The sequence below is a fragment of the Crocodylus siamensis genome, chromosome 6 (assembly GCF_052110815.1).
Source record: "Crocodylus siamensis isolate JL-2025a chromosome 6, ASM5211081v1, whole genome shotgun sequence".
Classification (NCBI taxonomy): Eukaryota; Metazoa; Chordata; order Crocodylia; family Crocodylidae; genus Crocodylus; species Crocodylus siamensis.
Genome location: NC_143400.1, coordinates 92392105 through 92645261, shown reverse-complemented (window position 1 = coordinate 92645261; position 253157 = coordinate 92392105). Strand labels below are relative to the sequence as shown.

Sequence of the window (253157 nt, the reverse complement as noted above, 5' to 3'; positions counted from 1 at the left end):
TGCGCAGGGGAGGGGCAGGAGCCTGCCCTGCAGTGGCCCACAGGCCTCCTGCAGCAGTGTGAGGCAGCCCTGGCCTCAGTCTGGCCTGGCCTGGTTTGGTGGGGCACAGAGGGGGCTAGCACCAGCCCCTCCATCAATCCCCTCCACCCGTTTCCAGCACCCCTGCAGCAGGGGAGAGCTGGGCCAGGTCATGGAGAGGCTGGTCCTGGCGGCACCCACTGTGGGAGGGGGTGGGTGATCCCTCTGTCCCCAAGGCTGGGACCCCTCTCCTGACCTGAGCCAGACCCAGCCTGGCCCTGGGGCTTGGGCCATCCCCCTCCCCTCCGGCTGGATGACTGTGCTCCCCTGGCCTGGTGCCCCCTGGGTGCCAGTCCCTGGGTCACAGAACAGACCCAAGTGGCCCAGTCAGCACCCGCGCATGCAGGCCTGCACCTGCGCAGCTCAGCGGAGGGGCGGCTTTTCCCAACACGGGGAAGACAGGGCTGAGACCCCGTGCCTGGAGTGTGCACGGGAACATGGCACATGGCAGCCCTGCAGCCCCACTTCTCTGCCCCCAAGCCCCTGGGCAAAGCAGGACTTGCGCCCCCATCTGCTCCCTGCGTCTGCGTGCTCCTGGCTGTGGTGCCCAGGGGCCAGGACCAGGGCCACCATGCAGGAGCCTGTGCCCACGGAGCTGGGAGCACGCCGGGGCAGCGCCAGCTCCAAGACACACTGGCTGGCTCCCACCATGGCTCACATGCACACACACACACATGCAAACACACTCACACATACACGTGTGCACAGACATACATGCACGAGCGTGCGCACACCCAAACATGCATACAGTGTGCAAACGCACACCTGTGCACATGCACGCGCCCACACCTACACATGCACACACGCAGGCACAGGCGCCTTGTGAGAGCTGCCGCAGCCGCGGGTGGGAGCGGCGCCGCCGCCCACGCGTGACGAGGCTGCTCCGGGCCCTGCGCACCGGCCCGCGCCGCCCCGACCGACATCGCTGCGGCTGCGGGGCCGGGAGCCGGCGGGGCCGCACGAGGAGGCAGGGCAGGGCCGGCGGGGCCGCACCGGGAGGCTTCCCCGCCGCCTCCGAGCGCTGCAGCTCAACAGCCGTGCCTGGAGGAGCCGCTGCCCGCATCCCTGTGGGGCTGAGCCCCCCGCACCCGCGTCCCCGCCGGGCTGAGCCCCCCCCACACCCCGCGCCGCGTCCCTGCCGGGCTGAGCCCCCCAGAGCCCGCGCCCGCGTCCCTGCCGGGCTGAGCCCCCGACACTGGCGTCCCTGCTGGGCTGAGTCCCCCACACCCCGCGCCCGCGTCCCTGCCGGGCTGAGCCCCCCACACCCCGCACCCGCGTCCCTGCCGGGCTGAGCCCCCCAGAGCCCGCACCCACGTCCCTGCCGGGCTGAGCCCCCCCCACACCCCGTGCCCGCGTCCCTGCCTGGCTGAGCCCCCCAGAGCCCGTGCCCGCGTCCCTGCCGGGCTGAGCCCCCCCACACCCCGCGCCCGCGTCCCTGCTGGGCTGAGCCCCCCAGAGCCCGCGCCCGTGTCCCTGCCGGGCTGAGCCCCCCCACACCCCGCACCTGCGTCCCTGCTGGGCTGAGCCCCCCCACACCCCGTGCCCACATCCCTGCCAGGCTGAGCCCCCCACACTGGCATCCCTGCCGGGCTGAGCCCCCCACACCCTGCACCCGCATCTCTGCCGGGCTGAGCGCCCCCCACCCCGTGCCCACATCCCTGCTGGGCTGATCCCCCCACACCCTGCGCCCGTGTCCCTGCCGGGATGAGCCCCCCACACTGGCATCCCTGCCGGGCTGAGCCCCCCCACACCCCGTGCCCGCGTCCCTGCTGGACTGAGCCCCCCACACCCTGTGCCCACATCCCTGCCGGGCTGAGCCCCCCCCACCCCGCGCCTGCGTCCCTGCTGGGCTGAGTCCCCCAGAGCCCGCGCCCGCGTCCCTGCCGGGCTGAGCCCCTAACACTGGCGTCCCTGCTGGGCTGAGCCCCCCACATCCCGCGCCTGCGTCCCTGCTGGGCTGATCCCCCCACACCCCGCGCCCGCGTCCCTGCCTGGCTGAGCCCCCCAGAGCCCGTGCCCACATCCCTGCCAGGCTGAGCTCCCCACACTGGCATCCCTGCCGGGCTGAGCCCCCCACACCCCGTGCCCGTGTCCCTGCTGGGCTGAGCTTCCCACACCGGCGTCCCTGCCGGGTTGAGCCCCCCACACCCTGCGCCCGCATCTCTGCCGGGCTGAGCCCCCCACACCCCGCGCCCGCGTCCCTGCCGGGCTGAGCCCCCCACACCGGCGTCCCTGCTGGGCTGATCCCCCCACACCCTGTGCCCGCATCCCTGCCGGGCTGAGCCCCCCACACCCCGCGCCCGAGTCCCTGCCGGGCTGAGCCCTTGCTTGGTGCAGGGCTCATGGCTGGGGCTTCCCTGGCCCATGGGCTCAAAGCTTGTCTGGCTCTTACCTCTCAGAAACCATCGCTGGGCAGACACAATTCCCCTCCAGCCCCGGGCGCCCCATGGGGTGGAGACAGGGTGATGGGCACTCGGGCACCGCCGCAGCCTGAGCCTGGGGGTAGATGGTATGGGCAGGGGTCAGGGCCCTGCTGTGCTTGGGGCTGTACATGGGCACCCCAGTGACTTTCCCCAGGAGCCGACAGCCTTTGGTGCCCCTCTAGTGTGTGCAAAACGTGTGGGCATGTCACAGTGCCTCCCCCACCGCTGTCATAGGGCAGAGCTCCCCAGCAGCTGTGGGCTATGAAGCTGGAGTCCCCTGAGCAGAAGGGGCTGCTGGGCACAGGTCAGCTCTCATCCCAGTCCTGCCAGCCTGGATGGCACCACCTGCCAGCCCAGGGACCCCAGCATGGAGAGTCCCCCTCCTGCCCACCAGTAATGCCTGAAGAGCCCCTGCCTGTGTCAGACCTGATGGCTCAGGAGCTGAGGCAGGCAGCCCTCTGCTCGTGGCACTGGCAGGGAGATGAGGGTGAAGCCTGGCAGTGCCTTGGTATGGGGCTATTGTCTAGGGCCATGTGGGAGGGAAGAGCCCCTTGGGGTGGGGCATTACAGGCACCACCAACTCTCCGCTAGGCCCCGTGTAAAAGCAGCGTGAGCCCCGGAGCTGGCACCATGGGTGGGAGGAGAGAGGAGACAGGTGCTCTCAAGCTGGGAGGGACGTGGGCTGCCTGCTTGGGCCTAGCACAGGGCAGAGAGCGGGGCAGAGCCGTGGCCCGACTGCGATGGGTTCCCAGGGACCCTTGGGCAGCCAGGACCCCTGTGGGTGCGTGGGGGCTGTGCCCGCCCTGCCCACTCCTGTCACACCCCAGACAGGCAGCTCCACAGCCCAAAAGAGCCTCCCACTGGGAGCTTTTTTCCCCAGTGCTATTCTCACCAGCTTCCCAGCCCCCAGCCTGGTCTAGTGGGGCAGTGTCTGCAGAGTGCCCCTTGCCCGGCTTCCCCAGGGCCCGGCGGCCATGGGTCCTGGTGGGACAGGAGTCCCCTTCCAGCAGGGGAGCTCGGACAGCTAACCCAGCCCTTTCCATCCAGCAGGACTGAGTCACCTCAACCCTGGAGCAGCTGCGTTGGGCCAACTCCTCTCCTCCCCAGCTGCAGGGCTGGTGCTGCTTGTGGCTGCTTCCCTGCGGTGGGGGGGGGGCAGGCCTGCTGCTCCCTGCAGGCAGCTGCAGAGGCCTGTGCCAAGAGCAGCCCCAAGGCTGTTGCAGGGGCTTGTGGCTGGGGAAGACCAGGCCACACTGGGATCACCCTCAAGCCCTCCCCCAATTGCTGCCAGTCTTGGCTTTGGAACAAGCCCCTTTAAGGGCCTCAGCCCCTACCCAGGTACCCACTGTGATCTGTGGGTGTGGGCTGTCCTTCTCACTCCCCTGACTGGTTGGTGAGGAGGGACTGGAGCAGGACAGGAGACTTGCCAGGCCTGGGTGGGGGGGTGTCCCCCTCTTTTGGGGTCCTTGGGGGAAGGCCCAGCCTGCAAGGAGCCCTTCCCTTGTGTGCTGCTTCCACCCGGCTCTGCTTGGCAGCCCACCGGGCAGCCACTCCGGCCCCTGCTTGCCTGGCTCATGCTGTGAGTCTGGCAGAACCAGGCCCCTCTGTGACAAGGGAGGGGCTGAGCCCCCTCACCCTCCTTCCTCCCAGGGCATGTCTGCTCCAGCAGTCGAGCTCAGGATGCCCCAGGCTTGTCTGGCACGTTCCCAGATGCATCCATGCTGTCCTCTGTGTCCCTGAGGCCGGGGCTGTACTGCTAGTGGCTGACTCGGAGCTGTCTGGGGTGAAGCCCCCCCCGACCTGAGCCAGGCTTACGGGGCTGGAGCAGAGAGTCCTGTTACCTTGTGCTATAGCCTCAGCTCTGCATCAGCCCTGCTCGGACACTGCACTGGTGCTGGGAGCTTGCCAGGCCTTTGCACCCTGGTCGGGGGGCATTTGTGTACTGGAGCTGCCCTGTGGCTCTGGTTGTAGCCCCCCGCTCCTGGGGGTGTCGCCTCCTCGCCCCCCTGCCTGTAGGGGTGTGATAGGCCATTGCACCAGCCTGAGGCCTCTGCTCCCAGCCCTCCCCTGTGTAGCAGGAAGAAGGTGGCCCCAGCACCCGGCTCTGCTGCAGAGCTGACCTGGCTTTCCCCTGCCCACAAGGCTGGGCCGAGGAGACAGCCTTCAGCTGGCGCCTGGGGGTGAGGGGCACACAATGGGCTTTCCTGAGCTCCCGGCTCCAGCCTGCAATCCCAGGGAGATTGGGCATGGGGATGGATCTGGAGGGGGCCCAAAAGGGGTGGGTGGTGGCAGGGTCCCCATTCCCCCCCTGCTTCAGGGGCTGGGAAGGAGTCTGGGTGGTCCCTGCCCAGGGGGGCTGGGATCGCAGGGGATCCCGTCTGCCATCTTCATGCAGAGGTCTGGAAGGGGCCCAGCTCTTCTGTCATGACGGTGGCCCTGCTCCTGCCAGCTCTACCTGGTGCCGAGAGCCCAGGCTGGCTTCAGCTCTCCTGCAGCCATGCACACAGCACTGGGAAGCTGAGGGCACAGGCTGGAGAGGGGGGTGGGGGGCCGTGGGGATCCGTGCCCCTTGCTGTGCTGGAGGATCTGCCGCAGGCACAGAGATGCCAAGCTTCAGGGAGCTCGCCAGGGCACGGCCGTGGACACCCGGAGCACCTCTGGGAGCAGGGTGGGCTGGGGTGGCAGCCTGGGCAGAGATCCAGGGTGGGAGGGGGTGGGATTTGCATGTGCACAGTTGTGCACTTCCATGTAGATGCTTTTGTGGGTCTGCCCATGACCCTTGCTCTCTGCGCAGATCCACGTGTGTGCAAGGCTCTGGGGGCATCCCTGGCCAGGCGTGGGCACCGCTGCCGTGGATCCGTGTGCCTGGTCCAGGAGCGGGGCTGCTCCATGCCCATGTGTCCGTCTGTGGCAGCGGGGAAGCCTGTGGCTGGGGACTGCGGTTCCCACTCCTTCCTGGCTTGGCAAAGTCAGTTGATGGGGAGAAGCATGAATGAAGGCCAAGGCCTGGAGTGGGAGGGAGGAGCTGACCCCCAAGGGCTGCAAATGGGGAAATAACCCCCCTGCCAGTATCTTCCCAGTGCCCCCCACGCCACGTAGGGCTCAGGGCTGTGTCCAAAGGAGGGGAAGACTGCTCGTGACCCCCCAGTGTCCTTGGATGCCCCTTCCTGCCAGCCCCCTCCATCCTGCTGCAGGCACGGAGCTGCAGAGCCCCCCGATGCCAGCATGGGCCTGCAGGACTGCTGCCCCCCTCATTGCCGCCTCCTCCCAGGGGGGCAGGGGCCCCTCCGCCAAGAGGCCCCGCCAGCGTATTTACCGTGAACAACCGCCTCGGCTGCCTCAGCCCTGTCTAAAGCAAGAACTAGGTCAGCTGGTCCCTCCCCCCCTGCCAGGGGACCTGCGGGGACCCGGGGCTGGAGCCCCTGCCGGAGGCACCCGCCTGCTCCGGCTCCCGGCAATGCAGGGACAGGGCCACTGCCCGAAGCACAAAGACCCCTGTGCCCCTCCGGGGGCTCCGGGCCCTGGACAAGGTGGTAAAAGCCCAACAATTGCCCCCAAGCTGTCCTGGTGCAAGCCCCACGGGCAGCCGCCTCCTTTCCTGCACTGGGGCTGGATCTGGCCCCTTCCAACCGCTCTGGATAGGGAAGAAAGCCCAAGCTGGCTGCCTCTGCTCGGTATATGTATGTATTTATTCATCGAGTTTTGTTCACCAATACAGTGAAAAATGGCATTAAAATTTACAATGGATCATTCTCAGAATGGCATGGCATTTTTTTTTTCTGATTTTTTTTTGTTTTTTTTTGCTTCATCTTCATAAAATGACACTGTATAATATTGAAAAGAGGACAGGTTCTCATGCACGTCGGACCCGGAGAAGCTCTCGGAAAAAAAATAAAGTAAAAGGAAATGAAGGTCCAAAATGAAAAACACCGACTCTGAACCTGCTCTCCCCAAGAAGGGGCAGCAGCCCCCCCAGCCCATCAGCTCAACCCTTTCGTAGCCGGGTCCCTGCGCGGGCCGAGCCCCCGGGCACACACAGGGATCTGAAATACATTTAAGTGATGTGCAAAACCCTGGACACGTTCAAGGAGGCCCGTCGGCTCCCGCGCTGGCACTGGAGAGAAATGGGCCGCTGTCCGGCGGCCCCGGTGGGTCTCTGCGCCAGCCACCTTTGGGAGCGCATCTCTTCCCTTCCTCTCGCGGAAAAGAAAAACAGGACCCATCTTGGATGCGGTATTTGGACACGGAGCAGATCGTCGTTAACAAAGATTCGGATATAAAAATACAAATATGAGGAGTTCTGTTTAAAAAGAAGTGAGCCGTAGTGAGATGACTAGTGGCACCGAGACGTGGCACCAGACCAGGAAGCTCATGCAAAAAAGATGGAGCAAAAATGTCTCTCGACAGCAAAAAGACAATCACTGTCTTATACAGAAGAGTCCCTCTGCCTTCCTTTCCGCCCTGCTGGCTTCGCCTGCGCTTCCCATCTGCTGGTATCTTGCGAGCGGGATGGGGTCGGAGATGGCTGGAGGGCTGGGGGCAGGGGGTGACGGCACTCGCCGGAGCGTCGGGGGGGGGCAGGGGTCCCACAGCCGCCCGGAGAGACAGAGAGAGGGGTGTAAAGTGCATCATCGCTAGAGGAGACCTCTTCAGCAGCGCGCCGGGGGCCCCGGGGCTCCGAGCGCCCAGGGGCGCAGCACCGTGGCGCGGGGTCAGCCGGGGCCAGGGGCCGGGCCGGGCCGGGCGGGTGCTGAACGGGACAGCTCCCGGCCGCGGCGCCGCCGGCACGGACAGCTCCCGGCGCCCGGGCCCCGCGCTCCCGGCCGGCTGCGGAGGAGGGTGGCCCGGCGGCCCCGGCCGGGGCGGGGGGGGGAAGTGGTGTTGCCAGCAGCCTCGTCGCCTCGCCTTCGCTGCCCTCGCTCCGCAGTCCACCAGACATGCACAGCCCACAGTGCGTAACCGCGGATCAGAGTCTGCCGCCGGGAGCAGGCGCCCCCGCCGGCTTACACCCCCGCCGGCGACTTGTCCGTCATGCCCTTCAGCACCTCGTCTATCCTGTCGTCCTCGATCACCACTGCGGGGCACAAGCAGGCGGTCAGGGCTGCGGCCCGCGCGGGCCCCCTCCACCCGCTGGCCGGCCCGGGGCGGGGGCAGGGGTGTGCCGCGGCGGGGGCTTACCTCGCTTGGCCCGGCCGATCTGGCCCAGCTTGGGGGGCCGCTTGGCCTGGTTGCCGGCGAAGAAGGAGTTGGTGTCCTGCAGGCGGCAGCTGAAGGAGATGTCGCCGACCTCGGCGTCCGCGCCGTAGCGGACCTTGTCCTCGCTGTAGGGCAGGATGTCGGACATGGCTGCGGGCGGCGGGCGCGGGCGGCGGGCGTGCGGCGCGCGGCTGCCTCGGCGGAGTCTGAGCGGCGCGGGGGCAGCCCCGCATCATAAAGGAACCCCGGGCGGAAGCATGAAGTCATGCATCCGGGGCCGGGCCGGCCTCCCGCCGCCCCCCGCCCCGCCCCGCCCGACTGCAGCAGGCGCCGCCGCCGGGACCCCCGCCTGCCGCCGCCCCCCGGGCGCCCCGGGGGGCCGGCAGCCCGCTGCAGTCTGCGCAGGCGCAGGCAGGGGACCCCCCCCCCCGCCCCCGCCCCCGCCCCCGCCCCGCTCTGCCCGGCCCGCGGGCCCCCTCACCCACCGCGCCCGAGGACTCCCCACCTGGCGCCTGCTTCAAGAGGGGCGTTTACGTGCGTGTGCAGGCGTGTGTGCGTGTGCAAGCACACATGTGTACACGTGCGCATGCAGGGGCCTGGACCCTGTGATCCTTCGGGCTCCCTGTCAGCCCTGTGAGTCTACGACGCGGGGGTGTGCGGGTGTTCACCTGAGTGTGCTTGTGTGTGCACGGAGGTGTGTACATGTGTGCACAAGCACGGGCGTGCAGGAGTGTGCGCGTCTGTGTGTAAGTGCGTGCATACACCTGTACGGGTGTCTGTGTGCACGTGGGCACATGTGCATGTGTGTGCATGCGCATGGGTGTATGTGTATGCATCCGTGCGTGCGTGTGCGTTTGTGCCTGTGGAAGTGTGTGTGTTGTGCAACCATGTACACACCAGCACTCAGGATCTCCTTGCTGCCGGCTCCGCATCCGCGCCGCTCCAGCTGCGGAGCTGTGGCAGAGATGGGAGGTCTGAAGCACTGACCCCCCCCCCCCCCGCGCAGGTGGCTGCTGAGCCCCAGGGGACCGCTGTGGCCCCAGGGCAGGCCAGCTAGGGCTTCTCTCGAGGAAGGGGCCTGTGGCTTGGGGCTGCCATGTTTGTGCCACGTTTGTGTGTCGGAGGCCTCAGAGGCCAAGGCCTTGCCCGCCGTGGGGCTATTGACCCAGCTGCGAGCCCTCTGGCGCTGTGTGATACAGGCTTGGCTGAACAGAGCCTGCACCGGGTCGCCCCCATTGCTCAGAGCCGTCTAGAGCCCCCGAGGCAGCGGGGGCCCTCTCTGCCCTTGGCTGGCTCACGCGGGAAGGGGTGGGATGACCCCTGTGCCCTCTCCCTGTGGGCTGCACTGTGGCTGGGATGGGGAAGGAGTCGGCAGGCCTGGGGGGCAGTCCCACCCCACAGGGGATCCCTGTAGGAGCTGACTCCAGTGCACTTCTTGGAGGAGGAGCTGGCAGTTCAAGGTGAGGGGGCCACTTGCTGCTGGCTTCCTGCGGGATGCTGGCAACACTGTCATGTGCTCTGCCCCCCGGCTCCAAGGCTGGCCGGGCCCTGCAGGGCCTCCTGTAATCCCCATTTGGGGGGAGTAAGGATCTAGGACGAGACATGCTTGGTGAGGCTGTGGGGGCATCTGGGGATGGGCAGAGAGGCTAGCAGCTCCAGGCTTGGAGTAACTCCTGGCATGGGCTCTTTCCACAAAGTGCCCGTGGCTCACAAGGCCCTGGGGCAATGCAGGACCTTTGCTGGAGGGTGGGGTTCCCTGGCACATGGGGGGCATGGGCATGCGTTTGGGGGGATGAGCCTGTTCTTGGGGCCAGCAGCCAGGGCAGCTGCCCCATCCATGAGGGGATCCCCAGTGCCAAGGCAGGTCAGAGGGTGGAGGGAGGGTGCTGAGAGCAGGGTGTGGGGCCAGCGGCCAGTTGGTATTTTGGGTTGCATTATGGGAACCATCAGTCACATGGTGGTATTGTAGCCCCCTGACTGGATGCACAACTCTCATAAGCAGCAGCATGGGACTGTCAGATGCCAAGGTGGTGGTGTGAGTGTTGATGGCAGGGATGGGCAATCCCCATCCCTGGGACCATGGGAAGCCATGGTCAGGGCCTGTCTTCTGGACATGCCCCTGGCCCTGGGCGCTGAGGTGGGGCTCCAGGTGGTCTCTGCCCCTTGCCGGGGGTCTCCCCTGGGCCGTGGAGCACGCAGCGCTGCCTGCGGCTCTGGGCCGTTCTCTCTCGCTCCACCCAGGCTGATGCTGGGGAAGCAGGAGGAGGAAATCCCGAGCCTGAGGGAGCATTCCCTGCTCCGGGTAAAACGGGCCCCGAGGCCCCAGCCCCACTCCCTGGGCTGCACTGAAAGCTGCGCCCGTGCCCCAGAGCAGGAGTCACGCCCTGGATGATCCCATCCATAACGACAGCAGGTAACGATCCTGCGAGGCAGGCCGAGCCATGGAGAAGGAGCGTGACGAGTGAGGAGTTGCCGGGCAGAGGGCTTGTGGGGCTGCCCTCAGGGGTCTCCAGAGCCCCCCTCAGCTCTCCTCCTCTCCCTTGCTGGCTGTGGTTGGGCTCTTGTCCCATTGCAAGGCTCCTCCTGCCCTTCCTCACTCCCTGCCTGGACGGCTGCAGCGGCCACCCCCACAGCAAGACCCATAAGGCTTTTGCTTTTCCTAACCAAGGCGCTGGGAAAGTGCCAGGGCTGCATCCGGCCAGCTTGGCACCCGTCTGTCCGTGTCTCTGTAGCCGATCCCCGCACAGAGCTCAGAGGCCTTCGAGCCAGGGAAGCAGCAGATGGCTGTTAAGGCCTGTGAAGTAGGGTGGCAGTCACCCTTGCCGGGGGTCATGCTCCAGTCCCCGGCTACGGCTCTGCGGTGCTGGGAGGGATGGTGCCGCCGCGGGGAAGGGGAAGACCAGGCCCCAGCTGTGGCAGAGGGGCGGGAGGGACTGTGAGCCGGCCGTGCCATGTCACGTGGCTGGTTGGGTTCTGCGGGACCTGGGAGGGCTGGCGAGGCCCATGCTGAGATGTGTCCTGCTTTCTTGGCCACGAGGCCCAATGCGGCAGCAGCCGTGCTCTGGGCAGCAGGCAGGCAGGGCTGGCTGCAGAGCATGCAGACACTGGTTGGGAGGGGCCAGAGGAGAGGTGCCCAGAGCAAAGGGGCATCTGGGGGAGGAGTGGGGGTTCCCCATTGTAGGGGAGCAGCTGGCACCAGGTCCGTGGAGCCCAGGGTCCCTTCTCCAGCAAAACCCATGCCTGTCAGAGCCTGGAGAGGGCAAGGAGGCTGGGCCTGGCCCCAGGGTGGATTTCCTCCCTTGCCCCCATCAGTCTGCAGTGCTTTATGCCCCGGAGCTGTGTGGTGTAGACAGTACCCAGTGGTTTGCACTCCCTGCCCCATGTCTGGCTCTTACCAGCCGCTGGCCCTGGGCTACGTCCCTGGGCCAGTGGTGCCCCGAATAATGGAAGGTTTCTTCTTGCAGCTTTGACTAACTCCCATTCTGCTTAACCTTTTCTGGCCCATTCATGAGCCAGGACCCCCACTCACCTCCTCTAAGAGGAAGTCTGCACCCTGTCCCCACCGCTCCCAGGGGCACCCCCTGCCCCCCTTCCTACCCTGTGCCCTAGCCCGAGAACCAGGCAGCAAAGCCACTCGCTGATGCCCTCAAGGGAGGGAGGGTTGGGGAGTGGGGGGTGGGCAGGGCAAGCTGCACCTCCTGAGCAGCCGTATATTCAGAGCCTGCCAGGCCCCGGCTTGGTTTATCCTGTCTGTCCTCCTGCGGACAGTTTCACAGGCCTCTGAGCCTTCATGCCCTGACCCTGGAAAGAGAGGGGGCCCTGAACCAGCCTGGCAAGGATGACTCATTCCTGTAGACAAAAGCCCTCCGATCCTTTTCCTGCCTTCTTTCCCATTCTCTGTGCCCCCGGGCATGGGGCTGGCACTTGTGAACACCACAAGAGGGGCTGGCATCTTTGCCATCTACTCGGGCTTGGGATGCTAGGCTCTCTGCTCTGGATAAAGGGCCTGGCAGGAGGAGGACTTCTAAGGCACCCCTGCTTTCCAAAGCTTTGCTGTTTTGTCCCCACTTTAGTCATCCAAACTCATTAAAACCCACTTTTTCCAGGCTCTTTTGTAGCCATCCCTTTGTGAGAGAGGCTGCCTGGGAGCAGAGGGAAGCATGGGACAAGGGGCCGGCTGCTGTCAGAACAGGCAGATAGTGGGTTGTCTCAGCGAAGGCTCTTTTGTTGCATCAAACCCTTGAACCACGGACGCAGCAAATGAGGGTCATGCCCCGGGGAGGGGGTGGTGGTTTGATGATGGCAAAAAAAGTTTTGAATGCCACTTCCCTGGGATGACATCAGAACTTGTGGTGGGCGCCCTGATTTGTGCTGCTGTGTATGTGCGTGAGTGTGCACGCGCGTGTGATGATAGAGCTTGCGATTAGCTGACAGCCAGACACAAAGCTTTCAAAACATTTTCTTTCCCCAGAGCACACACACAGATGGGTGGATGGATGGATGGAGGGAAGCTTCACTAGGCATGGATTCGGGGAGACTTTTCCAGTCCAACCTGGGCTCTCTAGGCCCTGCTCTGCCCAGGCTATGAGTTGAGCAGGCCCCAGCTGTCTTTCCAGTCCCTGGCCTGCACTTTTCTGTGCCCAGAGAGGCCTCCCGGATAGAAACTGGTAGGACAGGATGGAGGTGCCCAGAAGCCAGAGGTGGCAGAGACCCACTCAGGCTCCAGAGCTCCTTACTGCAGCAGCTTCCTTGCTGGCCCCTGAAGTAATACAGTTGATGAAGAGACAAGGCCGTGGCTTGAGTTCTGGGAGTGGGGATCTTCCCTGTCTCGAATAATGTCCCAGTGACATGCAGAGGGGTGGGGGGAAGGGAAGGGGCTGCAGGGGGAATAGCCTGTAAAGTGCGTGTGCATGTGTGTACATGTGTGCATATGTGTGTTTGCATGGGGGGGTATGCATGTGGGTGCATATGTGCATGTGTGAGAGCAGTCCTCTAGTAATGAGAGCTCTGGGGTACAGGTCGTGGCTTGGTGGAGCATGGGTTAGCCAGAGACTGGCAAAGCATTGGTCGGCCTCCACGCAGCAAGGGAGGGGTGGTGTTGCCAGCACACCCAGCACTGCCAGAAGGTTCCTCTGCAAGGGCCAGGGCAGGCTCGGGGCTGGCCAGGCTTCAGGCCAGGCCAGGCAAGGGACCCTGATGGCAGGCATGGATGTCTGTGGGCCTTGCCTTGCTTCGCCTGCCGGGCACATCCTGCGCAGAGCCCGGCTGCTGTTGGGGCTGAGCCTGCCTGACAATCCAGGCCCTGGCGACTGTGAACGGGCACCGAGATGAAGCTGTCGGAGGTGTTTGCCCAGAAAGGAGGGACGTGAATGGGAGCTCTTGCCAGGCTGGAGCAGCAGGGGTGTGGAGAGCTGTGGCTCAGGGATGGCTCTGGCTTCTGCCACAGCTTCAACATGCTGCTGTATCTTGGGCTACTTGGAGCATGGGTGTGAAAGCCCCAGGTCCTGGAGCCCTGGGATCACAGAAGCAGCCAGGCTCTCGGTAGCGTGCTGTAGGGGAGCAGGGGCGGCAGGGAGCTGGCAGAGGGGAGCTCTGGGGAAATGTAAGGCCCAAACCCTTCTGACTTCCAGCAATCCCTGAACTTAATCTGCAGCTAGGATTTGGGTGCTCTGACGCCTCACACCTGGCAGTGTTGCTTGTACGTCAACACTGGGGCTGTGCTGAGCCCTCTCTGGCTCCAAGGAGACTGGGGCAGGTGGAAAGCAGGTTGGCACCGCCCGGCTAAGGCAGCTGCAGCCCCTGCCTGTCCCCGAGACCCCCGCATCCAGGGCTGTCCTCATCCCAAGGTCGCTAGTGCAGTGTGTCGGTGTCAGAGCCCCATTGCCTTGAGGAGCAGCTGGGCTTCCTGCCCCTGTCCCTTTAAATCTGGGATCTACCCCCTGGGGCAGCTGGGCTCAGGAGGGCAGGAAGTGCTGTCTCTGCTGGGGCAGCTGCTCCAAGTGCAGGTACGGGGGTCCCTATAGCAGTGGTGTTGCTGGGGCACTCCTTGCCGCAGTGTCTCTCCGGAAGAGGTCCTGCGCTGCTGGAGCGGGTAGGTTCCCAATCGCAGGGTTGCGGGGGGGTTCCCTCTGCAGGGCTGCTGCACTGTACTATGAAACTCTGTCCTTAGTCTGTGCAGGGGAAGCAGCTGCTGCTCCCTCAGGGGGTGGTGAGGAGCGGGACCTGGGGAAGGCCCAGCTCCAAACTGCGGCCTGCGCTGAGCACGGCAGGTGCTGGCTGGGTGAGCACCGTGCCACCCTCCACGCCTGGGAACTGGGGACGCCTCCACGGAGGGGCCTGGGCTGGGAGCTTGGCAAGGGCTGGAGATGGGTGTGGAGTGCAGAGGGTGGGGTTGGCTGTGCAGCCTGGGTCCCCCCCAGAGCCAGTCCCAGTGCTGAGAAAGCTGCGACCTGTTCTGGGGAGGAACGCACAGCACGTGGGGGCTGGCTCTGGTGGCAACACATGCTCCAGCGCAGCCTGGGAGTGGGCTCCTTGAGCCACGGGGCACCACTGCCGCAGCTAGGTGGGAGTGGCCTGGCTGGAGCCTGGGAGGCTGGGGGCTGCCCGCCCCCCTCCCCCGTTCTGTTTCCAGCAGAGCAGTGGTGTTGCTGCCTGTCTGATCCCCCCAGGCTGGGGTCCAGGACATATGAGTTACCTCGTCCCCAGGGCCCTGTGCCAGGGCAGCCCCTGGGCAGGTCCATGCAGTGCCCAGCCTCGGGGTCTCAACCCACCTGGGGATAGTGCCTGGCTGTATCCAGGAGGGGCTTTGGTGAGCGCCTGGCCACTTCTACATCCAGCCTGGGGGCTTCTTCAAATGATCTGCTCCAGGTAGAGCAGCAGCGAAGCTGGGGCAGGCGCTGGCTTGCACAGGAGCTCAGAGCACACAATGAGGATGGGCCCTTGTGCTCTGGGGTACAGCCGACGGCTGGATAGGCCAGAGGGGGAGGAGGTGCTCGAGGCAGTGTGGAGGAACAGAGTTGGGCACCCAGAGACACGGGGATGGTTCAGTCCTCAGCACATTCCTGGCTCTGAGGAAAGCATCCCAGATACGGAAATCCCATCACATGGGTTCTTCTTTGCCTTGGAAAACCACTGGCAGAAATCAGTGACGCTGGGGACCTCACAAGAGCCATCCCAGGAGGAATAACTGGGACTTCTGCCATAAGACAAGGGCTCCCTGCTTGGAAAGGACCATGGAGGAGGCCTCGGGATGGGAAGGAGAAGGAGATCCCATGGCCAGATCCACTGTCCTGCTGCTCTTGTGGTGAAGAAGAGCAATTCAGGCTAAAGCAGGGGTGGCAAACTCATCTGGCCCTGTGGGACCAGCACATGGGCCAGGTGAGTGGAGTAACCCTGGCTCCAGGGGCTGGATCAGCGCCCCACCACAGCACTTGGGCATCAGAGGCCAGGTATGGCTCATGGGCCGTAACCGTGACACCCCTGGGCTAAAGGACAATATGGACACAAGCACAAAGGGGCTGGGACCTGACCCATGCACTGGAGGTAGGAAGTTGAAGCTGCGGCTCGCAGATGGCTAGTGTGGGCTGTGTTTGTGGTCAGTCTGCCTCACTGGGATTGCTCTCCTGGATGCCTGGGGAGGGGCAAATTAAACATGGCACGGAAGAGCCTTTAACAGCGTGAGAGCTGGTGCCAAGGAGGTGACCCAGGCAGGGGGGACGTGGACATGCTCCATACAGAGGGGATGCAGGCAGCTGCCCCCCCGGGAGTGGAAACCTCTGTTGAGCCGACCTGGGATCTGCAGGCTCTGAATGCTGCACTCGCCAGGGGCTAGGGCACCGGTGGGCAACCTGCCTGTGGCCACATGCCAGAGAGCTGGTGAGGCACCAGGGCAGCAGGCTGGGCATGTGAACCCAGACACTGGAGAGAGGGGAAGAGGAAGCCCAGGTGGCCTGATTCATGCCCCAGCCCTCCAGGGACATGCCTTGTAGCTGGCCAGGTCCCTGCTTGGGAGCTGGGGTGTGACTTCTTGGGGCAGTGCTGCTGAGGCCGGCAGGACCCCGGAGCCACGTGCACAATGGGCACCCACAGGAGAGGAGTCAAGCTGGCCTGACTGAGAGGGGAAAAGCCTCATCACCCTGCCTGGGGGCCGAGCCAGCCCGGAGTCGGACGGAGGTGCGGGGATGCCAACAAGGGGATGCGTGGGAGGATATTCCCTTCACTAGATCCTTGGGAAACGCTGTAAGATGATTAAACCCAGGGAGCTTAAGTCCCAATCCACTTAGGCCAACCCAGCAGCAGAGGGGTGAGGTCCCTCCAGGCACTGCCAGGGGAACAGGCTCAGCCTTTCCTCTCCTGAGAGCCATGTGGTGTGGCTGGGAGGGCTGGAGGCCAGACCTGCCCCCGGGAGTAGGGCAGTGCTGCCAAAAAGCAGGGCTGAGCTCAGGGGACCACCTGAGGAGGGGGAGAGCCAGGGCGCGGGAGATCTGCCGGCACTGCCTGTGGGGCTGTCAGCTGAGCTTTGACTGGCTGCAAGGGGGTTTGACCCTCAAAACTGGCCACAGACTTTAACCTCTTCCAAGACACGAGCAAGGCGCAGGCCTATCCCTTCAGCTTGGCCTGGCGGTTGCATCTGAGCCGCTCTGCGCTACTGCCATGAGCAAGAAGCAGCACAGGTGGTCTAAGTCCAGCATGCCTGGGTCCTGTGGCTGTGACCTCAGTCACTGCCCCCATCCCCCTGCGATGGGCCCAAGGGGAGGGGGCAGACACCGCGGTAAGTGAGCACATGGATCCCTTGGGCAGCAGCAAGCGCAGAACAGGATGGCAGGTGCCTGGAGCTACAAACAGAGCATTGCTCCACGCTGGGCTCTGCGCACAGCTCGATGCCAGATGCTCGGACGAGGGATGAGAGGAGAAGGGGAAGGATCCTGGCAACAACACGCCTGTTGTTCTGACCTCCGTGATATTGCAGGCACAGAACATTTCAGAGGAAGGAGCAACGGTACAGGATGCACTGCAGCGTGGGCCTCCCCGAGGGCAGATCATGCTGGGCTAATGCGATATCTTCCTTTGATAGCTGTCTTTTTGCGCTATGGCAGTGTGGTAGAGGTGATGTCTCTGCACTCCAGGAAAGCATCTGCTATGGGACTGCAAGGGCAGTTACCAGTTAAACCAGCTGATATGGGGGTACAAGAGCTGGAATCTAGGCAAGGAACTGGCTGGCGGGGAGATGCGGTCAGGTTGTGCAGGCTGGGGCCGAGTTCCTCGAATTTACCTTGATTCCTATTTGATCCCAGGTTTGGTGGCTTTTGCTGATGATGTGAACCTGGGAGTGCTGGAGAGTTCAGGAGGAGCTGGATGACATTATGGACCAGGGCTGCAGAAATGCGACACAAATGTAAAAAGGTAGAAGGCAAAACCGTGCCCTTGAGGCTCCTCATCTCTTCCATCTGCGGGCTGAGGGGTGTCTGTTGTCAGGACAGACAGGAGAAATAGGTGGGTGTATTGCAATGCCTCTGAGCCAGTGAGCCACCCATGTGGCGTGGCAGTGGCAAAGACACGCGTGACCCCAGGTTGTAGAGGAGGAAGCACTTCCCATAGAGCTAGGGGAGCGGCAATGCATTGGTATTAAGCCCTAGTAAGGCACAGCTGGCAGGCTGCATGCTGGTCACCCACAGCCGTTGCCCACCCCTGTCCCAGCTGGATGAGGAGGCTGACCAGGAGCAGGCTGAGAGTGCTTGGCTTGCTTAGCCTGCTGCAGGGGGACTGAGACAGCTGGCTGCAAACACAGCAGGGGGGAACAGCAGGGAGGGGGAGAAGCTATTTTAGCTGGGTGTGATGGGCCCAGAGGCTCCCACCAGGCCTGGGGGTCACCTGAAGGCCAGTTTGGCACCACCTCCTTGCCTGGGCTGCCCAAGGTGAAGGTGCTAGACTAGGGCTTGGACAGTCTGGGTTTGACCTATGGTGTAACCAGTCCCCACCGATGAAGTGAGGGGAGTTAACTTGCTGCCCCCCAAGGCAGAGTGAGACTTGGTTTGGCAGTGACACTGAGCCCTGGTCCTACCAGGATGGGGCCATGTAGGCACCTGGATTGCACCCCTTTGGCACCCAGGTCATGACCTTGGAGCTGGGGCTGATGTGGGGTGGGTGCAGACCCGCCAGTGCGTTCGCAGCCAGTATGGCTTGAGTTCTGCCTTGATGGCTGGAGAAAACCCCTGGCTATTTATACCCTGCTCCTCTCATCTCCCCTCCTCTCCCAGCACAGACAAGGGGATGCGCTGCCATTCTCCCCGGGCAGGGACCGCCTTCCCCGGCACCGGCACATGGAGAATGGAGCAGATTTGTTCTTTTTTCCCCCTCCGCCTGTCCCTTCTGAATGGATCCCTTGAAAATGCCTCATTCATCTTTCCCTTCACTGCCGCCTCCAGTGGGTTTTAAGGGAAGGGTAATTAACATCTGCATCACCTTGACGCAGAGCAGGATGTGTGGTGCGCCGATAAGGGAGCCTTCTCCTTCCTCCCCCCGCCCCCCCCTCCCCGCCTCTGCCGGTGACAGCCATCACCGTGCAAGCCCCAGTAGCCCCCTGGCTAACGGTGGGATGGCCGTCGAATATGCCTGGGCTCTGCGGCTGGGCTCTGGCCTTAGGGGCTGCAGGGCTGGGGTGGAGACTGGGGGGCCAGCAGGTTCTCAGGGGACTGTGGAAGCACTGACCCCCCAAGTGATGGAGGAAGTGGGGGGAGGAGGTTAAAGGGGGCTGGGGGCTTGCTGGGAGCAGCTCTGCAGTGGGGGGGTTGACCTGACGGGGACGTCTGGCTACCAGGTGGGGGGATGGATCTCAGTGACTGGAGCCCCCTCGGCCCCCAGCACCGGCTGGCAGGAGGCTGCGTGGAGAAGGCCCCTTTGGTGCAGCCGCGGCCGCATTAATATTCAACACCACGGGCAGCACCAGCTCGGCGGCCGGGACTGCAGCACTGCGCTCTTCGCCTGGGCTCCGCGGCTCCCGGCCTCGGCTCATCTGGGACAGGGAGTTGGGCATGTGTGTGCGGGGGTGGGGGTGGGGGGGCTGCAGGGGGAATGGATGCACTGCATCTAGGCTTGTTGGGGTGGGCAGGTCGCCTGGGTGTGAGCCCCTGGGGGTGGAGGGTGTGTGTGTGTGTGTGTGTGTGTGTGTGTATGCTTGGGAGCAAAGCACATAGATGTACTATGTCTAGGCTTGTGGGGGTGTGAAGGACTCCTGGGTGTGAAGCCCCTCGGGGGTGGTGGGGAATGGGTGTGTTTGTACATGCATGTGAGTGGGGTACATGGATGCACTGCTTCTACTGCATTTAGGCTTGTGAGGGTATGGAGGTCCCCTGGGTGTGAGCCCCTGGGGGATGTTTGTGCGTACACACATGTGAGCCAGGCACATGGATGTACTTCTACTGTATTTAAGCTTGTGTGGGCATGGAGGTTTCCTGGGTATGAGCCCCTGGGGGGTGTACACACAGGTGAGTGGGGCACACAGGTGCCCTGTATCCAGCTTGTGGTGCTGTGAAGGTCTCCTGGACGTGAGCCCCTCGTTATATGTACGTGTGTACATGCGCGTGAGTGGGGCACATGGATGCACTGCATCTAGGCTCAAGGGGGGTGTTCCTGGGTGTGAGACCCTAGGAACATGTGTGTGTGCACATACGTGAGAGCAGAGCATACAGATATATTGCATCTGGCTTGTGGAGGTGTGAAGGTCTCCTGGATGTGAGCCCGGGTGTGTGTGTGTGGTGGGGGGGGGTGCACATGCACACATGTCCTTGGCAGGTGAGTGGCCCTGAGCAGGATCTGTCCTTGCCTGAACCCCTGGGAATGTGGAATAATGACTCCTGCAGATACGTAGTCCCTTTTTATTCATAAAAGCTATTGAATGAGCCGGCAGGCCAGGCCCCACCCCCAGCCCCACGCGTGGTATTCAGGAGCCCACTGGCAGCTGCGAGGGGGGATGGCGTGGAGCAGACCGAGCTGCCTGTGTCTCCCCAAGGGATCTCACCCCTGTGCAGGTTGTGGGGCCCACAGCAGCCCCAGAGAGGCCGTCAGGCTCCTCTCGTGTGGAAATGGCCTCTTGTCCACATTGCCACGCCACGGCTTGGCGCAGAGACCAGCCGGCACCTGCCGCATTGCCTGGGCCTGGCAGGGGTTAGAAAAGGGGGAGAGAGGCTGGACGGGGCATCACCCTCTCCACAAATGACAGATGGACACATGAAGGGTTAAGACGGGTCTATAGACCAGGAGGCAGTTGGACATGGCGCCCCAGGAGCTCGCTGCCTCCCTCGTGGGGGTGTTGAACCCCCAGCAGCAGGGAGCACGAGGGGTGCTTCAGTGATGGCTGGAGGCCCTGGCTGAGATGGGGCCCCTGGTACTGGGCACTATGGGCTGAACGGGAGACTGGCCATGCTCAGGGAGCTGCTGGTCCCTCTGCACCAAGAGATGGAGGGGTGAGGTCCTGTTTCCATGTGGAAAGCTCATGCCCACAGCAAACCATGGCACCGCTGGGCATTGAATCCATGGCCCCGGCATCTCAGTGCAGTGGAGGGCGGCTGTGCCAGTAGCACAGTGCATGGGTTGGGCCTTTGCTGAGCTGCAGCTTTTGCCGGTAATTGCCTTGGGGATTAAGATCAAGGCTTTACATTGGCATCGGAAGTTGCTGGGGAGCTGATCTGGGCCGAGTTAACAAGATTGCGCCTCCCCGGAGAGCAGGTGTGTGCAAGTACGATCCATGTGCTACGGAGGTTGTTGCAGCCATGCCAGCCCCTCTCACAGGTAGTTGGGGACTGTCCTGATGGAGCTCCCGCCCCCACTCTTGACCAGGGGCACTTGATCTGTCCAGATCCTCCAGGCTGCTGCCCCCATGTCCCAGAGATCTGCCCCTTCCCTGAGCACCTGGGTAACCCAGCAGATGCTCCTAGGTGCCCCCTCCAGCCCCTGTACCTCTGCAACCCTCCCCAGGCTGGGGAGCTGGAGGCAGCTTTCTGTGGTGCTGGGCATGTCACAGTCCTGCGTCCCACTGGGTGCTGAAGTAGGTGTGTGCTGCATGGGATGGTCCGGTGGGCCACAGGCTTGCATCTGCCTTTGACCTTGACCATAGGCTGGCATGGCCAAAATGGGATCTATGTGCAGCCCAGGAGGTGACCTTGGACAGACTCGTTTGCCTGTGTCAGGACAGCCCCCAGGCTCCTCCCCAGGCCACGCCACAATGGAAAAGCAGGCTCTGTGGGGCAGTGGTGCTCAACCTCTGGCCCTTGGGCCAAATCTGGCCTGAGTGGCTGTCATCTGACCTATGGGGCTGCCATGGGCTTGGAGATGTGGCAGTGGGGGACTGGTGCCACTGCTGCCCTACCACCAAGTCTTCAGACCTACGGGGAGTCCTAAAGATGGGCTCCAGTGCCCAGTCCCAGTGCCCTGGGGTCCAACCCCAATGTTGGGGGCCAGGAAGGGATAGGGCCCAGTCCCAGTGTGTGGAAGGCAGGGGAAGCAGTGCCAGGCCTCTGGGACTCAACCCTGGTGTGTGGGGGCAGGAGGAGCTGTGCCCGGTCCCAGGGCTCCAGCCGGCCTGCGGATGGGCCCGTGCTGCTCGTATGGCCTGTGGGGCCAAAAGGCTGAGAACTGTCTTTGGCAAACTGCCATAGAGCCCCCTCCTGTGGGGATAAGCCAAGCCAAGGGAAAGGGAAGTCCTCAGCCACAGCTGTCCTTCACAGGAGAGGCAAGAGCCAGCCGAGTGTTTCCAGCCGTTGCCTTGGCCTTGGCTCCTCTGGCTACAACTCCCCTCTGAGAAGCATCCTGGACAGAGCTGCTTTCTCTCTTTCACCACGTTTCCCCCCCATCCCCTTTGGGAACCCTCCTGGCTCTGCTTCGGCAGCTCAGGGACTTGTCCAGCGTTACGACTTGTGGGAAAGACTTGCCCTTGGGCACAGAACCGGGGCTGCCTTTTGTGGCTGCTCTTCCTTGCTGTCTATTCCCAGAGCCGTCTTTCCCTTCACAGGGTCTGAGCAGCTGGGATGGGGCAGGGCTTGGCTGGGAGATGGTCACAGAGATGCTGTGGCAAGACACCTCTGGGTCCTGGTGTCCTTCTGACCCTGGCCTGGTTGTGGTCCAGAGCTGGCATGGACTGCTGTCGTGGCTGATGGCCTCTTGGTGGCAGATGGTCAGGAAGTGACCACACTCATATGATAGTATTAACTCTCACTAGCTACCTCTGATAGGAAATCACCAGCTCGGCCAGGCGCCCTGTGGTCCTGGTGTGGACAGGGAACTCGGCTTGCAGGGCAGGGGGTCAGGTAATTCTTAGGCTTCCTTTTTTCAGCTGGAACATCAAGCCATCCTGCTGCCTGCCCTCTTCATCCTCAGCTGAGCTGTCTTCATCTCTTCCAGCTCCAAACATCCTTTTGCAGGCCTTGGTCTGCCTTGACCCCTGTCCTCTTGGGTCTTCCAGTCTGATACTCTCCTCCTTCTGTCCAGGGACCATGCCCTTCAGCTGTGTCCATATCTGTTGTCATGCCCGTATTTCTAGCGTTGTTGGCGTCTGTTTCATCCTGTGCCATAGGACCTCATCTCTCATTTTTTTTCCTGCCCAGGGTTGGTTTAAGGTAGGTGTTTATAAAGGCTCGGAGCTTAGCTAGCAGGATCTAGAGAAGCTTCTAAACCCCAACGCCAGGTGGTAAGACAGCCTACATGACCGAGTTAGACGGAGCTTGGTTTCTGTCTCTCCAGATTTTGGCTTTCCCCAATCTGGCTTTGCTGTCTCCGCCTGTTCCACCTATTCACTTACAATCACAACATGTGCCCATCCAAACCTCTTCTATATCAGTCCCAGAAACTGCTGTTGCGTGGTATTTTCGCAGTTGCTTTCTAGTCCTGCCAGCTGTGTGTAGGCCCAGAGGTCTTTGCTTTGGCTTGTGTGTCTGAAAGTGAGATGGGGGCAGATGTACCTCTGTGTGTGGGTCCACCATATTCCCTTTACTGGTTCCACAGTGTTTCCCAGCACTGGTAATGGTCTGGGTGGAAAGATGGTGGGTGATGTGGGACAACCCTGGCTGATGCCTGTAGCCTTCAGATGGTGTAGGCAGCTTATCATAGAAGCAATGAATCACAGAATCACTCAGTCGGGAGGGACCTGGACAGATCATCGAGTCCGACCCCCTGCCATGGGCAGAAAGGAGCACTGGGGGCGGGAGGGGTCATAAGACCCCAGCCAGGTGCCTATCCAGTCTCCTCTTGAAGACATCCAGGGAAGGTGAGAGCACCACCCGTCTGGGAAGCCTATTCCAGGCTCTGGCCACCCTTACCGTGAAGTAGTTCTTCCTAATATCCAGCCTAACCTGCCCTCCCTCAGCTTGTGGCCATTGTTCCTGGTGACCCCAGGGGGGGCCCTGGTGAACAGACTTTCCCCGAGCCCCTGCTGCTGGCCCCTGATAAGGTTGTAGGCACCCACAACATCCCCCCTCAGTCTCCTCTTGTGGAGACTGAAGAGATTCAGGTCCCTCCGCCTCTCCTCATAGGGCTGGCCACGGAGGCCCCCAACCACATGAGTGGCCTCCTCTGGACCCTCTCCAGGCAGCGCCCAGGACTGGACACAGGACTCCAGCTGCGGCCTGACCAGCGCCGCGTAGAGGAGGAGCAAGACCTCTCTGGACCTGGTAGTGATGCCCCTGTTGATGCAGGACAGGGTGCGGGTGGCTCTGCCTATTGCTTCATCACGTTGGCGACTCATATTCATCCTGGAGTCAATCCTGACTCCAAGATCCCTCTCTGCCTCTGTGCTGCCGAGAGGGTCACCCCTAACCTATAACCATAATGCTGGTTCCTTCTCCCCAGGTGCAGCACTCTGCACTTGTCCTTGTTGAACCGCATCCTGTTCAGATCCGCCCACTTCTCCAACCTATCCAGGTCCCTGCTTGCCCGTGTTTCCCCCACAGCTTGGTGTCATCAGTGAACTTGAACAGGCTGCTCTCCACCCCCTCGTCCAGGTCGCTGATGCAGATGTTGAACAGCACCAGCCCCAGGACCGAGCCCTGGGGGACTCGCTGCCCACACCCCCCAGGTCGATATCAACCCATCCACCACCACCTCTGGGTGCGCCCCTGGAGCCAGTTTGCCACCCGTGTGACTGTGCATTCGTCCATACCGCAGTCCCTCAGCTTGCCCACCAGAATTGGGTGGGACACTGTGTCGAACTTGCTGTTGTGTATCACTTAGCGTGTCAGGTTCCTCCTAATTTCTGAGGAATCCCATACTGACAGAGCAGCTTCCATAAGGCTGTTGTGCCCAGCATGCTTCAAGCTTTTTGGAAGTCCCTGAAACTCGGGTAGAGCGAGGACTGTTGTGTGTTCAGCTGTTCTCTGAGAAGACATGGAAGTGCCAGGTGGCCTCTGCATGACTTCCCCTAACAAGTGTTTGGGCGGGGCGGGGGACGATTTTTATTCTGTGCCAAGAGCTCTTTCATGTGGCTGCCACCAGATTTGTGTGTGGGCACCTACCTGCTCAGTGGGCACGGGAAGCTGTCTGCGGTAGAGCACTCTCAGGATGTCAGTGACACGGCTGGCAGTGCCCCCTCTTGTCCTTCCCAATGGTCAGGTGAGACTGGGGCATGGGTCTGGGCAAGTGGATAGTGGCTCAATATGGATCTGATCCAGGTGGGCAGTTTGCCGGTGGATGTCACTGCAAGGGGGTGGGCCCCTTGGCCTGTGGACTGGTCCCCAAATCCTGCAGCTTGGGGGTGGGGGCGGTTCTAGTTGACTGAGCAGCAGGGGAGCAGCTCTGCTTCTCCATCTGCATGTGCTCAGGGGGCTGCAATATTTTCCTTTCCCAGAGACATGCTGTGCTGTCTCCTCCAGGCTGCACAACCGTGGTGATCTTGGGCTGCTGGCTGTACCTTAAATCCAGAGGGCTCAGTGCTGGTTACATCCTACTGTGGTGGCCACACTCCAGACATTGCATTCGGCTGCCCTTCAGGGTGGAGTTAAAGGTGCTAATTCTGACATCCAAAGCTGTAGATACCCTGTGGAGGGATCCCTCTCTCTGTGCCACAGTGGCTGCAGAGATGCAAAGGGGAGCCCTTGCTCTTGGAGTTCACTCCCTTGGGTCTAGAAGAGCTGCACTCTCCTATCCACATTCTCCAAAGCCATCTGTTTGAGCAGGCATTTGGGGAAAATCACTGTTCTGGGAACCTGGCAGGTGGGTGGCTTTGTTCATAGGCTAGAGGGGACTTTGCAAGGTCACTTAGTCCAGCCACCTGCCTGCTCAAGGCAGGATCATCCCTGACTAAGCCGCCAAGTATCTTGTTCTGGGATATGTTCTGGTTGCCTGTTGATGCCAGGGGGTCCCCAAGGGTTTGGGTGGGTGAGGTTAGTGCTTGAGGCTGGGCTAGAAACTCTGATGCTTCTCCCAGGCCAGCCACCTACTTCAGTGAAGGTTAGGCATGGCACTGGTTTTTGTCTAGTGAGGACCTGCTCTCAGAAGCTGCCAGCCCATGTCCTATTGAAGCTGCCTCCTGTTATTGGAAGGAAATGTCAATCGCGACTGAGCCAGGCTGGTGTCAGACCAATGCTAGTGGTTAAAAGTCTATGTCTCGCTGCCGGTCCCTGAACTGGGGTCTGTGGGCAGGTGGTGTTTGGGGGGCTTCGTTCGTCCCCTTTCTGGCTACTGCTGAATGATAGGAGTCGAGGCACCATCAGTCCCAGGGGCTCAGAGGCCTGTTCCAGATCTTGAAGCAGAAACGTCACCTACCAGTTACAACCCAGGGCTCTCCCTTCTGGGAGAGGGTCACCACTCCACCCACAGTTCCCCATCTGCAGGTCACCAGTGTCCCTGGCGGTCCTGTCCCCTGGGTGGGGTAGTGGAAGATCTGGCCTCTCTCAGCTCTCATGAAGCACTGGCATGAAAATAGCCCAGGCCTCAGCACAAGGGGAGGAGGCAGGACAGGTACTCTGGGGCCAGAGCGAGGGGCTGCTCCCCCATCCCTGCCATCCATGCTAGTGCCACATGAGAGCCTGTGTCCTGCTGCTCTGTGCCTCCGTGCCCCAGGCGGCCTTGCCTGCTCTCGGTGACACGCGGACACAGCCCTCCATCTGCAGTGCCCCGGGCAGCCTCTGCCCTGGACAGCTGGCTGGCTGGGCCTGCTTCTGCTTGAGCTTTGGTCACTGCAGCGGGAGGCCGTGACAAGGAGAGGGGCAACGAAGCCAAAGCAAGGGGACAGGTTTAATCTAGGTCAGGGCGGCGCTCGCTGAGTGGGGGGCCGAGAAGACCCAGAGCTGACTTGCTGGGGGTGGTGCTGCTGGTGGGAGGATGGGGAGTGGGGCATGTGACTGAATGGTTGCAGGGATGGGGGTGAAGCTGTGGGGGTCTCTTTGGAGCTGACCCCCTGGGCATGTGCTGATCCTTGGCCCCAGCCCTGTTGGTTGATGATGACTCACACCTCCCCCATCCCCTGCTAATGGGAGAAGCCAGGGGTCAGTGTGCCCTTGACCGTGAACACCAAGCCAGTCTCCACAAGGCCCCCCAAGCCATCTGGGTAGATGGCTCCCCCTGCCCCCAGCTGCAGTGAGAGACCCTCCCCCCGGTCTCTGTCCCTTTTGTGGAGATGGAAGCCACCAAGAAGCCACTTCCCCTACAAGAGCTGCAGGGAAGGAGCCAGCCTGGTGGAGCTGTTCTTGGCATCATGCTTTCAGCTCATGCCAGGCTGCCCCAGAGTGTGGCACAGGCGCTCATGGCCACCACATGCCCGTGGAGTGAAGAATGGTCTGAACTTGATCTCCTGGAAAGGGTGTATTTCTCTGGAGGTCCTGTTCTGGGGAGGATGCACTGCACGAGCCTAGGGCCCAGTAGGTGCTCTCCCCTCTCCTGGGAGAGGAGCCCTTGAACACAGGCAACTAGGCGGGCACCCAGATCCTCAAGGCTGGAAGGGAAGCAAGTCATGGCCACTCTTGCCCCACCCAGACAATGCCGCTCCAGTCCCCTTCCCCTGCCCTGTCAACTGTTCTGCTTTCTCCTCCTTGCCTGGTCTGCTTTTTTGCTCTCTGCTCCTTGCCTTTGTCCTGTGTCTGATCATCTGCTCTGCTTTCTGCTCCCAGCCTTGTGCTCCCTGCCTGAACTGCTGCTCTGCTTTCTGCTCCCTGCTTGGTCCGCTGCTTTGCTTTGTGCTCATTGCCCCATGATCCCCACGTGGTCTGCTGCTCCGCTTTCTGCTCCCTGCCCTGCACCCCCTGCTTGCTTGGCTGCTTTCTGCTCCCTGCCCTGTGCTCCGTGCCTGATCTGCTTCTCTGCTCTATCTGCCACTGTGCCACCTGCCCCCTCCCCGAGGCTGGCCGTGCCTCTTGTGGTACCCGTGCTTTAGGTTGGCTGCCCCTGGCCTAGGAGCAGCCACTGAAATGGGGGTGTTTGCATGGGGACAGCTGAGTCCTGCTTGGGACGTGGGCTGGTGGTGTCCTAGGAGACGAGAAGTTGGGAGTTGGGTATGTGAGTGGTCACCCTGGGCACATCCCTGGCTGCCCTCTCGTGGCATGGGCAGTCTCTGCTGGAAAATGGGCTAGACCCATGAAGGATGAAATCCCTTGCCCAGCCCTGATCCCCCTCTCCAAAAGCTGCGGCAGCCTGGTTGGTGGCATATCCCTGGCGGGGACAGAGCATGGGGGTGGTGGGTGAGAGGCAGCCTAGAGCTACACTGCTGCTGCAGCAGGGACCCCCCCAGGTCCTGAGCGGCTCTGGGGAGCTGGGTGGTGGGCGGGGTAGAGGGTCTGATGTGTGCAGGGTCCCTCCCTGGGGCCCCGGGTGCAACCCGCCCATGCCCACAGCCCTGGTGCGGGTCTCCTGGGCCTGATCCGGGCATGCAGTAGGAGCCCAGTCCGGCAAGGAGTCAGCGGCGGTCCAGAGGCCAGAGCCTCCTTGCTCTGGCCTGTTCCCATTAATAGGTTGCAATTGTCTGTCTGTCACCATCACTGTCATCACCATGGCAACAGACTGCATGGCTAGGGCGAGGGAGCTGCCAGACTGAGCCTGGTGGTTGGTGGGGGGGGGCATCAGTCAGAGCATGGGGGATGGGTGGCCACGGGGCTGTCACCACATGGCGGGGGGGGGGGGGGCACAGAGCATGGGCATTCACCTGCCTTCCTGCCCTCCATCACCCAGGGACACTGAGCCAGGGCCCTGCTCTGAGCAGGCTGCTGGGCTGGGATGGGGCTACCCCAGGACGAGCCGCTGCCCCGCTCCACCCGAGCTGGTTGAGCAGGAGGGCTGGCAGAGGGGTTGCCCGCTGCCCGCAACATCCCTATGCTGCCGCCTGAAGGGACAGCGTGGAGATGCCCCCTGGGTACCCGTGCCAGCATCCTCAGCAGGGCATCTCTGGGGTCCAGCCTGGCCTTCCTCCCTGGCAGCTCACGGTGGGCTCTCAGGCTCCGGCTGCTGGCTGTGCTTGGGCAATGGGGGTGGGTCCTGCACCCACTTCTGCACCTTGGCTTTGACTCTTCCTTGGTCTGGACCTGTTTCAGCCTGCAGCACGGTCCTCCCTGTCCATGGGACTGCACTGGGGGCTGGGCATAATGCTCCCCCCAAGTGCCTGGCTTGGGGGGGGCCACAGGTCACCAAAACACCCCCACCCACCCCCACTCTCTGGGGTGTCACCCTTCAAGCACTGCCCTCCATTTCCACACCCTTCCACTGTCTTCTCTGAAGAGCCCAGGGGAGCTGGAGGGGCACCCCCAAGCCGGGAAGGTGCGTGGCAGCCAGGTCTTGGCATGGAGCTTCCTGTCCCCCTGGAAGCGGTGGCACAAGGTCACCTTGCCAGGGGCACAGCAGCTCTTGGCTCCTTCCAGATGCTCTGTCCACCTCCTTCCCATCCCAGTGGGCCCCGGGAGGCTGCTGGATGCTGCCACTGGGGAGAAGGGAGCCTCAAGCCCCGTTGAAAGTCTTCAGCTGGGTGGTAGGTATGCGTGGCCTGAACCACGGCTGGACGGGGCCCTGCCCTCTTCTCTGCAGCCTCAGCCAGTTCACACCAGCGGTCCCCATCAGCCTCATGGCAGCTCCCGATGCTCTGCCCAGCTTGCAAGGGGCATGGTGCTACTGCCTGGTGCTACTGGGGGCATCCTGCCCAGTCCCAGCCTCCCCCAGCTGGCTCCCCTTGTCCCTAGGGACGTGGCTGTCGCCTGTGGCCAGAGCAGAGGTCTGGCTTGAGGGGGCCGGAGGTGGGAGCAGTCTTGCTTGCAAGCACACGCTGCGGAGATGAGCAGGGAGCCCTGCCACCAGGGCCTGCTGCCGCCCGCCCCCCCAGAGCCCACTCGCTGCTCGCACCAACTGTTCTCAGCACAGCGGGAGTCGTGTTCCTGGCAACCCGCTCCCCCATCTGGTGTTTGTCTCCTTCCTGAAATACCTCGTGCTGGGCGGCTGCGCTGCGGGGGATTTTACACCCCAGGGAGCGGGCTCCCCTGCACTGACAGGCTGAGCGGCGTCTCACCTCCACGGGCAGCTCTAAGATGCCCTCTCGAGGGCTGTGGCATCGGCTTGGGCCCCGGGGCCAGCCTCAGGTGGGTTCTGAGGAGCTTGTCACGTGTGGCCTCTGCTCTCGGGCCCTGTCCCATGTTCAGGTCCCCTCCAACACCAGCGCGGCCACGGGGGAGCCACCAGCCTGAAAGGGAGTGGAGCCGCTGAGGGGTGCAGGCAGACCAGCTGGGGCAGGCGCGATGGGGTGAGCCTGGGGGCCACGATGGCTCGCACATGGCGGCCACCATGGAGGCCACGATGGATCAAATACAGAGGCCACAATGGAGCGCACGTGGCACCCATTTCTTATCACAAGGCCTGCTCAGCAGAGCTGCCGGAGCCCAGCCGGCTCCAACCCGAACCCCCCCAGCAGAAGCCATCCCTATATGGGGCTGGGTGAGGCTGCTTTGATTCTGGGCAGACTTTTTCTTCTGAGTGCCACCCCATCACGTCCAGCAGCGCCTGCTGCCCCACAGCCGACACCCCTCGCGTGCCGGCTTGCGTGTGAGAGGCAGGCGGCGGCTGCGTGAGCCTGTTGTGCAGCACATGTATTGCTCGGGTTGATGATGGGAGGCGTGGGACTGGGAAGGGCTGCATGCCTGGTGCAGGGTGTGGGAGACCAAGGGAGGTTGCTTCTCGGTCTGGCGCCAGGTGCCCGGAGGCTGCCAGTGGGGCAGTGCTAGGAACAGGTGGCCCAGAATTGGGGGCTATTGGGCCTCACCTGAACTGGTCTCTCCAGGGGCTACAGGGCCGCTGGGGCCAGGGTCGGGGCTCTCGGCACTGTGTTGCAAGGGGCTAGAGGGGTGCGGACGCAACGCTCACCATCAGCCGCCCTCCAAAGGCGGCCCAAAGCAACCAGCGGTGATACCGCGACCGAGGACATCAAATAGTCTGCAAGGGGCTAGAGCCAGCATTGCTAGCCCCGAGTGTGCCAAACTCAGGACATGGGCTGGAGGGGCACGGCCTGGGATAGTCTGGTATCATCGTTGCTGCTTGGCATCTGAGCTGCCAGGTCCCAGGTGGCATCCTTGAGATTTTGGGCTGTGCCAGGCCCCGGGGGCTCAGAGCTGAGGGTCTCTTGGCTCCTGGGGCTTATGGGATGATGGAGCCCGCTAGAGCCGGCAGCGGCAGCCCCTTGGGAGCCCGCCAAGGAGCAGCAGCTTCGTGCCCAGCCCCCACGTGGGGCACCCGGGAATCCCACTGCACCCTGGCACGGGCGGGGACCCTCCCCAGCTCTCTGCCCTGGGGTCTCGGCATCTAGGGCTGCAGGGAGGGGGGTTTGCCGCATCCCTTGGGGACCCGCCACCCCCCTCCCCAGGGGCCTCCCCAGCTGGAGAGGCAGAGCTTGCTGCTGGGTTGCCGTGGCAACAGAAGTGCCAAAACAGGGGGAGCAGCAGGGAAGGATGGTGCGGGGTTGCCATGGCGACGGGAAGAGAGAGCCTGGCTTTTCCAAGCCGGTGCTCCCGGCAGTTCCCCTTAAGTGGTGGCTGCCTCGGGGCTGGGCTCCCTGCTCCCGGGCCTGCCCCGCTCGGGGGCACCCGGCACTGGCCTGGCAGGGAGGCCAGGGCTCGGCCCAGCCCGAGGGCTGCCCCCCCACGGCCCGGGGCTGCAGGACACGGGAGGTTTCCAAAGGGTCCCCCCGTGCCCGAGGCTGCCCCTGCTGCCTGGCTGCGGGGCCACTACGGCTCTCCCACACGGGGCGGCCCCCCCGTGACACTGGCTCCCCACCCCCAGCAGAGCCATGCCCTGTGGCTCATGCTGGGCAGTCAGGGCCTGGTGGTTTGGGCCCAGACAACAGGGATCTCCCCGGGCAAAAGCTTTGAGCATGGGCCAGTGGCGCAATGGATAACGCGTCTGACTACGGATCAGAAGATTGTAGGTTCGACTCCTGCCTGGCTCGGATGGCCTGCTTTTGGTCCTGGTGAGGGGACTGCCGGTGCTTGACCACCTGGGCGATGGCAACAGCGGTCATCGCCCCCTGGAATCCACCGTCCAGTGCAGGGTGGCAAAGGCCTGCAGCAAGGCAGCAGCCCTGCCCTTCAGGAGAGCTGATTTCAATGACTTAAGGAGGTTAGTCAGGGAGGCACTGAGGTCCCAAAGGAGGGGGGTTGGGAGTCCAAGAAGAGTGGTCGTTCCTTAAGGAGATGATCCTCCGAGCTCAAAGGGCAAGAATCCCAATGCGAATCCAAGGGGCAAGAGTGTTCAAAAGCCCCCCCGGCTCACCAAAGGCATTCAGGATCGTCTGAAAGCCAAAAAGGAGGCATACATGCGATGGAAGGGAGAAGCCATCACCAAGGATGATTAAAGAGGACAAATCATTACATCAGACAATAAAGCTGACCTCTTTAACCAATTCTTTGCCTCCATTTTTCTGAGCAGCGACCAGGGACATCCCCCCTCCCCCCCTGGGATCCTGGGTGGACCCAGGGGAGGCACAGGCAGGCCCAGGGTCTGTGAGGATCTAGTCAGGGAACTTCTGGAGGGACTGGATGGGTCCAAATCAGCAGGTCCTGACGATCTCCACCCCAGGGTGACGAGGGAAATGGCAGAGGTCATTGCAGGACCCCTGGCATGGCTGTACGAGCACTCGTGGTGCTCTGGTGTGGTGCCAGAGGGCTGGAAAAGGGCTAATGTGGTCCCCATTTTCAAAAAAGGGAGGAAAAAGGACCCAGAAAATTATAGGCCCATTAGTCTTACCTCGGTCCTGGAGCAGCTTTTTTGAGAAAATTATCCAGGAGCACATCTGCAAGGGACCAGCAGGGGAGATTATGCTTTCCTGCTTGCCCACAGGGGCCATGGGCTTCCTAGCCTCCTGGGCCAGGGCTGGGGCCATGCAGCCCCAGGGCACGAGGGCAATTGCCAGTCCCTGGAGTCCTACCATCTGTGAGTTGTGGGGGATGGGGAGAGGTGATGTACCCCTGCCCCCCAGGTGGCAGGAATAGGGGACCCCAACCACTTTCCCATCCCAGAGGACAAGAGTCCAGGAAGGGGCCAAGGAAGTGAGGGACAGAGAAACCAGGTCTCTCCACCATCAGCCAGGGCCCATGCTAGAGCCTGTTGCCTACAATGCCTTGGGCACCAGCCCTTTAAATATGGCAGAACCAACCTACTGCCCCTTTCTGGGGGCTGTTTTGCAACCAGCTGCAGCTTGCCCTGCCAGCGGATAAGTCCTGGCTTCAGTCCTTGCTCACAGCTGTTCTCGGGGTGCTGGAGCCTCTTGCTCCTCCACACATCCCCATCTGTGTCCTGGGGTTGGGCCTGGCTTGGGTGTGCTGGGTGCTAGTGGGTGCCACCACTGCCCAGGCTGCCGTTCAGCAGAGGGGCATGGGAACATGTTGTGAGCAAGACTCCAGGGTGGCCATGACCCGGTGCATGGTCAGCACCCCTCTGCCTGGGGTCAAGCCAGCCCTCCAGCATGTTTGCCACCCCCACCCTTCACTGACAGACAGATGCAAGCCTGGGCTCTGATTTTCTGCTTTATCAAGGACCAACACAGTTGATTTGGCTTGTACTGCTCCTGGCAGCCATCAGGTATTGGCTGGTGTGTCCAGGAGGCAGGGCTCCAGGCTCTTGGGTGGCTCTGAATAAATGGGCAGAGTCCATGCTGTGGCTCCTTTGGCCTCTCCAGGCATGACTCTTGTGGGCATTCAGCCCCCTTGGGATCCATCTGTCAGCTGTGCCAGAGCAGGGTAGGGGGCTGTGCTATGCTTCATTCATGCACTGCCCCCATGAAGGGAGAATAAACCCATGGAGAGCAAGGGGCTGTGCCAACCCTTCCCCTCCAGGCCTGCTGGTACCTGTGTAAGGGGCCGAGTGGGCCCAGCCATGGGGCACGGGTAGCAGGAGGTCCCAGCTTCGGGAATGCAGCTGTGCCCAAGCCTCAAGTACCTGTGGAGTCCCCACAGCCCTGGGCAATGGAGACAGCCACGTGTTAAAACTCAGGGCTAGTGACAAATGTGGCCCCTCGATGGTGTAACTGCACCTGACGGGCAGGGAGCCTCCCTCAGGCTGGGCAGCCCCTTGTTCGGGAGGGAAGGCCAGTGGCTCAGTTCTGCCCAGTTGGGCCTAGGCAGTAGTTGACAGCACAAAGACCCCTGCAGCCCTCCCAGTCAGGCTCCACTCAGCAGCCCCCCCGGGGTGGGTCCGGCCTGTAGAGCTGAGGCTACTTCTAACAGCCCCCACCATGGGGCAGGGGCCCACAGATCCCAGGAAGCGCTGGCAGCACCCATGGGATCCACCTGAGTCGGACTGGCTGGGAACAAACACTGTATGTGGGGGGCACTGCTAGGATTCACCCACGGATGCTGATTTAGGCCTGTGAGCAGCAATGAACCCCCAGCCCCCCACCAAGCCACTGCCTCACCCCCAGACTGCAGTCTCCCACTCCCTGCAGTCCCACACTTTGCCCCCTTCCTGCTTGTGGCCCTCCAGCTGCTAAGGGGTTAGTGCCACACTGTGGCCACTTGATGCCAGGGTCCTTGTTGCTCCCACCCTTGCTCAGTGCAAGGCTGCGGCTGCCCCCACCGCCTCCTCAGGCCTGGTAGAGTGGCACCACCCTGTCAATGGGGCTCCTGCAGATGGGGCAGGTGGGACAGGGCAGAGCCTCGAAGCAACGGAAGCAGCAGCACACATGGCCGCAGGGCAGCAGGACACACTCGCGGACTTGCACCAGGCAGATCACGCAGGCATCCTCAGGCCCATCCGCTTCGGGCTCCGATGCCCCGGCCCAGGTGCCTAGCTCCTGCCGCTCGTCCTCCTGCTCCTGTCGGTAGCGCTGCCGATAGACCCGGCAGAGGACCAGGAGGAGGATGGTGAGGCTGGCCAGTCCACACAGCATGGCTGCCCCCTTCCAGAACCTGCTCAGCGACTCCAGCTCAGCCAGCAGCGTCTGCCAGTCCCTCAGGCAAAGGAAGTAGTCAGCGCCATCGCCCGGTGGCTGCAGGTGGAGGGTGCCGTCGGGATGCAGCACCAGCTCCCCGATGCCAGTCAGGCTGGCCCCCACCTGCAGCATCTCCTCTGTCTCCAGGAAGCCCTTGGGCTTCTCTCCGCTCAGGTAGTGGCCGATGAGGTCCTTGAAGCCGTGGGCCGGCTGCTGGAAGTGCTCGTACACCGTCTCCAGGGGCAGCTTCACAGCACAAAGCGGGCTCTCCACGCTCACCCGTGGCACTGTCCCGGGGCCGGGCGGCGCCAGGGTGAAGGGCACTGTATGCACCTGCTCCGACAGCACCCGCTCGCTCTCGCTCCTGCCACCAACCGAGAGGGCAGCCGTGAGTCCAGGCAGAGCCCACAGGCCGCTGCAGAGCCCTGCCCTCCTCCTCTGCCCTGTGGTCCCTTCAGCCACGGGAGGCCGCTCAGAGGCTGAGAGCAGGCCGTGGCCTGGGCCCCCAGGGAGCACAAGTTGGGCTCTGTCCGGGCTGCCAGCCCTGCAGAGCACGCTGGCCCCAGGAGACGACTCATTGCTCCCTGCCCCTTACCAGCTCCCGGCCAGGCTGTTCCAGACGAGCCGGTGCTCCTTCAGCAGCAGCTTCTGGATGACGCCCTGCAGCTGGCGGTGGTGCGGACTGGCGAGCGCCGCGCCCACGGGCAGCACGATCCCTGCGGACACAGACGGGGGGGGGGCCTGACTGAAGGCTGCGCCCTGGGCACCTGCTGCCCCCGACTCGGCTGGAGGGGACGGACGACGGCGGCCCTGAGGCTGCAACTCACCTTCCAGGGCCACGTAGGGCAAGCGGCCGCTGGCTGCGGACACAAGGTGGGGCAGGTCCTCGTCCAGCGCCAGCTTTGGGGCGTCCTAGGGGGACAGAGGCCGGGTGGGGTGAGGGCGATGTGGGGGGCGCAGTGCGACCCCGATCCCGCACGTGGCTGCCCGGGGGGGTCTCTGCCCCTCACCCCACCCCACCCTGGCCCGATCCCGCACATAGCTGCCTGGGGGAGGGGAGGGGAGGGGGTGTCTGGGCCGCGCACCCCTCCCCCGCCCGGCCCCGACCCGGATCCCGCACGTGCTGTCCGGGGGAGGGGGGGGGAGCACCTGGAGGCGGGCGGCGGCGCGGGCGCGGCGCCGGTGCACGTAGTAGCAGAGGCCGGACAGCGCCAGCGCCGAGCCCAGCCCCAGCAGCTCCACCGGCGACAGCGGCAGCGCGTCCATGGCGGCCCGACCCGGCCCCGCCCCGCCGCGCGGTCTGCTGGGACGTAGCCCGCGCGGGACTGCTACTCCCGGCGTGCCTTGCGGGAGGCCGCCCACACTGCCGCTCCCGGCATACCACGCGCCGCCCCGCCCCGCCCCGCCCCACGCAGGGACTACAACTCCCAGGAGCCCCCGCGCGGTAATGCCTGGGGGTGTAGCTGCCCTAGGGCACAGTGCCTAGCCTTGGCTGTCTGCTCCGCCCCCGCTGCGCCAGCCCCAGGCAGGCGTCAGCCCCTGCACCTTGGGGTGCAGCTGTCTGGGCTGTGGCGGGTGGGCCAGGATGAGGCCCCTGCCCCCCACAGTGGGAGGGCCCAGCCCTGACGGGGATGCCGGACTGGCTTTGATTCAGCAGAGGGTCCCAGCCTGGGTCGCGGGGTCCCAGAAAGGGCTTGTGCTCGTCTTTGTGGCCAGGCCTTCTGTGCCCATGCGTGGCACTAGCCCCAGGATGCGTGCGCGGGCTGCGCTCAGACTCCCCCGGCCCTTGCTCTGCTGGGCTACGGGAGCCCATCTCGTCCCGCTCCTGGCTCTGGAGCTGCCCTGTCGGGATGGATCCAGGCATCCTGTTGGCTGCTTTCCTGCCCCCTTCCCTGGTGCTGGGAGCCACCCTGCTGTGGCTGTTGTGCCCCTCTGGTGCTGTTCGGAGCACCTGGCCTGCGGGACCCGTCGCTTTCCCCTCCTGGACCCCCCGCATGGGGCCCACAGGTTAAAAACTCCACAGAGCCCCAGGTGTAAGTGGAAACTGCTTTTAATCCTTCAGTAACTCCCACCAACCAAAGCTAGTCGAAGGCACCGGTCCGCCTCCCCGCACCCCCAGATTAAAGCCAATCGGGAGTTTCTAAGACAAGCTGGTTTGGGATTATAATGAGCCTAAGGAGTTTAAGAAAATGCCCCAAAAGCAAGAGCCCGTTGTGTTCGGAGATGCCGTATTTGATTGGCCTTGTACAGGCTGGGGACAGGCTGCCCTGGCATAAGCTGTTGCAGGAGGGATGGGGCCAGGGGCAGAAGCTGGGAGGGCGCTGCATTTGGTGGGGGAGGGGACTTTGGTGCCAGCCCTGGGAGGGCTGCACCCCCCAGGCTGCTAGCAAGGACCCCATGGCCACAGAGGGAGCCTGGGTTTGCATTTGGTTTTAAATGATTTTAAAAAAAAATGCCCTGGATGTTGTCTGCATGCCAGCCTGGTGCTGCAGGCACTATGATGTGACACCCCGTTCTGGCCCGTGCCCCTCACCTCCCTCCTCCAGGATGGGCTGGCAGGCAGTGCACTGGCAGGGTCCCATATGGGTGTGGGGGGCGCTCGCTGTCCCTCCCAGCCTACCCATGCCACCCCATGCCCCTTGCAGACTGGCCTGCCCCAGGGGTCTCCAGGGTTGTGCCCTCTCACTGGCCTCCCCCATCCCTACCTGCTTGGTTGCTCCGGTGCTGCCCCCTGGTGCCCACGCCCAGTGCCTGGCAGGCACTGCTCTGCGTTAGGTCGCTGCCAGGCTCTGCAGTGCTATGGTGCTCAGCAGAGGGCTGCGAAGGACAGGCCAGGGCTGCCAAGAGCCAGCCTCGGCTCCCTCAGTCCATGGCTGTCTTAGGTGGGCAGAGCTTGGTGAGGGCCTGAGATGGGCAGGGCTGGTTTGTGTGGGAGCTGCAGCTCCTCCCAGTGAGGGGGCAGGTGCTGAGGGCAGGTGTGGATCAGCGCTGCTCGGGACTGAAGGGGAAGGGGCTGGGTCCCTGGCTCTGCCCAGCTGGAGGTGCAAGATGCTGCCCTTCAGTCACTGGGGCCCGGGCATCCTGCTCCAGCGGGGGCTGGGAGGGGGTCTTCATGGGCCTGCTGCTGCCTGCTGGTGTCCTGGGGAAATGGGTGCGCAGGTGGGCTGGCTGCCTGTGCTCCCTACCACACGTCGCAGTGCTTGCCGGGGTTCATGGGCGAGCTGGCCACGCAGCCAAAGTGCTCAACAAAGTCTCTGGAGTTGCTGAGGGTGCCAATGACGCGGAACTTGTCCGGGCTGTGCGGGTCGGTGACCAGCCCCTCGTGTGAGCTCTCCGGGGTGCGCACTGAGCACCACACCTGTGGGAGGCACGGCTGTAAGGGGCGCCGGGGCCTCCTGCTTGGCCTGGCAGCCCCTGCCTTAGCTCTGCAGAGCAGCAGGGCTTCTCTGGGCTGGACAGGGTGTGAAGACAGCCCAAGAGTGCCCCAACTACAGTGGGGGCCATAGAAAAAGAGGGGGCCTGGGGAGTTGTGAGAGAGGAGCAGGGAGTAGGCCTGAGCTTGTGAGCCAGAAAAGGGCCCCTTGAAGGGGTTGGACCATGCTCGGCCTGAGCCAGATGGGACCACGTAGCCCTGATGAGGTGCTTGTGGGGCCTTCTCTCGTGGGTTCCTTTTCTACGGATGTCAGGCTTTAAAAGCCACGGGCACCATGATGGCAAGCAGGGAATGCAGGTTGGCCCCAAGGGGGGCAGGCATGATGGCTGGGGAGGGCACGGGAACATCCAGGGGTGTAGGTCAGCCACTGGAGACAGCGCAAGATTGGGACCAAGGGGTACTGGTTGAACTCTGAGTCCGGTTCGCACCAGGGCTGGGACAGCAGGGGGTGGTGGGTCAGGCATAAACAATCTCAGCAGAGCTGTATGTGTGGATGTGGTGGGGGGGTTGGGTAGCCACTGGGTTTCAAGGATGATGGGGGCACTGGCAGAGTTGTGTGGTGGTTGGTGGGGAGGGGGGCAAGGTTGGGACAGCAGTGACACCGGCTGGCAGTGAGTGGCATGGGAAATGCCTGACTGCTGGCAGGGCCCTGAGGCCAGGGTTATGGTGCTGGTCAGGGTGCAGCACCAGGGTAGGGGCAGCTGCCCTGCTATGGCATGGTACCTGTGCAAAGCCCACAAAGAAGAGCTGGTGGTTGGTGAGCCCCACGGCTGGCAGGCGCTTCTCCTCCCCATTCCTCTGTAGCCATGCTTTGTAGGCCTGCAATGAGCCCGCAGGGTTGGCTGTGAGTCGGGAGCAAAGACCGGGGAACTTCCCCTTGGTATAGCAGGGGGCGGGAAGGGCACCCTGGGCAAGTGGTTCGGGACACTCACATTGTAGGCAGCTTTCAAGCCCCCGTTGTCGGCAATGTTCTCGCCTAGGGTCTGCTTGCCATTGACGTGCTCCCCGTTCACCGCATACTTGCTGTACTGCTCTGTCATGCACTCCGTCCGGTTCTTGAAGGCCTCCAGAGAAGAGTTCTGCCACCAGGGACGCAGGTTGCCCTCCTTGTCATATTCCCGGCCTGGAACACAGTCCCGGGTGCCATCAGTGGCCAGTGAGGGCCTTGGACCCCCTGTCCCAACGGCCTGGCACAGGACTTGGCTGCCATCCCCAAGTCATGCAGGGCTGTGTGATGGCTCAACAGAGTGTCTGGCGGTGGAAGGGCCACTGAAATGGAGCAGGACGCGGGAAGGGAGGGATCAAGTTCAGAGCAGGCAAGCTGGGGTGAAGGGGCAGTGGCTTGGAGGGGCTCAGGACGGCTTCCCAAACCATGGTGTCCCTGGGAGGGAGTTGCAGGGAGAAGCAGGGACTCCTCATAGTGTCTTTCCATAGCCTGATAAGAGTAAGGGCTTCCCTCCTAGTACACATCTTTTCTGGAGGCAGGGGACAGTGAGAAAACAGGAAGCTAGATTTTGTAGCCCACTTGGTGGTTGGGTTTTGTGGTGAGACTGATGCTGGGGCCTTTGGGGCGAGCTGGCCAGAAGCCCAGTTGATGGCTTTGGGCTTTCCCTGTTGCCATGAGCTGAACTGAAACGAGCAACCACAGGGTGAAAGTCTCCACTCCCGATGCGCTGAGCCTGTATGTCTCCTATTCTGATGGCAGCGTGCGTGGGGAAGTCCTGCTGTTCCCCAACCAGACACTCTCTGACCCTTGGCATGGGGGCCCTGATCCCCCCAGGCTGCCTTTTGGGATCCACTGGGACCTGGAGAGCATGCAGAGACAAGGGATGGACACAGATGGACCCTGCTGGCTGAGAGGGGCAGTGGTGAGGGGAGGCTGGGAGACACCCACACTAGCCATGGCCCGAGATGCAGACATGGGTCCTCACCAAGCAGATGGAGCAGAAGCAAAAGCTGCGCGGGGAAGCCTGGGGAGATGCCTGCAGGTGTCACCTAGGGAGACAGGAGGACAAACCAATGGGGAGGGAAGCCAGCAGCAGGGGGAGGGCATCCTTGAGGCAGATCTCATGGCCTGGGCCATCGGCCATGTGGCAAGGAGATGACATGGAGGGAGAAGGCAGAGGATGGAATGGATGGCAGGGCCAGCAGCAGCAGTGGAGAGTGATGTGCAGAGCTGGTGTGGGACCCGTGCGGCACAGCCCTGGGGCGCAGAGGACAAAATGAGGCTGCAATGGAGAGGAGTGTGGAGCTAGGAGTGCGCTGACAGCTGGTCTAGCATCACCTCTAAGTCTAAAGACAGTGGGTTACAGCAGCCCAGAGCCAAAGGAGCTGCCAGCCCACCATTCATGGTAGCAGGTGCGTGTGTGAGGCTGGGGGCTGAGAGGGGCCAGCACTCTTACCTTGGTCATCGAAAGCATGTGTGAGCTCGTGCCCCATCACCACGCCGATGCCACCAAAGTTGAGAGCCCTGGGGAAGCCAAGGAGAAACCCTGGTTTACCTTGCATGGCTCTTGGTGGGCTGGCATCTAGGCATCATGCAACTTGGGCAGCCACGAGGTGGACCGGGTTTGGTTCTTGGGGTGTGCCCTCTGCGCTCCGCTGTGGAGTGCAGAGCAGGCAGGCAGCATGGAGAGGGCCAGCACCTGGCAAAGGACAGAGCCCCCCTGCCTGCACAGAAGAGCCTTGGGAGATGCTCGTGTCTACAGCAGAGTTGGCAGCCTGCTGGGCAGGCTGGCATTGAATGGGCATGACATGGAGCTGTCTTCAGCTGCCCACCTCTGTTAGCCAGAAGTGCTGTCTGTGGGGAAGGCAGTCCCCCCCAGGCAGGGCCTGGCTGCCCATGTAGAGCACAGCCAGCTGGGATCTGCGGAGACCCCAGTGCTGGACTTGCTCTCGGGGCTGTAGCATCACCAGGTTCAGAAATGTTTATGGCGTACAGGCCACGGGCTCCTTGATGCGGCAGTCAGTGTGTGATCTGGTGCTGTACCTGGGATGGCCGGCTGGGGCTGGGTCATGACCTCCTGCTCACTGCTGTTGAAGGCAGGGTCCCGTGGGCTTGGTTTGACCCAGTAGGACAGCTCACATGAGCCTGGGCCCCTCCTGCGACATAGGTGCCCTTGTCCCACTGTGTTGCCCCTGCTGGCCTGGCCTTTCCCACAGCCCTGGTGCTAGCACTGCCCTTGTGCCTGCCCCCCAGGGCCAGGGGCTGAGGTGGCCTCGTGTTCCTGTGGGTGGAGGGGAATGCACAGGCCCTGGTGTCCAGGCCAGGCTATGTGGAGGGTGGTATCTCCTCCTGTGATCATGCCCCCTGCCCACAAGGGCCCACAGCCCTACCAGGCATGACTACTTCCTAAGGGCTGGGCTTCGCAGTGGGGTGTAGTGACCTCTCCTCTCTGGCTGGGCCCCAGGGCGGGGAGCTCCTGTCCGGCCAGGCCCAAGAAAGCCTGCAATGGGGGCCACGCTGGACTGGGTCTGCAACCACCCAGCAGGTCTCATGGCCCCTCCCTGCCTCACACGCTGGGAGCAGAGCCCGGACGCACTTGGGGTGGTCGCGCGCGTAGAAGGGAGCCTGCAGGATCCCGGCGGGGAAGACGATGCCATTCTTGGTAGGCAGGTAGTAGGCGTTGACGGTCTGTGGGGTCATGCTCCACCTGCGGGAGGGAGGATGGGATGCATTAGGCAGCTCTTTTCCGAGTGCAGCCGCTTGCTGAAGGAATGGGACTGGGGCTTCCCTCCCAGAGCCGTGCTGGGGTCAGCCCTTCTCTGTCTTGGGCATGAGAGGCCTGGTGCCAGCCTCAATGTGGCCACCAGCGAGGCCTCCATCCGTGAGCTGTGTCTTCCGCTGGGGACTGGTGATGGGCTGGCATGAGCTGAGGTTAGCCAGAAACACAGAGGAATGGTCCCCCACCCTGGGGCAGTGGCGGGGCCAGGCAGGCAAGGGGCACAGACGGACACAACAGGAGGTGGAGGGCCAGGGAGGGAGGAGCCTGGGGGCCGGGCTGTGTTGTGACACACGTGTGCACTTGTCTGTGTTGGTGTCCAGGGTTCCAGGTGGGGTCATAGCAACTGTGTCCCACACACCAAGCACCTGGGAGCTTCTGCTTAGACAGGAAGAGACAAGACTACAGGTCCCAGCATGCTGTGGGGCCAGCAGCTGGGTAGTGCATGCTGGGACTTGTAGTCCCCACAGTAAAAGGAGGGTGATTATGGGCTCCCCTCAGGCTGTGGGAGCCTAGCAATGTAGCCTATGTCCCAACCTCCCTCCTGGGGCATAGGCCCCTCACTTGGGGCTCTGCTTGGCCTCCACCCTGCTCCTGCCCCGGCGGGTAGGAGGGAGGCCAGGCCTCCGTGCTGGAGGACGCCTTACTGGTCCCGGTTGGGGGGCTTCCGCAGCTGGTCAGCCATGACCTTGGCAGAGAAATTGTAGAAGTTCAGCATGTTCTGGAAGAAGGAGTCCTCAGAGACCTCGTACTGAGGGAAACATGAGGCGGGGAGGGGGTGAGACGGGGCCGAGCTCCACGGGGCAGCTCTGCAGGGGAGGGTGGGGTGGCAAGATGGGCTGAGGCCACAGTTCATCCCAATCCAACAGGCAGATGAAGACCCGGTGCCCCTTCCTGCCTCCCCATGCTCCCTTGCCCAGGCTCTGTCACCCCGGTGGGGTACACCGGGGCAACTCTTGGGTGTGTTCCCAGCTCAGACCGACCTGCAGATCCCTCCCTACAGCCTCCTCCCACACCTCCCCCGGGTTGCAATACCCCTTGCCAAGGGCTACCCACCCCGTCGTAGACATCATCCAACTCCTTGTTGTCAAGAATGAAGTCTGGGAAGCCGATCATGTCGTAGATGGCGTCTGCCTGCAGAGGGAGGGTCGGGGTGGCATCTGAGGTCATTGCAGGGCTAGAGCTTGTAATTGAGATGGGAGGGTCTGGGGGCATCAGGGCTCCCCCAAGGCAGGGAGGTGGGGACACAGGAGGGGGCACTGTGGCTGGGACTCATGGCCAGAGTGGCTGGCAGGAGCCCAGGGGACTGCTGGGTGGGGATGTCCCCACTACCACCCTCCAGCCCCCCTGGGGCATGAAGCCTGGTGCAGTTCATGCTGAGGGCAATGGGGCAGCGCTGGGGAAGCCGTGGCTAGCAATCAGCAGTGCCCAGGGCGGGCGCGGCTCACCTTCTCCTTCGCCGCCTGCTTTGTCTTCTCGTCCATCCAGTCGAGTTGGTCCAGGGCCTCCTCGAAAGCTGTCCGGATCTCACTGATCATCTCCTCTGCCTGCAGAAGCAGGGAGTCAGCTGCAGCCCAGCCCTGCCAGCGCATGGCACCAGCCCTTTCCCAGCTCTACGCCAGGATCCCCCCAGCAGAACAGGCAGGACTGCGGGGGGTGGTATAGCTGGGTTGAACCAAGTTGAGCTGAACCCCTTTGGGGGGGGTCAGGCTGGGGAGAGACCCTCCTATCTACAAGCACATGCCCAGCATCATCCTGCTGGGGATTTAACCCCTGGTGTGCTGCAAAGGAATTGGTGGGGAGAGAAATCTGAGCTGTGGAGAGCCGGGGGTGGGGCTGGGTACTCACAATGGCCTTGCTGTCCCGGTCAAAGGTGGCTTTCACAAACAGGGAGCCCAGAGCAAAGCCCAGCGTGTCATCGGTGTTGGAGATGCAGGTCTGCCAGCGCGGCGTGCAGGACTGCAGGTGATATGGATGGGTGAGACAAGGGGACAGCAGAGGCCTGGGACAGCAGGACGTGACCTCTGGTACTAGGGGGGCTTCCCTCTGCCACGTATGTGCCCACCCTCCCCCTTGGAGAGGCCCTGGTGCTCAGGCATGTTCCCTCTGCCTCATGCCTATCCCTTGGGGACCCCTCCTCAGCCCCCTGCCTGACCCCTCCTGGGCTCTGCAACCCCTTTCCCCCAGGGCCTGTTTTCTGGTGGGAGACTCATTGGGGGCTCACTGTTCCCCAGCCCTCTCCCTCTCCCCAGCCCGACAGGCCTGAATGGAGCCTTTGGCCCAGAGTCCCATCCTTTCTGCCAAGCCAGGCACCCCGTTTGCTGGTTGCAGGCAGACCCTGCAGACAGGACAAAGCTTTGCAGCAGTCCCACTCATGCTGTCCCAGGTCCAGGTCCTGTCCCTCACCTCTGAGCTGCTTCGGACTTTCACCCCCGCTATCCTGCAGCTTCATTCACAGCCAGCAGGGCTCTGTGACCCCACCCTAGGCTGAGGGCACTTCCCTTAGGGACCCCCCACCCATTCATGCCAATGTCCCAACCCATCCCCATCTGCTAGGAGGTGGCTGGTGGAGCAGTCCCTGGGACTCCCCAGGGGCAGGTAGGGTTGTAATTCCCTGCAAAGAGCAGGACTCCCCTTTCCTCCTCTACCATGTGTGCAGTGCAGATGCCAGTAGCACCGCAGCCCCCACCTTCTTGGTGCCGTAGAGGGTCTCCAGCAGCTTCTCCTGGGCTGTCTCGAATCGCTGGTCCAGGCTCGAGGCTGTTTTCTGAACCAGGTTCCACATCATGTAGTTGTTCAGGACGCTGCGGAGCACAGGATGGCACCATGGTGGGTCTGGGCCCCCGCCCCTGGCACGTACTCCTTGAGACAACCACCACCCATTCCCTCTGGCACAGTACTGGGATAGTCAGGTAATTCTCTTCCTCCTCCCATCACAACGGTACAGCCCTTAGTAAACCCCCACCTCCTAGACGTGTCCCCCACCCCTCCCTCTGGTGGCCATGGTCCTGAGGCAGCTCTGAGCAGTGCCCCCCATGCTGCTCCTTCATGGCCATGGCCCTGTGATCCTTCCTTTGCCCATCCCTGGGGGACACAGCCCTACATCTCCCCCGTGCCACATGCTGCCAGGCACAGCTGTGGGGCCACATCCACCACCCCCACCATGGGTGAGGCCTGAGATTGACACGTGTGCCCTCCCTCTCTCCAAGGCCTGGCCCAGAGCCCCCTGCCCCCATGGGAGCTGTGTTGGGAGGGGCGGGGGGGGTCTCTACCTCCTGTCAGTGCTGTTGATGAGCTCGGAGACCTGCTGTAGGTACTCGTGCCCGTACACCACCACAGGCTCCGTGTCGGCCAACTCCAGCGGGGACAGCGCGTAGGAGATGAAATCCAGCCAGTCGATGGCAGGGGCCAGCACCTGTTGAGTTAAGTCATAAGTGGGTTCAAGGGGCAGGGCCCCCTGGGGGGAGGCCTCTCAGCCCCTCCTGCTGACCCCCGTCCCATCCCCCACTCTCCGTCTAATGAGTCAGTGATCCCCCGTCCCACTTCCTTCCTTCCCTGTTGCTGTGGTGACTGGTTGCTTGGTAACTGCTGCCCGGTGACTGAAGCCGGCTGTGCTGTATCGCTAGCAGCTGTATTGCTAGGACCGGTGCAGGGATGGACAGCCACTCCCCGGTGCAAGGAAGCACAGAGCCTGGGGTGGGAGGGCTTGGGCTGTGGGTTCAGACTGGGTGGGCTATAGCCATAAAAACAGCCAGTGTCCACCCACAAGAGGTATTGTGTGGCAATCGAGCTTGTTAGGGGGCTGCTGTCTAGCAAAGGAGAAGCAAGCAGCTGCAAATATTGTCAATGCAGAAACACTGTCAGAGGTGGTACAAGGAGGATGTGTGGAGAGAATGAAAGTACACTAAGGAAAGCATGAGACTACCAGGGGGGTTATGCAAAAAAGGTTTAGAAAAATACCCAGTCATGAAAAATCAAGTATGTAAATCGCCAGCGGTTGTAACAGTACGGGTAGGAATACTGAATGTGCAAGTCACGGCAGGTATAAAATGTTTGGGAGCAAAGGGTTGTCTGACTGCTGGGCTGCTGAACGTCTTGGCGAGACCTCAGACTGTCTGATGTGCAGGTTAGTAATGTCTAATTTGCGAGGTAACCAGTGCGTTTCTTAGGCCCCGGTCATACTTTACACAAATTACATAATTCGTGGGTAAATTGCGCAATAGATTTAGACCAGCCACATGTGCAAAGTAATTATCATGCCATAAAAATAGCCATCCAGCTATGAAAAGAGCCAACCAGCAACAAAGTCAGTGCTTGAAAATGTGTGGCAACTTTCTAGCTGGTTTCTATCCAGCTTTCCTTTGAACATGTGGCAGGCTCCTTAGTCTAAGGGCTTATGCTGTCTGCTAAATAAACTCGCGTGACGATGTTGTCTCTTGAGCATTCTTGTTCTCAGCAATGCACTGGTTTCCCAGTCCAAGATGCTGGGGTAACAGGGCAGTGGCAGAGATGGGGGTGGGGGGCAGGAGTGAGGGCCATCACTGCCAGGGCTGGGGGCTCCCTCCCGCCCAGTATCTGCATGTTCTCTTGCAGCTTACTCTGCCCGTCCCTGCCCCATTTGAATGGAAAGGGGGTGACACTTGGCAGGGGTGTCCATGTCTCTGTGTGTGTGGAGGGAGTTGCGGGAGGAGGAGGGCACAGGAAAAGAGCCGTGGCATTTTGGCAGCTGCTGCTGGCTACTTAGGATGCTGCTCAGCCAGGCCTCCTGCATCCCTGGCACCGGAGCCAGCGGAGTGCACTGGAATCCTAATGAAACGGGGTGGGGGAAGGGAGCAGCCTGAGAGCATGGCAGGGGAGAGTCCAGGCGAGAGGGCCCCCCAGGCAGGGGCTGGCCTTTCCCCCTGGGGCCAGGGCAAGGTGAAGCTTGTGCTTCCCTTCCCCATGTGCCTGCATGGCTTGGATCCACTCCAAGGCCCCCTGGTTCTGCCCTTTTCAGGTCACGGTGGGATCTGTCTGCCTCTGGACAGCTGCTCCTACAGACAGTGTCCCCCGAGCCTCAGGCAGGACTTGTCCCCTGCCCCACCTGCAGCTCAGCAATGCTCATCTTGTGGTAGATCTTCTCATCATCCCGCCGCTCGTCCTGGGGCACGGTCAGGTTGGCCAGCTGGGTCTCCAGCTCGAGAAGCTGCTGCATCTGCTCCCGGGTGGACTCCTGGGCCCCTCCAAGCAGCATCCCCAGCTCTACCATGTAGTCCAGGTAAGCGACCAGCACCTGCCATGCCAGCAAGGGGCACTGGGGTTACCCAGGGGCAAGGCACCGGACGTACCTCTGGGCAGTTGTGGGCTGAGGGTCCCAAGGCGGCTGGGTGCTCAGCTCCTAACTTCCCATTGCAGAGAATCATAGGAGACTGGTAGGGCATGCATGGGGATGCACGTGGCCTCCCTGATGGGGCCACTGCCCCCCCAACGGCTGATACTGACACTGTCAGCAGGGCTGGTGCCCCCCCGACAGGGCCACCACTGTCAGTGGCTTCTGCGGGTGCCCCCCCAGATTCAGGAGGCACCAGTCACTCATGCAGAGAATCCCCACCCCTGCCAAGATGCCCTGCCCAGCTGATGCCAGCATAAGCTCTGGTCCAGGGGCAAGAGGAGCCCCTATCTTCAGCACCATGGGGCAGGGAGGTGTATGCACCACCCTCCAGGCTAGATCTGCCACGGGTAACCAAGACAGTGCAGAAGCTGCCTGGAGTGTGCACTCGAGGGCAAAGGCTTTTGAGACCTCTCCTAGATCCAGGGCCTGCCCCTGAGGCTGGCCTTGTGGGCCAGAGCAGGTGGGAATGGTGCTTGCCATGGGCAGCCTGTCCCTGCCTCTGTCTCACCACACAATGTACCTTCTCGTTGGCTGTCTTGTTCAGATAGTAATCTCGGGAGGGGAGGAAGAGGCCAGACTGATCCACCTGGTGGAGAGGCAGATGGGGCACAAATGAGTCTGGAGTCCCTCTGCCCAGGCCAGTATAGCAGAGGCAGCAGGCATGGACCGAAGGGCAGGAGCGGAGGGAGGGGAGCCTAGGGCTGGGGTATTTCCATGCCAGGGTGGAGGTTGGAGGGGTTGGCCTGGCCTGAGCAGAGCTCGGTGGGGCAGGAACAGCTTCCACCACCCACTGAGCCTTTCAGTCCCCGTCTCCAGGCTGTGGAGGTGACACGACCTGGATGATGTTGCTGTTGGAGCTCTTGGAGTCAGCGCCCACATAGACGGTGAAGAAGGGTGAGGCCCGGTATGTGCCGGATACCATCTTCAGGACCTCCATGAAGTTGTTCTGGCTCCACGGCCCTGTGATGTTCCACCCACCGATCTGCCAGAGGCAAGGACAGGAGTTTGGGGGGTGGGGGACAGACGAGCTGCCCCCTTGGTCTCACTCAAACGCCCTTGCCCTCACCCCCCATCACATGCAGCTTCACAGGGAGCCTGCCCTGCCCTCCCAGTCTGGACGAGGGGGCACTGGGCTCCCCTCCGCACATGCTGCCCCCAGCCAAGACCAGATGGGGCTTCTCCTCTCATTTATGTCATGGGCACATGCCTGGAGGGGGGAAGCCACTCTTGTGGCAAGCCAGTCCCAGCCCAGGGTGAACCCCTCTCACCCGCCCCCCACCCCAAGAGATTCCCTGAGAATCCCAGCCCCCTCCTCCCTGGCGCACCTTCTCAATGAGGTCCATGAGGGGCTCTGAGCCCAGCTCCTCGATCTTCTGCTCCTTCAGGCAGGACAGGTAGTACCGCTGCGTCTTCCTCTCAGCCTCGCTGCTGGAGTTGAACGTGGTGTTCTCTGGAGTTGGGGGGGGGTGATGGGGGCGGACAAGGGGTAGACTCACTTGTGGCCCCTCTTACAGCAGCCCAGGCACATGGAAGGGCTTGGCAGATTGGCCCATGTCCCTCAGCCCCTAGCTCTGCTGGGATCCCTTTGGTCTGGGTTCCCCCTCATCCTTTTTTGTAACCAGGAGGTTAGGAGGGCTAGGAAGCTGCAGACTAGCTCTGGTGCTGGCAGGGAGGGGGGACATGGAGGTCAGGTTCCCTGCGTTACTTGGCACCAGGGGACAGCCTCACCCCCCACTGCCTGGGGCTCTGCCTGGGTGGACCCAGCCCAGCGCGGGAGCAGGCTCCGAGGCCCCAGGGAAGCTGTAGCAGGGTGTGATCTCAGCCTGCCCCTGTGCTGTATCCAAGCTGCCATAACCTAGCAACATACAGGTGAAATCCCCATCCCTGGTGCCCACAGTGAAGAGGTGGCTGGGTCAGAAGGCTTGCACGGGCCCTGCTGACTGTGGTGCTAACTTCCTACTCTATGTGCATGCATGTGCACGCTGGGGAGAGGATCTCCCCAATTCCTGAAGAAACCCAGGCTCTCCCCTTGCTGGCAGGGTCTGGGAATTCAATCACCAAGGACCTAGAGAGAGAGTCTTTGCTCAGTCTTGCCTTTCCCCCCAGAGAAAAGGAGCAGTGTCACACCTAGGAGGTGCTTCATGATGGCCTGGTTCTGGTCCCAGATGCTGTTGAACGTGCTCCACTTGGAGCGCCCGTCAGGAAGTGGATTCCGCTTGATCCACCCGCCACACGAGTACTGGTAGAAGTCCTTGCAGGGGTCGGTCTCCCGGTCCAGTGCCTCCAAGATCTTGCTGGCCACGCGGATGCAGGCCTCCGTCAGGCACGTGCTGTGGGAAGGGTCTGCAAGGGAGAGGTGCCGTCACCCAGGCCCACCCAGCAGGTGGGGAAACTGAGGGACAGATGGGCTCCTTCATGATCTTACTGCAAGGCTATGGTGGAGCAGGGGGGGAACCCAGGAGTCCTGCTGGTGACCATAAGGCCCCTCTTGTTCTGGGAGCACATGATGATTCCAGTGCTACTCAGTGGGCTGAAGCCTGAGTCGCAGTACCCACCTCCTGCTGGTCACCTGGCAGGCTGGTGCCATGGGTCCCTGTGCTCTGTTCCTCACAATACCTGATGTTTAGCTCTTGCAGGGCAGCCCTGGGGACCCCCTCCCCCCAGTGCATTGCCCTTGAAGCAGAATCCCTCCTTCCAGGCAGGGCACCTTGCAGCATGGCAGGGGTAAATGCTAGTTGCCTGTGGACAGGGACCATCCCATGTAGCCTGGCACAGGTAAATGCTAGTTGCCTGTGGATAGGGAGAGGGGCATCACGGAGCACCCCACACATCCGTCTCCTACCTTTGTTGTACTGGACACCCAGGGTGATCATAGAGCCTGCCAGCAGCATGGCCAAGAAGAGGGAGATGGCGCAGAGAACCAGCTCTAGCTGAGTCCGTGAGCCCAGGTGGCTCAGCAAGGGCATGACCCCTTTCCTGAACCCCACCTGGGAGGGAGAGAGAAGGGGGGCAGGATGGGAGGGGGTATTGGGGCACAGTGGGGATGAAACCAGCAACACAGAAATAGTCATAAGTCCCTCTGGAGCCCAAAGACCTCCCTCCACCTTAGGCCATGCCCCATGGCAGCGCCATGCTGTCCTCTTCCTTACGGCCTTACAAACGCAGACTCTTTCCTTTCCAATGCCACTCGCTCTCCCATGGGTGAGGCGCGAGGCCAGCTCAGCACCCAGCCCTAGGCATGGGATGCTTGATTGCTGCTTTGTCATTTGCATATTTCAAATATCATTTGCACACGTCCCCCACAGGACCAAAACCCACTTACTATGCATTCGATTACATTCTGCCGGGTTATTTACATACTGGCTTTTAGTGCCCTGTGCTTTATCGCAGAAGCCGATGCCAGGAAAAAAATAAAGGCAGCAGCTAAAGCACTGGCTAATGGAACAGTGCAAAGATGGAGCACTGCAGGGACAGAGATTTCTGCTTGCATGGGCTGTTTGTTAGGCTCCTGGTTGTGACACGCGGTCACAAGCTGGAGGGTGATTTTACCCAGGGCTTTGGGTAGTTTAAAATGAGTAAGCACCTGCCCGCCATGGTACCCATCTTGGATTGCTCCCTCAGCCTGATGGCTAAGAGAAAGGTGGCACTTTGTGGTGGGTGGGGGTTTCCCTTCACTATTCACATGCATGGGGCCAAGCATGAGGGCCCAACAGGAGATAAATGGTGTTAGAGCAGCAAGTGGCATCGTGTTTTAGTCATCTGCCGGGGAGGTTTGAGAGCTGATCACAGGAAACCATGGTGGCTCAGAGCCCAGTGTCACCTGACAGAAGAGAGGGGTGCAATCGCATAACCTGATTCTGGTTCAGTTTTTTTGGTTCTGGTTATTGGCAGAGTCTGTTTATCTGCCTACATTTGCTGGGGTGGGAAAGGCTATGCTGATTCCTGGTGGTGACTGCATTTCTGTGGGGATTGGGCTCCGCACAGAGCTGCGAGCAGGCCCTGCCCTCCGCTCTAGTGGGACGTGGCACCAGGGGGATGGGTGTCAGGAGCCAGCAGGAAGGCTAAACTACCCCCACTGGCTCTGGGTACCAAGAGGGCCTGGTGCTAGTGGCCTAACTATCCCCAGGTGCCCTGTCAGTGCCCAGCAGGGGAGAGGCTTTGGGTTGCTGCCACCTTGGTCTTCGTTTCCTGGGTCTTGCTGGCTTGTTCTTGGTGTCCTGCTCTCTGGGTGCTGCTTCCCTGCTCTGTCCTTGCTCCTCTTACTGGCTCCTCGTTCGTCCCTATTGATTTCCTACTCCAGATGCCAGACCCCTGTTCCCTGACAGCTGGCTCTTGGTTTATTGCTTGGCTTACTTAGCTAGAGCTCCTTGCTTTGGACCCCTCTGGCTACTGACTCCAGTCTGGGTCTGGATCCCTGCCTCCTGTCCCTGATATTCCTTGGCTCGCGGCTCTACCTAGGGTGACCCTGGATGTCCTGACCCCTTGCAGACCTCAGCTTCCTGACCCATCTGCTACTGACGCCCCAGCTCTAGCTGGGACCCTTGCCTGTTCCCAGTCCTCTGGGCTCTGACACGCTAGGCTCAAGCCTAGACAAGAAGGGGCTTTCTGATGGCCTGGCTAAACCAAAAAATAAAAAGTATCCATTTGATGCCAAATATTTGGAGTTTCTCCCCCAAAATGGGAAAGCTGATAGTATCCTGTTTTTCAGTGGAACAAAGCAGAGTTTAAGGGGTGGGGAGCTGCTTTTAAAATGGAAGCAACCTGGCTCTCAAAAACACCACTTCAAAACATAATGGCAATATGTTTCATTTGTGTATTTTCAGCTGCTTCTTCAGGGTGGGATTTTGCGGGGTGGGTCTTAGGGCCAAAACTATGCATCGGGCTTGCCCTGAATTTGCGAATGGCCATGATTGAGTAGGGTCTTTATTTTCCAGCAGATGAATGGTTTCACCCAGCCCTAGGGGAGAGGGCCCAGCACTGCCAGACTTCCCCTCCAGGCCTCCAGCCACTGGGGTTAAGTAAAAGACCCAGAACCAGGTGGGGCTGCCCTATGGGGTCCCACTTCCTTTGCCAAGAGACCCCCCAAGCTGCTATGGAAGCTGGTACAGTTCAGTGCAATAGGGAGACCAAACGCTGGGGGGCAGGGGCTGGAGGGGTGTGTGGGGAGGGAAGCTGTCAGCAGGCCTTGCAAAGAGCAAGGGCAGAAGCTGCTTCATTTGGCATCAGAAATGGCCTCTCCCTCTCCTCGCACTAAGTCTATTCAGTGACGTCTACATTTTTCTGGAGCCAGCTGGGCAAATAGATTAGCTCGTCCCAGAGCCAGCCCTTGCACTGAGCTCTGCGCTGCACGAGAGCTGCCTTGGTGCTGGGGGGACCAGCAAGCCACCTCCTGGCCACCAAGACGTCATGTGTGGGAGCCGGACCCTACCTCCACGCTGTCGGGAGAGGCGTTCCCATCCCCCGCCGCCTCCACCCCCTCCTCCTCCTGCAAAGTAGCTCGTTTGTAATCAGGCATCTGCAGAGAGAGGGGGAGAGAGAGCGAGTAAGCTGGGGATGAGCCTGCAGAGGGCTGAGCCAGGGGCCAGTAGCAGGGGCTTGCCCCCCAGGTTAGGGCCGGTGCGGAGGGAGGCCTGTGCCAGCCTTGCCTACACCAAGGGAAGGGAGGAGCACTTGCTTTCGCCTCTGGGGGTTTGAGTGGGGCGGGTGGGCAACAGGGATTTGGGGCCTCCCCTTTCCGAGGCACCGGGCCCCGAGCTCCAAGGATGGAGACGGGACACTTGCATCTGCCTGCGGCCCCGCGCGCCTCTTGGCCCGCCGTGGGTTGCCATGGCAGCGCCGCAGCTTCTGCGTGGCATCAGCATTCCTGACAGGTGTCACGCTGCCTCCTGGAGACTCATCCTCTGTTCCCAGGCAACCTGCGGCTGCATCCCCTAGCAACACCACCGCCTCCTCCCTCCATTCCCGGAGCTGGAAACTTCCACGCGGATGGGGTCACGCCGAGAAACATCTGGAACAGCTGGCTGGAGGCGAACTCTCTAACCGAGCAAGCAGCCAGCGGCAGGACCCCCTGCCCAGCCCCACCACTGTCCTGGGAGCCGAGCCCAGCTCTCCCACACCCCTCACAGCACAGCCCTGTTTCCCTGTGCTCCCTGAGCCACCCTAGATACCCCGCTGGCACAGGGAGGTGCCCAGGGCCTGGCAGGCAGTCCGGCCCCACAGTGCTGGGCTGGTGGGTGGTACTGCAGCTCCCCTGCAGCATGGCCCGCTGTGTAGCCTGGCTAGGACAGTGGGACCATGGGCTGGCCTATGCCACAGGTGGGGCACTGGTGGGGGGGGCACCGCCTGCTGTGCGTTCCAGGTGCCCAGCACTGGCATCACTAGTTTTGCCCCTGGTTTAGATGAAGAGTCTGGCACCTCCAGAGTGAAGCTTCATTCCCATTCGCAATAAGGCTTCCACCAAGTTATTGCCTGGGCTAAAATAGCCCCTCTGGGGAGAGAGTCCTCTGCTGTTTGGGTGGCCTCTTCAGGGTCTCACACCCACCCCAGATCTTCCCCTTTCCCTGCCCTGTGGAGTTTGCACTGACTGTGCTAATGGGCCTGGCAGAACGTACTAGCAGGCAGGCTGCGGCGGATGCTTTTCCTGAACTGGCCAATAGTGCAACAGCTTTCAGATCAACTGGCCGGCTGTCGGTAGGTTTCAGAGTCAACGCGCAGCAGGGGAGAGGCTTTGCAGCTCTTGTCTGAGGCTGTCTGCAGACTCAGGAAGACGCTGTGGGGCTGGTTATACTCAGGGTCATGTTTTTTGGGGTTCTTTCATGGCTGCAAGGGCTGGCATGAGGCTTTGTGGGGGGCGGGGGGGGGTAAAAGCCCCAGCGAGGGTCAGATCTGCACCCAGAGCCTGCTAGGAGGTGCTATGCTGCCAGGGGGCTCCCCAGGGCACTGCCAACTCCTGGAGTGGGTTCAAGCCCATTCAAAACCCAACATTTGGCGGGAAATCCCTCACAGGGAGGATGCCTGATGCTGCTGGCATCTGTGAGTACGTCTGAGCCTGGCAGCCACATGGCGCCTGGGATTCCACCGCCCACCCACCCACTTCAGGGAGCCCCATCTGTGGGGCTTCCTCTCCCCCCACAGCACCCCAGAATTGGCTCCCACCCCGCCAGAAGGAGCCCGCTCCCCACCAAGCTACAAGGACCCTGGTGACTGGTTAGCTTAGGCACCCTGTGGGGAGCTGTGTGGGCAGCCCTGGACTGGCATGTAGGGGTCGGTTCTCCCATGCCAAGGGTCCCCCTCCTGCCCCTGGGTGGCTAGAACTGGCTCCCTGAGGCAGCGAGGTGCTGCAGGGGTGCATTGTCAGGGCAGTGCAACCTCCTTGGACCCCGGCCCCTGGCATCCCCCGGCCTGGCCCCGGGGGGGCTTGAGAGGAGGGGATGGATGTGGGAAGAGAGGCCTGTTCCCTACCAATGCTGGGCCACCGGCGCGCCAAAGGGTGCCAGACCCACCTGCACCTCCACGGGGTTCTTGCCAGGTAAGCAGGAACCGGCTCGGGGACCCCCGTCGGCGCCCCCCTGCCAGGCGGGGCTGCTCCCCTGCTCGGGGCCTAGCTGGTCTGCAGCCTGCGTGTCCTCCTCCCCCTTCCCTCCCGCTCTGGAGCAGCTGCCTGGGGAGTCCCAGTGCTGCCGCAGCAGCCCCTGGGGCCTCTGACATCCCCAAGGAGAGAGGAACCTGCGTGCTCAGCACTGGCGCGGGTGCGCGAGGCCTGCCGGGCAGGATGAGGCCAGGAAACAGGGCCAGGGCAGCAGGGGGGCGCTGAGTCACAGGGCAGGGTGGGGGGCAGCGGTGGGAGCAGGCTGCTTGGATGCAGTGCAGCAGGGCTGGCAGCCCCCAGACTTCCCTGCCCCCCACCCCCGCTCTTCTGAGGGGCTGGTGCAGCCAAAGGACTGGGGTGGGGGGTCCCTGGGATCTTTGGGGTGCCCCCAGCTCCCCTCTCAGGGCCTGCCAGGGTGCGCGCCCTTGCTGGGGAGGGGGCAGCTGGGGCGGAGGGCAGAGACATCGCAGCCCGCCTCCCCATGCCCTGCTGGGCGCGGGCTGCAGAGGAGAGCTGGAAGCCCCTGCCCCAGCTGGAGGGCAGGGATGCTCCGGGGCCTGGGCCCCCCCGCCCCTGCTCTGCGGTGGGGCGGGGGGCTCCGGGGGGGGTACTCACGCTGGTGCCGAGGTCGTGGAGCGCTACGTTCATGGTGGAGCCGCGGGAGCCGCCGCCGCCGCCTAGCGCCGCCGCCAGCCCGGGCCGAGCGGGGCGGCGCGGGGACCTGCCATGGCCCCGCGTGGCCCGGCCGGGGCCGGGGCCGGGGCCGGGGCCGGGGCGCTAGCGGGACGCGGCGCCCATGGGCGGCCAAGGTCAGCGCGGAGCGGCCGCCGCCTCCGGCCCCGGCACCGCGCCCCGTGCGCAGGGCGGCGGACACGCGCGGCGTGGCTCAGGGCCGCCCCCCGCGGGCACACGCGCGGGCTGCACGCCCGAGGCGCCGCACCCGGGGCACGCAGGGACACGCCCGCGGGGGCACAGGCACACGCGGGCTGCCACGCCCGGAGAGGCGCACACATGCGTGCGGGCGGGCACGCCCACGGTGGCGGCGGCGCACGCAGGCTGGCACACTCACGTTACAACAAGCACGCATCGGCTAGCACACCCACTGTCACGGAGGTGGACGCAGCCTGGCACACCTGCCATCACACAGGCACGTACAGGCTGGCACACTCTTGTCACACAAGCACACGGAGGCTAGCACGTGTGCTGTCACACAGGCACAAACAGGCTGGCACACCCACCCCTCATCACACAGGCACGTGCAGGCTGCACACTTGCTATCACAGACGTACACACTAGCACCCAAGAAACCACAAGCAATCAGGTGGCTCTGGACACCCGGACATCGCACACGCACACCATCCGAGCTGCAGTCACGCTGTCAAACAGGGTTTGGAGCAAACCCAGGCTAACACACAGCACCGCACACTGTCTGTAGAAATCAGTCACACTGATGCTTGGAAGCACAGACACACAGTCGCACGCCCTGATACACAAGCAGAGACCCACATTTCTGACACACAGTTGCACCCACCCTGCGCAGAGAGTCTAGTGTACACACAGCCTAACCCGTACCTCTGCAGCCTCACACTCATCACACAGGCAGAGAGAAACATCTGTGACACAGGCAAGTGCACACATTTTGACACATAACAACATGCAGTCACACAATCATTCTGGCACATGCACACGCAATTCTGTCCCCTCCCAGGTTACTGTATCTGGGTGGGAAGAATCAGGTGAGACCCCAGCAGGCCGCACAAACAGGCCCTTGGGGCACTGCCAGAGGGAGGGCACATGCTGCCTGCTCCCAGCCGCCTCTTCCCAGCACACTGAAGGTACAACCACACCCGCATACAGGCACTGCTGCCAGGCACACACCTGCATGCATACAGCATGTACAACATGCCCCATGCCTGTACACACAGGTGTTACCCCCAAACACACAGCCTTTTTGAGGCACACAGTTTTCCACCCGCAGTGCATTTACGGCACAGGCGCACACACTTCCAGGTATTGCCCATCCAACATGCACCATCTCCCCTTGCAACATCCCCCCCACCAATGCTTCCAGGCCCTGCCCCTGAACCCAGAGCAGCCCCAGTACTTCCTCCACCCCGTGAGCCCTGCAGGGGTCCTGGGCAGGGGGGTGAGCTCGGGGCTCTGCTGGCCGTTGTCTGTTGGCTCAGGGGCAGGTGGGGCAGTGCGAAGCTCCGCTTCTCTCCTCCTGCTCAGTGGAGGGGTCCTGGGCAGGTGGCAACACAGAGGGGTGAATCTCTTCTCCCCCTGGGCTGGGTCAGCTCCGCAGCAAGGCTGTCAGGGAGAAGGTCTCTGAGTTCCCGGCCTGGGAAACTACTCTCATGCCTGGGTGGTGGAGATGGAGACGGCCTTAGGTTGGCACCCTCCTTCTTCACAGGGGCTTCACACACTTGCTGTGCAGGCACGCTCACCCCCAAATTTGCACACTGCCACTCTGACATACACATGCTGGCACACTTCCACCACGACCCAGACTGTCTCAAACAGGCATAGTTACACCCTGACACACACATGCACACTCATGCATAAGCATGCTCACACTCACTGGCACACACACATGCTCACACTCACATCCTGGCACACTTCCATCCTAACACACACACATGCTCAAACACACGTGCTCACACTCACTCACTGGTGCACTTAAGCCCTAACACACATGCATTAATTGACTAGACTCATGTGCTTGCACATGTACACCCTAATACACACACATACGTGCGCGCACTGGCACATGTATACCCTGACACACACTCTTATACTCATTGGCACGTGTACACCCTCTCTCTCTCACACACCCATGCTCACACTCACTAGCACATATATACCCTGACACACACACACTTTCTCTCTCTCTCTTTCTCTCCCTCTCCCTGGCTTATTTACTCCCACAGATGCCCAGGCACACTTGCAGTGCAGCATACCCCTTTACTTCTACCAATGACCAGGACATGTACAATAAGCCAGGTCCGTTGTTGCTGCGCAACAGGTGAGGGGTGAAACATTCTGTTGTGCGCAAGTTATTGTGTTGCTCCGGCCAGAGCAGCCGTAGCAAGTGAGCAGGGAGCATCCTGGTCTGAGTAGGTGCCCATGGGTAAGGACAGGAAGGGGCACGTGTTGGGGGGCCACGTGGCAGCAGGAGCTAGCAGGGGAGGAGTGTGCCAGGAAAGGTTGTACAAGAAGGTGGTGGCTCTGTGCATGTGTGTAAGCTCACAGCCGGGGCCTGGTGTCCCTGCCCTGGAGGATGTGCTGCCAGGTGGGGACAGGCAGGGACAGAGGCTGGCGGATGCAGTGGCGGGACGGCTCTTGTGGGAAGCGGGGTGAGCGCCACCTGGCGGAGCTCAGGGGCGGGGAGAGCCAGGCTAAGGGCACTGAGCAGAGTCCTGGGTGCAGCCTCCTGTGACAGGGCCCTCTGAGGATGCTCCCTGCTCACTTGCTACAGCTGCTCTGGCCAGAGCAACACAATAACTCGTGCACAACAAAATGTTTCACTCCTCACCTGTTGTGCAACAGGATCCAGCATGCAGGTGCCTGTTTCCATCACAAATCATTGCTGGCACCTGGGCAAGCCCCATTAGCAGCTACTGCTGCTCCCAGCGAAAGGCCCTGCCCCTGGAGTCACATCCATCCATGGGTGGTGTGGGCCTGGTCCATGGGCCCAATTGGGCCCACAGACCAGCCCTGCATGCTGGATCCATCATGCATCCTGGCAGCTGGAGGGGGTGGTCAGGTGTCCTGGACTGGCTGCACCAGGACTGTACCGTATATGGGGCCTGTTCCAGCACATCTGCTTCATGCTGGACCCAACGTGGGTCCCGGAGTGACCAGAGCATGTGCCAGATGCTGTGGAGTGGGCACAGTGCTTTGGGACCATGTAGCACCTGCTGTAGGCCAGATTCAGCATGTCACGGAGTGGCATGCATCCTGCTCTGGCTGCTCCAGGACATGCATGGGACTGGGCACTGGCTGTGAGACGATCCTGAAGCGGCTGGGTGGGCATTGTATGAAGCCCATGGGGCCATCCGGTGCACCCCATGTGCTGCCTGTAGCTCATGGGCAGCACAGGGTGGGATGTTAGAGCTCCCTGGACTGGATCCAGCCTGCAGTCCATCTCTTTGACTCCACTGCTGTAGGGAAAGCTCCAACAAAGCAAGGGGCCTGCAAGAGTCCACAGGGCACCTTGGTCACCAGGCAGGACATCCTTGTCTTGTGCCACCAGCAGAGGGGAAGGGAGGGGAGGGGCTGTCTCAGCCCCCTGCAGGGCCTAGCCAGGCCCCAGCTTGCTTTCAGGGCTCCTTCACTCCCAATGTCTTGCTCAAGAAGTGTTTGCTGCAACCCAAAGTATGGCTTCAGGCCTGCAGGGCAATCACCCCGATCCAAACTGGGGTGGGGTGGGGTGCTCCCCACTGCAGCCATGGCCCCCACACCTGACCCCCGAGGTGCAGAGCTGGACAAAGGCATGGGCGAGCCAGGTGGCTGCCTGGGGCCCGGGCAGAAAAGGGGCCTGAAAATGGTATTTTGTTTTTTTCTTGTCCAAGCATTATTACCGTTATCTCTGGTGAAGGGGGGTCTGATACCAATAGTGTGCCCGGGGCCACCGCGGAGGCGTGCGACCGGCCCCGCCCGCCTTGTGATGCCCCAACATGGGTTGGACCCAGCCGTCACACGCGGCTCCAGCGCACGCGCGCGCACACACGACGAGCCCCACACCGCCTACACACGTGCGCGCCGAGGCCCCGCCCCCTCCCGCCAATCACACAGCCAAGCCCCACCTCCCCGTGTTGCCGGGTCACGTGGGCCCCGCGTCGCCTCGCGATAGGTGTGTGGCGTCCCGCGCACGCGTAGGGGAGCTCAGCACTATGGAGGAAGGCGGTGGTACTTCAGCGCCGGCGGGTGGCGGCGACGAGAAGGCGTCGGGGCCGTGGACCAAGGACCGCAAGGACCCTCCGCCCGCGGGCGACAAGGAGCAGGAGCTGGTGAGAGCGGGGCGGGCCGGCAAGCGGGCGGGCGGGCGGGTAGGCGGGCGGGGAGCTGAGTCACTGTGGCCTGGCGCGGCGGCCTCCTCTCACCCCTGACCTCTGACCTGCGGGACGGGGCCAGCAGCTCCCCCCACCCCCTCTCAGGCTTGGGCTTCCTGGGCCCCCGGCCCCGCGCGTCGGGGAGCTCCTCTCCGGGGCTGGAGGGGTCCTTTCCTTGGGCGGGTCCTGGGCCCAGAGCTGACGGCCGTGCCTCTGTTCCGCTGCAGTCGGAGGAAGACAAACAGCTGCAGGATGAGCTGGAGATGCTGGTGGAGCGCCTGGGGGTGAGTGCACGCTTGGCTCCGTGCCAGCATCGGGCTGTCGGGTTCCCACAGCGACTGGGCAGTGCTGCATGTGCCACGCGAGGGCAGGGGTTGTTGCTGGCTGGTGCGGTGGCGAGGAGGCTGCCTGTGTCCCACTGCTGGCCTCTGGCCTGAGGGATCCTCCTTTCCTCCCACCATGTCGTCGCTGCGTGCATTTGCTGATGACCTTCTGGGGCCTGGGGGTAAGCTGAGCTCATATGGCGACCACAGCCATGGCTGTCGGCTCCCCTCAGTCAGCAGCGCTGTCCCTGTGGTAGCAGCTGGCCTGGGGCCCTTGTCCCATCCCAGCACTTGAGGAAAGCTCATATTCTCCCCATGGTGAGGGTCTTGCCTGCAGTGTTCCCTCTTTCGCTGAATCTGGCAGTGCCAGGGTCACCAGCCTTTGGGGCATGGGCGAAGTTTATGCTCTCGCCCTGGCATGTGGCTGGGATCAGTCGGGTGGATTTCAGAGCTGGGGGTGGCATGGTTTATCGTGGTCCCATAGGGCCTGGTGCCTGCTTTGTGTCCACGTAATGGCAGTCTGCCTGCCAAGCATGTGGCTGAACCCCCCCTGGCCATTCACAGCTTCATGTGAGATGCACCTGGTAGAAGCTAGCCCTGTGCATACTTCTGACGAGCGCAGGTGTGTGATAGAAGAGCCTGCTTAGTGCTGTCTGTGTGTGTGGGCTGAGGGCACAGGTGCCAGCCCCCTCCATCCCCAACCCGTGACAGGTGCGGCTTGTTCCTCTAGGAGAAGGACACGTCCCTGTACCGCCCTGCGCTGGAGGAGCTACGCAGGCAGATCCGCTCCTCCACCACCTCTATGACTTCTGTGCCCAAGCCCCTGAAGTTCCTCCGCCCACACTACGGCAAGCTGAAGGAGATCTATGAGAGCATGGCCCCTGGAGAGAACAAGGTTGGTGGGCCCAGCCCCTGTGTTGTGGGGAAAGGGCAGGGGACAGTGCTGTAGGCTGGTGGTGACTCAGTGCTGTGTTGCAGGGACAGGTGCTGAGGGGGTGGTGGGCTGGGCACTGAGTATCGTCCTGCATGCCTTTGAGGTGCCCTCATCTGCAGCACAAACCTCCTGCTGACACCTGGGAGACACCAGGTCCTGTGTCTGCCAGCTTCGACTGGCTGCTAATGGGGCTGCAGGCTTCCCTGGGGGATGGGTGTGCACAGCTCTGCTGGTGTCCTGCTAGGGTGGAGTGGGAAGGTAGTGTGTCAGGTGCATGGGGGGCTGCCTTGTGTTGGGTGGGTGGGTGTGTGTGTGGGAGGGTTCACGTCTTTGTCTGAGTTGTCGCTTCTGTCCCCTCTGTACCCTCCTGGCTGGCACCGCTGGCCGGCATCAGTATCTTGAATGTCTTTCTGCAGCGCTTCGCAGCTGACATCATCTCTGTGCTGGCCATGACCATGAGTGGAGAGCGGGAGTGCCTGAAGTACCGCCTGGTGGGGTCCCAGGAGGAGCTGGCCTCCTGGGGGCACGAATACGTCAGGTAAGGTGTGAGGCTCAGTCTGTTGTCACCGAGGGCCTGTCTAAGGCAGCCTCCAGCTCTGCTTTGTGCTTGGTTCAGCCCTGAGGAAGGATTCCTTGTGATGGCCTCTCACCCTTCCCTTGTGCTTCTCTTCCATGGCTGATCTGTCCAGCCTCCAGAGGTGATGCACAGGTGTCCTTGAGGCATAAGTAACAAGAACAACATAAGCAGTGTTCTGCTGGATCAGATCTATGGTCCATCCAGCCCCCTAACCTGTCTCTGGCAGTGGCAAGAATGAAGGCTTTAGAGGGCGGGCATGTGAACAGTATATCTTGAGCAGTGGTTCTCAACCAGGGTGCCACAGCAGCGTGAAGTACCTTGAGATCCTTTTGGGGTTGCCATGCAATGTTAGCACTTAGATATGCAAACGTGACTTGTGAGCTCAAACCCAGAGATGTTGCACAGAAATCTGCAGTGTTAAAGCCATTCTGCTCTGTTGTGGGCTTCTAGAGTTCTTTGCAATGGAAGATATTTACTCTAGCATTTTTGCATAGTCAAAAAAGGATGAAAACTAAGTACTAGCATTTTGCAAGGGGGGGCTGGAATCTTAAAAGGTTGAAAACCACTGATCTAGAGTATTTTCTCCCCTGTCATAACTCTCCCTGGCATCTACTGTCATTGGTTTAGAGATGCCAGAGGAAGCATCTGTAGCTCTGTTTTGGGTAGTTATTACTAGATATATTGTCTAAGAATTTTTTTAGTCCCTTTTTGAATCTGACTATATCATATGCCTTTATCACCTCTGCTGGCAATGAGTTCCACAAGTTAACTACATTCTACATAAAGAAAGTCCTGTCTGTTTTTAGTTTTAAATCTGTCTCCTGCTCTTTGTTGTGGGCACCCCCCCCATGCTAATATTCTGGGTTTTGGTGAATAACAGTTCCCTGTTCCCTTTGTCTTGACCCTTCGTGATTTTACAGACCCCTATTGTATCCCTCTCAGTTGTCGTTTTTCCATACTGAAAAGCCTGTCTATTATATTTTCTCTTGGTACAGCAATTGCTCTGTATCCCGATCATCTTGGTTGCCCTTCTCTGTACCTGTTCTACTTCCACTGCATCCTTCTTGCAGTGCGGAGACCAGAACTGTACACAATACAAATCCATGTGTGCCCACATCTTGAATATAGTTTCATAGTTGGTAGGGTCGGAAAGAACCTGAGCAGATCATCAAGTCCGACCCCCTGCCATGGCAGTAAAAAGCACTGGGGTCAAATGACCTCAGCAAGGTGTTCGTCTAGCCTCCTTTTAAAGACCCCCCAAGGTAGGAGCCAGCACCACTTCTCTTGGAAGTTGGTTCCAGATCCTAACTGCCCTGACCGTGAAGTAGCACCTCCTGATGTCTAGTCTGAATCTCCCCTCTGCCAGCTTGTGACTGTTATTTCTAGTCACTCCTGGCAGTGCTCGGGTGAACAGGGACTCCCCCAGTGCCTGCTGGTCCCCCCTGACTAGTTTGTAACAGGCTACTAGATCCCCTCTCAGTCTTCTCTTGTGGAGGCTGAACAGATTCAGGTCCTGTAGCCTCTCCTTGTAGGGCCTGCCCTCCTGCCCCTTGATCATGCGGCTGGCCCTCCTCTAGACCCTCTCCATGTTGTCCACATCCCTCCTGAAGAGTGGCGCCCAGAACTGGTCGCAGTACTCCAGCTGCGGCCTGACCAGTGCTGCATAGAGGGGGAGGATCACCTTGGACCTGCTCGAGATGTGGATGCATGACAAGGTGTGGTTGACCTTCCTGACTGCATCCCCACACTGCCGGCCCATGTTCATCTTGGCATCAGTGATGACTCCAAGATCCTTTTCTGCCTCTGCACTGATGAGAAGGGAGTTCCCCAGCCTGTAGGTATGCTGCTGGTTCTTCCTCCCCAGGTGCAGCACCTTGCACTTGTCTGTGTTGAAACCCATCCTGTTCTCATCCGCCCACCCCTGTAACCTGTCTAGGTTGGATTGCAGCCTTTTTCTCCCTTCTAGCGTGCCCACATCCCTCCACATCTTAGTGTCGTCTGCGAATTTGAACAGGGTGCTTTTTACCCCCTCGTCCAAGTCACTGATGAAGATGTTGAACAGTGCGGGCCTGAGGACTGAGCCCTGGGGGACCCCACTGCCCACATCCCTTCAGGTCGAACATGACCTGTCCACCACCCCTCTTTGGGTGTGGCCCTCCAGCCAGTTAGCGACCCATTTGACTGTAGGTGTCGACGCCACAGTCCCCTAGTTTTTTAACGAGAATGGGGTGAGAGACCATGTCGAAGGCCTTCCTAAAGTCCAGAAAGACTATGTCCACTGCTACCCCTGCATGTAAAGATTTGGTGACCTGGTCGTAGAAGGCCACCAGGTTGGTCTGACAGGACCTGCCTCTAATGAACCCATGTTGGTTGCCCCTAAGCATAACCTCCCCTGCTGGCCCCTCGTGGACATGCACCAGGATAATTCTCTCAAAAAGCTTATCCAGGATCAAGGTTAAACTAACTGGCCTATAGTTTCCCGGGTCCTCCTTCCTCCCTTTTTTGAAAATGGGAACCACGTTGGCCCTTTTCTAGTCCTCTGGCACCACACCAGAGCACCATGAGTGCTCGTAAAGCCGTGCCAGGGGTCCCGTAATGACCTCAGCTAATTCCCTCAGCTCTCTGGGGTGGAGATAGTCAGGACCAGCTGATTTAAATACGTCCAGTCCCTCCAGAAGTTCCCTGACTAGGTCCTCACTAATCCTAGGCCTGGGTGCGACTCCCCTGGGGCCTGAGGGGGTCCCGGTGGGGGCACTGATCCAGTACCTGCTCAGGAGAATGGAGGCAAAGAAATTGTTAAATAGGTTAGCTTTGTTGTCTGGTGGGATGACCAGATTTTCTAGTGTGTCGTGCAGAGGCCCCATGTTACCCGGTACCTTCTTTTTGCCCCCTATGTATTTAAAAAAGGACTTCCTGTTGTCCTTGATTTGGGTCACTAGTCCCAGTTCCATATCCACCTTGGCTTTCATGACCGGCCCCCTGTAGCCCCAAGCAACCGAGGTATAGTCCTCCCTGGTGATGGCCCCTCCCTTCCATTGGGTGTATGCCTCCCTTTTAGCTAGGAGACTTTCCTGGATGCTTTTGGTGAGCCATGGGGGCTTTTGCGCCCTCCTGCTCCCTTTGATCCGTGTTGGGATTACCTCCCTTTGGGCTTGGAAGATCGTCTCCTTAAGGAGCGACCACTCTTCTTGGACACCCAACTCCCCTCCCCTCCAGGACGTCAGTGCTCCCGACTATTCTCTTTACCTCATTGAAGTCTGCCTTCCTGGAGTCCAGGGCTGCTGCCTTGCTGCAGGCCTTTGCCACCTTGCGCTTGATGGTGAATTCCAGCAGGCAATGGTGGCTGTTGCCCAGATGGTCGAGCCACCCACAGTCCCTTCACCAAGTCATTGCCTGTGGCCAGCACCAGGTCCAACAAAGTATCTCCCCTGGTGAGGCTATTCACCTCCTGTGTTAGATGGAGGTCCTGTATTTTGGTTAGGAACCTATGGGAGCGGTCAGACCATGCCATATGATGGCATGATGGTATTCTCAGTTTTGTTTTCAGTTCTGTAATGATGTCCAACACTTTTGTCTCTGTTGCTGTTGCATGTTGAGCTAATTCTTTTGGAGAACTAATCTACACTGACTCTAAGGTCTTTTTGCCTTAAATCACCTCTTTAACTCCACTATTAAACTGTATCCCTCTTGATTCGTGGTATAGACTCCTCTAGAGCCTCTAATGGTATTTTTAAACAGCTTTCTGGCTACCTGCAAGTGTGTTTCTCAGCTGTGCTCCCTGAATGCTAGTCCTTTTCCCCTCTGTGGTAATACATGTCTCTCCATGCTGATCTTTGCTACCTCTGTTCCCTCATTGCTGGACAAACCCATCTCTCCTTCCCTCCGTTGTTTATTTCTCAGGGCTCCCCACAACCTGCCATGTGATTCCCAATATCCCAGTTGGGGGTCCCCCACAGCCGTGCAAAGGGGCGTTCTCCCTATGGGGCCTGGACCTGAGTGCAGGATCCTAGCAAGGGCTCCATGGAGATATGCCGCAAGGGTCTGCTGCCAGCCTGCCCCTGCGCATGCACCTCAGGCCCCTTCTGCACTGTCAGGTAAAGGCACAATTGGATTTAATGTGCGATCCGCACAGTCATGCCTCCTGCTACGCCACACCTGCATTGGCAAGAAGCAGGATCCCATGGCTGGGAGCCCCTTTGGTTGGGGATCTCCCAGCTGCAGAGACCACGCACAGCTGGGACTGAGAGATCCTGCAGCTGTTGGGGCTCTGGGTCCTGGCTGCATGCAAGGCACAGCTGGGACTAAGAGCCTGTCAGGTGTAGGACTCAGCTGGGTGTGCAGCGCATCCAGGACTGAGAGTCCTGTGTGGACCCAGGGGTTTCGTGCACTTGAGCCCTAGGAATCAGAGCAGCTGTGATTCCCCCAGGCTTAGGGGTTCCCCACTGGGCAAGATGCAGTTGTAAGCTAACAGGGCTCCCAGCCACAGATACTGTGCAACTTAAAGCTCGATAGCAACCAGGTGTAAAGTTAGCACACATCTTTGAGGTCTAACTTTATACTTGGCTGGAGCATTTTATTCTGCGATAGCTACTTTGCATATGTAGCTGGTCTCAAGATAACTGTAGTTAACCAGTTAATTGGCTGAGGCCCCTAACATGTAGGGGGGGCCTCATAATCAGAGGCTTTTGTTTCTAAGCTGAGCATCAGTATGTCTGTCCCTGTCCCTTGAGTCCCTCTGCTTCTTGCTGTTATTTGAAGCTCTTCTCAAGCCTCTCTTCAAACCAGGGGTGGGCAATTATTTAGGATGGAGGGTCACTTAGGAAGTCTTGATGAGCTGTTGCAGGCTGTGTCAGCATTCTTCAACTCCTCCCCTGCCCCTAAGCCCCTTCCAGCCTGCAACAGCTTGCCAAAGTTTCCGAAGTGGCTTTGCCTCAGGGCCTGGTCCTTTGCTGTCACTGCTTGGTGATCCCAGCCCAGGGGTCTCCATGGAGACTGACTCGGGACCCACATGGGCAAGCATGCTCAGCTGGATGGACAGGATGGGCATGTGGGCGAGTGGAGAGGTGGAGGGGCAGGGTGGGATTGGGCAGAGCCATGATCCGCTCCTGGCATGCCCCTGCCCATGAAATTGGTGTGTGTTACGAATTGTAGCTCTGTCATGGGCCCCGTGATCCTTGCCCCACCTGCCTATCCTGCTCCTGGATGCTGCTTCCTGACCCTGGCCCTGGCCCCATCCCATCTGCCTGGCCATGTATGCCCTGTTCACATGAGTCCTGGGCTTGTCTTCCTGGAGACCTTGCCTGTCCAGTCTGTCCAGCACCCCTGGCACTGGGTGAGGATGGGTTGGGGTGCCCAGGCAGTGGGGCTGCGTCCTGTGGTGGTTGTGATACTGGCAGCAGCAGCTGAAAGGATCCTCCACTGGGGTGCTAGGAAGAAGAGTCTGACCACCATGCCTTCTCAGCCCTGCTGCGTGCTTGGGGGCAGTGGGACTAGCTGCACATGCCACAGCCTGGGCTGCCCTCTGCACCTGGGTGGGGCCAAGGGAGCCACTGTAGGTCGAAGTAAAATCCTTCAGGGGCCAGATTGAGTCCACAGGCCATATTTTACCCACCCCTGGTTTAAACAGCATATTCATGAATGTGGAGTTGCCTTTCTTTGGCACAGCTGCATTTATTAACATCTGCAAAAATACTGGGCCTACTCCTCCTGTCCCAGCTCTGTTCTCTGCTGTGTATCCTTGCCCTCTTTAGCCAGTCTTAGCGACCAGCTCCCAATCCACCAAACAGCATCAGTTTCATGCGTGGGGAACTGAAAAATATAAGTGGAAAATATTCCCTATTTTATTTTGTACAGCGTACCCTGGAGTAAAGTCCGCACCTTGTTTTTGAAAGGCAGAATAAAGAAAAATAAATCTTTCCTTGAATACTGTGCCCAGTTCTGGTCCCCACACCTTGAAAAGAGAACTAGAGAAGGGCAACAAGGATGATTATTGGTATGGAGGGGCTTCCACGTGACGAGAGACTAAAGAGGCTAGGCCTATTCAATTTGTAAGAGAGGGGACACATGAGAAGGGCTTATAAAATGCTAAATGGCAAAGAGAAAGTAGGTAGGAGTTTATTATTTACTGTCTCACAATACAAGAATGATAGGTCACAGAATGAAGCCAGGAGGTAATAAGTTTAAAACGAACAAAAGGAAGCTCTTTGTCACCCAGCGTGTAATTTAAAGTGTGGAACTTGTTGCCAGCGGATATGGTGGAAGCTGACAGTTCAGCCAGATTTCATGAAGGGAATGGACTAGGGTTGTCAACTGTGTTTGAATCTATTCTGGGAGGTTTCATCACATGACATAATGACAATGAATCATTATGTCAGAAAGGCAAATGCCACATTACTGTTACATTTTAAAAACCTACTGGATTACTGTATAAATGGGATTTCACATTTAATATTTATTTTAATGAATGCCCTATCATTTGTCTCCTGGGTGACTCTCAGCAGTCTCCTGGAGATTTATATCCAATTCCTGGAGACTCCAGGATAATCTTGGAGGGTTGGCAACCCTAGACTGGACACATTCTTGGAGGAAAGGGGCATCAGTAGCTATTGAGCATGGGAGTGAGGGGCATGGCCTCTGAATCAGAATGTCCTAGATCTTAAATGCTAGAAGCTGGAAGTGAGAGAGGAACCCTGATCAGACCCATTTCCTTCTCCCTTTCGGCATCTGCTTTCTGCTCTGTGTGACATGGGAGACTGGGGAAGATGGACGTATGGTCTGACCCAGTAAATGGCAGTTCTTGTACTAAGTAAATGGGGAGCAGCAGCAAGACAGCTGAGCCTGCTACCCTGAGGATTACATGCAAAGTTTCTGTTACTTAGAAACTTAAGTGCCAGGAACTTACTTGCATTTTTCTCATGTATAATGCAAATCCCGATTTCCATCAGCTGTTTGAGGGGGGCAAAGTGCGTGTTGTATGTGAGAGAATATACGGTACAGCTTTTCTTTGCTATCCTTTGAGCAGCTGACAAGACTGACTCCTGTGCAGAAGCTGCTTCCAAACTTTATTTAAAAAACAGCTGGATGGGATAGATCCTTTATAAGCCAAGCTTGAGCTGTTCCTTGACCCCAGCTCTAGGAGGGCAGCTACCTGCAGGGGCTTTTGTGCTTCTGAATTTCCCAGGCTGACCATAAATCTTGGAACTGTGCTGATGGGTGGATGCATCAGGACCTGAGCATGGAGCCTCTGCTTACCAGGTGGTAAATAGCTCTGGCTAAATGCCTCCTGCAGTGAGTGCCTGGCTTTACATTTAGCAGTGGTGATAAGGACCTTAGGGTTGCCAGGGTGTTCAGGGAAGAAGGGTGAGAGCTTCTGTTGCAGCATCCAAGCTGATCTCTTTGCTTCAGCATTGGGTGGGGACTCAGTCGTAGAGCCTGAGATGCACCAGCTGCTCTTGGGGCTGAGGTCAGCTGTGGCAGCCTCTGTGATGGCCCTGTCTCCACCAAGGCAGTTCCCTGTAGTGGAGAGGAGTGCTTTTCTTTGAGGTCTGCAGGCTTACCAGGTGGGGTTCTGGGGAAGCAGGGATTTGGGGGCCTTCTGCATCTTCTGCAGTGACCTCCCAGGCTGGTGTGAATGCAATGTGAGCTGCAAATACCCGAGTCAGAAGTGTAGCTTGCCTGGACCGCCTCAGTCTCTTACTGGCTGACCCCAGGTACTCCTTGGGCTCTTGGGATCAAGGGTGGCATCTCTGAGCCATGTTGGCTTCTCTGGCAGGCATCTGGCAGGCGAGGTGGCAAAGGAGTGGCAGGAGATCGACGAGGCTGACAAGGCCCAGAGGGACACACTCCTGACACTGGTCAAGGAGATCGTGCCCTACAACATGGCGCATAACGCAGAGCACGAAGCCTGCGACCTGCTCATGGAAATCGAGCAGATGGACATGCTGGAGAAGTACATTGACGACAACGCCTATGCCAAGGTCTGCCTCTACCTCACCAGGTGAGGGAGCCGAGCTGCCTTCAAGCTGGGGGTCCAGGCGGGAGGAGGGGGGAGGCTGCTACCCACCAGGGGCAGGAGGCATCAAGGGTCTCAGTCAGGATGTCGCAGCTGGAGATCAGAACCTTGGTTTTGCCCATGAGGCAGCATTTCCTGCTGGCTGCAGAGGAGGGAGCATGTTGCCAGTGAGCTCTACCTCTTGACAGCTTCCAGTTGTAGGTGGCTGGGAGCACTGGACTCAGCTACCCAAGAGCACTGGCATGAGCTGCTGGGGGTGCTGATCTGGTCTGAGCTGCCAGCCTGGCCAGGTCCTGCCTTGGGTAGTAGCTGGATTCACCCCTGGCCTATCTTCTTCCCTCCACAGCTGTGTGAGCTACGTGCCCGAGCCCGAGAACTCGGCTCTGCTGCGCTGTGCCCTGGGCATTTTCCGCAAGTTTGGGCGGTTCCCGGAGGCGCTGCGCCTGGCCCTCATGCTCAACGACATGGAGCTGGTAGAGGACATCTTCACCTCCTGCAAGGATGTGTATGTAGCCTGATGGGAGCCACCTCCACTTGGCTGTCCTGGTTACAGATTCTCCTTCCTAGTCCAGTCCCATCCCCTCCAGAGGGTCTGGTCCCTAGGCTTTGAGGTTGGAGTCTCAGTTAGGTTTCTGGTGGCCCAAGCGTCTGCAGAGCTACAATCCCATTCGCTGTTTGCACTTCCTGGTTTCTTGCTGCCAGGCTCGGCTGTGGATGGAATGGGTCAGTGCCACAGGCCTCCCCTGCCTCACCTGAGCGGGCTCTGTGCTGTCAGGGCATCTCTCCATCCCTGCCTGAGCTACGCTTGTCCAAGGGATGGACCCCAGGGGCTGCTGACCTGATGAGACCAATCCTGCCCCCATGTGTTGAGAGCTTGGAGTACGCTGAGCCCTGAGCTGCTCTGGTTACCACGTTTAGAGCAGGTCCTTCCAGCTTGAGTAGCAGAGGCCCAGTCTCTGCATTGGGGCTGCTGTGCTCCAGCCTAGCCCTGTTGGGGTTGATGGATCAGCCCTTCAGGGGAACAGAGGCCACGTCCCCCTTCCTGCTGGTTTGCCCCTTGGTAGGCAGAACTGTCTGGGTCCTGGGTGGCTCTGAGAAGCTGGGTTTTAGTAGTAAAGGGCTTAGTTGGCTAACATTGTATGGTATGTAACCTAGTCGCGTTCCACTCCTCTCCCCCACCCCTCGATTGTTAGTCCCTCGCTCGGGCGCTTTGTATTTCCATCTCAACTTTGTCATCTTTTTCCTGGATTCCCCATCCAAAACATTTACTGGGAGCCAGGTCCTGGGCAAAGGCTGCTGTGGGGGTCGGAGACTGCATGGGCCTGCAGAATTCTAGCTCCTGAGGCTTCTGCAGCTCCCTGCTACTGGGCTGGGTTGCTAGGAAGAACTTCCTGGAAAGTGGGAGAGCCAGGCTGGATGGTCTCTGCTTCCAGGCTGGTGCTTGGGGCCTGATGCTGATCGTCTCTCTGAGGCAAGGGTCCCGGCCCTGACACCTGTTGGTCCCTTCCAATGCAGGGTGGTACAGAAGCAGATGGCTTTCATGCTGGGGCGCCATGGTGTCTTCCTGGAGCTCAACGAGGATGTAGAGGAGTATGAGGATCTCACTGAGATCATGTCCAATGTGCAGCTCAACAGCAACTTCCTGGCCCTGGCCCGGGAGGTGAGGCCTGGCCTTGGTGGGGAGGGGCATGGGGCTGCAGCCAAGAGGGGATGAAAGCCCCAGCCCACAATGGATGCCAAGGAACAGGCTGGCACTTGGCCCCTTTTACAAGGAGGGATGGCAGCTCTGTTCCTGTGCCCCGCCAGAGTGGGTCTGGGAGGGGGCCCCGAGGATTTTCTGTGTGCAGGGTAGGGAGCAGCTGGGGGTTTGTGGCTCACTTCGGCCTGGCAGGGCATTGCTGCTGGCTGGGAGGTAATGCCTGCTTTCCCTCTCTCTCCAGCTGGACATCATGGAACCCAAGGTGCCAGATGACATCTATAAGACCCACCTGGAGAACAACAGTGAGTGTCGCTTCCACTGCCATGTCATGTTGTCCTGTACGGCAGCAAGGGGGTGAGGTTGGCAAATATGCCTGGGTAAAGAGGCCTATGGGGGTCAGGGCTCCAATCAAGGCCCCAGCTGAGCCCAGCCCTACCATGCTAGGCTTGCCTCAGCCTGGATGTGGTGGGGCATCTGGCTTGTTCCCTCTGGCCGTGCCTGTCTGCTGTAGCAGTCCTCTGGCACCTGGAACTCTTGCTGCCTTGGGGCTGGGTCTGGACACTACCCTAGCAGCCCCTGGTGCCTTGGGGAGCAGGGAGGCTAGAAGAGCCTGGTCACGTCCCCTGCCCTGAAGAGGGCCCTGGCCAAGCAATGCCATGGTGCTGCCCAGCTTCTCTCTGATCCCATCCCAGGGTTTGGCGGCAGTGGCTCACAAGTGGACTCGGCTCGCATGAACCTGGCCTCCTCCTTTGTCAATGGCTTCGTCAACGCTGCCTTTGGGCAGGACAAGCTGCTGACCGATGATGGCAACAAGTGGCTTTACAAGAACAAGGACCACGGTGAGTGTGGGTGGGCAGGGAGCGGGGAAATATGCCTGGAGACCCTGCCTAAAGGGCTGGGGACATCGGCCGCATTATACATGGCTTGAGCCCTGGCCTTCAAGCTGGTGTACCCTCATGTCTCAGCCCATGCCTGCTGCCACAGGTGCAGCTAGCCAGTACAGGCTCAGACTTGCCCATGGGCCTGACTAGAGCAGAGGCTGAGCGGGACTGAAGTTCCATTGGGCATGTGGGGCATGTCGGGAGGGCTGCACTTCCCAGCATTCAGTGCTTCAGCAGCTGCTGATTTGCTAGGCAGCACGGCATTCTGGGGAAGCAGTTTTCTGTAGTACTCCCCTCCCCAAGTTGGGGGGTTCCAGCCCCAGCGCATCCTTGGCTGTATTCAGGCGTACCCGTGGGTCTCAGCTGCTTCTCTAATACGTGACGGCAGCTTGGCTTGCCCACACTGCCTCCAGTGCCTGTTCCTTGGCCCTGTGCTGAGGCCTCTGAATGCCCCATTTGTCTGGGGTCAGCTGCCTGGCTTGGGACCCACATGTCACCCCCTAGGAAACGTCCCAGGTGACTGGCAGGAGGTTGGCAGTTTAGCCAGCAACCATAGAGATCTGGGCACCCTGGACTTGGACAAGCCTCCCCCAGGCCGGGCTCTGGAAGGCCACCACTCCCCTGCTGGAAGTGTGGGGTGTGCCCTGGCAGTGGGAAGAAGGGAAATGGACCATGGAGGGGCCTATGTCGGGGCAGGGACTGATCTGACCTTCCTGTGCTCATGATGCAGGGATGCTCAGTGCTGCAGCCTCACTGGGCATGATCCTGCTGTGGGATGTGGATGGGGGCCTCACGCAGATTGACAAATACCTGTACTCCTCTGAGGACTACATCAAGGTGGGTGGCACTGCCTTCCTGGCCTGGCACTCCTATGTCACCATGGCTACAGGCACAGCCTTGCAAAGGCACAAAGGCCTGCTTGACCTCCCCCCATCCTGCATGGCTCTGCTGCTGTGGTTCTCCACAGGGCCCCACCTGCCCAAAGTGATGGTTAATGCCCCATGTGCTTGGAGTCCCAGCCCTTATGACAGAAGCGAGGCTCTGGGGCACTCATGGGGGGACCTAGGGGCCTCTGTACCACACAGATGTGGCTTTGAGAAACCATAGGTCCCAGCCAGCAGAGTTTCCGAGCTGGGGATGGAGGTGCATTGCACAATGGGAGTTGCAGTCCTCTAGTGCAGTGTCCCACCTGGCCACCTGCATGATACTGTCTGCTACCTGTTGGGGGAATGTTGGGGCTCTATCTGATGCGTCTTTGCTTTATAGTCGGGCGCACTGCTGGCCTGTGGCATCGTGAACTCAGGGGTGCGGAACGAGTGTGACCCTGCACTGGCGCTGCTTTCCGACTATGTGCTGCACAACAGCAACACTATGCGCATCGGTGCCATCTTTGGGTAAGGCCCACCCGGCCCTTTGCCTATCTGCCCACTCCATGGGGCAGGCCCCCCACCCTTGGCCCTACTAATGTCCCGTGGACTTCTGCTGCAGGCTCGGCTTGGCTTATGCCGGCTCCAACCGTGAGGATGTCCTGACTCTGCTGCTCCCTGTCATGGGCGACTCCAAATCCAGCATGGAGGTAAGTGGGCCAGTGGCTGGGGAGGGTGTTTAGGTGTCACCTATGGTTGCCAGGCTTGCTATCCCCCAGCACTCCCCTGCCTCTGCATGAGAACCACTAAGGACGCTGATCCCGGGAGAGGGCTGAATTGGCCGTTGCCTCGGTAGGTGGAGATGTTGCTAAGCAATGTCTCAGCAGCTCCTCAGCATGGATGGAGTTGGTAACTGATGATGGGCAGTGGGAGGTCAATAGGCCCCAAGCCCCAGTGTGTCTGAGTGCCCTGCCTCTCCTGTTTATCAGGGGCTGATGGCTCTGGGGGCAGCCCCTACCCAGGCATCTTCATGGGCTTTGGAAGGGGCCTCTGGGGTCATCTAATTTGTTTGATCACTCAGGATCCTCCCCCAAAACTAATCAGGATTCTGCTGAGTCACAAGCCACATGCAGCTCCCCAGGAGCAGTTCTGAGCCACCCAGTGTGGCTCTGGGGCCCTTTTGTTCACAAGCCCTGAGCCAAGCTGTGTCTATACTCAGTTTAATCTTGGCCTGGCGGGTACAGGTGCACCCTCCTTGAGGCTGTGACCAGACAGTGCTGGGACAGTGAGTCTCTGACTGGTGCTCTCTCCTCTGGCCAGGTGGCCGGCGTGACGGCCCTGGCCTGTGGCATGATTGCTGTCGGCTCCTGCAATGGGGACGTCACCTCCACCATTCTCCAGACCATCATGGAGAAGTCTGAGACGGAGCTGAAGGACACTTACGCTCGCTGGCTGCCGCTTGGCCTGGGCCTCAACCACCTGGGTACAGCTGGGCAGGCAGGCACTGTCTGCAGGCTGGGGCTGGGCTGGTGAGCCCAGGGGAGGGCTTGGGGTGGCACTGGATTTGGGTGGTGGGGCAGGAGCAGAACATGTTTGGGCCTATGGGGAGTGGGGCGTCCCCTTGACTGTGGGGCTGGTGTGGCTGCTCTGCAGGTCGTCCCATTATGCTGGGGTTTACAGAGCAGGAGCTTTTAAGATAGACAAGCCATACCTGTTGGTTTGTGGCCTGAACGATGGTTTTGCTCTACCATACCCCATAATCCCCTGCAGTTGCAAAGGCCTGTGGGATTGGGATTATGAGGGGGCAGCACTGGGGGAGCTGAGCAGATGTCAAGGGAATAGTACCTGGGCAAGTGACAAGGCTGAGACAAGGTTGGGGGTGTGGGGTGCTCTGGCTTGCTCTAGGCTGCCTAAGGTCAGAGAGGTCCCTCAAGGCGAGCTGGGCACCAGCTCCTGGCACCTGCAGAGTCTGTATCCTTGGGCCTGGCTGCTCTCTCAGGCCTTGCTGCTGCCTGCAGGGAAGGGGGAGGCAATTGAGGCTATCCTGGCAGCGCTGGAGGTGGTGTCGGAGCCGTTCCGCAGCTTTGCCAACACCCTGGTGGACATCTGTGCCTATGCTGGTGAGTCCCAGCCCTGCCCAGCAGTGGTAGGGGTTGAGAGGGGGGTTGGCTCCAGGACCTTGCCCCTCCTCATAACGCCAGTCCCACGGGCCTTGCTTGCCTACAGGCTCAGGGAATGTGCTGAAGGTGCAGCAGCTGCTCCACATCTGCAGTGAGCACTTTGACTCTAAGGAGAAGGAGGAGGAGAAGGACAAGAAGGACAAGAAGGACAAGGAGAAGAAAGAAGGCTCAGCTGACATGGGGGCCCACCAGGTGAGGTGGGGGGCAGGGCTTCTGGCCTTTGGCTGCCCAGGCAAAGGCTTCCAGCAGATGCTGCCTGTTGTGCCCACAGGCAAAGGGGGCATGGCTTTTGTCTATTCTGTTCCTTTGAGCTGGGTAGCTTAAGCTAGCTGTTGGCATGAAGACCTGGCTTGGCCTGGCCTGGGAGGGCTCTGGAGAGAGCCTTTTCCCTGGGATGTGGAGAAGGGTAGAGCTATTGGCCTAATGGGCCTGGTACCTGCATCCCTTGGCTGGGTCTCAGCCCTCATGTCCACCCCCTCTACAGGGTGTGGCTGTGCTGGGCATCGCACTCATTGCCATGGGGGAGGAGATTGGCGCTGAGATGGCTCTGCGCACCTTCGGCCACCTGGTGAGTGATGGCACTGATGTGGGAAGGGGAGGAGGCTTCGCTGCAGAGGGAGGAATGGACCTCACAGGGAGCTCTAGGTGTGGGCCAGGAGAAGACAGGGAGTGCCACCCCTCAACCTGGCACTGCCTGCTTGTGTTCCCTGGGTGCCCAGTGCCTGCTCACATCCCCTCCCAGTACTGCAGAAGACTCTGCCAGTCTTGTGACAGGGATTCCCTGGCATGTGTGAGGGATTCAGGCAATACTTGCCCTGGGCCCAGCTCACCCCCAGGCTCTAATGTCTCTATCCCTCCCCACATAGCTCCGGTATGGGGAGCCTACGCTGCGCCGCGCTGTGCCCCTGGCCCTGGCTCTGATCTCGGTCTCCAACCCACGCCTCAACATCCTCGATACCCTCAGCAAGTTCTCACACGATGCTGACCCTGAAGTCTCCTACAACTCCATCTTTGCCATGGGCATGGTGGGCAGTGGTAAGGCCCCTGGCAGTGTGCAGGAGGGAACTGGGGGGGTGGTTACCGTAGTCTCAGCAGCTGGGTGCTGGGCTCTCTTCCAACCCTCCTTTGCCTGGCTGTTCCTGATTAGCAGAGCCCCAGTGCCAGCTGGGTCACACTGGGCAGGTACTGCCATCATCTCATCTCACTGCCAGGGGTGGGTCCTGCCCAGGGTGGAGTGGCAGCTGAGCCTGTCAGTGTGGGCATGCAGCTGTACTGCCCTGGGGCCCCTCGCTTCTGGATACACGGCCCAGAGCCCAGATGGACCTTATTCTGGATCACTCATTAGAGAAGTGGTAGCGATGTGTCTGGCATCTGGTACCCAGGCTGGTGCTGGCAACCTGTTCCTAGCTTCCTGCTTACCCCTGGTTCCTATGCAGGCACCAACAATGCCCGGCTGGCAGCGATGCTGAGACAGCTGGCCCAGTACCACGCCAAGGACCCCAACAACCTCTTCATGGTGCGCCTAGCTCAGGTGAGTGCCTGGAGTTGGGTGTCTGGGGGCTGAGCCTTGCCCAGGGTGCTGGCCTGGGGCCCCTTATCCTAATGCACTTTCCTTTTGCTGAGCAGGGGCTGACTCACCTTGGGAAGGGGACCCTCACCCTGTGTCCATACCACAGTGACCGGCAGCTTATGAGCCAGGTGGCTGTGGCAGGGCTGTTGACCGTGCTTGTATCCTTCCTGGATGTGCGCAACAGTGAGTATGGTGGTACTTGCCCACAGGGCACTTCTGGGCCTGAGGGAGGGTACCTAGCAGAGGGTTGTGCCTGGCTCAGCCCCTCGCTCTTTACTCTTGGTGACCTGGGTTGTGCTGCTCAGGTGGGTGGGTGGCTTTGGCTGTGTGTCCTGCAGGCTGTAATGCCCCTGTCTCCCTTCAGTCATCCTGGGCAAGTCGCACTATGTCCTGTATGGGCTGGTGGCCGCCATGCAGCCGCGCATGCTGGTGACGTTCGATGAGGAGTTGCGGCCTCTGCCTGTGTCGGTCAGGGTGGGGCAGGTAAGAAGTCAGGGCGGGAGATTGGAGAGGTGATGGCTTAAGACTGGTGCCATGGGGCTGCCTGCAGCGCATGGGAGACTAGCTCGGTTGTGGGTATCTGTAGCTGCCTCCATGTCCTTGGTGCTGACCCTCACCCCCTTCCACAGGCCGTGGATGTCGTGGGGCAGGCAGGCAAGCCAAAGACCATCACAGGCTTCCAGACGCATACAACGCCAGTGCTGCTGGCGCATGGGGAACGGGCTGAGCTGGCCACAGAAGAGCACATGCCTGTGACGCCCATCCTGGAGGGCTTCGTCATCCTGCGCAAGAACCCCAACTATGATGTCTGAGCCTGGGGCTGGGGTGGGGCAGGGCAGGGGCTGAAGGGGGCGGGGAGGGGTAGGGGCACAAGCTCAGCTCTTCGCTGCTGTTTGTCATTGAGGAGCTGGTAGGGAAATAAATCTATGGGCAACATAGGCTGCTAGCTGGTTCCTCCAGGTGGGGTGGGGCAGGCCTGGGTCCTGGCAGCTGGGGCGACACAGCCTGTGCTGGCTGTGGCAGGGGCCTGGCAGGCTTTAGCTGGAACTAGAACCTGGGAGGTAGCTCTGTGCCCAGTGGCTCCCCTGCCTCCTAGCAAGATGCTCAGGCTGTAGGCTGGGGAGACACAGCATTTGATGCTGGGTGTGGGGCCTGGCTCTGGTGCCACTGGGGACCTGTGAGTTGGGAGAGGTGCTGGCTCGGGGCTCTTCCTGGTGCCCCATGCAGGATGTCCCTTCCCCCTGCACAGCAGACCCCTGCCAGGGGTGTTTACCCCGGTGGGGTGGTGACTGACCACTCGTCTAAGCCCCGTGTGAGCCATGACCTAATCTGCTCTGCCTGGCTCCTCATTTGACCACAGTAACAAGGCTGAAGTGGAGAAGAGGCTGCTGGGCTGATCCTAACCCCTTCTTGCAGGCGGCTGGGCTGCTGCCAGAGCTTGGGGCTGAGCTGGGGTGGTGGTGGGGGGGTCTCACTGGTACCTGGTTGAAGGTGTGGGCAAGGGAGTCGAGCTGACGCTGAAGCCTATGGCAAGCCTGGCTCTCTCGTTACTGCCCCCAGCCCGAGACAAGTGGCGGCTGCAGTGCTCCCTGGGGGTTGCTGCCAGGTGCCCCCTGGGTCGGGCCTTCCTGAGCGTCCCAGATCCCTTGGTGCTGCCGGCACTTCTCGGCTCTGGACGCGCCTTCGCTGCAGGGCTCGTTCCTTGCTCCCAAATGCAGCCAGCGCTGGGGAGGGAAGCGGCCTCTCGTGCCCCTCCGTCCCCCTGCCCTTTCTGTACTTCCCCCCCGCTTGCCCCTAGCTGTGCAGGGAGCAGGACCCAGCTCCTTGCTGCAGTGGGCCCACCACCGCCACCGGGTGGTGTTCCGGCCCGGCCCGCTGCCCGTGGGGGAGGCCAGCCCTAGTGCGCTGGACTCCAGCCCAGCTGCCTCCAGGGAAGAAGATGGAGGGACAGGACCGCCCCGCGCGCGCGCCGGTGGCTCGCCCGGGGGCGGGAGCCACGCACGTGCCGCTCACGTGGGCGCGAGCCGGAAGCGGGGCGCATGACGCGATGACGCCGCGTCCCGGAAGGGGCGGGACTCCGGGGAGGGTGGGATGGTCACGTGACGAGGGCCGGTTTCCCCCAGCCCGGCTTCGGCAGCACCGCCCCGTCCCCCGCCACGTGGCCCGGCTGCGCCGTCCGCCCCGCCCCGCCGCCGCCGCCCGCCGAGCGGTCCGGAAATGGTCGTGCTGCGCTGCGCTGCGGCTGCGTCGGGCCGCGCGGACTAAGCTGGACGGAAGGTACCGGGGCCACCCCCTCCCCCACCTCCGCGCCGCACCGGCCCCCCCTTCCACCCACTCCCCTGCCGGCCCAGCCGCCGCCCCCCCCGCCACGTGCGGCCCGGCCCCGCGCCCCCCCTCCCCCTCCCCCCGCGGGGCCCATTGTCCGCGCCCCGCCCCCCCTCCCCCCACGTGCGCGGCCGGCCCGGCCCGGCCCGGCCCCACGTGCGCCGCCGCCCGCCCGCGCCCCATGGCGGCGCCGGCAGTGACACGTGTCCTTGGGAGGCCGCGGCTGCCTCGGCCTCGTGTGCGCGGTTCGTACTGCCCCGCCAAGAGTTAACCCCCCCGGGCGCGCACGACCTGGTGGCCAGGCCGGCCCGGGCGGGGAAGCCCGAGGCCTGCGGCCGGGCCCGGCTCCCTCGTGGCGCCGCGGCCTAGTGAAAGCGGAGGCCTGTCCCGTCCGATCCTGTCTCCCCCTCCCCCGCCCCGGCCCCTCTTCCCCGGCTGCGCCGGGCTGCGGAGGGGGAGCCCCGGGGCGCTCGGGCTGCGGGCTTCCTGGCTGCCCCCGACCCCTCGCCGGTGCCTGCCGGAGTCGGATGCCTCGGCCCCCAGCTCCAGTTCGCGTGCCCTCCTCCCATCGCGCTGACCCGCGGGCGCGGCTTGTACACGGGCGTGAAGCCGCGGGTCCGTCGTGGGTGGGATTAACCCACGGGTGCCCCGCGCGGGGGCTTCTGGGGATCCACAGGCCTTCTTAGGGGTGGTGGGGGCAGGCGGCATGTGGGTGGGGAGGGTGGCCAGGCGGCAGGGGGTGCAGGATGGAGCTGCGGCGCTGATGAAGGCTCCTTCCCCACGCGCTGCTGGGCCGGGGGTGCTGTGCCCGCCAGCCCCGGGTGTGGGGTGAGGCGGGCGGCGGGGCTCGGGGAGCTGGCGCACTCTGCGTTTGTTCAGCGGGTGGCCCGTCTGGTTGTGTTCCTTCTGGGCCCAAGGGCAAGGGCCTGGCGGGGGCCACGAAGGCAGCACTTGCTTGCTGGACGCAGCTTGGCAGGCCCCTAGCAGCGTAGATCGGGGAGGGGCTGTAGCCCGTGGCAGGGGCTGGTGCCCAGGGGTCTATCTGTGGCTACCTGGTCTCAGCCACCTTGGCACAGGCCTGATGGGGTGTACCCAGGTGCCGGGTGGTGTGCGGGGACCCCGTAGACAGGCTTGGGAAGGCGACTGGGGTGCTGCCTTGGGGAGCAGGTGCCCTCCTGGCTCTTTCCACCCAGGTGCTGCCCCGGCGCACGCTCCCCTGTCCCGCCAGCCCAGTGCTTGGTGCAGACCAGTGCGAGCGGGGGCTCCCAGCGCTGTATTGTGGGGTGCCCCCCTTTCCACCCCGGGGGCGTTTGCTGCCTTTTCTGCAAGGGGAAATCTCTCGCCAGCCCCTCTGCCCTGCTCCAGCTCCTCCAGGGGCCGTGGCGTCTGGGGACAGCCCCTTGGGGTCTGTCTGTGCATCTAGGCCGGGTGGGGGAGGTCCGGCCTTGCTGCTCCGGAGAAGGGAGCACCAGGCCGGAGGCTTTCCTCTCCTTTCCTCTCGGGCGGGAGTGAGTGACTCATGCGTGGAGTTTCACCGACAGGTCGGGGCAGTGGCAGCGCGGGGAGGCCACATGGCTCGGGCGGGGGTGGGGTTTCGGGCGCTCCCGGCTGCTCCGTCTGCTTGTGTGTGTCTCGTCTCGGTGCCTCTGCACTGCAGCAGACTGCGATCCGATCCGACACCGCGCTCCTGCCGCCAGGGGGGCGGGGGGCTCTGCCCGGCCGTGCCCATGTTAGGTGCGCGGGGCCCTCCCCGGCGCGGCCCGGCCGGCGGCTTTGCAGCCTCATGGTGTTTCTCTCCTCTTTCTCTCCCCTCCTCGCTCTGTCTCTCGAAGCCAGTCGGATGCACGGTCTCTGCAGGCCCGCTCAGCTGGCCCGAGTCTTTCCCGTGGGGGGGTGAGTATGGCCTCGCCCCGCGGCATGGGGGGACAGCGGCGGGTCTGGGATCTGCGTGCCTGGTGGGGGAGGGGTCGCGGCTGTCTGGGTGCCAGCAGGGGGCTCGGAGCGGTGCTACAGAGGCAGGATCTCTGCCGGGCTCCAAAGTCCCTTCTTCCAGCAGCGGGCTTGTGCAACCAGCAGTGAATACACCCCCCACCCCCCGCGTCCGCCTGCCTGGGCGAGGGCTGGAGCCTGGGCACGCACGCCGGGCGCCCCGCCAGCCTGTGGGCATGCACGCCGGGCGCCCTGCCAGGGAGCCCTGCCCCAGGCACGCAGGGGAGGGGCTGGGGAGCTGGGGCAGGGGTGAGATTAATCCCACCCATGACTTGGCCCCGAGGTTTAGGCTGGGACAGGGTCATGCCTGTGTGTGTCTGCAGGGGGGCAGCATTGGGCACCTTGGGAGCAGGAGCCAGCTTCCCCGCCCCCCCCCCCCCTTGCCTTCCTGCTCCCAGCTGCTGTGACGGGGTGTGAACGCCTGGCTGGGTGGCGTGCTGTCCTTGGCTAGGGGCTCTTTTCAGTGACCCCGTGGGCTGCTCGGCTGGTGGCTGGCTCTCACAGCCTGGGCATCTTCGTGCCGTCCTCTGCCAGGTTCCTCCCGGCTGCAGGGAATTCAAGGGCTCAAGCTGAGGCTTGTGGTGTGGGGGGGGCAACATTAGCTGGGTGGGTTGGTGTGGTTGTACAGCCCCCCACTGTGCCCTTTGCCTGCCCCAGGCAGGTGGCACCAACCTGGCATTTCCCAGAGCTGCTGGACCGCAGCAGGTGCCAGGCTCTAATGTTGGGGAGGGATGGGGTTCGGGGCTGGGAGTGGGGGCAGGGAGCTTCCCTGCCCCCACCCCCTACGCTGTGGGGGTTGGGAGTTGAGCCTGTCCCCCCTGCTGATGCCGCCCACTGGGTCCCCTCCAGGCTCCCTGGGGTTTGTAGTGCTGGGCTGGGGGCACTTGGCCAGGGCCTGGCTGCCTCCGCCGGGAACGCTGAGGCCAGAGCATCAGGTTACAGGCAGCCCCTGTTTGTTTGGGTGCCTGGGCAGCCAGGCCTACTCCGGGTGTGGGGGGGGCCCGAAGGCTTTCTGGCCCCAGCCCTAGCAGCAGGGGGAGCAGAGAGCAGTGGCTCCTTTCCATCATAGCTGGATGCCGGGGAGCTCCCAGCTGCCCCAGTTCCAGTCTCCCCCAGCGGGACGTGGGGCAGGAGCTCCCCAAATCTCAGCGCTTGGCAGGGACTGGGAGGAACAGGGCAGGATTGTAGGCTGTGGGTGGAGGCTCCTGGCTCCTCTGCCCGTCCCTGCAGAGGGCACTGTGGGCAGCGGGGCAGGAGCGTGGGGGTGGGCGCTCCCAGCCACTCCTAGCACGTGTCCTATGGGAGGGCCGTGCTGACGTGCTCTGGGGCTCCAGTCCCCAGCTGCCCTGGCTCCTCTGTGGGCTCCTCGCTCCCCAGAACAGGTTTGTCTGGGCCCGGGAAGCTGTTTGTAGGACAGCTGGGGTGGGCGGGGAGCATGTGGCGAGCTGAGTCAGGGGCCCCAGCCTGACGCTGAGGCGGGGAGGGGCCGTCAGGGCCCCCGCTGAGCTGTGCTGGGGGGTTTTTGGCATGGGGCAGCTGCTTCCCTGCTGTCTGCTTGTTTGGGGGGGTTGAGTCAACTGGGCTTTGGCCTTCTGGTGACCTGTGGATGTGCTCTGGGGGCTGCCACTGCTTGTCATACCTGGGCTGCGGTAGGGCTGGGGCAGGGGCTAAGCCTGGGACGGAGGGGTGGCTTCCATGTCACCGCACCCGCGGACTGGAGCTTTGGGTTGAGGTGCGAGTGGTGGGGCTGGGAGCAGGGAAGGGGAAGTACATGTGGGGTGGCTGGGCTGTTGGTGGGTGCTTGGGGGCATGGTCAGCTTCCAGCTGTTGTGGGTGGGGGAGGTCGTGTTCCAGCTGTGGGGGCGGTGGGCAGTTCTGGGAAGGGGTGGCAGGCTCAGACCATCCTGTGCTGCTGCCTTTCCTGGGTTGGTTTTCTGTGTGGGAGGGGGCTGTACCGACACTGGGTCTTGGGCAGGAGCTGTGCTGAGACCCCCCACGTACCCCAGGCATGAATCACATGGCGCTGTGGGAGTGCAGGGACTTCTCCGGGTAACCCGGGCTAGAGGCAGACTGAGGCTCTGGCGGTAGCGGAGCGAAGAGGCTGTGGGTGGGGGGTGTTGAGGGGGCTGCGACTGGAGATGCCCCCTGCCCAGCAGGGTGGGGTACAGCTGGGATCCTTGCAGAGACTGCGGTGGCTGTCCCCGCCTGAGCGCACTGCTTGCCTGTGTCCGCAGATAGCGAGGAGAGCCTTATGCAGAACCACGTGAAATGAACAAAGCTCCACAGCCCACAGGAGGAGCCCCGACAGCCCCGCACCCTGCCCCTTCTCCCGGACTTCCGCAGGTAACCCCTGCCCCATGTCTGCCCCTGTCCCGCCCCCAGCCCCGCTGGCCCCGGGGCCAGCTTGAGGTGCAGGAAGCCAGCTGGGATCAGGCCCTGGGGCAGCCAGGGGTGACCAGAGCCGGAGCCACCTCATGGGGAGCAGAGCGGTGAGTGGAGCGGGGCAGCCGTGGGCCAACCTGCTCCCTCCTTGCCTCCCTGCAGTCGACGTTCCCCCCTGGCCAGACGGCACCCGTGGTTTTTAACCCCTCGCCCGCCTCACAAATGAATACGCCTTCCCAGCCTCGACAGGTAAGGGGACTGCTGGGGCGGGCGGGAGGCCGGTTGTTCTCCCCGCCCTGTCCCAAGGAGGCTCTGCGAAGGCCCCAGGGCTGTTCCGGGTCCTGGCAGCCACGTGGCTCACGGGGTGCCGGCTGGGCGGATAATCTGCTGCCGAACAGGTTGAGTGCTGCTGCTGGTGCCAAGCCAGGCCCCAGAGCTGTGAGGCAGGGCAGAGAGGCCCGGGCAGAACTCTTTGGGCCTGGCGCAGCCGGGAGCCGTCTTCTGCGCCTGCGTGGCTGAGCCGGGCATTGGAGGGCCTGCCTCTACCCTCTTCTTGGTGGGGCGGCCCTGGGGTACGCTCTGCCCCTTGAGTGACTGTGCTCTTCTCTCCTCGTGCTCTTTCCTGCCTTAGTTTCCAGCAGGGCCTCGGGCTTTACAGCCGCAGGTACTAACCCACTCCGCATGTGTCCGGCCCCAGGGAGGCAGCTACATGCTGCTTTGCTGCAAGGAGGCAGTGGGGAGGGCAGGGGGCCAGGTGGAGCTCTGTGCTGGGGGCCCAAGGGCAGGGCTGGCTCTGGGGCCTGAGGCCCGGGGAGTTTTGCTGCAGTGTCTTGAGTTCTTTGCTGTCTCCTGAGCAAAGCCTGGAGCATGTGGCTGCTTCTCTGCTTCCCAACCCTCGCCCAGCCGCACCACAGGGCATTGGCTTCTACCGCCGTGCTCAGCTGGAGGGTGTCCTGTGCCTGCAGCTCACCTGTCACCATGCTGAGGAGTTGCCTCTCCCCTCACTCCCATAGTTCCTTTCTCACATGGCTAGGGAGGGGCCTGCATGTATCCGGAGGGGGTCACAGGGGCCACAGTAGCCCCCCGTGGGGGGAAGCAAGTTGAATTCTTCCCTCCACTCACTCGCCTGGGACCATCCAGTAGGGTTTGCACCTGCCCTGCTGCACAGGGATGCATGTGGGGGGCACACCCAGCTGAGGGCATTGCAGCCTGCCCGGGCAGTGGGGCCACATGTCTGTCTCTGGCTGGAAGAGTTGCTGTGGGCTGGGCAGCGGTGCAGTGCCCAGTCCATTTGCGCCCCTGGGCCTTGTGTCCCAAGGGGCTGGGGTCCAGGGGCTGCTTTCTTGTGGGTCAGGCTATGTGCCTCGTCTCAGAACCCCTGTTTGGCTCAGCAGGGCAGGGGCTGGCTTTGCCCCCAGTTGTGCTGCTTCCTGGTCTGGGTCATGGGATAGGGGCCTTGTGGTATCCCTTGCTCCTGCCTGCTCAGCTCTTTTGCCCCCTTGGCTGTGGGCACTCCAGCTGTCCTGGAGAGTTGGTCTGTGGGTGTTGGGGAAGATACTCTGGGCCTGAGCAGTGTCAGTCCCATCTCAGCGCTGATGGCCTCCACCATGTCCACCTGCCTCCCTCCACCCTCTCTGCAGGGCAGAGAGCAGCTGTTTTATCCATCGCTAGGCCCCCAGGCTGCACCCTTCAGGGCCGCTGGAGGTGGGCAGCTTTCTGGAGCCCGGGTGAGGGCTGCGGCATGGAGCTCCCTGAGATGCACTTGCCTCACTGCCCATCCTGTGCTAGGCTGGCTCTGCCCAAGCCCTGGCTCAGCGCGTACTGGCTGGGCCCTTGCGGGGCTGCGGGTAACTCCTGTCTCTTTTCTCTTCCTTCCCCTCCTTGCGTGTGTGCTCGCTAACAGGGAGGATTCAGGTCTCTTCAGGTAACGCTTTTTCCTTGCCCCGTCCCCAGGAGGTGCGGTGGTGCGTGTGCGTGTGTGCAAGCGCTGTGTGACTGCCTGCCATGCTCTGGCTCCAGGGCTGGCTCTTTACTGCTTCTCTTTTGGGGCTGTACCAGGGTTCAGCCCTAGCTGCCTTCCTTTGTCCCTGCTCTCAGCCGAGGGAGCTTTGGGAAGGGCCTATTGCTGCTCCTGCTGAAAGTGGGCCCACTTGGAGCCAGATGCTGGGGCTAGACCCACCTGGTGCCCGTCTGGACTGGTGAGGCCCCGAGAGCCCTGTCTGCCCTGCACTGCCCATTGGTAGGCGGAGGGATGGCCTCGGGGGGCCGCTTGTCCCAGGGTGCCATGCACCATCTGCAGCGCATGCTGGAACCAGGGCCGACTGGCTCCTATCAGCTCTTTTGGTCAGACTGTTTTGGGCTTGTGCTGGGGGAGCAGTCGGGGTCCCTGCCAGCTGTGCAGGGGGCGAGAAGTTGAGCCCAGTTCCAGGGCACCAGAGCTGGGGAGTCCAGGTGATGCTGCAGGGCAGGGCAAGGCAGTGCCTGGGGACAGGAGGCTCCTGAAGGGAGTGGGGACTTCTTGCCCAGATCTCAGACAAGCCAGCCATGTCTCCAAAGTGACCCCATAGTGGCATGTGGCCCATTCATCTGAGTGCCCCTCTCACTACATCTGGGGGCGGTGTGGGGGTGCCATGCAACTCCCCAGTATGGGGGGACAGATCCTTGCATGGTACCAGCACCGAGGGGGCAGACACCGCTGCCCAGCCCTCCGGCCGGGGGGTGTAGAGGAGGAAGGGGGTCAGGCGCTGGAGTCAGTGCTGACTGTCCCCTCCCTGTTCCTCTCTCCCAAAGCATTTCTACCAGAGCAGGGCACAGCCTCCCACCAGTGCTTCCCGTGTGCAGAGCAGTGCGCCGGCCCGGCCCGGCCCGCCCACCCATGTCTATCCTGCTGCTTCCCAGGTGATGATGATTCCCTCCCAGATCTCTTACACTGCCTCACAAGGAGCCTACTACATCCCCGGACAGGTGAGGGCTGTGCCAGGCTCCGACTGGGGCTGGAAGGACCTGGCTGGGTGGGGAGAGACCCTCAGGCTCCTTCCTGGCTATGGACCCTCCCCTCCCTGTCTGGGGTCCCCATGTGGTCTGGCAGCCCTTCAGTGCTGCGCTTGGGCTGGGAGGCCTGGTGCAGTGACCCTTTCAGCTCCAGGCACCCTAGAGCGCTGGCTGTGGGGTCTCCTCTGCCCAGCCCCAGGACTGGTGGTGTTGCCAGCGGGCTGGAGCTCTGCTCCCTGGCAGTGCCCATGCTCCGCAGTTCACCAGGTTGTGCCAGGATCTTGCGGCTCTGCAGGCAACTCTCCCCATGCGTGGCAGGCAATAACTCCTCCCCCTTCCCCCCAGGGTCGCTCCACGTATGTTGTTCCCACTCAGCAGTACCCAGTCCAGCCAGGTGCCCCCGGCTTTTACCCCGGCGCCAGCCCCACGGAGTTCGGCACGTACGGTAAGGACCTGCCTCCCATCCATGGGGGTGGGGGGTGGGAGGATGCCACTGTCCCCGTGCTCATGTCTGCAACCTCCTCTGTTGCTCCCTGCATGTGCCTGTGCATGCTTGTGCTGGGAGCATCCCCCACAGGGGTGCAGAGGAGTGGGGGGCAAGGCCCCCCTCGTTCACCATGAATATCCCAACTTGGCAATAACCCAGTGAGGGGAAGGGGGAAAAGGTAGCTCTGGGCTGAGCTGGGCAGGGGACGGGGGCTGGCCCCTCACCCTCCCGCCCCCTACCAGGGCCAGCTTAATGTTTAACTGGGCTGACGGAGGCCGGGCAGACTTTTACCCCGGCCTGCCCTTTCGCTTGCCTGGCTCGGCAGCAGAGAAAAAAGGGGTGCGGGGGTGGGGCCCTTCATGCCCCCACCCTGCTCCAGCCATCCCGGCCCCTGCCGGGCCGTGGAGTGGGGCTACGGGGCGGGCGTGCATGCAGCCCCTCCCCCGCTCACATGGCCAGCCGGGCTGTGACTATATTTAGTCTGGGTTCGTCCCGGGCGGCTCTGCAGACACAGAAACGTGAGCTGGGGCCTCGGTCCCAGGCCCTGCCCGGCACGGCCGCCTTCCCTGTGCGGGGCAGCGCAAACCTCACAGCTATGGGCCCCGCCTGAGGCAGGTAGGTAGGTGCCCCTCTCCACCAGCCTGCCGGCATCAGAGGGGGGCTGGAGACAGCAGCTGTGCTTGGCTCCTGCACCCCTGCCCTTGGCCTGGCTGGCTCCCCATCCCAGCCTGCGGTGCTGGTAGGCCGCAGCCTTGAGGTGGGCTTGCACCTTTGGGTCTGAGCCCTATGGGTGGTCGCAGGGTCTTCGGAGGGTGGGGATGTCGTGCCAGGGAGAGGGTCAGGTGCCTGTGGACCCTCAGCATCCGTAGGCAGGCCTGGCAGGAGTGCTGGCTGGCTGGGGCTGGCCGGGCTGGCACTGCACAACAGGCCCGTGGGTTAGGCGGGCGGCCAGGCGGGCGCTGGCTGCAGCCTTCTTCTCCAGGGCCTCTCGTAACTGCTGGCAGCGTCGCGCCCAGGTGGAGTGGGGCTGTGTGTATGTGCTGGGGTCCAGCTCCCTGCCTCAGCACCAAGGCAGGGACCCTCTACCCCTTTGCGCGGCCCCTGGTCATGGGCTGCGCTGCCCGGGAAGGAGCGCGGGGCTGGGGCAGAGGCTGTGATCAGGTTGGTGGCTCTGTCCAGCTCTGGCTGGGTTTGGGGTGGGCTGGGCAGGACTCCCATCTAGATCTCCCCCCGCATGGGCTGCATTGCATGCTGGGATGTGTGGTCTCCATCTCTCTCCGCACTCGGAGGAGGGACGTGCTCCCCTGGACAGATCCCCTGGGAGGGTGCTGAGGCCTGTGGAGGGCTGGAGGGAGCTGTGAGCCTTGGCGCTGCTGCCTCTCGCCCAGCACTGGGCCCTGCTGCCAGGGAGATCCTGTCGTCGGGCAGGGAAGGGGCTGCCTGCAGCTCATCGCAGGGCCAGGCGTCAGGAGGCGCAGGCTCCGTTGCAAGCTCCTCTGCTGACTGCTGGCTGCCCCATGGCGAGGGACGCGGACCCTGTGCTTCCATGGGGCCTGTGTGACTGCTCCTGGCCCCGCATCCGGGGCCAGCTTCATCCACAGCTTCCTTTCCAGCAGCGGAGGCCACAGTGGGGTTGGGAGCTGCTGCAGCCCTGTGCCTGGGCGAGCGGGAGCCCCCACTGAGTGCTGGTGCCGGGGGACGATGGGTGGTGGAAGCCCAGGGAAGTGCTAGACTTGAGAGGATGCCACAGGTCACTCACCACTATCTTCGCCCACCAGGGTGGCCCCTCTGTGGGAGAACATGGGGCCAGCTGGCTGTCCCCCTGAGCCCAGGCCAGGCTAGATTTCACCCCACCTCTCACGGTGTATATTTGGGCCCTGCCCTTGTGCCTCTTGGGGGCCAGCCCCCACGCAAGAGCTGATCCGAAGTGGTCTCTTTAGTGGCCCCTCCCCAGGCTGGGCTTTGGCCCTAGCTCCAGTCTCCCAGGAGCCCTGTCCTGCCTGTCCCTGCTGCCCTCAGGCCCGAGGCTGCCCTGCTGTGCGTGTCCCAGCGCTTGTCATGGAGCCTTGCTGCTGTGCTGGCACTGGGGCTCCAGCTTTGTGGGGCATGGTGGCCGTGGGCAGGTGGGGGCTGAAGCTCTCAGTCCTCCCTCAGCTGCGGGGGGAGGCGTGAGGTGGGCGTAAGCGCCTTTGTGTCGTGCCTGCCCTTCGGCAGAGCTGGGGCGGGGGCTGTGCTAGGCCGGGCCCAGGGAGATAAGGCAGCGAGCAGGCAGGCAGCAGCCAGAGAAGTGCTGAGACGTGGTGCCTGCCTCTGCCTCCCTTTCCCAGGAGGGGCGTGGAGCACCCAGGAACCTGCCCTCTGTCACCCCAGAGGGTTTGCATGGACAGGTTTGGGTGCAGGGCTGCAGTTTGTGAAGAGGGTTTCCCTGCTAGGCATCTCCACTTGCCTGCCCAGTTGCAGGTATCAGGGCAGGCATGCTCTGGGTGGTTTTCCCGGGCCAGGCCACGCGGCCAGAAGCTGGGCGCATGGGCAATGAGTGGCTCAGGGACGCCGTGTCAGAGGGCAGGCATCCCTGCCACACCCGGTCAGACCTGTTGTTCGGGCTGGGGATGTTGCTGGCCAGGGCTGGAGCGTGTGCTGGGGGGGAGAGCCCGGCCCGGCCCTGCAGAGCGGCTGTGGGACTCTCCCGGTGCCCCAGAGGGGGAGTCTGACCGGGGGGCACTGAGCTGCAGCACCCACAGCTGGCTCGTGGCTGTGGCTGGGGTCCTCCTCCCTGCCCTGCTCCTGGAGGGGAGCTGCACTGCCTGGCGTGGTGGGTGCGGGATTGTCCTGACCGACGCTCTCCCTCTGCCTCCAGCTGGTGCCTACTACCCAGCCCAGGGGGTGCAGCAGTTCCCCCCGGGCGTCCCAACGGCCCAGGTCATGATGAACCAGCAGCCGCCCATCCCGCCCAAGCGAGAGCGCAAGACGGTAAGAGCTGCAGCTAGGGGGGCTGCGGGCTGGAGCCCAGGCGCTTGAGCCCCAGGGGAAGACGTGGCGGGCGAGCGGCTGGAGCCCTGGCTCTGTAGACACGGGCAGCCCGGCTTAGTCGGGCCATAGGCGCGTTGTTTGTCTGTCTGTCCCTGCCCCTCGCCCTGGCAGCGGGTGGAGGTTGTGCCCAGGTTGGGCATGAGGCCGTGTCCTGGGGCTGTTTGGGCTGGGGCGTGGGCTCGAGGCTGAGGCTGAGGCTGGGGGGTGGTGCTGCGGGCCCAGCCTGCCACGCTCCCTGGCCCGGGCCATGCTGAGTCACGGCGGCTGGGGGCGGGGGTGGGTGCCGCAGTCGCCAGCCGGTGCCTGCCTGCCGGAGCTGCAGCCCTGCCGGCTCCGGGCCCTGCACACAGACCTATTTATAGCGTGCGGAGCCGCTGCAGCTTGGCTCTGCCAGGCTCCTCCCGGGGGGCGGTTTCTTCCTCTCGCTCACGTGGGGGGGAAGGGGGGACCTTAGTGTCAGCCCCCCCTCCCTGTGTTACTTGGTTTCCTTTGGCCCCGGGGGGCAGGGTGTTAGAGTCAGAGAGAAGTGGGGCTGGAAGGGATCTCCAGAGGTCATATCTAGTCCAACCCCCGCCTGAAGCAGGGTCAGCCCCATCCAGACCATCCCGCGCTGCCATCATCTAAGCCCTGCATGAGACGGCACAGACGTAGCGCCCGCACCTGCCGCAGGCTGAAGTTTCCATGCTGATCAGGATTCACCATGAATCAGCCCTTGTGAAATGGGGGAGCGCCTGCCATGGCCCCTCTGTCACCTTTGCTGCAGTGGGGCCAGCATGCAGCTGGGTGCTCAGGGCCCTGTGGGTGCCTCCTGCAGTGGCTGGCAGACCCTGTCTGCCCGTGGTTTTTGGCTGGGGCTCTGCCTTGGCCAGCAGAGCCACACTTGGCCATTTGCAGGACGTCGCAGTGGCCTTGAAGACCTTGCAGCCTGCCGGGGGGTGTCTGTCTCTGGCCTGTCTTGAGGGGTATGGTGCAGGCAGGTCAGTGTGCCAGGGGTCAGGGCCTGCATACAGGGCTGTATGCAGCAAGCCCTGGGCAGGCTGCAGCCTTGCTTGTGTTCCCAGGTTAGCAGCAGATGAGGGCCCCTGGGGGTGCCCTTGTGGGGCCTCAGACTAGGCAGCAGTCCAGCGGCTCAGGGGTGACTGAGCCTGAGCTGGGGCGTGCTGGGGAGCACAGTCGTGCATGTGCGTACATGTGTGCACTCCCCCCACACACACAAAGGTTGGGGGGTCTTTGCCTTTGTCAGAGTGCAGTCATGGCGGCTGCCTTGTCTTGCTGCCAGGGCAGGCGGGTTCCCCTTCCCCAGGCTGGGCCCCATCTCTGGGGTGGGCAGGGGGCGTTGCTGTGTGTGCGTGCCCCCATGCGTGTAGGCAGAGCGGTGGGGAGGAGGGGTGCACGCTGGCCCTTGCTCCTGCAACAGCCTGGTCTCAGGAGGTGGGTGCTCAGGCCTGGGGGGCCCTGGGGCCTGGTGGGAGGCCCCTGGCCAATGGAACGCTCTGTTCCTGGGCATTGTGACACCCCCTGCTCTGTGCGGTCAGAGTGCCCCGGCTGTACCGCTTGCCTGGGGGGGCGGTTCCTGGGGAGGGGGTGCACAGGTGAATGGGGCTGCAGGCTGTGCCCAGAGCCCCTCCGTGCACTCCCGGCAAGGCCTCTCCCGTCCCTGCCTTCCCCTCCTGGGCTGCGCAGGGTCAGGAGAGCTGTTTCCTCCAGCAGCCGGCTCTGTGGGAGGGGAGAGCCGGGAATGTGCTGAGCGGGAGGGAAATGGCAGCCCGCAGCCCAGCCGCTGGCCCCTGGCCATGGGCAGCACGTGGAGCGGTGAGTGCTGCCTCCACATGGCTGCAGCCGCCACTTCCTCCTGCAGGTCCCAGCCAGCCCCCAGCCCTCTCCACCAGTGCAGGGGCTGTCCAGGCTGGTTGGAGCACAGGCTCCCAGCTGCCAGGGGCTGGTCGCCGTTTCCTGTCCCTTTTGGAAGGGGCCGGTGGGGAGTGCGCCCCTCCTGCTCCATGCTGACGGCTCTTTGCTTTCTTGCAGATCCGAATACGAGATCCTAACCAGGGCGGCAAGGACATCACTGAGGAGATCATGTCTGGAGCCCGGACATCTTCCACCCCCACCCCCCCACAGGTAAGGAGCTGCCCCCCCCCCCCCCAGGGCTCCCTTCCACTGGGCAGCAGCCGTATTTGAGGGGCAAGCCCCACCTTTGTTTTCAGCAGGTTGGTATTGGTGAGATGGTCTCTGAGCTGCCCCCCTGCCCTAGTTCTCCCCCTGGAAGTGGTTGGTGGGGGGTGGGGAAGTAGGAGACAGGAGAAAGCTGCTCATTAACGCTTTGTGTGCCTCTGCTCCCCAGACTGGAGGTGGTTTGGAGCCACAGGCCAATGGAGAGACGCCCCATATCGCGGTTATTGTCCGGCCAGGTGGGTGCACATGGGGGGTGGGGATTGGGGGGGGCAGCCCAGCAGTGTGCAGGGGGGGTGGGGATGCAGGGAGGGCCTTCCCTTGCTGCTGCCTGCTGTCAGTGCCTGCGTGTGAGGGGGAGCGCTGAGGGTTGGGGTGGCTTCCCATCATGGAATCCGGGGGCCCTGCAGGCCCCATCCTGCCCTGGGGGTGCAGGCCCAGCCCCTGCAGCATTACCCCTGTATTGCGTCCAGGCTAGGTTGGGGGCCTGAGCCACAGGATTGTCCCTTTTTCCTCAGGCTGTCGGCTCCAGCCCCATGCTGCACACGGCAGGGGCTCAGCCGGCACCCCTGCCCCCCTTGGTCTCTGTCCTCCTGGCCCTGGTACTTGCCCTGCTGGAGCTGCCTGCTGCCTCCCCCCACTTCCCAAGCACCCTAGCCCCTGCCCTGCGGCTTTTCCGGCCCCTGCAGTGCCCTCTGATCCTTCGTAGCCCAGGGCATCGCGAGCTGTAAGGTGTAGTGGGTGCCCTCTTCTGTCCCCTGCTCAGAGTCCTGTCTGGCTGCATCTGCCCCCTGTGCAGCTCACTGTCTCCTGCAGCCTTGGCTGCACTTCCTGAGCTGAGCCTGGCTGCTCAGGTGGGTGCCCCGTCACCTTGGTGGGTCCTCCCTGTGTCACCATGCCCCTGTGCCAGATTGCTGCCCAGGCCAGCTGATTTTCCATCTTACGCTGGGTTCTGAGTTGAGCTGGAGGATGTTGCCTCTGAAGTGGCCTAGGGAGACCCTGCTGCTGCCTCTGTCCAGCATTTGCCCATCTTGTCCTTTCTTTCTGCAGCTGGTACCAGTCAGACCAGCCCTGCCCTGCCTGGGCTGTTGGTGCCTGGTCACGTGCCCACCTGCCCCCTGGCAGTGCCTGTTCCCAACTCTCAGCACCTCCCCAGGTTCCAGTAGCACCCTGCTGCGCTTCCCACACAGACTGTCATTTCTCCCCCGGCGCGTGGCGCATCAGCATGCTGCCTTGTTACCTCAGCAGAGCGGGCAGTGGCAGAGGCCTTGTCTTGCCTCTTGCTGCTTGTCCATTGCTCTGTTTGCTCTCCTGGCTTCTTGAGACAGAGCTCTCTCGGCTCCATGCTCATGGCAGCCCATTGACCCCGTGGGGTGCTGAGGAGAGCCTCCAGGTCCCCAGGGTGACTGCCCCCTTCCTTCCTGCTGACCTTTTGTTCCTGCCCTATAGATGACCGCCCCAAGCCCGCCCTGGTGGTGAGCAAGCCCCTCCCCTTGGAGCCCACCAAGTCGGCGTCACCGTCACCTCCACCCCCCCTTATCCCCGAGGTGGAGTCCGTGCTGCTGACTGCTGTCACCCTGGTGCCCGTGGAAGCCTCCGTGGATGTAGACACTAAAGTGGAGCTGGAAGCTGCTCCGGCCGATGTACACGAACCTTTTAGCGCCATCACTACAGTGCTGGGGGCCCTGGAGCCGCCCATGGATACCACCAATGTGGACCTTGTGGCTGAAGAGGAGGAGGCCTCTGCCATTCCTGTTTTGGAGCCCCCAGTCCAGCCCATGCTGGTAGAACCGCTACCTGTGGTGGTGCCTGTGGCAGTGGCGGTGCCCGTGCCCCTGCCTATGCCAGTGCCGGTGCCTCCCCCGGTGGTGGAGCTGCCCATGCAGCCTGCCACATCCCCCAGTCCCTCCCCGCCGCCCCAGGAGGAGGTCATCTGTGAGGACCTTGCGGAGTCCAATGGAGTCCTGGAGGAGCCACGTGAGCCCACGCCAGAGCCGCCAGCCTGCCAGCCAGAGCCTGTCTTGGAGTCACCCATTGCCCAGCCCGAGGAGCTGGTAATGCCTAATGGGCTGGAAGTGTCGGGCAAGCCCGAGGCTGAGGAGCCAGAGGAGCCGCCTGAGTCAGACGTCAGCCCCATCTCAGAGCCTGAGGAGGCCAAGATGGAGGAAGAGACTGTCAGCCCACCTGTGCCACCCTCTCCACCCTCACCACCTTCACCACCCCCCGAGGAGGAAGAGGAGGAGGAGCAGGAGCCTGAGGAGGAGGAGGAGACTGAGGAGCCAGCTGAGGAGCCCGTTGAGGTGCTTGAGCTGCCACCCCCAGCACCCGCAGAGCCACTTCAGAGCACGGAGGCAGCTGCATCAGGTACGAGGGAGGCCGTTCCTAGGGCAGGGGGGCACAGGGCCTGCCTTCACTCAGCATTGGCTGCTGCCTTGGCCTGCAGGATGGTATCTGCCCTGGCACCACTACCCACAGCCTGGGGAGGGCACCATGCCATGCCTGGGGGTGCAGTGGGAGATCCTGCTGGGTTCTCACATCCCCTCTGCTTCTCCAGTGGCTGTGTCGGTACCAAAGAAGAAGCGGCGCATGAAGGAGCTGAACAAGAAAGAGGCTGTTGGCGACCTGCTGGATGCCTTCAAAGAGGTGGGTGTGTTTGCTTGGCCTGCATCTCCGTCCTGCATCCCGTGATGATCTCTTGTTAGTGCCACCGTGTCTGGGCCACTGATGCTCCATGATGGAACTGAGGATCTGAGGACGTGGGGAGTCGGGCCACGGAGGGTGCAGCTTGTAGCTGGGAGGCATCTCCCAGGGGAGGAGGGGGATGGTCTGGAGCGCGTGGGGGCTGCAGCGTTGGGAGGCTCCTGACAGGTGGGCTCATCTCCAGTCCCAGATCGTTGACAGCGCCTTGGAGGCAGAGAACAAGCCCCCTGCCTTGGCTCCTGCCACGGAGCCTGAGGAGCCTGTGCCAGCCCGGCCCCAGGAGGAGGCCGAGGAGACGTGGGAGGAGAAGGAGGACAAGGTGGATCCTGAGAAAGGCAAGTCCACGGACCAGAAGTACGGCTACAAGGAAGGTGAGGCCTCAGGAGGAGCTTTCCGGCCTCTGCTGGTGGCTGTGGGTGCTGCGGTTGGGGCAGGGCTGTGCCGGGTGTAGGTGGGTATCCTGCAGGGCATCATGGGTTTTGACTCCACTTGAGTTTTGGCATTGTGGGCTTTCTGGCTCTCTTGCCTGGTGGGCAGGAGCTTGAGCAGCTTTGTTGTCTAGGTGGTGGGTGTCAGCATGCCCTGCAACACAGGTCTTTGGGAAGTTCTCCCCTGTCAGGCTGCCTTGGGCTGCCCCCACTGATGGGCAGAGCCTGGCACGGGTCCCTTTTCTTCTGGTGCCGCACTGTGGGGCAGACACTGCCCAGTGCCTGCGGTGCCGAGGCCTCCCCTTCCTCCAGGGGGTCTCATGTCTCTCCCCTGGCAGGGCTGGCGGCTGACAGAGAAAAGGTTTCTGAGGGCCTTCTTCTCTGTTCTTCAGAGCAATGGAAGCCCCTGAACCCCGAGGAGAAGAAGCGCTATGACCGGGAGTTCCTGCTGGGCTTCCAGTTCATCTTTGCCAGCATGCAGAAACCTGAGGGGCTGCCTCAAATCAGTGATGTGGTGCTAGACAAGGTCAGTGTCACCTTCCCTCATCCCCTCCCCTAGTGGGGCATGGAGCTGGGCAATTTCTCGCTGTGAGCCATTGGGGTGGACATGGGAGTGGGCAGTGACCTCAGGTGGAGTCCCCTTTTGCTGGTAGGGGCAGGGCTGTAGGGTTAATGGGCAGTAGCTTCTCCCCTGTGGGGGAGCCTCTGCACCTTGTACCTGCCAGTCTTACTCATCCCATTCTCTGAGGTGGGCTGCCCCAGGCTGCTCCTGGCCCTGGGGCAGCCTCAGATCCCTTCAGCAGGGCTCCTTCCCTCTAGGGGGTAGATGCTAGGGGTGGTGAGGGGTGGTGTCCTCACCTCCAGGGGACTCACTAGCTTCTTTCCTTCCCACCTCGCAGGCCAACAAGACGCCACTACGTGCTCTGGACCCCATCCGCCTGAGCAACATGAACTGCGGCCCCGACTTCACCCCCTCTTTTGCCAACCTGGGCCGGCCCACCATGGGCAGCCGCGGCGGGCCAGTGAGTACCACACAGGTTGTGCAGAGGTGGGAGTCTTGGTAATCTTACATAGTTTAGATTATGGTTGTATGGAAGATCAGCGCCCATGGGCAGTTCTAGGATTTTGAAAAGGTGGGTATGGGGCATCCTCCCACTTAACACAACACATGGAGTTTTTTTCCAATTAAAGAGAAATTAGAAATTTTACTGAAAAACCAGGCGCGTAGCCCTAGAGTGTTTGAGGTCAAAGCAAAGTCAAATACAACCGCATTTGAATGCACACTGATTTGCTAGATAGCATATCAGTTAAAAAAGAAAACAAAACTAGATGAAAACAGTCTGGGTTGCTTTTGTTAGTCTTGTACCCTTTATACTTAAACATACATCTCCTATTTTGCTTCATAAAACAAAGCCTAGTCTTCTCAAGCATTTTGACAGCCTGTCCATCACTTGACTGTTGTTTCCAACGTGAGTTAACATTCACTGGAGTTCAGCTCGAACTGAAAACAGTTTGCATGGCCGTGGAATAGAAGAAAGAGATTACCAAGGCTAACAGAGCAGAATTATGGAGGAAAGATACTGATATTACATTCATTGAGCTAGCCCTTAAAAAAGGGAAAGGGTTGTTAGCACCCCGAGGGTGCAGCTCAAAGTGCCCACACCTCTGTGGAGTGTAGAGAGATTAACAGGAAGCAGGTAGATGGCAACAAGCCATGAAGTCAATGGAGCCTTCATCACTACCTGAATAGAAATGCCCCTGCCCCTCTTGGGCAGGTGGGTAGAGCAGGAATCAAAGGGGTGCAACCGCACCCTTCTGGATTTGCCCCTGCTTGTGCCTCACACCGCTCCAGTCAGCATCTTGCGTGCATGATGATCTCCTGTTAGTGCCATCGTGTCTGGGCCACTGATGCTCCGTGATGGAACTGAGGATCTGAGCAGGCAGGTGCCCAGGGGCCCTGAGGCTGAATGGTGCTAGGGCAGGTTGGGAGCACTGGGACTCTAGGCTGCGGCTGGGGTGAGGCCTCCAGTGAAGAGCATGGGGGTAGTGGCAGGTAGGTACTGACCCTTCTACCCCCTGACCCCCCATTCCCAGCCTGCAGGGTTGGGGCCTCGGCGTTCCCAGCAGAGCCAGCGGAAGGAGCCGCGCAAGATCATTGCCACTGTGTCCCTCAATGAGGATATCAAGCTCAACAAGGCTGAGAAGGCCTGGAAGCCCAGCAGCAAGCGTGCCTCTGAGGAAGAGGACCCTGAGAATATCAAGACACAGGTGGGCAGGGCAGGGTGTGGGGGGTGTGACACGGCTGTCCCAACCTGGCTGCTGGGGGCTCTGTGGAGCTGCCTCAGAGCAGTGGGTGGTGGCTGGGGCTCGGGTTGGTTCTGACCACATTCCCTTCCTTCTTCCAGGACCTGTTTCGCCGTGTGCGCAGCATCCTGAACAAGCTGACGCCGCAGATGTTCCAGCAGCTGATGAAGCAGGTGATGGAGCTATCCATCAACACGGAGGAGAGGCTCAAGGGCGTCATCGACCTCATCTTCGAGAAGGCCATCTCTGAGCCCAATTTCTCTGTCGCCTATGCCAACATGTGCCGCTGCCTCATGGGGGTAAGTGCAGCCAGGGCCACTGTACCCCTTAGCTCCCTGTGTGGGGCAGGGACCATGCCTGGGGGTGGGGGGAGCAGCCAGGGTGCATGCAAGGGAGAGGACATGATGGGCTAGAACCCATGAGTCGTGCCTTCCAGCCTGGGGGGTGGGAGCTGGGTTGCCCAGCTCCTCCCTGTGCTGGCCTTGAGGGCCTGGCCTTGAGGTTTGCCCAAGCCCTCACTGCAAGCCTGTGGCCCTCCCTGCAGCTCAAAGTGCCCACAACCGACAAACCGGCGGTGACCGTGAACTTCCGCAAGCTGCTGCTCAACCGGTGCCAGAAGGAGTTTGAGAAGGACAAGGATGATGACGAGATCTTCGAGAAGAAGCAGAAGGAGATGGATGAGACCATCTCTGTAAGTGGGGTAGGAGGGGGTGACCCACAGTGGGTACCTGGCAGGTTCAGGCTCCCCCTAAGGCCCTTCTCTGCTTCTTTCCCCACAGCCAGAGGAGAAGACCCGCCTAAAGGATGAGCTAGAAGATGCACGGGACAAGGCACGGCGGCGCTCTCTAGGCAATATCAAGTTCATTGGGGAGTTGTTCAAGCTGAAGATGTTGACAGAGGCCATCATGCATGACTGTGTGGTCAAACTGCTCAAAAACCACGATGAAGAGTCACTGGAGTGCCTCTGCCGCCTCCTCACCACTATTGGCAAGGACCTTGACTTTGAGAAGGCCAAGGTACCCACACTCACAGTATGCACTGATGCTGCTGGTTTTGGGTCTGTTAAGCTGCTCATTCCCATATTCTGCCCCATGGCTTGGAGCTGGCCTGACGCTGGACCCAGCCCCCCTGGGGCAAGGGGAGGCCTCTGGGATGGTCTGTGCTATGGGGCTGGAGTATGGCCCTGGAGTGTGTGGTGTGCAGAGGCCTGGGGGGGAACCCCTCAGGGATGAAGAGTTTGGCTCCTGGCATCCGTGGGCCATTGTTTGCCGTACCTGAGCTGTGGGCTGCGGATGGGGCGTGGCGCAGTCAGGCGTATACTTAGTTTCCCCTTCTCCCCTCTCCCTTTCAGCCCCGCATGGATCAGTACTTCAACCAGATGGACAAGATCATTAAGGAGAAGAAGACATCTTCTCGCATCCGCTTCATGCTGCAGGACGTCATTGACCTACGGCGGGTAAGGTGCCAGCCTTGCCTGGGCCTGGGCAGGGGTGCTGTGGCCTGGTGGGTGAGGTGCCCAACCCGCCTGGGCCTGGGCACCCCCTCTTGCTCTTGGTTCCTGGCCTGCACCTGTGGAGCCCTCCCTGGTACTGTGACCAGCCCCCAAGACACCGTGCTAGGCAGTGGCCTTGGCTAGCGTGGCCACGCAGAGGGCTGACAGCATCTAGGCAGTTGGTTAATGCAGGGAGAATCTTTGGCTGAGGCTTTCTGTGCCAAAGGCTGCTACAAACCCAGGGGCAGGCCCTTGCAGGGGAGGATGCTAGCCAGCCCCCTGTGCCCTGAGCTGGGGAGTCCGGGCAGACTCCCCACCCTGGTGCCTGCCCATGGTGGCTGAACTCCCTTCTTCCTGCCTTTGCAGAATAGCTGGGTGCCGCGGAGGGGAGACCTTGGCCCCAAGACCATCGACCAGATCCACAAGGAGGCTGAGCTGGAGGAGCACCGGGAGCAAATCAAAGTGCAGCAGCTCATGTCGAAGCAGGACAAACGGAGAGGGCCCCCTGGCCCGTCTTCTAGCAGTGAGTGACTGGCAGTGGCTGGGTGGGGGGCTGCTGCTCCAGGCTCTTTGCAGCTCTTGGCACATCTTGGGGGTCTCTGGGTGCTATGTGCAGGTAGGGCTGCGGCTTGCTGGAGGCAGGCAGGCTCCCAGGAGCTACAAAGGGCTGGGGCCCAAGACCTGGGACTGATGTGCCTGTCCATGCAGGTGGTCGTGGGAACTTGGTGGCAGACGACGGCTGGAACACCGTCCCCATCAGCAAGGGCAACCGGCCCATCGACACCACCCGGCTGACCAAGATCACCAAGGTGAGAGTTTCTGCCAGGCCAAAGCTGCCTGGTCACATCTGCTGCTGTCCAGAACGATGGCTGGGAGAAGTGGGAACCTGCTTGCAAGGTTTCGTTAAATTGGGAGCCTAATGGTAGTCACCAGTATCTCTAGATGGCTGGTCAGCAGCTGTTTTGGTGGCATTGTCTGGCTTCCGCATGGCCCAGGGTTGTAAGCAGGACTATGGGCTGTATTGGCTGGCTCGCCAGGGCAGGGTGTCCAAGTGTGAGGCCATGGGAGGGTGCCCAGGGGGCAGCTGCAGGATTGTGGGCCAGCAGGTCTCGGCTGCATGGACTCCTGCCCACCAGTTCTGACTGGGCACAGAGTGGAGACCTGGTGCCTTGTGGCTAGGAGTCTGGCTAGGTCATGAGTCCTGCATCGGGGAAAGTCCTAGTCTCTTCCCAGCTTCCAGGGTGGGAGCATGGAGTGGGGGGCATGTATGTGCCGCCTGGCTATGGTGTTGGTTGTCGTGCTGAAGCAAGCAGTGACTCCACCCTGCTCAGTGCATCCCCCTTCTCTCCCTCTCTCTGCAGCCTGGCTCTATCGATTCCAACAACCAGCTCTTTGCGCCCGGTGGGAGGCTGAGCTGGGGCAAGGGCAGCAGTGGGGGCTCTGGGGCCAAGCCTGCTGACTCAGGTAGGGGTGTAGGCAGTGCTCTGGGGGCATTGGGCCTGGAGGTCCAGGCCCCTCCTGCTGCTGGCTCTGGGCTGGAGTCTATGGCACCCCTCCTCCCCTCCCTGCTGCTGTAACTCCTCTCCTCTGTGCCCAGGCTCTGATGCCAGCCGGTCGGGCACAAGCACCCTGAACCGCTTCTCAGCCCTGCAGCAGTCAACCCCAGCAGACAGCCTGGACTCACGGCGTGTGGTGCAGAGGTGTGTGGTGCCGCCTATGACTCCAGGCTTGGGTTGCCCCTGCCCCCAGTCATGGAGTGAGAGTAAGGAAGGAGTGCAGGGGGAGGGGCCTTGCCAACCCCTCTGGCGCTGGGCTGGCCTTGCAGACCTTCCTCCACCCCATAGAAGGAGGAGGGCACCTGGGTAGCTGGATTTCATGGCCTCCTGCCCCTGGCATGGACAGGGCAGAGTACCTTGGGGGCCATCCTGGAGCTGGCACTGTCCCACTAGCTGTTCCCAGGCCCTGTATGCTCCCCCATCAAGTGTGATGGTTGCTCCTGAGATGGGGGCTACAAGGCCAGTGACCCTGTGGCTTCTGTATGTGGGGTCTGCAGCCTTATGCAGGATGTGCCCCGGGGCAGAGCATGGGGTCTGCTAGGGCTCTAGGTACCCCAGGAGAGAGCACTCATAGCCTGGCTTTTGCCCATGGGAGGGAAGGGAAGCAAGCTGGCGTGAGTGGGGGCACCCGTTACTGGCTGTGATATTCCCCTTCTCTCTTCCTTGCAGAAGCAGCTCAAGCCGGGACCGGTCAGAGAAGGCCAGCGAGCGCAGCGACCGCCTAGACCGGGAGCGCAGTGACCGGGGTGATCGCCTGGACCGCGCCGACCGGGGTGACCGGGCCCGGCCTGCCCTCACTAAACGCAGCTACAGCAAGGAGACAGAGGACCGGAGCCGTGAACGGGATAAGACGGGTGCCCTTGAGGCAGTGCGCAAGGTGGCTAGCATGACGGAGGAGAGGGACCGGAGCCGCGAGCCCTGTGAGTGCTCGGTAGGGGAGGCTGGGGGCAGGGCTCCGTGTAGCTGCCTCTTGGCTGGGGCTGCCCCTCTTGTGCCCCTGCTTTGCTCTGATCTCTGCTGTCCCCGCAGTGAAGCGGGAGCTAGCACCCCCTGCTGCCCCTCCCAAGCCAGCTCTGTCCGAGGATGAGCTGGAGAAGAAGTCCAAGGCCATCATCGAGGAATACCTGCACATCAATGACATGAAGGTGAGGGGCCAGGGCAGGGCTGCTGTGCCCAGGACACTTGCCAACTGGGCAGGGAGAGGGGAGGGATGCTTGGCCAGGGCAGGGGCTGCACTGATGGCTCAGACCCTCTGAGGCAGGGTTGAGGCTGGGAGCAGGGGTGGTGGGGGGATCTCTGCTCAGGTGTTGGGGTGGGGCACGGTGCCGTGCTGAGCTGTGCCAGGTCATGGGCTGGGCTGAGCGTTGCCCTCTATGCTTGCAGGAGGCGCTGCAGTGCGTGCAGGAGCTGGGCAGTCCCACGCTGCTACATGTCTTTGTGCGCAACGGCATTGAGTCCACGCTGGAGCGGAGCACCATTGCCCGGGAGCACATGGGGCTGTTGCTCTACCAGATGGTCAAGGCTGGCTCCCTCACCAAGGAGCAGTACTACAATGGGTGAGTGCAGGACTCTGGGGAGGGCAGAACAGGCTTCCTTGCTGTGCCCTGAGGTGGACAGGTACTGGACTGCCCTGCCTGGCACCCATGGCCCCTACCCCTCTTCTTGCCCCACAGGCTGCGGGAAATCCTGGAAGTCGCTGAGGACATGGAGATTGACATTCCCCACATCTGGCTGTATCTGGCCGAGCTGATCACGCCCATCCTGCGAGAGGGCGGCATCCCCATGGAGGAGCTCTTCAGGTGAGAGCCCTGCTACAACCCTTTCCTGCCTGCTTGCCTGCGCCTCCATGCCTGGAGAGCTAACCTGTCTTTGTGCCCGCAGGGAGATTGCCAAGTCCCTGGTGCCCCTTGGGAAGGCACCCACTCTCCTGGTGGAGATCCTAGGCCTGCTCTGCAAGGGCATGGTGAGTGGTGGCCCTGCTCACAGGGCTGGGCTGGGGCCTGGGCACAACGCTCATTGGTATTGTGTGTGCTGATCACTGGCTTTGCCCTGCCCGGGTGCCCCCGTGGAGATGTCCTGACCCTTTGACTTGGAGGAAGTGTCACTCAGTGGAGCAGTGTAGCTTGCTGCAGCTGCAGCTGCAGTGGGGGGGGGAACCTCCGCTCAGCCTGGAATCCATCGTGCCAGCACCCATGTAAGCCAGTGTCCTTGCCAGTGCCCAGTGCCATTCCGGCAGCCCTGTTTCTTGGCTCCCGTGGGCAGTGAGGTTATGGGGGAGTGGGCAGGCCTGCGCTGGAGGGGCCGCCCTAGTGTGGGCTGGTGTGGCTGCTGGCGGCGGGCTGTGTCCTCTGGCAGCCTTGCCCTTGCTCACACCTGTGCGTGTCTACAGAGTCACAAGAAGGCTGGGGCCCTCTGGCGAGAGGGTGGCCTGAGCTGGAAGGAGTTCCTGCCTGAGGACCAGGATGTCAACAAGTTTGTCACAGAGCAGGTGAGGTGGGCTGGGGCCACCCTAGAGGTGAATGGCGTCCTGCTTGGCTCAGGACCAGCTGTTGCCTCATTTCTGTGAGCTCCTGAAGCCAGAGGACCCAGCCCGGAGCTCCATGTCCCATCCCCCCCCGAAACGTGTGTGCACACACACAGTGTGCAGGGTCCCTTGGGGCAGAGCAGCCCTCTTCACCATCCTCTCTTGCCCCCAGAAACTGGAGTACACAATGGAGGACAGCTCGGACACACCGAGCCGCAAGGAGCTGACCAGCGAGGAGCTGGGCAAGCAGGTGGACAGGCTGCTGGAGGAGAACTCGGACAACCAAAGAATATATGACTGGATCGAGGTGGGGCCTTTCTGGGAGAGGGCAGGTTGCAGGGCTGGCTTTTCCCTGAGTGGCCCTGCTGCAGCATAGGGACAGGCAGCAAATCTGAGGGTGGTGCTTACTTGTGGCCTTTGCTGGCAGGGCAGAGGGTGGGGCCTGGGGGTAGGAGAGAGCAGACAGGACCCCAGCAAGCTGGATCCCGTGGCAGCCCTGAACCAAATGCCAGAGAGGAGCTGACGTGGGACAGGTCTCACTGGGTATGACTTGTGCGTACTGTAGCGTCTGCTGTTGGAGACAGGCCTGCTTGTTGTGCTCTGGTGGTGGTGCATAGAATCATAGAAATAGAGAAGTGGGGCTGGGAAAGACCTCCGGAGGTCATCCTGCCCGAGGCAGGGTCAGGCCAATCCAAACTAGTCCAAACATCCATAATCTAAACTCTGTAAAACTACTGTCAGCGCTGACGCAACTGAGACATCGCAGCCAAACCTGCCACAGGTAAGGCAGGGGAACCACAGCAGCCAATGTCCTGCTGCTGTAAAAGGTTGTTAATATACATTCAAGAAATCCCAGGTAGAGGCTCTGCTCCTGTTGCAGAGGGTCTGTCCCAGTGATTCTCAGCCAGGGGGATGCAGCACAATGGTAGCACCGTTAGGGGAGCAAACATCACTCATGCGATAAACCTAGAGATTTCACCCAGGAATGCAATGTTGGAACCGCCTTGTCCTGCTGCAGGCTCTGAGGTCTTTGCAGACAGAATTGCTCTAACACTTTTCTGTAGTTAAAAAAACAAGTGACAACCACAAGCTCTGGCACTTCTTGAGGAGGCCTCAAGTGTGAAGAGGTGGAGAACCGCTGGTCGGGGCTCCCCCTTGGTGGTTGGAAGGAAGGACACCCCCCCGCAATACAGCAACTAAGTTGATGGGACAGGCAGTGAGCCAGTCTGTGGAGCATGTGTTGTGGGGTAATGACCAAGAAGCTGAGGGAGGGGATCCCACAGGGAGTCCAGCTAGTGCCTGTTGCTTCTTGCATGTGTGGGGCAAGAGGTTAGGCAGCCGCTGCTTGTATGGTGCATGCAAGGGCCTCCCTGGAGCAGGGCAGGGGCAATTATGGGGTGACTCCCAGCTGTTTTGAGCCTTCACTGCTCTGGCTGGGGGGAGGGGAGGGGCTGGGGGCTCCCTTGATCTGTGGGGCCTCATCTGGCTGAATCTCTCCACCAGGCCAACCTGAATGAGCAGCAGGTCTCGTCCAATGTGTTTATCAGGGCCCTGATGACATCCGTGTGCCATTCAGCCATTGTCTGTGAGTTTGGGCAGAGGTGGGGGGTGGGCCTCAACCCTGCCCTACTAGAGCAGCAGTGGGGTGCAGGGGGGGGACTCCTAGGAGATGGCAGGACTACCCTGGGGGGTGTGGGGCAGGGCCCCCAAGTCTGTGTCTCAGGTGTTGCCCTTGTCTACCTGTAGTCGAGAACCCCTACCGGGTGGATGTGGCTGTGATCCACAGCCGGGCCAAGCTGCTGCAGAAGTACGTGACCGACGAGCAGAAGGAGCTGCAGGCCCTCTACGCCTTGCAGGCCCTGGTGGTGAAGCTGGACCAGCCTCCCAGTGAGTGGCTGTGCAGCCTGGGCGTGGGGGTGGTGGATGCGGGGCACCTTGGTTCCTGCACAAGGGGAAGAAAGGGCCTTTTCTTCCCAGGGGGTGGCCAGGCCTCAGGATTTGGGAGGGTTACTTTAGTTGGTTTGTACCCAGCCAGCACAGGCCCCTTGCACAGCCTGGGCCCCCGGTGTGTCCTGACCTGGTTGGCGTGGGCCCCTTGATGCAGTTCAGGCCACCAGTGGCTGGTGTGTGATCTGAGAGGATCCTAGAGAAGTGGGGCTGGAAGGGACCTCAGAGGTAGCCCACTGCCTGAGGAGGATTGGCCCTGTCCAAACCATCCCATGTAAACCCGTGATCTAAACGCTAGAACTACCATCACCTCTGACAACACACGACGTCGCACCCAAACCTGCTGCAGGAAGGCAGGGGGACCCCAGCAGGCAATGTCCTGGCGCTGCACAAGGTTAATGTAGGCTTAAGAGATCCCAGATAGAGGCTACACCTCCACTACAGAGGAAGGCAGAAAGCTCCCCAGTCCATATTGGTCTGCCCAGGGGGTAAAATTCCTTCCTGACTCCAAATGTGGTGTTGGTCTAACCGAGTGGAGGAGAAAGACCCTCTAACTGGGGCCCTCCAGCCTTGGTCCTAGCAAGAGCATTGGCACACCCCAGTCATCACCCCTTAAAAACACCCTGGCATGTGGCAGAGAACGGGAGGGGGGGGGAGTTCCCTCCGTGCCACATGCAGTGACCAGCAAAGAGTGGCGTGGGCCCCTTGGCAGGTCCCGGCCCAGTAGCCCCAGCCGGGCTGCCGTGGCGAAGGGCCCCTGGCAAGTGGGTGCCTGGCGAGAGCCCCTGACCCTGCTCCTTCCTTCCTCCCAACCCCGTCCCTGCAGACCTGCTGCGAATGTTCTTCGATGCCTTGTACGATGAGGACGTCATCAAGGAAGAGGCCTTCTACAAGTGGGAGTCGAGCAAGGACCCGGCCGAGCAGCAAGGCAAGGGTGTGGCGCTCAAGTCGGTGACGGCCTTCTTCACCTGGCTGCGGGAAGCCGAGGATGAGTCTGACAACAATTGAGGAGTGGGGCCGGGCTTGCCCCCCGCCAGCGCCGGCCCCGGGCGCCCGGACTCTACTGTGGCCTGGACTCTGGGGCGCGGGGGCCGCCCGCCTGCCCTGCAGACTGCTCCTCCTGCCTTCTTGGGCTAATCAATTTTTTTCTTTTTTTGTTCCCAGTTTTTTTTTTTATGTTTTTTTTTTCTTTTTTTTCTTTTTTGTTTTCTTCCTCATCTCCCTGCCCCTGAGGCCTATATTGGTTTGTGTCTGGAAATAAATGGATGCTGAAGGAGGCGGGCATTGCCGCGGGCTCTGTGGCCCCAGCCGGACCGCAGCGCGGGGTGCCAGACCCCACACACTCATGTCTCCCCGGGGGCGGGGCAGGGAAGGGGTATTATTGCCATCCCTCCCCCTCCTCCCTTCCCCTCCCTCCTGACGTCTTGCAGAAATATAGAGAGATTATATATATATAAACTTATTGGATTTGGGGGCAGGCCAGTGCTACATGACACCCCTGCCCCTCCCCCCGGATCACAGCCTGGGACAGCACCTCTGCCAGATGGGTTGGTTTGTTGGGTTTTTTTTTTTTGTTGGTGGTTTTTTTTTTTTTTTTTTTTTTTTTTAAATTTTTATTTTAAACGGGAAAATAAATCATTTCAAGCCCCTTTCTCCCTGCCGGGCTCCGCAGCCCCGCTCCAAGCCTCGTGGGGGGGGTGGGGGGGTGCCGGGGCCCTTCCTGCTGGGCCGGCCCCCCTGCCATCTACTTCAGGCTGGCTCAGCAACTACTCCCATCTGCTTCTCCCACCCCTGCCCCCTCCCTCCAAAAATGTTTAATGCCACGACGGTGCGAGCTGGCGAGCGGAGCCTATGGCTGGGTCTCCCTGTATTTATAGAGCGCGGGATGTTAACGAGCCGCACGTGTAATTATTAAACCAAGGATTCAATTACTCGTCATGTGATTTTGTAAATAGTTTTTTTGGCTTTTTTTTCCGGCTCCCCCTCCTCTGCCCCCCTCCCCCCCTTCTTTCCGGAGTACAGACTGGCAGATGGAAAAGGCAGCTTTTCACCTCAACTGGAAATAAAAACCTTGCTAAATAACCCTCCTGTGTCCTGCTCTCAGAGGCCAGCCTGTGTCTGCCAGGGGAGGGCAGACAGCCCCCCAGGACACCCATACTGGGCCTGGCTAGTCGGGCTGTGCAGCGTGGGACCCCCAGCCGGACTGTGGAGGTGTTCAGAGTTGGCTCTGGCTGTGCCCCGGGGCCACGGGCAGAAGTTTCTCATTTTGGCCCTGGCCCTGAGAAGAGCGAATGGCTGCAGGGCTGGGCCGGCTGCAAGGGGGCTCTGCAGAGATGCGCAAAGCAGCCGGCCGGAGAGTCCCCGCGGGCGCACAGGTATGCCCGTACCCAGCTCGGAGGGGTCTGTCGCAGGGGGATCTCGGGCTTGAGGCAGCGAGCGAGTCGGGGGACGAAGGTGGCTGGGCCTGGCACTGGGGCCAGGGCTGAGTGCCTGGGGTGGAGAGGGAAAGAAGGCATGGGGTGAGAGCCCTGGGAGGGCATCCCATGGTCTGGGGGCCCTTTCCTTCCCGGGGGCCAGGGAGGAGGCCGTGCTTGCGGAGGTACCACTGCCTTGCTCCCACCAGGGGGCAGCACTTCCCCGGGCAGGTTTCCATTAACCCTGCGTGAGCTGGGGGTGAGGGGCGAAGCCTGCTCTGTTGGGGGGCAGGATCCCTGGGGCTGGCAGAGGAGGGACCTGCCTTGTCCGGCCCCTCCAAAGATCCAGAGGAGGCCTGGCAGGAACCTGCACCCTCCAAGGGCAGGGACCAGAGCTGGTGGGAACCACCCCTGCCCCGGGGAGGAAGGGGGTAGCCCAGGCCCAGCAGGCTCCGGCTAGACGTGGCAGACCCTGCAAGAGGCATGTTACCCACCCTCTATGTAGGCACAGCTAGAGGCAGCCAGGTCCGTGCCCTCCAGCTACCCTGGCCTGGGGTGGTGGGCACCATGTGCCAGCGTTTACCCACTGCTGCTTGCTGGCCCCTCTCGGGCTCTGAGCTCAGCGTGGTGCTTCGCCCTGGGATTGCTGCTCTGGGCCCTGCCCCAGCCCAGGTAGGTGGCACAGAGCCCAGACCATGCTGGTGGCCTGGTAGGGCTCAGGGCTTGGGTCTGCGGTCCGAGTGCTGGTCCCAAGCCCCTGGATGGCTGGGAGGCAGTGAGGCCTGGATCCCTTCTCTCCCCAGGCCTGGGTGGCAGGGGCCAGCTCCCACTCTGTCTTTTATGCAGTGGGGCTGGGCTGCAGCCAGGGCCTGGGGCCTGCCATGGCTGAGGGCCTGGGCTGCGACCTCCCTGGCCACTGGCTGCCTGGGGTGCAGGGGGCATTGGGAGCAGCCTCTCCCCTGCACCAGCCCAGCCCCCAGCTCCCTTGTCGACATTGGTCTGCGGCAGCCCCGGTGCTCAGCTAGGGCCCTGCCAGCAGCACCCGGGGTGGGAACGTGGCAAGGGCAGCAGAGGTGCTGTGCCCCGTTTCAGGGTCCTTGTATGGGTCAAGTGCCTGGCACTGATGGGCGCTGGGCTAGAGGTGGCTGTCCAGCTGGTGGGGGCAGGGGGACTTTTTGCCTCCCCTTGCCCACCATGCCCCTGTGTCCCGGCCAGGCCAGCAGTGTGGGCTCAGTGGGGGTACACGCCTCCTCCCGTGCTCACCGGGGTTGAAGAGGGGTCCCAGGCTGGGCAGCTATAGCCCCTGACCTGTGGCACGTTTGGAGCGTATCTGCTCTGCTGAGCCCTGTCTGCAGAGCTGGGCCTGGGCATTGCCTTCCTCCTGGGGGCTGAGGGAGAAGGGGCTCCCAGTGCTCCTGTAGCAGGGGACGGCTTGGTGCCAAAGTCCAGGTTTCGTGCCCCCTCCAGGGGTGGCTGGCTGCTTCCCAGCAGCTGGCATCTCCCTGGGCTGGCAGCAGAGGTGTGCGTGTGCCCGAGGTACCCCACCCTGGGCTGGCACCGGAGGTGTGCGTGCGCCTGGTGCTAGCTCGGCCTTGGCAGCTGCCTCCAGAGCTCCCTGTGTCAGGAGCCGCGAGCGTTGCCACACCCTAGCGTGGTCCGTGGAAGTCAGTTTTGGGTGTCGCATCCTGCTCCCGTGCCATGTTTTCTTGGCTTCGCACCTGGGAGTCCCAGAAAAGGGGCCGTTGAGCCCGTGGCTTGCGGAGCAGAGGGAAGAGCCACAGCGATGCTCTTGGGGCTGGGTGCGGACCTATGAAGCTGTCTAGCTCCTGGGAGCAGCTCCCCTTGTATTTTCAGGGGTGGAGGTCTGGGTGCAGCACCTTGGGTGCTCCCCAGAGTCCTGCTAGCAGCATGTCCGTGGGGCTCTGCTTCCCAGCCCCGGTTGCTCTGGTGGCACGTGTTCCCCCAGGGCTCGTGCAGCTGGTTGCAGTGTCACGGGCTATCCTTGGGTTTGAGTCGATGCCTGCCCTGAGCTGGGCACTGGCTTCCCCACTTCCCTGCGTCTCTGTGCTGTAGTCAGAGCGTGGGGCTCTAGGCAGCCCGTGTCGCAAGGCCTGATCCAGCCCAGGGTCTCTTGCCCTGTGGCACACGTCCCAGCTGGCCCTTGGTCCCCAGCTGTCTGCGATGCAAGCCGCGCCACCCCCCAAACCTGAGCACGGGTGCCCCATCTGTGCAGCGCTGTGCCGCGCCCGCTAGGTGGCAGCAGAGGACCGTGGCACCTGGTCGGTCTCCAAGGGGCACCAGGGGAGGTGTCTAGGGCCTTGGCTGGGCTGGCCCCTCTGGCTCCTTGTGGTTGCCCCCCAGTTGTGGTGCCTCCATGGCCTGGCCCCTGCCCCCCAGCCCAGGGCTCAGTCAGCAGGGTCCCCAGCCCCTGCCTGCCGGGGCTGCCAGCCTGGTGCCTGCTCTGCCCTTTCCAAATACCCCAGGGTGGGGCTGTCCAGGGCCGGGGCCCAGAGCAGCACACGGCGTCCCTCCAGTCGGGTGCTGCCCAGTCCTTTCCCCTCTGAGGAACCCAGGCAGCCATGACCATGGGCCCCATTAGTCTCTCCACAGCTGTGGGGTGAGGCGCTCCAGCTGGAGCCTCCTATGTGCCCAGGCCTTTGCGTCCCCCCATTTCCACTCCCCTGAGAGCAGAAACTCTTTGCAGCCCCTGCAACGGCACGTTACGTGCTGGCCTGGCACGTGCCCCCGCGGCTGCGGGGCTGGCCGGGCTGGGCCCTAGGTGGTCCCTCGTCCCTGACCCCTCACTGGGTTGCCTCCCTGCAGCCGGGCAGGGTCCAGCTGGAGCCTGAGGCACTTTCTTATGCCGTGGGGGTGTCCGTGCTGGAGCAGGAGCCCAGGGGTGCGGGGCCCCGTCCCTGGGTACTTGGAGACAAGCACAGGGCTGGTTGTATTGGTCATGGCAAAGGATCCCCGAGAATCCTTCCTGCCCAGGTCTTCTCTGACCCTAGCATTTAACCTGCCTGGTACCGACGGGTCTCCCGGCTCCATCCTGAGCAGAGACCCTTCATTTGCTCCAGCCACAGCCCGACCTGGAGGGTCTCCATCAGCGCTTGCCTCCCACCCCGCGGTCCCCACTCATCCCAGTCTCCTGTGCCCTGGCTAATCCTCCCCCAGCCCCTCTGCCAAAGTCCGGCGCCAGGATCAGCTGCTCTGCCTTTTGTCTAAAAATAAGCTCTTATCTTACTGTGGAAAGGTCAGGCAACAGCAGCCACCACTCCCAGTGCAGTGGAGCGGGGCTGAGGCTGGGCTGGGCGGGGCGGGGGTGTGGCCGCCCTGGGTTGGGTGCGCGGGCTGGGGAAGGGCCTTGGCGGGGACAGGGAAACGGGGCTGGGTGGGGGTGCGGGTGCGGGTGTCAGGCAGACGGAGCAGCTACAGCGCGAATCCCTGTGTCTACTGGGTGGGTCTGTGCATCTGGCCTAGCCCTTCCCTGCCCGCTTTGCTGAGGAAGTGGGTCCTGCGGGGGGCAAAGAGGCTCTGGGTAGCAGACCCCGCTTGTGGAGGTGGGCAGGAGGATGTTGCAGGGGAGGAGGGGGTCAGAGCAGCGAAGAGCCTCCGGGTGAAGCCAGGGCATTGGGGCAGGTTCACCCAGGGCTGCTCACTCCCCAAATCCCCAACTTTCATTGGAGAGGGGCTCTGAGGCTGCCCGGGGTGGGCAGCTGTGGGGCTTGTCCTGGCTAGGAGAGCACAGCACCCCCCCAACCAGCGGGGAGGTGCAGCTGGGGCCTGGGGCTTGCTGAGCCTTCCTGGCTGCGGGACCAACCCCCCGGCTGGGAGCTTTCAGCTGCTAGGAGCCTCAGGCCTTGCCCCCACCGCAGGCACCATCCTGCAAGGGTTGGCACAGGGGCAGAGCAAGCCTGTCCTGGCCCTGCAGGTCTGCTCCCCACCCAGGAGGGGCAAGTGCCTGGTGGCTGTCCCGTGGGGGTGGTATTGGGTGCCCAGAGCAGTGGCACATGTGTCCTGTCCTTTCAGGCCCTTTGCTGGCATCTGCGAGAGCCTCTAGCAGCTGGGCATGCTTCAGGGAAGGAGCAGCTTTTCTTTGGAGGCCTTGCTGGAGAAATGTGGCTACTCAAGGCTGCCTTAGCTGCTGTGCCCACAGACACAGGCCCCTCCAGCCCTTCCCTGCTCCTCTGTGGGCCCCTGGGCTGGCTGGTAGGGGTTTCATACCTTCTAGGGTTGGAAGGGACCTGAGCAGATCATCTAGTCCGACCCCCTGCCGTGGCAGGAAAGAGTACTGGGGTCAAACAACCCCAGCAAGATGTTCATCCAACCTCCTCTTAAACCCCCCCAGGGTAGGAGCCAGCACCCCTTCTCTTGGAAGCTGGTTCCAGACCCTAGCCGCCCTGACCGTGAAGTCGCGCCTCCTGATGTCTAGCCTAAACCTCCCCTCTGCCAGCTTGTGACCGTTATTCCTGGTCACTCCTGGCGGTGCTCGGGGGAACAGGGACTCCCCCAATGCCTGCTGGTCCCCCCTGACTAGTTTGTAACAGGCCACAAGATCCTCCCTCAGCCTTCTCTTGTGGAGGCTGAACAGGTTCAGGTCCCGTCGCCTCTCCTCGTAGGGCCTGCCCTGCTGCCCCCGACCATGCGAGTCGCTTTCTCTGGACCCTCTCCGTGTTGTCCACATCCCTCCTGAAGTGTGGCGCCCAGAACTGGACGCAGTACTCCTGCTGCGGCCTGACCAGTGCCGCATAGAGGGGGAGGATCACCTCCCTGGACCTGCTCGAGATGCACCGGTGGATGCACGACAAGGTGCGGTCGGCCTTCCTGACCGCATCCCCACACCCGGCCCATGTTCATCTTGGAGTCAATGATGACCCCCAGATCCCTTTCCGCCTCTGTGCTGACAAGAGGGGAGTTCCCCAGCCTGTAGGTATGGTGCCGGTTGTTCCTCCCGAGGTGCAGCACCTTGCACTTGTCTGTGTTGAAACCCATCCTGTTCTCATCCACCCACCCTTGTAACCTGTCAAGGTCTGATTGTAGCCTGTTGCATCCTTCCAGTGTGCCCATGTCCCCCCACATCTTAGTGTCATCAGCAAATTTGAACAGGGTGCTTTTTACCCCCTCATCCAAATCGCTGATGAAGATGTTGAACAGCGCAGGCCTGAGGACCGAGCCCTGGGGGACCCCACTGCCCATGTCCTTCCAGGTCAAAAATGACCCGTCCACCACTGCTCTCTGGGTGCGGCCAACCCACCAGCCAGTTGGCGACGCAGTTGACTGTGTGGGTGTCTACACCACAGCCCCCAGTTTCTTAATGAGAACAGGGTGAGAGACAGTGTCGAAAGCCTTCCGGAAGTCCAGGAAGACGATGTCCACTGCTACCCCTGCGTCTAATGATCTGGTGATCTGATCGTAAAAGGCCCCCAGGTTGGTCTGACAGGAGCTGCCACTGATGAACCCGTGTTGGTTGCCCCTAAGCATGCAGTCCCCTGCTGGCCCCTCCTGGATGTGTGCCAGCATAATTTTCTCAAACAGCTTGCCTAGGATCGAGGTAAGACTAACCGGCCTATAGTTTCCTGGGTTCTCCTTCCTGCCTTTTTTGAAGATGGGAACCACGTTGGCCCTCTTCCAGTCCTCTGGTACCTCACCGGAGCACCACGAGTGCTCGTAAAGCCGCGCCAGGGGACCTGCAGGGTATCGGACATGCCCACACCCCTGCCGTTGGTGCAACCCTGCAGCAGGGCTGGCTGTTCCTGAAGGCATGTTGTGCAGGCCGTGACTGTTTCCAGGAGGTGCTGGGCGGTCCTTTTGGCCCTGTGCTCTGCTGCTGCCTCCCACTGACTGTGCATGAGTTCTTGGTCCACATGCCTACCCAGCCTGCCCCATAGCCTTGATGACACCCCCCTGGGCAGGCAACCTGTGAGCACCTGCTCCCATCCTAGTGTACGGCTTATCCTCTGTGGCTAACCCCCCTAGCATGGCCCTAGACAGGTGCTCAGCCCCTGGCCGTGCCTGGGGTTCATCCTCATGGATGCTGGTGCCAGTGTCTCGCATGGTCTGAGCTGATGGCAGCAGCCCAAGAGTTGAGGCCCCTACAGAGCTGAGCGGTGACCCCCAAGGCCCTGAGCTGCCTGGATATCCTCGGTGTTTCTGGCCTGGGAAGTGCGTGCCCCCGCCTGCCTCTCCCTTGGCTTGTGCATCATTTCCTCCTTGCAGGGCTGTCCCCATGAGTCGGTCTCGGGCGGCTGGGGGTGCAGAGGGACTGTCGGGCAGGTGTCTGTGCCCCGGCATGGGGGATAGTTCTGGTCCCTGCTTGAACTCAGGATGCTTCTTGAGTGAATCTTCCTGGCTGCTGCCTCAGCTGCTCCTGCCGGCTCGATTTGGGGATCGTGGGGAGATGTCCTGTCCCAGGGTCTCGGGGCAGCTGCTTCTGCTGTGCCATGCACAGGGCTTTGCTGTGCGTGTGTTGTGCGTACCCTGAAACCACGAGCTCTCCTGCACGCGCATCTCCCCAGGGCAAGAACATGAGGAGCATGGCGTGGGGCCCAGGTGGACCCGAACGGCACAGCCTGCAGAGAGGGGGAGGAGAGCTACCAACCATAGGCCTTGCTTCACTCTGGGCTGCCCATGCAGCTCTGGTCTGGTCCCCTGGTGTAGCTGCATCCCCATATCATTAATGATGCCATGCCAGGGGCCTTGCCCACCTTTGCCAAAGAGCATGAAATGCCAAGGCTGATGGTGGGTTGGATTCCAGGCACCAAGCACTGAGCAGGTGGCCTCGTGGTTGCAGGCTCTTCCCCTTCGTGTCCCCATGGCTCTAGTCCGTCCTTTGCATCCTCCCTCCCCCTGCTCCCAACTCTGTCCCCTTCCTCCCTTTTGCTGTCCCATCACCAGGCTGCCTGGCATCGGCACTGAGCACCCCAGGCACATGCTCTCCCTGTTTTCCACAGCTGGTGGGCAAATGCTGCAGTCTTGGGGCAGCCCTGGGCTGGAGCATGCTCAGGACTGCTCTGCAAAGGTCATGGGTGGCTGGAAAAGGGCTGATATAGAGGCCTTCCTTGGAAAGGGGTGCTGATATAGTGCCCAGATTTAAGAAAGGGAAAAAGGAGGATGCAGGGAACTACAGACCGGTCAGCCTCAACTCAGTCCCTGGAAAAATCATGGAGCAGGTCCTCAAGGAATCCGTTTCGTAGTTTCTGGGGTTGGAAGGGACCTGAGCAGATCATCAAGTCTGACCCCCCGCCATGGCAGGAAAGAGTAGTGGGGTCAAATGACTCTGGCTAGGTGTCTGTCTAACCTCCTTTTGGAGACCCCCAGGGTAGGAGAGAGCACCGCTTCCCTTGGAAGTTGGTTCAAGGGGAGTTTTTAGGTGCTTGGGGCAGAAGAAGGTGATCAGGAACAGTCGGCATGGATTCACCAGGGGCAAGTCATGCCTGACCAACCTGACTGCCTTCTATGATGAGGTGACTGGCTCTGGGGATGCCGGGAGACCGGTAGATGTAGTGTACCTTGACTTTAGCAAGGCTTTTGATACCGTCTCCCACAACATCCTCATGGGCAAACTCAGGAAATACAGACTGGATGAATGGGCTGTAAGGTGGATAGAAAACTGGCTGGACCATCAGGCTCCGAGAGTAGTAATCAATGGCTTGATGTCTAGTTGGCAGCCGGTATCAAGTGGAGTGCCCCAGGGGTCGATCCTGGGGCTGGTTTTGTTCAGTATCTTCATCAATAACCTGGAGGATGGCACAGAGTGCACTCTCAGCAAGTCTGCAGATGACGCCAAGCTGGGGGGGAGGGGGTGTAGTAGATATGCTGGAGGGGAGGGCTAGGATTCAGAGTGACCCAGACAAATTGGAGGATTGGGCCAAAAGAAATCTCATGTGGTTCAGTAAGAATAAGTGCAAAGTCCTGCACTTAGGATGGAACAATCGCCTGCACCAGTATCGGCGGGGGGCTGACTGTTTGGGCAGCAGCTCTATAGAAAAGGCCCTGAGGTTACAGTGGACAATAAGCTGGATATGAGCCAGCAGCGTGCCCTTGTTGCCAAGAAGGCTAATGACATCCTGGGCTGCATTGGCAGGAGTGTTGCCAGTAGGTCAAGGGAAGTGATTATTCCCCTCTATTCAGCACTGATGAGGCCACATCTGGAGTCCTGTGTCCACTTTTGGGTGCCCCACTGCAGACAGGCTGTGGACAAATTGGAGAGATTTCATTGGAGAGCAGCAAAAATGGTTTGTTTGGGGGGCTTGGGCACGTGACTTATGAGGAAAGACTGAGGGAACTGGGCTTATTTAGTCTAGAGAAGAGATGACTGAGAGGGGACTTAATAGCAGCCTTCAAATCCCTGCAAGGGGGTTGCAAAGAGGATGGAGCTGGACTGTTCTCAGTGGGGGCAGATGACAGAAGGAGCAATGGGCTCCAGTTGCAGCAAGGGAAGTGTAGGTTGGATATTAGGAAGCATTTTTCACTAAGAGGGTGGTAAAATACTGGAACAGGATCCGCAGAGAGGTGGTGGACTCCATCCTTGGAGGTTTTGAAAACCCGGCTAGGCAAAGTATTGGCTGGGCTGGTCCTGCTTTGAGCAAGGGGTTGGACTAGATGTGAGCTCCTGAGGTCCCTTCCAGCCCCAACTTTCTATGGCTCTGTGAGGAGGATCTGGGGAACTACAGAGCAGTCGGTCTTTCCATACTCAAAGATCATGGAGCAGGTCCTCAAGGAATCCATTGTGAAACAGCTAGAGGAGAACAAGGCAATTGGGAACAGCCACCGAGAGCAAGTCATGGCTGACCAACCTGATTTCCATCTCTGATAAGGTCACAATCTCTGCGGATGGGGCAGAGCAGTGGATGTGATAGCCTGTGACTTGAGCAAGGCTCTCGATCCTGTCTCTTGAGACGTTCTTGTTAACAAGCTAAGGAAATCCAGATTAGGTGAGAGTATAGTAAGGCTGATACATAGCTGGTTGGCTCATTGTACTCAGTGAGTGGTGCTCTCTGGCTCCATGTCTAGCTGGGAGGACGTATCTTGAGGCCGGTATCGTTCAACATCCTCATTAAAGCTATGGCTGGAAGGAGCTGCAATGGGCTGGGGCATACTCGGTGCAGGCAAAGGCTTTGGGGGCTTGAGCTGCTCAACCCCAAATAGTCTCTACTGAGCACATGCAATACAGGTTGCTTGGGCTTACTGCATTTCTCTCAGGAGGAGGTGCCTCACCTTGTGGCCCTGCAGCTATCCAAGGCCTCCCTTCTGCTTTGAGTCCTGCTGATGTACATGGGATAAAATATGCTATTGCTGCTTCCTGAGACATCACCCGGAGCATCTGTAAGGCTATATAGAAGAACTAGAGAAGGGCGAGAAGGGCAACAAGGACAATGGGAAGTATGGAGGGGCTTCTGCGTGAGGAGAGACTAAAGAGGCCAGGCTTGTTCAGTTTAGAAAAGAGATGCTTGAGGGAGCACATGAGAAGGGTTTACAAAATACTAAATGGTGAAGAGCAAGTCAACGGGGTTATATTATTTACCGTCTCTTGCAATACAGGAACGAGGAGTCACAAAATGAAACTAGGAGGTACTAAGTTTAAAACTAACACAAGGAAGTTCTTTTTACGTGGTGTGTAATTATAGCGTGGAACTCCGTGCCACCGGATGTGGTGGAAGTGGACCGTTTAGCCAGATTCAAAAAGGGATGGGACAGACACAGTCTTGGAAGAAAGGGGCATCAATGGTTGCTGAGCGAAGGAGTTAGGAATACGGTCTCCGAACTTCCTAGCCCAGCGGTTCCCAACCTGTGGTACGGGTACCACTAGTGGTATGCAGACAACCTGCTGGCAGTACACATCAACAGATTTATTATAATTTATATGACAAAAATTTGCTGGTGGTACTTAAGGTGGTATCATTGTAAAGTGGTGGTGCAATCTGTTAGAATTTGGGAACCGCTGTCCTAGACCTTAAATGTTGGAGGCTGCAAGTGAGAGGGGAAGAGTGGAAAAAACTGTGGTCAAAGCCAGTTCACTCTCCCTTTCAGCATCTGCTCTCTGCCCCGTGTGTGTCAGGCCTATTTGCCCCTTTGAAGGGTCATGGGCCACTGCCCAAGTAAAGCTATACGCCTCCCTTAAAAAGGGGGCTACTGGGAAAGTGGCAACTGATTTCAGGGGACAAATGATAACAAAACTGGGATGGGAGGGAAGGCCAGAAGTTGACAGTGAATGAACCGAGGTGGGACACGGAGCACTGCACACCTGACAGTGCCCACTGGCCTTCAAACAAATCCAAAAGCCAGCAGATGCTACCTAGTGAAACTCTTCCTGGAGCTCGAATGTGTGAGGGGCCGGAAAGCAGCCCTGCAGTCCCTGGGTGTCCTCCTGGCCAGAGCCTCCTTCCTGGCGAGAGAGATCTCTAGCTTGGCTAGGGCCTGGAGGAGGTTGATCAGGAGGTCCCAGGACTTGGTGGGGCTGTGGATGGGGACAGCATAAATAAACAGGAAGAAGGGACAAGTCCATGAAGTGCACCAGATACATGCCTGTGGTGATGGCTTCATGGAGGAGCTGCCAGCTGAGGTCCTCAGTGGCTCATGGGATCACGGTAGAATACACACTTGTCAGCCAGGGACCCTTGTCCTCACTGAGCGTGTACTGCCACTTGTCAGGGCAGGATGAGCGTGTAGAGCTGGTGGTGATGGGCAGTTTGGAAGTAGACCGGCTTGGTATCTCCCGACCTACTGAGAGGGAGGTGCAGGGAGTGCCATGGGGCCAGTGGGCTGGGGGATATCAGGGGGCAGGGACTGCCCTCTCACAAGGCCTGGTTGATGTTGGTAAGGGCAGTGGGTGGCAGAGTGGCTTTGACCTCCTAGAGTAAGCAGCAGGGCACATGCAGTGTGGGCAGCTCCATGCGCTGGGCCAGCACACTGGGCTCTGCCCATGCCTGCTTGGCATAATACAGGAGGTCCCTGATATGGGTGATGTTGGCCAGGACCATCCTCGGGTGCACTCAGGGCACCCCTGTCATCGGCACCGCCAGCTGTGAGTTTTTCAGCAGAGGCCTGGCAAGGAAGTTGGTGCCCTGGGTGACCGTTCCTGGGGCCACAGAGGTGGAGACCAGCTTCCATGCCTTGAGAAAGTCCTGGCAGAAATCTGGCAGGTCCTCCAGGTCCTGCTTGGGGAGACCTCACGGGTAGAAAAGCTGCTGGATGTATTGTACCACAGGCCTAGGTGATATGCCCTGATGTCACGGGCCTCACCCCAACGCAGAAAACTGTAAGTCCCCCTTAAGAAGGGAGGTCACTGGAGACATACCAGCTGATTGCTTGGGACAACAAAAAAGAAAACAGGAACGGGAGTGAGGTCATAGGTTAATAACTAAGACATTGGGAGGGGACACCAAACAGCGCACACTGGCCAGTGCCCGCTGAAGAGGTCAAGGGAGCCTGCGGATGCTGACCAGTGAAATGGTCTGGATATGTGAGCAGAGTAGTGCCAGAAAAGCAGCCCTGCACTCGCCCAGGCTTCTCCCACCCAGAGCCTCCCATACCACAGGAGACTGGGCAAGGTGCTGCACCTGGGGGGCAAGAACCAGCAGCATGCCTACAGGCTGGGGACTCCCTTCTCATCAGTGCCGAGGCAGAAAAGGATCTTGGAGTCATCACTGACGCCAAGATGAACATGGGCCGGTAGTGTGGGGATGCGATCAGAAAGGCCAACCACACCTTGTCGTGCAACCACAGGTGCATCTTGAGCAGGTCCAGGGAGGTGATCCTCCCCCTCTATGCGGCGCTGGTCAGGCCGCAGCAGGAGTACTGCATCCAGTTCTGGGCGCCGCACTTCAGGAGGGATGTGGACAACACGGAGAGGGTCCAGAGGAAGCGACTCACATGGTCAGGGGGCAGCAGGGCAGGCCCGACGAGGAGAGGCAACGGGACCTGAACCTGCTCAGCCTCCACAAGAGAAGGCTGAGGGAGATCTAATGGCCTGTTACAAACTAGTCAAGGGGGATCAGCAGGCACTGGGGGAGTCCCTGTTCCCCCAAGCACCGCCGGGAGTGACCAGGAATAACCGTCACAAGCTAGCAGAGGGGAGGTTTAGGCTAGACATCAGGAGGCGCGACTTCACGGTCAGGGCGGCTAGGGTCTGGAACCAGCTTCCAAGAGAAGTGGTGCTGGCTCCTACTCTGGGGGTGTTTAAGAGGAAGCTAGATGTACACCTTGCTGGGGTTGTTTGACCCCAGTACTCTTTCCTGCCATGGCAGAGGGTCGGATGTGAAGATCTGCTCAACCCGACCAACTATGAAACTATGGCCCTATTGTCTGACCTGGAAAATGGCCCTTCTTGCCCAGTGTTCAATATCGTGCCAGCCAGGCCTTGTGCTCTCATTGGCCACCAGCTGAGCAGGGAGCAGCAATGCATCTTGGAAGTGTGACACATGTACATGGCTGTGCCGCTCCTGGGCTGATTAAAACCAAACCCAAGCCAGTAAGGACCAGCTCAAAACACCGCATCCACTCCCAGCCCCAGGAGATGTAGTATTTGGCCAGGTTTGGGCAAGGAGTCACAAAACGGCTCCTGGCATCATGGGCCATGCTGTATTTTGGGACTCCCCTGGGGTTTTTCATCAAACCTTTGTATGAGTTTCCCTTCAGTGTAGTAGAAAGGGAATCCCTCCTCTCCAGATCCATCCCTGTCTGAGGATGGCTAAGCTGCTCCAGCGGACACTCCCCACCCCAGAGGAGCTCAAATGGGGACAGGGCACAGGCAGGTCCATTTAAGCCCAACTGGATGAAACCTGGCAACCTTCTCAGTGAGATGGCAGGTCTTTGGGTGGGAAGAGTCCAGCCCTTCCAGCTCCATCAGTGGCACCATCACTGCGTCGGAAGGGCAGGACACTGCAGTAGGGGAGTCGAGTGGCTTTCCAAACGGGTTGTGTGTGCTCTGGGACTGAGGCCTGTTTCACTGTCCCCCGGTGTCCCTATGGGGGCTGTTTGGGGCCTGGACATTGGTGTGGGGATGATGCCCACTTCCCGGCACCGAAATGTCTGACTGTTGCTCCCATAATTGCCACTCCACCTGACAAGGCCGGTGCCCAGAGAAAGCCCGTGACAGCCACTGGAGGAGGCTTGGATGGGCATCCCTACTGGTCCTTCCTCTGCCAACCTTTGCGTTATCTCTGAATCCTGCCAGTTTGCATGTGAGCGGCTTGGTCTGCCTCTGGCCAGGGTAAGCTGAAGTTAGGCATCATTAGCTAAATGAGGCTGAGGGCAGTAGTGGAAACACCAGTCACAGGGAAGAGAGTTTTCTTGGCAAATACAACCCTGTCCTAGGCAGCAGGTCTTGGTCAAGGGTTCTACCTTGGCCGATGGGAAGATGCAAGATCTTTCTGGCTGTGTTGGTGACAAGTTTCATTGTGTTGTGTTGGAGCCTCTGTTGGAGGTGCAGGGTAGCCAGGGACTCTGTGGTCTGAGAGAGCTTCCTCTGGCACCCTTGGCTGAGGTTCCCAGCTGTAGACATGATGAAGACCCAGCGCCTTGTAGGATGTAGCCTCTGACTTGGGGATCCGCAAGAGCCTGGCTGCCTGTTAGACATCCTTAGGATTTCCAAGGTGAGACCACTTTTACGTGGGTCACTCGCCCAGCTTTTTCCTTGAGGTCAGTCAGCCCCATGTCCAAGGTTTCCAGCCCACGTATTTCACCTGGGGTGGCCTTGTCCCCGCAGGAAAAGAAATTCAACAAACCAAGTAAGCATGCAGGCAGACAAGCCCAAACTTAGAGTCTGTCTTCAGCCCTTGGGAGGTATGTGATGGGCTCTGTGCAACTTCTTTCCCCCTCGTATCCTCTCCTCCTAGTGCTTTCCTAACCCTCTTTGTAGCTCCAGCCCTAATTGCTGTTTACACTTTGCAGCTGGCTGGGTATGTCTCCGGTTTCTGGGCTTTGCTGGATGCTGCCTGGGGCTGGAAGAGAGTCCTGTCTGGTTGCCTTTTCTGCTACACGGCAGGTGCATTTTGGGCTTTCTGAACCCTGGTGTCCAGGCCGAGAGCCCCCCCCGACCCACTGCAAGCCCATCTCTCCCCTGCCCAGGATGCTGAGGGAGGCCTTTACAGGGCATTGCTATGGTGCTCATGTTGGACATGCCCAGGCCTTGCTGCCAAGCCCCTGGGCTCCCTTCCCCCCTGGCTGAAGCCTCCCTTTGTCTCCCGCTCACTGCTCCGAGCACTTGGCATGCAGGCCTGGCCCCAGGGACGGAAGCCAGGCAGCAGAGTCCTTGGCACTGCCCATGCTCAATGGGGTCCGTGATGGGCCCCTGCCATGCCAGGGCCTCATGCAGGATTGAGGAGGGGGGTGCCTCCAAAGTTTGCGGGGTGCTACCTGGATCAGTGCAGGAGGCCCAGTGAGCCAGGCGCCAGCATGTGGGGGCTGAGCTGCCTGGCATCCTCCCCCCATCTAAGCTCACCAGCTAGTGCAGCACAAGGCCTCTGCTGCTCACTAACGCAGGGCTCTAGGCCAAGGGAAGCCCATTATCCAGCTAGGTCCAGGCCCGGCAGTGCTCCAGGAGCATATTACCTTGAGAGCCATGAATTAATCATGGGTCTTCCTGGGCACCCGCTGCAGCCCCCAGCCCAGGGGCTCCCAGCTCCACCTGGGTTTAAAAGGCAGAAGCTGCTTGACCATGCCCTCTCAATGGCTGGGTCCTGCCTTTGAGGCAGCTCCTCTGTCCTTAGCTGGGCGCGTGGGACACATGGGGCTATAGACGGCTAACACCAGGGTCCCACAGCTGGGAGACTGGGCTCCCACCAGGTTCTGGGGGTGGAGGGCAGTGGGTCGGGACTGGCCATCAATGTCTACAAATGGGTGCTGGTGCAAAAAAGGCTGAGAACTGCTGGACTAGATGACCTCCAGAGGTCCCGTCAAGCCCTACTTCCCTATGACTTCTGGGGCCTTTGGAGTGGGCCCTGAGGTCTGCATCGTGTGCAGGGAGGGAGATCGCTTCTGTATCCTCCGTCTGAGGAGTGAATTGCGGAGGCGTTCCTCAAGGCAGGCAGGGTGGGGTGCCTCAGCCCCGCAAGCCTCGCTGTCTTGCTTGGACTCTTATCACCCTAGCAGCAATTTCCTCTGCTGCCCATCCTGCTGCCGGTGTCTCCTCCCAGCCCTTTATTTCCCCGGCATTTCGTTCGTGCTGTCTGCATGTGTTTATCCATCCACTCCATCACGTGACACTTGGTCACCTCTGGGTCACCTCTGCCGTACATGGAGATATGTGTGTAGCTGGTGACAAAGCCAGCGTCAAAGGTCCTAGAGACAACGTGGGCCGACGTGGGCCAGGGCACAGAAGGGCCTGGCTGCCCCTAGCTTTGAAGTGGGAGAGGAGCCCAGGCTTCCCAGTTGTCATCCTCGGCCTTCGCAAAGACACCAGGGAAGGCGGGATTCACAGGGCCCCGTGTCCCTAGTGCCACCAAATAGCAATATCCCCCATCGCTAGTGGCCCTGACTGGCTTTGACCCAGCAGCTGAAAGCCAGATCCCTCTGAGGCCATCTGGGCTTTGTGATCCACAGCTGATCCCAAGGTCTCCGTCTCCCACCACGCCACGGAGCAGTGCCACCGGAGACTGCGCCCTGAGCAGCGGTGGTTACTGAGGAAGCATCAGGCTCCGGGTGGACACGTTATGGCTGTGGACATGGTCCAGCCGCTGCCAGGGTGTCCTCAGTGCAGTGTCGTCCTGGGGCAGGGCAAGGCACAGCTGCCTACTGTGGCAGAGGGATCAGCGGGGGAAGGTGCCCGGCTGTCACAGGGAGGGCTCTCGCTACACAGCCCAGGGTGAGGGGGCCTGGAGTTTGCTGAAGGGACGGTGGGAGTGAGCAGCTCAGCCCAGGGCCCTTTGGCCTCGAGGCTGTTGTGTGTATGTAATGGCAGTGCCTGGCCAGGGGGCCGGAAGAAGGAAGTCCCCCCTTTACAGCAGCCCAGAGAGGGTCTTGGCCCTGGCCCTGAGCTCTCTGCATGCCTGAGGTCTGTTGCTGGCCCCCAGGCATGCGTTGCCTGGGGCTGGCCGTCACTGCTGCGGACCAGAGAAGGGCAGTGTTTGGGGGTCGCGCTGGCGATGCCCCCTCGCTGGAGCTGCCCTCCCGGGGCTCCCCCTGGGGCGCGGCCTGGGCCGGGGCGGGCTGGCTGCTCCCTCCCTAAAGGGCCCCAGGGCGGGGTTGTCAGGGGCTGCGGAGCTTCCCGTGCCCTGGGCTGGCTCCGAGGCCGCCCCGTCGCGGCCGCGCCACGCCGCGCCACGCCACGCCACGCCACGGGGCCGGAGCCTCGCGCTGCCGCTGCACGGGAGCACTCTCCGTGCCCCGCCCGCGGCCGCCCGGGCCGGCCCCCGTGCTGCCCGGGGCCCAGGCGGGCGCGCTGTCCGCGGTGCCGGCGGCCCGCACCCCGGCGGCGCTGTCCGCGGTGCTGCGCGGTGCGGAGCGCCGCCCCCCGCCCGGCGCCGGTGACGTCGGCGGCCGCGCAGCCGGGCCCGCCCCGGAGCGGAGCGGAGCCGGAGCCGGAGCCGAGCCGGAGCCGAGCCAGCCGCCGCCGCCGCCGCCGCCGCCGCCGCCGCCGGGCAGAGCGCAGGGAGCGGCGGGGAGCGCGGCCCATGCGGCGCGGGGGCCATGCCCGCCGCCGGCAGCACGGGTTGACGCCGGCCCCCGGCGCCCCGGGCGAGCATGGGCTGCATCGGCTCCAAAACCACCATCGGTAAGGGCGGCGGGGGCGGGGCGGGGGAGGGCTGTTGCCGGGGACCCGGTCTCCTCAGGAGACCTTCAGCGTCCCCCGAGCCCGCTCCCCGGCCGCGCCGCCGGCCCCGGGCCCGTGGCGGCGCCGCCCCGCGGCTCAGGCCGGCGCGGCGCGGGGGGGCCCCGGCGGGGCGCGGGGCCTGGGCCGGTCCTGCGCTGCCGGCCTTGCTCCCCCGCGCCAGGCCCCGGGCCCGCTCTCCTCTGCCCCCGCCCCCCCGCAGCACCCCCTGCCCCCCCCGCCCCGCCGGGCCAGCCCAGCTCTGCCGCGGCTCCCCCCGCCCCCGGCACCCCGAGGCACGCGTGGGTTTCCCTGGGCTCTCCCTCCCCGGCCCGCTGGGGCTTTGGCAAGTCCTGGGGGGGCCCTGCCTCCCCGGCCGGGGGTGCCCCAAGCCTTGGCTCTGGCCTTGTCCCCGGCTGCGAGCCACGGCCACGGCCACAGCCCCCTGGAGCGTCTGCTTGGTCCCCTGGGCAGCGCTTGGGCCTGATCCTGCCTGGCCCCGAGCTCCCTGGAGGGTGCAGAGTGCTGCAGGTGGGTGGTCCCTTGCTGCGCCTGGCTGTGTCCTGCCTCGTGGGCCCGGTCCTGCCCCCGTGGGGCCGATGCCATGCTGCGTGCCCATGCCAGCCCCATGCTTTGGTTACTTAGAAATGGCAAGCATGTGGGCTTGGTCGGATCCTTTCCTTCTCCCCCCAGACCTTTATTTGCTTCCCAGGCACCTTTCAGGCTCCTGCCAACCTGGTGCCCCCCGTGGGGCTGGTCTGGGCCCTGGCGGCTCCCCCTGTGCAGCCCCAAGCGTGCTGGGGTCTCCGGCAGGGGTGCAGGGGCAGCCGCTTCTGCTCCCCTCCCTGGCGCTTCCCCTATCCCATTGATTTGCACTCCCCCGCAATGCTCCCTGCCAAGCCCAGAGCGCCGTCCATGGAGCTCTGGCCCTCGTGTCTCCTTCACATTAGCGCCAGACCACTGGCACGGCCCTCCCAGGGCTATTAGCTCCACTTAGCCGAGCCCGAGCCCGGCTTCCCCTGGCACAGTGCCACGCTCCTCACCCCGCCACCTGGGGACAGGGCCGAACAGGAGGAAGGAGCATGGCCTGTGCAGGGTTTTGGCCTCCAGGAAGGGAGCAGCTTGGGCCAGGGCTGAGTTGGGCTGTGGGGCTGGCTGGGAGGAGGCTGCTGTTGAAGGGGTCTCCTCCTCCTCTAGGCAGGCCCCTCACCCACAAATCACAGCCCAGCCCCTTCTTGCTTAGCACCTGCCCATGCCAGGCTTAGGCCTCGTTAGGACACCTGAACCCCAGCCCGGGTCCATCCCACCCTCGGGGGCCTAGGCACAGCCGGCCCTGGCAGCAGGGGCAGTGGCGTGTGCCCAACTCCACATCCAGGTAGAGCTAGGAAAGGGTCGAGCCGCACAGTGTCCCCAGCCCCAGTGCTGGGGAGGTGGCAGCCATGGCCAGCACGTACCGTGGGGCAGTGGGCACCTGGCACGGCAGAGGGATAGGGAGCTGCTGCCCGGGGGAGAGGGGGGCTGGGTGGGTGTGGTGAGGCTGTGGGGGCTGTACCTCGTGGGGGGGATCCTGAGCGGGGTTTGGTGTGTTCCACGCACGGGTGCCCGTGCAGGTCTTTGGGCTCATCTAGGTGTGTGTTTGGGGCCCGGGGGGAAGATCCTGGGGCAAAGGCCCATCTCCCCCCTCCTCCCACAGCCCATATTTGCATCGGGTGCCCAATGCACCATAGGGCCCTCTCCTCCCCCAGCACTGGGGCAGATCCCAGGGGCAGCCCTCCCCCCTGCACTGGGATGAGTCCCACGGTTGCTGATGCCCTGGGGAGGAGCATTGGACCTGGCCCTGGCACTGCGCAGGTGGCGCTGCCTGCCCCAGCATGAGCAGGCCTGGCTGGTGCGGAGGTGGTGCTGCCCGGTGGTGCCAGGCTCTGGCATGCGCGTGGCTCAGTGGGAACACGACGTCCCTGCATTGGAACGGGCTGGAGCCAGCCTTGCTTCCTTGGACGGGAGCCTGCCTGCAGGATGCCCAGGCCAGCCCCCTCCTCTTCCTCATGGCCTGCGTGCTCCGGGCTCCCTGCCACTCCCAGTTTAGGGGCAGTGGCTCCTGCCTACCCGACCTTCCCATGGCCGGCAGAGCTCAGCACCTCCCATCTGCTTGGCTTCCCCACCATCCCGGCACTGGCCCTGCTCCCTGCCCTGCCAGGAGAGCCACATGCCCCCTCCCCCACCCCCCCCAGCTCCCCAGACTGCTACACTAAGCATGTCCCCACCAGCAAAATGCAGACACTTCTGGGGTGGAACGTGGCAGCTGCCCAGCGGCTGCATGCGCCAGTGTGAGTTGGCTGGGGAAGTGGTGGGGTCCTTGCTGCCCATCATTTTCCAGACCATGGGAGAGGCTGCCCCCCCCCCCCCCCCCCCCGACGTGGCCTGCAAGTGCCAGGCGCGGCCCTGGATCGGTGCTGGTACAGAAGGACAAGCACCTGCGGTGAGTCACCAGCCCCCTCCCTGCAGGGCTGGCGGCTCTGTAGAGGCCTCCCCTCCGAGCATTGCTCAGCTCAGCCCAGCCCCAAGCCGTCTGGCTTCCTGCCCTCCCCGTTGCCTCGGGCAGCTGCTGCGAGCACTGCCAGGCTCTGCGGCACCCACACCAGCCCCCATGTCGCACCTACAGCTCAGTGCTGGGTGTGCCACGGACACAGGCAGACCCTGGAGCCTTGCTGTCATAGCCACAGCTGTCCTTGGCCTGGCTGAGGGTGCCTAGGGGTGGGGGTGGGGGTGGGGGTATGTAGGGCTGTGGTCCCAGCTCAGGTTGGCAGGGCCCCAGGGTCCTACTGCCCTGATCTGCCCAGATCCCCCTGCCCTTTCTCCTACTCCTTGGGGACTTTGCTGGCTGCGAGTGCAAGGGACTGGACTCTGGAGGCCCCTCCTGGCCCTAGTGTAGCCAAGACTCTGCTGCCAAAGGGGCAGCCTGGCCTAGTGGTGTGAGCATGGTGTGGGGGAAGCTAACTGTTGGCTCTGCCGGGGGTGCTGTGGGCTTGTTGGAGGGGGTGGTGGGGAGTTCAGTAGCTTGGAGGCGCGGGCGCTGTGGCGGGGAGGTGGCCAAGTCGGAGGCAGCAGTGCTGTGCTGTGGGTGGGGGCGTTGTGGGTAGGCCCGACGGTCCCTGCCAGCTGCTTGGCCCAAGTGAGTGCATTGCATGCTGGGAAGCGGCAGCCCTGGGGCTGGGGGGAGGGGTGCTAGGCTGGTTCTTTGGTAGGACCCCCCCCACCTCGGCGCTGGCTCTGCGCTGGCCCCTGGGCTCCTGCCAGACACATAGGCCTCAGCCCTGCTGCTGTCGTGACAGGCTCTGGGGCAGCTGGGCCCGACCCTGGGAGTGGGCAGTACTGGATGGGGGCGAGCAGCTCTGGCCTCAGTCACTGCAGTGGTGCTCATCGCTGCTGCCCTGCCGTGGCACCCCGCTGGCACCACTCGGGGACTGGGGGGAGCACTACTGCACCTCCCAGGTGGCAGCTGGCATCGAGCTCTGGATTCGGGCCCCAGTGGCCCCTGCCCACCCAGCTGTAGGTGGCAGCAGGCACTGTGGTGTGAGATGCCAGCTGTGCCCTGCTCATGCACTGGGGCTGTGCAGGCTGGCACGCCTTCCCCCTGCCCACCTGCCTTCCTGGGATCAGCCCTGTAAGCTCTGCCTGCAGCCTGCCCGGCAGGGCTGCTCCTCCCTCCCCTTCATAGAGGTGTCCGTCCCCGCCCCGGGTGCAGTGCCCCCCGGACCGCACCAGCCTGTCAGAGCCAGCCAGGGACTCACTGGGAGCCTTGCCCCTGCAGGGCATGTGTTGCTCTCAGCTCTGCCAGGGGAAACGTCGTATTTGGCTTCTGACCACCCCCAGCCCTCGGGCACATGTTTGTGAGCCTGCCAGGACCCTGCCTTCAGGGTCCAGGGGGACATCTGTCCCCTGGGCTGTGGGTAGGGGCTGGGCTGGCTGGGGCCTGGACCAGTTTGGAAGGCTGCCATCAGTGCTTACCCCTCACTGCGCCAACATGAAGCTGGGCCCGGGGCGGGGGCTGAGTATCACCCCAGCGTCATCTCACCGAGCTGGGGCTGTCTCCACACCACCAGGCCCTGTCTGCCCCGGAGGCTTCCCCCACCCGTCCTGGCAGCATCTGGTGCATAGGATGCTCTGGCTCCGTGGGAAGTAGTTGCAGCTTGAAACAAGCCCTTGGCTAGAGAAACAGTGCCTCTGAAATGCTCCTAGCATGGTGTGTGTGTGGGGGGGTGGCAGCCAGGCCAAGGCTTGTCCTTCCCAGGTAGATACACAGGTAAGCCCTGGTGTGTGCTACCCCCCCACCCCCCCACCTGACCTGCAGAGGCCAACAGCCCGTTACTACCTGAACTTGCGCTGTCACTGAGGGCAGAGGCCAGGCGCGTGCATATTACAAACATCACGGCAGTGCCTAGTGGGGTGCAGAGGTCCCAATCCCAGGCCAAGGCCAAGCTGGGCATGGCAACAGGTGGAGCCTGCTGGCCCGCGAGGGGGCTGCCCAGTCACCTGGCATTGCCCAGGGGTGCTGGAGGGGGTGCTGCCACTGGCGCCAGGTGCCCAGGACTGAGAACCTGCCTGGCTGTGTCTGCACGTGCCTGGCATGTGTGTGCTTTGTGGGTACACATGTGTGCATGGCGATGCTCTGCTCAGCAGGGGACTTGCCACCGGGGCCTGATCCCGTGGGCGTGGAGTGCCGGTGCTGACACCCTGCTGTGCTCTCCCCACAGTGGCCGTGGACACAAGGCTGCACGTGGAGTGGAACGAGGTGAAGTCCCTGCGTGCACTGTCACCCGTGGGCAGCACCCGGACCTCGCTGGTGCACCGCCTGGCTCGCCACAGCTCGTTGGACAGCCAGGACTCTCTCGAGGTGGGTGCAGGATGGGTGGGGGGAGGCCCGCAACTTCCCTGCATCTCTTGTTGCAGGGGACCCCGGGTGTGTGCTTGCTTGGGGTCCTGGGATGAGGGGGTGAGACAGAGCTAGGGCGGGGTGGAGCAGTTTGGATGGGTCCTGTGCTCCCCGTGCCCCCCCCAGCAGCCACTCTGCACATCCAGGCATGTGCCCTGAGCCAGCCGGCAGCTCCAATGTTCTTCGTTTCCAGCCCCCCCGACCCCCACTGGGATTTCCAGCCCGTGAATCACAGCAGCCCCATCTCTGACATGCCTGCAACCCCCCCAGGTGGTCCAGCCTGGCCACGGGCCTTTTGAGAGGCACTTGGTCCCTGTTAGGGCAGTGCCAGGCACTGGGCAGTGTCCCCGGGCATCACAGCCAAGTAACTGACTGGCAGCCCCCCTTAGCCTGGCTGAGAGAGGGGCTCCTGGGCATGGGGCTGGGGTAGAAGGCTAGGCTGGGTGGCGTGGATCTGGTATTAGGGTCAGACTTGGCTAGGAGGCGCAGCGCCATGGGGTAGGGCCGGGCTGGGCTGCCCCGATCCCGGTTGCTGGGAGAGCAATTAGATCAGGGCATGCTGCTGGCAAGGACACGACCGGGGCAGGCCGGCGCTGGCTGCTGGGTCCCTGGGGGGCTGGCCCACTTCATCGTGCTGCTGAACTCGCTTCCCCTTCCCCCAGGCTTTCTGCGTGGGGATCCCTCGTCCCCGCCCTGCCCGATCCAGGCTGGCCCGAGGTCTGGTTCTGAGCTGGAGGGTTCGAGCTGCCAGCTCCCCGCTCTCTGGCGGGGCCGTGCAGAGCGTACAGCTCCCCGTGCTCCTGCCCACCCTGGAGCTGCTGCCCATTACGAGCAGCCTCCTGCTCCCCTGAGTGCCCTGTGCACCCACCCTGCCGAGCTGCTGGGCATCTGGCATGATTGTGCCGGCTCTGGGGTGTTGTGCCCAGGGGTGTGGGGGCAAGAGCTGAGGCTCTGATGGGGCTGGGCTGATCCATGCTCCTTGAGTCTCCCTGTGCCCCTTCCCCATCACCCATGATAACCCCAACCTCTCCCCTGACCCGACAGCACTGCCGAGGCCTGTGTTGTCCTGTCCCAGCCACAGAGCCAGCTTGGTGCCGGTCTAGCTCTCGTCCGACCTTTAGGTGGGGCTGGTGGGGGCCTCTGCTCCAGGCAGTGGCTGTGGTTGGGGCCGTCATGTCTTCCCTTGCCAGAGTCTGCCAGGGCCCTTCATTCCCTGGGCATCCATGGCAGCAATAGCAATAGCAATAGCCCTGCAGCCCCTCCACACTACTGCCTCGCTCCCCCCAGACCCTGTGTGTCAGGGGTGAGATGGCCCCCAGCCCCGGGGCGCAGCACCAGGCAGCATGAATGAGCACAGTGCCTGGCTCCTCGGGCTGGGGGACGTTGCGTGGGCACCCAGCGCAGGGCAGCTGCTGCGGATGCTTGGCACCAACGCAACTGGCAACAGCTGGGCCAGGCCGGTGCTGGCCCGGTGCCCATCTCCACTGCAGGCAAAGCCCGAGTCCCGGCTCCTGCCTAGCTTCATGCCCCCTGCACCACTTGCAAGTGAGCCCCACGCTGGCAGCTGGGACTCCAGAGCCCCTGGGAGTCGTGGTGGCTGTGGGGCAGGAGGGGATGGGAAGGGGCAGGGGTCGCTGCCATGGCGCACTGGCGTATCCACGGATGCTGGGCGCTGTGGTGGCCTGACTGGGCATCTCTTCCCCTGGGACTGGCTGACTTCTGCCCGGCCAGGGCTGGCATGAAGTCAGCCTTGCACCGTGGCAGGGGTCACAAGGAGGGGACTGGTGGTGTCAGCGGACCACGAGCCTGCAGCTGGTGCAGTAGGGCACCGGGGGCTTTGCCCCTGCCCCTCCGCAGCCAGCAGTGCCCAGCCGACCTGCCCCCGCCTTCTGCCCCCTGTGCCCTCGCCTGGCTCCCCGCGTGCTCCCCTCCCGGGCTGCGCTGACGTCAGTGCCGAGCCGGCCTGTATCCTGGGAGAAATCAGTCCATGGTGACTGGTTGCCATGGAAATACACCTTGTTGCAAGCTACACGTCCGGAGCAGCTTCCCAGGGAAGCAGCAGCCGCCAGCGGCAGGCAGGGGCTGGGCAGTGCCCGCAAGGCTCCCTGCAGCGCTGGCGGGCGGGGGGCGCCGGGAGCCGCTCCAGAGCTGAGCTGAACTCACTGCCACCGGGTCGGAGCTGCACCCAGGGCTGTTCCTGCAGTGATGGGCCCATGGCCGCAAGTGGCAGCAGTGGCGGGGTGCCTGGTGCGGCCTGCGCTCTTCCGGTCTCCCGGTCAGGGCAGCTGGCGTTGCCCCTTGCCCTGCCACGTGCGCAGGGTGGGAGAGTCGTGCCCCGGGCTTGGGGGGGGCTTGGCTGGGGCTGCAGGGCCTGGGCGTGCTGAGCTTCCTCGCAGCCACCCCGGAGGCCCTGTGCCGTGTGCGCTTCCCCTGCCCTGTGCCCGTGGGCCGGGTGGGTGCCTGGGCTGGGCCTGGCGATAGCACTCGAGGCTTGTGTGGGAGCCTCTGGCTGGAGGGGGGCAACAGAGATGGCCCTGCCAGGTCACACAATACCATGAGACTGGGGGTCTTCCCCCCTCTGCCTGGTGTGGCCTCTGAGGCATGGGGCAGCTGGAGCAAGTAGGCGTGTGCATGCATCACTGGTGTGTCGCTCCCATGTGCGCATGTGTGGGGGCATGTCTGCACCTGCCCACCCCCAGACACTGTGGGAGACTGCAGCAGTGTGGGTGCACATATACAGTGCGAACGTAGGGCATCCACCTGCCTGCATGTGTCTCACGCATGCACAGCCTGGGAGCTGGTGTGCCCGGCACGGGTGTGTAAGTGGCTGGCTAGCGGGGGGAGCTGTACCTCTCCGGTACGCTAGTGACGACATGATGTCAGGGAGGACATCTGCACATGTGTATGCGTGTGTCTGTAGCATGTTTGCAGGAGTACATGCATGGATTGTGAGAGGGTGCATCTCAATACTGGGTTCACAACTACACACACACACATACAGTGGGAGAGATTGTGTTGCCATGTGAACGCTACCTGCATGCATGTGCACATATGTGTATGCACAGCGGATACGTGTGTATGCTGCATGAGTGTGTGTCCCTCCCAAGACCATCTTCAGTGACCCATGTGCTGCCGCTCACGCCCCAGCTCCGGCCTCCCCTGCTCGGCGTTCGCTTCTTCCTGCCGTGTCAGGCTGGGACCTGCCATCGGCATGGGGTGGCTGCAGTGTTAGCCCAACAGCCTCATATTGGCGCAGCCCCCAACGGGGCACAGATGGAGCTAGGGGCAGCCAGGCTGCGAGCAGGGAAGAGCTGGGGCACAAGACACGTGCGGAAGCTGGCGCCTGGGCAGCTTGGCCTGGCACCGCTGCTGGGCTGTGCCCCGTGGTTGTGGGCTGTCAGGCCCTGAGGGCAGAAACCCCTTCAAACACCAATTTTTTTCCTCCTCCTGCTTCAAGCTGAGTCCAGTGGGCGCCAGGGTGGATTTCAGCCCCCTGTCCCATGGCATGCTCTACAACAGAAGCAGTAATAAGTTGTTACCCCCCAGGAGGCTCTGCCCTTGGAGGCAGCAGAGGCCCGTGGTCCAGAGGTGGGCACTCAGTGGCACTCGGGACTCCTGGGTTCCCGTCAGTGGTGTCCTGTAGGATCTTACAGGCCCTCAGTCCCACCTGCTTGGCTGCCCCCTTGCCCCCTCTCCCCACAGCCCACCCCCTCTGTGTGCCAGCCTGGCCCCATGGCAGGGGTGGGGGCTGGCATGGGCTGGGTCTCACCCCTCGTTCTCCTCTGGCTCAAGGTAAATGTTGAAGACACTGTCGAAATGTTACCCAAGTCCCGGCGAGCCCTCACCATCCAGGAGATTGCTGCCCTGGCCCGCTCCTCCCTACACGGTAACACATGGGGGGCGGTGTCTGGGGGGGCACAGCGGGAGGCCAGGGGAGGGGGCTCACGGGGACAGAGGGGGCCATGGGAGGTGCTGGTGTGCGAGCGCCTGGAGGGGGCAGGTAGCTCTGGGGGGGGGCTGGAAGTGGTTCATGGGATGGGGGACCCCCCCAGGAGGGGGGACACGGCTGTGCCACGGGGTGGGTGCCCCACGCAGGCACGGCCCCTGATGCTGCTGCCTGCCCGCAGGTATCTCGCAGGTGGTGAAAGACCACGTGACGAAGCCGACGGCCATGGCGCAGGGCCGTGTGGCACACCTCATCGAGTGGAAGGGCTGGTGCAAGCCCGTGGACTCGCCTGTGGCTCTGGAGAGCGCCTTCAACTCGTACTCGGACCTGAGCGAAGGGGAGCAGGAGGCCCGCTTTGCCGCAGGTGGGGCGCCGGCTGGGGCAGGTGGGGGTGGGGCTGGGGGGCCTGCCTGCCGGGGAGGGGGCCCTGGTGTTCCTCCCTCCTGGTGAGGGGGTGGGGCTGCCCCATTGCCCCTAAAGCAGTGGCAAGAGGTGAGTGCCCTGCCCTGTGTGGGCCCAGCAGGGATGGAGGGAGGAGGGTTGGCGGCATCCCCTCATTTCCCCCAGATCCTGAGGGCTGAGTCTTGAGTGGTGCCCTCTCCCCAGCCTGGGCATGGCTCTGCTCCCCCGACCCAGGGATCAGGACAGTGGGCACTGCCCACCCCCAGCCCCCCAGTCAGGATCCCCTGCACAAGCCCACCCTGCTTTCTGCTGTCTCTGGTGCCCGTTGTCTGTGGGTCTGGGTGGCCACAGCAGAGCAGGGCCCAGCCTCCTGGGGGTGGAGGGGGGATTCATGGAGGGTCCTTCTGTCTGCTGGGAGCCCCACGGGGCTGGGAGATGCTTGGGAAGGATGGACGACATCTGCACCTCCCCTGGGGCTGCTGGCTGTGCACAGGGTGGGGTGATGCACCCTGCTCAGGCAGCTCCCAGTGTCCCCTGCCGCAGCCCTGTCACTCCAGTGCGCTGTCAGGGGATGTGGCTGTCACCACGGAGCCCAGCCTGCCTCAGGGGGCCACAGGGTGGAGTGCAGAGAGGCTACAGCATGGAGCTCGCCAGGCCTGATCGGAGCGCCCGTCTGCGCAGCCCAGCACCGGGCCAGCTGCCCCCGAGCTGCGCAGGGAGGGGGGACGTGCCCCAGCCATGAGTCAGCTGGGAGTGCAGTGCGGTGAAGGGCGTGCGCGCACAGAGTGCTGGTGGGTGCCGTCCCGTGCAGGGCTGTGCTGTGCCAGGTGTGGGGCAGGCGTGCAGTGTGGTGCATGGCGTGTGCGGTGTTGGGCATGGCTGTGTAGTTCTGTGCAGCTTTTACACAGGGGCCTGCAGGCCTGCGCCGGGCAGCACTGGGGTGCGGGGTGTCATGGGAGTGCGGTTCAGTGCAGAGTTTTCAGGGGCATGTACAGTGTGCCCACGGGGTAGGCACATGGTATTGTACTGCAGTGTGCAGACCTGTGCAGTGCCGTGCAGTGCAGTGCATGGCACGTGCTTTGCTGTACAATGGCTCCAGACCTATGTGGTGTGTTGCATGGTGTATGCAGTGCAGTAGACTGGGTGCAGACTCCTGCAGTGTGTGGTGTGGGCAGTGCTGTGTAGTGGGTGTAGACCTGTGTAGTGTAGTGTGTGTCATGTGCAGAGCTGTGCAATGGGTGCAGACCCAGGCAGTGCCATGCTGTGCGGTGGTGCAGGCCTGTGAAGTGCAGCAGGTGCCGTGTGCAGTGGGTGCCGACCTGCAGTGTGGTGCGTGCTGCACCATGCAGTGAGTTCAGACCCGTGCAGTGTAGCATATGCCATGTGCAGTGTTGTGCAATGGGTTCATACACAGGCAGTGCTATATTGTGTAGTGGGTGCAGATCTGTGCAGTGTAGTGTATGGCATGGGCAGGGCTGTGCAGTGGATGCAGATGCAGACACAGGCAGTATTGTGCAGTGCCATGCCTGGCATGTGTAGTACTGTGCAGTGGGTGCCAACCTGTGCAGTGTGGTGCATGGCATGTGCAGTGCAGTGCGTGGTGTGTGCCATACTGGGTGTGGCTGTATCAGGTCATTTATTTTTAAAAGCCCCTAGGAGCTTGGCTACTGTTTCAGTGGCCAGTCTGGGAGCTCGGGGGCAGGGCAGGAAGAGCAGTCCCAGTGCCCACCCTCCGAGGGAGGTGGCTTCCATGCCAGGGCAGGCTGGGAGCCCGGGCACTAGCTGCACAGGTCACTCCCAGCCCTCACCCTCCTGCAGCCAGTGTCGTCCCTTCTTGGCCATGCCCTTTCTTCCTGTCCTCTCCAGGGAGCCATAGTGGCAGGGTCCCAGGGCTCCTGAGCATGGCACGTCCACGTGGCCGAGCTGGCACCGTGGCCTAGGGTGGAGCTGTGGCCCAGAGCACAACTTCTCTGCTAGGGGAGATGCCAGGACTTTGTGATGGGGCAAGGAGAAGACCCCCCCCCCAGCTGAGCAAAGGCCAGAGCTGAGCAGGCCCTAGATCCTTCCCAGAAGCCTTTGCAATAGCCCCCCCACTCCCCCCGATGCCTTCGCAGGCGGGCCTGGCCAGCCAGTGGGGCCTGGTGTGCCTGGGGAGGGGAGTTGTCTAGGGACCCCTTTCCCACCCCAAGCCAGGACTGTGCCTTGGTGCTAGCTCCAGGGGTGCCACAGTAGGTCCATTCCCCCCCCCGAAACGCTGGGGCGGTGACGCACAGAGGCAGCTGCAGCCCCGAATTAGCCACTCGAGAGGCGCCTTAATGACCGGGTTGGCATAGCGCTGATGACGAAAGGGCCCATCCTGCCTGGTGTGGAGACGTCACCCTGTCCTTAGGCCCCAGGTGCCCGCCACCCACTCCTTCTCCCGCTGTGCAGCGCTGGCACCTTCACACCAGGAGCCCGGGGCCCGGCTGGGGAGCAGAGGGGAGCTGTATTTTGCTTTGGGATCCTCCAGATTGTGGGGGTGGACCCTTGCTCTGCTACGCTGCCTCATGCCCTGCTCCCATCACCAGGGCTGGAGGCACGTTCAGCAGCCATCGCCACTCCTGGGCATGACCCTGATGGCACCCTGTGTGCCAGGCTGTCCTGGTGTTCATGCCAGGCACCAGCAGCCCAGGCAAGTGCCCGGTTATGCAATGCCTCCCCCTTCCCTTAGCACCCCCTTGCTAGGTGCGGATGATTGACGGGTGTCTCCCCCCACTCCCAGGGGTAGCGGAGCAGTTCGCCATCGCGGAGGCCAAGCTGCGGGCCTGGTCGTCTGTGGACGGGGACGATTCCAACGACGAGTCCTATGACGAGGACTTCGCCATCAGCACCGACAGCGCCCAGCCAGCTGGTGAGGAGCAGGCGTGGGGGCACGGGTGTCACCAGCCACAGTGTAGCTAGCGGGGCACGGACTAGGGGGTTGCCTGGATGGTGCCCCCCACCCCCTGGAGCCAATGCTGCAGCCCCCGCCTGTGATTGCTCCCAGGGCCAGGCAGACCCCGACGGCCCGCGGGCCATACACTGGGCATGGCGGGGGAGCCCTGGTCCCTCTGTGCAGCGCAGCACCCGCTCTGGGACACAGGCCTGCAAGAGACCCAGGGCTCCCCTCTTCCCCTGCGCTGCCGCCATCCAGCCCCACAGCGCCAGGTGCTGAGCTGCGCTGTCGGGGCCAAGGCTGCCCGTGGGTGTCAGGCTCTCAGCTGCCTCTTTCCCACAGGTGCCCGGCTGCTCTGGCACCGCATGCTCAGCTCTGCCGCGGCCCTTGTGCCTTGGCACGCGCGGCAGCACCCACACGTGGCCTGGCCAGGCGTGTAATCTGTGTCCTTCCGTGCAAACAAAGGCCTTTTCTCGCAGTAATTAGACGCCGACTAATCTTGGGCCATTTGCATATCAAAGCCGTCAGCAATAATCTGCCTGACGAACGGGCTAATTACTTTTCGCTACTGTGAGGGAGGGGGAAGAGCAGGGGATGGGGACACCTGCTCCGCCTGGGTTTGTGGGCATGGTGCAGGGCACGGGAGCTGCTCAGCAGGGGCCCCGTGCCCGCGCCGTGGGCTCCAGGCCCCCCCTGGCAGGGCCGTGGCAGGGGCCCGGGGCATGAGGGAGCGGCAGTGGGGCAGGATCCCTGCCTGCTCTGCAGCCCCAGCTTGTCCAGCCATGGGCCACCCCAGCTCTCCCACCCCCGGTGCCTCGAGCCAGCCGTCCGTCCTTCCACAGAGGGCTCCCGGGGGGTGGCCTCAGCCTCCCTCCTGCCTTGGGCCACTGGTTGCCTGCCGTGCGAGTGGAAGCGCACGGGGCATCTGCACCCTCTGCGGCGGCTGCAGGGAGGCCTGAGCGCGGCCCCCGGCTCTGCGCATCCCTGGGGCATCCAGGAGCCGTGGTGCTGCCCACGCCGAGATAGAGGGAGCAGAGGGGGCGGCTGGGGCAGGGGCTGTGCCGAGTGCCCACAGCTTGCCGAGCCATGGCCCAGCCCTGCTGGAGGCCCTCAGTGGGTTGTTGCGACGGTTTCTGTGACTGGGGCGGGCAGCAGCATCGCTGCCAGGTCTCCAGAGTCCGGCCTTGGCCTTGACACGGCCCTGACCTGGCCGGCTCGGCATTCGCACGCCTCCGGGGCTGGGCTATGCCCGGCTGCACGCCCCCCACGCCAGCGATGTGGGGCCCCCCCACAGCCGTGCCCAGAGCCGGCTGCTGCTGAGCTGGGGAAGAAGGGAGTGCCGGGGAGGGGAAGCCATGTTGGTGGCAGTGGGGTGGGGGCAAGGGGCAACAGGCAACCCCTGGGTACCCAGGCCCGTGCCCCTGGCAGGGGCTGTGGTGCCAGGCCCCAGCCGGCCAAGGCGCCCGTGGTGACGTGCCCGCCCCGCCATGTGTGTGTTGCAGATGCCGCGGGCCAGCTGCCGCCTGGCTCCCTCCTGAAGGACTTGCTTCACAACCGCCTGGGCCAGCTGGGCGGGCGGCAGGGCTCCTGCGAGCCCGAGACCGACTCCTCTCAGACCATCTCGCCCGAGACGTTGTGCTCGAGCCTCTGCAGCCTGGAGGACAGCCTCATCCTCAAGGAGCTGGCCTCGCCGGCCGAGCTGGCCGCCAAGCTGCTGGGCGCCGTGGCCGGTGGCGACGAGCTGCTCTTTGCCAAGCTGCCCCCGCAGACTGGGCACAGTGCCTTCCGGAGCTTGGCGCAGCTGGACTGCCAGGACTCCATGTACTCCATGTCCTACACCGAGTCCTGCCTGTCCCCCACGGAGGACGAGGAGGTGGTGGGCAAGGACTCCCACACGCCATGCCAGCTGCACGGGGACAGCTGTGGGGGGCGCCGGAAAGTCTCCGACGTGGCGTCCTCCGGGGTGGTGTCCCTGGACGAGGAGGAGGACGACGAGGCCGAGGCGCCGTGAGCGGCCCGGGGCGCGTGGCATGCTGCATCTCTCTCTCTCCTGCTCCGTGGCCCCCTCCCCGCCCTCCCCCCGTTCCCCAAGAGGATGATGCCAGGGTCAAGCCTGGAGGTGAGGGGCAGGGGGGCAAGCCCTCTCCATCACCCCCCACCTCTGCAGGCTGGGGCGCGGGCTCGGGGCCTGGCACCGGCTGGGTTTGCTTGCTGTGTCTCTCTCTCTCTCAGTTTCTGTTGTCTGTTTTTTTGCATGAGAGTGTTTCTGGGGATTAAACCAAACCGAAGCCAACCCCGGCACAGAGCCCGCTGGCCCCACTGCTCTCTGGGCTGCTGCTCCGCAGGGTGCAAGGCCTGGCGCTGGCTGAGGAGGGTGGGGGGCACGGCTGCTGCTCTTCCAAGCCTCCTGGGTGGGCCAGACCCCGCCCCGAGCCCCCAGGCCCGGTGGGGCTAAGCCGGTTCTGATCAGCCAGGGCTGGCGCAGACGGCTGAGGATAGAGCAGGCTGGTGGAGGGGCATGGTCCTTCCCCTTGGACAGCTGGCATGTGCCTGTCGGGGGGCTAAGAGATGAGGCTTTGCTATGCTGCTGTCGGGGTGTCTCTGGTTGCCAGCATGGAGGGGAGCCGGGTGGGCACAGGGGGCTCTCACAGGTCGGTACCGCCCCTCGGACTCTCCTTCTGGGGCTGGGGGATGTCATGGCTTCTGTAACCAGCCTTGCCGCCTCCTGCCCGGTCTGGGGGCCTTGGCTCGGCCTCGGCCTTCAAATATAAATATAACCTGTTGGACACTGCGGGCGTGAGGGCTGCGGTTCCTTCGGCACGGACACGGGCGGTAGAGACGGGTGCTCTCTCCGTGCCGCAGTCGGGGAGGATGAGCTGGGGGTCGCGTGGGCTCGTGCAGGGACAGAGACGTGTGGGTGCACTCGCACGGGACCCTGCTGTGCACATGCGTGTGCGGGATGGTTCCCCTGCACCCCCGGGCTGCCCCCTGCTCCCAGCCGCAGCTGTGCGGGGCGGGATCCGGCTCCACCCCGGGCCCTGGGCGCTGGGTGGGAGCATGGCTGTGGGCGGGGGTGCAGGGTGGGCGCCGTGGGGGCGGCAGTCTCGGGGGTTCGACTCAGGCTTCTGCTGAGATGTGGTGTCAACCCAGGCCTAATGCCCAGCCCTGACTAGGTTCCCTTGGCACCAGGCCCGTGCCCCATTCCACAGGCACACTCACTTGTGTTACACCAACACACTCACCCCCCCACACATACACGTATCTGCTGCACCATGCGCACATGCCCCTCACACACACATCTGTGCGCACACCCTACCTCACACACTTATCGTTTCATAGTTTCTACTCAAACCCTGCCTCACCCCCCCCCGCTTTCACACTTCCCCCCACTTGTCACCTCTTTCTCTCACGCACACACACATACACCCTGCTCCCCTTGCATGCTCTCATGTGAGATACGGCAGTGCACACAGACTCGTGCGCTTCCATGAGGCACGTGTGGGTGTGCCAGCACATCCCCAGGGATGGCACGTGCTCATGTGCATCACAAGGATGCTGCACACACAGGTAGGCATGGCTCAGCAGAGGTCGTGATCCCACAGCACGCTCCAATCCTTGCGAGGGTACATGGCCACCTACACCTGCACCCACCCTGTCCCATCACTTCCAGCCACCCAAGCCGGGGCAAGGGGCAGTGCAGTGCAAGCCCTGGCAGCTGCTGCTGCCCTCCTGGGGGAATCCAAACTCTTGCCCTTCAGAGCCCTGCCCCAGGACTGTGAGGGCAGGACCAGGCCAGGGTCTCCTGTGCCCCAGTGGCTATTGCTGCCCCAGTATCTTTGCCCCCCCAGCTGAGCGCTCCATGGAGCCATGGGGACCCTGCACTAGGGCAGGGGGATGGCCTGGGGTCCTGGGTTGGGGGCAAGAAGGTGGGGGGAGGGAGGGCTGGGCGCTGCCTGCTGCAGCAGGGGAGGGGGAGGGCTGAGCGTGGTGCAGGAGGGCAAAGCAGGGCCAAGAGGGAAGCTCCCAAGGGCACCGGCAAGGGGCTAGGTTGGGGGTTGTCCATGCCTCATGCTGCAGGCTCAGCTGCAGGGAGTGGCCGGCTGCTTGAGGGGGGAATTGAGCTGGGTCTCCACCCTGCACCCAACCCAGGACTGTGGGGGCTGCCATGGGTGTAACTCCAGTGCCCGCACTGCTGCAGGGAGCTCCAAGGCCTGCATGGGGGCAGCCTGCCCAGCCCCAGCCTCCAGCCAAGGCCAGCCTGGGGCTCGAGGCCTGCACCCTCCACCTGTGGCCAGAGGCTCCCCAACCCCTTGGGCAAGACACACGCTGACCCCCCTCACTCACCCCTGTACACACACACACACTCTACACACACACACACACACACACTCTGACCTGAGCATGCTCTGGCCTCTTGCGCCCCCTCCCAGGCTTATTTCTAGTGCATATGCACACTAGCCTGAGTCCCCTTGCACACATGTACATGCACATGTATATGCTGACCTGAGCCCTGGTCTCTCACCCCCATGGGCTGTGTCTCTCCCTCTCTGTCTGACCCACTCTGGTGCCCTGCACATGGTTCCTGGTTTGTGGCCATGCCTGTGCCCCCCTGCCTCCCCAGCCTTGGCCCCGCATGGTGCCAGTGCTGCTTCTGAGCAGGAGCAGCACATGTCCAGCTGGGCCTGGCATGATGCTGGAGCTCTGCAGCCCCCTTCACAGCTGTGCCAGCCATGCTGTAGGCTGGCACCCACCTGTGCCCTGCCACCCTGTTGGCATCTGCTATCCAGAGTGCCCAGCCCCACCTCCCTCACTGCAGCTAAGCATCCAGGGCCCCATAGACCAGGATGAGGGCTCAGCAGCTGCCATCTCTGGGTTGGGCACAGTGGGGCTGGAGCCTGGTGCTTGTCGTGTTCCCCCGCATCCAGCTGCCTCCACGTTTCACAGCCAGCGCCTGGCGCAACCTGCTCCAGGTGGGTTTGGCCACTGGGTGGGGTGGGGGGGAAGAGGTGGGGGTCTCTTCTCCCTGCAAAGAACCAGGGGCTTGAAGGGTGGGGTACAGACCTCTGGGCCCCTGCGTGGCTTGGTGGGCTGGGTCTTGGGGTGTATGCGGGGTAGAGGGGGGGCAGAGTACATGCAGAGATGTACAGGAACAGGCGTGGGTGTATACATGCATGTGTGTTTGTATGGCTGGGGGGATGTACATGCATATGTTTACACACATTTGTAGGAGGCAAGCATACTGGGTGTTGGCGTGGGTATGTGCACACGTGTGTACATTCACGTGTGTCTCCATGATACCAGGAAGGCTGGCACGCCATGGCTCTGCAAGCATCACCTGGGCACGGTGGGCACCTCTCTTATGCTGTGCCCCTCTGCTGGCCTGGGACTGGCCCCACTGCTTGGTGCCCCGCAGTGTGGCTCGCAGGCCTGTGGACCCGATCGTAGTGGAGGTGCCCACATCCCTGTGGCCAAGGGACTGCATGCCCCACCTCCCCCCACAAACCCCAGACCCCTGCTTCTGGGCCCATGGAGAAGCTGGGCCTGCGCATGTGCACGCACACACACACACAGACACACACGGCCCAGCCCCTCCAGGCACTATCAGGCCCGGCTGCCTTATCTCACATTCCAGAGGCGCTGGTGCCCAGGCCCCCTTGCTAATTATGGGCATGGCCTTGCTGCGGCCACCGTGCACACCCTCCACCCCCCAGGACCCGCACTGGCACCATGGCGTCCGTCAGCTCGTCCTCCACCTACCGCTCAGAGCAGATCAGCACCTACAGCAAGAGCGGGGCCCCTGGGGAGCCCTGCCGCGAGCCGCGGGGTCCCTTCACTTCCCGGCCCCGCGATGCCTACAGCTATGCAGGTAGGGGGGCATCTGGGCCAGGGACAGCCAGGCTGGGGAGGGGGCAGGCAATGGTGGGGCAAGGGCGAAAGCCTACTGCTGCTACTGGCACCCTGCACGGGCCCCATGGGTGGTGGGGATGGGCCCTATAGAGCCTGGCCAGCCCCACCCCAGCACAGGACTGGCCTCAAGCCCTATACCTACCTCCAGTATCCCCGGTGGGGCAGAGCTCCCTTGTCAGGCAGCCGCACCCCACACTGGCCATGCTCCTTCAGAGAAGAGCCCGGCGGTGGCACTATTGCAGGGTGACCTGACAGCAGCCTGTGCCACAGCCCAGGGACCGGCCCCAGGCACTGGGGCAGGGATGGGGAGGCTGGCACACTAGGGCTTTCCACACTAGGACAGGATGGCGCTGCTGCACTGCACCTACTGCACCCACTGCACCAGAGACTGCACAGAAGCCTCACCGCACTCCCAGTTCTCCACTGAGCTGCATTATGCCCCATGACCCCCCCCCACTGCACCCCTGAATGCCCACTGCAGCTTCATGGCACCCACTGCACCCCTGAGCCTTCCCTGCATCCTCAGTGCACCCAAAGACCCTCACCACCACACACCTAAATGTTCACTGCATTTTCATGGCACCCAGTGGACCCGCCACTGCACCCCTGAATGTCCACTGTAGTCTCACAGCACCCCGATTCTTCACTGCCTCCTCAGTGTACCCAGTGACCCCCCCAACTGCACCTGAATGTTCACTGAATTCTCACAGCACCCAGTGACTCTCACTGCACCCCTGAATGTCCAATGCAGTCACCCCATACCCAGTGGACTCCCCCCACTCAACCGTACCCCTGAATGTTCACTACATCCTCATGGCTCCCTGTGACCACTCCACTGAATGTTCCTGAATGTCCACTGCAACCTCACTGCATACAGTAACACCCCCCGCATCCCTGCCTGTCCACTGTATCCTTATGGCACCCAGTGCCCTCCCCCCACCCCCCACTCCCACCTCGGACCACAGGTCTGCATGTCCGCTATATACTCACGGCACCCAGTGCCCCCCCCACTGTACTGCTTAATATTCACTACAGCCTCACTGTATTCAGTGACCCCTGCCCACTTCCAAATGCCCACTGCAGCCTCATGGCCCCCAGTGACCCCTCCCCCAAACCCCTGAATGTCCACTGTAGCCGTACAACACCCCGTGACCTGCCCATTGCATTGCTGAGTATTCACTGCAGCCTCACTGTACCCAGTGATCCTCCCACACCACCGAATATCTAGTGCACATACTGACCCCCTGCCACATCCCTGAATGCCCACTGCAGCCTCACTGTACCCAGTAACCTCCACTGCACCCCTGAATGTCCACTACATATTTGCAGCACCCCGTGACTCTCTCACTGCACCTCTGACTGTCCACGGTGTCCTCAGTGCACCCAGTGATGCCCTCACCACACTCCTGAATGTCCACTGTAGCCTCATGGCACCCAGTGACCCCCCCACTCCTGCACTGCACTGCAGAATGTTAACTGCATCCTCACTGTGCCCAGTGACTCCCACATGCCCCCTGAATGTCTACTGTATCCTCGCAGCACCAAGTGACCCCCTCCCCCAACACTCCTGAATGTCCACTGCATCCTCACTGCACCCAGTGACTCTCCCACTGCAGCCCTCAATGTCCACTGTAGCCTCAAAGAACCCCGTGCCCCTCCCCGGCGCCTGCACTGCTGAATATTCACTGCAGCTTCACTGCACCCAGTGACCCCCCCATGTCCCCTCTGAATGTCCACTGCATCTTCAGTGCATCTAGTCACCCTCACCACTGCATCCCTGAATGTCCACTGTAGCCTCATGGCAGTCAGTGACCCCCCCCCACTGCTGAATATCCACTGCAGCCTCACTGTACCCAGTGATCCCCCACACACCCCTGAACATCCATGATACTCTCACAGCATTGAGTGACCCTCCCACTGCTCCCCTGAATGTCCACTGCAGCTACACTTCAGTGACTCCCCAACCCCCCCCGACCTTACTGCCCACTTGGGTCTCTACTCTACTTAACTTGCAGCCAGTGACTGCACCACACCTCTGAATCTCCACTGCATCCTCACTGCACCCAGTACCCCCCACTGCACCCCTTGGAGCTTAACTTAATCTGCACAGCACCCAGTGACCCCCCACTGAACCCCCTGGATCTTCACTGCACCTAGTAACCGCCCCCCTCCATTGCACTCCTTGGATCTCCTCTCCATCTATTCACTGCACTGCATGCCACTGTATACAGTGACCGCCCTCACTGCTCCCATGATTCTCCACATTTAGGAGCCTCACTGCACCCCCTCCTCCACTACACAAGGCCTGGCAAGCCCCAGCAGCTAGGGCATATCGCGGCAGCCCTGTACTCCAGTGGGCTGCATCCCTGTCTGCCCACTACCCTCTGCCCAGGGGCCCCTGCAGGCCTGCGCCCCCTCGGCCTCGGCAGCAGTATGCACGCGGCTGGCGACTGCTACCAGGTGACTGCCGATGTGAGCCAATTCGAGCCTCAGGACATTGTGGTGACCACATCCAACTGCCAGGTCGTCATCCGGGCTGAGAAGGTGAGCGGGGCAGTGGGATGACAGGGACCCCCACTCCTTCCCCTCCATTCAGGACTCTTGCTCCCCCCCCCACAGTGCCCTCTGCTTCCTCACGGAGGTGAGGTCCTTCATGTCCCCGCAGGTGGCTGAGGATGGCACTGTCTCCAACACATTCACCCACAAGTGCCAGCTGCCGGAGGACATAGACCCGCTGTCCATCAGCTGCTCCCTCACAGATGCCGGCACCCTGGTCATCACCGCCACGCGCCGGGCTGGCTGGGACCTGCCGCCCCTGTACCGCAGCGAGCTCCAGTTCTGAGTGCCGGGTGGCAGTGTGCACTGGGCCTTGGGCACCATGGCTCAGGGAGGACTGGTGCATGCTGGTTGGGGAGTGGTCTCTGGGCCAGGGGCCCAGACTCCTGGGTCTGCGTGCTGCCTGCTGTGCCACCGTCATGAATAAAGGCCGTCCTCAGTGCCATGTGTGATGAGCAGGGCTGCTGCTAGGAGTTGTTGGATGGGGGCACTGCACGGGCAGCTGGGGCAGGGCGCGGCACCCTCTGTGGAGATAGCAGCTGGCCCACATGCTCAGCCTGGGGGACAGGCAGGGCTGACTGAACTGGGACGGAGGCCAGGGCTAGATGTCCAGGGGGCCGGGAAGGAGGGAAACCACCGCCTGGACACCTTCCCCCATCCCACAAAGCCCAGCTGCTGAGCTGCAGGGGTGCATGTGCACATACATGTGTGCAAGCGTGTTTGTGTGTGTGCACGCACCTGCCCAGGCCAGCGCAGGTGGCAGGGGCCTGTGTGCCAGTGCAGTCCTGCCTGGGGCTGAGTCGCATCCCATGGCAGGGGGGAGGACAGGCGGTGGCTGGAGCCCTGCGTCAATGCTGGGACTATTTGATGTCCTCATGTTACACGGTGGTGACTGCTAGTCACTTTGGGCTGCCTGCGGCTGGCGGTGTACGTGGGCCCCGCACCCCTGATGGGGTGTGGGGACGGATCCGATGGGGTGGGTCCAGCCGGGCATCAGTGCTGGGGTGGAGCATGCAAATGGAGGGGCACGAGCTTGGCCCCACCTTCAGCCCCACAGTGGTCGCCTGGTGCAGGTGCAGCCCCCAGCTGCAGGGTGGCATGGTGCCCATGGCCTCCCTGCTGCTTGGGTAAGCAGCCGGGGTATCTCCTCGCTCTAGTTATAAAGTCCTTTTATTAAATTAATATAAAAATCTCTGTATTTACATCCTGGCACTGGCAGGGCCCAGGCAGACCTGGACATGGACCCGGCGGGACCTCATGCTGGGCGCTGCAGGGGGAGGAGGGATGAGAGCACCCCTGGATGGGGGCTCAGAGCAGCTGGAGAGGGGGGCCCAGCTGCCCCTCCCCCATGCCACCAGGCCTGCTGCGCATTGTCCATGGGTGTGTGGGCAGGGCCATGATTGCCTGGCGATTGAGTAGGATGGAGCTGGAGGGAGAGCACTGGGGGCAGAGCTGGGGGGTGGTGTGAAGGGCACCATTGAGGCTGGGGGTGCCCAGGGCTGGGCTGGGGCAGAGGGGGGCCGGGGGCCGAGTGAGCAGGGAGGGTGGGGAGAATCCAGGTCTGGCTGTGGACCAGATGCCCCTGCACAGTGGACTGGGCTGGATGTCCAAGCAGGGCCCTTCTCCCCTGCCCCCGCAGCCAGGCCCTGGAGCTGGGTCCACGCAGCTCCTCCTCTAGCAGCGGGTGCGCAGGGGTGGCAGTGGCTTCCTGTGGCTCTGCCCTGCCCCCAGCCTGGCGAGAGGCCGCCCTGCAGCGGTGGCGAGCAGCAGCGCGGCCGTGGGGGACAAGGGCGCTCCTCTCATTGGCACTTGTCGTCGGTCTCGGAGGGGCTGGACTCGCGGGGCAGGGCGTGGTGCTGGCGCCGGTCCCACAGCTGCTGGATGCTGGTGGTCTCGGGCTCGCTGCTGCTGGTTGTGCTGTCTCGGAAGCTGGCCAGGGGCGGGCGGACCTTCACGCCTTTGACTGTGACCGAACCCTCGATGGCCTTGCGCAGCTGGGGACACACGGGCATGTCAGGGGTGGGGGTATAGGGCACCCTGCCTTCCCCCCGGCCCTTGCCAGGTGCACAGGGCAGGTAGAGCCCCTCCATCCCCTCCCGGGGGTGTTGTGCTCGCCAGCCCTGGTGGGGGAAGTGCTGATGACTCCTGGGGGTGCAAGGGGCGGTGGTTTGCCCCAGGGCACCCAGTACCCCCAGGTGAGTTGTCCCCCACCGCACAGTGGCCAGGAGAGGCCCCTGGGCCAGCTCACCTCTTTGAGGGACACCATGCCAATGAGGCGCCCGATGCTGGTGACGTACGCGTGGTCCACGCCCAGGAGCGAGAAGATGGTGTGAGTCTGCGAGAGACGAGGCCTCAGCCGGGGCACGGGGCAGCGGGGTTGGGGTGTAGTCGGGACCCAGCCAGGCCATGGGGCTGCGGGGCAGGCACCCAGCCAAGTCTCCCATGGAGCCAAATGCTCTCCAGCCCTGCGCATGGCCCGAGGCAAGGGGGGCCCCAGGGTCTGGGTGAAGCCCAGGGGAGACTGGATAGCCAGGCCCTGAGCCCAGCACTGGCTTCTGGGGCCGGGGCAAGTGGGGCTGGCTGGGGCCACGGGCTGCAGGCAGCCCTGTGGCTCTGGGTGCGTGGCCCGCGCCCGCTCCGCAGGGCCCTACCTTGTGCAGCGAGGTGCGCTCCACCAGCTGGAAGGGGGCCGGGTCAATCTTGCTGTTGTTGAAGTTCACCAGCTGCTCCAGCTGCTGCTCCTCCCACTCCCTGATCTGGGGGGCAGAGAGCACCATGGACTGGGGCTGCCCGCGGGCACGGCTGCCAGCCCTGGGAGCAGACACAGAGCCTGACTGCCAGAATAATTCACCCCAGGTTAACTGTGCCCAGGCAGCTGGCAGGACCAGGGGTAAGCTGTGCCCGAGGGGAGCTCTCAGAGGAGACCCCAGGTCAGGGCTGGGCGCGTGCCCAGTGCCAGGCCTAGCCCTGCTGCTGTTCTTGGCACCCGCTCACCTCCGACGGGCTCATCTCGTCACCTGGCTGGTACTCATCCTGCAAGAGGAGAGGGCAAGGGGATGAGGAGGGGCATGGGCACCAGGAGCCGGGGGGCTCCCAGCCACAGAAGAGGCATCTGGAGAGTGCCAGGCTGGTAGGGAGATGTGCATGTGGGAGTGTGTGCCCACGTGGGCACCAACCGAGGGATCCTGGGGCTCTCTTCCAGCCCTGTGGCTCAGAGCTGAGCACCTGATCCCCCTTTTTCTTGCCATGCCCTGGGCTGGCACTCCTGCCCTGTGCCCACAGGAGCCAGCAGCATGCCCCTGCCTGCTCTCTGCTCCCTGCACTCACTCCTGCTCCTTCCTCCAGGCGGCTGGGCTGACCGTAGAGCCACTCCCTGCCCTGTCCCAGGGGAAACGGGCTACCCCTGCCCTGTGGGCCCCTCTGGAGCTGCCCAGGCCTGGTGCCATGGGGGCGCTTGGCCCTGGGCAGGGGTCTTCAGTGCTTCAAGCCAAAGTCCCTCACCTCCCCCAGCCCATTTGCCCCGGCTCCTCCCAGATGGCCCTGGTGCGGCCCCTGCAGGGCAACCTCTCCCGTTTCATTGGGGATGAGATTAGCGGGGTGGAGGCATGTTGATCTCTGATTGGCTACTGCAAGGGGATCGTTGCAGGATTGGTTGGTCAGAAGCAGTGGTTGAAAGCTCCAATTGGAGGAGCGGGGAGGACGGCAGGGTCTGATCAGAGGCCGAGCTGTGCGGAGGGCACCGGGGCTCAGGCTGGCTCCTGCGGGGAGTGGGGTGCTCGCTGCCCCTTAGCTTCTCCCCATGGCCTGGTGGCAGGCAGCCCTGGCCTGGCATTGTGCCTCAGTTTTCCCACCTGTAAGTGGGGTGCAAAACTGCAGGGCCTGCCCACTGCAGGAGGAGCAATTCACGGGAGAGACTCTGCAAGGGCCCTCAGCACAGCACGGGGTAGGAGGGGCCTGGATCATGATTGCTGAGACAAGATGGGGGGTCTGGTTTGTGATTGGCTAAGACAAGGAATGGCTGGTCCATGATTGGCTGAGACATGGGGGGTCTGATCTGTGATTGGTTGAGATGAGAGGGGTTCGGTCCGTGATTGGCTGAGATGAGGGAGCCGAGTCTGGGACCGGCCTAGGCCTGGCACGCACTTACCACCACGGAAATGCGGACGCGCTTCGACTTGCGCTTTTCAGACCCTGCTGATCTCTCTGCCTCCTTAGCGGGGAGACAGACAGGAGAGAACACAGGTGCATTATGGGAGATGGCAATGCCAAGGCTTGGCATGGCTCCATTGGGCACCAACTGGGGACTGGCACCCCTGGCACAGCCAGGCATCCCCTGCAGTGCGGACAGCCGGGGTGGCACCGTGTGGGCTGGGGGGTGCTCGCTGCAGACTCAGCCAGGATGGGGGCAGGGGGCACGGGGGGCACCTGGAGGGGGCTCACCTCAGCAGGCTCCGTGGTGGCATTGGCACAGAAGAGGCTCTTGAGGGCGATCCCTGAGGTGTCCGTGCCGCCAGCTGCCCACACACGCGCAGAGGGAGCGTCAGGGTGAGCCGCCTGGGCACCATGCCCGTGGGGCGCCGGGGGCACGGTGGGGGTCACTCACCCGTGGGGCTCTCGGCCAAGCTGCTGGGCACTCGCTTGAGCGCTGGCTTCAGGGGCTTGCGGGTGTCTCCGTGGGACGGGGTAAAGGAGGACTCCTCTGTGCTGATCTGAGTGGCGAGGGGACAGTGTCACCGGCGGGCACGTGCCCAGGGCACCGCAGCACCAGCCAACCTGGTCAGGCAGCGGGTCCCTCCCCCCAGGCCTGTTCAAGGGGGCACGGGCCAAGGGCCCCATCACGGAGGTTCACCAGCCAGCCAAGGGCCCTGGAGGGACCAGCTTTGGGACACCCCCCTTACCAGCTCCCCCACTTTGGGGACCCACATCTAAAGGGCCAGTGGCTGGGGCGTCTCACCTGGAAGCGCACGCCTGCGTCAGTGGCGCTGCCCTCTTCCTCGCTCTGGCCCTCATCCTGCAGCTTCTCGCTGGGCCCCTTCCGCGGGGCTGAGGCCTGTGCCCGGTCCCGCGCCTGCTGCCAGCGCCGCGCTGGGCTCAGCTGGTTGCTCAGCAGTGCCACCACCTGGGCCCGCTCGATGGAGCCCAGCAGGATCATGGACTCTGCAGAGACAGGCCCAAGGCTAGCCGCATTGTGCCCTGCCTGGCTCCACCACACCAGGTAGGTAGGAAGCCCATGGCCCCCACGGGGGTCCCTAGGCATGGAGGAAGCTGTGGCTGGGTGGGTGGGAGACCTGCAGGAGCCATGGGGAAGGGGTGAGCCATGGGGGCTGCATGGGGTGCTAGGACTCCTGGGCTCTTTTTGACTCGCTGGCTGGCCTCAGGGCACCAGGGAAGCTGGGAACAGTGGGCACTGCCTTGCCAGCAGTGCTGTGGCCCTGGGGAGGTGCTTGTTTCTCCTCCCACAGCCCCAGGATGGCCCACGCTCAGCACCTAGCTGGCAAATCTCTGGCTGCGATTGTGCACCCATGCCCAGAGCTGGGTGAGGGCCTGGGGGATCCCAGCGCCTGGCTCTTGCCAGGGAGAGTGACGGGGCCACAGAGGCAGGTGGGGCTCACAGCTGAGCTGGGGGGAACAGGTGGGTAAGGGACAACCCCCAGCGAGATGGGCTGTGGCAGGTCGGGGACCCCCGGGGGTCTCACCAGCCGACTCGACCAGTGGCAGGCTCTTCAGCTTGGTGCTGTGCAGCACATCCTGCAGGTCGCGGTACTTGCAGTTGAGGGTGACGTACTGCATGTCCCGCACCATGATGTCCTCCACCCGCACATTGTACTTCCTGCGGGGAGCAGGGCCTCAGTGTGGGGCGGGCACGGGACCCCACTGGGGAGCTGCCCGGGCTGGGGGGCACCGGTGGCCCAAGCTGGGGGTGGGGGTCCAGAGCAGGGGCACTCACTCGTGGTGACCCCAGCCCAGCTCGGGCAGGTAGGGCAGCTTCTTGATGCGGATGATGCTGTCGTAGAGCGAGGGCTGCAGGCTCTGGGCCACGGCGTTGGCCAGGATGACGGCGATCATGACGGGCAGGATGTGCGAGATCTGCCCCGTCAACTCGAACACGATCACGGCTGTCGATACCGTGTGGGTGACGGCCCCCGAGAGTGCAGCCGCCCCTGCGTGGGCGGGGGACAGGGCCCGTGAGACTGGCCCTGCCTCGGCCCCCACCCGGGGCTGCCTCAGCCCCTGCTCCAACCCCGCCCAGGGATGCCAGGGGCTGCTGTACCAATGCCCAGGCCTGCTCCCAGCCCTGGCACCCTGCTGTCCCCCGAGCCCAGCGCAGGTGCACGGCGGCCCCTGCCCCGGCACAGCCCTGGCGCTTACCTACCACGGCGTAGCCCCCGGGCACGATGCGGTAGGTGTTGCTGTCGGCGTGGATGCCATCTGGGAACCAGGCTGCCATGCTCTCCCCAACCAGCCGCCCAAAGGCTGCGCCTGCCCAGGACGTGGCATCAGAGGGGTGTGGAGCATCTGGGGCCAGCTGCCCCCCTGCTTGTGGTGCCCGGGTACCCGTCATCCTGGCACTGAGGCTAAGCCTGGAGATGCCTCTGAATCCCTCTGCCCAGACGGGGTGCAGGCAGCAGGGGACCCTCCCATAGGGGATCCCCTAGGGGCAGGGCTGGGGTGGGGGGGGCTTGTATGGGGGGGTGGGATCCAAAGGCCCCTGCCCAGAGCTGCACACAAGGCTGGGCACAGCACCAGGGATCACCCCCAACTCCAAGGGCACTGACCACACCAGAAGGTCAATGAGGAGCTGTTCGGTGAGCTCAGGGGACTGTGGGTAAATCCTCTCCCCAGGGCCATGGTGGGCAGCAATGCTGCGGGGTGGGGGGGAAGCCGGGGGCAAGGCCAGGCACAGCTCACCGATGACGAAGACGGGCATAAAGGCTCCGCAGGGCACCGGGATGGTGGTGGCCAGGGCCGACATCCAGAACTGGGGGCAGAGACAGGTGTCAGGGGGTGCTAGCTGGGACCCCCAGCCCAGCTCAGCCCCAGCCTCAGCCCCAGCCCCTTACCCCAGCCTGCCCGCTGGTCTGGGTATGGTCCAGGGAAGGGAGCTGTGGCCAGGGCAGGGATGGGTTGGGGTAGGCAGTGGGCGAGATGCCTGTGCCCTGCTGTGAGCTGAGCCCTGTGTCCTGTGGGGTGCCCCCTTCCCCCTGCCATGCTGAGGCCATGTCACCCGGAGAGCCAGAAGAGCCTGGCAGTCCTGGGCAGAGCAGTGGGCAGCATGGGGCTGGGCACTCAGGCTGAGCCCTGGGACCCCTGACACCCCTGACAGGGACAGAAGCCAGTGGGGAAGGCAGGGGCACAGCTCAATGGCAGGGCAGGGACGGGGCCAGGGTAGGGGCACTGGCTAAGGCTCCCCACGCTGGCACAGGGGCTGCATAGGAGCCTAAAAGTGGAGGGTGCCAAGGCTGTGTGTGTGAGGGAGCCCGGGGGGGCTGTGGATGGTGACTGAGGACACTGGCACTGCTGGGGGGATCCGGCTGGGCAGTTCTCACCCGACCAGGTGCCTGGCTGGGGACAGGGGAAGGGGCACGGTGCCCGGGGGGACTTACTTTCATAAGGATGAAGACAACAAGAGTGACGAAGACATTAGAGCGGGGATGGCGCCATGCCTCGGAGATGCCCACGTACTCAAACTCCTCAGCCAGGCCCTGCTTGACCCACGTCCGGTTGTCGAAGAGGGTCACCAGTGTGTCCTTCTGCGTGAGCTGAGGGGCAGGAGTGTCAGCCAGGGCCGGCAGCTTGGGGCCCCCAGGGCACAAGCCTTGCTGCCTCCCCCACCAACCCCCCCATGAGATGCTGCTGGCCCACGGGGGTCAGGGCCATCGCTGGGGCACAGCAAGGCGTGCCCCCAAGGCAAGGGGCTCTGCCCTGCGGTACCTGGCCAGCCATGAACTGTCCGAAGCCAGGTGGGAAGGTCAGCGTGGAGACAAGCAGGGTGACCAGTGCAGGGAAGAGCAGGCGCCTGTGGGAGCAGCACCCGCAGCCATGACTCCTGCAAGCACCGCGGCCCACCCTACCCTGCCGGCACCCCCCATCACAACCACCACAGTCCCCCTGCTGCAAGCAACCAGCCGGCCCCGACCTGCCATCGGCCAAGGCCCTGGGATCTGAGGGGCACTCACTTCTTCATGAGGAAGCGATTGATGGTCTTCTGCTTGCGCATGAACTGCACGATCTTGCGGTTGAAGTAGACAAAGAGGGCGCCGCCAAACCCGCTGGCGATCCTGGGGCGGGAAGGGGTAGCGTGAGGGCGCCGCAGTGCCAGGAACCAGGCTGGGCAGCCCCACTCAGGCCAGGGCACCACGATCCCCCCAGCGCCACAAAGCCCCTCGTGCCCCATTCCTGCTGGGGTCTCTCCCCTGGTGCCTGGGCTGGCCTGGGTGGGCACCGAGTCGGGGGCCCCCGCTCACCCAATGACGGCGAAGGCAGGCAGCTCCTGCAGGTCGAAGGGGAAGTCCAGGCGGAAGCGGGTTTTGAACAGGGCTGTGATGGTCTCTGGGGAGCAGAGGACCCCATGATGGGGATTTGGGGGCCCAACCTCCTCCTAGCACCCCACTGCTCTTGGGGTGCAATCAGTCCAGTCCCCCACTGCTCGTGGACAACTCCTCAAGCCCATGGCAGGGGAGGCACCTCCAGCTTGATCCACCAGGCCAGGCACTGGGCGGCCCTTCCCAGCTGGGGTACCTCCATCCCGCCCCAGGGCCGGCCCTGCCCGCACCCCGCGCCCCTGGGGTACCTTCATCCTTGTTCCACACGGCCAGGACGCGGAAGATGAAGGCACTGAAGGTGGCAGCGAAGAAGCCGCGCCAGTAGTTGCGCACGGCGAAGAAGGTGGAGGTGACCTCGATGCTGAAGAGGACGCCTGCAGCAGGGAGAGGCAGGAGGAAGGCGGGAGCCGGCACTGCCCCTCCATGCCAGAGCGCACCTTGGGCCCTGCCATGGGGGGCTGCCTGGACACACTGCTGCATGGGAACCACCCTGGCTGAGTTGGGAGTGCACCCACACAGGTGTTGGGAGGCCACGGAGTGGGGGGGTGTTAGTGGGGGAAGAAGGGCCCCCTCCTGTGGCTGCCTGCGCCGCAGTGGGAGCAGCGTGGTGCATGGTGTGAGCAAAAGGGTAGCATGTGGGGCATGAGGGGGCAGCCCTGGCTGGGGCCCATGGGATGGACACGCGCACACAGACGGACGAGGACACTGCGCAGCACAGAGGGCACAAGCGAAGAGTTAGACACGTCACCAACCTAGGAGTGCAAAGCCGCGAGGGAGCCTTGGGGCCAGAGCTGGGACCTCCCTGGAGTGCAGAGTGGAGGGGAAAGGAGGAGACATTACACCTCTGGGAGGACAGCGCCCCATGCTGCTACTCAACCATGGGCACAGAGGCTAGGCCTGGCTGGGGCCCATTGGGCTGGGTGCTGCCCGGGGGGTTGCAGTGCAGTGAGTCCCGGGGTGCCCAGGCCCACACAGGGCGTGGGGGGCCCTTGAGGTTAGAGATAGGAGCAAGAAGGGAGGCAGGTCAGAGCTGGGCGATCTATATGTCAAGTGGACCCAGGGGAGAGAGGAATGGGGGGAGCAGCTGCCCCCTCTCCAGGCTACCTGGGGGTTGTGCTGAGACCCTAGTGCCTCGGGGAGCAGAGCCAGGGCCAGTTCCAGCCTGCGCAGTGTCCAGACAGGTCTGGGGGTCTGGGCTCCCCCCAGGAGTGGGGTGCCAGGGAGCTGGAGGCAGACACCTTCCCAGGGCAAGGGGGCCTGGCATTGGCCTGGATCCATGGCAGGGGCCTGATTCCTGGGTGTGTGCACGTGCGTGCATGTGTGTGTGCGTGGGGCCCAGGACCGGCACGGGGCCCTACCTCCAATGGGGGCAGCGAAGCAGCAGCCAACTCCCACGGCACAGGCAGCCGCCAGCATCTCGATGTTGCGGGACTCGTTCTGCAAAGCAGGAGCGGCCGGGGGCGGGGGTGAGTAGGCAGGACCCTGCGACTGCTCCCTGCAGGGGACGAGGCACCCGCTTACCCCTCCCAGCGGCACCCCAGCCCCGGCACATGCCCGGTCATGGCCTGAGTCCCCCCTGCCCTGGGCTCCCCCTGTGGCAGAAAGCCACCTTAGTTTCTCCCCAAAATCTCTACCCTGCGACAATGTGATCAAGATGGATTCACACCTCAGCCTGTCTCTTTAGGTAACCGGAGCTGGCTGCAGTCCTGAGGGAGGGGGGAACCTGCTCCCTCTGCCCACGGCACTGGCATCAGTTACCTGGGTGAGGGGCATCTACCTGGGGAGCTGGAATCTGCCCGGTGACAGATGATGCATTTCAAATTGGTTGGCTGACAGCCAACTGGGGCTGACCTCCACTGGACCAGGTGAATGAGGTCACGGGGGCTATATAAGTTAGGACGGGGGAGGAGGTGGCCTCTCTTGGGCCATGAGGTGAAGCAGCAGCCATGCGGGGGACACAGAGAAGCCTCACCATCTGAAACTAGCCCTCTCTCACCCCAAAACTCATGAGCAAGGAACTGCCTGCCTCCAAAGCGAAACTTCACCGGCCTTTGGAAGATGCTTGTGAGTAAGCTACTCAGTCTGATTAGATATCTAGCTGGCAGTAACCCAGATGCGTAATCAAAAGGCTACCTCAGCCACACTGTTTGCTCTTTAGGATTTCTAAGATATTGCTCAACCCTGTACCCTAGTTTACCCTACCCCTCGTAATCAATAAAGTTCTCCTTTTTGACTGGTGTGGGAGACTTATTGAGGGGTGGGTCTATATTATGCCTAAGAGACCCCTTAGGTCTGCGGACTAAGGGAGACTTTACTTTTTGCCCCTTGGGGAAGTGCCCCAAGTGCCTGTACTGGGTCGAGTACCCGTCGGACTATTAGGCCTGTGTTTCCCCGAGGACACAGGGCTGAGACAGTCCCTTCTCGGGGTGGTGGCAGCGATGTTACCCCCAGACTAGCGAGTGTGCTCCAGGAGAGGGGTCGGCTGAGCATAAGGCGCCCCGAGGGAGGCATTCGGAGCCTGGCAGGTGGTCGAGCGCAGGGAGGTGGGCAGCTCAACGCAGAAGCGCCCCCTACTGGCTCTCCCCCCCCCCCACCTCCCCATGCCCCATCCCCTAGTCTGGCCTGGGTGAGGCCAGTTGCTCAGCATTGCTCTGGCACCCAGCGCACTTGCTCCCTCCTGCCCCCACCATACCAGGCCAGGCCACCCCTCACCCCCTGCTTGGCCTTGGGTCTCACCTCATAGATGCCCCCAAAGAGGGAGAGGAACTTGCTGAGCAGGGCAGCACACATGCTGGCAATGTGGACAAAGGGGCCCTGTGGGCAGAGTGTAGTGGGCGAGGTTACGGTGGGCACCCAGAAGCGGGGACTTCCTGCCTCCCATATCACGCTGGTCCCCCCTGCCCCAGCTCCCCTCCTACCTCCTTGCCCAGGGGCATCCCGCTGCCCAGGGCACAGGTCAGGCCGATGACCTTGGCCACGAAGGTCTTGAGGGTGAGGTACTCCTTCAGCACCACGCCCCGCAGGATGGTCTTCATCTCGGGGATGCCCGAGCCTGCAGGAGGGGGGCAGTGAGTGCCTGGCGGGTGAGCGCCTGCCAGCTCTGCCCTCAGCTCCACCCAGAAAGAGGGGTCATGGCCCCCTAAAAAACTCCACCGCCCCTGGGGCCTGGCACTCCCAGGGAGCCCCCGCACAGCCGCTATGGTCCCCCCAGCCCAGCTGCAGGGCAGGGCAGGGCGGGCTCTTACCGACAGCCTGCGGGGCCAGGATCTGCGTGAAGCCAGCAGAGAAGGTGATGAGCACCATGGGGTAGGTGACCCAGGCCATGTACTGCAGGAAGATGTTGGCATCCAGGCCCCCGTACATCCACTTCTGGGCTGCGGGCAGACAGGCAGGGTCAGTGCAGGCACTCGCCTAGCCCGTCAGAGCCTGGGGCGAGGGTCATGGAGGGGAACACAACCCTTGCCCCCAGCGGAGGGAGAGCAGCCCTGCCCCTGCCCCGAGCTGCTGTGCTATACAGCTGCAGGCCCCAAAGCTGGGCCCATGGAGAGAGGCAGACTTGGTGCCTCTGCTGGATGCAGTGCCCAGGCCCCCCACAGATGGCAGGGCCCGTGGCTATGCCTGACCCAGCACCCAGGTACCCCCCACCCCGAGGCCCAGCACCCTCCCTGGGAAGCAGGTGGGCAGGCTGCCTGGCATGGGCTGTGGGCGCCCCCAAGCTGCTGGCAGTGCTCCCCCCTATACCTTGCAGGCAGGTGGCGATGGCAAAGTCCATGGCCCAGCTCACCAGCGCCATGAGTAGTCCCAGCAGGATGAGGAAGATCCAGTCCTCGCCCACCTTGGAGATGAGGAACTTCTGGCACCGCACGGTGCAGACTGGGGGCAGAGGGGGCAGCCTGAGTGCCGGTGCCGGGAGGACAGGGTGGCGCAAGGCGGCGGGGGTGTCACGGCCTCCCTGCCTATCCCCGGGCTGAGGCGCTGCGGTGCCCAGATGCTGCGGTGATGGGCGCAGCTCCAGCAGACCCATGGAGGACTGCCTCAGCACAGCCCAGGCTCCCTGCTCCCTGGCTTTGGGGGGGCTCAGGGCTGGGGTGCATAGGGGCTGTGCCAGGCACTGCTGGGGGCTAGCAGGGGCTTGCCTTTACCCACGCGTGCCCTCCCAAATACTGAGGGCTGGACTCTGCCCAGCCCAGCAGGCTCCAGCTATGGGGGCAGGGGCTGGACTCTGCCCTGCAGAGCCAGGGGGCCTGAGCACTGGGGGCAGCAGGGAGGTGAAGGGGCTGTAGGGCAGGTTGGGCACAGGGGCCTGGGCACAGCTTGCTGGTCTCCCCCAGGCAGGGCCTCACCATGTGCCCCCGCCCCGGGCGTGGGTCTGGCCCGCACTGGCTAAACACGGGGCAGAGATGGCTCCATTACCACTGGGGGCGGTGGGCACTACCCTGCTGTCCTGGAGCGCAGGCTCCGGGTGCCCCCTGCCAGGGGAACGTGCAACCATGGGCGAGGGACCGGGGGCATGGCTGCGTAGGGCAGGGCAAGGCTGAGCCAGGCTGAAGTGGGGAGCTCGGCTCCAGGTGCCCTCAGCTAGGACCAGCCCTGCCAGGGGGCTGCCAGGGGGCACAGGCACTGGGCTCCCACAGAGCAAGGTGTCATGCCTGTACCCACCTCTCAGGGTGTCCCCGGCTCTGCCCGCATCCCCCACTGCCACATGCCCCCACCATGGCAGGGCTACACCAGGGCTCCCCTCCAGCCCCCCATCAGAGCCTGCCTTCTCCCAGGCCTCTGGGAGATGAGCTGGTGCCCGGTGCTTGCCCGCTATCAGCCCCCAGCGGCCCAGGGCACTGCGGAGGCAGCTTCAACCCAGGACTCTGCTCTGGCTGGCAGCAGGAGCTGAAGGGCCAGCAGCCAGCAGGGAGGGCTCCTGGGGAAGCCGGGCACCACTGCAGCCGGCTGGGCACTGGCACAAGCCGCCGGGAGCCAGCGGCAGCGGCATTCGGCTGGAGAATGTGCCCCAGGAACAATGTGAGCTGGAGCCGTGGCCGTTGCCAAGGGAACTATTTTAAGGTCCTGGGAGTGGGTGGGCAGCAAGGCTGGGCTGTGCCCAGGGCAGGTGGGAATGGGGTGCCCCCGCTGCATGGACACCAGGTTGAAATCCCCCAGCACCCCATGCTCAGCCGCCAGGTGGGGGCACAACCCCTTTGCACGCTTACACGCACACACACATGCATGTATACACGTGGGCACTTTCTGCAGGCCCCTGCCTGGCCCCTTCTCAGGCCACATGCTTGTGGCCCCAAGTCCCAGCACCCCCATGGGGGCACACAGCCCTCCTCCACCTCCCCTCTCCTCCGGGTGCGGTGTGATATGATGCTGACATCACACCGCCGTAGGGATGTCACACACACCTGCTTCCCCAACCGCCGCAGACCTGCTTGGCCCGGTTGGCTGCGGGGGATGAGTCACAGGACCCTGTCACAGCGTGTGTGTGCATGTGTATGTGCGTATGCATATGCGGGGGGGGTGCACATGTTTTGTGTGTGTGTGTGTGTGTGTGTGTGTGTGTGTGTGTGTGTGCATGCATAATGCATGTGCACATATACCCATGTGTGCGTGTGTGTGTACACTGAACAACCCCCTTCAGCCTCACACATGCCTGTGCCAGGTGGTCCTCACAGGGGCACGGAGAGGGAGGGCAATCAGAGCCCCTGGGCACTGGAAGGGCAGGGGCAAGCGGGGCACAGAGATGGAGCGGGCAGGCACTGGCACGGGGTGGAGGGAGGAGTGGGGCCCAGCTAGGGCTGCAGGTTATTTTGGGCGGCCACGTCCCAGCGGCTCGAGCGGGCAGGTGCCATTGTCCTGGCGGGTAACTCTATCTGTGGGCTGGGGCAGCGGGCGGTGCCAAGGACGTGGTCGGCTCCCCGCGGCTCTGCTGAGGTCATGCAGGCCCGGCCTATTATTATGGGTCACTGGCTGCACTCCTGCCAGGAGGCACTGGCCGGTGAGGGGGGAAGGGGCCTGGCAAGGAGGGCTGCGGAGCCAGGGAATGAGGAAAACAAAGAAGAAAGAGGCCTGGGGAGCCCAGCGGGGCCAGGCCGGCACCACCCGCATGGCCCCTGAGTCAATACAACCGTGGCCCGGGGAAAGGAGTGGGCCTGGGGCCAAGGGGAGTGGCATGGACAGGAGCTGGGGGCACATCCATGCATGTGCAGACAGGGACTGCGTGTGCACATGTATGTGCAAGAGGGCCCAAGTGTGCACACGCACAGGAGCTGAGTTCATGTAAGTGTGTGTGTGCATGGGGGGCTGAGTGCGTGCCAGCTTGAACATGCATGTGCAGCAGAGACTAAGTGTGTGCCTGAGGGGTTGAGTGTATACCAGCTTGCAGCCTACAAGTATGCAAGGGGGAACCGAGTGTGAGCTGGCCTGCACATGCACAGGAACTGAGCCCACGTAAGCACGCGTGTGCACAAGGGGCTGTGCACTTGCAACACTGAGCATGCCATCATGTGAAGGAGCGTGCCAAAGTGCATGTGAGCCCACCTGAGCACATCCCTTGTGCACGAGGCACAGGGTGTGTCTCAGCGGGGGCATGTATGAGAGCCGGAGGGCGCCCCAGTGCACATGCCCACAGGACAAGGGCTGGCGTGCGCATATGTTACGTACCAGGGGGCCCTTATGCATATGCCCTAGGGACCAAGTATGCACACCCAGGGCCATGCATGCAAGCAGGGTGGGTCCTGCCCACCCTGCCCCTTCGCCCCCCTCCCCAGCTCCTGCTTACTGCGGCAGGGGGCACAGCGGCCCTGGCTGTACTCCAGCAGCTCTGGGGGGCGCAGGCGCTCCCTGGGGAAGGCTTTCCAGCGCTCCTGCTGCACCCGGATGCGAGCTGCCTCATCCTTGGCGAAAGTCCCCAGGTCCTGCGTGTAGCGCCCATACATCTGCCGGAGAGAGCAGCGTCAGTGCCCGGCAAGGCACAGGCACGGTGTCCCCCTGCTGCTCCCAGGACCCCGTGGTGGGGCTCAAGGGGAGGGTAGGATGCCCTGGGAGACACCAGGACCCTCTAGGCTGCCAGGCATTGCGGCAACCCAGAGCCGGACCCCGAGGGGCACTCCACCCCAGTTGCACGGGGGGCTGAGTCTGCCCCCAGCCATGCCCACCGCTCCTGGCTCCAGGCCATATCTGATTCTGCCTGGGCAGGCTCAGTGGAAGGAGGACAATGTCCTGCCCCCCTGCAGGGCACCAAGCCCCCCACGGTGCCCCGGGAGTGCCAGGCCAGCACAGCACGCAGAGGCAGTGCGAGCAGCCAGCAGGACACAGGCCAGCCCAGCAGGGCCAGCACTTCAAGCTTCCCAGTCTGCTGGGGCCCAGACAAAGTACCTCCGCCCCGCTGAAGAGCCTTTTGGCTCCAGCCCATGCCGAGAGGAGCATGGAGCCAAGGGCACAGCTGGGGGGGGGGAGAGGTGGGGGCTGGCAAGGCTGGGCATGGGGTAGGGGCTTGGGCAGAGTTTGCAGGGAAGCTGGTACTGCGGGACCCAAGAGCCCAGCCAGCCCAGCTGGGCACCAGGGCAGCATCTCTCAATGGGCTGGATCCTAGCAGTACATGGTGCCAGCACCTGCCCCCACCACCCGTACCCCTATAGGTACCCGGCCCCTGTCTCCTCGAGGGAGGATCAATAGCAACAGTGTGCCCACCCAAAAATGTCTCCAGAACTGGAGCAGAAAAGGGGCATGGCCAGCACCTCGCCAGGGCTGCCAGACATCCAGGTGCCCCCTCTGGGAGCTGGGGCTAGGGCAGGCAAGATTGGGGCTCTGGGCACCATGGATAGCCAGGAGGCCGCAGAGCCAGCACGACAGGAAGATGCCTGTGCCAGTGCTAGGCGAGTGGCTGTCCTCAGACAACCCCGTGTGCCCCTTCTCCCCCGCACTGGGCAGTGGCAGGGCTGGGCAACGGCTGGGCTGGGTGGGTGGGCAAGGGGGGTGCTGGGCTCCACGTGCCCGTTGGCAGCACCTCCCTTGCCCATGTGCTTGGATGCCTGAGGGAGTGGGGAGGTGGGGGGTTTCCATCTCCCTAACATGCTGCTATGTATTTGCCAGCTGCTCTGCTGCCAGGGGTGCCAGGGCTTGCAGGGCCTGGATGGTGCTGGCACCTGCTGGCAGGGGCAGCTGCAGTGCCCCAGCCTGTGGGAGCACCGGCACCCCCCTCCTCAATCCTGCATGAGGCCCTGGCATGGCAGGGGCCCATCACGGACCCCATTGAGCATGGGCAGTGCCAAGGACTCTGCTGCCTGGCTTCCGTCCCTGGGGCCGGGCCTGCATGCCAAGTGCTCGGAGCAGTGAGCGGGAGACAAAGGGAGGCTTCAGCCAGGGGGGAAGGGAGCCCAGGGGCTTGGCAGCAAGGCCTGGGCATGTCCAACGTGAGCACCATAGCAATGCCCTGTAAAGGCCTCCCTCAGCATCCTGGGCAGGGGAGAGATGGGCTTGCAGTGGGTCAGGGGGGGCTCTTGACCTGGACACCGGGGTTCAGAAAGCCCCTGAGGCCTGCCTGGCGAGACAGCACAGCTGGGCAGGGGACAGGGGCAGCGCTGCCTGCCCTGGGCACCACACCAGTTGCTCGGAGCAGACACCAAAGATAGGCCACGGTGCCCTCCCAAGGGGGCCGGGGCAGCGGTGGGGAGCAGGCAGGGGGTGAGGCACATGGCTGACAGGCTGACGGGTCCAGGCTGCACTCCTCCACCCACTGCTTTCCTCACCCATCACTTCCCCGAGGGAGGGGCGGTGGGATTGCTCAGCTAGCATGTGGCCCCGCGGCTGCCCAGGACCTGCCCCAGACTGAGCATCAGACCAACCTCCCGGGAGCAAAGTGGGGCTGGGGCTGGGGCTGGCTGAGCACAGCTCTGCCAAGCCGAGCCCCTGCCCGCGTCCCCGTGCCCAGGCATGGAGGAAGGGGGTGCCGGGAGCTGGGGGTGGAGAAGGGGGTAGGGGGCAGGGACCTGGGCAGTTGAGGAGGCTGGGGGGAGCCAGGGAAAAGCGGCAATAGGAGAGTGAAGTTGGGGCTCCTGGAGGGGGGCACAATTGGCCAAGGCAGCTGGGCTGAGGGGCCCCCATAGCAGGGAGGGGGACTGAGTGGTTGCTGGGGTCTGAGCGCAGGGCAGCCCCTTTTCATTAGCCCAGGGGCAAGCCTGGGGCAGTGACGGGCCATGGGAGGGGCACAGCCCAGCTGTCAGGATGCTCTGGGTTTGAGTCCTGCCCCAAGGCCCCGTTGGCACTGCGTGGCCATGGCGCTTCCTGCCCCTGCCCAGCTGGGAGCCCCCTCCACGCTCTCGCGCCCCCCAGCCCCGAAGGAGGGATCTGTTCCAGGCGGCTGAGGAAATAAGGGTGGGGACCCTGCTGAGCTGCAGGGTCCCCCCACTTCTAAGGGCCCGCTGAGAGCTGGCTGGGACATCACCAAGCCAGATGGCTGGCAGGTAGGGCCACGGCAGCGCCAGCCAGGGCCATGTCCACCCCCAGCACATGCGGGGGCCTGGAAATCCTCCTCCCCAGGATGCCGTCACAGGGCGGTTCACCAGGAGACTAGCAGGAAAGGGGAACAAAGGCTGCATGCACACGCCAGGCAGCCTGCCGCCCAAGGGAAGGAGGATGCAGGAGCTCTGGGGTTGGCTGGAAGGAGAGGGTGCCCCCGCCAGAGACCTCATGCCTGTGAAACCAGGGGGATGGTTGCACAGCACCAGGGGCTACAGCAGCGCAGTGGGGGGTCAGGACTTGAACCCAGGGCCCAGCCTGGCAGCTGGGCAGCTCACCCTGCCCTGCCCTGTCCCTCCTGTGGCCTGGCGGTGCCCTGAGCTTGTCCCTGGGAAGGGCTCCAGGCTCCCCACAGCTGGGCCCGGGGTCAGCACTCGCCTGGGGGCCCAGCTGCCTTGTCCCCAAGCAATGGGGGGGCAGAGCGTGCCCAGCTCCAAGATCTGAGGTTGGATGCTTGAGCTGTTTCAGACCTAGCACCGGGCCCGGCCCAGCCCAGCCAGAGAGGAGGAAGGCCTGAGGGCCGAGACCCAGCTTTGGCTCTGCCACAGCCTCCCAGTGTGACCCAGGCCATGTCCCTTCACCTCTGTGTGCCAGGCCATGCAGCGGGGACAGTCCTGCCTCCCTCCCAGCCATTCCCAGAGCTCAAGAGGGCTGAGCTGTGCTCCTGCCAAGACATGCAACTCCTAGCGCGCTGGGACCAGCCTCAGGGACATGGGCTAGGCAGGATGAGGGGCCAAGCAGCCCTCTGTTCCTGGTAGCCCATTTCTGTGCGGGGTGGCCGTGGGGGTGCAAATGGGAGGGCCATGCCCCTGGATGACCAGCCTGGAAGCCGTGCCCGTGGCCTGTCTGCCCGCCTGGCCCTCTCCCACCCACGCCCCACCAGCCGGGCCATGTGCTTCTGCTGCCCAGAGCCGGGGGGCCAGCCACGCTGGGGACCAACCGGCTTTGTTCTTCCCAGAGCAAAAATATTGACATAACTGAGGCCGCAGGGCCAGCGCACGCTCACCCCTACCATGGCTGCAGGGCACGGCCCCCCACCCAGGGCCCTGATGCTCCCAGGCTGGTGGGGAGGGCCTGACAGGGGGGCCATGGCCATGCCCGTGGCTGCCTCCCCCCCGCAGACCCCGCGGCCGGGCGCTGTGTTTGGGTTCCCAGGAGGGGTTGGCCGCAGCCTGCCCCCCCTCCCTGCCCGCTTATTTTTCAACAAAGGCCTTTTGAAAACAAACAGCGCTGAGGCTCCAGCCTCCGCCGAGAAGCAGCTGAGCAATGACCCAGCCTTCGGGGCTGGGCGGGGGGGCAGGGAGGGCCACATCCCCAAGGCCTTTGCTCTGCTCCATGCAGGCTCCAGACAGCCCCGGCAGTCGGAAGAGGGCACTGGGGCCGGTCGTTGGCAGGGGAGCATGGGGGAAAGGGAGAGGGGAGCTGGCATTGCTACCCTGGCATGGAGGGAGGCATAGTGTGCCCCCCACATACCAGGCGGGGCCTGGCTTTGCATTTGCCTGCATTGCACACCTGCTCCTGGAGCTGAGATTTGCATCTCAGCCCTGGGGAAGCAGTCGGGGCAAGTGGGCTGGCGCTGCCACCTCAGCTTGGCTCCAGGAGCCTCCCGGAGGGCAGTGTCAACCTCTGTTCCCCCCACACCCTGGTGCCCTGGGACAGCCAGGGCCACGCCTGATCTCTTCAATGCAAGGCGTGGCTGGCACAGGGCTCTCCCTTCCAGCCATGCCAGCTCCTTTCCTGACTCATGCTTAGACCTGGCACCTCCGTGGCACAGGTCTCAGGTGTCCGGCACGTGCCCTCTGCTTGGCCGTGGGAGCTGCTGATGCCCTGAGCCAGCCAGAACTCCCTCCCCAGCACGGCACTGCCACCGGGGTGCCAACATTGGGCCATGGGAGTCCTCACCCTGGCACCTCACTCTGGAGATGTGCCCAACTCTGGCTGGGTTGGGGCTGGAGAAAGGCAGGCCCTGGTGGGCAGGGTGCCAGGGGTACATGAGCACGAAGGGGCTGCCCCTCGCTGCCCAGGCACTCCTGGCTGGGCACAGAGGCCCTTTCTTCTGGCAGGCCAGGCAGCACCCAGGAGTGCCAGCTACAGACGGAACGGCAGCAGCAATCTGTGTCACGCCACATTTATTAGCAACTCTCCTGTAATCGCCCTGATCTGCAGCGGGAGGCACTGAGAGCTGCTTGGGAAGCTTAAGCCTGGGGCCCTCTGTCCTGGGAGGGCATCGGGGGTCCATGGAGGAGTGAGGGCCTGGGCAGTAGGGGGGCATCCTTTAGCCACCCCCGGTGCCGGGTTCTCTGCTGGCTGCGGCTCGGGCCAGCGCCTCGTGGCTGGAGGCTGCGGATCACAAGGCCGGTCTTAGCCACGCGGCCCTGACTCCTGGCACCTGCCTCTGCCTGGGAAAGGGGCTCAGCTGCTCCCTGACGGCCTGCTGCACTGCACGCACACACATGCATGCACCTGCACACACTCACATATGCATACGTGCACCCACGCAGGCTCGTGCACACGTATGCACGCACATGCACAGCAGCATATTGACCCGGCAGTGGAGCTCAGGCTGGCAGCCAGACGAGATAAGAAGCTGAAGAAGAGCCTCTGGTTAATGGCAAAGCCGAGGAAAACGGGCTCTGCCAGGAGACGACTTGGGACGGGGTGGGTGTGGGGAGGGCCAGGGTGCAGTCCCCACCTTGAGGAAGGAGATTGGGGCTGGGCTGGCCTTGGGCACTGGGCAAGGGGGCAGGTGCAGGGTGGAGGAGCAGGACTGAAGTGTGGCAGGAAAAGGAAGCTCCTCTGAGCCCTGTGAGACCAGACAGTGCAGCTGGGAGGGGGGCAGAGCCAGGATGGGACCCTGTGCTGTCAGCTAGTGCTCCCCCCGGGCCTCAGGGTGAGACACTGGTGGAGGGGAGAGCCCCACCGCACCCCTGCTCCAACCAGCCTCCTGACAGCAAGGCCAGCCACCCCCCTCTTGCTCCTAGGGGCTCTTAGCCAAGGGGAGAGGGGCTAGGGGTAGAGGGGTGGGCACCCCAGCATCCCATATGGCAGACATCCATGTTGCCACTGGCTGGCCCGAGGTGCCCAGGCCCGGCTGGCTGTTCACAGGGGTTGTCACACCAGGCTGGAGGGAACGCTGGAGTCCTGGCATGGCCCCATCCCACCCGCCGTGGTGCCTGGCCAGCCCAGATGAACCGCCAGCTGCGGCCTCCGCTGCCCAGGGGCTGCTGCCCGGAAGGTCCAGGGGCCAGGCAGGGCCTTGGTCTTGGAGGCGGCTGGCCCCATCCAACCCCTGGGGCTGCGCTCACAGACCACGTGGCCTGGCAAGGCATCAGGGTGCCCTCTAGGGCACTGCTATTGCCCTGTGCCCCTCAGCAGCGGGTGGGCTGTCATGTGCCGCCTGCCCCACCCCCCTCACCGTGGGCGGGGAAGGAGGGGGCCCAAAGCACAGTGCAGAAGAGCGGGTCCACCTGCCCCAGGCTGGCAGGGCAGCACAGGTGCCCCCAGCAGCCCATCACGAACTGCAGGGCAAGCGGGCTGCGCAGTAGCTACAGCCATGCAGGGAAGTCCGTGGGGAACTGGGGGGATGCTGAGGGGGGGTTAATGCAGCCACCTCTGGGGTGCAGCAGGGAAGCCAGGGTCCCGCCGGGCAAAGCCACGCTGGCTTCACTCCAGAAACAGCTGAGCCGTTTGGCACCCCCGGGACCCAGCCCAGCGTGTAGCCAGCGGACCCGCGGCGGGCAGGGGCTGTGCTGCGACTGGGCTGGGCCTGCGGTGGCACTGCAGGGAGTGGGGTGGATCCCCGGCCTAGCCCCTGGGGTGCTGCGTGTGGCTCAGGACACCGGGCGGGTAGAGAGGAGGACAGTGCCTTTTTCTGGGGCGCTGTGGCCAGATCCCCGGCTCAGCTCCAGCCACCTCCTCCTCGGAGCGATGCTGATAGGTGCTGGGAGCAAAGCGGCACAATAGGGCACTGTCTGCAGCCTCTTTCATGCCTGCCCGCTTCCTCCGGCCCTTTTCAACGGCTCTGTGGCGACCTTCTTGGGAGAGAGGCACCCCGGGGAGATGGGGAGGGCAGCCACCAGCCTGGCCACGGAGGGGAGCACGCCCCTCGCCTGGCCACCGCGGCAGGGAGAGGCAGGCAGGAGAGGCAGGGGAAGGCTCCTGTGCCCCAACTCGCCCCAGAGCAGGGACAGATAGCGGGGGGAGGAAGAAGCCAGCAGGGTTAAGATACACAGAGGGGCAGCCGGGGGTGCCAGGCTCCCAAACTAAGCTCCCCCGAGTCCTGGTCCTGACACAAGCTCAGCAGCAAAAGAGACCAGTGCTGACACCTGACGGGCACCACTAGGCTCCAGAGTGAACAGCGCCAGGCGGGCACTTCGCTACCAGCACCTCTCAGGCGCCGCACCCCCAGACGGGCTGCCCCGGTGGGTCACCGGCTAAAATGACAGTCACGGCCACAGGGGCCGTGGAGGCTGGACCTCTGCAAGCGCCCGGGCGGACGCTGGGAGGGAGCAGCTCCAGGCTGCAGGAGGGCACGGTGGCTGGCGCAGCCGGGAGCTGAGGGAGAAGCGGGGATCCACGCTCTGCCAGGGCCTGGCACTGAGCGGCTGGGGGGCGGCTGGGGCAAGAGAGCTCGGGGGTCTGCCCCATCCCAGGCCTGAGCGGGCGGCGCCGGGGCTAAGGTCGCCGACCCGGGGCTGGGCGCGACGGAGCCGGCTGGCAGCCCGGCCCCCGCGGGGGTGAAGCGGAGGGGCCGCGGGAGCGGGCGGGGCTCACCAGGGTCTGCTCGTACTGCAGCTCCCGCTGCTCCATCCCGTCCGCCGCCATCGCCCGCCCGGCGCTGCTCCGCGCTCCCGGCCCGGCCCCTCCCGCCGCGGCCCCGCGCAGCGCTGGTGGGCGGCGCCGGCCGCTCGCCCCGCCCCCCCGCGCGGGCGGGGGCGGGGGCGGGGCGGGGCGGGGCGCGCCGGCGGGGGGCCGAGGCTGCGCCCCCGCGCCGCGCCCAGTCCCGGGGCCGGGGGCAGCGCGGGCCGAGGCGGCTGGGGCCTGCCGGCCGCGGCGCGGGCGGGGCGCCTCCCCCGGGGGCGGGCCCGGCGCGGGGCGCGGGGCAGCCTTGCGGCCTCCTCCGCTCGCCTTGTCCCCGGGCAGGACTTTGCCCCGCAAACAGCCATAAAGCAGGGGCTGTAAAGGAAGATGACGAGCTCGTCGGAGCAGGCCCTTTCCCCTCGTAAACCCTGCCCTCGCCCAGCCCCACGCACTGCCCGCGGGGGCGACCCCCTGCCGGGCTCCGCAGCGCAGCCACGCGCCGGCGACACCGCACCCGCCGCCCTGGCACCGCGGCGACGCCGGGCCAGCGGGCCCGGGAGCGGGGCGCGCGGCGTGATCGGCACCCGGCCCGCAGTGCCCGCACCCCCGGCCCCGGCCCGCTTCCCACCTGCCCCCGCTGTGGGCCGCGGTGGGCGCCTGGAGGCGGCAGGCGGGGGCTGGCCCGGCGCCGGGCAGGCAGAGCCCTCGGCACGGCCCGAGCAGGCGGCTCCAGCCGCCCGTGACTGATGGCTGAGCGCAAACCGGTTCGTGGCCGGGGCTCCGGTAGAGTCCGGCTCGCTGTGCTGCCCCCGGCTCAGGCTCCGCTTTCCCAGGGGCTGGCGGGTGGGGAGGGGACCCCATGCAGGTACACGCTGGCGCGGTCCCCCCCCGCCCCCGCGGCCACGTTGCTCGGCCCTCCGGAGAGCTCATGCAGAGCCACAGAAATCCTATGGCCACGTCTGGGCCACCTCCCCGCCACGTGCCCCCGCTCAGGCCCCTCTGCATGGGGTGGGACAAGAGTCCTGGGGAGGGGAGAGCCCAGTGCTGGGCCTGGCCTTGGCAGGAGCAGGACGCAGACACGGCCGGGCATCCAGGGTGAGGTGTCGCCGGGGACATCTGCGGTCCCCGTCCTCCCCAGGACTAACAGCTGCAGCCTGGGAAAGGCCTGCTCCTGGCCTGGCAGGGGCAGGGGTTGGGCCTCTGCCGGGCAAGGCTATTCCAGCCCTGGTCCTGGCACAGCTCATCCAGGGGCTGTGGCCATGCCTGGGGCTGGGTCCAGGCCATTGTGCTGCCTGGGCCTGAGCCTCCATTCGGGGACCTGGACCCCGCTGTTCCCCTCCTACTTCCCTCCAGCCTGAGAGCAGGAAGCGGCCGAGGTATGGCTCGCGTCTTCGCTCTGGCACGGCAGGCCATGGGCAGGGCGGCCCATGCCGGGCGCAGCAGCCCCGTGTCTCTGGGCCGCAGCGGGTCACCCCAGGGCCTGCAGGCTGCGGCGGGGGCTGGGGGTGTAGCCGGGCTGAGCGAGGCAGGGGGCGTGTGGGTGGAGGCAGGTCTGTCAGGGCGACTGAAGCCCCCCAGCCAGGGATGGGCCCGACCATGGGGGCTGGCAGGGGCCCCGGGGGTGGGAGATGGTGATGGCCCCCCTTGCTCAGCGGGGGGAGAACAGTGTCTTCTCAGCACAGAGCATCAGCCCCCTCCTGACTTGGAGCCAAGCCCCCACCCCTGGCAGCCCTGCTCTTTGCCCCTGGGTCAGCACGGCCCCCCCAGCCCCTTTCGTACATCCGCCCGCATCCCGTTATCAGCTGTTCCTGCCGGAGAGGGCTGGACACCATGTTCCCGGCGTGGGCGCCGTGCCCCTCCGGCACCGGGGCGGGGGGTGCAATCGCCCAGCCCCTCCATGCTGATAAGCCGGGAGCAGCCCAGGTCTTGGCCCGCAGGGGAGGCTGAGGGAGGTGTGGGTGTGGGGGCGGGAATGCTTGCACACGGACGGGCACAGAACAGCGGGGGCAAGCTGCCAGGGGGGCGTGTAGTACACCACTAGCCCGCCTCCAGCCTTGCTGCAGCGCGGGGGAAAGGGCCACCCGCCCCACGCGGCCAGCAGAAGGTGCCCCAGCCTGCAGGAGGCACTCATCACCCAGTACCCCCAGAGGCCCCCAGGGCAGGGCCTGCACCCCCTAGACCCCCCCAGCCCGGCTCCTAGTCCCTGGAGGCACTGTTCAGAGACCCCTCACCCCCAGGCCTGCCTCTCCCTACCCTGCTTCCTGGGCAGGCGCCCTGGGAAAGCTCCCTGCCCTCCCCGGCCCATGTGCCCGTGGGCAGGTCCCAGCCCCTGAGCTGAGCTCGGCATATTTGTGCCACCCCCTCTGTCCTGTCAGGGCACAGGGGCCTCCCTGTTCCCTGTGCCAGCCCCGTGGGCACCCCGACCCAGGAAGTGGGTGCCTGCCTCCCACACCGGGCACGGAGAGCCCGGCATGTGCATAGCCACGAAGGGTGACTAGCTGCTGCGCTCACCTGCTGCAGTGCTTCCAGCTGCCACCTCCCCCCAAGGAGCAGCAGCCAAGGGGCAGTGACCTCTGTCCCTGTGCCCAGCCACGGGAGCGAGGGCTGTAGAGGCAACATCACTCCCCTTCATGCCCGGCTTGCAAGGCCTGATCCCCTTGCAGGCAGTCGGGGTCTAAGAGCTCATTAGCACCCTCTCGGCTGGTGGGCACAACCCAGCACGGCCCCCAGGCCTGGGTGCAGTTGAGTCTGTGGGGACCCCGGGGCTGCCCCGGCCTGGAGCTCCTGGTGGCATCGAGCAGCTCAGTGTGCCCCCTGCCCACTGTGGCAGCCTGGGCAAACCCTGGGGGGGTCCTGCCCTGCTGGCACGGGCACTGCGAGGCTCCCCCTGGCGGGCAGTTGTGGGATAAGCTCCCAGCCCTGGCCTGGAGCCGGCCCTTGGCTCGCTAGCGCGCGCCGGCCTCCGGCCTGGGGCAGAGGGGCCCGGATCACCCCATCGCTATCATCCAACCCCTGCCCGTGCCTGGCTCTGATGGTGCCACAGCAGAGAGCGCCCGGGCGACTGGCGGTTCCTGCTCTCTGCTCCCTCTGCTGCTCCAGTGCCCTACCCCATCCTCCAGCCCCTACCCCAGGGCCCGAACCCTGCTCCCTGGCCCAAGGCCCCGGATCAGATGGGCCTGACTGTGTTGGTGGGATGCAGTGTAGATAGTCTGCACTGTGTCCATGACTCTGTGTGTGTGTGTGTGTGTGTGTGTGTGTATGTGTGTGTGTGTGTGTATGTGTATGTGCAAGGGGGGGGGTGTACAGGGGCCCTGTGTGTGTTGGGGGTAGGTAGCCGGGGTATTCCAGGTGTGGGTGCCTGTGCGCATGTGTGCAGTAGGAACCATGTGTATGCAGTGTGCACACATGTGTATCGCAGGGGTGCAGGAGACCTGACTGATTTTCTGTGGGGAATCTGCTCTGGAGGGAAAGGGGCCTGCGGGAAGTGGGGCCAGTGCCCCTTGTCCCATGAGCTCTGCAGGCAGCCAGGCACCCACCTGCTTTGGGGCTTCCGTGGGCACCCTCACCCAGTTTGTGTGCCCAGCTGCCCCGATCTCTGCCCTGCTTTCCCCACCTATTCCTTGCCCACTTCTTCATGCCACCCTAGCCCCCGCACACCACTAGCAACTCTCCCATCCCTACCCCATGTGCTAGGTCGCCTTTTCCTGATGACGGATGGTACCTGTCTCTAGGTACCAGGTTCCTGCCTGCCAGAGATGGGGCTTGTTGTTGTGGGGATGTGGCCTCTCCCCATGTGGACAACTCAGTGCCTGGCTGGCACAGGGGTGTGTAAGCTGGGCTTCCAGACACGGGCTCTGGCTGGAGAAGGACAACTCAGAGCAGCCCCTCCAGGGAGCTGACGGGGCCCTGTGGCCCATGGCAAGAGTCATGGAGAAGTGGGGCTGGAAGGGCCCTCTGGAGTGCAGCTCCCTGCCTGAGGCAGGATCAGCCCTGTCCAAACCACCCCAGGCAAACCCACCATCAAACCTCTTAGCACAACTACCATCAACCCTGACACAACACAAGACATCACACCCGAACCTGCCAAAGGGGGGGCAGGGGGATCACAGCAGCCAATGTCCTACTTCTATAAAAGTTTGTTAATATATGCTCAAGAGTGCTTCCAATACAGAGGAAGGCAAACCCCCTTCCTGCCCACGTCCGTACCAAACTGACTGGGGCAAGTCTGGCTCCAAATGTGACCCTGAGCAGATGGTCAGACCTAAGTCCCAGCAGAAGCACGGGCACAGCCCAGTCATCATCCCCAGCCTGGGCTGCAGCCAGCACCCGAGAAATGTTTAAACCCCCGACACATGTAGCAGAAAGAGGGTAGGGGGCAACCAGCAAAGCCCCGAAGCCTGGAAAATACCTGAAGTCAAACACAGCATCTCGAGGGGCTGGACCCGATGATCTTCCGAGGTCCCTTCCAGCCCTGATGTCTATGAAATCTATGAAATCTCTGCGCCTAGATCCCCCGAGCAGTGGCTGCCCGGCCTCTCCCTGAACACCTCCAGCCACGGAGAGGCCGTGGCTTCCCTAGGCGCCTGTTCCACTGCCTCCCTGCTCTCACAGTGAAGACGTTTTTCCTGGGATGCAGCTTACATCTGCTTTGCTGCAATGTCGAGCGCTTGGTCCGTGCCCTACGCTGTGCAGCAAGAGGGGAAAAGGGGGGCTCTCCCTCGGCTTTCTGGCAGATCAGGATTTGAAGCCTGCTGCCATGGGCCTGCACCCCCTGTGCCTGCTACCTGCAGGGCACCAAGCAGCCACCAGGGGGTGCTCCAACCTCACCTGTACCAATGATTTGGGGGGGGGGGCAGGAGCAGCTGGGATGGAGGCAGGTAACTCCAGGCTGGGAGATGCCAGCCCCAGAGGGAGCTGGGCAGTGCCTATCTCCTGAGATGGAAAGCCATGAGCATGCCAGCTCTCACACATGCCAGCCCGTGTGTGCCCTTGTGCCAGCTGGCGTGTGTGTGTGTGTGTGGTCAGCAAGGGGACGTGGAGCCCAGCTCGGGTTTCACCTGGCGTTTAATAAATACATCGTCTCCAATAATCCGTCTGTGTGGGGGGGACCCCAGCCCCCAGAACCATAAATTACACAGCCCCCAGACCGAGGATGGGGCAGAGGGGGCAGGGCAGGCCAGGGGGAGGGGGACTGTACACTATGTACAGGTTGGGCACGGGGCGCTGTGCTACCTGCCTCTGCCAGGGACTGCACAGCCCTGGCACATGGCCCTGGGCAGTGCCCAGCCCTTGGTGACCCCGACTGGGCTGCGGCTCTGCCCTCCCTGCATTCATGTTAAGTGCAGAGCTGTCCCTGGCCTCCTGTGCCCCAGATCAGCTACCGGCTCCTCTGCCAAGCTGGAGCAGCTGAGGTGACCCATACCATGGGGCAGAGTGAGGGCACAGCTGGGCTCCTCCGGCGCCACTGCCCAGGCCTGAAGGCAGAACCCAGCACATGTTGAGCTGGGCATGTCCGAGGGTCAGTCCAGCCGCGGGCCCCTGCCCCAGCCGGCAGGAGACAGCACCGTGGCTGGGGTCCAGACCTGTTCCCAGCAGCTGCCATGCTCTGGCCACTGGCTGCCCGGCTAGTGGCTCCAGGCCTCCAGGGCGTCATCGTGGGGCTTCTCGAGGACATCGGGGAGGGTGTCTGGGGCTGCGGGACAGAGCCGGGGTTAGGGTTGGCAGGAGCAGGGGGTATCTGGGCTGGGGGCACAGGGGATGCACCAATGTCAAGGCTGCCCTGGTGAACCCAGTTGGTGCCTGCATGGCACAGAGGCCCTGGCATCCCAGCAAGGCCATGGGCATGATGCTCTCCAGCGGACTCAGCTCCCTCCAGCCGCCGGGGGCACTCCAACCCCACCCGCCACTCATTGCGGCTGGGCACAATGGGGTGGGGGGATCTCCAAAGATGGCAGAGAAAGCTGGGCACAGCGCTCACTCACCCTGGCATCTGGTACAGCAGTGGTTCTCCTTCTTGGCACTGCCAGAGCAGGCGGAGGGTGGGCACTCCTGGCGCTGGCAGTGCGTCTCCCCTGCCTGTGGGGGATGAAGGAGGCAGGTTACAGGGGGTCCTGGCCAGGCGGGGGTGGCGGGAGGCTGCAGGGAGATGCCCCAGGGCAGGGGCTGGGGCTGCACAGAGCTCCTCTGGCAGGAGCCATGCCTGTCTCCACCTGGTTGCATCACAGCACTGCACTGCGCAGCCGGACACATGACCAGTGCCTGTGCCAGCCACCCCCCCAGTAGCATATCCCATGCCAGTCCTTGCTCAGACCAGTGCCAGCCCTGCCAGGGAGCATGTCCAGTGTGGGGCCATGCCCAGCACCTGTGCTGGTTGCGCCAGGAGTCACTCACCACACACCAACAGGTAATGCACTTCATTTCACCGAAGGGGGGCACAGTGGGGTGCCAGCTCTCGTTGTTCATGTACCAATGGCGCCCGAAGCGGCAGGCCCGCGGGCCGTCTGCCTGCATCATGTCCGACAGCTCGGGGGGGCTCTTCTCCGGGGCTGCCGGGGCACAGCAGGGGTTGGTGCTGGGCTGGGGAGGGGGTGGGCACTGGGCACACACCTCCACCTCCAGCATCCCCTGCAGGCTGCCCCAAGCAGCAGCCTTCCCTCCCCCGGGGCAGTCCCAGGCTGCCGGTGCTCGAGCAGGAGCAGAAGGGTACGGGGCACACGGGCCATTAACCCCAGCCTCCTGCCCCCACCAGCCTCTAGCCCATCAAGCCCCGGCTCTGAGCAGACCAGGAAGACCCATTCACCTGGGTGGGCACGGGACTCACCTGGGCACTGTTTGCAGCAGTCGGAGGGGCTCAGGCGGACGGGGTTGGTGCAGCTCAGGCGCGGGCACTGCACCTTCTCACAGTGCACCTCGCCGGTCGCCCCCTGTGGAGAGACCACGGGGTGGAGGAGGGCAGCCTTGGAGCCCTTTGCCACAGGGGGCACCAGCCCAGGCCCCCCAGCCCCGGGCTCCCCCTCCTGGGGCAATGCCTGGACCGTGGCCTCTTCCCACGGTACCTTGCAGGTGCAGACAGCACACTTGATGAGGCCAAAGGGGGGCACCACGGGGTGCCACTGGGTGCCAGCTCCCCGCCACGTCTTGTCGCCGTCGAAGTAGCAGCCTGGGGTGGGAAGCGGGTGGGGGGAATGTCAGGGCTCCGGCCCCGAGCCGGGTGAGCAACGCCCCAGTGCCGAGATGGGCACTGCAGCCGGAGCCCTGCCCCAGCCCCTGGCGCTGCCCCAGGACTCACCCTCGCTGCTGTCTCGCGCCTTCTCTACCTTCGGCGCATCCTGGCCAGGCTTCTTCTCTGTGCGGATGGGGGCACTGTGAGGACAAGCTGGGCACCGCCAACGCCCCAGCCACTGGCCCACCCCTGTGCCCCCCGCTGCCTTTCCAAGGATCTCCTCATGCGGGGAGACCACAGCCTTGCCTGGCCGAGGAGGAGGGCAGCGGGGCGTCTCCCAGGGGCCAAGCAAGGCTGCTGCTGCCCCCTCCCTGCCCTGGTACCTTCGCAGACAGGGCAGCACCGGTCATCGGGATGCACCTGGCGCGTGCAGTTGAGGGGTTGGCACAGGATGGGATCGCAGATCACCGTGCGCTTCTGTGGGCAGCAGAGAGGGGTGCAGCTGGCGTCAGACTCGGCACCCCCCAGTCCCGGGCTCCTGCTGCAGAAACCGAGGGGGAGCTCCCTCAGGGCAGCAGCCGTAGTAGGCTCTTGCCCTCCCAGAGGCAGGGGGCATGGCATGCCAGGAGCCCCAGCCCTGGAGAGAGGCCAAGGCCAGGGCAGCGGGCCTGAGACAGGATCCTCTGATAGGGGTTGGGGTAGAGATGCTCCCTGCCCTGCCCTGCCCTGCCCAGGCCCGCATGCCCCTGCCCCTTCCCGTCCGCCCCGGGCCCCGTCACCTGGCAGCTGCAGAGCGAACACTTGGGGTCGTAGGCGGGGGCCCAGCGGGAGCCGTGGGCCCGGAGCTGCCCCTCGAAGAAGCAGGAGTTGGGATCCTTCTTCAGCTGCTCCACGTCCCGTGGCCTGGAGGCCTCCGGCAGATTGTCCTCATCCCTGGGGGCCAGGCGCACGCCCCCCACCTCGCACTGGTTGGGAATGTGCACCTGTGGGGGCACGACACGGCACGGCATGGCGGGGGGGCACGTGTCTGGCAGGGCAGGCAAGGAACTCCCCAAGCCCTTGAGGCAGCGCAGGTGCGGGGCTTGGACATGGCTGGGGGCAGGAGAGGGACTGGGCCAGAGCTGGCAGTTAGCGCCTTTGTTTGCCCACACCCCATGGCAAACCCAGCAGGGCAGCCGCCCCCATCTCCCACTCCAGCCTGGCCCCCACTGGCTGCCCCGCGGTGGGGTGGGGTGGGGAGGGCACGGGTGGCACCTACCCGGCCCCGCAGCTCCCCGCGGGGGTGCAGCTTGGTGCTGACTTGCAGGAAGGCCGTGCCCTGTGCCAGGTGCCGCAGCAGCTCTGCGTCCAGGTCCTTCACCACGCCCTGGGCCTGGCATGGGGGGCACGTGTGAGAGGGACCAGTCCTCCCCACCAGAGCCCTGGAGCCACCACAAAACAGAGGAGACCTGGGCCCCTCCTCGCTCTTCTGCCTCATCTCCCAGCCATACTGCCCCTCGTCTCCCCCAGCCCTTCCCAGAGCCCCCTGCCCAGCCATGGGGCACCCCTCCAGCTCCCCATGCCCCCTCCATGGCTCCCCCGCACAGGACCCCCCAGGCCACTCCCTGCCCCTTGCCCACCTCTGTGCCATAGAAGCCCTTGAGCAGGCGCTTGGGCTCGCGGCTGCGTCCAGCCAGCTCGGCCACACCGTGCAGGTGGGCACTGACGGTGCCGTCGTCCGCCCGGCCCAGCCCAGCCACGGCGATCTCGTAATGCAGGTGGCAGTGCTCGTCGAGCCACAGCCAGGCATGGCCCCCGGCACCTGTGCGCACGGCTGGCGCCACGAACTGCCCCGCCAGGGGGGTGGGCAGCACTGCGGGAAAGAGGGTGCGGGGTCAGGTGCTGGGGGCACGGCACCAGCCCCCCACCTGGTGCAGGGCGAGGTGCACCCCCTATCCTGTGGCACAGGGCATGGGTACCTGCGTATCGGGCCAGGAGGCCGCTGTAGAGCAGGGAGCTGATCTGGCCCCGCAGCTCCCCCTCCTCGAAGTCCTTGGTGGCCACGTTGAGGAAGAGCTCGTTCTGCAGCAGCATGTGGGCGTCCCGGGCCGTCAGGTCCTGCCATGTCCCACTGGCCTGACCGCGGTGGGAGGGTGGAGACAAGGGCACAGTGAGAAGCCCCCCATGGATCGCTGTCCCCAGCTCCAGTTCTCATACCAGATGCCAGGGTAACAGCCTACTACTGCTGCCGGCTGCGGCTGGAGCTGCTGCCGTAGCTTGAGCGCTGTGGCCCCAGGTTCGCTCCCCTGCCGCGCAGATGGCCAGCCTCCCTGTATGGGCACAGACTGGCTGGCATTGCCCCTTGAGCTTGGACGGGCTGGGGAAGGGGCATGGGGAGCAGAAGAGGGGGGAGATAGGGGCTGTCGCAACCTGGGGAGAGGCCCAGAAGACAGGGCCCAGCATCGTGGGAGGGGGCAGATCGCTGCGGAGGGGGGTGGGCGTGACTTGGACACATGGGGCCTGCCTATGTGACACTGCTGCTCAGGTGGCAAAGGCTGCGCAACCTTGTTAGTGCCTCATGGGGCCGGAGCCACAGGGGACAGGGCTGTGCCCAGGACTGGGCGGACCCACCCCAAGGTCTCTATCCTGCCTCTGGGTGCAGCCAGGAGGGCAGGAGGAGCAGGACCAGCCGAGGGGAGCCAGCAGCCTGTGTCCCAGGGCAGCGGAGGGTCTCTGGCGGGACAGCGGCTGGCTCAGCATGTGTCTTTCTAGACATCATCCACAGCTGGCTGGGGGCTCGGACCAGCTGGGGGGAGTAGGGGTGTCAAGGAGGGTCCCTGCTGTGAGCTGGCCCCAGGAAGGGCAGAGGAGCCCTTGCTGCCTGGAGGGGTCTCCCTGGGAGAGTCCCAGCTGCTCCCCAAAGCGGGTTGGATCCATCCAGATACCAAAGCCAGTGGCAGACTGAGCCTGTATGGCCCTGGCCCCGCCGGGCAGGCCACGGGTCACCCTGTGGGCTCACCAGCCCATCCTGGTAGCTGGGCGTCATGTCGAACAGGATGTTGCGCCTGCTTTTCCTCCGCGGCTTAGTCTCCAGCGTGATGCTGACGACCTCGCTGCCTGTCCCCGCCACCTGGACCTGTGGGGGGAGAGGTTGGGCCCCAGAGATGGTCTCCATGGGGCTGGTGCCTTTGGCAATACTCCACAGCTCGAGGCAACAGCCCCTTGGGGGTCTGGGGAGCCCCTGGCAGCCTCTTGCTGCAGGCGTTTGGCTTAGGGTGCAGGCTCCCCATCACAGCACTGCCTAGGGGGGCACTGGCTGCCATAAAACACAGAAGCCCACTGCTCCAACCACTAGCCCACACTCCCTTCCTGCCCTGGCCCTGTGAGACAGCCACACTGGGGACCCCAACCAGAGGATCCAGCGCTGAAGCTGAAGGGGGTCACTGGTCCGGCCCACCCAGTGGCTGGAGGTCAGCCCTGTAGAATGAGGGTGGAGAAGACATGTCCAACTGCACACGCATGGTACATGGGTGTACCCCCCCGTCCTCGCCTACCTGGTACTCCAGCGTCCCGTTCTCGTGCAGCGCCAGCTTGGCAGAGCCCACAGCTCCTGTCTTGGTTGGCACCAGGGCATCAGCCCCACACAGCACACTTTGGATGGCTGCGAGAAGAGGCACAGGGGCATGGGGCACTCAGGGCATGGCACAGATCCGCCCCCCTGGAGTACCCACCCCCCGACCCATGGCAGCTGCACACTGATGCCTGGAGGGAACCAGCCAGGGCACCCAGCCACGTGCCACCCATCCCATGCCACAGGGTGGGTGGGACTGGCAGCAGCAGATGACTCCACCCCCTCCACCTCCTCTGTGGAAGCCACGCCCCTCCATGGAAGCCCTGCCCCCTCCCCAGGAGCTCCACCCTCTCCATGGAAGCCCTGCCCTCTGACCCCAAGGGTGCAGGGGGTTCTCCCTGCCAGCCCCCGGCACTCACTGTCGCAGCTCCTCCTGGGTGCGATGGTGCCGGCGAGCTGGCGCGGGGGCCGGCCCTCGCTCTGCACTGCCATCACTAGCTGCCCCTGCCCCAGCCACTGCATCTCGCGGGCCGACAGGTCGCTCAACACCTCTGCAAAGTCGGGGGCCTGCGTGGACAGCAAGGGAGGGGGGCGGCAGTGCTCAGCCGAGGCAGGAGATGCCCTTGGGGGGCAGAGGGGGAGGGGAAGGGAGTGGGGGGTGCTTACCTCCGCCGTGATGTTGGTCCACACCTCGCGCACCACCCGGCCCTGGTGCTGGATCTGGAGCCGCAGGGGAACCCACGGGAGCTCTGGGTGGAGAGGGGCAACCCATGTGGTACCCCACCATGCCCCTGCCAACCCCCACCCCACTGACCTCCCCTCACACCCAGTCCCAGCACATGCCCCCACCCCGCTGCCGTGACCCCCCAGGCCACCACACACCTTCTCATCCAACCTCTTCCCCCATACACCCCAATCCCCCACCAAGCAGCCATGCCTCACAGCGCCCCCCACCTCCCAGGTGCTTGCACCCAGCTACTGACCCCACAACGTGGCCACTTCCCATGGGCCCTGTGCCCCACAGACACATCCATCCCCATAGACAGTCATAGAGAAGCTGGGCTGGAAAGGACCAGAGCTCATCCAGTCCAACGCCCTGCCTGAGGCAGGATCAGCTCTGTCCAAACCACCCCAGACAAATCCATCATCCAACCTCTTATTAAAACTACCATCAACCTGGACACAAGACAACACAGCCCCCTGGCCCGACCCTGCTCCTCACCTTGGGCGCCCGGCTCCAGCAGCCCCTTGGCCATGAGGAGGAAGTGGAGGTTGTTCTCTGTGTCACTCAGGGTCAGCATGGCGATGCCACCCACACCCAGGTGCGTCGGGTCCACTGAGGTCAGGACGGCGCTGAAGGTCTCTGGGACACAAAGGTCACACGGGTCACTCCAGGCAGGCAGAGGCAGGAAGGGAGGTGGGTCAGGAGGAAGGCACCTGGCGTGGCCTGGCTGGACAGGTGCACAGGGCCCCTGGCAACGGGACGCTCCCCACGGGGTGGAGACTATTTCCGGGGCCTGGCAGGGGAGGAGAGGCCTCACCGGCAAAGAGGGCCCGGTGCTTGAAGATCTGGCCCCGGATCTCGCCGGACGGCTGTGCCTTGGTGACCAGGGAGACGCGGAGCTGCTCGGCCCGCAGCAGCCGGAGGGAGGGTTTGTGCAGGTTCCACCACACGCCGCAGATCTGCGGGGAGCGGGAGGTGCTCAGGGGGTGCCCCGGCCCCAGCCCAGCCCCAGCCCCAGCAGCACCCCGGCCCTCTCACCATGGTGTCCCGCGGATCCACATTCCTCTGCACGGGGTGCTCGAACAGGACGCTGCCATCGGGCTCCGTGAAGCGGACGCGGCTTGGCCGGCCCAGCCTGTGGAGAGGACCCGGCGCCAGACCCGGCTGAGCTGTGGGGCTGCCTGGAGCTCTGGGACCTCCCAAGTGGTCCGAAACCAGCCCCCACAGGGCCAAGGGTCCTGGCCAGCCCCTGCCCTAAGCGGGGGCTCCTGATGCACTCCCTGGCTGGAGGGGGCATGGGGAGCTGGGCAGTGCCCCGCTGGCCCTGCGGGGCTCCAGGTGCAGCTGGATGGGAGCCAGGCCGCAGAGCTGCCTCCACGTGCCATCGAGACTTTGGGCGGCTGCGCCAGGCCCTCCGAAGGAGGGAGGGGGGGATGACTGCATCTCCTGGGCTGGGTCCAACGAGGCCGGGCCATGGGAGGACACCATCCCCTGGGCAGGGGGGGTAAGTTTGGGTTGGGGCGCCGGGGGGTAAGTTTGGGGTGAGGGGCGCCGGGGCTTCTCCTGGCTGGCTCGCTGGCAGCCAGAGTCTCTGCGTCATCCCCCGCGGGGCCAGGGGCAGGCTGCGAGCGCCAGACGTGCACCGGCACTCCGGCGTCTGGCAGGGTGGGAGCCGGACGGGCCTGGCGGGTGACGAGGTGTGCGCACAGGCGCCGTCATGAGTGCATGCGTGCTGGGGATGGGGGTAGCATGGCCAGTGGGGCAAAGTGGAAGTCTGTGGAGCAGATTTTTGGGCAGCTTCCCCAAGAGCTTTGCTGGGCCCCCCCCAGGGACAGGGAAGGGGCTGGGAGCTCCCTGCCCCACCTCACAAGCCCCCTGGTCCTGGCCTGGGGCCTGGCTCCCTGCTCCAAATCCCCCTTAGCACCTGGGGATGTGCACCTACCATCACTGCCAGGCTTATCTAACAGATCCTATAAGGGGCCGGGGCAGGTGCCTCATCTGCACAATGCCCCTAAGGTCAGGAGGCATCAGCCCTCCACCCCTGGCACTACCTCTGGCACTGGGGGGGGCGGGGTCTGGCCCAGAAGCAGCCCCAGGATGTCGCCCCTGGGTAGGAGGCACCTCGATGCAATGGCTGGGCCCTTGGCCGTGTGTGCAGAGCCCCAAACCCGGCCAGGGATAATAAGCATTTGAGCTCCTCTGGCTACACGGCTCGGCCTGGAATTAGTCACCACTTTACTATGCAAAGCCTGGAAAGGAGGAGGAGGGCTGCAGTGCTGGGAAACAGGGCCCAGCCTCCCCAGTGTCCAGATGTGGGGATCCCCAGGCCGCCAGGGTGATGGGAAGGGGAGGGGGGTGACAGGCTGCTGCTCCCCAAGCCTGCCTGAGCCGGGGTCCCCACTAGCAGCAGCTGGGGGCATGGGGAGGCTGGGAGGGGGCTGGGCCCGCGACCATGTGTGCTTGGATCCTGTTTATTGGCTGCCATCCCATTCCCTTGAATTTGTTTTTAATAAAAACCTTGAGGAAAGGAATGTTCCTGCTTGGGACGGAGCCGCGCGAGCCCCGGGAGGATGGTCTGGGGCAGCCCAGCTGTTCCACACGCCCGGCCAGCTGCCCCACAGCCATAGCCAGCCAGCAAAGGGTTAAAATACCCCCTCCCTGTACCCGCGTGGCCACGGCCCTTTGCAGGGTCAGGATTTGCTTGCACCTCTGCCCCAGAATCTGGGGTGCCAGGGGAGCCCCCCGTGATGCCCTGGTGGGGGGAAGGCCTCAGGGGTGGGGGCACTCACCGCTCATAGCTGATGGAGAAAAGCAGGTAGGAGCGCACGAGGGTGAAGCTGGCTTTGGCCACGGCACCGGATGCAGGCTGTGAGGCGCTGGTGAGCAGGGCCACAAACTCTGTGGCGGGGGGGACAAGGTCAGTGCATGAGGGGCACTGGCGGGCATGGGGGTCTGGGCACCTGAAGAATGCCACCCCCCTCAGGTGGCATCAGAGCAGGCTGCGTGCCAGGGCCGGGAGCTCCTAGCCTCAGCTTTGCAAGTAATAGGCCAGCCCCTGTTTCAGCACCTGCTGCTGCCCCTGCCTCAGCCCCATCCTGATCCCAGCTGCCTTCGGCCCACGGGCACCCCGGTCAGGCCAGAGCTACCTGCCCGGCTGTCGTCCCGTGCCAGGTCCTCGGTGCTGAGGTAGGAGCGGTCATTGTGCAAGCCGTCCTCCTTGTCCTGGGAGGTCTCGAAGCTGCCCGGGGGCGGCTCGCGGCTCTTCTCAGCTGGGGGGAGAGAAGACATCCTGGGTCAGGGACTGGTGCCCCTAGCGCAAAGGCGGGGAAACTGAGGCACAAGGAAAGGCAGGGCTGTGTCGGACTTGCCCTGCCAGGCCTGGGCAGGCTCAGGAGGGGAATGCATGCCTCTCCGGCCTTCCTGCCTATAAGCCACCCTATAACGTCCAGGGTGGGGGGCAGGTGGGCACGGGGGCCAGGGGCAAGCTGCTGCCCTGTGCATTCCTGCCACCCTCTCTCAGGGCAGGGACCCTGCCACCCCTGGCTGTGACCCCCTGGGTGGTTTCCAAGGGGGGGCCTTCAGGTGCCTGCAGTCACGCCCTGCCTCAACTCCCGGCCCGTGCTGGCGGGCTGGCCCGTCACGTGTCCTCGGTCACCGCTTCCCGTTGCCGTGAGACCCAAACAAACAGGGAAATTCCCTCCACCCCGAGGACTGAGGACACCTCAGCCCACGCCACAGCCACAGCCACCGCCACCGCTCCCTGCCAGGGCCTGTGCCTGGTATCCCCTGCTAGCCAGGGCCTTACCCTTGGGGCAGGACTTGCAGCAGTGGCCTGGCAGCAGGACAGCCTCGCTGCAGGGCGGGGGGGGGCAGTTGTGCTTAATGTTCTTGCAGCTGACTTTGCCCGTGGCCTTCCCCCGGCGGCTCCGCTGCTGCAGGGGGAGAGCGGAGTGTGCACGGGGGCTGTGGGGGCAGCATGCAGGGAGCCTGCCTGCTGCTGGGGAGGCAGGGTGTGTGCATGCATGGGTGCATGTATGTGTGTGCATGTGTGTGTGTGCATGGATACATGTGTGCATGCGCACACACAGCCGTGCATATGCACATGTGCCTCTGCAGGTGTGCAGGTATGTGCATGAGTGTATGTGTGGGTGCGGGTACATGTATGTGTGCACACATGTGTGCATGTGCCTGTGTAAATGGCAGGGCACCTTGCTGCTCCAGGGGAACTCAGCAGCATGGACCCAAGGGGCAGCCTCTCCCCGCCTCTCCAGGGTGAAGAGGGCCTGATAGGGGAGCTGCCTGCTGCAGCCTGGGGGGCTGGGGCAGGTGAAATGCAGTGGGGCTGCATGTCCTCCATGAGCTGGGGCTGGGATGGTTTGGGGCTGGGCTTGGCCAGGGCTGGGCTGGGTCCCCGGGCGGTGATGCAGGGGGGTGGGCTGGGGCTGGGTCTCAGTGTGGTGATGCCCTGGTGTGGTGATGCAGGGAGGTGGGCTGGGACTGTGCTGGGGCTGGGTCTCCGTGTGGTGATGCAGGGGGGCGGGCTGGGTCTCCGTGCGGTGATGCAGGGGGGCGGGCTGGGTCTCCGTGCGGTGATGCCCCGGTGCAGTGATGCAGGGGGCAGGCTGGGGCTGGGCTGGGGCTGGGTCTCCGTGCGGTGATGCAGGGGCTGGGCTGGGGCTGGGTCCCGGTGCGGTGATGCCCCGGTGCGGTGATGCAGGGGCTGGGTCCCGGTGTGGTGATGCCCTGGTGCGGTGATGCAGGGGCTGGGCTGGGGCTGGGTCCCGGTGCGGTGATGCCCCGGTGCGCTGATGCAGGGGCTGGGCTGGGGCTGGGGCTGGGTCCCAGTGCGGTGATGCCCCGGTGCGGTGATGCCCCGGTGCGGTGATGCAGGGGCTGGGCTGGGGCTGGGTCCCGGTGCGCTGATGCCCCGGTGCGGTGATGCCCCGGTGCGGTGATGCAGGGGCTGGGCTGGGGCTGGGTCCCGGTGTGCTGATGCCCCGGTGCGCTGATGCAGGGGCTGGGCTGGGGCTGGGTCCCGGTGCGGTGATGCCCCGGTGCGGTGATGCCCCGGTGCGGTGATGCAGGGGCTGGGCTGGGGCTGGGGCTGGGTCCCGGTGCGGTGATGCCCCGGTGCGGTGATGCAGGGGCTGGGCTGGGGCTGGGTCCCGGTGCGGTGATGCCCCGGTGCGGTGATGCCCCGGTGCGGTGATGCAGGGGCTGGGCTGGGGCTGGGGCTGGGTCCCGGTGCGGTGATGCCCCGGTGCGGTGATGCCCCGGTGCGGTGATGCAGGGGCTGGGCTGGGGCTGGGTCCCGGTGCGGTGATGCCCCAGTGCGCTGATGCCCCGGTGCGCTGATGCAGGGGCGGGCTGGGGCTGGGGCTGGGGCTGCTCCCTCGGCCCCCCGGGCCCGGGGCGGGAGGGGGCTGCGCCTGGCTCCGCAGGGCGCGGGGGACCGAGCCCCCCGGCGCCGGCACGTACCGGCTGGCAGGAGCAGAGCACGCAGGGCATGACGCCGAAGGGCTCGCCCAGGTCCGGGTGCCACGACTCGTCCAGCGCGTAGAAGCGGCCGCCGAAGGAGCAGCCTGCGGGAGCGCAGCCTGAGCGCGGGGCGCGGGCGCGGCACCCCCGCCTGCCCCGCTCCCGCGCCGCCCGCCCGCGCCCGGCCGGGGTGCGGCCCCTACCTGCCGCCGCGCGGGCGGGCAGCGGCTCCGCGTCGGGCTGGATGGGCAGCGCGGGCTTGGGGCGCGCGGCGCGGCCGGGGCCCGGGCCCAGGGCGAGGGGCAGGAGCGCGCCCAGCGCCAGCAGCGCCGCGGCGGGCATGGCCGGGCCGGCGGGCCGAGGCGAGGCGAGGCGAGGCGGGGCGGGCCGGGCCGAGCCGAGCCGAGGCGGGAGCTGCGCCGGCCCCGGCCCCGCCGGCTTTTATAGGCGGCGGCGGCGGCAGCGCAGAGCCCAGGATCGTCAGCAAACAAAGGCTCCGCGAATGAGGCTGCGGCCGGGCCGGGCCGGGCGCGGGGCCCAGCGGGGGAGCGGAGCGGGACCGGCCCCCGCCCGCACAGCGCCGCCGCCGCCCCGCGGCCCCGACGGCGGCGAAGCGCAGCCCGCGGCGGAGCTGTGCCCGGCGGCCCGCGTCTCGCGCCCGGCGCGGCGGCCCCGCACTAGCCCGAAGCCGGCACCCGGGCGGCTGCGGGCCCCCGCGGCCGTGCCAGGCCCCCCGCCGGCCCCCCAGGGGCTCTCCGGGGCGCGGGCGCGGGCGGCGGGGCTCGGAGCAGCCTCGCCAGCGCCCCGCGGAGCCGGCCCGCCGCAGCCGCCGGGCAGCCGACGCTGGCGCGGACGGGCGGCGGGCGCGGGGCCGGGCAGCAGGGGCCAGGCTCGGGCAGAGCCCGCCGGGCCGGGGGCAGGCCGTCTCTGCTGGGCCCGGAGAGGGGGCCCGCCGGCTCCAAGCCGAGGGCTGGGCCGGGGGCTTCACCACGGACTCTGCCTCCCCGCTCACTCACCGCCCTCCTCTGCGCTCATCCATACAGGCCTTGCACCGCCTTGACCCCCGCGCCCTGTGACCCCGTGCCCATCCTGGCCTCCCCTTGGAGGGCGCAGCTCTGGCCCGGGGCTGCTTCGGCCAGGCGGGGGGCTGTGGCATGGGAGGGCCCCTGGGTCCCATCCGCTGTCGTGAGCCAGCTCCCAGCACAGCTCCTTCACCCCCGGGGACGTGGCCACGCATAGCCCCGTCACGGCAGGAGACCCACGGCACGGCTGCTGCAGGCAGCTCACCTGGCTTCACCCCAGGGCAACGGCCCTGTGCTCAGGGGCAGCCGCACGGCCAGCAGGCCTCGGCGCCGTTGCAGCACCTGACCACGACACGACGGAGACCTGGCGTGCATGGAGCCAACAGCTCCCCCGAGGGAGAGGGGCAGTGGTCAGGATCACACAGCACTTACCCCGGGGTACCTCGGCATTTTATCCTGGGGTAACTGGCAAGCGGAAATTTCCTCCTGGCTTCCCCAGAAATCAAGTCACACTGGAGATCAGCATTTACTCCAGCGTCAGTGCCACGTACTGTCCCCCCGCTTCCCTGATGTTGCGACTAATCAGGAATAAATGTCATGCATCTGCATCCCGAGGCCCCTTGGGATACCCCCGGGCTGGGCCAGGGAGTGCCCGGGGTTAAGGACTGAGCCCCTGAACCTGACTCACTAGCCTGGGGGTGCCGGTGTGGGGCAGTGGGACAGCTGAGTGCCATGGTATGGAGCTGCAAGTACTTGAGGCCAGACCCTTGTCGCCGGCATGGCTGGGGGGTCTCTGGCCAGCCAGGGTGGGTAGAAAGCATTGCCTCCCACCTCTCCCCAAGCGCCCCTCATGGTGCAGCCAAATGTGCCTCGGGGCCTGCACTGACAGCTGCAGACCAAGGCTGGGGGGCTGCGTGGGGGCTGAGAGCCCCCCAGCTGGGGAAACGGAGGCACCAGGGGGGCGTGAGCTGCCCGCAGCCCCTCCATGAGCCAGGGGGTGAAATGGGATTGAGGGGACCTTTGTTCCGGCGGGGGGGGAAGGGGGGGCGCTCCTTGATTCAGCCAGACACCGCGCACCACGTGCCGGCTGCTCCCACCCTATCCCGGAGCAGGCAGCTGGCGCGTGTGTGCATGTGTGTGTGAGCACAGTGAGGAAGGAGGCAGGGGTGCGGAGCCGCAGGGGGCAGGAATCCAGGCAAACTGCTCCAGCTGCTGCAGAGGCTGGGAGCTGACAGAGCCGCGGGGGGCTGGGCTGGCCTGGCCTGGGCTGGGGGGGTCCCCAGGAGGCTGTATCTGCGCCTGTCACAGCCATAATGGTGCATTCATGAGAGCAGCTCTGGGCAGTGCTGCAGCTGGGAGCTGCTTCCAGCTCTTCCCCTGCAACGTTGCAGGGAGCCTGGTATGCTGGGGCCCTGTGCCCCAGGGCTGGGGTGTGAGGGGCAATGCCCACTGCAGAGCAGAAGAGGCCCTTCTGCTTTTGCCAGTCCAAGCAGGACCCAGCTTGGCCTCCTTCCCTGGCCCCAGCACCCCCCCAGAGCAGGCTGGTGTGGAGGGCACGGCTCAGCTGTGACAGCCTCGCCTGGCCTCACCAGACGGCGCCCAGCCCATCCGTGCCTGGTGGCAGCTGGCAGGTCCTGGCCGTGAGCTGTCACTGGAGGACACCAGCTGATGTGCGGGCGGCGAGGAAACAGGCCCCAGTGGTGCCTTGGCTGGGCACGGCGGGGCCTGCATGGACTTCATGGACCGGCCCCGCTTGTGCCCCCAGCCTGGGGAGGGGGCTGGCAGGGGCATGAGTCCCTGTGCCATGGGGGCTTGCGAGTGGCGAGGGGCAGATGTGAGCCCCCGTGCCCCTGCCTTACAGCTGCCCGCGGGTGCTCCTGTCGGGTACCGGCGTGCTGCCCCTCCCCGGGGCAGTAAAACCAGCCCTGCCCAAGGTGGGGGCCACCTTTTCCAGAGGCCACGCCCCCACAGCCTCCTCCACCTGGCCGAGAGCTGGGGGCTTGCTGTTAACCCCCACCTAGGAGCATGATGGCCCAGCTCTGTGCTGCTCCAGAGCCCTCCTCCCTTGAGCAGCCCCCCTGGAAGACATCTGTGTGCCCACCCCTGCTGCCCTCAGCCCTGCTCTGGGCATCCCCCGTTGCCTGCTGGCATCTGCTGCGCTTTGAACACGCCGGGCATCCGTGGGCCAGTCCTGGTAGCAGCGCCCAGCCTGGCTACCCCGGCTCCCTGCACCCTGCGGGGGGCTGGGGGCACCTCCTGCGGGTGCCCAGAGCTTCCAGCACCTCCTCTGGTGACTCACAAGGGGGGAGGGAGAGAGTGCCAGGCCCCCCCAGCCTCGGGATGAGCTTTCCCATGACTAATCCCCCGCTCCCTGCGGCCCAGCCTGGGCTGGCTGCCTGCGGTGTGCGGTCGCCCAGGCCAGGCCCTGGTCCCCAGAGCCTGGCTCACTGTGATCTGTGGAAACATCTCATAACTCACGTTGGACGTGGGGATTATGGCAAGCTCCGCAGTATTTGCACAACTGGAGCTGGGCTCTGGCGGCCAAGACAAAGACCCTGGGGGGGAAGGAGGAGCGGGGAGGGGGACAAGGGGGGGCTAACAGGTACCGGGGGTGGGGGGAGCAGCTGCCTTTTGTCTGTCACACATGGATTTTATTATTTCCTCGCACTCGCTCCCAAGCTTCCCCAGCCGCATCGCGCAGAGCGGAGCCAGGGAGGGATGTCTGGCTGTGGTGAGGGGGAAGCCCTGTTGCCACGGCCACACTGATGCCAGCTGCCCCATCCTGGCACTGGGGATGCCCCATCAGGCTGGGCGGCTGCAGGGGGCAGCATCTGGGCCCTGTTGATACCAGGACACAATCTGGGGCGTCTCAGCCCAGCAGGTCCTAGCAGGACTCCCTGCCAGCTCTTCTCTGCAAGGGGCCCAAGGCAGGCCCTGGGCAACTCCCCCCTGCCAGTGTGCATGGTGGGGGCCATGGCGAGGGCAGCAGTGCCCGTGCCCCTGGCAGGGAGTGCTCACTCCTGGGGGCCGCGGGCTCCAGGCAGCCGCTCTCAGAAGAAAGTGCTGACGGACCCACCTGGGACACGTGGCCAGAGAGCAGCAGTTTGGTCACCAGCTTGGAGGGAGACTCAGCAGTGAGGCTGGTGCCCCACCATGGGCTCACAGGGCTGGCGGGGCCTCTGAGGTCCCAGCGGATCCAAGTCCCTGCCTGAGGCAGGATCAGCCCTGCCCAAACCAACCCGGACATGTCCTCGTTGCGCCTCCTCCCCAGGCTACGTGAGCCGCCCTCAGAGGCCCGGGCTCCTGTACTACCCTAACACTGCCTGTGTCCGTACCCACTGCTCCATCGGGCCGATCAAAGGGATCGTGTGCAGGGATCCTGGCCTCTCACAGTCCACCCTGTTGCAGAGCTTCAAGGCATGAGCCCAGAGACACCCAGAGCCCTGGGTAAAGCCAGGGGATGAGGCCTGGCTGTGTCCCGCCGCCACCTGGGGTGGTAAGATGTGCTTGAGACATCCAAGGCAGAGGACTGTGTCCCCCGCTGCAAAACCCTCACATTCCTGTCTACAACACCATGCCACACCATAGCTGTACTGGCAGGCAGGGGTAGCTTCATCCCAAATGTCAACCTATCTGCCTCGACACCTCTGTGAGGGCAGCCACACCAGCCACTGCTCCCCTCCGGGGGACCAGGCCTGCGAGGATTGGGCCATGAGGATGCATCCCGGGGAAGTGGGAAGGTCATGTGCAGAAGCACCAAGCCCCGCTGTTTACTTGCGTGGTAGGCGTAGCCAGAAGCTCTGGGGGCCTGATAGCACAGTGTTAGGAGCAGCGCTGGTCCAGAAGACGCTAACGTTGGAGGAAAAGCTGTTGTCCAGGGCTGAGTTACCCTGGTGTGTCCGCTCCCATGGGCAGTTGCCCTCTGCCCCCTCATGCCAGCACAGAGAGCCTGGGGGTGACTATGGGGAAGAAGCCTACCAGGGTAAAAGCTTGGGGTCTGTTACCCCAGAGTAAACACACTGTGTGTCTACACCCCTGGGGGCCCGAGCCTCCTTGCAAGTCCCCCTCCCTGATTTCTCATAGAGGTTTCCTCTGCGGGGGCTGCACAGGGGTGGGGGGAAGGATCAAAGCTAGGGGCTGCATGTGCATGCGTGCAGGGGATCCTTTCTGCCCCAGCCTGGGCTACTGGGACAGCCGTGAGGGTGGGGGCTGCTATTTGGAGTGGGGATTAGCTGCCTGGGAACCAGCGGCCCAGGGCTGGGGGTGTTTGCTGGGGCTGGCTCCCAGCTGCGCCCCCGGGGAGCCCTGCCACACACAACGAGGAGGCAAATATTTGTGCCCAGACTTCACAGCCCAGCGAGAACAGCCGCATTCCTGCCCCCAGCCGCCTTAACCCCTTAGTACCTGGCTGGCTCCTGCCCCCCAACCCTGGGCCTGAGGCCGGGGCAGCCCCAGCCCCATGCTCTGAGGGCTGGGCTGCCTGCCGGGCCGCGGGCAGGGTGCTGGGCCTGGGGCGGTGGGATCACACATTGCTGTAGGGATACACAGATGCCACACCCCAGTGCGCGCAGGCTCGCAGATGCAGGCCTGCACACGCCTCTCTGCAACCTCCCCCTGCACATACAGGCCTCTCAGCTCACACAAGCACGGGCACATGCATCTCCCAGCCAAAAGCCATGATGGTCACGGTAATGCATGTGTGTGTACACACGCTGCTGCTCCCTGCTCGTATGCTCCTGCCACATGCACTCTACCAGCTGGCTTGAGCAGGGTCCTGCCCACAGCCCCATCTCCCTGGGCTGGGACCCTGTGACCCATCCTGTGTCCGAGCATCCTTGAAGCAGGCCTGGCTGCACTCGAGTCTTCCAGGAGGACCCCTGTGTGCAGGGCCAGGAGGGGGCACGCAATGCCAGTGCTTGCTGCACCCCACCGTCTGGGTACCAGGGGACCAGGATGGCAGCACTTCCCTCCCTGGAAACAGCACCTGCTTCAGGGCTGAGCCTAGGCAGCCCAGGGCACGGGGGTGGCCAGCAGGGAGAGGCCCCATTGCTCTTGCTGCTTGGCATTGGAGCTCATAGCTGCTCAGGGGAGCTGCGGGTCCCTCCGCCAGCTCCATACCTGCACAAAAGGGAAAGTGAGGGCAGGAAGGCAGCGGAGCCCTGCCCTGGCTGTGGATGCCACCGTGCCCGGGCTGTGCCCTCCCTGGCAGGTGGGAGGCTCTCAAGGCCTCGGAGGCTGTGAGGTGGGGGTGGGAGGACTGGTGCCCCCCGGGGAGGAGGGCGAGGGGGGCTGAGGCAGCGTGAATGAGGTGCGGGCGGACGTGTTTGCTCCGGATGCGGTGTTTATTAGCCATTTGCAAATGCAAAGTGGGACCAGGAGGGAAGCGACAGCTCATCAGGGCAGGAGCTCAGAGGTCCACCCCCACGCCCCAGAGCACCAGCGGCCCCGGGCCTGGAGCCCAAGGACCCCGGGAGTGCCCTCAAGGTGCCCATGGCCTGAGCTGCAGCAAATGTGCCTCCCACTGGCCACTTCCCACCTTGGACAGCAGCAGGGGAGTGCTGGTGGGGAAGGGGGCTGGCACCAAGGCCCGTGCCATTCACATATGCACCTGGGTGGGGGGCTCTGCTCATCCCTCCTGCCCTGAATCCCCCCTCCCCGCCCTGCCCCGCCCAGCACAGCTGGCCCTGAGTATACACAGCTGTTTGCTCAGCAGCCCCCCACCCCACCCAGGGCATTTATGAGGGGGCTTTATGGCCACAGGGCTTCAAAGGACCTGACCCCCACCAGGGTCTGTTACCATCCTGGCCTGAATGGGGGGGGCAGGATGTGGGTGGCCCCTTTCCTCCCAGCAGCCTGGAGGTGGTGGGGGCCTGCCCCGCTGCACGGAGACGGGCTCCCTCCCCCAGCCTGGCTTCGGTGCTACCATTCACACCTGGGCAAACGGGCTGCTAAGGGCCCCCCAGGAGGCCATTCTCAGCCACTTCGTCCCATGCCAAGAAGCAGGGGGGGTCACTTCAGCACCTGGGTAGCTGCCACCCCCCAGCCTCAGGGCATGACAGCCAGATGTGCCCGGGGGAGGGGGAAGGGCACTGAGTGTCCTGGGGTTCACCCTGGCTCTGCAGCCTGCCCCTGCGGCCCCACGGTGCAGGTGCCTGGGCTCTGCCCTGTGCTCTCAGCTGTGCCATGCAGGGGGAGAGGTCACAGTGGTGGCAGCACTGGCAGGGGCAGAGCCTACGGGCTCCCCTGGACCTGCTGCAGGAGCCACGCACGTCTCTCTACCCTGTCATCCCAGGTCAGGGCATGGCGAGCTACATGCCTGGCCTTGCTCTGTGCAGCTGCTGTGCCCCCTCCGGCTGGCTGCAGTGCCCAGGGCCTCTCATCCCGTTACCCTGGGGCTAAGTGGCTGCTCCCAGCCTTGCACCCCCTGCCAGGACCTGGCATGCAAGGCCCCGGGGTGTGCGCATGGTGTGTGCTCAGGCCTGTGCACATGGAGGGCAGCCCCAGGGGGGTGGGTGGTGTTGTCACCCTTTGTGCCTGCAACTGTGGGTCACCTCCTGCCACATGCTGCCCCCAGGCCCTGCACGGGGCCCTGCAGCCAGTACCCAGATTTGCACGCTGGGCTTGGCTCAATCCCAGGGGCACCCCCAGGCTGAAACATAGCCCCTCGGGGAGCTCTGGCCATGGAAAGAGCCAGCCTGAGCTGTGGGGGCTGCAGTTTCAGGGCCACATAGTGCTGGCTCCCCATGGCGCTGCCCCCAGACTCCCCTCTGCAAGATGGGTCCGGAGGGCCAGAGAGTCGCTGGGGCCCCTGGGGAATGGGAAGGCAATACCCAGTGCAGTGGCAGGGAGAGGGGCTGTAGGGGTACACCTGGCAGGGACCCCCATCTGCCCATCCAGCCCCTCAGGCAAGCAGCACCCCTCCTTGCAGCTCCAGGCAGTGCAAAATGTCAGGGGAGGGCTAGGAGCCTGCAGTCCGGTGGTGGGGCTGGGACCTGCCTCTCCCATCAGGGCAGCCCCAGGGCCCCCAGCACCAGCATCTGGGCCCCCACCCCTGGTATTCCTCGGGCTCCAGCTTGGTGGGGGCCGGGGCTGTTGCTGGGCCTGGTCCCTGGGAATGCCGACACCCCAGGCCCTGCATTGCTGCCCCCCTGCCCACGCCGGGGGCCACTCTGTGCCTGCTGCTTCTCACTGGACCCAAACCAGCTTCGCTGCCCTGATGCCGAAGGAGGCTGCAGCCACATCCCAGGGCCTCAGCGCTGTGGGCAGCTCAGTGCTGGGAGCAGGCCCTGCGTTATGCTATCTCTGCTGGCAAAGCAGCTGGGTGGGCACGGGCACAGGCCACTGGTGACCATTCCCAGTCTCTGGCGGAAGTGGGGTCAGGGTGGATGCCAGGCGCAGCACCCTCCACGGTGCCCACTTGCACAGATGGGACCGGGCTGGGCTGCGGGAGCCACGGGGCTCCCCGTGGTGTCGGTGCTGGTGCCAGGCTGGAAGGGTGCAGCCCTGCACGTCCGCAGCAGGCGGAGGCTGCATGCGTCCGCATTGGCCAAGGCCCGGAGCGTGGGCAGCCGGGGGAGGGGAGGTTTGGGGGGTTGACCTTGGTGCTCAGCCTGGTGCCGCAGCCCCTGACGTGCAGACTCAGGCGCCCGCTGGGCTCTCTCCTGGTGCCTGCTCCACTGCCCCGGGCTGCAGGGTGCCCTGGAGCCCAGTGCAGCCCAGCTGCTGCCCAGGTGGGTGCCTGCGGGGCTGGGTGCTGGGGTGGGGGCTGGGCCTGGGAGAGGAGACCTGTTTGCTTTTGCCTGCTCTGTCACCCATCCAGCCCCTGCCGGGAACGGCTGGCTGCCTGTTTGTGTACATACCTGCATGTGCCCATGTGTGAGTGTGCGCAGCTCTGCAGGGCCAGGGCCCCGTCTTCCCCCCCGCCCAGGACCCCCACAGCCCAGCCGGGTGCAGCTGCGGCTGTGCGTGGGCGCAGGGTGACAGGTGTGTTTAGACTGAGCATGCACCGGGCCATGAAGCGTGCAGCCCTCTGCGTGCCAGGGGGGCCTGTGTGTGGGGGGAAGGCAGTGGTAGCTCTGCCGAGGCCCTGGCGGCGCGGCTCTGGGGGCTTCACCAGCCACCGCATGGGCAGCGCTGGCAGGCGGCATCAGCCACCTGCTGGACCACCCCCAAGGGCTGGGGGTGCCTGCGGTTGCCTCCTCCCCCCCCGCTTGGGCCTGCTCCTCCACCCTCCTGCCCCTGCCGCCACCCAGCTGGGGAGGGATGGAGCTACTGGTCCTGTCCTGGGGGTGGGGTGAGTGTGTGTGTCTGGGAGTGGATGGGGGGTGCGTGTGCATATGACAGTGTGAGTATGCTGGAGGGTTGTGGGGGGTATGTGTGTGCATGTATGTGAGGGTGTGTGTGTGGGAGGATGCATCTCAGCATGTAGCTACATCCCTTTCCCCGGGGCTGGGACCTGCCCTGTGCAGTCCCCGGTGCCGGAGGCAGGGGCTGGGACGCTGGCTCACTGCACCATGTCCCCGCAGGCTGTTCCCAGAGCGGTCCCCAAGCCCTGACCCCATCTCCTGCTGTGCTTTGTGGTCTGAGCCACTCCAGACCTGCGTCAGGCCCGAGGTGCCAGGAGGCTCCCGGTTCACGAGGACGGTGGGAGCGCCGGGGTGCCAGGAGGCCCCAGCCTGCGCCGGGGAGCTGGTGCCTCTGGCATCCCACTGTGCGCACACCCCCCGCACGGCGAGCTAGGGAGGAAGCGTCTGGAAGCAGGAAGCCGCTCGCGGGCCAGCACTCATCCCTGCTCCTTGGAGAAGCACAACAGGAAGCGGTGCTGGGCCAGCCCGGGGCTCCGGCCGCCTGGACTCAGGGGCCCGCTGGGAGCCGCCCCCCATGGCTGCTGGCGAGGAGCAGGGGAGCAGCTGCAGGCCGCCAGGAGCAGGATGTGGCGCCCAGACGGCCCCTTAGCATGGAGCTGAACCGTGAGTGCCCCACGCCCAGGGTTGCTCCTGGAGTGGGGGTGGGAGGGCGGGCATGCTCTGGGGCAGAGGAAACCAGGATAGGGCCCTGCAGGCCACGCCACCAGGGCTCGCAGCCCTGCCCCTCCGGCACCTCCCAGCCATGTCGTCCCGTGGCTCATTGGCATGAGGCAGCCACGTGCCCCAGCTGGCCAGGCTGGCACTCCACCCCTGCAGGCACGTGGGGCCTCTGCCCGCTGGCTAGGGGCATTTCTCATCCTTGCCCTCAGCTGAGTGAGAGGCAAAGGGGGTCGGGGTCGCCTGGCCATGGGTCTGGGACAGCCTAGTGCTGGGTCAGGGAGCCTGCGGGCAGAGGGACAGGGTAATGGTGTAGGCAGGGCAAGCTGGGTCAGGGCTGCGGGGGGCAGAGTCGATAGGACCAGGCATCCGGGACCAGGAGGGGAGACGCGGGCATGCCAGGACAAGGGAACATCCCAACTAGCATGCCACATAGCACAGGAGGCCCCAGGCTTGTGGGTGCCCCCAGCTCATGCCCGGCTAGGGAGCTGGTCTGACCCCTGCCCTGGTGCCGTCCTGTGGGTCCAGGCCGTGGTGCCCCGGCCTCTCTGTCCATGATGCTTCTCCCTATGTGAAGCCTGGCAGGCCCCTGCTCCAGGGCCTGAGAGTGAAAGCGGCTGTAGTGCCGCCTGGACATGCACACGCACACGCAAGCACACGTGGGCTTCTTATCAGGAGCAGGAGCCGCAGAGGAAGCTGCTCATCCTCCCCCAGCGCCGCCCGCTTCCTGGGGAGCAGGCCGGCAGGAAGCGGCCTGGGAAACCCCACCCCAGCCGGAGCCTGGCCCCGTGGCGCCTGCCCCCCCCAATATCCGCAGCATCACTATGCCAGTCCCCAACCCCCTGCCTTCGTCTCCCGCTGGGTGCCAGGTACCTCTGATGGCAGGGCGCCCTGCCCTCTGCCCTGCCACCTTTACACAGCTCCCGGCGTTGTGAGCAGCTGGATCCAACAGTTGAGGTGTTGTAGACCCCAGGGCTGGATCCTGCCCCACCTAAGCAGGTGTGTTGGGGGTCACATTTTCTCCAGGAGCTTGGCTTTTAGGTGCCAGGGCTGAGGGAGACAGGACCTGGCCCTAGGCCTAGGGGGCTGGTAATGCTGCCATGCTGCTGCACTGCCAGCTCTGCCAGGCTGGTCTTCTTTATGGAAGACCAACCTCCACTCGGCAGGGGGCTGTTCTGGGCAGTGGGGAGGGAGCGGAGGCTAGGAAATGCTGGCAACTGAGCTGCCTTGGAGCGCTGGATGGCTCCGGCTCCCACAGGCGGCTCCAGTGAGCGCAGCAGCCCCAGGTGCCCCCAGGCGTTGCCCATCAGGGACCCTAAACGGGGAGCCCTGGAGCCGGGAGCAGGTGTGCAGAGCTCAGCGCAGGGCCCTGCAGGGGGAATGCCAAGGCCAGGCTTTGTCCCCATCTCAGTCACCACTCCCATGGCCTGGATGCTGTGCGCTCCTGCCCGGAGCAGGGCCGGCCCCTGCCCTGAGTGAACTCTGGGTTGCAGGGGGCAGAGTGGCAATTATCCGCCCCTTCACTGAAAATCAACCCCACCTTCATGCACATGGAAACAAGCCCCAGCTGTCCGCTCAAGCGCTTGCCCCCAGAGCTCCCCGGGTGCGGTGGTGGCAGACGCAGGCCAGACGGTCACATTTGCACGATAAACAGCGTGGATTCAGCCACCACTGCAGCGGGACAAGGGCAGGGCAGGGAGGGGAAGCAAGAAGGTAGATGGGAGAAGGGCTGCCTGACAGGAGGGAGAGCTGCTGAAACAGACAGTGGCCAATACTAGATACTCCACTTCCCACATTCATTTTAGATCTTTGCATCGGAAAGGAGATATTAATTAGGGGTTGGGATTTGTTCAGAGTAACATAAACGATCGGAGACCGCAGTGAACAAAGACCAAAAGAGCTCAGACCCTGGATTTGGATTCATGTATGTATACGAGTAGTTTGACACAGTGCCTCTCCAGCGTCAGGAGATATACATCAAAGCCAAGGGGCTGAGTGACAGTGCACAAACATTTGCTGGAAACCTCAAGGGCTTGTTTTTTCTATCAACCCCAAATGCCCAATTTTCCTCTGGCAGGACGTATAGCACAATAGGAATGTCTTGTATTCTGTGTGGGGCAAACCTGACCTCGTGGAGGAAGGGCAGGAATGATTTGGGATGATAGAAGGGGTCATTATTAGGAGAGATGGGACCAAATTTAAAAACAGAAAAGAAAATGTGATGGAGCAGGTGTGTTAGGCTGATGGTCTGGGAAGAAGACCATGCTCAGAGCTAGCCAGGGTCATGGGGGCAGGAGCAGACGCAATGCCCAGCCAGCAGGGGATGGGAAGTGCCAGCCCCTTTGCCACCCACAAGCAGGCCACGCCGGGCCGCAGAGAGGGTGTTTCCATGCCAGTAGCCATCCCTCCTGCAGCCCAGCGCAGTATGCACCCAGCAGCACCCGGCTGGGGGTGCGTACGTGTGGCGATGCTGCAGGAGGAGGCAAGCAACTCTCATGCACGTGATGCAGCCAGCGTGGCTGGCACGGGCTGCGCCAGCCTGGGAGCTGCCTGGCACCACCCCAGGCAGAGCAGCAGATGCGATGCACAGCAGGGAGCGACCGGGACTGGGCCAGCAGCACACAGAGATCAGTGATGGGGGGCAGGGAACCCCACTCCTTGTAGGGGCCAGGGGAGCTCTGCCCCTGCCCAGCTCTTTAGGAAATCCAGTGTGTGGCATCTTGCCTTTCCGGTCCTGCAGGCCTGCTGCTCCTCACAGCCTTCCTCCTGCACGTCCGGCTGTCCAGGATGAGCCCGACCCGCCTGGTCTGCGACAGCCGCCTTATCCACAAGTACATCACTGAGGCCAAGGACATGGAGAGGAGAGCGGTGAGACCCAGCCCAGTCTGGGCTGGAGCTATCCCCTGCCTGGGGCTTCTGTCCTGAGCCCTGCAGCACCCCTCATGGCAGGGCTCGGGTGGGGTATCTGGGGGCTCTCCCACAGCCCCAGCCCCCGCTCCCCTTGCTGGGGACCCCCGGCACTGTGGTGAGGGAACAGAGCAGGGTGACCCCCTCCCTGCACAGCCCTTCCCACTCTGGGGCCGAGCCTCCAGTGGGAGCCTTATGCTCCTGCTCTCCCCACAGGGCCTGTGCCAGGAGCTGCTCCCACTTCCCCGGCCCATCCTGCTGCCCCAGGTGGACTTCAGCCTCCGCGAGTGGAAAGCCAAGACCGTGAGTGAGGTGGCAGGGGGTCAGCAGGGGGCTGGCATCTGTGCTCCCACCACGTCAGGGACTGCAGGGCTGCCCCTACACATGCGCGGAGCATGCGCCTAGCAGGGGAGGTGGGGAATGGATACCAGTGCGTATGGGGCTTGCTGAGGGATGTGCCCCCTCCAGCAGGGGGGACTATGTGGCCTTCTAGCACAGCCAACCATGCAGATCCTGGTCCCTCACCAAGCCATCATGGAGCTCTGACCTGCCTCTATGGAGTAACCCCATGGCTGGTGCACTGGATGCTGGGAAAGTGCCAGGACCCAAAGTATTGGGGGATTGTTCCTCAGCTCCCACCCACAAAAAAATGCAGCCTTTGCTGTAGGGAGAGCTCCACCCCAACATTTCAGGCCCACCACCGAGTCCAGCCCAGCCCAGCCCAGCCCAGCTCAGCCCAGCGAGGACCTGTGTGGAGAGCTGGCCAGATGGGCAAGGCTTGGACCCTCTGCTGCCTGCAGTGCAGCCCCTCTTCCCAGCCCCACCAGCTCACCCATCCCCGTGCCTGCAGGCACCGAGGGTGGATGCAGCCCCCGCAGCCGGAGCTGCAACCTGGCCTCTCAGCACCTGCCCTGAACACACAGCGTTGCCCTCCCCAGGTGCTGGTTTGGCCACAGGCATGCCCAACCCTGGCCCCCAGACCACTGGAGAGAGCAGGGCCCTTCTGGCACATGCCCAAGCCTGGTCCCTGCAGTGCCAGGTTCACACGCTGCCCCCCTCCCCCCTGCAGAATGAGACCAAGCGGCAGGAGATCCTGTGTGACCTGGCAATGCTGGCAGACGCTGTGATGGCCATGCAGAGCTACGTGGGGCTGGAGTGTGCGGGTGCCCTGCTAGAGCAGCTCCACCGCAAAACCAGCTCCTTCCATCTGCTGCTGCAGACTTTCAGCTGGCAGGTAAGCCCCTACCCCACCCTGCCCCTGCTCAGGGGATGGCTCCACGGTCACTGGCCCCTGGGGTTTGCCCTGGGGCACCAGGAACCACCGTCTGACCCTTTGCTCTGTCTTGTGCCAGGTGGTCACTGGGGGCCCCAGCTGCGCCCCACGGACTGTGGCCCAGAGCCACCCCAGCACCGCATTCCTAGCATACCGGCAGCTGGTGCAGGGCAAGCTGAGGTTCCTGTTCCACGACCTGGCCAGGGAGTTGTGTGCTGAGGGCAGCCGTGGCTGGGGCAAAGCCCCAGAACCCCCCGGCCCCTCAGTGGGCCGGTGAGAACATTGCATGCTGATGGTTAGATACCATGGGCAGGGCAGGCGGAGGCCCTGCTGGAGATGGGGGCTGCTGCAGCCACACATCCGCACGGATGACAGGCAGGGGGCTCCTCAGCCTACTCCAGTGGTGGGTGGCCCAGTACCATGGGGCAGGGCTGGAAGGAGCCTGGCCCCAGGAGATGGAACTGGCTGGAAGACGTGGCTCTGCTTGGCTCAGGGCTTCTTCAGGATGCTGGGCAGTAGGTGCTTACAGGAGCTTGCTTTCCTGGCAGTACAGGGCCTGCAATGCAGGCAGTGCAAGGCCCTGTAGGCAAGGCCAAAGGACTTGATTTTCCCATGGGCACCAGGAGTGACAGCAAAGTGTGCCCCCCATGCCTTCATCCCAGTGCACAGCCAAAGGCCCTGCAGCCAGACTGGTCTGATGTAGCTGACCCAGCCTCTGTGCCTGCTGGTTTGCTGCTGCAGGGATCAGACAGCAGAGTGAAGAGCGGTGCCTGGGACAGAAAGGACAGAGGTCCTAGGGTTTGCTGGAGGCAGGGATGTCGGGGTCTTTCTATTGTGAAAACCTTTTCCAATTAAAGAGCTATTTTTCTACCGTGCCTCCCCAGCTGCTTGTCAAGAGGTGATGGGCAGGGCAAGTGGCTCTGCTCCTACACAGAATGGCTCCACCGGTTATGAGGACTTGTGAGAGATGGACCATCCCCAGGGCCTCAGCTCCCTTCTGCAGATCTTCCCCCCAGCCAGGAGCCGGGCTTCCTGGCTGAGAATGGGTATTGGCTGACGATAGCCACCTGGCACCCCCCTGTGGCAGCAGCTGGAGCCACAGACAGGCAGATGGACAGGTGTTTTCCCAGGACAAGCCCCTACTGCCCATCTGTGGCTCACATCCCTGCCATAGGGGGCTCCCAGGTCATGCCCAGGAGTGATTGAGGCCAGCAGGGCCTGGTTAAAGAGTAGCATAGGGCAGGGGCCCCTTGGGGTGGTGCAGCTGGGCTATTCCCTCTTCCTCTTTGGGCAGATGGTTTTCCCATCTCCCAGGATAACCCCTTCCCTGCCTGCAGCTCCTCCAGCACCCTCATTCTCCGCGCCCTGGCATTGAGGCTTTGGTGGCATTCATTCCATTCACGTTCCACCTGATGCCAAGGAACTCAAGTCTGCAGAGGGGAGGTTGTGCCTGGCCTGTGCTCAGGCCTTAGCATTTCAGCTGAGGGGCCTCATCTATGCAGCAAACCTTCCCAGAGGGCTTTGCTTCCAGCTGCTCCTTCACTGAAGTGCCCTGCCCACACTGAAATGAAAAGGCCAGGTCTACTCCAACATGGCCAGTTCTGTGGCCATGTCGTGCCCCCTGAAACAGTGGGCTGCTGCAGCTAGGGGTTGCAAATCCCATCCTTTCAGTAAGTGGGTACCTTGGATACCCTCCTGCTGTGACTGGAAAGCCCTCGTGGAGGTAACAGCACAATTCCAGTCCACTTGGACAGAACTGAGCCCCTGCCCTGTTATAGTGAAGAGAGAGCAGTGATATCTCCACCTGTGCACATAACATGGAAGCACCTGCCAGGGCCCACAGGTAGCCTAGAATCAGAGCTTGGAAAGGAGAATGCACTGGGCAAAAGAGGCATTGTCAATGATTTCACAGCTGATCATGTCAACAGGGACAGAAGCTGAACACTGCATGGCCTGAGAGTCACCAGTCCAGGGCTTGCAGGGGTTCAGTCTTTCGCCGGCCCCTATCATTTCCCAGTGCGCTCTGTCCCGTTGCTTACCTAGTTCACACCTTGTGGAATTCTGTGGGACGCAAAAGCTAGGACAAATCTGAAAAAACAGGTTTAATAGAGAACAGAGGGGATGGGCCCAGGAGCTGCTGCCCTCCTTGCCAATATAGCACATGGCCTGCCTGGGTGGGTGGCACAGGATCTACTGCAGCCTGCAGTGGAGCCAAGGGGGAAGAATACAACCTCCCAGCTGGCCGAGAGCCAGGGGAGAGCATGTGCCATAGACAAGTCCTCCAGTGACTGGTACCTGCAGGCAGGGACCTAGGAGCTCACCTGCATGTGACCAGTCCCTACAAAGGGCAGTTCTTTAGAGACTGGGTATGAGGTGAGGTTGCAGCCTGCTTGGCAGAGAGGCAGTCTCCTGGCCTGGATGCCAACCCAGCAGAGATGTGAGCAGTGCAGGTCTCTGGGCTGGCTGCACAGACTGGAATGCATGGCAGGGTTCAGGCACACGCAGATGAGAGGTGTAGGAGCTAAACTCCTGGGCCACGGATCAGAGAGGTTGCTGGCAAGTCCATGTCTGTCCAGACAGTCTGCATCAGGCAGGGTCCCTGCTGCCTCCCGCAGTCCCTCAGCTCCCACTCATTAGAAGGCCAGTTTCTTCATGAGGAGGTACACCCTGGAGTCCACTTCAAAGCCATGCAGGTTGTTGGCATCTCCCTGGAGACGCATGAGCAGCCCTCCATAGGACACGTAGGCAGAGCTAGGGTGGAGGGGAAGGATGAGAGCAGAGCAGGAACTTGGGGGAGCATGACCATAGCCCCAAGCTCTAGAAGCCTAGCTAAGAGGCAGCAGCACTGGCTCATCATGGGCTGAGGGAGCTGGCTGCCAAGGCAGACTCCAGCCAGCGCCTCAGGGAAGCAGTGCCACATGAGACCAACGTACTGGGCAGCTCAGCACAGACTGCTAGCAGAATCAGGTGTTCCTGCCTCCAAGCTGCCAGTCTGGCGCCCAGACAGGACATGGACCACCCCACTCCCTGGCATCCACGAAGGACCAAATTCCCAACGAACGACAGGGAAGCAGCACAGGGGAGACACTTACAGTCGCGTGGCAGCCTCTGTAGATGTCTCGTCTCCCTCGATCCTGTACACTTTCCCGTACATCACATACTCAAACTGGTCAGCCCTGTGAGAGCAAGACAGTAGGGCAAGAATCGGCATGATCCTGGACCCAACCCTCCTGCCCAACACAAACCCCCTCCAGGCTAAACCCCTGCCAGCTAACACTGAACAGCCCGTCATCCTTCCACCCTCATGCAGCTGATCGGTGCTGCAGGCTGAACCGTCTGCCTCTTTTTTCATTTGCTGACAGGTTCCCACCCAACACCACAGACCTAGGGGATTTTTTTTGCCAATACGGATGGCCACTTGTTAACCAGCCATATTGGCCAATGTCAATCTGATAGCCGACATACAGCCTGGCAGCTTGGAGAGCAGCATCTGGCCTGTAAGTCTTGGAGGCAGGGAGGTGTGTGTGGGGGGGTGTGTGTGTGTATGTGGGGGGGGGGGTAGGCAGATCAAGGCTCACCACAGTGAGGGAGAAAGTGGGACTGGGGAAGGGGCAAGTGCTGCCTAGCTAGGGTGGTGAATGGGCCCCTGGGGTGGGTTATGGTGCAGAGCTGGGGGGAGAGGGAGGGGTGCACCTTCCCCAAGAGTACATACAGCGGAGAGGAGCTGCCTCCTTCCTGGACACAGCTCTACCCTGTGACTCACCTTGGGGGCCCATTCACTGCCCTGGCTGTGCAGCACCTGCCCCAGCTGTTCAGCACCTGCCCCTGCCCCACTCTCTCCCTCACCATGGGGGCCTCAATCTGCCCCCACACCCCTTCCCTCCAACACACTTACCAGCCAGATGCTGCTCTCCACAGTGCTGGGCTGCACTCCTGGTGGAGCACAGGCTGCAGCTGCTTGCATGCACGTGGCATTTAGTCGGTGCTGTTATGGGCTACACTGGCCAAAAAAAGCTGACCGCCGATAACATTAACTGTTCTTTTAAAATTGGTGCTGATCTGATATGCCAACTATGTATTTGTGCCCTCGACATGGAGCCCCAGCCAAGAAGCACAGAGCCCCAGAGAGAACAGGCGGGGACCCGGTTGGACACAGCAGGGAGGAGCGCCATAAATACACAAGGCAGAGCTCTGAAAAAAAAACCAGGCTGCAGGCAGAAAGGAAGGAGCAAGCAGACAAGGCTGCACACAGGCCAGGAGGAGGAGTGGGGCTCATTTACCGACCCTCCGCGAGGAAGCTCCATCAGGAGCGCTAGGAACCAGGGGTCTCCCCCAGAGGAGAGAGCACACGCTGCCCTGCTGCCGCCCCGCTCCTTCCCCCTCCTTTGCCAGCCCCGCGCCTGCCCCGCTACCTGGAGGGCCTGTCATCCGTGGGGTTGTACTCGCCGTCGTCCAGCGTCCCGTCCTCGTACAAGGTGCTGGCGATGACCAGGCGGAACTTGTCACCTGCAACCCGCGGGGTCAGCGCCGGTGCGGGCCTGGGGAGGAGGGGGGGACACTTCCCCACCCGGCCCCCCACCTACCCAGGTCCACGGGGTAGATCTGGATGTTGACGTCCAGGATCAGGTCCATCTTGAAGGACTCGCTCTCGCAGTGCAGGCGGGACACTGTGGGCAGAGCGGGGATCAGGACCCGGAGGGGCGTGGCCCGGGGTAAAAGGGGCGCGATGCGCGTGCAGCGGGGGGGTCCCGACTCCGCTCACCCCGGTCGAACTTCTTGCCCTCGGGGTCGATGTCCTTCACGTCGAAAATGTCCTCGAACAGGATCCCAGCCATACCGGCGGCTACGGACCCCCCTCTTCGGCGCCCGCCGCCGCGCCACGCGCTGCTACTTTCGCTTCCGGCCGGTGCACCGGAAATACCTCATCCGTCCGGGGCGGAAGCGCGGGCTCGGGGCGGAAGCGTCGCTCCGGGAGGGCGTTCCATGCTGGCTGCCTATGGGCGCATGCGCGTGCCGGGGCCGGACTTCGGGCTCCCTGCTCTGGGCGGCCGGCCCCGGGATGGGGCGCTGAGCCGGGGGTGCATGGCCGACCCGCGGAGGAAGAAGCTGACCAGCGTCGCCATCGCGCTGCTCTTCCTGTCTGGGGGCATCGAGTACGGTGAGTGCCTGGCCCCGCCCCGCGGCTCCCGCTTCCCTTGGACCCGTTTCGCAGGCGGGCACACTGAGGGCGGCCGGCACCCGGCCCGCGGGACGGTCCCCAGCCCCGGCGGTGGGTGCGAGCTGGCTCTCTGCTCCCCCCGGTGTCTACAGACTGGAGCGAGGGATGTTTTTAAGGCCAAAAGGGGCCTTCTCGGCCCTGCGGTCCGACCTGTCGTGTCATGCACGGGGCTGGATCCTGAAATAATTCTTCTTCCTCCCCCTGTGTTTTCGCCCTTGCGACATGACAGTCGCTGGGTCTGCGGCGTTCTGTGCCCAGCCCACAGGCCTGTCCTCGGAGGAGTGGAGCTGACTTCGCCGTTTCCTCGGTTAATATTTTACAAGGTGCAAGCTGAGCCTGCAGCTCGGGTAGGTCCCGGAGGAGGCCGTTCCTGCTCTTTGCACCAAGGAACTCCGAGTGCCGGGGGAAGGGGTAGCCCAGCGGGGAGCAGGGCAGGAGTGTTGACTGTCTGGGAGCTCCCGACCGCTGCAGTCCTACCTCCTTCTGGGAGAAGGCTTCAAAGCCAGCGGGGATCGGGGTCTGAGTGCCAGGAGACGTGGTGGATTGCCAAGTTGTCCTTCTCTCGTGTCCTCTGGGAGCAGCCAAGGGTGCAGCGATTTTAGTGCAGCAAGGGCTGAGGGCGGATGCCGGGAGCCGAGTGTCATTCCTCTGCCCTTGCCTGTCTCGCCACCTGGGAGAACACTGCAAGTGCTGTCACTTGTGCGGCTGCACGACATCAACCGATTCCCCCCGCAGAATCGGGCGCAGTTGGCATTGGCCATTTGGCTTGCGATGGCAGCCAGGCTAGAAGGTCTCGAGCCCTGTTGTTACAGGGCCTTACCCCACCGCATTGCTCCTGGCAAAGCAGCTTTCCTTGGCAGCTGGGTGCTTCAAGCTGAGCTGACCGGTCCGGCGACGGGAGTCACTGGCTCCCTGGGGAGCGGAGCCAGGGAGCGTCTAATGAGGAGGTGGTGTTTGATTGAGGCATGTCAGTCAGTGTGCCGGCCCAACCTTGGCAGCCTCTTGCCTGCCTCCTGCCTTGTCTGAGCTTGCACTTCCTTCGGTCTCTGCAGCTGTGGGAGTGCTCCGCGGTCCCGGGTGTTTCTCACCCTTCCTTCTCCTTCCCTTTGTGCCTCTGTGCTTCCCAGCGGTGTTGCCCTCGCCCCTTCCCTCCCAGAGGAGTTGGGCTGCCTTCCCACAGCTGCTGTCTGGGGCATGGCCTCACAACTAAGATGAGCCCCTGCCTCCAAGAGCCGATGGCCCACTCTAACGAGACCGGGTTTGGGGAAATGGGGCACCTGCGACTCCTCTCCCGGCTCTGCCCGCCTCCCAGTCGCCTTCCAGTCACTGATGGCTGTGCAGTGCCAAGGCAGGGCTATCCCCCGAGCACAGAGCTGGCGCTCCCTGGGCTCAGCGAGGGAAGTATGGGTCCCTTCCTGTAGTAGCCTTCTTCTTTCCAGTCCCCTCATCTGTGGCTTTTCGTCCCTGCCCTGACATGGATGGTCTGACTTGTGCTATCACGCCAGCACCCACACTGACATATTCACGCAAAAAAGGGCCCCAGGTGCCTGGGGGTTACACAGGCCAGGTGCAGACAGGAAAAATACAGGGCCAAACCTGTGGCTCGTGTCCCACAGCTGGGAACACTGCAGGGTGTTCATAAATGTCCCAGCTTCTCCTATCACCCCTGAGCTCCTCCAGCATGAGTCAGCTCCACTCCTGCTGGCCCAGCGCCCAGCTGGGCCCTGTCCAACCTCACCTCCCTGCTCAGCCCATTCCTGCCACTCGTCTCCGGTGACCCTCCTAGGTCTTCACTCTACCTTCCTTGCCCTCTTGGGGTTTCCTCTCCCTCGTCTCCATGAACCCCACTGCTTGGTCTGTCTCCCTTCTGTATCCTCCTGGATGTCACCTCCAGCCTAGGAACAGTAGGGTCTGGGCTGAGATCCCAACCGCCTGCTTACTCCCTACACAATTTACAGCAGCTTCCCTTTTCACCGAGGCATGGGGTCATCTCCAACATCCTCCACGTCCCAACCTTGCCCTTTCTTCCTCCATAATCCAAGCATGATCTGCCCCCCCTAAAGCTACCACCTTACAGTCCCTGCTCTCCTGTTGTCTGGGAATGTGGAAAACTGAGGCCCAGGGGTTAGTCGGTCCTTGGTTTATGTTGGATAGGGCCACAGAGCCAGCCCTGGTGCGTGGGTGGGAGGGTGCTGAGCCTTCCCAAAATGAGCAGGGAGTGGGGAGCTGAGTGCACTGCCAACTCCTACAGTGGAGGCCTCCAAGGGCAGCAAAAAGACTTTGAGCCAGACAGATTTCTCTTTGAGCAGCTGGCTCCGTCATTGCAGAGGGGAGCGGGGCAAGGGTGAGCAGGTGGGGGTGGGCGACAGTGTTGCAGCACCTCTGTCCCTTGGGGGAGAGCAGGCAGGGGCGAGCTGAGCCTGGCTGGAGAAACTGGCCGTGGGGCCTCCCTGCCTGGCACCAGAGACCTGCCCTGGCCATGCTCTTGCTGCCTGGGGTGACTTAGGGGCCTTTCTGCTTTCTTGGTCCTGGACCTGAAACTCCAGAGCTCCCTTGAGGGTGATCAGAGAGCAGTCACCGAGCCGCGGGGCAGCAACACCTCTTGGCTGCCTGCCTGGGACATCTGGAGTTGGCCGGTCGAGATAACCTGTGCTTTCAGGAATGGGAAGGCGCAGCGCAGGGGGCAGTCCGAGGCAGGCTGGGGGGATCTGCTGCTAGCTGTACAGAGCTTCGTGGAGCTTTCTAGCTGTGCTCCCTGTGTGGGAAAGCGACGCGGCCGTGGCTGCTCTAATGGCATGCCTGTGCAAAACGCGCTGTCCTTTCCTACTCCCACTGCTGACCAAATGCCTCAGGATATGCCAGGATGTGACGGACCAGCCAGGTGGAGCCTGATGGGGGAAGAAGGGGCATTGCGGGGGTCCCCGTGTCTCTGGGAAGCCAGCGCTGTCTCCCGGGGGAGAGGGACGGATTAGGAGAGCTCGCTGTGGCTACGGAGGGTCCGTCTGCTTGGCTGATGCTTCACCTTGCTGTGCCAGGTATCGGGAGAAGCCATCCAGCTGCCCCAATGGCTGGATCAGCTGAGGTGGGCAGGGTGGGACCCCCAGCTGGTGGGTCTCAGGGACCCAGACGGCCTTTGCTGTCCTTGTCACTGGTCAGCCCATGCCAGTTTGGGGGGGTGGTCAGGAGCTGGGTGGCCTGGCACTGCGCTGAGATGAGTCCTTCGTTGGCTGGATCCAGGATCAGGCTCAGTATTGGTGTGGGGTGTCCTGGTGGGACTCAGCCTGGGGCTGTCTCTGACTGTCTGTCTGTCTTCCTTGCCTGCCAGCGGTGATCCTGCCAACCATCTGGGCCTACCTGCAGACTCTCCATGCGGAGCCGTACTTCCTGGGCCTGGGGATCTCTGCCTTCAGCCTCACTGGCCTGCTGTCAGGGCCCCTCTTCGGGCTCTGGTCGGACCGCACCCAGCGCACCAAAGCAATCATCCTCTTTGCCAACACGTTCGAGATTGCAGGTGAGGCCGTGAGAGCAGACTGGGCGGGACCTCGTACTTCAGATTCCAGCCCCGCCGAGGGAAGACAGCAGCGCCCCATTTTATATGCAGCAGCTGAAACTATGCGGCCCATGGGAAGGCCCGTAGCGCAGTGTGGGACCCTCACACAGGCCTGTGGGGTTGACCACAGCCTGCAGTCACATGTGCGCCCTGTGACACGCACCCCATGTTGCTGGTCTCCGGCTGCCTCGGCCCCGTGGGCTGTCTCATTGCACCTTCCTCTCAGTGTTACCTGTTGCTCTTGTGTCCCCGATTCAGGGAATTTCATGTACTTCATGGGCATCTCCAAATGGCTCCTTCTGGGCAGCCGGCTTGTGGCAGGTAAGAGCTGGAGGCATCCCGGCCTGTATCCTAGGGGCTTTAGGTGCCTGCACCATCTCTCTCACCCCTGGCCCTGCACATCTCTGTCGCAGGTGTCGGGACAGGAGCGGGTGCCTCCATCTTTGGGTACCTCACTCGCTCCACCACCTCGCAAGAGCGTGCTACGGTGTTTGCAGTGGTCATGGCATGTCGGCAGGTCGGACTGCTGATTGGTAAGAGCCTCCCTTTTGCTGGACCAGGTGGAGGGTCTGGAAGAGGGAGCACGAGCTGCACAGAACTGGAGGAGCTGTTGGAGCTCGGCAAGATGGAGTTTGATAGAGAAGTGCAGGGGGCTGCCTGGGAGGAGAAATCCAAGGGTGAATATGAGACTGGGGAGAGCTGGTGAGGCAGCAGGACTGCAGCACAGGACCCGTGGGGGCACTAAGCAAGAGGCCGTGGCATGGGGCTGTGGAGGAAAAGGCTGGTCTTATCCTGAGAGGCACAGGAGAACCCGGATCATTCGTACCACGGCGGCTGGCAGCTTTGTGTCGGGTCGTAGAGGGCTTTTGTCTCAAAGGTTGCTGTTGCACTTAAAAGTTGGTTTTTAAACCTACCTAAGAATTGACACAACACTCAGTTGATTAATAGCAGAAAGGCTTGCTTTAATAACTACCAACAAGCTACAAAGCTGAACGACCAAAAAAGACTCTTGCCCAATATAAAATGAGCTATTACAGAAAGTCCTAATAAGTATTTAGCTGCAGCAGTGTTTTCTTCCCTGTGCAGGCAGGGAAGCTAGTCTTGCAGCCTTTACAAAGCGTGGGTCCTTTACTCCTGGGCTGGGTGCAGGATGGCTTCTTGATCTTTTCTGGGTTGCACACCTTGCTGGCAGTTCTGTCTCGCTTTTTATACTGTTTTAATTATATAGCCTCAAAGCATTTTTCCTTGATGGTTGGTCAGTTAAAGTCTGAGCAAAACAGGGAGGAAAAGGGTGACCATTGTGTTACAATTGTTAAACTGCCTGGCTCGTGTTTTTGGATTTGTGCAGGTGTGAAGACTTGTGTTTCTCGCAGCTATTGAAGTTATGGGTCAGTTAAATGTGATGGGTCTTGAGTAGCTAAACAGGATGCCTAGAGGCATTGGTTACCTCTAGGGGTTTTGGGATATTTGTTTATCAGTGGGGCAAATTTGCAGTAGCTTGTACCGGTGATGGCTTATCTACAAAACTTCAGACAGACATTGAATGATTGAGACATTTGTAATGCTTTAGACATTGGATGTCTGTTTTGAGAAATATGAAGATGTCACGTACAGGACATCTTTCCTGTATTCAGTGCACCTTTTACAGGTTTTGCTTGAAATGCATATTTAGTCTTTTGTTTTCTTTAGTTGCTAGTTCAGTTGAAATATATATGTAGCTTCCTTGCCTTCTCTAGTTACGCTGGCTCAGCCTCTTCCTTGCTCTCTGAGCTTGGAGATGCACGTGTTGTGTGTGTCAAGTCTTTGCTAACAATTTTCCTTTTAGAGGAACCATCACTCTTATTTTATGGCATGGGTCTGGTGTTGGGTGCCACAAGCTCCACTGTCTCTGTGCCTTAATAGGTTGCAGCCATCGCAGAGACTTGATTTTTCTAGTGGCAGGCTTGTCACCACAACCCAGTCTTGCCCCAGCCACTGTCTTGCATTTTTGTGCAAGCTTTCACAGCCAGCAGTTGCTTCTCCAACCAGCTGGAGCACAGCTGCATCCTGCAGAGTGGCTCGGAGAAGCAGCGCCCTGGGCAATACAAGCTGCAGCAAACAGCTTGAGTGCCTCAGGGGCCCTGTGCAGCTGGTTGCTGTGGCCCTCTCGACCCCTGCTTACTTGGCAGGTCCTTCTCTCGGCCAGGGCTCAGGAAGGAACCTGACTCTGCAAAGCCTCTGGGGTTGGCTGGGCTAACAGGGGCATCGTGTGTCAGAGGTGTTAGCTCCTCTTGGTGTCGGTGAGGCCTTGGCTGGTGTCCTGTGTGCAGTCCTGGGCACTGTGCTTTGAGAGGTGGAGGTGCTGGGGATGGTCTGGAACTGAGGTCAGGAAGGCTGAGATGTTTAGGAAAGCCCATCTAGGAGGCTAAGCAAGTTGGGGTCTAGGGATGAGAGGATGGAGGGACCTCAAGGCTCCCGGGGCATGAGGGCTGCCCTAGGCAGGAGGGGGATGCACTGTTCCTCACATCCCCCCGAGGCAGAGTGGGGGGTAATCGGCTTAGCAGATTTGGGGCTGGGAACAGCAAGGTACTGGAGCAGGCTGCCAAGGGAGGGAGCAGGGGAGCCTTGCCCGTGCCGGCTTGGACAAATCTCTGACAGGGTTGGTCTGGACGTCCTTAGCCTTACCTCAGAGCTAGGGAGGTGTTTGTATACATGTGTTTGGGGGGCCGAGGCTCTGCTTTACCAGCTCTCAGGGTTTGTGGCAGGCACCTCCTGAATGCTGTCCCTGACCACATGCTGCAGGAGTGAAGGGTGGGCCTGGGACCCTGGCATTTCTTGGGTGGGGATAGGGGCAGTGCTGGGTGCATGGTGGCTGTGCCTCTCCTGGGGAGAGGATTCTCTTGCTGGGTCCCTTGCAGAGGGTTTCCTGCCAGAGCACTGAGCGCTTATCAGTGCAAGGCAGTGAGGGAAGGGGAGGGGTGCCCGTCAGGGTAGAAACACCCTTGATGACTGGCCTTGGCCCTCCTGCCCTGGGGTGCACGGTAGCAGGGGGGCCCAGCACTCCTTGCCCTCTGGTTTCCTCCCAGTGCCTCTGACCTGCTACCTATCTGCACCTAGGGCCTGCCTGTAACCTCTTCCTGCGGCTCTGTAACTTCCGTCTGGGGCCCTTTGAGGTCAACAAATTCACATCCCCTGGAGTGAGTATCTGGGGGTCTTGGTCCTGGGCTTCTGGGGATGGGGAGGATGTGCAGAGCTCTGAGGGGCCCTGGGGACCCTGGCAAGAGGCCACAGAGGCTCTGCTATCCGTCCTTCTGTCCCTGTGTCCACACAGCTCTTCATGTGCTTGCTGTGGATCCTGCTCCAGTTCGTCGTCATGGCCATGTACTATGACCTGCCGCCCTCAGCCCACCTGCAGCGGGCGGCCCTTGTGCCACAAGAGGAGGAGGAAGAGCCCTTGGTGCCTCATGATGCTGGCCTGGAGGAGGGGGCCGAGAACAGCCGCTACGGCAGCACTGGCTCTGACCTGCGAGCAGCCACCCCCGGCGGTCCTGACCCCCATGCAGGGGATGAGTACCGCTACGTGCCCAATGGACACCTGGCTGAGGAGGAGGCACGGGACAAGGGGAAGAGCCAGCTCCAGAACTTAAGCACCATGAAGGGTGAGTGCCCGTGGTCTCAAGGGGGTCCTGGCAGCTGCCTGCGGGGGAGCACAGTAGTGGCCCTCCCTGTACGGCTCCTTGGCCTGGGCATGTGCCAGTGGTCCTGGGGATGGTGCCCACAGCTAAGTGTCTCCATGGACACACATGGTGAGTGTGGGGTGTGGCAGGCAGGGGTGTGCCCCCAGAGGCCACCTGAGCTGAGCCAACAATGGATTTCGTGGGGAGAGGAGGTGTACCCAGAGGACCGCCCCCCTGCACCTGAGCTCGGGGCCCTATTGTGCTGGGTGCTGCCCATTCACATTGTAAGAGTCAGGCCCTGCCCCAAAGACAGGCCAAGGGCAGGGGAGAGCCTGACTCAGCTTCTACTGGGTGCCTGAAGCCCACCAGGAAATGGGAGACTCTCCCTTCAGTCCACCAGAAGCAGGGCTCGCCTGAGGGGACTGGGCCACGTGGGGTGGTGGGCCGAGCTGGGATCGAGCCTGCAGCTCTGATGGTAGCTGGGGGATGCCAGGAGCATGATCTGTCAGCCCAGCGTGGCAGGGGCTCACGGTTGTGGAGTGGTGTCGTCCTTGAAGCAGCTGTGACGGGAACCAGCCTCATCCAAGTGTCTCCATGTCCTGCCTGCTGTCTTTGCAGAATACCTGCGGGAGGAGGTGGTGGTTTTGCTCACTGCCCAGTTCATCACGCTTTTCAACCAGACGGCCCTGGAGGTGAGGAGCAGGGCGCTGCAGGCAGCTCCCACCCTTCAGCACCCACTCAGACGGGCTCTTGTCCTCCAGAGCTGGGGTGGGGGTGCCTTGGGGTCCCAGCCCCACTCAGAGCCACCCTGGGGTACGTATAGGAAGGGTGGGACGTCTTCTTTAGCCCCTCTGAGGTTCTGGATGTGATTGTGGGGGAGCCCTTTCCTCTGCTTGGTGCCCTGGACTCCTTCCAGCACCCAGCTGTGGGGGGGTGAGGATGCTTCTCTCACCTGGGAGGGGTGGCGGGCTCTGAGCCCCTGGCTCCTGGAGACCTGCCTGGTGAAGGTCTCCTTGTGGGGCAGGATGTGGCCATGCCCAGGCAGCAGAAAATGCCGTGCTGGGCAGGGGAGCCCCAAAGCTTGGCCGCACGGCTGAGCAGGGTTGGCAGCCTGCAGGGGAGGGCAGTACCTGTTACCTGTCCGCGCCACGGGCACTGCTGCAGGCAGACTCCTCAGACCCTTCACTGGAGCGTGGCATTTGCCCTGCTGTGGAGGAGCCCCCATGCATCTGTCTCTCTCCAGACCATGGTGACCCCCATCACCCAGCGCTACCTGAACTTCGGGGAGCTGGAGAACAGCATCATGTACTTCCTGTGTGGCATTGAGGTGAGACAGATGCTGAACCCCAGGGTGGGGCATTGTGGGGGACTCATGGTCCTTCCTTCTGCCCTAGCTCCGTGCGGGGGTCCCCACATGATAACCCCACTCCCCTCCCTGCCCCAGGTGATCTGCGGCTTCTTCCTGGTGCGCTGTCTCAGCACGCACCTCCCCGACCGTGTCATCCTGGTCCTGGGGCTCATCATCTGCAATGTGGCCTGTGTCTGGTGCTTGCTGTTTTTGGCTCGGCCCCAAGGTAACTTGCAGGGGCCTGTGTTTGTTTCCTGCGGCCAGGGGTGGGGAGGGTCCCACCAGCCCTGCAGAGGATGCTGTGGAGTGCCTGGTGTCTGGTGGGCTGGCCCAGCGGGCTCCATATTGCAGGGCAGCAAGGGGCTGCATCCCATGCTCCCAGCCTCCTCCAGCCCCATCAACATCCCTAAAGCAGGTGAAAATCCCCCATCACTTCCCTTTCTTGGAGGCGCATGCTTGCCTCCCCTGCAAACTCCTCTGCCTACTACTGCTGCTTTCTCAGGAGCTGGGTCAAGTCTGGGCTCAGCTTGGGAGGGCTCAGAGTAGTTCCCCCCCCCCCCCCCCACCCCATGTGGTTCCCTTGGAGCAGGCACAGGGAAGGGACAGCCCTGCCCATCACCGCTGCACCTGTCCCCTCCCCACCGGCCTGCAGCCCCCCACAGGCAGGAAGGGCTCTGGTGCTTCCACGGCTCCTGGGACAGTGGCAGCAGCAGGTTGGGGAGTGGAAGGAAGAGGAAGAGATGGGTTTGCCTCTGAGAAGGGAGTGGGGACCTTTACCTGCTTTAGAAACTTCAAAATGCCACTGCACCCACCTCTGTACCCCCGCTCCCATCTCGATGCGCAGCAGAGGCGCTCCCAAGGGAGAGGATGTGAGGGTGGGCTTCATGTGTTCTTTTGCTCCATGGCTAAAGGTGGCAGTAGCTGGTACAAGGTAGCATGGGGGGGATGTGCCAGAAGCTTAGCTGTCTACTGCACAACCTGCAGGCCCTGACTTGAGGTCCCTAAGGGAAGTGCCCAGCTCCCAAGGGTCCCTAAGGGTGGCTGCAGCTCCCGAGGCTTCTCCACCCTTGACTGACTCTTTTGTCTGCTGTGCCTGCAGGGAGCTTTGGCGTCCTGCTGGGAGAGCTGGTGGTTGGGGTGTTCTTGCAGGTCCTGGGGCTCCCCTTTGTGGCCGTCTCCCAGGTCTCGCTCTTCTCCAAGGTGACAGCCGAGAGGACACAGGGTGAGCTGTGGGCTGTGGGTTTCCCCAGGCTGCGCGGCACAGTTGCTCGACAACCCCACCATCATTGCCTCTTCTCAGTGGACCCCTCCCCCAGAGTTCAAGCGTCTGCACCCCCTTTGTGCCCAGGTGCCAAGGTGAGGCTGTTCTGGCCCTCCCACTCCCTTCGCTCGGGGTCTTCCTTCAAGTATGCCTGGTTTGTGCCCTGGGGCTCTGCGCTGGGGCCTGGCTTCGGCCCCCAGAAAGCAGGCAGCTGGGGAAGCATCAGGGAGATGTTCTTCATCTCCCTTTGTCAGCAGGCTCCCTCGTTATCCAAATGCACTGCAGCTGGGCTCTCTCAACAGGGCTCACTGCTCCCTCTTAAAGGGACAGGCCTCTCTGTTACGCCCTTGTAGCCAAATCTTTGTCCTACTCACAGACCCCATGCTGATCCCCATCTTCACAGACCACTCGCTACATGGCACCCTACTGAGTGCAAGGTGATGGGATCCGAGCATCCTTTGGGTCAGGCGAGCCCCGCGGCTCACAGTGTTGATGCAGCAGTATTGCCTAATCTCCCTTGGGTTAAACCCATGTTGCTTTTTACTCTGCTTCTGTTTCCAGCCTCCCCCCTTCCAGACGCAGGGTCTAACCCTTTGTGCTTTTCGCCTGCTGCAGGGTTCAGTCAGGGGCTGCGGCGCTCGGTAGGGGGAGTGGCCACCATCCTGGGCCCGCTGTGGGCCGGAGGCCTGACTGACAACCTCTTCATCATGCTGGGGGTGATGATGGGCCTACTCAGCCTGCTGACGGTGAGCATCTCCCCCCCGCCCCCGGCTCTGATCCTGCGAACTGCTTGCTGATGGCTTTTCTGCTCCCACAGGTGATGGTCGGGCTCTCGTACACCTACCTGGTGGAGCCGCCCAGGGGCTACCTGTCAGAAACGTCCCAGGAGGAGCAAAGCTCATGACCTCTGACCCCTCCATGGGCTGCCAGGGGGACAGCACAGACTGAGGTGAGGTCACTAAGGTGAGAGCGCGTGGGGGCTCCGAGTCAAGCATGCCATTGTGTCTGGGGGAGCTGGCAGGAGCGCAGCAGCCCCTGTTCCAGGCTTCAGCCAGGCAGAGCAATGGAGCTGTCTCCTCCTGGCAGCGCCTGAGTAGGAGGGGGTTTAGGATCACCCCTATAAAATCACTTGTCTGTCTCAAGCAGGAGTTGGATTAGATGACTTCTGGAGGTCCCTTCCAGCCCTGCTTCTCCATAATACAGAATTGTGTGAGGACAGCGGAGAGCACGCAGCAGTGACAAGCTTCAGGCTCCCAGTGTGGGCTGCTATCGCTGCTCTGCAGCGTGGTATCAGAGAGAAGTGGGGCTGGAAGGGACCTGCAGAGGTCATATCTAGTCCAATGCCCTGCCTCTGGCAGGGTCATCCCTACCCAAACCATCCCATACAAATACATCATCTAAACGCTATAATAAAACTATCGGCAACCTTGACGCAACACAAGACATCGCACCTGAGCCTGCCACAGGTAAAGCAGGGGAACCACGGCAGTCAATGTCCTGTTTCTGTAGAAGCTTGTAAATATATGCTGAAGAGATCCCAGGTAGAAGCTATGCCTCCTACTAGAGAGGAAGGTAGAAACCTCCCCAGTCTGCGCCCATCCAACTAGGGGGTAAAATTGCTTCCCGACACCAAATGTGTCATCGGTCTGACTGTGAGTGGAGGGTCAAGACCCTTTAGCCAGGAACCTCTGGGTTTAAGTTCCAGCAGGAGCACTGGCACAGCCCAGTCAAAGTCCCCAGCCTTGGGTGCAGCTAACACCCAGTTCCTCTGAGGGAGGCTTAAACCCCCCTGACACATCTGGTAGAAAGGTGGGGAGGGGGTAACCAATAAAGCCCAGACGCATGAGCAATATCCTTAGTAGAGCTTGGGCACAGCTACACCTAGATCGTCCCCACCAGTGGCTGTCCAACCTCTCCTTGAACACCTCGAGCGATGGAGAGCCCGCAGCTTCCCTGGTGTCTGTTCCACTGCCTCCTTGCTGTAACAGTGAAGCAGCTTTCCCTGGGATCCAAGCTAATCCCACCTTGCTGCAACTTCAAGCCAAGGTGGTACAAACACCTTGACCGGGTTTATCAAGATCTCTTGGCAGCCAGAATATAGGAGGGAGCTTAGGGCATTGCTGAAGGAGCAATGCCACTGGCACCCGTGGAGGGTGTTTAATCGGAAGCATTCACAGCAGAAGGTGGATGTACTTGTCCTAACACCCTTAACTCTGCCCTCCGCCTTGTCTTGGAGGTAGTGTCAATCCTGCCCCTAATTCCCTGAGATGTCTATTGCCTATCCCCTTCTCTTGCTCTGTATGACAAACCTCCCAGCCCTGATGTCCGAGTCACAGCCTCCTTCCAGGTCACCTTCCCATTACCCAGCCAGGCCACACCAGGTAGGCGAGGAGAAAGCACGTCTGCTCTGGAAGGAGCACTGATCTGCAGTGGCTGGGCTAAGAACAGCTGCAGGAGCAGGGGTGGCAGGGTAGTGAATGCCATTCCTATCTTTAGAAAAGGCTTTTGGGCTGACTGGAGGAGTTACAGCCCCGGAAGCCCTGCAGCTGTGCCTGGCGAGCCAGGGAAACCAGCATCTAAACAGCCCGTTTGTCTGTCAGTCTCTCATCTTATCTTAGTATTTGGAAGTGTTGGAGGATGAGCGGATGAAGGAGAATGGCTTGACACAATTGCTTCAGCTTTCTAACGGCCCCCACAGGATCAATGAAAGATGAGCAGTGAGGAACGCAGTGTCGCCCTTTGCCAACAGGGTTAAGAGGCAGAATAAACGGGTCTGTTTAGTTGCTGGCAAACGGCCGACAGCAGCAGTCCTGGTTTTGCTCCAGCTTTGAGGGTGTTTGCCCCATGGTGGCAAAATCTGCCATTGCTGAAATGTTGAGGGAAGGGTAGAGGGACCTGAGGAGGCTGTGAGGAATGGCAGAGGCCTGGTGCCGCTCAGTGCATGGGTAGGGTGAGGATGGAGAACCATGAGGTGAGACTGGCCGGAAGGAAAAGCTGTGGAGGGTTTTGGTGGCCTGATACAGGCTCAGGGTTGGGGGTGTTGGTCGCGCTGCGGACAGCTGGGTGAAGCCCAGCTGCTTGGCCCAGCGGGTAAATGTGGGGGGTGGGAAGAATGGAGGCCCAGACTTGCTCCCATGGGCAGAGGACAGGGCTCTTAACTCAGGATAGAGGGGCTGTGACTAGCAGCTGTCCAGACGAGGCCCAGGTGGCTGGGTGGAAGCTGCTTCCTGCAGCAGGGGAGCAAGGAGGCATCAAGGAAGGGCAGGGGCGGCCAGCTGCGTGCATGTGCCCTGGCTGCCCCAGGAGGCTGTGGGGCCACTAAGTCTGGCAGGACACAAAGAGGGGCTGGGCATGCGTGAGGGTGACGAGGGTCCCTAGTCCCAGCAGGCGGAGGGACAACGCCTCTGGCTTTGGGACTGGGTTCAAGCCACATCATTCCCGCCCTGGCCCCAGACACACCTTCCCCTGGGGCAGTGGACGCTGGGGTAGATGGGCTTGGGGTCTGGGAGTCCGCATTTTCACCCTGACCCTTCACCTATGCCCCCTTGCATTCCTTCCCCATCCCACAGCTCCCAGTCACTAGTCCACACAACAGGGGTCCGATCCAGCCCCAGGCTTCTGCCTCGCGCTAGGCCTGGTGCTCTGTGCCACCCCGCCCCCCTACCTTAGTGGCTCCTGGTTGTGCAGGTCCACCCTAACTCTCCCCCCCGCTTCTCTCAGGCAGGTCTCGCTCCGGCTGGCACTGAAGATCCATGGGCCCCATCCTGTTACCCTGGGGCTGCTCCCCTTCTGGGCAGGGGATGGGGGAGTGGGACCAGAGCTCACATCCTTCTGAAGAGCATCAGTGCTGTCGAAATGGGGGAGCCCCCTTCCTGCTCGTCTGGACTGGCACCCCCTGCCCCCATCCCTCCTGGGTGGCACTCGTCCTCTTCTCCCCCTGCCAGTGGGGCCACAGCTGCCTGCTGCCTCTGGACAGAGGGCAGGATTCCCTGGTGGAGAGGACAAAGAAGCGGTGCTTCTGGCCTCTGTGTGGGCAGCTGCAGGTGCTGAGGCGTGGACCCTGTGGGTGCAGGTCTCTGTCTTTGGTGCTGGATGCCTCTCCCAGGCTGAGCTGCTCCTGGGGGCTGTAGGCGGCTGGGAACTGCCTGCTCATGCCAGGGCTGTGGCATCCGTGGTTAGCAAACTGGTGTTTCCTCTCTTTCACCCTGGGCATGTCCCAGTGTTCCCATCTCTGGCTCCAGGTGGAGGGCTGCTCCCCCCTCACTCCATGCCGGCGGGGGTGGGTGAGGGAGGGCTGGGCCCCACTCTCCCCGTCTCTGTGTCTGTAACGTGCGTGTGTATGCGTGTGTGCAGAGATAAGAATAAACCCAGGTGGCAGTGGGGCTTCATCCTGGCAGGTCACTGTGCGGGTCAGTGCCCCAACTCTGGTGCACCGGCTCTGTCTGACAGGGCCAAGGCGGGGTCCAGAGGGAGAAGCAGGTGGGTGGGAGAGCTTGGGGGGGTCTCAGGGAAGCCTAGTGCAGCCTGTGCATCTCATGCTGCTGGCTTGGGGTGGTGGGGGGAGCCTTGCAGTGGCTGCAGGGCTGGTATGAGCCATTCCTGTGCCAGCTGCAGGCTGAAGGAGGGCAGTGCCTTGCTGGAAGGAGCAAGGCTGGGTCTTTCAGGTCCAGCTGGGGGCACAGATCGTTCTGCACCCCCTGGTGCTGCTGAGTCGGGGCAGGGGCAAGCCCCCGGGCACTGGGCTGCTGGCAGCTCCTTCAGCTGGCAGCGCTGGGTGAGCTGGGGCAGGCCCGGGAGAGACCTCCCTGAGGCACGCACAAGTTCCTCCGGGGCCCTGGGTGCTGGTTCGGGCTGTGGTTGGTGGCAGGGTGAGCAGAGCGCAGACTTGCCCCTGCAACTGGCTGGAGCTGACCAAGCAGCTGAGCCACCCAGTGCCAGGTAGGACTGCCCGACCCTGGGTGCTGTTGGGCTGGGAGGCGGGTGAGACTCAGCGCAGGACCCCAGGGGCAGGGGCTGAGCTCCGCCTGTTCTGGGGAGAGGCAGGGTGGGAAATGTGGGTGCAGGAGCTCTGGGGTAGAGAGGCTGCCTGGCATGGTGTGTCCCTGCGGGGTTGCCCAGTCTGGGCTCCACACCCCCAAGATGGGACTGGTGGCCCGAGGGAGTTGCTCTTAGAGCTAAGGAGCAGGGTGCCAGCGTCCAAACCCCGGGCTTGGCTTTGCACCACGGGCGATGCCTGCACCCCTCCTTCCTCTCCCCAGCTAGCATCACCCAGTGGGTACCGTACCTGCCAAGAACCAGCGCAGGGGGGCATTAGGGGTTGCTGTATGGTGCACTGTGTGCCCCCTCCCTGCTGGCTCCCCCCATCTCTGCTCTGTGTCCATCAGTCGGACTTGCCCCGCTGGGGTAAACCTCTGAGCTGGGTGGCAGACTGGAAGGCCCTAAGGTGTCTCCCAGTGCGCTGGGACTCTGGGCCCACTCCCCGCTGGTCGCTTGCCCTGCTCCCTACCAGCACCCCGCTGCAGGGGCGAGCTGCTCCCAGCCCACAGCCAGCTTTCTTTGGCTATGGGGAGGAGTGAAATGGGGGTGCACTGGCTTGCAGGGTCTCAGGTTGAGGGAGTTTGGCTGCAGCACTGGCAATGCTGTGCCGCCAGAGGGCACTGCGGCACTGCAGATGGCTGCCAGTGCGGGGGGGAGGGGGGGGCAGCCCAGGGCTCATGGAGGCTGGGACCCGGACTGGTGCCTGAGCCCTGAGTCTGCTCCCGTCGCTGTGGGGCAGGACCACGGTTAAGTTTTCCCTGCACTGGGCCCTTCCCTGCTGCAGCCTGGGCTAGAGCTCAGCTACTGGGCACAAGGGGCACGAGCGTGCAGGTCTCGGCTGGGCCCTGTGCGAGACGCAGGGGTTGGGGGTTGGCATAGGGGCATCTGAGTGGAGGTGATGCCAGTCCTGCTCCTGGGAGGAAGGGACCTGAGTTAACTTCCCTGGGGCCGGGGGAGCCCAGGTGGTAGCAGCTTGGGGCTGGCATGCAGATAGACCCCAGGCCCAGATGCCGTGGGGATGGGCTCCCGCTGGGCCCATCCTGCTCTATGGGTCTTTTCCAAGGACTGTAACACTGCCCGGGAAGGCTTGGGTCCTGGGCTGTGCCAGGCTGGGGGCCTGCCCCTGGGGACATAGGGGGGAGCTGGGGGGGAGGAAGGAGGGTGCTGCCCTCCTTTCCCCATTCGATGCCCCTCCCCAGCTTGCCCTGCCGTTCACCCTTCCCATCCAACCCTGTGCGGTTGCTAAATATAACCATGGTGGCAGACGGGGGCTGGGGGGTGCGCGAAGAACGCGCCGACTCGCTTCACCCGGTGGCCTGCAAGTGAACCGGAAGGCCGGCGTATCGGGGAGGCGCGGGTGGCGGGCCCTCGGCAGCCCCGCGGGGCACCCCGCTACTTGGCATCTGGTCAGGAGCAATGCGGGGTTGAAAGTTCAGCCTCGCCAGCACCCCCCGCGCATGCACACGCTTCCCCACCCCCACCGGTCTCCTTCCTCCGTGCCTTTTCCTCCGCTCCAGCTGGCGTTAACCCGTCTTCCCCAGCTGGCATGAGACCCGATGCTGTGTAGGGAGGGCGTGCCGTGTGGCCCGGCTGGGCTGCCTCGCTAGGAGGCTCCATGTGCGGGTGACGGGGGTCTGAGGGGTCCCTGGTGTGTCTGTCCCAGGCTGGGGGGCCGGTGGTGTTGCCCGCAAGGGCAGAGACCTGCAGTTGGGTGTTGGGAAAGCTGCCAGCGAGAAGTGTCTGGACGTGGCACAGAGCAGCGAGGTGGCTGAGGTTGGAGAGCCGCTGATTTCTCTTGCCAGATGCCTGGTGCCGACAAAACGTCTCTGCCCCCCGACGGTGGAGATGCCTTGGGCATGCGGTCCAAGGCAAAGGCTGGGATGTCCCAGGCGTGCAGGTCGAGATGACGAGCCCGTGATGTCCCGTGTATGGGTGGCAGAGGTCAGGTGCCAGGCAAAGGGGAGCTGGAGCTGATGCTGGCTTTGGAGGGACATCTGGGGCAGGGGAAGGACGGTGGCATGGGCGCCGGGCCCAGCGGGAGGACGTGGGTGCCAGGCAGTGGGGGCGTGCAGTTCACGGCGGGGTCACCCTGCAGCACAGCTGCCGAGGCAGGCCCGGCTCCCAATCCGCTCATGCTTAATTCATTTGGACGTCGTCTGCAATGGCAGTTGGCTCCAGGCTCGACCTCCCGAGATGGAGCCGACTCCTCCTCCCGCCTGCCGCCCCCCAGCACCCGCCGCAGCCGTGTGCTCTGCCCTCCCCGAGCCCTGGCAGTGCGGGATGCTCCGGCGCAGCCCACCCTGCAACCGGGGCAGTGGGGTCCTTGTCTGGGGAGCCTCCCTGGATGCTGGGCCCTGGCTCTGGGGCACGGGGAAGCAGGTTGTGGGGCAGGGAGCCAGCCATCACACCCTACAGCTTTAAAACCAGCCCTGGCTCCCTCAGCCCAGCCTGCCACTTCCCTGCCTTGAGGCTCTGGCTGCCCACGGCCGTGGCCTCATGCATGGCTGGTCGTGGCTCCAGCTCTCCTGGGGGGGCAAAGACAAGTGCATCCACAGCAGGTCAGGTATCCATCTAATTGGCCTGATAAAAAGATGTCAGCTCTACCATGAGTCCCCATTGCATTTTCTGCACCAGGTCTTTGCTTTACTGTGCCTGGCTCGTGGAGGCACAGCTGCATTCCCTCGCACCCGGCCTGGCTGTCCCAGCATCGGCTGGCTCTGGGCGCTGTGCTGCCTGAGGAAGATGGGGATGCGGTAGCACTGGAGCAGGCCTGCTTCCCCACAGCCCATCAAGCACCTTGCACTGAGCTCTGGGCCTGCCCACGCCCCATCTCTGCTCCAGCCTCTGCAGTTAGCCCCATGCTTGGTGCCAGCCAGAGGCTCTGTGCAAGACATGAGGCAGGTCCTGGGATGGTAGCGGGGCTTAACCAGGGGCGGTTTCTATGCTGGGACATATCCACCTCCCCAGTGCAAATTTATGCGTCGTACTCTGTGTACACAAAGCCGCCTCATGTGCACAGGCATCCTGTATTCCTACAGGAGATATGTGCCTGTGCCCCTAGCTCACACATGCAAGTAGCCCCTCTCTCTGCACATGCACCTTCCCTCCCTATGTGCACGTACATCCCCCTGCTGATGCACATTCATCCGTGACAGACAGCCCCCCGTGCCCCGTGTGCACACGTGTCTCCCTGCCTTCTGCTGCCTGCAGGGCACTGGCTGCTCCAGGCACAGTGCTGGAAGCAGTTTGCATGGTACAGGTGGGGGTTGTCCCCACCCAGCCCGGCTGGAGCCCTCCTCCCCCGCCCTCTCTGCACCCCGCGCCCTGGGCAGTGCAGCACTGGGTGCTTTGTGCAAGCCGGAGCTGGCGCCGCGTGTAGGCACGTGCCCGGCTCTGCGCGCGGGGGGCGGAGAGAGAGGCGCACAGCCCCTCCCGTTGCTCTGTGCCCCCTTGTTCACCCTGGAAGTCTGTCTTCGCGAACGCGAGCTGAGAGGTCATGAGCTGCCGCGGGCCTCTGCTCCAGTGATACGCAGCCGATTCCTTGTCGCTCCCGGGCGGCCCCCGTCTGTCCCAATCACTGTCCCTGTCACCCCGGGCCGGCCCGCGTGCAGCTCAGCTGGGTCCCCGCTGTCTGTGCCTCCCTCCACTTTTACAGGACAGGCTCCCTCCTCCTTCTGCAGGGGTTAACGGGCAGGGCTGGACCCTCCGGGAAGGGGGAGCAGGGGCCTTGTTCCCCAGAAAGCCTGGGGGTGCTGGTCGGGGCAGTCTAGGACCAGCCCCATGACAGGCACTGGCAGCTGTGGCAAAGGGAAATGAATGCGTGGAGGGGCAGGGCAAGACAGGATGGGGGGGCACAGTGGGAAGAGGGCACCTGGAGGCTGTTTGGACAAAGCAGGATGCTCCAGAGATGGGTGGAGGCTGGGAAGGGGGCAGTCGGTCCCAGGCATTGTAGGGGGTAGCATCGTCTCCATGCCCTGGGCTTGCATGGAGGGGGAAGCAGCCGGCTCTGGGGCTGCTGCTGGTGCTGGGGGAAAGCCAATGCAATGTGGGACCCCTCTTCTCTGGGGCAGGACCCACAGCCCAGACTCTCCTGGGACCTGCTGAAACTTGTGTGACGGGCTAGCTGGCAGTGACCTAGCCCAGGGGTTTTGAAAGGGCAAAAGATGATTGGAGGACTTGGGATTCCCTTTCCGCACCAGTCGGGCCCCAGAGACTCGCCCCCCATGGCCCCTTGGGTCGCGTGGAGGGGGATAAAAGGTGCAGCGTGGGCTGACTCGGGAGAGACCAGCGAGGGAGAGCAAGGAAGGAGCTTCACAGAGCTGGCAAGAGCTGAGCCAGCGGGGCGGGAGCAGTGCCCCGGAAGAGCCTGAAAGAGCAGGACCTGCAGGCAGCAGTGGGACCCTCAGCAGCGTGGCGCGCGGCCGGCAGGAGAGGCCCCCACTGGGCTCCAGGATCCCCGGGAGAGGCTGCAGCCAGCAGGAGGGGTCCCCGCTCCAGCAAGGACCTGAGCAGCGACCTGAGGGGTTCCCGGCAGCGCGACGTGGGGCTCCGGGAAGGTCAAGGCCCCTGGCAGGTGGGAGCAGTGCCCCAGTGGTGGCTGTGGCAGCGTTCCTGCCTACCACAGGGAGCTCTGGGTTCAAGTCCCAGCTGAGGTGACTCGGGGTGAGTGCGATAACAAGAAGCAAATCTTCTTGCAGTGCAAAGGGGCCACTGTGTTTTCCCCCCTCCAGGTACCAAGGCCCTGTGTTTCTTTGACATTTTGCATTTTGTGCCTTTTATATTTCACCAACCCGTATTGTTTGTTCTGCTGTTTGTGTTTTATATTTTGTTAACCCTGTTTTTTGTCAGTGATTGTAAGTGTCTAACCTTTGTTGAATCCTGCCCCCTCGGGGCATTGTCGTGTCCACTATACCCTCTGATTTATGCCTGTTATGTTCCCAGTATTAAAAGGTATATGGTTAAGTCCCCATTGGTGGTCTGACTCTGCTCTATAGGGGAGGAGGGTCCCTTCACCTCCTTCAGCGCTTGTGCACCTGCTTTGATCCCTTCAATTGGAGGGGGGTATCTCTTAGAGTACCGCCCAGGTTACACTTGCTTCTTCCCTCAGTGTCTGCTGCTGCCCCCCACCTTCCTGGTGCTGTCTGGGGCAGGGGCTTGGAGCTGGACTGTGGGGTTAGGGGGTGTCAGGCCCCTCCTTGCTCAGGGCTGGAGGGCTGTAGGATTGAGATCCAGGCTGATGCATTTCCTCCCTTGCATTGCTTCTTCAGCCTCTCTCCCACCACCCCCATGCCCCTGACAAACCCTGTCAGCCCCCCCGCCCCGGTCCTCCATTGTCCCCTTCCCCAGCTTTGGCAGGTGGCCTGTGCTCCTCTCCGGGAGCCTGGCACTGAGTGGGGGGACGGCAGAAGGGGGAAATGTCTGCCTCAGCGGACACCAAACAAGCTACGCAGGTTTCCACTTAGAGGGGCCATGAATAAGCTATGCCACACGCGGCTCTGCTGGGGGCTGCGTGGGCCACCCCCTCCTGCTACTGGGCACTGTGGCATGCAGAGGGAGCCAGGGTGGAGGTGTAAGGCCTGGGCTGGGAGCCAGGCAGCGAGGGCTTATGCTCCAGAGAGGAGAGCAGCGTGATGTGCACAGCCCTCTGCCCGGGGCGCGTGCCCTGGGCTTGTCTGGGTAGCAGCGTTGCCCTCCAGGGAAGAGCCAGGACCCTGTCCATGCCAGGCAGGCACCAGACTGGGATAGGGCACGTGTGGCCCCAGAGCGCACTGGCATGGGCAGGCACCAGGGTCTCAAGGTTTCAGCGGGGTGTGGGGTGGCTGGCCAGTGGTGGGCCCTCAGTCCACACCAGTGCAGTGCCCTGTGGCTTCGTATGGCGTTATGAGGTGCCCCTGCTGCCTGAGACCTGGTGGCAGCTCCCACCAGCCAGCCGCAGCTCTGAGATGGTGCTTTCCTGCAGAAACACCACTGCCCTCAGGGCACAGCCACTGCCAGGGCTGGCCCCGATCCCCACCCAGCAGCTCTGGACATGGCACGTCTGGGATCGCAGGCGCTATGCACATCCAGGGTACCCAGGCGCTGCAGTGCAGGGACTGTGGGAGTGTCTCAGAGGGGCTGAGTAAAGCCCCCCTATGAGGGGCTGGCTCCTGGGGCAATGGCTGGGGTCTCGCCCATCCCTACGCGCAGCTCAGGATGTGCATGAGTCTGCAGCCCCAGCTTGAGCGTGCCTCCCCGGGCAGCCTGCAGCTCTGCCAGCCCCCAGCAGGGGCCAGTCTTGCCCCGGGAATGGGCTGGCATCAGGTCACAGGGCCCCCAGGCTGGGGGTGCCTGGGAGGGTGGGGGCAGCTGACAGGGTGCTGGGGCCCTGGCAGAGCAGGGGTTTCAGTGGTCACAGGCTCAGACCCCTAGCAGCCCCACTGCTGCCCTTCCCATGGGCATGCCAGCTTGGGCACAGGAATGCCACGGCTGCCCCGGGCAGACCCTGCCCATGTCAGCTCAGTCCCCTGCCTTGGGGGGTGACCAGCAAAAGAGGAACTGCCCCCCTCTGAGCTCAGAGACCCCAAAGCTTTCCCTCCTGTCTCACATCCTGCTTGTGCTCCAGGCCCCATCAGCTCTGCCTGGCAGAGAGCTGCAGTGAGCAGGGCACTTGGGCTCCTCGCCCTGCCCTCCTCCTCCTCCCCGGGAGGTGGCCTGACCCTGCCAGCCTCCAGCTCCATCAGCATCCCTCAGAAGGGAAAAGGCTGTGCAGAGCTGCCCCAAAGCACCTGCTATTCCTGCCCCCTCCCCCGAGCTCCTCCTGATGCCCAGCCCTGTGTGGGGTGTGAGGATTGCTCTGGGTCCAGGGACACCAGCATCACCTTGGGCTTCTCATCTCTGAAGGGGTAGGGGCAGGCTAGGGATGGCAAGGCCCCTCTTGAGCCAGCCTGAGCTTGGGGAAGGAACCCAGAATCTGGCACTGAGACCCTGGTAGGGGGCATTTGCTGCTAAGCCCAGCTCCCCTTGGTGTGCCTCCCCACTCCAGCTGGCACTGGGGTCAGGGCAGGAGGCAAAGGTGCCCAGGCAGGCCTTGGCTTGGAGGAGCAGGAACACCAGCCCAGCCTTTTCCTCTGAGGCACTGCTAGGAGTAATCCTCCTGCTCCTCCCTGCACTGCGGCTGCATGTCAGGGTTTAATTGGGCAACCGGTGACCTGGAAACCTGCCCGCTCCATTGCCTGCAGCTGGGCGCCCTCCTGGCCAGTGCTTCCCCCTGCCTCTCGTTAACATTAAGGGGCATGGGCAAGGACTCCCTCTTCATTGCAGGGCCATGGGCGGGGAGCTGAGAGAGGGTCATTGTGGGGGCTGGTGCTATGCCATGCTCAGCCCAGGACCCAGAGCTGGTGTTGATGTGGTGGGGTCACCCTCCCCTCCCTCCACAGGCCCAGAGAGCTGGAGCAGCCCAGGTGAGAGCTCCCTGGTTATCTCATAAAGCTCCAGTTCCCAGAGCCACGCGATCCAGGGAATAGCTGAGCTTCTGTTCGAAGGTGCTTCATGTTTCCGGCCCCCCTAGAGCAGAGAAGAGCTGAGAAATGTGCCCCCCAGATGCCAGGAAGCAAAAGGAGATGTCCCACAGTATGTGTGAGAGAGCTGGCGGCGTCTGAGATGGTCTCATGGTTGTGGGGGGCCGATGCTTGGGTTTGGCAGTGCTCTGAACCCCAGGGGCACAGCATGGCAGAGACCCCAGCATCAGGCCACGTGTGCTGGGCTTAGGGCAGCAAGTCCTGGCACTCAGGGTCTGGATGGGAGACCTTTCTGGCCAGATACCTGATTCACAGCAGGCAGGCCGGGGTGGGTGTGGGGGGTCAGCCCCACTCCTGAGGCCTGCGGCCTGAGCCCCGCGTCCGCGTGCGGGGGCTCCTGGACCCGTGATTAAGGGGCTTTGACAAGCAGATTACAAATGGGCTCTAATAGGCCCTTAACCTCTGCCCCCCCCCGGGAGCCGGGGGAGCGGAGCCCTTCCTCTCGACAGGAAGCGCTGTCTTCCTGCGCCGCCAGCCGCGGCTGGGAGGGACAGTGAGAAACGAAGCCGTGCGCCTGTCTGAGGCTGTGCGGGGCAAGGTGCGGGGCAGCTGGGGCGCGGGGAGGGTCTGCACCCTGGGGAGTGAGTGTGGCAGGATCCGGGGGGCAGGCACAGCGTGTGGGGCGCAACTGGGGGACGGAGATGCTGGATCCTGCGGGCCAGCCCCTTTCATACCAACAGGGAAGTGCAGCTGCTTCTGGGGGGGAGCATGCGGCTGTCTGCCAGGTCCCCCACACGCAGCGCTGAACTGTGGCTGTGTCTTTGCTGGGCTGTGGCTCCTGTCTCAACATCGGGCGTGTCAGCCGGGCCCCCGCGCCTCTCCCTGCAGCAGCCGGGTTTGCCCCTGCTGCCCGCTCCGGCTGGTGAGATGGAGATGCCTGCAATCGGTGCCCTCCGCAGATCAGGGTGGATCAGCTGGATCCGACCCCAGGGCAGGGCCCCGGGCAGGCGGAAGGCAGACGACGCACTCCTCACGGTTCTTCTTAGCACCAGCCGAGCTCCTTGCTCCTTGGCTCGGTTTGGGGACTGGGCCCAGCTACCCGGGGTCTCGGGGAGGTTTCACACCACGTTGGGTGGGGTGTGCGGCCTGCTTGGGCCCCAGTGTGGCCTGGGGCTGGTCCCCAGGCCCCCTGCCCGATGCCTTGCCTGGCTCCCGGGCACGGAGGAGCAGCCCCCCCAGGCAGCACCTGAGCTCCGCAGGCAGCGCAGTCCGGGTAGCATTGCCCCGCTGACCCCGGCGCTCAAACACCGCTCAATCCTGCTAATCTCCCGCTCCCGGGAAGGCGAATGAGCCGCTTTATCTAAGACAAACAGGCCGAGCGATGCCCCCCCCGCATTCCCAGCGTGGCTGCCACCAGGGGAGACTCTAGCAGGGGCATGCCAGAGATGTTTCACTCCCTTTGCCCGCGTGGCATCCCTGCTGCCAGGAGCCAGGCTAATCCACCCCGGGCCCACGCCCCTTGCCCCCTCCCACGGCCCTGGCACTCTCCTCTGCTCACAGCCAAGGCCAGCGTGGGAGCTCAGCCATTGCCCCGTCTCTCCCTCCCTGCTGCATCGTCCTCTCCTGCTCCTGCCCACACCCTGCTCTCCCCATGGTGTGCGGGTGAGATGTTGTAGGGGCAGGGTGGGCAGCCAGGGGCTGGCAGCAGGGTGCCCCTCGGAGCACAAGGGGTCACTTTTCCCCTCTGATTCCAGCTCCCTTTTCCAGTGACATTTGGGGACAGGGACAGACTCAGCCTGCTCCAGCCCCTGCCCCCTAAGGCCTCGTGAAAAGTCCCTCCCGTGCCCAGTGCCCTTCCCGCCCTCGACCCCTGCCTCATCATCCCTGGCACAGATGGGTGCCAGCACCCGCCAGGGAGAGCAGGACCTGCCAGCTGGTTTCTGGGCTGGGTAGCGAGCTCTGCCGGCGGCTGTAATCCCGGCATGACCTGCCCAGCCATCTGCCTCATGGCCACCGTGGCTGTACCCCGCCAGCTGGGTGGGGGGGGAGGCAAATGCAGCAAATGCTGAGCACAGGCTCCCCTCAACTCCTCCGCTCTGCTCTCTCCTCTCGCCTTCCTCGCAGGTGCCTCCCGCCAACCCAACATGGGCTTCCTCCTGGGAGCAGGGTAGTGGCGCAGAAGGTGCAGTGTCCGACAGGGAGAAGACGCGTGGGGCAGGAATTGTTGCGCCCTGCGGGGCAAGTCTGGATACTGTAGTGGGCAGTGGTGGTTTTGAAGCTTGTCCCCTTTGGCCTGTTCCCCAGGCACTGTGCCCACGCACGCTTCATGCCATGTGGAGGGACTGCAAATGGCTGTTGAGTGACCTGGGCAGGGCTGGAGTCTGGGCTGGGAGTCAGAGACACAGGGACGTGCATGAGTGAGTGGTGCCTCCTGACTCTGCGGGTGGGGGCACCCACAGAAGCCACCGACCCCGTTGGGGGGGCACCAGCCCTACTGACAGCATCAGTGTCGGCCATCGTGGGGGGCATGTGCACCCCCTACCAGTTGCCGATGGGGATGTGGCACCTGGTTAAGGGCAGGAGGAGTCTTTCTGCTGCAAAGCTGGAGGCAGGCTTGGCCCCAGGGCTCAATTCAGACCTGCAGAGCTCAGCAGCGGCAGGAGAGCATGACTGTCCATGGGACTCTCCCACTCTTGCTTGGCCTTGCTGCCCTGGACACCAGCCAGACGGCTCGCTCTCAACAGCCCCCATCAGGTAGCCAGGAAGGAGCAAACAGCAGCGTCAGCAGGGCAGGGGCATAAGGGCGCCGTACTAGATGGCTCCACTGGAGACACCCTGGCTCAGAGCGGGTGCAGCGTGGCCGTCACACTCAGCGCCTCCCTTCCCGTGTCCCACGGCCCCTTCCCCATCACCCTGATTCCCTGTGCTGACAACAGCGGTGGGGAGCGGGAGGGCAAAGATTTGGTCTGAGCATCATTAAAATGAGCTCTGGCCCCAAGTGTGGCTCCTAGGGCTTTGGCCAGGGGCGGGGATGGAGACGCTGGTTCTTTGCAGGGTGGGTGGGGGAAGGCATCTGCTAAGGAGCGTGCTGGGGTACTAGACACAGGGCATCTGCACACCCTAAAACCTGCCTCCTTTCCTTGCTGCCTCCAGCGTGGCTCTGGATTCAGTCTCATTCATACAGCAGCAGAAACAGCCACACCCGGGGGCTTGTGGGGCAAGACAGCGCCAGTCTCAAGGCATGGCAGCGGTAGCTGGGCAGAGGTATGGGGGTAGGTGGTCCAGGGGCCAGCCCAGGACAGGTGGCCAGGCCCCCCCAAAAGGCTCGTGGGCCAGCATTTCCAGGGCGTGCTCAGCACCCAGGATGTGCAGGGCATATCCGATCTGGAGTCCAGATGGGAGCTAGCTGTCCGGTCCTCGCCCCTGGCCCAGACCCTGTATAAGATGAAGTGGGCCAGGGCAAGAGGCGTGCCAGACATCCTCCTATTCCTGTGGGCAAAGTACACAAGTCAGATCTGTAAACTGCAATGGGCGCGGAGTCCAAAACAGCCTGTCTCATGAGACATTTTGCAGGACACTGCCTGAGACAGTGGGGGTGTTCACGCCGGCCTACGGAAGACCTTGGCTCACGTGGATCTGTGAGACCCTGAGCGAGACGCGCGGCACGTGTGGTCTGCAGAGCGCAGGCCCCGCATCCACGGCCAACCACAAGAAGATACAGGAGGCGTGAGAAGCAGAGACCTCGTGTTGCCCGTGGACCTGCTTCCGGGTGATGCTTGCCAAGCCGCGTGGGAATGCATCTTCCACAAGGACCCGTGTAAAGACCACACAGGCCCGAACTGGCTGATAGCCTACTGGGTCCTCCCAGCGAAGGCTCGGAGATATAAAGAGGGGCAACCGGGGAGTCCGAGCTGCCCGAGGGCGATCTGCCAAGGTGCCACGGACACTATTGACCACCTCCAATGGCTCTGCTCATATGCCAAGCAGGTGTGGGAGGGAAAGCGGCTCTGCTGAAGCAGTGATAGGGATCAGACAGCTGTCAAGAGAGACAGCGCACCTGACTAAGCCCCAGGGGAGCCCGTCAGCCCGCTTCGACCAGTTCCTGTCTAGCATCAGGGGCGCCCCGTGGAAGTCCAGGGACCTCCCCGTGTACGGGCACACGGACCTCGCGGTGGTAGGCTGTGTCAAAATGGCTTTGAGCGACCTCCGGTCCTGCTGCCAGAAACCGGTAGCAGAGGATGCGGAGGTCACAGCAAAATCCACCTGGCAGAGGGACGCTTGGCACAGGATCTTTCAAGACCCCCCCAGCGGGAAACAGACGGTGACAGCGAAGAGGACGTTGAGACAACCAGATCCGAAGACAGTGATGAGGACGGCAGTGGTGACAGCAGCAGCGAATGAAGTGAGTTTTAAACCCCGTACTTGGGGACGGGACTGAGACAAGGGGCTGTGTCAGGGAGACAATAGAGGATGCCTGGTGGACGCGTGCGTGGGAGCGCTGTTCCACGGGTGCGCGTACTGAAACGGGTGCACGTGTTTCGCCCTGAAGAAGGGCCCTGCTTCCCAGCAGCTGCAGGCAGACTGGGGCTACTCATGGGGGGCCACATCCTGGGAGGTGCTAGGGAGCTCTTAGGAGGCAGGCAGGATGAGGATGCCCAGCCAGTCCAGGCTGTGTATGGCATCCAGAGCCAGGAGGAGTCCTGACATGCCAGTGGCAAGGGTGGAAGGGGCCGCGGCCAGGGTGCTGAGCTGAGCTGAAGGGCAGGGGAAGGCGGAGGGGCTGGGAGGGTGGCGAGGGGAGCGGTGGAGCTCACTGGCGGGTGGGAATCCACAGGGACGTGGTGCAGGCAGGAAGGTCAAACCACTTCGCTGCGCTTCTTCTGCAACCAGCGGCGCCTGGAGGGGAGAGGCCATGTGCGCATGTGTGTGCATGGGTGTGGAGCTGCACCACTCCCCAGGCTGCCTCTGCTAGCAGCGCTCCTGCCTGCTGATCATTCACCCCAGCTGGGAGCAGGGAGATTGTCCAGCCCTTGGACAGCCATGGGGGGACCCAGGGCAGCAAAGTTGGGCTTCTAAGGACCCACCATGTATATCCCAGGGTCCTTTAGCCAGGACCTGGAGGGGAAACCAGGGTGGGTTAGAAGAGGGGCTTCCTAGAGGGGCCACGAGGTGCCGGGGGTGACAATCACTCCGGCCAGAGTATCCTTGGGAGACGGGAGGGAGGACTTTATTGGGCTAGCTAGACTGGCACAACTCCTAGTGCTGGCCCAGGTACATGAAGGTGCCTTGGGGTGATGGAGCTTATCCCCTTCCCAGAACAGCTCCTCTGGTGTGAGCACGCTTGCTCCCACGTATCGGTTTCCACGCAGGGCAGGTGGTACCGCTGCTGGCACTGGGCTACAGTAACACTTGTCTGGGGGCCCTGCCTACAGGTTCCCGTCCTTCACAGAGCCCTTTTGGGCTAGATCTTGGGTGAGTGTTGTGGCGAGTGCAGGGATCCCACCTCAGTAAAACAGCTGGGTATTCGTATCCCATCGCTCCCACCATGTGTGGCAGCAGTGGGATACGAATACCCAGCTGTTTTACTGAGGTGGGATCCCTGCACTCGCCACACGTGGTGGGAGAGGTGGGATCCGAATACCCTGCTGTTTTACAGGCATCATTTGGGAAGAGTAATAGAGTCACTGAAATCCCTTGAGCAAACATTTTCTAATTGGGCATCGGGTCGACTGGATAGTGTAGATAGCCAGGATGGTGGACCAGTACGTCCAAATGACCGTTCCCGAACTAAAAGAACGGGCGAAAGAGAGGCCTTCATGTGAAGAAAGGGCTAGAGAAGGAGGAACTGATTAAACTCCTGTGTGACAATGACTCAGCCATAGAGCAACCTCCACACTCGCCAACTCCTGAGTCCTCCCCAGAATCACAGCGCCGCACGCCAAGTTCGCTGTCCTCAGGGAGATCAGCCCCTACGGAGGAATGCTGGACGTACCAGATGCGGCTAGAAGCTGAAGAGCGGGAGCGACAGAGCAAGCTCAAGTATGAGCTAGCATTGAAAAGGATGGAGCTGGAGACCCAGGCACAGCTGGAGAAGGCAAAGTTGGAGAAGGAGGCCGAGCGTGAGCGTGAGAAGGTACAGATGGAGATGGAGCTGAAAAAGATGGAGCTGGCAGAGACGACAGCACAGCGCGAGGCGGAGGCCTGAGAGGCAGGGGCCAAGCGCAAGCATGAACTAGAGGTACTCCATCTGCGGACCAACGGGGAAGATGCGGGCCCTCCGCGAGCGCCCGGGGAACGCCCCAAACCGAACTCCTCAGCCTTCGCTCGCTACCGACCCGGAGATGACCCCGACGTATTCCTCAGCGTCTTTGAAAAGCAAGCCCGACGGTTGAAGGTGCCCGAGGAGGAGTACATGCTGCACATAGCCGCTCTGGTAGGTGGCGACCTGAACAGCCTGCCCACAGACGCAGCTGAAAACTATGATACCTTTAAGCGGGCCGTGGCTTCGAGGTTCAAGTTAGGACCGGGCTATTTTTGGAAAAAATTCTGGAATCTCGTCCCACAGCCCGAGAAGTCAATGACTGATTTTATGGCCCTGCTGTGGGATGCACTCGTTAAATGGGCGGATGGAGCCAAAGCTGACACTAGAGAGAAGCTGCTCCATCTTATGGCACTGGACCAATTTTACTACCGCTGTCCAAGGGAGATTAAAACCCTAGTTAAGGACAGGGGCCCCAAAACTGGCCATGAGGCTGCTGAAATTGCAGATCAGCTGTTGCTTAATCATGAGGGGTCAGACAAGAAGCCTCCCTACTCCGGGAAGGAACATAAAGGGGTCCAAAGAGTGGGGAGGGGAGGGCCAGGTCCAAAAGGGAAAAGGGGCCATCCCAGACCGAGCGGAAGGAGGCCCCTGATTCGACCAAGCATCCCAATTCGGAAAAGAGGGGGTGCTATAACTGCGGGGAGCCGGGCCACATCAAGCCCAGCTGCCCAAAGCTAAGCACCAAACCCAAGCCCGTCAGACATGCAACAGCTGTACGCAGTGAGGGGGAGACCCGAGCCCCCCGAGGGGCGTGCCTGTTGCTACAGGATCACAAACCCGGGGGAGGTGATGGCCCCCACCGGACCAAGATAACGGTCAATGGGAGAACCCTTACTGGGGAACTGGACACGGGGTCCTGCGTGACATTAATCGATGCCAACCTAGTTTCACCTGTGGATATAATCCCCGGGAGGACCCTTCCCATTCAAGGGGCGGGGTCTCCGCCATTTGAGATACCGGTAACCCGGTCACCCATGGAGGGGAGAGGCTGCGCGATGCACGTAGAAATGGGTGTGATGGAAGGGGCTCCGGCCCCCATCCTGGTGGGACGGGATATACCTAATCGAGAACTCCTGCACCGGGAGGTGGACCAGGCCTAGAGCTAGAGCCCTACCGCATTAACGCGGTGACTCGTCTGCAGAGCAAGAAGGCCAGAGGGGGAGGGTTCGAAACGTCCCAAGAGACAGCCACACCACTGGCTGCCCCGGGAGAGGCCCCAGCGGAGGGTGATCGCACACCAGACCCTGAGGGAACTAGCAACCCCGAGGGTGGGCTAAGTGACAGTCCCAGGGAGGTGGGCGGCTCAACGCAGGAGCGCCCCCTACTGGCCCGCCACACATGTGCCCAAACTGCAGATGGGGAGACTGAGGCATGGGGCGAGGTGGGAACTGGTCCAAAGAGGCACCCTCATCTCCGACAGCAGTCGCTGGAGGTGCCTGCGTGGGGCCCAGCTTTGCAGCTGCAGGCGGGAGCTTTGCAAGAAGCTGCGGGGTGCACACCATGATCTGCGTTGCTCTGTGAGGAGCTGGGCCCTAAAGCCAGGAGTCCTGACCCTCCTGCTTTGCCCCCAGCTCAGTGATGTGCACCCTCCGGCCAGGAAGCCGGGGTGCTCCCAGGTGGATAAGCCCACAGCCTGCCAGGACACGAAAGACCCTGGACCCTAAGCTGTGCCCAGCAGCCCGCCCCGTCGGAGCACCACTGCCTTCTCCGAAGAAGGGGACTGTGCAGAGGATTGGCCCTATGTGAGGGGCTGCTCGGCTCGGGGCGGCAGGGGTGCTGGCAGGGGCCCGGGCAGCGCTAGGACCCAGCAGTGAGAGCAGGGTGCGGTGAGAGCAGCCAGTGCTCTCCCGGGGGGCAGCAGGGCTCCTGGGGTCACGCGCCTGTGTTGGTTCCTCACTTCTGCTTCCTAATTACAGCCCTCTCCGTGTTGCCAGTAAACAGTAGTGCCTTCTAACGCCTCCACCAAAGAGCCGCTGTCTGCATTAAACTGTCTGCTGGCATCGCTCACGCCTGGCTGGGCCCGGCGCACGGGGCGGGCAGCGCTGGCACCCGCTTCCACATCACCCTGCCTGGGAGGGGGCCGGCCGCCCCGGGGCGGGGGGAGGGCAGGCCTTTGTGTTTGTGGTTCGCTGGAAGGCACCTCGGGGCATCGGGGGCACGTCTCTGCGTGGGAAGCAGAGTGGGGCCAGGCAGCGTGCCAGGTACCTGCCAGCGTTGCCCGCAGAGAGGGGCCCCACTTTTCTCCTGCCAAGTGTAATTGGTGGGATCAGCACGTCCTGTCCTCGTGCTGACCCTGGGAGATGTCAGCAAGGGGACCCCAAGCCCCAGCTCTGCTCCCAGCCGGGGGACCGGAGGGGTGTCCTTGGCTGGGTCGGTGGTGCAGCACACGGCGTTGCTTTCCGCAAGGGGCAGCCCATCTCCAGGGCCTTGTGCCACGAGGCCGTACCAGCTGGGCGGTCCTGCTCCGAGGCCCCTTTCCGGTCCCATTGCTCAGTGCCCAGGTGCATGCCGGCCCAGCGCTGTCCCACGCTCCCTCTGCCCGGAGAAGGGGAGAACCCGCCCGGGAGCTTGCTATTCCCACGGGGCTCTGTGCCAGCCAGCTGCAGTGCTGGCACCTGCCGGGTGGGACCTTTCCATCCCTCCCAGACTCACCCAGGACCCCCCTTGCTGGGGCGAGCATGGGCTGGGAAGGGGCTGCCCCAGAGGCTGGCTGCTGGGGCAGGGTGGTGGGGCAGTCCTGAAGCTGGCGGGACTTCAGAGCTGCGCTGGTGGAGGGATGGCGCCGGGAGGAGGGGGCCAGGACTAAATCCATCCTGCCTGGGCTCCAAGGTGCTAAGGGGAGGTGGCACTGTGATGGGTGCATGTGCCAGGCAGGGAGAGATCAGGGCTGAGATGGGACCGAAGAGGGAGGTCAAGGGGAAAGTCGTATGCAGCTGAACGGTACCGCTTGCCCACGGTGCTGACCTTCGCGCCCTGCCACAGCCCGAGGTCACCCAGCGGCAAGCGGAGAGGGCACGATGCAGGTTGAGCACCTGGGACGAACCAGACATAGCAGAGTGGGGTGGAGGGGCCTGGGCTACAGGTCGCAGTGAAGGGACCCCGATAAAGCCAGCGCCGCGTGCAGCTCAGTCTGCAGGCAGGAGACACCCAGCTAACTTGCTCGTGCCTAGTGTGGGAGGTGAAAGCTGCACTGCCTACAGATGCCCTTGCCTACCTCGATCGGGTCCTGCGAGAGGGTGGCCCCCGCCCCCCAAGTCCCCCAGCCCGGTGGAGTTGCTCGTCGGGCCTGCCTCGCGGCAGACCCCGGGGCACTCCCCGACGCACCGCCTTTCCAAGCTGGGGGACACTAGCCTGGTCCGCTTTTCCTACACGCTCGTCCGCAGGACGATCCGTCACAGCGCCCTCGTGGCCCACCAGGACACGGCCTGGCGGGACTACTTTGGCGAGGGCGAGGCTGACGGGCCCCGGTGGCAGATCCCGAGAGCCACCAGGGACCTGGGCTGGCGGCTCCTCCATGGAGCCGTCGCGACGGGTGTGTGGCTGGCGCATTTCGAACCCGTCTCTGACCGGCGCCCTTTCTGTAGTGAGAGGGAGACTCTGGCACACCTTGTCCTCGAGTGTGCCAGGCTGCAGCCCCTGCACCTCCTCCCCCACAGCTTGCTCCTCAAGTTCTGGCTGCACGTCTCCCCGCACCGTTTAGTTCACGCGCACCCCATCCGTCGCCCCACCGAGGCCCAGGACCTCCTGGTCAACCTCCTCCTGGCTCTGGCCAAGCTGGTCATCTGGTGGTCCAGGAAGGAGGCTCTGGCCGGGAAGGCTCCCAGCGGCCTCGGGCTGGTTTTCCTCGGTGTCCTTCGCGCGCGTCGCCGGGCGGAGCAGCCCTGGGCAGTAGCCGCCAGCGAGCTCCCCAAGTTTGCGAGCCGCTGGGCGCTCTCCGGGGTCTCTGCTCGGTGTCCCCCGGGGAGCACTTGTTTTGGCCCTCTGACCTTGCACGTGCATGCCCTGTTTTCTCTTTTGTTGTTCCCCGCAATTAATTGGTGTTTTTTAAGGCACTGGTTGCCCAACCCAGTGGCGGCCCCGGCACGTGGATTTTAGGCTTTTAACCGTGAAGATCACTGAGCGCCAGATGCCAAGCGGATACCCTTGTCGCTTCTGTTCTTCTGTTGATGTCTTCACAGCGCCGGTCGCCCAACGCAGCAGCAGCGGTGGCCAGCTTTAATTCGCTCCCAGCCGGGGCGACAACCTCTGGACCCTCTCTGGACTCCCGCACGGGGTCCAGAGGACTTTAGGTACCGCCGGCTGCCATCCAGTGGCAGCCCACTGCTCTCAACGGTCCACACCGTGACACCACGGACATCAATAGTCCCAGCTTTGGAGCACCCGCTCTTCCCACCCATGACTGCCTGCCAGGCCCTTGAAGGGGAGCTCAGACTGGCCAGACCTGCCTGGAGGACTAATGCTTGCCCCCCAGGTGGCTCAGATCTGCGGCAGGGTGGATGCCCGGGTCAGCAATTGGACTCAGCTGGGAGGGCAGTGAGTGATTGCCCTGAAGGGCTGGAGCTGACTTTAGGTCTGAGCTGCAGGAGGGAGGCTGTCTCCTGCGACAGGATGGGGCTGGCGGGAGAGGCTGAGCCCTGGGAGGGTGGCATGTAGCGGGGCAAGGCTCCATGCCTGGGCTGAGGGGAGGGGTGGTGAGCAGGGCCTGTCTTTGGGGGTGCCCAGGGGAGATGCCCAAGGGGTCGGTAACCCTTTGCTTTATGCTTCCTTTGGGCCTCTCTGCTCTGCACCCACCTGAGGGCTCTGGGGACCCTGCAGAGAGCGTGGGGAGGGGTACGGGGCGGGCTGCTGAGCAGGGACTCTGGGAGGGGCCCAGAGGAAGAGCTGTGTCTGGTTGAGGGCCAGGATGTGGCACCAGAGCTGTCCGGGTCTCGAGCCAAACCAGGTCCCGTTGGGTGGACCTGCCCTGGAGGGAAACCGAGGCAGGATAAATAGCACAACGCAGCAGGGGGGCCCCTCTGAGAGCTGTGTGCCCTCCCGGGGCCTGGGCATGTCCGAGCTCACTCCTGGTGCTGTGCTGGGGGCTGGAGACATCGGTTATGTTATGGGGAGTCTGTCTGCAGACAAGCCAGGCCCCTTCCCCACAGGGTTTGGCTTTTGCTGAGGGTCTTCCAGCTGGGCCGGCCCATGGGTGTGAATCTGGATGGTGTGGTGGAGCACCTGCTCTCTGGGCAGGCACCCTTCCTTGTGCCAAGCATCCCTGTGGCTCTGTTACCCCGAGATGGCACCATGCAGCCCCCACATCTCACCGTGGCTCTCCCAGAGACGCATGCCTGGGGGGCTCCTGCTCCCATGTTGCCATCTGGCCAATGCCAGGCCCTGTCTTTCCTCCCAGCTGCCAGCTGTTAAGCCCACGCCTGGTGGTACGTGCTCCAGCTGTGTCTCCAAGGTGCTCTGTTCGCTTGTTGGGTTCAAGCAAACCAGCTCCAGAAGCGACCCGTGCCCTGTGCTGCCTGTCCCAGGGGAGACACTAATCCTTCGCATCCGAGGGAGCTCAGTAAAAGGTGAGCAGGGAAACCGAGTCATGCGTGCTCCTCGTAGGAGAACGGAGGGGTCCCCACATCCCTCAGTGGTGTTTTAACACTTAGGGTGAATTATTGATGGTGCAGCTAAGAGCTTTGTGTGTGCTCCCTGCCGACGGAGCTTGCTTGGGACACGCGCCCTGCGCTCCCAGGCACTGCCCCTACCTCTCTGTGCCAGCATCCTGGGAAGGTGGCATGCACCAGGGTGGAGATCTTGGAGTGGCAGCAAATGCAGAGGGTCTGCACGATCCCACCCCCACCCTGCCTTGGAGGGAAGGGGCCGGGAACCCGGAGCTCAGCCCAGTGGACTCGGCACCAAGCTTGCTGTGATGTGGGGACCAGCTTGGTGATGGCTTGGCTCAGTGCCATGGAGGTGCAGGCCAGTGATGTGCTCGGGGGCTGTCAGGTGAGAGCAAGCTGCCCCTAGCCCCTCTTGCGAATGCGGGAGGCGGGTCAGGGGCTGGAAGCAAGACTGGTCTCTGTCTGCCGCAGGGACCTGAGGCCCAGAGCCCTGCTCCAGGCTGAGCTTTCCGCCATGCTTGGATGCCTCATTGCTTCCCTGTGGTGCCAAGGGGAAGCCCAGCTCTGGGGAGAGCAGAGCGCAGAGGCCTCGGGGCTGGCCGCTGGGGCTAATGCACTTGCGTGCACCACGCACGCATCGTCCGGGCTGCGAGGCGCCCTGCTTGCAGGCCCCGAGGGCTGGCTGCCGGCTGCCCGCCGCGCTCTTCAGGGTATGCTGCTGCGTTGGCCCCCTCTGTGATAGCTCTGCCGGGGGTGGAAAGGCACAAACAAGAGCCTGTGTGGCCTGTACCCAGGACTTGGGGCCCTGGGCAGGTCTGGACATCAGCTATGGGCTCTTCCCTTCTAAGCTGCTTCCTCTAGAGCCATCCTGCAGCTGGGTACAGTGGTGGGTACAGCCATTTCAGTGCCAGGGATGGAGAGGGGCTGATGGTGGGTGGTCCCCATGGCCTCCCAGCCCCTCCACACCATCAATATCTGCTCCATGCTGCCAGCCTGCCCCCTCCTCTGTGCCAGGTTAGCACAGGGGTTGGACTGCAGGAGCCCAGTGAAGCACAGCCCCCGTGGGTGCAGGCCGGCTAAGCCCTGATGCCCCAAACGCAACCCCAGTGCCAGGTCCCCGCAGCGTTGGTCAGGAGCGGAGGAACCTCCTGCCCACTGAAGGGCTAGATATTGGCAGCAGTGCCCACGCAGGGTCCCGGATGGTGCTGGGTTGAGGTGGGCTTTGAGGCTGTGGGCAACTATTGCCTCCTTCCCCACCTGGGAAGGAGTTGCCAGACCTCAGGTGTGACCAACTTTGGCCACAATGGCTCCCCGAAGGAGGAAGGAGCTTGTTGCATCTCCTGGGAGCTGATTTAAGGCCCTGGCGGAGCTGCCTCTGGCTTGGAGGAGGCTGGGGGCGCGGGCACGAGTCCCACGGGGAGGCTCCCTGGCCCCGTGAGCCCCAGGCTGCTCCCGCCCCGCATGCCCCCTCTCCCCAGCGCGGGGCCAGAGGGCAGCGCAGGCATTTGCTACTGTAAATAAATGTTTGTGGAGCTCAGCTGCGGTGGGAGGTTGTGTTTTTTTTAATCTAATTGTTAATTACGGTCGCAGCCGCCCCGGGCGGGAGATCCCCGTGGCGGACGGGGGAGCAGGCGCTGACGAACCGCTCTCCGCTCGCCGCGGATGGAGTCCAGATGGCTCCGCTCCGGCCGCGCGGCACAACCGAGCTGGCGGGGGGCCGGAGAGCCCTCTCCGAGGGCGGCGCGGGGACGCTTGGCACCTCGGGAGGCGGGGGCACCCAGGGCTCGGCACCCGCGGCACTGTGAGGGGCTCTGGGCCTGGGCTCCCCCCGTGTGTGCCCCTGCACCTGGGGTGTCCCTGGGTACAGGGTGATCCCTGGGCAGAGCTGTGCTGGCCCAGTGGCCGCCCCTCGCGGGGTCGAAGGCCGTTCATGCTCAGTCCCGGCCGCTCTCATGGTGTGTCCAGGCCAGCGGGTGGAAGTGCCCTGGGCTCGGGGGTCGCCGGTGTGTGACCCCAGCGACCTCCGAGAGCAGCCTCTGCTCCTCACCGCCAGGGCGAGGACCCCCTGAGCACCTGCCCTGCATGATTGCGTTAGGATGGCACCAGGGAGCGGCGCCAGCCTGATGCGGGATGCGGCGGGGCAAGCCTGGGAGAAGGGCTGGGGGCAGCAGAGTCATCCCTTCTCCGCCCTGCCGGCGTCCTTCGGACACCCTCCCCAGCACTGAACACAGTGCCCTTGCAGGGAGGGCATCTCCCCTAGCAGCCCCACGTGGCCCCTTGGCACCGCGCTCCCTGCTCTCGCTGCCTTGGCCTCTCCGAGCTGGCAGCGGCAGGAGGCTGTGCTGAGCGGCGGGGGCTGCAGCTCCCTCGCCCCCTGGCACTGACACCCAGCCCAGGCTCTGGGCATCTGGCGGGGCCCAGCTCTGGCTCTCCTGGCTCACAATGACGCCGGGTGAGATGCCTGGGGACAAGGGAGGCTCCTGGCCGGACCAGAGGCAGGGGTCGGCTCTGCAAAAGCGAAGCGCTGGGTCTCTCTCTGCGAAGGCTGTGGTTGCGTGGCCTGGGGGCTAGCTCGCCGCTCCCACCCCGGCTCTGGTCTTCCGCGGCTGCGAGAGGGGAGCAGAACGGGCTGTGTTGTGGAGGGGTGAGCCCGCGGTAACTGTCCTGGCCCCTTCTCCCCCTTGGCCCCTGCCCTGCCTCCTCCGTTCATCCTGCAGCTTTCTCACCTCGCTCCAGCTGTGGCACAGCCCACCCCCTGCCTCGGCGCTGCCCAGGCCCCTCGTCCCCCTCTGGCCCTGGCCCCTGCCCTGGCCCATCTGGGTTTGATCGGGAGGGAGGATGTGACCAGGGCTCCTGTGCAGCGCGCTCTCTTCCGGGCGTCGCTCCTGTCCTCGCGGCCTGTCTCCAGTGCATCTGCTTCCCATTACGGCCGCATGTAATTGTACCGGGCAGGCTTGGGAAGAGAGTCCTGCTCCTGGAGGGGCGTGGGGGTCCGGCTTCTTCTGGGCCGGGCCGTGGCAGGAAGATGGCACGCAGCGAAAGGCAGAGGGGACCCGGGGAGGCTGGAGGATAGGGAAAGGGGCAGGGGCAGAGGCCTGGGGAGTGGGGGGGATGCACCAAGCGTGGAGCCGTGCTGCCTGCAGCGGAGCTGATGCCTCTTGCTAAGCCGGCATGGCTGGCAGCACTGACCCCTCCGGCTGCTGGCAGGGCCTGGGTTTTCCAGGCCAGGCTCCCGTCCTGGGGCTGAGCTTACGCCGCTGGAGCAGGGGCTTAGAGCAGCCTCGCTGGGAGCGGAGAGGGCTCCTGTTCTTCCCTGGAGGGCAGAGCCATAGGGCAGGGTGCTGGGACCCCCCGGGCCCTCCTGGCAGGCCAGGCCGGGCTGCACAGCGAGAACAATGAGGGGGTTATTCCACTCTGGCGGGGGGGGGGTTAGGCCTTTGCGAGTCCATCAATCTTTGCATTTTTTCCCACTGACTCTGACTGTCTCTGGTGGCATCAATAAATCCTGCTGACAGCTCCTCACATGCTACAGTGGTTATATCATGCCGCGTGCTCAGTTATTAAAGCCATCAAAGCAGCTCGAGGGATGGCTCCGTGTCACCCTGCCACACGGGACTAATTACTCCTTCTCCCCTACACGGGCACCCGGGCCAGGGAACTCTCCCCCCGACGGCCCCCGGGCACGCAGGCGAGTCACGGCCCAGCCACCCCCAACACGTCAATGGGAGCAAAGCAGGAATTCCCCAGCCCTTGTCCTGGTCCTTGTGCCACGCTCCTGCCTCCTCTGCTCCATGGCTTGGACGTGGCTGGCCCCACTCCACACCGTCTCCTTGCATGCCAACCTCTTCCCAGTCCTGCCAGGCACAGGGGCCTTCCCCGGTGCCAGTCCTGCCCCTTGTAGTCTGATGAGCCCCCACTCAGCCCCCTGCTCTGACCCCTCAGCCCAGCTGCCTCCCCGCTCACCCCACCTTCCAGCCACGCCAGCCTCTCCCACTTCCCCCAAGTGCCTGATGTGGCTCCTGCTCTGGCCACTTTGCCTCCACCCCTTGCCCAAATGCTGAGCAAGTGACTTCTGCCCTACAGTGTTGAGGGCACCGGGCACCCTTCCCTGATACATGGGGAAGTCATCTTGCCTTCAAACCTGCAGGGTGGCGAGGGCCTTGGCTCTCCCCTGCATTGCAGTGAATGCAGTGCCAGTTCCAGGACGGGGGTCCCTAGGACACACGGGACACCACGTCTGTGCCCGTTTCTTGCCGGCAGGGTGACCACTTTTGGCTCGTGGGCAGAGCAGAGGGGTTTCCCGCAAGGTGTCCGGCCCTAAGCTTGCTCCGTGGCTTCCGTGACAGAGACGGCAGCTGAGGTGAGGGGTGCTCAGCTCAGTCCGACGGCCCCAGGGGCACAGTTGGCTTGTCCTGGAGAGGGGGCAAAACCTCAAGGTGCCCACTCCCATGGCTGGGCCCTGCTGGGTGGGGATCTTGTGCTTTGGGGTTGTGCCCTATGGTGGGATTCCCGGCTGTGAGGGTGGTGCCCCATGGAGGGAGGGTGCCCTGTGAGGATCCACTGTGCCGTGGCTTGTGGGGGTGCCCTGACCTGCAGCATGGTGCGGGGAGGCTGTCTCATGGGGCACAAAAATCCCACAGCCTGGCAATCCCTGGGCTGGCAGGGGGTGGGGGGTGGAGGGATTCTCCCTTCCTCCACCAGATGTATCTGCCTGGGCAGCCTGGAAAGGACCAGCACATGCCCTGGCTGCTCCTGTCGGGGCAGGGAGACGTGGCGCTGAACTGGCCCAGCCAGTGGGGTTGGCAGGGCTGCAGGGTCTGCTCATGCACCTTCCCTGGCCCCGAGTCCAGACTCCTGATTGCCTTGGGCCAGCCCTGACAGGCTGCAGCAGTTGGCTTGTGGGGGACTGAGAGTCTGGACCCCCAGGCTCTCTGGCCAGCTCTCTTGGGGGCTGTGGGGTTTAGCCCAGGGCTGGTCACTACGTCTAGGAGCAACGTGCGTGCAGCAGCTTCCAGAGGCAGAAAACACTGCGTCCCGTCTGTTTACAAAAGGCCCCTGGCTGCACCCCTGGACTGTCCCCGCGAGCAGACCGGGGAGCTCACCCTGCTAAAGCGGGGTCCGGGGGCCAATTGCACCTGAACAGAGCACAGTGCCCAGCTCTGCCCAAAAACATGCTCTGGGCCTGGATGGGCGCACGACTGCTGTCTGGGCACGGACGGGCACACCCTACCCGCTCACATGCATGGTTAGGTGTCAGAGAGTAGCCCACTGGGGGCCTGGGGATACTGAGATGCGGGCCAAGGTACAAGGGATGGAGTGCAGTGGGGATGTGGGAGAGGCACCCTGTGACCTGGCTCACCCTGCAGGTCTCTCTGAGGCCAGGGCTGTGACACCAAGCCACCAGAGTCCTGCCTGCCAGCTGGCATGGGCACGGTGCCGGCCGGGGACCCGCGAGCAGCAGCAGGAGGCCGCCCACTGGCCTCCTGTGCATTGGTGCGGCTCGACAGCATCCTCCCTGCCAAGTTCTCCCCAGCTTGGCCAAGCCCCAAGGCTGTAAATCACATCGTTCCTTGGCCCACTGCCCCTCTCTGAGGCCTGGCGCTGATGGGAGCATGTACGGCAGGGCTAATGCAGGCACAGCCACCCCGGGGACATCCGGACAGACCCATCTGTCTGTCTGTCCCCCTTCAGTTGTCTGAGGGGCTGATATATGGGCAGGCCCAGAGACGCCAGCTTGCAGTGTGTGCCCCCTGCATAAATCAGTGTGCAGTAGGGGCTGCCTGGTGCTGCTGCTGAGGCGAAGAGGGGAAGCTTCTTCAGCTGGCACCCCGAGGTCCCTCATCTCAGCCTCCTGCCCCCTTTCCTCCCCCTTAGCTTGCCCCAGCACATGGCTCCCTGCCCACCCCTGATGCCAGCCAGCTCCCTGCGGTGCTCCTTGAGTCTGAAGCCCTAGTGCTACCCCCTTCTCCCACGCTGTGCCCACATGGCCTAAGACCCTCCAAGGGCAGGGGCACCTCCTTTACCCTGGCCTGAGAGGGTGCAAGACAAGGGGCTACTCTGTGTGTGTGTGTGTGTGTGTGTGTGTGTGTGTGTGTGTAGAGCACATGGGGAAGGGCAGAAGAGATTCACCCAGACAGGGGAGGATGGGATGGAGAGAAGAGGGTGATGGGAGGATCTGGGGTGGGGGGATGCTGCAGCCCATGTCTCTTGGCGGCCTGGGGGAAGAAGGCACTAGGTGCCTGCTGCTCTGCTGCTGCTCCGGCTCGGGGCCTGGAGACGCGCAGAGCTCTGGGAGCAAGGCCCGGGCATTGCAGCATCTAGAAGTAGACCCGGAGAGGCCAAGGTTGCGTCTGGGGGATGCAAGTGTGACGGGGCAGGGGAGGAAGTGGCAGCAGGGACGGGAGCAGGCCCAAGGCAACAGGGCAATTGGAGCTCAGGGGCGTGGGCTGCTCCCTTCTCTGGTGCCGGCGGGAAGGAGGAGGCAGAGGGGATGGCACTGGGAGCGGGCTGGGTTGCGTGAGGGTCCCCTCAGCACAAAGCGTCTTCAGGTTTGACCACTTGGCCAGGCCCTGGGTCAAGGGGCCAGAGGAAGCAGCGAGGGAGCAGGGGCAGAGGGGCTGTGCGTGCAGGGAGAAGGCAGTCGGAGGACTGGAGCGCAGGATGCTCGGCTGGGAACAGGCCCAGGCAGAGGGGATGGAGCCAGAGACACTTCAGAGCCATCCCCAAGCAAGGACCTGCCTCTCCGCCACATAGGACCTGAGTGACCCCTGCCCTGACCCCCAGCCTGCCTCCCCGCTCTGGGGTGGGCAGGGAGCTGCTCCCACCCTCTGGGCCGCTCCTGGAGCCAGCAGGTGTCAGCCTAAGCTCAGGAACCCTCCTCGGGGCTCCTCCCAGCCCCTGCCTGGGCCTGCACCCAGCACCCAGCACCCAGCACCCGGCAGCACCACGGGCGGAGCTGGCTGGGGGTGGGGGAGCCAGAGAGGCAACTGGTGTCGCTCCCCCGACTCCAGCACAGCTCCTGCCCTGCAGCCGCCAGCTGCTGACATGCACACACACGTGCACGCTCCTGCGCTGGCAGGCACTCTCACACACCCGCTTGCCTTGTACATGTGTGCATGCTCTGCCCCCCGCCCGCGCAGCCCTGTGCGGATGCTTGTCCCCGTTCCAGGCCTGCGTGGACTCGTCGGAGCACGTTTCAGAGGCCGCTCGGCTCGGCCCCGCCATCTGTGATCCTCCCGCCGCTCCCCCGGGGTGCCCGGAGATCTCAGGCTGCTCCCTGTAGGGAAGGAAAGAGATCTTTGTGGCTTGGGTCTTTTCCAGACATTTCCCCCTCAACCCCGGCAGACGCTGGGCCCACCTCCAGGCCTGTGAGTGTGAGGCACCCTGGGGTGCTGCATGCAGGGCTCGTGATGCTGCAGGCTGGAAGGCTGAGCCCCCCACCCGGGGGGCCAAGGGTTGTGACAGTGCCAGGGGTTGTGAGCAAAGCACAGGCAGCTCCGGCCAAGGTTTCCTACTGACTTCAGCCACAAACTATTCCCCTCCGTTTTCCTGGCACGGCAAACTCCTGGCTGCTCCAGCCCGGCCTGTCCCAGCAGGAGGCACTGTACCCCACGCTGCCAAGCCAGGAGCACTCTGGTCATCTCCAAGCTGGTCCAGCTGGTCCCAGGGCCGGACGCTGCCGCCAAAGGTTAATTAAAAGGAAGCCCTTTGGAGGAGCATCAAATGCAATTCCCCTTATCGGGCCTGGCAGCCTGCGCGGGGCCCAGCGCCGGACCCACTGTCGGGCAGGAAGGAGTGCGGCGCCCACCCCAGGACGCTTCCCTGCTCGGTTAGCGCAGGGCCCAGCGGCTTTAGGAGCCAGGCTGGCCACAGGCACCCAAGGCCCAGACGTCCTCGGGTCACTGCACTGCTACTGCACCCTGCACAGCAGGCCTCTGAGAGCGGGGCTGGGGGGCCCTGGGGACCCACAGCAGAGCATGGCGTAGCCTCGCCTCCCTCCACGAAGCCCCAACCCCGTGGGCCCTGGAGCTCCATCCCCTGGAGCCAGTGGCTTGCCGTGACCCTGGGCCTGGCCTGCAGATGGGGGCTCCCAGCTCCAGAGGCTTCCCCAGCTGTTCACTGGCTCTGCCATCCCATGCAGGGCAGCCCTGGAAACCTCTTGCGCCCCGTTCTTGCCTCACGATCCCTGCTCTGCCCTTCCCACTCCAGCGCTCCCCCCCGCTCTCATTCCTCATCCTTGTTCCACTCCCGGTAGGAAAGTGAATGAGCCTTGCCCCTGGGCACTCACCCCCCTGGCACTTGAGCCCTGGGGACTTCAGCCCCTGCCTTGGTGCCATGAGGTCCCTGTGATGCAGCCCAGGTCCCTGCGTTGGTTCCCCCTCTCCCCCCGTTCCCTGCCCCGGTGCCTTTATAAAGTGCCCCAGAGAAGAGGGTTTTCCTGACCCTGCTGGCTCCCAGCCACCAGCCAGCATGGGCATGCGCCCCATCCCCCTGGGCACAGGCAGCAGGGCCGAGCTGCTGCCTTGCCTGTCGCTGCTGGAACCTGGCACACTGGTCCGATGGCAAAACGGGGAGGCGGGGGGCCTCCATGGGTGGGAGGACCGGGGCTCCCGGCCTCTGGGCTATGCAGGGCTGGGTTCAGCTCCTCCCTGCAGCTGTCCGCACTCGAGGAGCCCGTGCAGAAGACTGGAGCGAACCAGAGACCTGCTCACAGCAGGGATGAGATGCCCAGGTTGCAACTCCTGTTAGGGTCGGGAATACCCAGTATCTTCCCGGCGCAGGGTCACGTCACCCACTGCCTGCCTGGGGTGGGTCGGCCTGGGTCAAGCTGTGTCCAGAGCAGACAGCTTGGCTCTGTGTCCTCCCTCTTGGAGACAACGGCTCCCCTCGCTCTCTGTGCCCAGACCGTCCGCCATGCAGCAGCCAGTTCCCTGGGGAGTCTGTGTCCCTTGCTTGCCCCTCTCCTTCCAACCAGGCACCTCTGGGCTGAAACAGGCACGGGGTGGGGGGCAATGTCGCTTATCTACGGGGCAGGCTGGTGCTGCCTCCCTGCCATCAGGCGCTCCGCTGGGCGGAGGGGGGCTGGGCCTGGTGTGAAGCACCAGCGGGTGGTTAGATGGAGGCGGAGGTGGGATGGCACGGCTGGCCAGAGAGCTGGAAATGCGGGTGGAAGGAGGGAGCGTGCACACACAGGAGACCCTGGCTCCTGCTCCACCGCTTGCAGCAACTCCTGCTGGGAGAGGCGTGGGGCTGGGACACGATGCAGCCTGGGCTCCCTCAGCAAAAGACAGCTGTCCCCTCCCAGGCTTGCCAGAGGCTGCTCCCCCACTTCCCTTTGGCCTCCCAAGGCCCTGGCTCCTGGAAACTCAGCGCTCAAGTCCACCCTTTGTTGTTGATTCATCAAAAGCTTCTTAACTCCTGGCCGGTGTTTGCTTTTGAGCTTTTCCCACCATCACTTTCCCAGGTTGCTGCAGATAAGGCAGCCACTGGCTTCTGAGTGCGGGGACCCGTCAATCCCGTAGCCTGGCACCAGATGCCAGGGGCAGACGGGACCGGGCTGGGAGAGGCCGTGGAGGCTGTGGGAACCGGATGGGGAAAGTGAACACGTGGCCTGCCAGGAGCCTGGCTTGGGGGGGTCACATAGGACACGGTGCCAGAGCCAGCCTCCCTGGGAAGGTGCTGGGCCCTGTCTGCTCCAGCCTGGGACAGGGGCCACTGCAACCGTGCATGCAGCGCTGGCAGCTGACAGGGGCGTGTGGGGGCTCCCTGACCTCACCGGGGTTTCCTGGGGGCTGAATTCTTGGTGCTTCGTTTTCAGGTTGACAGTATTCAGGGACTGAGGCTTAGTTTGCCCCAGGCTGACCCACCCCAGGGTGGTACTGGGTGTGCATGACCCGGGGCACCTGTGATCCCAGCCCAGACAGGTGCTGGGTGCTTATGGCCCGTGCCCGGGGAGCACTGGGGGTTTATGGTCCCAGCAGGCACTGGACATACGGCGCCTCTGGCAGCCCTGGTCCAGCTGGCTGTTCAGACACATGGCAACATTGCACCAGTCTTTGCAGGGTGGGGGCTGATCCTGCTCCCCTTTACACCAGGGCAGAATTGGGACAGTTGGAGTCCAAGCGTTGTAGTGCAGGGCTCGGCATGTCCCAGAGCCTGGAGCCTCCGCTAGCCTTGGAGCCAGGCAGGAGCAGGCCCCCCCGGGATGGCTGGTGCTTGTCCCGTGCCCAACACTGCAGTGCCTGGGCCTGGGCAGCCATCTGGAAGCATGGGCAGGGTCGCAGAGGCTGCATTGCCAAAGGCAACCTGCTTGTCCCCTAGGGTTTCCCAGGGCCGTCTCCGGGCTCCCAGGTCTTGGGCTGAAACCCAGGCTCTGGCTGCTGCCTGCCAGGTGCTGTGAGGGCCTGTCTGGCAGGGAGAGCCCATGAGCATGGCAAACTTTTGAAGCTCTTTATCCAAATCCCCTCTCAAAGCACCTGCTGTGTTTGTTAAGGCTTTATCTTCTGGCATCAAGTACAACAAAGCTCATGCCTCAGCGCCGGGCTCTGCCGGGGCTCCCCAGCCGCGTGCCCGCTCTGGGAATGGCAGCCTGTCCCCCGTGGAGGTCAGCTTTCCATGTCCTTGGAGGTGGGTGGAGTACATGGGACAGATCCAGCCCAGTACCGAGCGGCCAGGACAGGAGCTGGCAGCCTGAGGGACAGAAAAATGCAATGCAATGCTCACAGTAAAGGTGCAGACACCCATGCCGCTGAGACGGGAGAAGAAAGCACATGAGGGGGTCATGGGAGTCAGTCTTCAAGGCACGGGGGCTCCCCCCGATCCCTGCAGTCTGGCGTGGAGGGTGCAGGCGCTGCCAGTGGGAAGGGAGTGTTCCCATTTCACCTTCCCACCCCAGGGCATACAGGCCCTGGCAGCCCCTGCCTGCAGCCCTCGTGGCTCGGGGGTGCTGAGCTGAGACCCGGGGAGCTGCCTTTGCAAGTCGGGTCCCGAGGCTGTGAGAGGCACCAGCTTCCAGGCTCAGGGCCCTGCCTGCCTGCTCGTTGTCTCCTGATTACAGGTCCCAGGCACCCGCTGCCACCACCTGGCTGGCCCCAGCACCTGGCCTGTGCGAGAGCCCGTGAAGTGCCCTGTTGCTCTCCGGGGCTCTCTGCAGACAGGCAGCCCGGGCTAAAGCTGCTCCATAGCAGATCACACATGTGCTCAGTGTGGTGTAACGGCAGCAGTACCAGCCGCTTCTCCACGCTGCCGTGCCCGCCGGCGGAGCTGCAGAGCTTGGCTGCCGGGCCCAGGCTCCCCACCGGAAGGCCTTTGCGGTGCCCAGCTATACACGGGAACTCACAAATGCTGAACCCCCGGACAGGCCGTGCACAGCTGCACCGGCGCTGCCCACAGCTGCTGGCCCCTTGCAGGAGAGCTGGTCCTCTCCAGGGGTGGCAACCCCAGCTCTTGGCTCTAATTGCCTCCCAGATAGGCCTGGGGCTCAGCAGCCCAGGGAGAGTGGGCAAAGTCCAATAAGGGAAGCTGGATTTGAAGAGCATCCTGCTCTCAGCAAAAAGAGCGGTAGCAGCCTCCTCCTCACCCTGGCACACGGCATGCATCGACCCCTGGAGCCATGTAGTGTGAGGGTCCTAGGCCCAGTGGAAACAGAAATCTCGTACTTGGAGCAGGGATGGGGGTCAGCCCTCGGCTGAAAGGAGAAGGGGAGCCACGCTTCTCGGCTGATGGAGCAGGGTGTGGAAACCTTCGGTTGCAGCTGGACAGCTGGGGTGACAAGGGCTACAGAAGAGAGGGGAATCGCCTAGCCAGGAGCAATTCAGGCTGGACTTGGAAGTCAGGCTCCAACCCAGCAAGTGGGATGGCCTGCGACAGGGCCCGGCCGGAGCAGTGTGGACGGGTGATGGAGCTAGTTTCCAGATGCCGCCTGGTAGATGCACCAGCTGGATGCCCAACAGGTCCCTTCCACCCCGGGGCTGAGATGCAGTAACGTGGCTGCTTCCCCCTGCACATTGGAGCTAGCTGCTTGCTGACAGCTCCCCTCCCTACCTTATTTTGCAGGACTTTGGGGAGCAATTTTCCAAGGGCGGCAGGAGAAAGACGGGAGCTTGGAACCAAACTCAACAGGAGAGGCCAGAAGACTGCAGTGCTGTTGCCTGAGGTGGGCCAGACCCCTGCCGTATCCTCCAAAGAGCGCTCCTTTGACAAGGTCCAACCCCAGCCCTCCAGGAGGGAGACAGGCGCCACATGGGGAGAGCAAACCTCCCCGGGACGCCTCTCCTCACACCCGGTGCATCCAAACCCAGTGCTTCCAGCCAGGCCCCCAGCACCTGGGGGGAACCCACGCTCAGCGCTCCCGGAGCCGACGGGCTCCGAGACGAGCCCCCTCCGTGGCCTGGCTCATTATCTGGGCTCCCAGAGGTGCCCCCTCGGTGCTCTGCCACCGTGATTGGCGTGCTCCCTGCCTGCCCCGAGGCCTGTCTCCGGCGGCGGGTCAGGGCGCCGCATTAACCCCGAGGCGCTGGTCCTGGCCCCGTTTCGCCGTAAGGAGATAGCGGCAGGCGGTGGGGGAAGGAGCCCGCACCTCATTAGCCACCTTGTAGCTCTCCTCAGCCGATAAATTATAGAACACAGGCACGCCTTTGAAATGCAGCCGGGCTCCTAAATCTAACATTTTTTCAGGTTTAATGTAAGTAATTTAGCACGAAGCGAAATGTCAGCCTCCAGGATCCTGAGTAGGGAGCTGGGGGTGGGGGGAGTTAATTGAAGGTAGGAAGGCCAGGCTGAAGGGGCTTGAACTGAGATAGAGTCGGGGGGACCTTGCAGTGGGGTGGGGTGGGGTGGGGTGGGGTGCCCAGAAAATTAGCTAAGCACCAGGATGGGCAGGAGTGCCAGGGGTGAGGGAGAGTCATGACTGAGGGGAGCGGAGGGGCAGCAGGGGCAGGGGAAAGGGCTGGGGTGCAAGGAGCAGGGTTGCTTGGGGGCTGGGAGCTGGGCTGGTGCCACTCGGGCCGTGGGGAGCGTGTCCGTCTGCTTGGCATGGCCAGCGCCCCCTCTCCGCAGGGAGCGACAGCAAGATCCGTGCGGGCAAAGCGCCTGAGACGGGGCGGGGCGGTGCTCACGTGTACCTGCTCCACCTGCCCCCCGCACATCCTCAGGGCCCCTCCAGTCGGACACGTAACCCTGGTGACGCTAATAAACCATGTGTGCGTATGGGGGGGAGTGTGTCGGGTCCAGCTCACAGTAAGCGTGTGCCACAGGCAAGGTTCCCATGGTGTGTGCAGGGAGGGGGGTCCGGTGGTGGTGGGTGCACCAGCACGTGTTGGGTGCATGAGGCTGGAGCGTGCGGGGGGGTGTGAGAGCGTGAGCCGGCCGCGTGTGCAAGGGCCGCCATGCGGGCGCCCCCAGAGAGCGGCTCTGTGGCGCTTGGCCAATCTGCCAGCCTGGCGCAGGCTGGGAGCCGAGTGGGTGAGAACGGGCTCGTTATCTCCTTTCCCTGTCAATGATTAGCTGTGCCGAGCCGTGGGCATCAAAGCAGCAGCGTGGCACGTGGCTTGGAGGGGTGGGGGAGGGGGGAGCTGAGACAGCCTTGCACTCACGGCTCTGGGGGGAGCAGGAAGGTGGCACAGGGCAGGGCAAAGTCCTGGGCAGAGGTTCCCCCCTCCCAGCTCCCATCCCCATCCCCATCCCCATCCCCATCCCCATCCGCACCGGCTGCTCTGTGGCCCACGGCCCTGGGGCAGGAGGTCGGGGCTTCCCTAGCAGAGGGGAATGACTCTAGGGGAGTCATTTTTTACAGGGACACGGAGCAGTGGGGTGAGGTGAGGGTCCTGGGAGCTCCCAGGCAGGTCCCAGCTGCACTGAGAGGGGGTAGGTAAGCTGCCCTCAGATTTAGGGGTAGGTGGGCCCAAGGTCGGAGAGGCCCAAAGATGCCCCTGTGTCTGTCTTTCCTTGAGGTCTAACCCCACTGCAACCCTCCCATTTTCCTGCCAAAGGGGGGCCCAATCCTGATGGGGACCGACCCACCGTAGCTGGCACTGAGGAAGGGGGCACAAGGGGTTGTGCCTCTGGCCCTCCCCAGCCCTGCTGCCTGGGTAATTTGCTGGCAAGGGGAGCTCTCCCTGCCTGAACCTCAAGCAGGGATGCCACCAGGGAAATGCCAGGCTGGAGATGCCCTCTCCCACCTGGCACAGGCCATGCTTCAGGTCCCAGAGCACTCCCACCCCTTCACGCTTTCCCTGGGGCTTGGGGTGTGAGGGCTGGCTCTGGGGCTTCCCCACAGGGGCACTCTCCAGGTCCCTGATTTCCCTCCTGCTCCTTGCCCAGGTCTGAGTCAGGCAGGTTGTGCTGTAAGGGCAGAGTTAAGGCCATGTGGGCATCCTTGTCCCTGGCATTTCCCGACATTTCCCAGCCTCTGCTTCCCTGCCACCCCTCTAGTTTCCTAGAGAGTTTCAAGGATGGGCAACTGCAGAGGACGGAAGGCATTCCCACCAGATGGGCATCTAGGGAGGCCAGGCTCTCACTACCTCCAGGGGGGCAAGGAGGGAGCCCCTGAAGTCCTTTCAAACCATTCCCCTCCCTTTGCCTCTCATCAGGCCCCATCTCCCACCCGCAGGCTTGCTGCTTTCTACTCCCCCAGCTCCGCTGACCCGATCCTAGCGCCTCGGTGCTCAGCCCTCTGCAGTGCCCTCTTCCCCGGCCTCTGCCCTGCCAGCCCTCTGCCCCACGCTCCCTCCTGGCTGGTGGACGCGACTCATTTCCTCACTCTGGGGATAAAGCAGCGTCCTGCTTGCCCGCTGTCCTTGGCCATCTAGTCTGTGGGGCACTGACTGCTGCTCCCAGCCTCCTGTGCAGGGCTGCGACGGGGGGAGTTTAATTTGTCGGAGCCTGGCGCAGCCGACATGAGGTTTTATGCCCAACATCTGGCTCGCAGGAGCTGGCAGGTGACACTTCCATTGCTCAGGGCTCGCTAGGCAGAGCCCAGGCTGCCTCTTATTGGAGCCATAAATAAAGGCTTTTTAATGCTGAGGTCTGCATGCGTGTGGAGCTGTTGGATATCTCTATTAGCTGAGATGTCTGGTGGGGGATGTACGCTGCACCATGAGGCCTGCTCACCCCAGCCAAGGGCCTGCTGCTTGACTGAATTGTTCTCTCACTGCATGAAAGCTGTAAAACCCATGCCCGCTCCCTGGGCAGCACCCCCTCAGCTGCCAACATCCACTCGTTTTCTCTGCTGTCTCCCCAGCAAATGTTTCTTG

The 253157-nt window shown here is 63.1% G+C and overlaps 12 protein-coding genes and 3 non-coding genes across 27 annotated transcripts; 9 read left to right on the top strand and 6 right to left on the bottom strand.

Moving 5' to 3' along the window:
* Positions 1 to 6174: 6174 nt before the first annotated feature.
* On the bottom strand, positions 6175 to 8027 carry CAMK2N2 (calcium/calmodulin dependent protein kinase II inhibitor 2). The gene is made up of 2 exons (XM_090050580.1): positions 7680 to 8027; positions 6175 to 7575 (listed from the first exon to the last, which is right to left on the bottom strand). The coding sequence occupies exons 1-2, from the start codon at positions 7843 to 7845 to the stop codon at positions 7505 to 7507; spliced, it is 237 nt and encodes a 78-aa protein (XP_089906706.1). The 5' UTR covers positions 7846 to 8027; the 3' UTR covers positions 6175 to 7504.
* Positions 8028 to 31016: 22989 nt separating this feature from the next.
* On the top strand, positions 31017 to 31089 carry TRNAR-ACG (transfer RNA arginine (anticodon ACG)). The gene has a single exon. It is a non-coding gene; the product is annotated as a tRNA-Arg (tRNA).
* Positions 31090 to 32652: 1563 nt separating this feature from the next.
* Positions 32653 to 35366, bottom strand: LOC149863178 (mitochondrial ubiquitin ligase activator of nfkb 1-A-like). The gene is made up of 4 exons (XM_090050577.1): positions 35218 to 35366; positions 34896 to 34980; positions 34664 to 34784; positions 32653 to 34432 (listed from the first exon to the last, which is right to left on the bottom strand). The coding sequence occupies exons 1-4, from the start codon at positions 35332 to 35334 to the stop codon at positions 33721 to 33723; spliced, it is 1035 nt and encodes a 344-aa protein (XP_089906703.1). The 5' UTR covers positions 35335 to 35366; the 3' UTR covers positions 32653 to 33720.
* Positions 35367 to 36111: 745 nt separating this feature from the next.
* ECE2 (endothelin converting enzyme 2) lies at positions 36112 to 55068 on the bottom strand. Of its 2 annotated transcripts, XM_090050571.1 has the most exons (19): positions 54798 to 55066; positions 52023 to 52109; positions 49437 to 49581; positions 48722 to 48937; positions 47920 to 48044; positions 47430 to 47576; positions 47115 to 47180; positions 46307 to 46495; positions 44496 to 44638; positions 43913 to 44027; positions 43072 to 43182; positions 42672 to 42770; positions 42280 to 42357; positions 41871 to 41974; positions 41044 to 41154; positions 39904 to 39971; positions 38434 to 38624; positions 38225 to 38320; positions 36112 to 37426 (listed from the first exon to the last, which is right to left on the bottom strand). In XM_090050571.1, exons 1-19 carry the CDS (start codon positions 54828 to 54830, stop codon positions 37250 to 37252), a joined length of 2301 nt encoding a protein of 766 aa, XP_089906697.1. In that variant the 5' UTR covers positions 54831 to 55066; the 3' UTR covers positions 36112 to 37249. The 2 variants fall into 2 exon arrangements, with proteins under 2 accessions (XP_089906697.1, XP_089906698.1); XM_090050572.1 differs by lacking the exons at positions 36112 to 37426; positions 38225 to 38320 and adding an exon at positions 39433 to 39496 and having other exon boundaries at positions 38484 to 38624; positions 54798 to 55068.
* A 3967-nt stretch (positions 55069 to 59035) lies between these two features.
* Positions 59036 to 77122, top strand: PSMD2 (proteasome 26S subunit ubiquitin receptor, non-ATPase 2). Its single transcript, XM_090050569.1, has 21 exons — positions 59036 to 59194; positions 59464 to 59520; positions 60290 to 60454; positions 60910 to 61031; positions 68842 to 69066; positions 69428 to 69586; positions 70597 to 70741; positions 71022 to 71082; positions 71473 to 71619; positions 72392 to 72498; positions 72928 to 73055; positions 73150 to 73237; positions 73848 to 74010; positions 74546 to 74647; positions 74754 to 74899; positions 75192 to 75275; positions 75574 to 75742; positions 76144 to 76238; positions 76334 to 76460; positions 76642 to 76760; positions 76907 to 77122. The coding sequence occupies exons 1-21, from the start codon at positions 59078 to 59080 to the stop codon at positions 77087 to 77089; spliced, it is 2709 nt and encodes a 902-aa protein (XP_089906695.1). The 5' UTR covers positions 59036 to 59077; the 3' UTR covers positions 77090 to 77122.
* A 1286-nt stretch (positions 77123 to 78408) lies between these two features.
* On the top strand, positions 78409 to 106542 carry EIF4G1 (eukaryotic translation initiation factor 4 gamma 1). 5 transcript variants are annotated; one of them, XM_090050565.1, is made up of 33 exons: positions 78409 to 78554; positions 80435 to 80495; positions 82830 to 82934; positions 83136 to 83222; positions 85764 to 85937; positions 86310 to 86409; positions 89309 to 89421; positions 91510 to 91602; positions 91826 to 91892; positions 93103 to 94017; positions 94208 to 94296; positions 94538 to 94688; positions 95174 to 95307; positions 95681 to 95803; positions 96876 to 97049; positions 97187 to 97384; positions 97630 to 97776; positions 97865 to 98101; positions 98437 to 98541; positions 98944 to 99100; positions 99286 to 99386; positions 99939 to 100041; positions 100175 to 100277; positions 100803 to 101053; positions 101163 to 101278; positions 101517 to 101689; positions 101807 to 101932; positions 102015 to 102096; positions 102523 to 102621; positions 102830 to 102964; positions 104161 to 104242; positions 104404 to 104544; positions 105431 to 106542. In XM_090050565.1, exons 3-33 carry the CDS (start codon positions 82860 to 82862, stop codon positions 105610 to 105612), a joined length of 4833 nt encoding a protein of 1610 aa, XP_089906691.1. In that variant the 5' UTR covers positions 78409 to 78554; positions 80435 to 80495; positions 82830 to 82859; the 3' UTR covers positions 105613 to 106542. The 5 variants fall into 5 exon arrangements, with proteins under 5 accessions (XP_089906691.1, XP_089906689.1, XP_089906690.1 ...); XM_090050563.1 differs by having other exon boundaries at positions 94538 to 94724; positions 95120 to 95307; XM_090050564.1 differs by having other exon boundaries at positions 78410 to 78554; positions 94538 to 94724.
* On the top strand, positions 94333 to 94409 carry LOC149863175 (small nucleolar RNA SNORD66). The gene has a single exon (XR_016443387.1). It is a non-coding gene; the product is annotated as a small nucleolar RNA SNORD66 (small nucleolar RNA).
* Positions 96646 to 96721, top strand: LOC149863174 (small nucleolar RNA SNORD66). The gene has a single exon (XR_016443389.1). It is a non-coding gene; the product is annotated as a small nucleolar RNA SNORD66 (small nucleolar RNA).
* A 100-nt stretch (positions 106543 to 106642) lies between the features above and the next one.
* On the top strand, positions 106643 to 138745 carry FAM131A (family with sequence similarity 131 member A). 2 transcript variants are annotated; one of them, XM_090050576.1, is made up of 6 exons: positions 106643 to 106979; positions 128520 to 128659; positions 132491 to 132584; positions 132826 to 133008; positions 135808 to 135936; positions 137463 to 138745. In XM_090050576.1, exons 3-6 carry the CDS (start codon positions 132515 to 132517, stop codon positions 137969 to 137971), a joined length of 891 nt encoding a protein of 296 aa, XP_089906702.1. In that variant the 5' UTR covers positions 106643 to 106979; positions 128520 to 128659; positions 132491 to 132514; the 3' UTR covers positions 137972 to 138745. The 2 variants fall into 2 exon arrangements, with proteins under 2 accessions (XP_089906702.1, XP_089906701.1); XM_090050575.1 differs by lacking the exon at positions 106643 to 106979 and adding an exon at positions 123541 to 123729.
* A 2892-nt stretch (positions 138746 to 141637) lies between these two features.
* On the top strand, positions 141638 to 144878 carry LOC149863171 (heat shock protein beta-7-like). 2 transcript variants are annotated; one of them, XM_090052961.1, is made up of 3 exons: positions 141638 to 141826; positions 144272 to 144411; positions 144533 to 144878. In XM_090052961.1, exons 1-3 carry the CDS (start codon positions 141688 to 141690, stop codon positions 144707 to 144709), a joined length of 456 nt encoding a protein of 151 aa, XP_089909087.1. In that variant the 5' UTR covers positions 141638 to 141687; the 3' UTR covers positions 144710 to 144878. The 2 variants fall into 2 exon arrangements, with proteins under 2 accessions (XP_089909087.1, XP_089909086.1); XM_090052960.1 differs by having other exon boundaries at positions 141645 to 141826; positions 144260 to 144411.
* A 697-nt stretch (positions 144879 to 145575) lies between these two features.
* Positions 145576 to 167397, bottom strand: CLCN2 (chloride voltage-gated channel 2). 2 transcript variants are annotated; one of them, XM_090052958.1, is made up of 24 exons: positions 167253 to 167397; positions 159742 to 159898; positions 156708 to 156839; positions 156212 to 156340; positions 155885 to 156018; positions 155703 to 155780; positions 154325 to 154403; positions 153215 to 153340; positions 152889 to 152973; positions 152601 to 152702; positions 152356 to 152440; positions 152028 to 152183; positions 151333 to 151402; positions 150793 to 150903; positions 150371 to 150584; positions 150120 to 150253; positions 149378 to 149580; positions 149027 to 149132; positions 148864 to 148937; positions 148571 to 148633; positions 147418 to 147456; positions 147075 to 147179; positions 146672 to 146758; positions 145576 to 146417 (listed from the first exon to the last, which is right to left on the bottom strand). In XM_090052958.1, exons 1-24 carry the CDS (start codon positions 167301 to 167303, stop codon positions 146223 to 146225), a joined length of 2715 nt encoding a protein of 904 aa, XP_089909084.1. In that variant the 5' UTR covers positions 167304 to 167397; the 3' UTR covers positions 145576 to 146222. The 2 variants fall into 2 exon arrangements, with proteins under 2 accessions (XP_089909084.1, XP_089909085.1); XM_090052959.1 differs by lacking the exon at positions 148571 to 148633.
* Positions 167398 to 172165: 4768 nt separating this feature from the next.
* On the bottom strand, positions 172166 to 184675 carry CHRD (chordin). Its single transcript, XM_090054260.1, has 23 exons — positions 184397 to 184675; positions 184194 to 184297; positions 182521 to 182647; positions 181862 to 181984; positions 181505 to 181613; positions 179754 to 179850; positions 179533 to 179674; positions 179214 to 179354; positions 178658 to 178740; positions 178411 to 178558; positions 177975 to 178081; positions 177440 to 177556; positions 176400 to 176556; positions 176061 to 176293; positions 175700 to 175813; positions 175221 to 175424; positions 174825 to 174918; positions 174568 to 174624; positions 174335 to 174438; positions 174100 to 174202; positions 173670 to 173824; positions 173261 to 173354; positions 172166 to 172971 (listed from the first exon to the last, which is right to left on the bottom strand). The coding sequence occupies exons 1-23, from the start codon at positions 184533 to 184535 to the stop codon at positions 172904 to 172906; spliced, it is 2820 nt and encodes a 939-aa protein (XP_089910386.1). The 5' UTR covers positions 184536 to 184675; the 3' UTR covers positions 172166 to 172903.
* A 2344-nt stretch (positions 184676 to 187019) lies between these two features.
* Positions 187020 to 199315, top strand: THPO (thrombopoietin). Its single transcript, XM_090054137.1, has 7 exons — positions 187020 to 187099; positions 192641 to 192945; positions 193741 to 194184; positions 196979 to 197106; positions 197362 to 197448; positions 198215 to 198379; positions 198498 to 199315. Exons 1-7 carry the CDS (start codon positions 187020 to 187022, stop codon positions 198693 to 198695), a joined length of 1407 nt encoding a protein of 468 aa, XP_089910263.1. The 3' UTR covers positions 198696 to 199315.
* A 1192-nt stretch (positions 199316 to 200507) lies between these two features.
* Positions 200508 to 203334, bottom strand: POLR2H (RNA polymerase II, I and III subunit H). Its single transcript, XM_090051642.1, has 5 exons — positions 203181 to 203334; positions 203002 to 203085; positions 202831 to 202924; positions 201511 to 201594; positions 200508 to 201169 (listed from the first exon to the last, which is right to left on the bottom strand). The coding sequence occupies exons 1-5, from the start codon at positions 203251 to 203253 to the stop codon at positions 201052 to 201054; spliced, it is 453 nt and encodes a 150-aa protein (XP_089907768.1). The 5' UTR covers positions 203254 to 203334; the 3' UTR covers positions 200508 to 201051.
* A 61-nt stretch (positions 203335 to 203395) lies between these two features.
* Positions 203396 to 217925, top strand: LOC149863166 (major facilitator superfamily domain-containing protein 8-like). Of its 5 annotated transcripts, none has more exons than XR_016443176.1 (13): positions 203396 to 203576; positions 206962 to 207147; positions 207445 to 207507; positions 207600 to 207719; positions 210283 to 210362; positions 210497 to 210824; positions 211461 to 211534; positions 212086 to 212169; positions 212287 to 212416; positions 213290 to 213412; positions 214067 to 214197; positions 214269 to 214414; positions 217176 to 217925. XR_016443176.1 is itself a non-coding variant. In XM_090053686.1 (13 exons), the coding sequence occupies exons 1-12, from the start codon at positions 203402 to 203404 to the stop codon at positions 214353 to 214355; spliced, it is 1581 nt and encodes a 526-aa protein (XP_089909812.1). In that variant the 5' UTR covers positions 203396 to 203401; the 3' UTR covers positions 214356 to 214400; positions 217176 to 217925. The 5 variants fall into 5 exon arrangements, 3 of the variants coding, with proteins under 3 accessions (XP_089909812.1, XP_089909811.1, XP_089909814.1); XR_016443175.1 differs by having other exon boundaries at positions 217172 to 217925; XM_090053686.1 differs by having other exon boundaries at positions 214269 to 214400.
* The last annotated feature ends 35232 nt before the right edge of the window (positions 217926 to 253157 follow it).

Bases quoted from the DNA above. Each gene is read 5' to 3' on its own strand.
- CAMK2N2 (XM_090050580.1), bottom strand. From the start codon at position 7,845: ATGTCCGACATCCTGCCCTACAGCGAGGACAAGGTCCGCTACGGCGCG. The intron at 7,576-7,679 runs GTAAGCCCCCGC...TGTGCCCCGCAG, and splicing joins GATCGGCCGGGCCAAGCGAG to TGGTGATCGAGGACGACAGG.
- LOC149863178 (XM_090050577.1), bottom strand. From the start codon at position 35,334: ATGGACGCGCTGCCGCTGTCGCCGGTGGAGCTGCTGGGGCTGGGCTCG. The intron at 34,981-35,217 runs GTGCTCCCCCCC...CTGTCCCCCTAG, and splicing joins GCGCCGCCGCCCGCCTCCAG to GACGCCCCAAAGCTGGCGCT. The intron at 34,433-34,663 runs GTAAGGGGCAGG...GGTTGGTGGCAG, and splicing joins AACAGCCTGGCCGGGAGCTG to GAGCGAGAGCGAGCGGGTGC.
- ECE2 (XM_090050571.1), bottom strand. From the start codon at position 54,830: ATGAACGTAGCGCTCCACGACCTCGGCACCAGC. The intron at 44,028-44,495 runs GTAGAGACCCCC...TGTGCTCCGCAG, and splicing joins ATCAACAGCACTGACAGGAG to CGTCCTGAACAACTACATGA. The intron at 38,321-38,433 runs GTGAGTGTCCCG...GGCTCATTGCAG, and splicing joins GCTTGAAAGCTGCCTACAAT to GCCTACAAAGCATGGCTACA.
- PSMD2 (XM_090050569.1), top strand. From the start codon at position 59,078: ATGGAGGAAGGCGGTGGTACTTCAGCGCCGGCGGGTGGCGGCGACGAG. The intron at 61,032-68,841 runs GTAAGGTGTGAG...CTTCTCTGGCAG, and splicing joins TGGGGGCACGAATACGTCAG to GCATCTGGCAGGCGAGGTGG. The intron at 73,238-73,847 runs GTAAGTGGGCCA...TCCTCTGGCCAG, and splicing joins ACTCCAAATCCAGCATGGAG to GTGGCCGGCGTGACGGCCCT.
- EIF4G1 (XM_090050563.1), top strand. From the start codon at position 82,860: ATGAACAAAGCTCCACAGCCCACAGGAGGAGCCCCGACAGCCCCGCAC. The intron at 99,387-99,938 runs GTGAGAGTTTCT...CTCTCTCTGCAG, and splicing joins GGCTGACCAAGATCACCAAG to CCTGGCTCTATCGATTCCAA. The intron at 100,042-100,174 runs GTAGGGGTGTAG...CTCTGTGCCCAG, and splicing joins GGCCAAGCCTGCTGACTCAG to GCTCTGATGCCAGCCGGTCG.
- FAM131A (XM_090050575.1), top strand. From the start codon at position 123,699: ATGGGCTGCATCGGCTCCAAAACCACCATCG. The intron at 128,660-132,490 runs GTGGGTGCAGGA...CTCTGGCTCAAG, and splicing joins ACAGCCAGGACTCTCTCGAG to GTAAATGTTGAAGACACTGT. The intron at 132,585-132,825 runs GTAACACATGGG...GCCTGCCCGCAG, and splicing joins GGCCCGCTCCTCCCTACACG to GTATCTCGCAGGTGGTGAAA.
- LOC149863171 (XM_090052960.1), top strand. From the start codon at position 141,688: ATGGCGTCCGTCAGCTCGTCCTCCACCTACCGCTCAGAGCAGATCAGC. The intron at 141,827-144,259 runs GTAGGGGGGCAT...CCCTCTGCCCAG, and splicing joins CGATGCCTACAGCTATGCAG to GGGCCCCTGCAGGCCTGCGC. The intron at 144,412-144,532 runs GTGAGCGGGGCA...ATGTCCCCGCAG, and splicing joins TCGTCATCCGGGCTGAGAAG to GTGGCTGAGGATGGCACTGT.
- CLCN2 (XM_090052958.1), bottom strand. From the start codon at position 167,303: ATGGCGGCGGACGGGATGGAGCAGCGGGAGCTGCAGTACGAGCAGACC. The intron at 153,341-154,324 runs GTAGGGCCCCGT...TCCCTGCTGCAG, and splicing joins CTTCGCTGCCCCCATTGGAG to GCGTCCTCTTCAGCATCGAG. The intron at 150,904-151,332 runs GTGAGCTGTGCC...CGTCCTGGGCAG, and splicing joins TATGCCCGTCTTCGTCATCG to GCGCAGCCTTTGGGCGGCTG.
- CHRD (XM_090054260.1), bottom strand. From the start codon at position 184,535: ATGCCCGCCGCGGCGCTGCTGGCGCTGGGCGCGCTCCTGCCCCTCGCC. The intron at 177,557-177,974 runs GTAGGCGAGGAC...CTCCCCCCACAG, and splicing joins ACGGGACGCTGGAGTACCAG to GTCCAGGTGGCGGGGACAGG. The intron at 174,203-174,334 runs GTACCGTGGGAA...GTCTCTCCACAG, and splicing joins GTGCTGTCTGCACCTGCAAG to GGGGCGACCGGCGAGGTGCA.
- THPO (XM_090054137.1), top strand. From the start codon at position 187,020: ATGGGGGCTTGCGAGTGGCGAGGGGCAGATGTGAGCCCCCGTGCCCCT. The intron at 197,107-197,361 runs GTGAGACCCAGC...CTCTCCCCACAG, and splicing joins AGGACATGGAGAGGAGAGCG to GGCCTGTGCCAGGAGCTGCT. The intron at 198,380-198,497 runs GTAAGCCCCTAC...GTCTTGTGCCAG, and splicing joins TGCAGACTTTCAGCTGGCAG to GTGGTCACTGGGGGCCCCAG.
- POLR2H (XM_090051642.1), bottom strand. From the start codon at position 203,253: ATGGCTGGGATCCTGTTCGAGGACATTTTCGACGTGAAGGACATCGAC. The intron at 203,086-203,180 runs GTGAGCGGAGTC...CTCTGCCCACAG, and splicing joins GGGCAAGAAGTTCGACCGGG to TGTCCCGCCTGCACTGCGAG. The intron at 201,595-202,830 runs GTAGCGGGGCAG...TTGCTCTCACAG, and splicing joins ACGGATGACAGGCCCTCCAG to GGCTGACCAGTTTGAGTATG.
- LOC149863166 (XM_090053686.1), top strand. From the start codon at position 203,402: ATGCTGGCTGCCTATGGGCGCATGCGCGTGCCGGGGCCGGACTTCGGG. The intron at 212,417-213,289 runs GTAACTTGCAGG...CTGTGCCTGCAG, and splicing joins GTTTTTGGCTCGGCCCCAAG to GGAGCTTTGGCGTCCTGCTG. The intron at 213,413-214,066 runs GTGAGCTGTGGG...CGCCTGCTGCAG, and splicing joins GACAGCCGAGAGGACACAGG to GGTTCAGTCAGGGGCTGCGG.